Genomic DNA, 287,424 nt, shown 5'->3' on the forward strand with positions numbered 1-287,424 from the left:
TCCACATGACACACACCCGCACACACACCCCAGCGGCGGCACAGCCACCTGGTTTCCTCTTCCCCTCAGGGACATTTCATGACCAGACCCCAAACCCCAGGGCCTTGGAACAGGAGGGCCTAAGTAACCATCATATCCCATCCTTCCTCTTTTGACAGATGGGGTCCCACAAGCCCAGAGAGGGGCTGCAGCTTGCCAAGGGCAGGACAAGACCCCAGGGCTCCCGACCCCAGCTCTGGAGTCTTCAGTCTCCCTCACCCGACTCCCGCCACCGCCAACCCCAGGTCTCTGGCAGACATGGGCAGGTGCCCACACACCTCCAGGCTGGCCCCAAACTTGGCGCTTGGGGGGCGGTGCTCTGGTTGTCTTTGGTCTGCAGCTGGAGGACCAGCCTGGGCAAGGGACACAGTGAATGGGAAGGGCAAGGAAAGAGCACTCAGCCGAGATGCCAGGGGGCCTAGACCACTGCTTCCCACCCTCTTTCCAGGCCCAGCGGACCCCCAGATCTGGTAGGGTGTCCAATACCACCGAGTCTCCACATCCATCACCAGCCCAAGAGCACACATGTGTATACATTTACCTCTTCCTCAGTTACACCCAGGGAAGGGAGTGTAGAAAACAGATACAACATTGATATAGTACACCTACTGTGTACCAGGCACCACGCCTCCATTTTGAAAATGAAGGAGCCAAGTGTTAGAAATGTTCAGAGACTTGCCCAATACATATATCAGGTAAGTGCCCGAGCTGGGATTTGAACCTGGGCTGTCTCAGTCCAAATGCAATAGAGCGCCCAGATACCACCAGCTGCCAGACCCCCTTAAACCAGGCTGGGACTTGCAGGTCCTCCTCTTCATTTGTCTTAGACCAATGTTTGTTGGGTAAGTACTGTGTTGGGTAATTTGCTTATTACGTTGCCTTTGTCCCCAACCCCCTGACCCTCACCCCAGCTGCCTGCACACCCCTGCCGGTCACACCTGGCCCTGGGTGGTCCTGGGCCACCTCAGTGAGTTTCTTCTCGATGTCAAAGACCAGGAGCTTCACCTCATGGCAAGCGGCCACTCGATGTGGGGGACAGCCTTGCAGGGGTAGGCATAGATGATGCACGAGGGGGCCATGCCCAGGCCCAGCACCTGCTCCAGCTCCACCTGGCATGGCCAAGAGCCCAACTGGTGACCCACTCCTTTGCTCCCACTTTCAGGCAAGAGTCCTGGATGGGACCATGCGGTGCCCGTGACTGAGTCCCTGCAATGTGCCAGGCGCTGTTCCAGATGTTGATAGTTCTAGCTCAGAACCAACCCCTTTCCAGTAAACTCTGGTCCCATGGGGGAAGAAATCAGGGTGGCTGCCTGTAGGCAGCTGGTGCATTTAATCCTGCTTAGCTGAGGGATCCTCAGAAAGGGAAGGAGGGAGGCTTAGTAAAATATCCCCATCTCCAGGGATATCATTCCCACCAATTGAGCTCCTGCTCCAACCTGCCTCAACACCGTGAATCCCCTTCTGCTAAGAAATCTCCAGAATGTTCTACTCCCCAGTGTAAGGAAAGAGCACAGCCTTTGGGTCAGGCTCAGTCATCCACCTAAGTCCGTTTCCTCCTTAAATGAAGGGGGGATACCCCTGGCCACCTTGTAGAGCTGTTGGGAGGATCAAGGACAGAAATCCGTGTGAGGCCCGTCACGCAGCGCTTGGCACATAAAGTGCTCAACAGGACAAGGGGAAGCTTATGCATGACCCGCAGCTCAGTGGGATTCAACCCCTACCTGGCTGATCCAGTCTGACCCTTAGCAGGCCCAGACCCACCTGGCTGGCACAGTCAAAGTTGGTGCCCAGGGTGGCCAGGACACGCAGCACCCAGGGGCTACTGTTGCACTTCACCTCAAAGAAGGGTGAGACCCGTGGCAGGGCCTGGCAGCTGGCCAGTACGCCCTGGTCGGCCACCGTGAAGGGGTCTCGGCAGTCCTGCCAGGACAGGGAAAGAGGGAGGGAAGCCTGGGAAGTGGGTTATCTCAGCTAATCCTCACAATAACTCTTAAGTCCCATCTTAAAGATGGAGAAATGAAGGCTCAGAAAGAGGAAGTCAGGGGCTTCCCTAGTGGCGCAGTGGTTAAGAATCCGCCTACCAGTGCAGGGGACACGGGTTCGATCTGTGGTCCAGGAAGATCCCACATGCCACAGAGCAACTAAGCCCGTGCGCCACAACTACTGAAGCCCACGCGCCTAGAGCCCGTGCTCCGAAACAAGAGGAGCCACCGCAATGAAAAGCCCGCGCACCCCAACAAAGAGCAGCCCCCCCTCGCCGCAACTAGAGAAAGCCCACGCGCAGCAACGAAGACCCAACGCAGCTAAAAATAAATAAAATTTAAAAAATAAAAATAAAAAAAAAGAAAGAGGAAGTCACTGGCTCAAGGTCACACAGCAAGTACATGACAAAGACAGAATCTGAGCCCAGGTCTCCCAAGTCCAGGGAGCTTTGCTTTTAACCACTTTTCTCTACTCCCTTTCAGCTTATGCCCCTCTCCTCAGTAGGAAGGAGAAGTCTGTTGGGCCAGGGAAGGCTCTAGGTTACTTATTCTATAATCATTCAACAAAGATTTCTCCAGCACCGACTCTGTGCCAGGCTCTAGCTTGGGTGCTGGGGAAACAGCAGTGAACAGTCCAAACCAAAATCCCTGCCCTGTGAACCTCCTACTCAACTGAACCAGAGGGAGACAAGTATGAACTCATGCAACATGTGCTCGTTAAGCAACTACCATGTGCCAGGCACTGTGCTGGGGGCGGGGGGTGGTGTGGGCAGAAGTACTGTATAAATTATTCCCATTTCTCAGATGTGGCCACTGAGGCTCCGAGGGCGGGTGTACCTCACCCAAGTTCTCACCGTTGAGAAGCAGCACAGTTGAGACTCAATCCCAAGAATGAATGGCTTCAGCTGAGACCTGTACGTCAGTCTGTTTTGAGATATGGTCTATTTTTTTCCCTTCTTCTCTCCTCCTCATTGATGCCAGTGCCTATTTCTGTAATTTATGCCCTTGGGGGAGGTATGTGGCCAAGGCAGAAAGAGGCTGCAAGTCTTTCTGACTTTCTTGGGGGAGCTTAGCCCTTGATGGAAGAGGTTGCTGAGTTGCAAAAAGAGTGTCTTTGTCACCCTGATAGATGGAAAAATGAGCCTATCTGTGTCACTCAGTGTCCGGTCATGTCCCTCCTCCCTGGCCGCACCCTCCCTCTCCATGTGAGCTGCTGAGGTCTCTGTGACCTGCTGGCCCTTTCAGGCTGAAGTCACCACTTTGGGGTTGCCTTGCCCCTGGAATGTCAGCTGACACTTCCTGCAGGCTCACACCCCACCTCTGTGCTGTGACCAGAGCTTCCTTGCCCCTTCCAGGAAGGCAGTTCATCAAGGAGCCGGCTCCTGCCCTGACTCTTCTCTTCTGCCAGCCCTGCCTGGGCAGGAGGGTGGGGAGGACCCAAGGATGGCAGAGATGGCAAGTCTCTTATGTCTGGGTGGCAAAGAAATGGGTCTCTACTCAGAAAATAACCTGCTGTGTGACTTGGACAGTATTCTTCCTTTCCTCCTGTTTGCCAAGTGACCTGGTATAGCAGAGGTGTTAATCTCCTGGGCTTGAAATCACCCTGGTTTACTACTCACTAACTGTGGGGCTGTGGGCAAATTACCTGACAGCTCTGAGCCTCAGTTCCCTCCTCTGAAAAATGAGGAGCAGTGACCTCAAGTGGCAGTGATGAGGGCTAAGTGAGATAATGTACATGAAGTGCTTCACTATTACTGTTGGTATTTGTGCTTGCGTTTCTGTCCCTATGAATTGTCCCCACCAGATTATGATGGCTTGAAGACAGGGACCACATCTTCTGCATTTCTGGGTCTCCAGTGATGCACACTAGTATAAGACTTGGCACAGAATTTGCTTCAGTGAATATTTGTAGAATAAGTAAATATAGGATGTCACAGCTAAGACACTTAAGATCTAGGATATAGATCAAAGTCTGTCTGCTTCTACAACCTGTTCAGGATCAAGAAGAGAAAAATCAATGGGACAGAACTGACAGGCCAGAAACAAAGCTCAGAACAAAAGAATTTAACACATCACCAGGGACTTCCCTGGTGGCGCAGTGGTTAAGAATTCGCCTGCCAATGCAGGGGACACGGGTTCGAGCCCTGGACCGGGAAGATCCCACATGCCGCGGAGCAACTAAGCCTGTGCACCACAACTACAGAGCCCGCGTGCCACAACTACTGAAGCCTGCCCGCTCTAGGGCCCTCGTGCCAAAACTACTGAGCCCGTGTGTTGCAACTACTGGAGCCCATGCTCTGCAACAAGAGGAGCCACCGCAATGAGAAGCCCACGCACCACAACGAAGAGTAGCGCCCACTCACCGCAACTAGAGAAAGCCCATGCGCAGCAGCGAAGACCCAAAGCAGCCAAAAATAAATAAAAATTTTTTTTAAATTCTTTAAAAAAAAAAATCACCAATCATAGAAAAAAAAATTTTATAGAACAAATGGTGTTCGGACCACAGGTGAGCAATTTGGAAAATAAAATTTATTTAGAACCTCACTTCTAACTGATATAAACATGAAATGATTTAAAGCATCAAATATATGCTTTTAAACAATCCATAAAATACATTAAAATATAGTCAATTATGTATCATATCTTTGGGAGGGGGGATGATGTTTTAAGCTTGGATGTGACCAAAGAGATCATAGTGTAAACATTCAGATTTGATGGCATCTGATTTATGAATTATGTACATTCATAAACTCAGAACTCATTCTTTCTAGGAATCAGGAGACCTGTGACGTGGTGCTGACATGGAGATTAGCTAACAGGGCCATGTGGCTTGAGTAAGTCTGCCCTCTCAGGTTTTGACTCTCTCAACCGTAAAACCCAAGAAGCAGTGTAATAAGACAATTTAAGGTCTTCATCTGGATTCCATCTTTGGTCAAATTATTTTACCTTTTTGATCCTCTATGTCCTCATCTGAAAAATGGAAATAATATTAGGATAGGACACTAGGGCTATTTTGAGGATTGAATGAGACAACAAAATCAAGATCTTAGCTTAAACCCTGTTGGTTTAAACTACTGGGATTTGAGGACTGTTTCTGTGCCATAACCTGGCCTGTAAAGGCTGATACACAGTTTAGTATAAGCAGGTGCTCCACAGTTGGCTCTGACAGCCCTACCTTTCTCTGAGAGCTGGGACTTGCTCGTGCAGAGGTCAGGTGAGTACATGACTCTCAGCACAGCCTGCCTGATCATATGCACATTTCTTCTGGAACATTCATAGTTTGATCCTATGGACTCGGAATGGGATTGAAATGCAGGGTGTGACCTTGGTGAATAACTGCGGTTAGGTCCTGTTAGACCCTGGGATGGCCATGTAGTTAAATGCCAAGATACCTCAGATTTTCTTTGTGCTGTTAAAGGTCATGAAGCTTCATGAAGCCCACATTCTCTTGCCTTAAATACATCAAAACCATCTGGTTTGTAGAAAGTCTAGAATCAAAGAAAGATATGTCAGACCCAACATTTCTATGAGCCCTGCAGTTGGGTTAATGAATATTTATGGAACTCCTACTATGCATTGCATAGTTTCACTATTTCTTAGAGTCCTCATGACAACCCCATGAAGCATTAATTACCATCTCTATTTTTTAAGGTTAATTTTTATTGGAGTATAGTTGATTTACACTGTTGTGTATCATCTCTGTTTTACAGATGAGAAATCAGAGGCTCACAGATGTTTAAAAAAAATTCCTAAAAAATTTTTTAAAAAACAACAACAAAAATTCCTAAGGTTCTCAGTAAGTGACAGAGCCGGATTCAAACACGGGTCTGTATGATTCCAGATCCCAGGCTTTTTCCACTACTAGTTAAAATAGTCACTGAATAGTCACAACAACATTGCAAAGTGAATATTATTATGTTGGTTTTACAGATGGAAACCTGAAGGTCAGAGAGAAGCAGGACCTCACCCAACAAAATGGCTTCCAGAACTCACAGAAGTCATCTCGAAGGATGACCTCAGATCTGGGTCTGATGGAGACCAGGGCAAACAGCCAGTCTTGGGGGAATAAAATGGCCCTCTGTCCTTGCCAGTCTCCCCCTTCCCACCACACAATCAACCTCAGAAGACTCTCCAGTCCCACACAGCCCACTTATCACATCCCTCTCTGTTCCAAACCTTTGCAGAAGTTTCCTTCTGCCTGAAACCCTTTCCCTCCAGCCTGCTAAGCTACTGTTCATCTCCAGTGTCCAACTCAAATGGCTCTGGGTGGTAGTCATTAGAGCTGTCCATTGGCTATTTGCAGTTCTCTTGTAATTGGTAAAATTACACTTCCCCACTGAATCAATCCATTTAAGCTAAGTTATGCCACAATAACAAAGCATGCTCAAATCATACAAGTTCGTAACTATAAAGATTTGTTTCTCACTCAACTTATGCTCCCACTGTGGGTCAGCTCTGGCTCTGTTCCATCATTCCAGGATTCAGGCTGAAGGAGCAGACCCTCATGGCACATTTCTACTAAAAATCAGTAGCTAAAACAAGTCCCATGGCTAAGCCTGATGTCAGTGGGGAGAGGACTACAGGGAGAGACAGCAAACATTTTGGCAATAATACAGTCTATCACAGCCTCCCATCCCTTGAAGTTAGGTATGGCCATGTGACTTGCTTCAGCTAATGAAACGTGAGCTAAAGCAATACCTTACTTCCAGTAGGGAGCTTTAAGAGCCAGTGTGAATCGCCGTCTTTTCTTCTATATGAGCAATCAGTAGATGGTGGCTACTCCACCAGCTTGGGTCCCAGAGTGAGGACAGTGTAGAGCAGAGCCCCCAGCCAACCCTTCCTGGATATATAGTTTGAGGAAATAACAACCTTATTGTTTAAGTACTGAGGTTTGAGCATTGTTTTTTACTGCAGCCTAAGCTAGACTGTCCAGCTCAGTACACACCTCCTTTGGAAGACTTCACTGTGCTGACCGAGGACAGTGGGAGGTGCTCAGAACTGCACAGGGATTGACCAGTCAGGAAGCTGCTGATTTTTAAGGGGGACTAAAATACCACCGGAAATGTGACAAGGTTAAGAACATGGTATTTACAGAATTACTATTCAAGAACGTACAATGCATTGTTCATTCATTCATATATTAATCAATTCATTCAATAAATATTTATCAAGCACTTACTATGGGCCTGAGACAGCGTAGGCACTGAGGATACAGCAGTGAACAAACCAACGTCTCCTCCTTCATGGAACTCACATTGGAGTAGTTGGAAAAGATGCATTGATAAGTCACTTGTGGGAGTGGTAAGCATGCTTGAACATGGGTAATGGCAGGGCTTTTGCTCTGTAGATGCAAGTGTGGGGAGGAGCTGAACTGTTCAGAACAGGAGAGGAAGAGCTGTGGGGAACCCCAGAGAAGGTGGAGAACAAGGGCACCTAGTGTCACAAATAGTCTCCATGCACTAGATACATAGGGAATAGTAACATGAGGGACGATATGGACCAGATCTTCAGCATTTTTCAAAATTCTCTTGACAAATCAAGACCTAAAAAACAAATAAACAAAAACAAACCAAAAAAACCCAAAAAACCCCACTTCATTTTAGACCCAACATCTTTTTGCACTGGCTTGTGGAGGACTCTCTGTAAATACGTAACTGAGCAGGACCCTATGGGGCCTTCCTGGGATGGACCCCCTCCCCCATATCCTCTGCTGTAGCTCCTCTCTGAAGTACCCAGAGAGTATTTCATGCATATTTCCTGAGTTTTTCAGATGCTAAAACCACCATCAAATAGAAGAAATTAACTACTTGATGATCACGAGCACATAGTTCCCAGACCTTCTGGCGCCTAAGGATTGGTCACCATCAACCAATCAGAGCATGAGCTGATCACATACCCTGGGATGCCCCTCCCTCACCTGGCCTTTAAAAATGCTTTGCTGAAACCCTTTAAGGAGTTTGGGTTTTTGGGGGGCATGAGCCACCCGTTCTCCTTGCATGGCCTTGCAATAAACCTTTCTCTGCTCCAAACTTCATTGTTTCCGTATTGTTTGGCCTTGCTGTGCATCAGGCACACGAACTTGTGTTCAATAACAAATAGTTTGACCAATCAAGGGATTTCAAGGTGCAGAGTTGGTTTTCCATCCCTCCATGATCAACCACCCACTGGACAGGTGGCCAAAACCAGGATAGGGGTTTCACTATGCCAGTCTCCTTACTCCCCATCCAGGTGCCCATGGCAATCGTCCTCTGGCCGCAGCCAAGTTTACTGCACTTTCACGGAAGGTAAGTACCTGTTCACAGTTTAAATACCCTGTCCATTCAAAGAGATACCACTTCACATGCATTAGGATGGCTATTACCAAAAAAATAAAAAATAACAAGTGTTGGTGAGGACGTGGAGAAACTGAAACCCTTGTCAACTGCTGGCAGGGATGTAAAATGGGGCAGCCACTGTGTAAAAAAATTATGGCAGTTCCTAAAAAAAATTAAACACAGAATTACCATATGATTTGGAAATTCCTAAGTATATATCCAAAAAAAAATTGAAAGCAGGACTCAAACAGACATTTGTATGCCTATGCTCATAGCAGCATTATTCACAATAGCCAAAAGTCCATCAATGCATATGTCCATCAACAAATGAATGGATAAACAAAATGTGGTATATCTGTGCAGTGGAATATTATTCACCTGTAAAAAGGAATAAAGCACTGACACATGGATGAACCTTGAAGACATTCTGCTCAGTGAAGTAAGCCAGACACAAAAGGACAAATATTGTATGATTCAATTTATAGGAAGTACCTAGATTAGTCAAGTTCATAGAGACAGCAAGTAAAATAGTGGTTACCAAGGGCTAGACGGCGACAGCATGGACGGGACTGGAGAATGGGGAGTGATGGTTTAACCAGCACAGAGTTTCAGTTTGGGATGACAGAAAAGTTCTGGAGGTGGATGGGTTGATGGTTGCACAACAATGTGAGTGTACTTAATAACATTGAATTGTACACTCAAGGGTTAAAGTGGTAAATTTTATGTTATACATATTTTACCACAATTTTAAAAAACCCAGAACTCTGGTCCATTTGGGGCCACTGGGCAGAGAGAAGATCTTACTGAGGGCAGCTTCTCATGCTACCTCTCTCCTCCTGCCTCAGACTGACTCCTGGGCTCTTACTCCCCACCACCAGCTTCAGCTATTGGTGGCAGCAGGAAGGGGCGGGGGAGCCCCGTTCCCCACTGATCAAGTCCATCCAACAAGAATCTGAGCTTGGTGATTTCCCACCCAATGGTTCAAGATCTGTTGGGATCCCAGATTCAGCAAATGCAATTCCAAATGTTTTAGGGTCAGCCAAATAGGGACTAACTCCCCCTCGGTAGCGGACTATACTTTGTTTTTGGTTCCAGTGAAACAAAAATCATGAGCTACAAGGAACACTTTAGTCCCGGTTAATTACAATGCAAACTGCTACCCACATTTTCTTATTCTTGTCTGAAGGTGGAGGTCTTCAGTCACCTGATAGCATCCAACCCCCAGAACTGGTGTAGTCCATGTGGCCATAGAAGCCAACAAAGGTTCTTACCCACCACCCAGAGCCAAACCCCTGCTGCAGCAACCAGGTGAATAGGTGGGGGAGGGGGAACAGGACCACCTCCCTTTCACTGTTTCACTCAGAGTAGAAGTTCAGGCCTGTGTGACATCGCAGATCCCCCGTGTCCCTGAACTGGGACACTGATGTGCAAGCTCTTGGAAGGCAGTGTGGACACTAACAGAGCACTTAGCCAGCATGATGACTAAACCAGAGGGAGTTGAGGGCGAATGTTTCACCACCACATACTTATCCAGCAGAAAGACATCTCCAATAAAGGGCCTTGAGACCACATAATTCTCCCCATCATAGATCTTCAACTGACTTCACAGAAAAGGTGCTGCAGCCCTTGCAAAAGATGCATAACAGCTCACAATCTTTTAATTCCATGTGCTTCCCCTGCAGAGGGAAAATTGTCACTTGACAGTGACAGTGACAGGGGATCTTAAGCCACATGTAGGGGCTTTCCTATAACAGTTACTTGTGTTCTCTCAGCTTCAGTTTCCCCATCTGCAAAATAGGGGTAAATAAAAGTTACCTGTCAGGTAGGCAGGTGCTTATAATCATAGAAACTTAGAATCACGGAAGCTTTCAGCCAGCAAGGACCCTGGAGGGGTGGGGACGGTCCCTGGGACATTAACCACTCCTCCCAGACCAGAAATTCCCTCTCCAACTTCCTTTCCACATGTTCATCTAGCTGACTTTATTTGCACACTCCTGAAGACATAGAGCTCACTCCCTTTCAGTTCTTGAACAGCAACTCTGACTGATAGCAGTTTATTTCGACCTGCCACTTCTTGCTTTAGCTCTGCTCTTTGAAACCACACAGTACAAATCAGTCTAAATTCTCTTCCCCATGACAAGCCTCTGACAATGTGAAGGTCAAGATTGAGTCCACCTCTAGGGAAAATACCTTTAGTTCATTTCACACATGAGAAAATCGAGGTCCAGAGAGATCCTGGGAATTGCTCAAGATCACAAGCCCAAATTCCCACGTGACAGACAGCAGAGCAAGGGTCATCTTGGAGTCTAACTAATACACAACAAGGATGAGGAGGGATTCCCCCGACCCCCATCAGGCTCAAGACCCAGTCCTGGTTAGAGTTAGAGCTAGGGTTAGTGGTCTCGTGGCCAGAACCCCATTCCTCTTCCTTATTCCTCACAGGGAAATCTTCAAATTGATGACGCAGTGGTTAAGAATCCGCCTGCCAATGCAGGGGACACGGGTTCGATCCCTAGTCCGGGAAGATCCCACATGCCTCGGAGCAACTAAGCCGCTGGACCACAACTACTGAGCCTGCGTGCCACAACTACTGAAGCCCACACGCCTAGAGCCCGTGCTCTGCAACGAGAAGCCACTGCAATGAGAAGCCCACGCACCACAACGAAGAGTAGCCCCTGCTCGCCACAACTAGAGAAAGCCCTCACACAGCAACGAAGACCCAACGCAGCCAAAAATAAATAAATAAGTAATAAATTTTTTTAAAAAATGCCATGCATGTTTTTGTACTTCTACTGCATATGCATATATCCACAAACAATATAGGGTATTATTTTGTGCATTTCAAAAAACCTAACATAAATCGTGTCATACCATATCATTTTGCAACTTGATTTTTTTCAGTCTTCAGTGTGTTTTTTTGGTTTGTTTTTTTTTTTAAAGATTTTTTTATTGATTGATTGATCGCTATGTTGGGTCTTCGTTTCTGTGCTAGGGCTTTCTCTAGTTGCGGCAAGCGGGGGCCACTCTTCATCGCGGTGTGCGGGCCTCTCACTATCGTGGCCTCTCTTGTTGCGGAGCGCAGGCTCAGTAGCTGTGGCTCATGGGCCTAGTTGCTCCGTGGCATGTGGGATCTTCCCAGACCAGGGCTCGAACCCGTGTCCCCTGCATTAGCAGGCAGATTCTCAACCACTGCGCCACCAGGGAAGCCCCTTCAGTGTGTTTTTATGTTATCCTTATTGGTTTATGTAGCTCTACTTAAGTTATTTCAAATACTATAGGGTAGTCCACTATCTGAACAAACCTCAGGTTATTTACCCATCCTTAACAGAGTGCTGATTAGATTGTTTGCACTTTTTACTATTATGGACAGAGCTGCAATGAACATCCTTGTACATGTCTCCCTGTGCATGTGGGTGAGGTTTCTCTAGGGCAAACCTCTATTGATGGAATTGCTCAATCATTGTTCTCATCTTCAAGCTTGCCCAATATTGCCACATTTCCCTCCAAAATAATGGCTCCAATATACACTCTTGCTGGCAATATGTGAGTTCCTGTTTCTCCACATCTTACCAACACAAATGTCATTAGCCTTAAAGACTAATTTTTAAGGAATCTATTTCCCAACCTCTATCCCCACTAGTTGTTGAATTTATTATTCCAATTTCTCTATTTTTACTTTTTTACTGTCTCATACATCATTTATTGGAAAAGCATGTCTAGAAATCCCATTTTAATTGTAGATTTGTAGATTTCTCCTAGTCTGTTAATTTTTGCTTTAGTATAATTTGAGGCTACATTATTGGGTCCATAGAGCTTTAGGTTCATTATAACTTCCTGGTGAGTTGTTTATCATTAAATGATGATTCTTTTATATACCTAACAAAGACTTTTGCCTTAAAATCTATCTTGTTTGTATCGGTATTGACACACCAGCTTTCTTTAGGTTAGTGTCTGCCTATTATGTCTTTTCCACCAATTTACAGGCATACCTCATTTTATTTTGCTTTGCTTTATTGTGCTTCACAGATATTGCATTTTTTTTACAAATTGAAGGTCTGTGGCAACCCCGAGTCAAGCAAGTCTATTGGCACCATTTTCCAACAGCATTTGGTCACTGATGGTTAGCACTTTTTAGCAATAAAGTATTTTAAATTAAGGTATGAACACTGTTTTTTAGACATAATGCTATTGCACACAGTAGACTACAGTATAATATAAACATAACTTTCAAATGCACTGGGAAACCAAAAATTTGTGTAACTCTTTTTTACTGCATATTCACTTTATTGCAGTAGTTGGAACCAAACCTGCAATATCTCTGAGATATGCCTGTACTTTCTTCTTTTGTGTCACTGTGTTTTAGGTGTGACCCTTGCAAATAGTATATAGATGCATCTTTATAAAAAAATCTTATCAGAGAACTCTGGTTAATTAAATTCATTTGCATTTATTGTGATTAATGACAAACATGTATTTATTTCTACTATCTTATATTTTTGTTTCTCATTTGGCTTTATGGAGATTTAATTTCTATACAATAAAACGTGCCATATTATTTTGCATTTCCATTTCCCACCATTTTTCTTTGATTTTTTTTGTTTATATATAATGTAATAAACCAAATTGGAAATGAGTTAATACGTGTAAAGTGCTTAGAAAAGAGCCCAGCACAAAGTAAGTGCTCAAAAAAAATATGTATTGCTACCATTATAACAATTATTGTTATTTACAGATGTTTATTCTATATCAGTCTCTTGGGTGAGGTGGAATGACAGAGAAAATGAATAAAACAAACTGCTTTCCCTCAAGCATCCTGAAATCCAGTGCTAGAGACAGAGATATACAACAAGGAGAGAGGGGAAAGTAATAGGAATGGGAAAAAAAAAAATGATGCTCAAAGAGGGTAAATGACTTGCAAAGTTTTGCAGCTGGTAAGTGACAGAACTGGGATTTGAGCTCATTACTATCACATTCCTAAGCCTGAATTCTTAAGACTTAGTCCTTACCTTACTGCTTTGTAATGAACTTATGAGACCATGCATGTAAAGCATTTCGCACACAGTAAGAGTCCAGTAAATTACAGATGAGAATGACTGTGATGGTGATGATAGTGACGGTGGTGATGGGGATGATGGTGGTGGTAATGGTGGAGATGGTAATAGTGGGGGTGATTGTGATGAGGATGGTAATGATGATGGTGGCGGTGGGGTACTAATGAGGATGCTATTGATGATGGTGGCGGTGACGGTGATGATGCTTAGGTTAACCAACCATCCCCTAGTTTGCCCAGGACTGTTCTGATTTCAGCACCAAAAGTCCTGAATCCCAGGAAATCTCTCAGACCCAGGCAAATCAGGAGAGCTGGTCACCTTAGTGATGGCAATGGTGATGATGAAATGCCCAGGAGGCCTTTTAGAAACCATCTAATCCAAGGGATCTAAACTTTTCTTGATCATAGACCATTTTGAGAATCAAGTGAAAGTTATTATTCCTTTCTTCTCTTATCAAGATCTTTTTCAGGCTAAGAATATCTGATCTCCCCCAATCATTCCATTTCTCAGATCAGGAAACTGAGGTCTTTGCCTCAGAGATTTGGTCCCAGCATGGACAGGTCCTCTGCTAACACTGAAGTGTGCAAGTGTGCATCTGCTCTCTGACAGCTCAGGGCTGTCCTGGTTTTATATTCTATAAGGAAGAGAGGACCTTCTCACTCCTTCATGACCTACCTGAGAGTTGCGTGTGGTCAGATGAAATGATCTTACAAGTCCCTGAGAATAAAACCCAGAGAATAAAACCCAAATGGGCTGAACCAGAGTGTGAAGACAGTTTTCTGGATACTAACGCACTCTCCCACGCAAAACGGCTCCTGGGTTAAGTCAAAGTTCAGGTAAATGAAGCCAAATTCATGAACTCATGGAAGCACAGAGATTACAGAGAAAGCTGGATGAGTAGAGAAATTAGCCTTACTGGTTTGTCTAAGACTGAGGAGGATTTCCCAGGATGTGGAAACCAGGACTGAATATAACACATTCATGAAAGATCCACAGAGATGCAGTGGACACTCTTTTGTGACCTCCCCAGCACCCATTCCCCACCTTCCCTATCGTATCAGAATTTTCCAACCATTAGAAGTTGGGTAATACTAATCTCGCCTCTGGGTGGGGTGGCAATGAATGACTTACCTGCTTGACCTGGGGGCCACAGATAGAATTCAGGAGGTCTGTGAACCCATATAGGAAAGTACTTATATCTTTATTTTCACCAGCCTCCCACTGAAATTTATCATTTTCTTTCATTATAAATATAGGTAGCAAACCACAGTCACATGATCAGTACCTGCGTCTTTGTCACCAGTGGAAATCACAGCTATTCATATCACATTGCAGTGTTGCAAACCTCTCAAAATATCATTTATGTTCATTATTACTTCTAAATTAGAGTAATTATTAAATTTGCTGCTGAATACATGTGATCAAAATGTTCTCATCTGATGCTTCTGCAACATTGCCAGCCAATATCAGGCAACTCCGTGCCTAGTAGATGTTCAGTCACCAAACAGTTATGTCTCATGGTCTCATACCAGTGACCCAGGTATGTTAATTGCTTTCCAGGCTCCTTTCCCTACATAGTTTGTTGATCAACAAGTGGAAGGAGGTAAGTCAAAGTTCACCTCACTGTTTAATGTTCTTATTAAAACTGGGTAACAACTGTCTCATGTTGATGTGTCATTTTAAAATAAAATTAAAGCTTTGACTTGTTGGTATTTAAAATATCTTATTATGTTAAGTATCTATAAAAATACATATATTACCCCATCATAAGTTTACTTATTCATTATTTTAATATAATTGGTTACCTTTGTAGTCTTATATATTTTATTTTGTGCATTTAAAACATTCTGAGAAGGAGTCTTTAAGCTTCACCAGACTGTCAGAGGCCCATGGCACAGAAGAGGTTAAGAACCACTGGCTGGCCCGCCCTCCAATCCTGTTTTTTTTAAGTTTAATTCATTATTTATTATTTTATTCCTCTTTTATTTATTCTTCAGAGCATGTCTCAGCTTTTAATACACTATATAGTCCATATTTTAAAATCATCTGGGACTTCCCTGGTGGTCCAGCGGTAAAGAATCCACCTTGCAATGCAGGGGGTGCCGGTTCGATCCCTGGTCAGGGAACTAAGATTCCACATGCTGTGGGGCAACTAAGCCCGTGCGCCACAACTACTGAGCTCGAGCTCCTCAACTAGAGAGCCCGCATGCTGCAAACTACAGAGCCCACGTGCCCTGGAGCCTGCACTCCACAACTAGAGAGAAAACCCACACGCCACAACTAGAGAGAAGCCCGTGCACCGCAACTAAGACCCAACGCTGCCAAAAATAAATAAATACATCTTTAAAAAAATAAAAATAAAATAAAATCATCTGTTCATCTTCACTAGAAAATAAAACCCACAAGAACAGAAAAAAATGAAAACAACATTGGAGAGAGAAATCAGATCAGTGAGATGACAAGAAATTCGGCCCTTGGTGACATTGTTGGGCAGCTTGATCAAGCCTCACCTTCTGCCAGCTACTTCTGACTTTCTTAGTTACATGAACAAATAGACTCTCTTTATTTTTTTTAAACAAATTTGAATTGGCTGTTAGTTGGCTATAACTAAAAGTATCCTAAATGACATACAGGCAATAAGCAGAAACACATTTAATTAATTCATACAACAAACATTTAACCAGCCCCTACACTATACCTAGTCGCTGCGCATACACGAAGGTTAGTAGAACCCTGCCCTCCTGGAACACATCCCTTCCAGTAAGAAAGACAGAAAAGAGCACACGTATCACAATACTGTGTGTGATGGATAGACTGGGTCAGCACCCTCCTTCCAGTGTGCTCTCCCAGGGCCCCTGGCAGCCAGGACTCAGGGGATTTATGTAAAGGGCAATCAGATTCACTCACACCAGATTTAGGAAAATGGAAGCGAGATGGAGGCCATCTTCCCGTTGCTTTTGCCATTTCCGCTAGCAACACAATTGTGGAGACATTTGGTTTTTCTGAAGCACAGTTAGTAACGATGTGGTTTCCCTTGCTTAGTAGACATTAAGAATAAGACCAGACACTCGGCTTCCCTGGTGGCACAGTGGTTGAGAATCTGCCTGCCAATGCAGGGGACACGGGTTCGAGCCCTGGTCTGGGAAGATCCCACATGCCACGGAGCAACTAGGCCCGTGAGCCACAACTACTGAGCCTGCGCATCTGGAGCCTGTGCTCCGCAACAAGAGAAGCCACGATAGTGAGAGGCCCGTGCACTGCGATGAAGAGTGGCCCCCGCTTGCCGCAACTAGAGAAAGCCCTCTCACAGAAACGAAGACCCAACATAGCAATCAGTCAATCAATCAATCAATAAAAAAAAAATTTAAAAAAAAGACTGGACACTCATTCATTCTGCTACCAAGGATTGTGGCAGGCATGGCTTGGTACATTAGTAGCAGCTTCTTAGCTGTGGCAGTGATGTGATTCTGGAGCCTAATCTTTCTAATTAGAGCCATGCTCTTGATTGTCGAGTTCTGGGAGTTGTTCTTGAAAATTCGAACTGGAGCCTGTTTCTTCAGCTCACCCAATCATTCTGTGAGCCACTTAACACCTTGAAAAATTCCTTCCTGCTTAGACTAGCCAGCATGCAACTGAATCCTGATTGAAACACAATATGTTCAGTGATATAACTGCATTTTAAATAAGTCTAGAGCGGTCACGGTGTTCCAAAGAAAAGCCAGTGATGGAACTAGATTCTGAAGGAAGAGTAAGGGTTGATAAGACAAATAATAGCAGTGGTCATATGAGTTTGAGCATAGACCTAACTATGAAAAGTAGCACAACAAAGTTTCTAGAAGAAAAAATTAAAGAATATATTTCTGACCTTGAGGGAGGCAAAAGTTTCATAAGCAGGGCAAAATAAGCATCGTAAAAGAAAAAAATAATAAATCAGATTCCATTAAAATTAAGAACTACTGTTCATCAGAAGACAACAGTAAGGGAGTGAAAAGATAAGACAGAGACTGGTGAAGATATTTGCAAAATATATTTGCAAAACGTATGTCAATAAAAGGACGCACTTCTCAAGAAGCGTCTACCAGATGACCCAATTGAAAAATGGGCAATAGAGTTCAACAGATATACAGTGGAATATTATTCAGCCTTTAAAAAGAAGGAAATCTTGCCATCTGTAACAACATGAATAAAATTGGATGTCACTGTGTTAAGTATAATAAGCCAGACAGAAAAAGACAAATATTGTGTGGTACGGTATTACTGACCTATAAAATCTAAAAAAAAAAAAGTCAAACTCATAAAAACAGAGTACAATGGTGATTGTTAGGGGTTGGGGGATAGGAGAAATCAGGAATGACTGGTCAAAAAGAACAAACTTTCAGTTATAAGATGAATAAGTTCTGAGGATCTAATGTACACTAATGTATGGCATGGTGACTATGGTTAATAATACTGTCTTATATACTTGAAATTTGCTAAGAGAGCAGCTCTTAAGCATTCTCATTCCCCCCTCCCCTCCCAAAAGGAACTCTATGAGGTGATGAATGGGTTCAAAAACTTAATTGTGGGAATAGTTTTACAGTGTACATGCATATCAGATCACCACTTCACCAAATGTACTGATATATATTACCAAATGTACCATATGTATATCAACCATCACTTTATCAGATGTATACTTTAAATACATTACAATTTCATTTGCCAATCATACCTCAATAAAGCTGGGGGAAATAAGTTAAACAAGCACTTCACACACACGCGCACATGCACACACACAAAAGGGTATTCAACTGTCCAGTAAGCATATAAAACAGTGCCCAACATCACTGGTCATCAGGGAAATGTAAATTAAGAACATGTGATACTGGGACTTCCCTGGCGGTCCAGTGGTTAGGACTCTGCGCTTCCACTGCAGGGGGCCCAGGTTCGATCCCTGGTGGAGGAACTAAGATCCCGCATGCCGCGTGGTGCGGCCAAAAAAAAAAGATCGCGTGATACCACTACACTCCTGCTTCAGACATCAGCTCAAGTAGCACTTCATCAGTGAAGCCATCCATCCCTTTCCAGGCAGGTTGAATCTTCTTGCTATGGAAGCTCATAGCTCTGGCTACTTTTCCATCATAGCCCTTGACGCATTTACAACTTCACATGTGTTTGTGTGGCTATTGGGTTTATGTCCATCTCCTCCACTGGACTATCAGCCCCGGGATGGTAGGCACGATGTCTGCTGCTGACCATTGTGTCCTCAGTGCCTGGAACAAGGCCAGGCACAGGATAGGTGCACAATACATAGTTAGTGAATGAATGAATGAACAGAGTGAGTGAGTGAATGAAGGAAGAAGGCATTATTATTGCCATTTTACAGGAGAGGAAACTGAGTTTCCATTTCTTCAAGAAATGTGTCCAAAGTCACCTTATTCACCTGTAGTCATTATGCACCTACTAGGGAGTAGATCAGTTGTCCTGTCTTGGTTACTGAATGTTCTAAAGACTCTTAGCTGGGTGGAGGCATCTTACTCAGACTGGTGAGTGATCTTAAGAGTTCTCAGAAAAGCCTAAACAGTACAATCAGATGAGGTCATGGCTCAGGCTGGCCTGTCTCCAGGCACTAGTTAAGATCTTGGGATTCAACTCAGAGAAGAGACCTACCCAGTGCACATTCTGGCTTACTGCCCAGAGGAGAGTTGGTACAGGAGGCCATGGTGTTCTGCCCTCTCTCTCTGGGCAGCCAGTGGCATGGTGTAGCCTCATATCAGGGTGGGACATCCACACATTCACAAACACACAATTTTAGCACCTGCTTCTATGTGTGTATATACCCAAGAGATATGAAAACAGGTATTCAAACAAACACTTGTACATGAATGCTCATAGCAACAGTACTCATAATAGTTAAAAAGTGGAAATGACCCAAATATTCGTAAACAAAATGTGGTGTATCCATATACTGGAATATCATTCAGCTGTAAAAAGGAATGAAGTACTGATACCTACTACAACATGGATGAACCTCAACAACATTATGCTAAGTGAAAGAAGCCAGACACAAAAGGTCGCATAGTCCGTTTATACGCAATGTCCAGAATAGGTAAATTCACAGAGACAAAGAGCAGATTAGTGGTGGCCAAGGGCTGAGGGGAGGAGGGAATGAGGAGTGACTGCTTAATGGGTACGGGGTTTCCTTTTGGGGAAATGAAAATATTCTGGAACTAGGTAAAGGTGATTCTTGAACAACGTTGTGAATGTATGAAATGACACCGGAGGGTACACCTTAAAATTGTTAATTTCCTGTTAATTTACCTCAATTTTGTCTTAAATATCTAAAATCTGACCATGGGATTATTAAGGAACATGCAATGAGTTAATATATTCAAAGCATTTAGAAAAGTGCTTATTTCATGTTATATACTTAATAAATGATGATTATTAACTACTTAATTTTATATCCATTTTAGAGAAGGAGAAACTGAGGCAAAGGATGACAAAGTGACTTGCCCAAGCTTACACAGCTAAAAAAGTGGACAAGCCTGGATGAAAATCCAGTCTTGCCTGGCTCCAGAGTCCCAGCTCTTTCTGCAACACAACCCTGTCCCTCCCTGAAGGTTGCTGTATCAACCAGAGTTCCATCAAGAAAACAAAAGCCACTCTAGGAATTTCAAGCAGGAAGGAATTTAACACAGGGAATTAGGTGTTGGCAAAGAAGGTATCAGGAGTAAAGTCAGGAGATGCCACCAGCTTCTAGGGTCAAGAGTCACAGTGTAGCTAGATATGAAGAGTTAGAATGCTGTTGCTGCCACCTGGAGTCGAGAAACTATAGGAAATCCTGGCCCACATTGCAGTCAGTGCTGTCCTGCAGTCCCGAGGCCGGAGACTGGCAGGGGGACGGGGGATGGAGTCATCCAGCTGCTGTAAAAACTTACATCTGCAGAAGCCCACACATCTATCATGGCTGCCAAAGAAGGAAAGATGGATTCTACCCTCTTCCACCTTCTAAATGTCATGTGGGCACGTTTCTTCAGGAAACTCTGAACTGTACCCATAATCTTGCCAGTAAAAGAGTCTGGAACATCTAGTTCCTGAGCTTAGAGCCCAGGAACCCAGTGAGAACACAGAATGGGGCGGCATGGCTGCCAAGTGCCAACAGTCACGTTCATGCACAGGTTCCAAGGTCAGGCCTACTCTGTGTTCACCCCTGAGCTAGGCACACCGGTAGGTATCCTTTTACTCTTCCAACTACTACTAGTACTTATTGAGGGCTTATTGTGCCAGGCCCTGTGCTGAGCCCTGGGAATATAGCAGTGAAAGGGCCCAAGGGTGGTGGGGACTCCATCTGGGAGACAGACGTGGTCAGACATGGTCAGTCTGGCCATTAGAGGAGCCTTCTGCCAAGGGAAACGTACCCACTCAACACATGTTCATTGAGCACCTATTATATGCAGACTGTGTGAGGTACTGGGGATACAGTGGTGAATACAGCAACATGCATGTCCATGTACTTTTCTGTATTCTCCCCCAGGAAGAATCATCCAGTCTAGTAATTGTACATGTATCTTTTATAAGGCAATGGCTCCAGCCCTGGCATCTCTCCTAAGCTCGAGACTCTTATATCTAACTGCTGGCTTGGCCTCATCATAATCATAACAACAACACATATAATACATACTTGTCCCAAGCACTGTACATAAATTCACTCATTTCATCCTCATTAATCCTATGAAATGAGTACCATGATTATTCTCATGTTACAGATGATAAAGTTAAGGCATTGCTTTAAAGTAGATTATAGTAACTTGGCCATACAGTTACTAAAAGACCAGAAATCCAGCCCAGCCAGTCTGGCTCCAGAGCCCTTGCTCTCAACCCCTGAACTATGCAGCCTCTCAGTAGCTCCCCTTGGATGTTCTAACATCCCAAACAGAAATCTGATGACCTCTCCTCTCCGAATCCAACTCCAGTTGTCCACATTGCGATAGATAACATTCACCCAGTTGCTCAGGCCAAAAACCAGGGCTCATCCTTGATTCTTCTCTTTTATTCACACCCCCATGTCTAACCCATCAGCAATTTCTACTGGTTTTCTTTTAATTAATTAATTAATTTATTTTTGGCTGTGTTAGGTCTTCGTTTCTGTGCGAGGGCTTTCTCTAGCTGTGGCAAGCGGGGGCCACTCTTCATCGCGGTGCGCGGGCCTCTCGCTATCATGGCCTCTCTCGTTGCGGAGCACAGGCTCCAGACGCGCAGGCTCAGTAATTGTGGCTCACGGGCCCAGTTGCTCCGTGGCATGTGGGATCTTCCCAGACCAGGGCACGAACCCGTGTCCCCTGCATTGGCAGGCAGATTCTCAACCACTGCGCCACCAGGGAAGCCCCTCTACTGGTTTCACCTCCAAAAAAATTTCCCGGCTCAGCTCACATTGCACCATCTCCTGGGCTGTCACACTAGTCAGTCACCTCCTTCCCTGTCTACTATGGTCACCTCCCAAATGGTCACCCTGATCCCACTCTGACCTTCTTCCACCCCCTGACATCATACTGTCCTTTAAAACATAAACCAGGGATTTCCCTGGTGGCGCAGTGGTTAAGAATCCACCTGCTAATGCAGGGGACACCGGTTTGAGCCCTGGTCCGGGAAGATCCCACATGCCACGGAGCAACTGAGCCCGCAAGCCACAACTACTGAGCCCGCGTGCCACAACTACTGAAGCCCACGCGCCTCTTAGAGCCCGTGCTCTGCAACAAGAGAAGCCAGAGCAATGAGAAGCCCACACACTACAACGAAGAGTAGCCCCCGCTCACTGCAACTAGAGAGAAAGCCCACGCTCAGCAACGAAGACCCAATGCAGCCAAAAATAAATAAATTTAAAATTTAAAAAAAATTAGTTCCTTTAAAAAAACCAAAATCTAAAAAAAATAATAAAACATAAACCAGTCACATCATGTCCCTGCTTCAGGGCCTCTGACAGCCTCTCACTGTACTCAGAATAAAATCCGACTCCTTAGCATGGCCTCCAAGGCCCTAACTGATGTGACTCAGCCTATGTTTTCCCTCCCCGCCCCACCACCGCCCCAAATCACTCTGCTCCAGCCACACTGTCCTGACAGCTGTTCCTCAAACACTCCAAGCTCCTTCCAACCTCAGGGCCTCTACACTTGCTTGGAATTCTCTTCCCCAGACCCTCCTATGCCTGGCTTCTTCTTCAGATCTCAGCTCAAATGTCACCCCCTCAAAGAGGTTTCCCCTAGCTCCTTCCTAACCCTGTCTCAGGAAATGTATAGATAGTTGGAAAGATAGCTTTCCAACTATCCATCCATTCCTTTACTCTGTTCTATTTTCATAATGCTTTTCATTATCTGAAATTACCTGATTTATTAATTTGTTGACCTGTTTGTGTGTTTCCTTAATATTTACTGAGCCCCTACTTTGTGCTGTCACATTGTTGACTTTAAAAATAAAACAGTCAGCTATTTTACCAGCAAAAGTGGGTTTATTTGGGAAGAGCAGAGTATTGCAAGTCCAGACAAGCAAGCCACAGCAAAAACCACAGGCAAGTCCAACAAACAAAGGAAAGGAACTTTATCTTATATAGATGAAGGAGGAAGTTGGAAGGGGTTGTTTTGAACCGAAGTCCATTGGATAAAAGTGAGAGTTCAGGGTGATGATGGTTTCTCATTGGCTGAGTTGCTAGGGTAGTTGATTTCTTGTAGGAGATGCAAGGTATATCTTTTCCTGTTGGGGCTTGTAATTGATGATTCTTCCCTGTTGAATATTATTCTGTTGGGGTCTGTAATTGACCTGGAGTGGTACTTTGAGAGCTTCCTCTTCTGGCCTCCAGACTTCATTGCAGTGAGGTTTCCTTTATTAATTTTCACACTATGAAGGGCTGTTATCTCCAGCACCAAGAACAGAGCCTACACATGCCCATTAAATATCTGATGAGAGGATGTGAATTCGTCCAGGCTCTGAGAGAATAGACATTGGTCGGATATCAGGTGTAACTGGAGAATGGGAAGCACCTAACAGAGGACTCAGTCTAGCTTGGGGGTCAGGACAGCTGAGCTAAGACTTGAAGGATTTAGGTGCAGAGAACAGAAAGTAAGTATTCTAGCTAAACAGAAAGGAATCCATTACAGAGTGTTATGTATTATAAATAATCAGGAGACCTGATTATTTCAAGAGAGCTGCCCCTGGCTCCAGACCCTCACCACCCCTGCTGAAGCCACCAGGATCAGGGAGCCCCGGCTGCCACCACTGCCTGTCACAGTGGATTGGCACTGCCAGCAGACTCACCACCAGCATCTGCACAGCCCAGCCCCACCTCTCACCCCACCTGAACCTGGTGCCCACACGCTGGAAATGGCCACAGGAAAAAAAACAAACATCTGCAGACAATGCTTGTCTGCGGAAACTCACTTCCACCTTCCAAAGGTCATGTAAGTGTCTCCAATTGGCTGAAGCTAAGTCACACGCAGAACTCTAGCTGTAAGTGAAAGGGCGTCTGAGAAGTGTTTTCAGCTTTCTAGTTCCTGCACTAAGGCAGGTCCAGAGAGGAGGGGTGAATGGATATTGAGTGGCAGTCCATTGTATGCATCACCGTGTGTATGCATGTGTGTGCCTTGTATGCATGCATGCATGCGTGCGTGTGTGTGACGGGGCACAGTAGGAGGAGAAACAGGCCATCAAGACCAGAGAGAAGGATGCATTCTCAAAAAGACCATCACAGACATTTCCTCTGTGAGGACCCGGACCAGAGGTCCTGAGGGCCTTTCAGCCGAGGTAGGAGAACAGGCTTTAACTGTCCAATGGTTTAGTCCTACTTCCTTATTTTACTAATGGGAAAAGCAAAGCCAAAGGAGTTATGTCCTCGCCTAAGGCCACACTGCAAGTCGAGACATTGGCCTAAACCCAGCCAGGTCCCTGGGGGTTAAGGTCTGTGTTTTCCACTTGAGGTGCGACCAGGTTCCCAGGGAGGGTCACCTGAGGGATCCTCCAGCCCTGGGCACCCAGCCACGAGGATGCCTGACTGCACAGCCCTCCCCCTGCTCAGCAGGATTCGTGTCTGGTCTTTCCAGGGCACGCTCCAATGTACTTCAATAACAGCAAGCATTTACAGACGCCTCCTCTGAGCCAGGCAGCGTGGCAGGTGGCGGTGGGAGCTGGATGAACACATAGGTCACGATTCTTCCCTCCAGCAGTCCCTAGCCTTGTGGGCGAGTCAGGTGAATAATCTCGACAGAGTCAGGAGGCCAAAGGGAGGGAGGGGGCACTGAGGGGGCATCCTAACTGCTGTCAATAAGGAAACTGAGACTCAGAGAGGATCCCTGACCTGACCAAGGTCACACAGCCCATAAGTGGCTGAGCCCAGAATTTGAACTCAATATATTTTGTTAACCTGAAACAACAAAAGTTATTTTACCAGCAAAATGGGTTTATTGGGAAGCAGCAAAGAATTGCAACTATGGTAAACCACGGGCAAGTCAGGTAAAGGGAAGGAGAGGAAACTTTTATAGAGAAGGGGAAGTTGGGCGGGGCTGTTATAAACAAAAAGTCCATTGGCGGAAACTAGGAGTTCAAAGAATAGTGGCTTTTCATTGGCCGAGTTGTGTCAGTCTCTCATTGGCCCAGCTGTTTTCAGTGGAGGAGAAAATCTTTCTTCCTCCTGCTGCAGGTAGTAAAGTAGTTCATTTCCTGCTGGAGATGCAAGGTATGTCTCTTCCCATTGGGAATCGGTATTGATGGAGTGATACCCTTATGAGAGCTCCCCGTTTTGGCTTCTGACTCCATTATAGTGAGGTTTCCCTTCTTTCATTAATTTTTACAATGGAATCTAACCCCGTGATTTTAGGATATAGGAGGCAGGTAGCAGAGAGTGTGGACTTAGATGTCACCTAGGCCTGCGTCCAAATCCTAGACTCAGCCCCTTACCAGCTGTGTGTGGTGGGTGAGTTATAAACCTCTCCTTGCCTTGGTTTCCTCATACATAAAATGAGGCCATGAATATTTCTTCCTTGCGGAAAAGGTGGGAAGGTTAGGTGAGATAATGCACGGAAACGGTTGAGCCCGTGCAAGTAGGAAATCCTCAATGAGTGCTAGCTCTGTTTACTCTAAGTCAACCCACCGGCTCCAGGCTGCTCAGGCTATAAGTGTGCGTAGAGGCAAGGTGGCTCTTCTTGCATCTTCTAAGATGCAGAAGTCATGTCTCTTTTCCAGGCTGACCTTGAATGTAATAAAGAATTTAATGGTTACCAGGGGCTGGGGGTGGGGAGGTATTGGTCAAAGGGTACAAACTCCCAGTTATAAGATTAGCAAGTTTGGGGATCTAATACACAGCTTGGTAATTGTAGCTAATAATACTGTATCATATCCTTGAATGTTACTAAGAGAGTAGATCTTAAGTGTTCTCCCCATAAAAAAGAAATGATAACTATGTGATGGGATGCAGGTGGTAGCTAATACTATGGTGGTAATCATTTTACAATTTATAAATGTGTCAAATCGACACATGCACCTTGAACCGACGCAATGTTATGTGTCAACTATATCTCAGTGAAGCTGGAAAAATAAAATAAAACTTAACCTTGCCAAAAAGAGGTCTGAGCTTTGCTCTCACCTTCTGGATGGTAATCTTTGTTTGCCTGGCGGGTCTGGGACTAGCCAGATAGTAACAATGTGATTTTTCTTAAAATATGTTTCTTCTTATAAAATCAACATCCTAATAACTTGGCTAAACCGGTGCAGCTGGTGGCACGGAGCCAGCTGCACCCCAGGGTTGTTGGACCAGCTGCAAAGGCCCCAGGGCCACTGGCCCAACCAGCCAAAGGCTAAGAGGTGGCAGTTTTAATGTCACAAGTTGGAAAAGTGCCATCTTGGCCACACTTTCTGGCAGCATTCGATATTCTCAGAGGGGGGCCTAAAATTTTGTAGGCAAGCCCCACGGATGGGTGATGCTGTTGAAGTGGGTGATGCCGTTGATGGCGTTCAGGGAAAAGAGGAAGGAGGCCGTGAACTTGCCCCAGAATATCAGGGTGAGGCCGATGAGCGTGACCTGGTTCCTGAGAAGGATCAGGAAGCTCAGGAGGCCCCCGAAGGAGAGGATGAACGAGACAAGAAAGAGGGCGGAACCCATGGCCCACTCGCGCCATGAATGGGGGTCCTCACACACCTGGGACACCATGAGGAGCTCCAGGACCAAGATGGCAACCCCCACGGCCAAGGTGGCCACGCTGTGGGCCACGGCCATGCCTGAGGCCAGCCTGGGCACATGGGCCTGACTCAGGTCTTGGAGACAGTGCAGCCCAGTCTGGTTGGAGGCGGTGCAGAAGCGCTACAGCCGGAAGAGGCAGTTGTCGGCCAGGAGCCAGTGGTCATCCCAGATGGAGATGGAGGAGAGGACCACAGACAGAGGGGCACACAAGATGATGAGGGCCCGGATGAAGGATTCAGAGAAGGACCGGTGGGGCCTCCTTTGGGCCAGCAGCCTCTGGGCTTGCAGGCAAAGCCTGCAAGGATCGTCCAGTCGGGAGATGAGGCGAGCTGGTGGGATACGTCCACTAAAGGAAGCTCACCCACAGGGCAGTGGTCCTGCCAGGGTGCTGACTTCCCTTTGCAGAGCCTCACGCCTGAGGAGAGGGGTGGGAAGGGGTCAGTTCTCAAACAAACACCTTGCATCACTCTGCACGCTACCGAGGGCTGTCATCCTGTGTGGGGGCTTGGCCATGTGCTCCTGCCTGGCTCCCTCACACCACTCTGCTCAGTAAAAATGTGATTTAGGATGGGGGCTGGCCATACCAGAAAGACCAACCGCATGACTTAGGATACGGGCTTAGGGTCACACAGTATCCATTGACCAATCAGTCATCAATCAATAAATCAATCAATCATGCCTACCCAGTGGAGGCCCAATCAAAACTCTGAATGCCGGAGGCTCAGGTGAGCTGCCCTTGTTGGCAGTGCTCTGTGCATTTTTTTGTTTGTTTGTTTGTTTGTTTTTGGTGTTCTTTTTTTTTTTTTTTTAATCAGTCATCAATTTTATACACATCACTTTATACATGTCAATCCCAATCGCCCAATTCAGCACACCACCATCCCCACCCCACCGCAGTTTTCCCCCCTTGGTGTCCATACGTTTGTTCTCTACATCTGTGTCTCAACTTCTGCCCTGCAACTCGGTTCATCTGTACCATTTTTCTAGGTTCCACATACATGCATTAATATACGATATTTGTTTTTCTCTTTCTGACTTACTTCACTCTGTATGACAGTCTCTAGATCCATCCACGTCTCAACAAATGACTCAATTTCGTTCCTTTTTATGGCTGAGTAATATTCCATTGTATATATGTACCACAACTTCTTTATCCATTCGTCTGTTGATGGGCATTTAGGTTGCTTCCATGACCTGGCTATTGTAAGTGCTGCAATGAATATTGGGGTGCATGTGTCTTTTTGAATTATGGTTTTCTCTGGGTATACGCCCAGTAGTGGAATTGCTGGATCATATGGTAAATCTATTTTTAGTTTTTTAAGGAACCTCCATACTGTTCTCCATAGTGGCTGTATCAATTTACATTCCCACCAACAGTGCAAGAGGGTTCCCTTTTCTCCACACCCTCTCCAGCATTTGTTGTTTGTAGATTTTCTGATGATGCCCATTCTAACTGGTATGAGGTGATACCTCATTGTAGTTTTGATTTGCATTTCTCTAATAATTAGTGATGTTGAGCATCTTTTCATGTGCTTCTTGGCCATCTGTATGTCTTCTTTGGAGAAATGTCTATTTAGGTCTTCTGCCCATTTTTGGATTGGGGTGTTTGTTTCTTTAATATTGAGCTGAATGAGCTGTTTATATATTTTGGAGATTAATCCTTTGTCCGTTGATTCGTTTGCAAATATTTTCTCCCATTCTGAGGGTTGTCTTTTCGTCTTGTTTATGGTTTCCTTTGCTGTGCAAAAGCTTTGAAGTTTCATTAAGTCCCATTTGTTTATTTTTGTTTTTATTTCCATTACTCTAGGAGGTGGATCAAAAAAAGATCTTGCTGTGATTTATGTCAAAGAGTGTTCTTCCTATGTTTTCCTCTAAGAGTTTTATAGTGTCCAGTCTTACATTTAGGTCTCTAATCCATTTTGAGTTTATTTTTGTGTATGGTGTTAGGGAGTATTCTAATTTCATTCTTTTACATGTAGCTGTCCAGTTTTCCCAGCACCACTTATTGAAGAGACTGTCTTTTCTCCATTGTATATCCTTGCCTCCTTTGTCATAGATTAGTTGACCATAGGTGCGTGGGTTTATCTCTGGGCTTTCTATCTTGTTCCATTGATCTATGTTTCTGTTTTTGTGCCAGTACCATATTGTCTTGATTACTGTAGCTTCATAGCATAGTCTGAAGTCAGGGAGTCTGATTCCTCCAGCTCCGTTTTTTTCCTTCAAGACTGCTTTGGCTATTCGGGGTCTTTTGTGTCTCCATACAAATTTTAAAATGATTTGTTCCAGTTCTGTAAAAAATGCCATTGGTAATTTGATAGGGATTTCATTGAATCTGTAGATTGCTTTGGGTAGTATAGTCATTTTCACAATGTTGATTCTTCCAATCCAAGAACATGGTATATCTCTCCATCTGTTGGTATCATCTTTAATTTCTTTCATCAGTGTCTTATAGTCTTCTGCATACAGGTCTTTTGTCTCCCTAGGTAGGTTTATTCCTAGGTATTTTATTCTTTTTGTTGCAATGGTAAATGGGAGTGTTTCCATAATTTCTCTTTCAGATTTTTCATCATTAGTGTATAGGAATGCAAGAGATTTCTGTGCATTAATTTTGTATCCTGCAACTTTACCAAATTCATTAATTAGCTCTAGCAGTTTTCTGGTGGCAGTTTTAGGATTCTCTATGTATAGTATCATGTCATCTGCAAACAGTGACAGTTTTACTTCTTCTTTTCCAATTTGTATTCCTTTTATTTCTTTTTCTTCTCTGATTGCCATGGCTAGGACTTCCAAAACTATGTTGAATAATAGTGGTGAGAGTGGACATCCTTGTCTCGTTCCTGATCTTAGAGGAAATGCTTTCAGTTTTTCACCATTGAGAATGATGTTTGCTGTGGGTTTGTCATATATGGCCTTTATTATGTTGAGGTATGTTCCCTCTATGCCCACTTTCTGGAGAGTTTTTATCATAAATGGGTGTTGAATTTTGTCAAAAGCTTTTTCTGCATCTATTGAGATGATCATATGGTTTTTATTCTTCAATTTGTTAATATGGTGTATCACATTGATTGATTTGCATATATTGAAGAATCCTTGCATCCCTGGGATAAATCCCACTTGATTGTGGTGTATGATCCTTTTAATGTGTTGTTGGATTCTGTTTGCTAGTATTTTGTTGAGGATTTTTGCATCTATATTCATCAGTGATATTGGTCTGTAATTTTCTTTTTTTGTAGTGTCTTTGTCTGGTTTTGGTATCAGGGTGATGGTGGCCTCATAGAATGAGTTTGGGAGTGTTCCTTCCTCTGCAATTTTTTGGAAGAGTTTGAGAAAGATGGGTGTTAGCTCTTCTCTAAATGTTTGATAGAATTCACCTGTGAAGCCATCTGGTCCTGGACTTTTGTTTGTTGGAAGAATTTTAATCACAGTTTCGATTTCATTACTTGTGATTGGTCTGTTCATATTTTCTATTTCTTCCTGGTTCAGTCTTGGAAGGTTATACCTTTCTAAGAATTTGTCCATTTCTTCCAGGTTGTCCATTTTATTGGCATAGAGTTGCTTGTAGTAGTCTCTTAGGATGCTTTGTATTTCTGCGGTGTCTGTTGTAACTTCTCCTTTTTCATTTCTAATTTTATTGATTTGAGTCCTCTCCCTCTTTTTCTTGATGAGTCTGGCTAATGGCTTATCAATTTTGTTTATCTTCTCAAAGAACCAGCTTTTAGTTTTATTGATCTTTGCTATTGTTTTCTTTGTTTCTATTTCATTTATTTCCGCTCTGATCTTTATGATTTCTTTCCTTCTGCTAACTTTGGGTTTTGTTTGTTCTTCTTTCTCTAGTTTCTTTAGGTGTAAGGTTAGATTGTTTACTTGAGATTTTTCTTGTTTCTTTACGTAGGCTTGTATAGCTATAAACTTCCCTCTTAGAACTGCTTTTGCTGCATCCCATAAGTTTTGGGTCGTCGTGTTTTCATTGTCATTTGTCTCTAGGTATTTTTTGATTTCCTCTTTGATTTCTTCAGTGATCTCTTGGTTATTTAGTAATGTACTGTTTAGCCTCCATGTGTTTGTGTTTTTTACGTTTTTTTCCATGTAATTCATTTCTAATCTCATAGCGTTGTGGTCAGAAAAGATGCTTGATATGATTTCAATTTTCTTAAATTTACTGAGGCTTGATTTGTGACCCAAGATGTGATCTATCCTGGAGAATGTTCCGTGCGCACTTGAGAAGAACGTGTAATCTGCTGTTTTTGGATGGAATGTCCTATAAATATCAATTAAATCTATCTGGTCTATTGTGTCATTTAAAGCTTCTGTTTCCTTATTTATTTTCATTTTGGATGATCTGTCCATTGGTGTAAGTGAGGTGTTAAAGTTCCCCACTATTATTGTGTTACTGTCGATTTCCTCTTTTATAGCTGTTAGCAGTTGCCTTATGTATTGAGGTGCTCCTATGTTGGGTGCATATATATTTATAATTGTTATATCTTCTTCTTGGATTGATCCCTTGATCATTATGTAGTGTCCTTCCTTGTCTCTTGTAACATTCTTTATTTTAAAGTCTATTTTATCTGATATGAGTATAGCTACTCCAGCTTTCTTTTGATTTCCATTTGCATGGAATATCTTTTTCCATCCCCTCACTTTCAGTCTGTATGTGTCCCTAGGTCTAAAGTGGGTCTCTTGTAGACAGCATATATATGGGTCTTGTTTTTGTATCCATTCAGCAAGCCTGTGTCTTTTGGTTGGAGCATTTAATCCATTCACGTTTAAGGTAATTATCGATATGTATGTTCCTATGACCATTTTCTTAATTGTTTTGGGTTTGTTTTTGTAGGTCCTTTTCTTCTCTTGTGTTTCCCACTTAGAGAAGTTCCTTTAGCATTTGTTGTAGAGCTGGTTTGGTGGTGCTGAATTCTCTTAGCTTTTGCTTGTCTGTAAAGCTTTTGATTTCTCCATCAAATCTAAATGAGATCCTTGCCGGGTAGAGTAATCTTGGTTGTAGGTTCTTCCCTGTCATCACTTTAAGTATATCATGCCACTCCCTTCTGGCTTGTAGAGTTTCTGCTGAGAAATCAGCTGTTAACCTTATGGGAGTTCCCTTGTATGTTATTTGTCATTTTTCCCTTGCTGCTTTCAATAATTTTTCTTTGTCTTTAATTTTTGCCACTTTGATTACTATGTGTCTCGGCGTGTTTCTCCTTGGGTTTATCCTGTATGGTACTCTCTGTGCTTCCTGGACTTGGGTGGCTATTTCCTTCCCCATGTTAGGGAAGTTTTCGACTATAATCTCTTCAAATATTTTCTCTGGTCCTTTCTCTCTCTTTTCTCCTTCTGGGACCCCTATAATGCGAATGTTATTGCGTTTAATGTTGTCCCAGAGGTCTCTTAGGCTGTCTTCATTTCTTTTCATTCTTTTTTCTTTAGTCTGTTCCGCAGCAGTGAATTCCACCATTCTGTCTTCCAGGTCACTTATCCGTTTTTCTGCCTCAGTTATTCTGCTATTGATTCCTTCTAGTGTAGTTTTCATTTCAGTTATTGTATTGTTCATCTCTGTTTGTTTGTTCTTTAATTCTTCTAGGTCTTTGTTAATCATTTCTTGCATCTTCTCAATCTTTGCCTCCATTCTTATTCCGAGGTCCTGGATCATCTTCACTATCATTATTCTGAATTCTTTTTCTGGAAGGTTGCCTATCTCCACTTCATTTAGTTGTTTTTCCGGGGTTTTTTCTTGTTCCTTCATCTGGTATATAGCCCTCTGCCTTTTCATCTTGTCTATCTTTCTGTAAATGTGGTTTCTGTTCCACAGGCTGCAGGATTGTAGTTTTTCTTGCTTCTGCTGTCTGCCCTCTGGTGGTTGAGGCTATCTAAGAGGCTTGATGGGAGACTCTGGTGGTGGGTAGAGCTGACTGTTGCTGTGGCGGTCAGAGCTCCGTAAAACTTTAATCCACTTGACTGTTGATGGGTGGGGCTGGGTTCCCTCCCTGTTGGTTGTTTTGCCTGAGGCAACCCAACACTGGAGCCTACCTGGGCTCTTTGGTGGGGCTAATGGCAGACTCTGGGAGGGCTCATGCCAAGGAGTACTTCCCAGAACCTCTGCTGCCAGTGTCCTTGTTCCCACGGTTAAACAGAGCCAGCCCCCGCCTCTGCAGGAGACCCTCCAACACTAGCAGGTAGGTCTGGTTCAGTCTCTCCCAGGGCCACTGCTCCTTCCCCCGGGTCCCGATGCGCACACTATTCCGTGTGCTCCCTCCAAGAGTGGGGTCTCTGTTTCCCCCAGTCCTGTCGAAGTCCTGCTCTGTGCATATTGTCGCTCATGGATGCAGGGAAATGAACACACCCTGACTTCACGTGGACAGGACAGTGGAAGCTCAGCAGCTGATGTGTCCCCGGACTCCACTCTATTCCTGCCTTCTCTTGGCTGGTTTTACTCTGTCATTTCCCTGTAATAAACTGTGACTGTGAGTAGAATAGCTTTCACTGAGTTCTGTGAGTTCTTCTAGTGAACGATCAAACTTAAGGGCAGTTTTGGAAACCCCTGAACCTGCAATTGGTGTCAGAAGTGACGGTGGTCTTGTGGCCTGTGTTGTCTTTAAACTGTACGGTTGACTAAACTCTCACACCCTGGCATGTTGAACAAATGAATAAGCGAGTGGGTTGTCCTGAATTGCTCATAGTCAAAGTCAAACAACTACCCTAAGCCTCTGGGGTAGGGACTCTTATCACCCCTTTCACAGGCAAGGAAGCTGAGGCTCAGAGAGGTGAAGCAAGTGGAGGGGCCAGGATGGGAACCAAACCTTCTGGACTCCAGCTCAGGATCTGACCACCATAGAGTACCCCCCCCCCCACAAGGGCCCTTCCACCCTCACAAGCCAGGACCTCACCAGCAAAGGACCCTTTGGGAAACAGAACAGAGAAGGGCTAAGACAGACCAAGCCTGCAGCCCCGGAGGCATTTCAGAAGAGGGTGGGCAGGTCTCAGGCCTTCCCAGTGCCCTGTCCACAGCCTACCTGGCCCTGCATCAGGCTGCAACTCAGATGTCTTCATGGTCAGGCAGGTCACTTAAAAGATGAAGCAGCAGGGGGATGCTGAGGAGGAGCAGGGGAAGCTGAGGTAGATGGAAGGTGTGCTCCAGAGCAAGGCACCATAATCTTCGTTGAGGTTCTTGTTGTTTTAAACATATAACAAGGGCCAAACCAGACATGCATTCCGGTCACCAGTCTGCGACCTCTGAACTCCATAGCCTGAACCTCCCCACCTCCACCACTTGACCCCTCACCATGATGCTCGAGCTCCTCAGCTCCTGGATGGTCCTGTCCTCTTACTGCAGAGCCTCTGCCATGCAGTCCTCTGCCCTGGTCAGTCTTCCTATGCTCTTTGAACCACCCAATTCCCACCTATTTTGCTGGTCTCAGCTTCAAAGCCATTCCTCGGAATTTTCCTCTGACCCTGCACATTCAGGGCCAGAACCCAGGCCTCTTGACCCCAGCCCAGGGCTCTGGCCCTTCCTACTCTGCTATAAACTCTCTGTCCCCTAGGCTTTCTCATGGCTACTCCAGAATCAACTAATACTCATTCAGATGATCAGTCAATCAACTAACCTTTCTCTTATTGAGCATTTTCTGTTTATCAGGCTCTGTTCTAGGCACCAGGGAAATGATAAACAACGAGAGTAGGTTCTCACCCTCATTGACCTTACGGGAAGTCAGACAATACAGTGATCATCACACAAATAGATACATAATCACACACCGTAACAAAGGCTACGTATGCAGAGAAGTGTAGAGTTTTTAAGAAAACCAAGAGAAATGGGAATGCTAATTTAGGCTGGGGATCACAGCAGATTGGGGAGTCAAGGCCTCCATCTTCTTTTTCTCTTATGAATTTCTTTCTCTGTACACTAATAGACTTGCTATTGGTGTTGAAGTTCCTTGCTCCAGGCTCGGTACACAGGAACTGTCCAATAAATGTTGGCTCCTGTTATAATTTTTCTCCCTACCTCCTGCCACCTGTCACTCACATCCTCCTCCAGAGAGGCAAAGGACAGGTGTCCCTGGAGGTAGAGGGAAGGCTAAGGTGACCGCATCTTTTGGCCTAGACTTTTTTCTTTTTTTTTTTTTCACACACACACACTGTATTTTATTTTTACAAGAGATAGACTGACACCAAGCATTGTAAATGGATGACCACAACAAAAGCAACAATGATTGCAATTACCAAACACGAAACACACTCATACTATGTCATAATATTGACATTCAGTCCAGTAATCCTCCACTGTAACAGCTCCTTTACTTTGCAGTGAAAATTGATTTGTATATTCTTTGCCTCTGAGTCCTTGTGGGATTTTTTTTTTAATTCAAACAGAAAGTCACAAAAATTATAATCATCCTCATCAGTTCACTCAGTCCCATGTAATTAATTTTTTTTTCATCTTGATCTTTTGTTAGCACTTTTATGAGTTCATCAGTTTTTCATTAGAGTTCTGAAAATGCTTATTCATTCAGTTCAGCAGTACAATCAGTTACCAGAAACCTGTACTTGTCAGAGTCTTTTCCATGAATTCCTTGAAGATGAAACCCTTTTATAGGAACATATTTGCAAAAGCATCAGAGTACACCCAGAACTGTCTGTAAATGTCAAAAGACTTAAAAATGACCATGGTTAAAGATTTGATGAAAGTTCATAATAATGCAATTGACAAGGAAATTTAATTATTTCTGAGATATACATTTTAAAGTAATAACTAGAATTATGACTTATAACATTATACCAGAACATATAAGATCTTTAGAAATTTCATGTAATGTCTGAAACATTTATATTAACATATTTCCATACAAATAACCCAATGAAAGTTTAGTATTAGTTGTTTTGTTTGTTTGTTTTTTTATACTGCAGGTTCTTATTAGTCATCAATTTTATACACATCAGTGTATACATATCAATCCCAATCGCCCAATTCAGCACACCACCATCCCCACCCCACTGCAGTTTCCCCCCCTGGTGTCCATATGTCTGTTCTCTACATCTGTGTCTCAACTTCTGCCCTGCAAAGCGGCTCATCTGTACCATTTTTCTAGGTTCCACATACATGCGTTAATATACGATATTTGTTTTTCTCTTTCTGACTTACTTCACTCTGTATGACAGTCTCTAGATCCATCCACGTCTCAACAAATGACTCAATTTCGTTCCTTTTTATGGCTGAGTAATATTCCATTGTATATATGTACCACAACTTCTTTATCCATTCGTCTGTTGATGGGCATTTAGGTTGCTTCCATGACCTGGCTATTGTAAGTGCTGCAATGAATATTGGGGTGCATGTGTCTTTTTGAATTATGGTTTTCTCTGGGTATACGCCCAGTAGTGGAATTGCTGGATCATATGGTAAATCTATTTTTAGTTTTTTAAGGAACCTCCATACTGTTCTCCATAGTGGCTGTATCAATTTACATTCCCACCAACAGTGCAAGAGGGTTCCCTTTTCTCCACACCCTCTCCAGCATTTGTTGTTTGTAGATTTTCTGATGATGCCCATTCTAACTGGTATGAGGTGATACCTCATTGTAGTTTTGATTTGCATTTCTCTAATAATTAGTGATGTTGAGCATCTTTTCATGTGCTTCTTGGCCATCTGTATGTCTTCTTTGGAGAAATGTCTATTTAGGTCTTCTGCCCATTTTTGGATTGGGGTGTTTGTTTCTTTAATATTGAGCTGAATGAGCTGTTTATATATTTTGGAGATTAATCCTTTGTCCGTTGATTCATTTGCAAATATTTTCTCCCATTTTGAGGGTTGTCTTTTCGTCTTGTTTATGGTTTCCTTTGCTGTGCAAAAGCTTTGAAGTTTCATTAAGTCCCATTTGTTTATTTTTGTTTTTATTTCCATTACTCTAGGAGGTGGATCAAAAAAGATCTTGCTGTGATTTATGTCAAAGAGTGTTCTTCCTATGTTTTCCTCTAAGAGTTTTATAGTGTCCAGTCTTACATTTAGGTCTCTAATCCATTTTGAGTTTATTTTTGTGTATGGTGTTAGGGAGTGTTCTAATTTCATTCTTTTACATGTAGCTGTCCAGTTTTCCCAGCACCACTTATTGAAGAGACTGTCTTTTCTCCATTGTATATCTTTGCCTCCTTTGTCATAGATTAGTTGACCATAGGTGCGTGGGTTTATCTCTGGGCTTTCTATCTTGTTCCATTGATCTATGTTTCTGTTTTTGTGCCAGTACCATATTGTCTTGATTACTGTAGCTTTGTAGTATAGTCTGAAGTCAGGGAGTCTGATTCCTCCAGCTCCGTTTTTTCCCCTCAAGACTGCTTTGGCTATTCGGGGTCTTTTGTGTCTCCATACAAATTTTAAGATGATTTGTTCTAGTTCCGTAAAAAATGCCATTGGTAATTTGATAGGGATTGCATTGAATCTGTAGAATGCTTTGGGTAGTATAGTCATTTTCACAATATTAATTCTTCCAATCCAAGAACATGGTATATCTCTCCATCTGTTGGTATCATCTTTAATTTCTTTCAATGGCCTAGACTTTTGTCTCAGTCCCCGAGGACTGATAGCCAGAAAAAGGAAGGAGACACCCTTTCTTTGTCTCCTACAGTGAGCCGAGCATGGTGCCAGGCCCTTTACAGATGTGCTTTCACTGACCATGGCAACATCCCATGGGGTGGGTGCTAGTACAATCCCCATTCTGCAGATGGGGAAACTGAGACCCAGAGAGGCGAGGGCAGCTCATGGGCAAAGCTGAGATAAGAACCTAGAGGATCTTGGCTCTGGAGTCCACGTTCTTCCTGCAGCTCAGCAAGCTGCCAGAATAAACACAGCGGCTGGTAGTAGGAAAGACAAAAGCAAACAAACAAAAAACCACTAAAAACAATGTGGATGCCCGTTAACTGAGGATTAGTTAAATTAATGATAGAATATTCACTCAATAGAATCCTGTGCTGCTGCTTGAAAAAATGAAATAGGTGAATGCTTTTCACACTCCTGTACTGTTTTTTGGGGGGAGGGGGTTGCCATAAATCAGCCTATATCTACAGTTATTTTAAAGGGGGTATCAAGCTCAATTCACAGGTGTGCAAGAAACAGAATATCTGTTTATTTTTTTACTTTTATTTTTATATTTTTTATTTTTTGGCTGCGTTGGGTCTTCGTTGCTGCACGTGGGCTTTCTCTAGTTGCAGCGAGCGGGAGCTACTCTTCATTGCGGTGCACAGGCTTCTCATTGCGGTGGCTTCTCTTGTTACGGAGCGCAGGCTCTAGGTGCGCAGGCTTCAGTAGTTGTGGCACACAGGCTCAGTAGTTGTGGCTCGCGGGCTCAGTAGTTGTGGCTCACGGGCTCTAGAGCGCAGGCTCAATCATTGCGGCGCACGGGCTGAGTTGCTCCGTGGCATGTGGGATCCTCCCGGACCAGGGATCGAACCCATGTCCCCTGCACTGGCAGGCGGATTCTTAACCACCGCACCACCGGGGAAGCCCTGTTCATTTGTTTTATATCAACTTTTTTTAAAAAATTAATTTGTTTATTTCTTTATTTTTGGCTGTGTTGGGTCTTCGTTTCTGTGGGAGGGCTTTCTCTAGTTGCGGCAAGCGTGGGCCACTCTTCACCGCGGTGCGCAGGCCTCTCACTATCGCGGCCTCTCTTGTTGCGGAGCACAGGCTCCAGACGCGCAGGCTCAGTAGTTGTGGCTCACGGGCCCAGTTGCTCCGCGGCATGTGGGATCTTCCCAGACCAGGGCTCGAACCCGTGTCCCCTGCATTGGCAGGCAGACTCTCAACCACTGCGCCACCAGGGAAGCCCCCTATATCAACTTTCTTTCTGTGCAAAGCCCCATCCAGCCAGGCTGGTGGGAAATTCAACCTCAGCCATTTTTCATTTTCCTCCCCAACACACACGACCCCTCCTGGATAGTGCAAAAGTCCTGGGGTTGCATGTAGCAGCAAGGCAGTGGGCAGAGCAAGAAAGATCTGGTATGGGGGGGAGGTGGTGGGCAGCTCGGGCAGGGCAGGGAACTGTGCTTCCACCCTTTGAGGTCTCACCTGCTCCCCGGGCTCTGCCTGGCTCCCCCAGCTCAGCAGGAACTGGTGCCCCCATCTTTGCTCATAGAACTCACAGCCCTCAGCCTCCTCTTCCAGTCATGGAGAACTTCTTTGGGGTCTGGGAAGAACAGAACCACCCCCATCCCTAATCAAGTTCCTTTGGGGCTCTCTCCTCTCCGTCCAGGAGGCGCCTCTGCTGCCCCCATCACCACCCACTCCCCCACTGCCCAGAAGCTGCTCAACAAACTTGGACTTTTGGATACCAAAGGCAGGAGGGGAAGTATATTTTGCAGGTAACCTCTCTCTCCTGCTTCCCACTCTTCCTCAGACCTCCCCCAAGACAAGGAGGTCCAGAACCTTCTTCTCCCATGTGTTTGGCAGAGGAGAGAAAATTTAATATCTCAAAAAACTGTCTTGTCCACTTTTTCACTCTTATCACTAAGGAAATTCCAAGGGTTTTAGGAGCTCTGTGCCAGAAACGGGCAAAGACCAGATATATATTTGATCACAATATCACAAAGTATAATAGTGTCCATGGGAAAGAGGGAGAGTAAAGCAGAGGTGCCAAGTTAGTCAGATCATGGGAGCAGGGCTGAAGTCCAGGGCAGGGGCAGGAAAAAAAACCACAAAACTGTCTTGTCACAATTTCTCCTGCTACTAAACATATATGTATGTATGTATAAACATATACAATATACAGTTATTTATAAATATACACATATATATGGGGGGTGCTATACTATTGCTAGCCCATAGTCCTGAGGAATGGAGGTAAGTTTCTCCTGTTTATTATTTTTATTATCACTAAACATCTCACATGTTATATCATTTAGAAATGCATTCAGCTGCAAGGAACTTAATGCCCAACTAATAGGGGCTTAAATTTATTGGTGTTTGTTTTCCTCACATAACAGAAGTCTGGAGTCAGGTACAGTAGGGTTGATGCAGCAGCTCAAAAGTGCATCAAGGACTTAGACTCCTTCCATTTTTCTGTACCACAATCCTCACCATGTTGGTTTCTCATCCTCAGGCTCGTTGCCTCATTGTCCCAAGATAGCTGCTGTGGCTCCAGGCATCGTATTTGTGTTAAAATAGGAAAAGGGGGAATGAGTAGTGCCTTGTAAAAGAAAATCATAAACTTTTCTAGAATTGCTCCTTAGCGTCCCCACTTGGGTCTACTTAGCTAGAATGTTTTCAGGTACCCACTTCTCTCAGGGAAGCTGCAAAGTGACAGTTGACTTTTCCCACCTTTGTGACGGAGGCAGGAAAGGGAGAAGGGGCTTGGGAATGTCTGCTGGTTAACCACAGTGTTTGTCTCATGAAAGCACCATGTTTTATGGTTTACAAAACAGCTACTATTGCCATTTTACGGAAGTTGCAATTGAGGCCCAGAGAGAGCAACTGAGTTGCCTAACTTCAGGTGACGAGATAGTGGTGAGATAGCCATGGAAACAGAACTGGAGCTGAGCCCAGAGCCCTTTCCAGCGCACCACACTGCCTGTTTCCCCACATGATCTGCAGGTCTTGCACCCATTCTGCCCAGATATTTGTTCTACAACTTTGTCCAAAGTTGCTCCAGAGCAGGCTGGGCTGAGGCTGCTGGTGGTATCTATGCAGGGACCACAGCCCAGGTGCTGGGAAGCAGGTGTCGGGCAGCAGGTGTCCAGGGACAGAGCACAGGTCTTCGGGGATGAGGGCAGCCGCTTCCCCATTAGCAGTCCAGCAGGGAAGCCCAGCCTGTCAGCGCTGGCAGACAAAAAAAGCTGGGGTCCTACAGCCTGTCCCACAGACTGGCAAAGGAAGGGAGGTGACAAAGGAGAGTGAGAGAGAAGAGAGGGGATAGAGAAGAGGATATGAAGGAAAAGAGGAAGGAAATGAGAAAGGAGGTGATGGAGGAAAGATGGGGGAGGGAGGATGTGTGGAAGCCATGATGCTGAGCAGCAGGGGATGACGGGGTTACAGCAAACAGGCCGAGTGGGCTTCCTAGCCCCTGGGTGGGCAGTGGGTCAGGCCTCACATCTGACACCCCCATCGACCACCAGGTACAGGAGTGTGACCACTGTCTCGCCAGAGAGAACAAGGACTGAGGAAACACGGAGGGAGAGCTCCCTGCCTGGGGGATAAGAGGTGGCTTCTCAGAGCCAAACTGGGACCTGAAACTCCTTAGCCAGCATTCAGGCTCTTCAGTCTGGTTCCAGCCTCCTTCCCTACCAGGCCTGCCCCAGCCCAGACCCTGGCACAAATCATGCTCAGTACTTGTTTGTTGAATGAATAATTGAAAAACTGCAGAGCAACAAGGATACAAAAGCAGGATAAAAGTGCCCACTTCTACAAACCTTTGAAAAAGGTTATCGGGAGCACAAAGTGGGCTTTTTCTCCCTAAAGTGAAATAAGGAAAGAAATGAAATCTCATGTGTTGCGGGGAGGAAGCTCAGGCTGCTCCGTGGAGAGGTCTCCTTCAGCTGAAAGCTACCAAGGGACAAAAGCGTCCACGAAATCTGTCTCAGGGTGAGAGAAGGCTTCCTCGGCCCCTGCCCAACTCCAGGCCCCCACCCACTCCGCCCTGGGCCCTGGTACCTGCCTCTAGCTGCTGCACCCTCCACTTCATCCAGGAAGATCTTTCCAAAATAACCATCTGACCACGTCACTACTCTGCTCTAAACCCTCCAGGACCACCCCATGGTCAGCTCACTTCACGGCCTCTCCCCTACTCAGAAACCCTCCATGGCTCCCCTCTACCCTGAGGATAGTATCTGGTCTCCTCACCATGGCCCTCAAGGGCCTGTGTGACTCAGGCCCAGCCCATCTCTCCCAAGCTCACCACCTCCTGACTCCCACATGCTCTCTGCCCTGCAACCACCCTACGTTTCTCATTGGTCCTCAAACACCCTGCTCTCCTCTTGTTCACATGCTGCGTCCTGTCCCTTGGGCGTTTTCGCTCCCCCTGATCTGGCCGACTCCCACTGTCCTGACAGGGGCTGCGGCAGGCACCTCCTTGGTGCACCCGTGCACCTGTGCTGCCCCCATGACCCTAAAGCTCCTTAGAAGTGGGCTGCGTCCCTGGCCACTGTATCCCAGCCCCCAACAAACCCCAGTCACCTCAATTTCTGTTATGACCTGGGGATGGACATCACAACGTCAAGACCAGGCTCAGGAGGCCCCAGCCAGGAGCCTGTCTGTCCCCCACACATCGCTGTGCGCCTTCAGAAATGGGTAACCTGTTTCATCTGAACCCCACAGCAGCCTGGGTACAGGTGGCGTTTTTCCATCTGCTGAATGAGGAGCCAGGGCCCAGAGGGGAGGACTTGCCCGGAGCCCCACAGGAGCCCCATGGCTCTTGCAGTTCAGCAGATCCAGGCAGCTTGGCCGACTTTAGAGCACACGCTCTTCCCCCCACACCCTGGGGCCCAGAGCAGTGGCCAACGTCTACAGCAGGGAGAAGTGGAGGGTGGTGACAAGTTCCTCAGGAGGACCCTAGAGGCAGGTCAGAGGTGGGCAGGACCTCAGAATGGGCACTGGTAAGATGGCCCAAAGACCAGCCTCTCAGCCACCCCACGTGAGCCCCCTCTCCACCCCGACTCTGGCCTCATCACCCCTCATATGGACACTGCTCCAGAGCCCCCTTTTCTGACCCCCAGGCTCCCTTTTTCCAAAGCCCCTCCTTCCTCTATAGCCCCAGCCCGCAGGCTCGCCACGACCCAGAGGACAGAGCCAGGGCCCCTCTGTCTGACCTTCAAGGCCCCTCATGGTCTGGCCCTTCAGCCCCCTCTGCCCTGACATTCTGTTCTCAGCCCCCGCACTGGGCCCAGACGGGATGGGGCCCGTGCCGAGGGGGAGGGGCACAGACACGGGAGGCACATACACCGGCTTCTTTATTGGCAGAGTCTTAGAGACTCAGTAAGGCATGGAGCCCAGGAGGGGGACGGGGTATCCTGGAGTACATGGTCAGGATACCCGGGCCCCAGTGCTGGGCACCCCATCACGGTGAGCACTCCTGCTCTCTGAGCAGCTCTCAGTGTTCCTCTCCTTCAGGACCCTCTCCTGGGGAGCCTTAGAACAAGGGGCCCTTTTTTCCCAAGAGGGCAAGTGTGGGCGAATGGGGGTGAGGGGAAGGAGGAGGCAGCACCATGGTCGGGGTGGGGGGGCAGTGGGAGGGAGGGGCCTGATGCTCCTCCTCCCTGAAGGCACTAAGAACAGAGGGGCCCAGCTCAGGGGCAAGTCCCGGAGGTGGGGCGGGCGCTCAGCCTGCGGTCACTGAGCCCCGAAGCACCAGGTGGGCTGGCTGCAGGGGGCTGCCTCAGCTGAAATCACGGTTGGGCAGGAGGAGGGGGGCTACCAGGGTCCACAGGTAGAGAAGCAGCCCTGCCCAGCTGGCACAGATCTTCACCCACACGGCGGTCCACGTGCTGGTCATCTTCCGGGTCTCACCGGGTCTGGAACACACCATCATCCCAGTGAGCCTGGCCCCTGATGCTGTGACCTCAGTCCTGGCCCCGACCTTAGGATCCAGTTGTGACCCCTGACTTCACCTCTGGCTCTTATCCTGTAAACTCTAGCCCCGTCTCTGATATTTTTGACACTTGGCCTTAAGACCCTACATAGAGCTCATGGCCTTGTACCATAGACCTGACCCTGACCTCAATTCCAACCTTGACCCCAGTCCTAGGCATAATATTGTGACCTGATTCTGGTCGCTAACCTTGTGATCCTAATTCTGTGACTGCACTCCTGGTCCCTGACTTTGGGACCCGGAAGCTCCTGACTTTAGTCCTGACCTCTAACGTCGACTCTGACCTTCAATCCCATAACCCCATCCCTGACCTTATGACCACAGTTCTGATATCTCTGACCTCAATTTTGACCCTTGGCCCTGTGACCCCAGTTCTGGCCACTAACCTAGCTACTCTGATCTTAGCTCCTTGACCTGGTCACTTCAATCCTGGCTTTCTGGACTTGTAACCCCAATTTTAACCAAATGACCAAATTTGTTACTTTATATGGCCCCAATCCCAACTCTCGACTTCATGACTCCTATTCTTGACCCTGTGACTTTGATTCTGACCCCATACCCTACTCCTAACCCTCAAACCATGAATCCCAAATCCGACCCCATAACCCAAATCACCACCCCTGATCTGTAAACCCGGTCTGCCCTGCACAGGTCCAGCCTCACCTCCCGTGATCCCCACTTCTCAGCACTTAGCGAAGGTACCAGCTACTGAGTGGACCAGGCACTGGCAGGGAAACTGGGGCACAGATGAGGCAGGCTCCCTGGAGGGTCCTAGAGAGACACCTCCATGCCCAAGTCTTAAACCCCAGCGCAGGGCTGGAGGGGAAGGGAAGTGGCACACGCACTGCGGACACTGCGGCTCCGTCCACGCACCTGTACCAGTTGGTGAGCGTCATCATGACATGCAGAGAGGCGAGCACCAGGCAGAAGTGGAAGAAGGAGTAGCTGTAGGTGACGCTGTCCTGCTCGTTGTCGAAGGCCCGGCCCTCGCAGACCGCCACCTGCTGCTGCTGTGTGGCCTCCAGCACAGGCGGGCACTCCTCCGTCTGCATCAGGCTGTTTACCTGCCGGTGGTCCGAGGAGCGCAGACTGGGGGAGGCGGGGGCAGGATGTGCGTGTGGCTGTCAGGCCGTCACCACTGAGGTGGGTGGGTGGGCAGCGCCACGGGGCCTCACGCACCACGGCATTGGCCATGATGACCATGGGCACCAGGGTCCCAGAGCCTCGGGAGCCGGTGGCCTGGAGGTTAGGCCCTGGGCCCTGGAGTTAACAAACTGCCTTGACTCTCAACTCTACCCCTACTCCCTGTGTGACCTGGGGCAAGACGCTTAACCTCTCTGAGCCTCTGATTCCTTGTCTGTAAATTCAGAGATAATAGTACCTCCCTTACAGGGTTGTTGGGAGGATTAAATGGAGTAATGGTGTTTGAAGCCCCTAGCACTGTGCCTGGCACAGAGTAGAAACCAAATAAACGGCCCCTGTTATTCTGGTTGTTTATTTGCCATTTCCACAAACACGTGTTGAGAACTTAGTACTGCAAAGGATCATACCAGGTACCACATTCATTAAAAATGTTCATAATAATGCTCATTTGCTGGCACATTTGTTTACCTTTTATTCATTTTAGCTAAGTAGTATTACCCACTGCCTCCCCTTTCTCTGTGTTTATAATAAAGAGAGAATAATAGTAATGATTTTCGTCGTTGCTTTTCTACAATGAGGTCTTGATGTTTTTGACTACATTTAATAGTTTGAGACACATATACAATTTTGAAGATCCAACTTGTATCCTGAAAAAAGTGGACAAAGGCCTGGATTCCAGCCCATTCCATCAAATTGAAAAATCACCCCTTGCTGAGCTTCAGTTGACCCCAATCACCAAATACCGTGCCGATATCTAGTGCACATGAGCCTAGATCTGGGCCATCTAGCTGGGGGCAAGAGCCATCATCAGTGGTCCCTGCCCTTGTGGCTGTTTATGCTTCGTTGCTTCCTGGGTTTTAAGAACTGTGCTAAGAACAGATGGGATCTGTGGGCTCTCCGAGGTGCAGCCCAGTGACTGAAGGCCAGGGAGGTGTGAGTATGAGAAGCATCAGGAAGCACAGCTCTGTGCCCACGTTGTGGATGGGGAGGGATAGAGCTCGGGGGCAGGGAAGTGAGCTCAAGCACCACGGCCACTGTGCACTCATGGCCTCGGACAAGTGGCTGCTCCTCACCAAGTCTCAGTCTCCTCATCTGTGAGATGGGGGTGACGTGGGCCCTTCCGGGTTGGAAAAGAAATCAAAGGAGAGGACAAAGAAGAGAGATGTTTGTGAACTGCCCCAACTCAACTGGGAGAAAATGTTTTGAAAAAGGTGAAAACAAAACGAAACGTGAAACAGCCTCAAAATGTTCTAGCCCAGGAGCCTAGAAGCAGGTGTGCTGCTTACAGGCAAACGGGCACTGCCCAGGAAGGGTGACTCGGGGAGAAAAGGAGATCAGGGCAGAGGTGCAGACACACAAAGTGGCACCTGGAGAAATGCCGGGCCGCAGGGAGGCAATACCTGAGTCTGCCAGTGTCAACAATAAGTATACTTGATATCACCATCGGGTGACACAAAACAGCCACTCACAGCCATCCAGCTGTGCAAATATTAATAGTTCTTTGCAATAATAGCAAACACTTATTTGGCACCTACCACTTGCCAAGTTCTTTTCTAAGTGCCTTGTACATATTAACTCATCATAACTCTTCAACAACCCAATGAAGTAAGTAGTATTTTTATTCCTATTTTACAGATAAGGAAACTGAAGCACAGAAAGGTTGAGAGACTTGCCCAAGGTGCCAGGCTCAACTGCAGGCAATCTGGCTCAAGTCCACACTGATAAGCACTTGCTAAGACACCCCCTTAAAGAATGTGCTCTTAAGAGCACATGTGATCTTAAGAATGAGCTGCTCTTTCTCAAGGGACACTGTGGGGTCACAAGCCACCCTGGGCATTAGAGGTTATCATCCTTTAACTGAAAAGGAAGCTGAAGCTTGGAAAGGTGAAGCGGCCACACACAGGTGTGAGTGATAGAGCCTGGACCCGCTGGCCCCAGTCCAGGCGCCTGCCCTGGCACCACAGCTGCCTGCACCCGGCTGAGCTGGGCACATGGCAGCCCGGGCTCAGGAAAGGCCTTGGGCCAGGAGGCAGGGTTCAGCCCCGCCTCCGCTGCCCAGTCACTCTGTGCCCTCTGAGGGGCTCAGTTTCCCCACCAGCACAGTGCAGGGGCTGGATGTGCTGCCTGCTGAGCGCGCCTTCCAGCTTGGTGTCCCGGCTCCCACATCCTCCCATCACTTGTGCCTCAGGGCTCCCAATCATGATTCCTTCCCAGAAACCAGCCCCCCACCCTACCTGATGAAGAGGGTGCACAGGATGAAGACGATGAGACCCACGATGCTCGGTGCATCCCACCACTGGGTCTCGTAGCCCTCGGGGCCTGCCAGGACCGTCCCATTGCCAAAGTGGGTCAGCAGGTTGGGGTTGCATTTCCGGTCTGGGGATGGGAGCATGGTCACCCTCAGCCCACGCAGGCCAGGTCTGTAGCCAGGGAGCCCAGAGGATGGGCTCAGATGGACAGCCAAGGGACAGACAGACACACAACCAACCACTCAAGTCCCAGCGACAGCACTCAGCAGACAAAACAACAGAGACAGCTCCAGGAACAGATGGGGTCCTCCCACCTCCCTGAAGGACTAAGTCTTGGAATGGGCTGGGAATGTCCCCGTCATCTTTGAGGGTCCCCAGCCCAGGAGGAAGACCAGGCCACCTGGAACCCAGGCCTCTACTCACCAGGGACATTGGATAAGGCCAACCAGGTGACAAACATGGTGTAGAGCGTGATGACCGAGGCCTGCAGCAGACCCGAGCTGGGCTGGGCATCCTGGCAAGAGCAGTCCACAGTGTGACTCCTGCCAAACCTGGGTACACCCCACCCCCACCCAGCCCAGCCACGCCCAACCGGGGGACCTCAGAAACCCCCACCACCCTAGGGCCATCCCACCCCACACCCTTCGGGAAAACATACCACCTGGGCCACCCACTGCCACCTCGCCCACCCAAAGGTAGAGTCCTAATTTTTTCTCTTAACAGATTACCCGACTTGTTCCCCAGCTGAGAATCCTTCAAGGGCAGCACTTCTTCACACTCTGAATTAAAGCCCTCCTTCGTTTACCCCATCTGCATCTTCATCTGACAGCCCTCCCTGCTGACTACTCCCCAAACGTGGTGGCCACCTCTCTGTCCGTGGAACCTGCCAAATCCTCTCCAACCTCAGGGTCTTAGCACTCGCCCTGCCCTCTCCCTGACATCTTCCTCCCCCATATCTCTGCACCAGCAGTGTCTTTATATTCAGGCTTCAGCTCAAACAGGACCCCCCAAAAGGCTCTGAAAACCCTGACTGCAGCAGACCCCGGCCCTGCCTGCCCACCTCCCTTTCAGCCCATACCCTCTTTTATTTTCCACATAGCACTTATTCTCCAAAATTACTTCACCTGGCCTCGTCTCCTATCGGTTGTTCTTTCCCACTCCTCACCACACAGACACACTTGAAAATATGAATCTGAACTCTATGATTAGGAGCACAGTCTCTGGAGCCAGTCTGCCTGGGTTCAAATCCCAGCTCCACCCCTTACTAGCCGTGTGACCTTAAGCAAGTCTCTTTACTCCTTTAAGCCTCTGTTTCCTCATCTGGAAAGCGGGGATGATGATGGTGCAAGGACTAAATAACATGACAGATGTCATTAACTGTTAGCTATTATTATTCCTCCTCTTCCTCACAGCTGTATCCCCAACATCTAGAAGAGTGCCTGGTACACAGTGGATGCTCAAGAAGTATTTGCTGAATGAATACTGATTGCTGTGTGAACTGGAACAGAGGCATCACCCTCTCTGGGCTTCCGTTTTCTTACTGGGAAATGGAAGTTCTGGCCAGAAGGGAGATTCCCAACCTTTCTGCTAAGGACCCTCAAAGACTATCTAAGCTACCTTTGAAACACCTGGTGGGCTGATATCCCAAACTGTGAAATACCACTGGACTCAGAAGGCTTCCCTTCTGAAGAACAAGTGATTACCTTGGGAGCTCCCACCCATCATCCCAGATAGTCTGGGATTGGAGACTGTGGAACTGCACCTTCTAACACCACTTCTTGAGGTATCTAGGAATCATCACTCAGTGACCCTTCCTAATGTTCTCCTGATTTGCATGAAAACAATGATGAAATCAAAATAATGATAACAATAGCCAATGTCTGATGGATATGCCAGGCACTGTTCTAAGTGTTCACTGTTCTAATATCTATATGCCAGGCACTGTTCTAAGTGTTCATAAACATGGTCTCAATCTTGAGAATAACTCCAAATAGTGTTATTATTCCCATTTTACATTTGAGATGAAACAGGCACAGAGAGGTTAAGGCACTTTCCCAAAGACAGCCAGCATATAAATGCGAGAGTCAAGACTCTAACCCAGGGAGGCTGACTTGGGAGCCCACACTCTTGGTCCAAGCCTCTGTGACTGACAGCCCTGGCCCCAGGACCCCAAGGCTCCTACAAGAAGTCCCACACACCGAGGAGCCTGGTTTCAGGCTGGGCAGAGACAGGCAGGCTCACCTGGACCTTGGGCAGGACAGCGACTATGGATACGCAGAAACAGAAAATGAGGTTGAGGCTGATGAAGACCTTGCCCTCGTAGCAGGCGCCGGGCTGGGTGTAGTAGATGAACAGCAGTGCCACGGCCACGATTGACAGAGCGTAGAAGAGGAGGGTGAAGAAGAAGAGGCCTGGGAGGGAGGGGCAGTGGCAGGTGGGTCAGGAGGGGCAAGGACCCCCATCCCTTGTCGAGCAGTGCACTGGGTCTCGGGCCCCAACTTCCTCCTCCAAGGAGTGTCTACTAAACTTCGGTCCCTGGGGGCTTCCCTGGTGGCGCAGTGGTTAAGAATCCGCCTGCTAATGCAGGGGACACGGTCCGAGCCCTGGTCCGGGAAGATCCCACATGAAACTAAGCCCGTGCGCCACAACTACGAGCCTGCGCTCTAGAGTCCGCGAGCCACAACTACTGAGCCCGTGCACCACAACTACTGAAGCCCACGTGCCTAGAGCCCGTGCTCCGCAACAAGAGAAGCCACCGCAATGAGAAGCCTGCACACCACAACAAAGAGCAGCCGCCACTCACCGCAACTAGAGAAAGCCCGCGCGCAGCAACGAAGACCCAACGCGGCCAAAAAGAATCAAAATAAATAAATTTATTAAAAACAAAAAAACTTCCGTCCCTCACCCAGGCTTTGTGAGCTCCTGCCCCACCCTGAACTAAAATGATTCACTTGCCGCAAGAAAGGTCACCATAAAAATACAGACAATGAATAGAGGGGACTTCCCTGGTGGCGCAGTGGTTAAGAATCCGCCTGCCAATGCAGGGGACACGGGTTCGAGCCCTAGTCCGGGAAGACCCCACATGCTGTGGAGCAACTAAGTCCGTGCGCCACAACTACTGAAGCCCGTGCGCCTAGAGCCTGTGCTCCGCAACAAGAGAAGCCACCGCAATGAGAAGCCTGCACGCGGCAACGAAGAAGAGTAGCCCCCGCTCGCCGCAACTAGAGAAAGCCCGCGCACAGCAACAAAGACCCAATGCAGCCAAAAAAAAAGACAGTGAATAGAGAACAGTCTTTCAAAAAGTGAACTAGATGCCTGGTGATCAGGGAGGTGTAAAAATCAAATCAACCTTGAAGAGCGCCTTTCTTCTTGATCAATTCAGAAGAACTGAAAAGGGACCCGTTCTGCCACTGGGGTTTCAATGACCAGGTGTCATTCGTGGCTCGCCCTGCAGGGGTCGCTCAACCAGATCCCTGTGAACTCTCCAGTGCAGCTCTCATCTGACCCCACCTCAGCCCTCAGCCACCCCGGGTCGGCGGCCCCTGCCACACACACTGGACGGCTCAGTTCCTGCCCTAAGGCTGCCTCCAGGCGTCGTCCAGCTTCAGGGAACACCACCCCCCCTCCCCCGACTCCTCAGGTAGCCCAGCCCCCTCGCGAGGCCGTTGGGTGGCACTGACCTGCATACCAGGCGCGGGAGTCGCTCTTCTCAGCCTTGTTCAGCCACCGCTGGTTCCAGGAGTGCGCAAAGTCGATAAGCAGCAACAGCTGGACGAGGAGGAAGACGAAGGAGCCCACGACACCAAAGTAGAACCAGACTAGGCAGGCAGAGGGGAGGGAGGCAAGGGGGTCCAGCCGTGGCGTGGCAGCCCCTGGGTCTGGGTCTCTTCTCACGCTCACTTTTATACACTCAACAGTCATTTGTGCCACACCCTGCACTGGGGACACTGAGAAGCAGCAAAGTCCCCGCCCTCAGGAGCCCCTGGCCACGCACAGAGATGCCTTGTGTCAGGGTGTGGGTCGGGGTCAAGGGGGGTTCCCTCCAACCCCGAGTTGCCCAAAGGCCATGTGGCCAAGCACCAGAGTCCTGACTCCTGGGTGGGAGGCAAGGACCCAGCCAGCAGTCTGGGGTCTGTGTGCAAAGGAGTCCCCAGCACGCTCATCCTTCTTGGTAGCCCCCATCCCTCCCCGCCAGGGCCACCTACTGTTGGAGAAGGAGCCGTCAGGGATGTAGAAGGCGCCCACGGTGATGCCCACGAAAACCAGGAATTTAAAGAACCAAAACCTATGGTGGAGAAAGGGGTAGGACAGACAAGAAAGCTGAGTAGGGGGAGAGAAAAAGGCTGGACCCCCAGAACCCCACCCCTGAAAAGCAGGTGCTGGGAGAGGTGAGAGAGACTTCCTGATGGTCTGACAGGCACAGAAAGTCTGTCCTGGCCCTAGAAAAAGCCCCGAGGGGCAGAGGGAAGGACCAATGATGGGTGAGGATGGTCACCCGGGTTCTAACCCCAACTGTGTCACTAAATTGGTGTGTGGCCTTAGGGATGCTGTTGCCTTTTCTGAGCTTTATTTCCTCATCTGAGAAATGGGAACTACTAAATGAGCTCATCTCTGTGCTGTGCCCTCCTGGCTTCAGCGGCTCCTGAGTCTGAGGATTAGGGTCTGGAGATTGCTGGAGACAGGCAGAGGATGGGGAAAACCACAGCGGGAGGGGCCCAGGGTGCAGGTGGGACCCCTCCTCACCCATTCTGGATGGCAGCCCTGGGGTCCCGGCTGCTGCGCACGCAGATCATGAGCAGGGTGAAAAGGAAGAAGAAGGCCGCCATAGCGAAGCACATACGGTAGACGGCACGGTGGCCGAGCAGGGAGCCACAGTCGATGTGGCCCTGCAGGACGACGGGGGACCCGGCCGCCTCCTCACACACCCAGGGCAGCTGTGGAGACAGACAGAGCAGCTGGAAGACCCCATCCCACCCAGAACCCGGGCTGACTCTGCCCAGGCCGCCAGGCAGGAGGCTCTCCCAGGAGGGCCACCCGAGACTCCCACCTCTACCCATGGCCCATCTCCATTCCCACCCACCTCTGCGGCTGAAGCCCTATGAGTGAGCCCCCCAGGGACAAACGGAAGGCATGGCACGGTCCAGGGCAGGATTTCCCAAAGTGCTCTCCACCCACCAGCTACATCAGAATCCCCAGAGGCTCCCCTCTCCTACAGAACTAGAGTCTCTAAGGCAGGGTCTGAGATTCTGCATGACTAGCACACTTCCCAGGGAATTCATGCTCTGTATACACTAGTATGTCAGAACCTCTGGCCTAACTATCCCACTGGCTATGAAACACGGAGATGAAGGGAAGACTTAGGACCCTCAAACTGGGCTTATGCATTAAAGTGGGGAGAGCTTACCCTGGGCCAGTGTCTGGCGGGGATGGCGATAATGATTCATGAGACTTCCCAAGGGGACCAAGGCTTATGAGAAACAATAAGGCTCAAACCCTCCTCCCAATATGAAGAAACGACCCTCCATCGTCAAGCTTGGATCATCGGTGCGCTGGCACTCCTGCCCACCTCTTGATCAGCTGGGTCCCCAAGCCTGGGCCCCCTGGTAGCTGAGCCTTTGCCAGAGGCCAGGTCCCGCAGGTGGCTCACCTTGTAGAGCTGGCTCTCCACACTGGGACTCAGCATGATGACGGACACCAGCACCCCCAGGAAGAGGAAGGCCGTGAAGATGAGGCGGCTCAGTGTGGAGCTGTGGCTGCAGGGGCAGCAGCTGCACAGGATGCAGGGGGCAGAGCCACAGAGGCAGGACGCCTGCGGGGAGGCCAGGATGGCACCTTACTCTCTGCTCTCCTCTCCCCTTCCCCGCCCAAGCACGCAGCATCCACCCACTGCCCGCTGCCTGTTCAGTATCTCCAAATCTACACAGAGACTGCCTGTGCCACACCACGAAGGGACACCTCTTCCCCAGATGTCACCTCATCTAACTTTCAAGCCCAAGGGAGAGGCCAAGGACACCAAGGCTGGAAGAGGCTGGGTCCCAAAAGGACACACAGCCAGTAAGCAACAGAACCCAGATTCAAACCTGGATCTATCTCAGGTGTTACTGTGGCTTCGGAGAGAGAGCTGGGGTCACAGTGCTTCTTATTTAGGAGGAGGCAGAATGGGAAAAAAAAATCCAGAAGGCCAGCTCTTTCACTGATTAGCTATGTGACCTTATACAGCTCACTCAAGCTCTCTGAACCTGTTTCCTCTTCCATAAAATGGGAATCATAACAGTACCTGCTTCTCACACCGCAGTTCTAAGAATGAAATACTGTAGGGATGGGCTTCCCTGGTGGCACAGTGGATAAGAATAATCCACCTGCCAATGCAGGGGACACGGGTTCGAGCCCTGGTCTGGGAAGATCCCACATGCCGCGGAGCAACTAGGCCCGTGAGCCACAATTACTGAGCCTGCGTGAGCCACAACTGCTGAGCCTGCGCATCTGGAGCCTGTGCTCCGCAACAAGAGAGGCCGCGATAGTGAGAGGCCCGCGCACCGCGATGAAGAGTGGTCCCCACTTGCCGCAACTAGAGAAAGCCCTCGCACAGAAACGAAGCCCCAACACAGCCAAAAATAAATAAATAAATAAATAATAAAAATTAAATAATGTATAATTCAGGTGTACTTAAAAAAAAAAAAAAAGAAATACTGTAGGGATTTTATTTTATTTTTTAATTTTTATTTTTTTGGCTGCGCTGCGCAGCACGCAGGATCTTAGTTCCCGACCAGGGATCTAACCCTCACCCCCTGCAGTGGAAGTGCAGAGTCTTAACCACTGGACCGCCAGGGAAGTCCGGTAGGGATTTTAAATTGTAACTCCCTGGTAATTTCCTGGCAGTCCAGTGGTTAGGACTCCGTGCTTTCACTCCCGAGGGCCCGGGTTCAATCCCTGGTCGGGGAACTAAGATCCCGCAAGCCTCGCAGCATGACCAAAAAAAATTGTAACTCACTCAGGCTCCCTTTCTCCCTTCCCTGCTTTATTTTTCTCTGTAGGACTTACTACCACCTGATTGGCTTCATAGTTTACTCGTGTTGCCTGCCTCTCATTGCTAGCGTGCAAGCTCCACCAGGGCAAGGGGTTTTGTCTGTTTTGTTCACCATGGTATTCCCAGAGGTGGGAACTGTGCCTGGCACATCATCGGGAGCTCAGTGACTATCTGCTGAACAAATGTGAAGTGTCTGGCATTGTACCAGACGTACGTTAAGACCTCAAAAAACAGCAAGTGCTGATAAATCAACATCTGTTGAATGAATGGAATGAAGAATATGAGTGGCTGTGACTTCCCGCTCTGGGGCTGCACCAGTTTGGGACAGCAGAGGCATCCAACCCTTTCTGTCTCCAGCTCCTCTGCCCTCCGTCAGCCCCTCCCTCCCTAGGGCTGGCTGAAATCACTTAGGGGCTGGTGATGCCACACCTTTCGTAGCTGTAGACTCAACCCTTGGGAGCCAGTTCTACAGCCCAGCCTTGGAGGAAGTGGACCCACATCCAGATACATCTGGTTCACTGTTTCTCTTCCCCCAAACAGCCCTGACTCCTCATTCAGGTATGTAAGAGTCTGGAGGGCAAGAAAGACACAGGCTCTGCCATCCTGGAGCTTCCAAGGGCAGGAAAGATACTCAACAAGTCATTACACCCGTCATGGTAAGTGTGAAGAAAACATACGTGCTGCCATGAGAGTGACCGGCGGGGGCCTAGTTTAGATTGGGGGTAGTGGGTTACTTCCTGGAAGAAGTGACATTTAAGCTGAGAGCTGAACAATGAGGATTCACTCTCCTGACCAAGGGGAAGAAAGAGTGTTCCAGACAGAGGGAACAGAGCCTGAGGCAGCTCTGGGGCAGACAGGAGCTGAGCGTTGGAGGAATGGAAAGAAGGCCCTATGGCCAAAGCTTCATAAGCAAGCGAGTGGTGAGGTCGGCCAGGCTGGCAGAGCCTGGCAGCCATGTGCAGGACCCTCGTGTTCATCCCACGAGCAATGGGCATCCATTGCCATTGGGCATCACCTCCCAAAGCCAGGAGGGACAGGAACAGCCTTATACTGAGTGACCAGCTTTGTGGAGAGCAGGCTGAAAAGGGCCCCTTGCTCCTCTGAGGCCACGCCCCCTGCTTTCTGGACTGGTTACAAGGGGTAGAGCACACTCTGCTTGAGGGGCAGCTGCCCTCCCGTATCCTCCACACCTCTCCCCCAGACTGGAAATGCCCCTGAGAATGCTCCTTCTTACCCATCTCTTTCATCCACAAAGCCAAGTAACAGCACAGATGCTAAGTGAATGCCGAATGAAATTCTCCCTCACGGTCCAAATCATCCAGCAATTTCTGGTTGTATCTTGCAAACCCCACCCCAATCCCTGACTCCTATTCATGGCTACCTTGGAGGGGGGGCAGTGAGGAGATAAGCAAATGCCAGAAGAAGTGTTTTGTAAACCATAAAGAGCATTCTAAGATCAGAGAGATTAAGAAACTTGCCAGAAGTCACACGGTAAGTGAACAGCAGTGCTGAGATTCAAGTAATAACAGTGATAGCTTCCCTTTATGATGAGTTACTCTGTCCCAGACACTATGATAAGGGCTTTGTCTAGATTAAGCCTCACGGACACTATGAAGTTGTGTTGTAACTTCCCATTTACAAGTGGGGAACTGAGACTCAGAGAGGTGACGCGGCCAAGGTCACACAGCAAGTTAGCTAAGGAGCTGGGATTCAAGGTCAAGTCTGTCTGCACCAGGGCCTGCTAAGTCACTGATGGCAGACTCATTAAATTTCAAAACACCCCAGCGATGAAAACAATCCCTCCGGTGCCCAAGAAAACCAAGGGAGGCCAACAGGTACTGATCTCAGGAACCAAGTGCCCAAGTACCCAGGTCAGGGCCCGGCTCTGGCTTGTTAGCATTTCAATTTGAGACATTTGAGACACAAGAAAAGCTGCACACTGCAGTCAGGGAGCCTGGCCTTTCAATTCACTGTGGTTTTTGGAGATCAAAATCCAGGTATTCCTGATACCTGAAGCCTCAGGATTTCCAAGGGCCTGGCTGGTAGCCAGAGAGACTAGGTCAGGGAGAGAGCAATACACACAGCCCCCCGCTGCTTCTGGAGCCTGCTTGGCGTCGTTCATACATTCTGATCCCCACTGCACCTCTGGGGATCACTCCTACCACAACCTCTTCCTATAGAAATACCAGCCCACGGGAGTAAAGGCAGACACGTGCACACACATGTACACAGGGAAGTCCATTGTGACACTGTTCACACGAGGAAAATAATAGGGGAAAGCTGAAAATAACTAAATATCCATCATTACATCGTGGTACATCATGGTACATCGTGATCCCTAAGAGGGATCTCTCTGCTGACTGGAGCAGATGTGTTGGTAACACTTAAATGGGTATATACAACTAAATATAGTTAAATATAAATTATACCCCAATAAAGTTGATTTTCATTATCAAAAAATAAAAATTTTAAATTAAGAAAAAAACTAAAACAGGCATGAAGCTTTAGGTTGTATGAGCTTATTAGACTATCAGGAAACTGCAAATGACCTCATTGCCCAACACCAGGGGACAGTGGTGGCCCACTGACTCCATGGAATGTTATAGAGGCAGGAAAGATGAAAGCCACTAGACTGACAGCAACACAGGCTATGCCTGTGATGCAATGTGAAAGGCCAAGGCAAGCTACAAACAAAGTTCCCGCACTCAGATTACAACACCCCCTCCACAAATGCACTCAGGGGAAAGGCAGCAATGGAAAAGCGCCACAAATAAGAGCGGTGGAATCTTAGCACCAGCCAGGTTCTCAGAATGGAGAACTCAGAACTCAGGAGCCCTGGGTCCGAGAGTCTTTAAGCTGCAAGGTTCCGTGGCACCCCATAACTGGCTGAGCCACCCTAGCACTAGACCAAACACAGGAGAGAAGAGGTCAGCCCAAGACTACTCAAAGCATACTTCCTTCCCCCACGCAGTGTGAAGAGGAGAGGGCCCTGTCTTGACTCTGCCACCAGGTGGCAGTATGACCTTAGACAAGTGGGACTCAGTTTCCTCAGCCATAAAATGGGCCTCTGGGCAGGGCAGTGAGGTGGCTTGGAGCGCATCAGACAGCCCTGGGTTTCACCAGCTTCCCCATTCCTCGAATGTGGTCTCCAGCACTTTACCACTGGCGGGAGCTTACAGAGCAGCCGCTGCACGCCAGCTTCATGCTAACTAAGTCCCACTGATCCCTCCTGACATGCTGAGAGGCAGGTGCCGTTGTTCTCTCCACTTTTTTTTTTTTTTAATTTATTTATTTATTTATTTATGGCTGTGTTGGGTCTGTCTCTGTGCGAGGGCCTTCTCCAGCTGTGGCGAGCGGGGGCCACTCTTCATCGCGGTGCGCGGGCCTCTCACCATCGCGGCCTCTCTTGTTGCGGAGCACAGGCTCCAGACGCGCAGGCTCAGCAGTTGTGGCTCACGGGCCCAGTTGCTCCGCGGCACGCGGGATCCTCCCAGACCAGGGCTCGAACCTGTATCCCCTGCATTGGCAGGCGGACCCTCAACCACCGCGCCACCAGGGAAGCCCTGTTCTCTCCACTTTACAGACAAGGAGAGAGGTCCTCAGTCACGCCGCTGAGAAAAGGCCAAGCCAGGACCAAGACCAATCGGTCTGAGCCAAAGGCCTTTCACACTCCCTCAACTGTAGAAGGTCCTCCTTAAATATCTGCTGACCCTCCAACTCACGTGCTGGCTTGGCTGGTGACTCCCATCCCTAGTGGGCCCATCCTATCTCCTCCTGGCCAGGACTCACCTTCAGGCCAGTCCAAATGCTGACCAAGAGAGCGACTTTTGTCCCCTTCCTGCCGTGACACATTTGCATCTGACCAAGAGGCAGATGCAAATGCGTCACGGCAGGAGGGACAAAAGTCTCCCCCACCGACCCATGTATGCCAAAATGTTCCCTCTAAAGATGCCTGGCAACCCCCCATTAGAACTTCACTCCTGTGGGGCAATGTCCATTGAAACAGGTTGTTATTGGTATCCAGTAGTGCCCAACTGTACCACTTAATACTGTGTGGCTGTGGGGAAATCATCTTCCCTCTCTGATCCAGCTTCCTCAGCTGCGAAATGGGGATAATATTCACTGCTTCATTGGGGTCGTTGTGAGGATTAAATGAAAGGGTATATATGAAGCGCTCACTGCACTGCTGGGCCTGGGCTACCACTGGACAGCTCTGGGCTGTGAGCTCTGGGCCTACAGTAAGCACTCAGTAAATGGCAGCTATTGTCAGTATCATGACCTGTAAAACAGGATAACTATGTCACGGGGTTGGCGGGTGGGGTGGGTAATGAGATGGCAGGGGTGAAGGGCTCAGCACAGCACCTGGCATGCAGTAAGTACTCAGTAAATGTCAGAGGTCAGAACGCCAAGGGGAGGCCACTGATCCGAGGGGCAGGTCCCTTGCAGATATTAGATACTCCCTAAGCGAACCTCCCGATTCCACTCTGTGCCAACCCTATCCCTCAGCATCCAGGATGTGAAGGTGTGGGCAGAAGCCTAGACCAGGAATCAGATTTTAACCCTGACTGTGCAGTTCCTCCTCCTTTCACTGTGCAACCTTAGGCAAGTCAGCTAACCTCCCTGGGCTGCAGCTTCCTCATCTGTAAACTGGGGGTTGGAGCAGGCCTGTCAGGTGCCTTCTGACTCAGCACTGTAGGAGTCTGACTCAGAGACCAGCAACTGGCTCCAGAGGGAATTCTCCACCCACCTTTTTAAGATGATAATAACAATAGCTCCTATTTGGAGCACTTACTCTATGCCAGGAACAGGGCGGGGCACTTTTAAATCTTCCCAATATCATTATGAGGGAGGTAGACAGGGAGACAGAGGCACAGAGAAATGGCAGGTCTCCCTTCAACACTCCCCCCACCGCCAGGATAGCCCAGCCTGAGGGAATTCTGGTCAACTCTAAGGAAACTCTCCCTCCCCCATCAGGAAGCAAACCCTTTCTGGCCAGAGCCCCAGCCCAAACCTTGGTTTCACTGGGCAGGGAGGGATCTCAGGGACCAGCTCTTGATTCCCCCTCCAGCGGGTGTGCACACAAACACACACACACACACACACACACACACACCCTTCACAGATGGGGAAATAGAGGCCCACGGACGACAAGAGTCCAGGAACCCACTATGTAGCCTCTCTGTGCAGATATCATTCTCCAAAAATGGCTGTAAAGTAAATCTCTAGATCCCCCAGCTGTCCGCCCCTACACCCCCATCCTAACACACTCACACAAATCAGGGACAAAGGAAACTAAGTCTGGGATTCAGCAGCCACCAGACTCCCCCTCCTTCCTCTCCGCTCATCTTTGTGTGGGGCAGAGGGGGAGGGGGCTGCCTGAATGAACCTCAGATTTAATGAAGGGAAGAGGGAAGGGAGAGGGGGCTGGGAAAGGAGAAAAGAGAAGGGGCCTCCCAGCCGGGGTCTGGCGGACGCTCCTCCCCTCTGCTGGCTGCTCCCCAGGTCCCTGAGCAGACGACCAGGTAATCCCTCCCCCACACACACCCCAACCTCCCTCAGTTCCTGGGTTTTCCCACCCAGAGTTGGGCCGATGGCGGTGGTAACCCGCACCCCTCACTCAAGACCGGCTTAGAGAGGCAAAGGAGGCCTCCTCCCCACCCCCAACTTCGGCTCTGGGGCCCAGAGGGCAAGGGTCTGGGGTTCATTGGGGAAGTGCCCAGGAATTAGCCTGAGCCAGACTGAACGAAGCAGAGACAAGACACAGAGAGACTGACAGACCGGACGGGCAGACAGACCCCGGCGGACAGACAGGGAACCGTCTAGACAGACAATGACAGATGGAGAGGCTTCGGACGGACAAAGACAGTCGGACAAACGAACGGACAGATATCAGACACACACAAATGGACAAACTGAGGCAGACGGGTAGGGACAGAAAGACCAACTGACAGATTGCCAGAGAAACAGAGAAGGACACACGGCAGAGAGGGACAGGGACCGGCAGGCCACACAAACAGAGCGTCCGGGAGGGAGACCAGAGGAGCACTGCCAGGACGACTCCAAGCTGAGCCAGCTGGGGCCGCAGCGCCCACCCCCCCCCCCCGGGCTCTGGGCCTCAGTCCCCCCAGTTCCCTGGAGGGGCGCCGCCCAGGACACCCCCTCCCCCGCCCTAGCGCGCCCCACCCCCTCCCCCTCCCCCTCCCGAGCGCGCCCCACCCCCTCCCCCGCGGTAACCCGATCCCCGGACACCAGCTGTCCCCGGCGCCCGCGGGCCCGGGATGGGGGCGGGGGAAGTCGGTGAGAGGGGGGACCCGAGGGGCGAGGAGGCGGGGTGCGGGCCCAGAAAGACAAGTTTGGAGGAAAGAAAAAGAAGAAACTATTTGGAGGAAGAAGACAGGACAAAAGTGCGAGGCCGAAGAAGGGGCAGACGGCGGGGGCGGGCGCCGGGGGCGGGACTCACGCAGCTGAGCAGGGAGCAGGCGCCCAGACAGGCCCCCATGTCGGCGGCGGCGCGGGGCGCAGGGCGCGGGCAGAGGGGCGCGGGATCCGGTCGGGCTCCTGGCGCCGCGGGCTGGCCCCGCCCTCAGCCCCGCCCCGGCCCGGCCCCGCCCCGGCCCCGCCCCGCCCTACCTGCCGGAACCGCTCGCCGCCTTCCTGCGGCGCTCGGGGCCTCCCGGGGCTCACCTGGGCCAGGTGCGGCAGGTGGGACCCTAGGGAAAGTGAAGGTACCGGGGATTCCAGCGGCCGCGCGAGCCGCGCAACTGGGCTGGTGTCCGGATCTAAAGCGATGGTTTGGAAATAGTGAGACCCGGGTTCGAGTGCCGACGAGGCCGCAATGCGACCTCACAGCACTTCCCCCGGACCCCCACCGCAGGGGACAGAAGCCAAGAGACGGTCACCCCTGACTCCTCGGCGCTTGGCACGGAGCCTCTGCCCAATACGTAAGCGTTGAATGATGAATGACTGGACAAAGAAATGGGCAAGTCACTTCACCTCTCTGAGCCTCAGTTTCCCCATCTGTAAAGTGAGGATACCTACCTCAAAGGGCTGTTACAACACATAGTAGATGCTTGCCAAGTGTGAGCTCCCTGTGCCTGTTACTTCTAAGACCCCGCCTCTCACTCTTTCATCTGTCTTCCCCTCCATCCCCCTGTTCTTTAAGCTCTACAGACTCCTGTCTTGGACCACATGCTCCCCAGAGCCACCTGGCTCATCGCTCCCCAGGGATGCCCGAACCTGGCCCCCAGCTAAGGAGGTCAGAAGGGGTGGGTGGGTCACATTCCTGGCAGACCGTCACCCAGAGGTAGGTGGGAGAGACCCAGAAGCAGGGCTCTGTAATCACTCTCGGTTCACCCTCCAGCCCACTCCTCACTCAGCCATAGATGGGATAATGTTAGGGAAGGAAATCTGCGTGCCTCAAAGCTGGCCCCGGGGCCAAAGATCCTACCTGACTGCATCCTTGGTGATTCATGGGGCGCCAGGCTTAGCCATTCATTGTCCAGAACTGTTCCGCAAACATACCCTACACTTTCCCTCCTCCACACTTTTGCACGCAGGATACCCTCCCCCTGGAAAGTCCTTCTCTTTATCCCCCTCTCTACCCTTCAAAGCCTTGCTCACAATCTCATATCTTTTTGGTGAAGAGAACCACCCTTCCCCCAAAACCACTACCTGGCTCCATTAGGAATAAATATCCTCCTGCTTCCCTGTGTTTCTACAACACGGGACCCCTTTACAGCCCCACAAATAACTAAAGTTACCACACATCTCAAGCTTATACCAAACTCTTTCACCTACATGGTCCCATTCAAGCCCTATAGTAACCCTGAGAAGTAGATTAACTCCTACTCCATTCCATTTTACAGATGAGGAAACAGGTTCAAAGAAGTAAAGTAACGTGCTAGACGTAAACTGAGCACTGAATAGACATCAGCTATGACTATTGTGGTTAGTTATTATTGCTGCTCAAAGCCACACAGCTCAGAAGGGCAGAGCTAGAAGACCACCCAATCTGGCCCTGATCTCAGAACCCAAGGCCTGTCCCCGACATCCCACTGCCTCTATTTGAAAGCAGAGGTGACAATACCCAGTCAGCCTCTTTTTCTGTCCAATAATGTCTTCAGTCCTAGTCAGAGACCCTCAGGAGACTTTGAGCCCCCCAAGGACTGTCTGATTCACCTCTGGCCGGTCCCTCCCCTGCCCTGGGCACAGCACAGGGCCTGGCACACTAAGGCAGTGAATGCTTCCCGAATGAATGAATGCCTGAACATGTACCACAAGGCCAGTGTCCTCATTCTGCCACCCAGCAGTCTGAAGTGAGCCCTTCTCACGGCCACCCACCCCAGGGTCAGCTCCTCTGGACACTGCTGCCCCAAGAGCCGAATTTTCCATCCCTCAACCTGTCCCTTTCCATGAACTGGTCCAGTAGAAAACACCCACGACTTCACTGAGACTCTTGTTCTGTCACTGCCTTTCACACCCTCTGCCACCCTGGGGATCACTTCTCCTCCCTTACTTCCACCCCTTACCATGAAATGGGAGTGGTTATCTTACTTAACCTCACAGAGCAGTTACAAGCAACCAGAAAGCATTCTAAGAAACAGGCAATTATCTGAAAGGAGGGAGGTATTAATATACCTGCAAGTGTAGAGAAACAGCCCCCTCTGATTTTTTAGATTGAAATTTTCCAGAGCAGGGTGATGTGCTGCCTTGTCCTGGCCTCACCCCGCCCAAGATGGAGGCGAGCTGGGCTCTCACATCCCTACATCGCCCTGCACAGAGGGGCAGACCCACCCTACAGACAATTCACTCTGTAGCCTTCTCCTGGTGCTTCCTGCTCTTTCAGCCTCATGCTTCTCATCTGTAAAATGGAGATGATCGTTTTTGCTCCAGCTGTCTCACGGGACTAGTGAGGAGATGAAATGAGGAGATAGATAAAGAAGCTTCATTCCTTGGTATCCTGACAAGCCCACCCACTTTTCTCCCAGTCTTGAATCTCTTGCAAGGGACCAGAATCATTCTATCTCTCACACCTCCAAAGGCAAGATTACTGTCAGCAGCTGTGTGATCCTGGCAAGTCACCTAGCCTCTTGGAGCCTCAGTGGAGGGTTGAGATTCAGGATCACCACAGCTCTTCCAACCATGTAATGCCATGTAAACTACACCCATTGAGAGAAACTTGCAGGGGTCAATTGGTCCATCCCCCTGTGCCCATCACCCAGCCCAGACAGATGCTCAACTCTCCAGATCCCAAAGGAAGCAGGACCTGGCTTCTTGGGCCACTCAGCCCAAGGGTTCTCTAATCTGATCTCATTGGGCCTCAGTTTTCAAATCTGCAATATGGGGACAATCCCCTGCTCAAACTCCCCCATGGCCCCCAGTATCCCCCACCCATCCTTGCCCATCCCTCTTACCATCCTCCCATCCGTGAGGACTCAGATGCACTCTGGCTTTGAGCCTCCTGTCCCCTGGGCCTCGCTCTCTGCCCTGGCCTCCACTTCCTGCTTCTGACCCATTTACAAAGCAGGGCTGAAGCTATCCCCTATGAATATTCATGTGGGATAATAAGGGCTTGGGATTGGGGGAGCTTCTGGGGAGAGGCATTCACGAGACACCATCCACCCACTCTTCCCATACACAGCCCCCCACCAAGGCTGCCCTCCCTCCCAAAGGGTGCATGGGAGTTTGAGGCAAAGGCCTGAAGTAACAACAATAATAATATCCACAGCAACCATTTTTAAGTGCTTACAACACGCCAGGCACCCTGCTAAGAGCATCTCCTGTAAGATGCTTTTAAGATGGGAACTATTTTCCCATTTAACAGATAAGGAAATCCATGCTCCAAGAAGTATCACTCACGTAAGTCATACGTGAAACATGTAAAGTGATTACAAGCAGAGCAAGGATGGAACCCAGGTTTTGTCGGACTCCAGAGCTGGTACTCTTTTTTTTTTTTTGGCCGCGCCATGCGGCTTGCGGGATCTTAGTTTCCCAACCAGGGATTGAACCAGGGCCCCGGCAGTGGAAGCGTGGGGTCCTAACCACTGGACCACCAGGGAATTCTCAGAGCTGGTACTCTTTTTTTTTTTTTAATTATTTTTTATTTATTTTTTATTTATTTTATTTATTTATTTTTGGCTGCGTTGGGTCTTCGTTGCGGTGAGTGGCTTCTCCTGTTGCAGAGCATGGGCTCTAGGCATGTGGGCTTCAGCAGTTGTGTCATGCGGGCTCAGTAGTTGTGGCTCGCAGGCTCAGTAGTTGTGGCTCGCTGGCTCTAGAGCACAGGCTCAGTAATTGTGGCGCACGGGCTCAGTTGCTCCACAGCATGTGGGACCCTCCTGGACCAGGGATCGAACCCGTGTCCCCTGCATTGGCAGGTGGATTCTCAACCACTGCGCCACCAGGGAAGCCCAGAGCTGGTACTCTTAACCTCTGCCATGCAGATGCACAGGGCCAAGCTCAGGAGCGCATGGTCAGGGGGCCACATCTGGACCTCACGCTCCAGCAGATGTGCTCACAGTGGTCTTAGGCGACCAAGGCTTTAGGAAAGGACTCAGATCCTGGAATTGACTCCATCTGGAGAATATGGAGACAGGCAGACACACACACGATGTACATGTGAGCACGGATGAATGCAGAATGTGTGTGTGCATGGCGGTGAGCATGCGTGACGCGTATGCCCCTGAGGCTGCCCAGGGGATGCAATGCTCTGCCGCTTTTGTTCCTTTTTCAACCGACCACAGGGCCTGCTGGGTGCCATGTGCCGAGGATGTGGTGTGAACAGGCCAACACTGTCCCTGCCCTCCCGGAGCGGCAGTCTGGTGGGCTTTGTACCCACATGTGGTAACACTCCGGAAGGAACTTTTGTGGGAGGTCTTCTCTGTGGGATGTGGCTGGGAGGTGAGGGAGAAGACTGTGGGAGAAGCGGAAAAGGTGAGACATGTGGGGCGGGGAGCTGCAGGGGAGCCCCTGACACTTGCCAGAAGCGAGGGCTGGAGGAGTAAACCAGGGCCTGGCATGGACTACCCGAGGGTCACAGGTCTGAGGATTCTAGGTCTCTGGATGCTCCCTTTACAGATATCAAAAGTCTGCCACAAATGCACATGTGGGCACTGTGTGTGTGTGTGTGTGTGTGTCTTTATGTGTGTGTGCACAGGTGATTATGTGTGATGTTTGCATATGTGAATTCATGTCAATATGTGTAAGGAGAGGACATGCATGAATTGGAGAACATGGGTGAATCATGTGAGGTGTGTGCCTATAAGGGTTTTACATGTCGTGGTGTGTGTGTGAGTGTGAGTGTGAGTGCAGCAAGGCCTGTTACTGTCAGGGAGAAGGAGGAGGGAAAAGAGTGTCATTTGACCGAGTCCTCACATTCATGAGCCTCAAAAATGCATCAAAAAGCAGATGGACGGGTGGAGGGATAGAGAGATAAAAGGATGGATTTGGATGGATTTGGATGGATGAATGGAAAAAGGGATGGATATGAGATAAAGCAAATATCGCAAGATGTTCCTTGTAGATTCCAGATGATAAGGATATGGGTGTTCAGCGTACAATTGTTTCAACCTTTCTGGATTGCTTGACATTTTTCATAATAAAATGTTAGAAAACAATGTACACTCAAAGGAGGCTGGATGTCTAGTCCCAGGGAACCACGTGCAAGATGGAAAGAACAGGACGCTCATCATACAATTTTAAACTATATCCCATCACCGGCCCACACAGCACTGTGAACTCATATCATTTGTAATTCCTGCAATGATCTTATGAATCTCTCAATTGCATTGGATTTGTGAGTGTGTGTGTGTGCATGTTAAAGATGTTAATTTATTAAATAAAAGTATGTAAAACACACCACAGTTGCGGCCAGACTGTTTCGGCATGTCTTCATTTTTAACTTACTGGGGGCCTCAAAAATAAGAACTGGTTTGGGCCTCTCGTGGCCTGTGAGAGTCCCTGCTGTGCGAGGCGTGCGTGTGGGTTTGCACATACACACACTGTAGGGATGCAAGCACACGTGGCTGGGTGAGGCTGACGCCCATGGGAGTGCCCACCCAGGAGCTCAGCCTCCTCTAGGTCCCCATGAGGCCAGCACCGTTCTCAGGGCGAGGGAATGTCTTGGGGCTGAGGAAGGGAAGCCACCAGCCCCATGGCAGTCTTGGGGACCAAGAACTCTCTCATCCAAGGTTGGACACTCTCAGGCCAAGCGGCGTCCCCTGGCCAGCAGTGGAGTGTGGGCGGCGGAACCTGGGGTGTTTCCCCAGGACAGCGGGGCAAGGCAGGGTGTCCTGCGGCCCCGTGGCTCCTCCCTTCCTCTCCATACACTCCCTTCCTCTCCTCCCTTCCTCTCCTCTTGTCTAACCACTCTTCCTCCCCTGCCCAGTGCCTGTTGGTCCAAACTGTCAGCAACCCCCATTGTACAGAAGGGGAAACTGAGGCCTGGAGAGAGCAGAGCTACCCAGGCCACACAGCAAGGTAGCAGCAGGGTCAGAACTGAGCTCCAGCCTGCATGCTATTCTCTGCACCACTGCCGGCCACCTCTGCATCTCCCTCCTTCTGTAAGGAAGGGTGGGGGTCCAGGCCCAGCAGACCCAGCAGGTGAGGCCACAGAGTGCCCTCCTGCCTGTGTGGGTCACATACAAGATCCAGCAGGCCACGTGGGCACCAAAAACAGAGCATGGCTGGGAGGCTGGACTCGGGTTCTAATCCCAGCTCTGCCATAGACCCTGTTGGAGTGAACCTGGACAGTTCCCTGTCCCTCCCAGGGCCTCAGTTTCTCCACCTGTAAAACAAATGAGGTGAACTACAGCAGTGGCTTTCACATGTTTGGAAGCAGAAACCCGAGCAGCTACAAGAGTTGCTGCCCTTGTCGGTGCAGGGAAGGCAAATAGATCTCCATCCACTCAGCCCCCTCATCTGCCCTCCACCAAGGAACTCGCCAAAGAAATTTCCACCCAATTTCAGAACCAGGGAATAAGAGATCAGGCTTCATCACAGAACAAGGCTGGGCTGCTTACCAGCTGTGTAAGGCTCCCCAAGCCTCAGCTTGCTCCTCTGTAAAATGGGGTTAACAGTACCAACCTCCTAGGGCTGTGTGAGATTAAATAAAATAATTCATGTCCAGTGCTTGGTACATGATGAACATATTAAAACTTCAGGCAACAGTGGCTGTTATTACTAGTCACCCCCAGATGAGAACCACTGCATAAGCCTGCTGGCTTCACCATGCGTTGTATCTGTTGTTCTGGCCCCAAAGCCAGTGATTTTGGCAGCTGCTACCCCAGATTCCTCAGCTGGCTTATCTCTGCAGCTGCTCCAGAGCAGCTGGGCATGCAGAGGCTGCTTCGAGGACAGGCCTGGCCCCAGGGAGGGGAAGAATAGGGCTCTCTGTAATCAGGCCGGCCGGGGAGCAGGGGCCCGGGAGCAGGGTCAGCTTCATCTGGATGACAAAGCCTCTGGCAGGCCATCATTAGCTCCCCTCCCCTGCCCTGCGCCAGGCCCTGACCTGGCTCCTGAAGCTCCAGAGAGAAGGCGGCAGGTATTTAGCCAAAGCCTTTCATTCCCTGGGGTCCTCCCCTGGCTGCCTGGTGACACAAGCAGGAGGGAAAGTCAGCTTGAAGCCAGGGTCCCCAACCCACCAGGCAGCAATCAGCCCCAGGGTGGACAGTCACTTGGAATTGAGAATCCTGCAATGTTGGAGCTGAAGGAAACTCAAAACTACCTAACGTATATACATACAGTGGAATATTATTCAGTCTTAAAAGGGAAGGAGGGACTTCCCTGGTGGTGCAGTGGTTAAGAGTCTGCCTTTCAATGCAGGGGACAGGGGTTTGAGCCCTGGTCCAGGAAGATCCCACGTGCTGCAGAGCAACTAAGCCCGTGCGCCACAACTACTGAGCCCGTACTCTAGGGCCCACGAGCCACAACTACTGAGCCCGTGTGCCACAACTACTGAGCCCGCGTGCCACAACTACAGAAGCCCGCATGCCTAGAGCTCCGCAACAAGAGAAGCCACAGCAATGAGAAGCCTGTGCACCCCAACGAAGTGTAGCCCCTGCTCGCCACAACTAAAAAGAAAGCCCGCGTGCAGCAACAAAGACCCAATGCAGCCAAAAATAAATAAATAAATAAGTAAATTTTTTAAAAACAAGAAGCATATCTAGTGTCTCCTCTTATTTAACAGATGGGGAAACTGAGGCTGAGACAAGGGAAAGGACTTACACCCATGCACACAATGGGTGAGTGTTGAGAGGTTCTCCCTGACTTTCTGTTCCTTCCCCAGCGAGCCCCGCTCTCACCCCGGGCTGCACAGCTGCTGCATCCAACTCCTAACCCGGACTCCAGCTTCCAGCTGGCTCTTTGGCACACCTACCAGTGCAATTTCTTCAATCTTTTAAAAAAATAACGTTACTCCTTTACTCTGGGTTTTGTTTCTCCCAGTTATAAAATATACCTGTTCCATGAGAGCAGGGACCTCATCTGTCTGGTTCACCCCAGGATCCAATCCCCCAGATTTTTGCATCAGGCAGGGCATTGGGGAAATACAAGAATGCTTTAAAAAAGTAAAAAGAAATCACCCGTGACTTCCCACCCTCAACGTGCTTTAATATATATATATTTTTTTTTTTAATAAATTTATTTATTTATTTATTTTTGGCTGCATTGGGTCTTCGTTGCTGTGCGCAGGCTTTCTCTAGTTGCGGCGAGTGGGGGCTACTCTTCGTTGTGGTGCGCGGGCTTCTCCTTGCGGTGGCTTCTCTTGTTGTGGAGCGCAGGCTTTAGGTGCGCGGGCTTCAGTAGTTGTGGCACACGGGCTCAGTAGTTGTGGCTCGTGGGCTCTAGAGCGCAGGCTCAGTAGTTGTGGTGCACAGGCTTAGTTGCTCCACGGCATGTGGGATCTTCCCAGACCAGGTATCAAACCCGTGTCCCCTGCATTGGCAGGCAGATTCTTAACCACTGCGCCACCAGAGAAGTCCCGCTTTAATATATCTTATTCTTTTTTTAAAATTTATTTTATTGAATTATAGTTGATTTACAATGTTGTGTTAATTTCTGCTATACAGCAGTGATTCAGTTATACTTATATATACACTCTTTTTCATATTCTTTTCCATTATAGTTTATCAAAGGATATTGAATATAGTTCCCTGTGCTATACAGTAGAACCTTGTTGTGTATCTATTCTATATATAATAGTTTGCATCTGCTAATCCCAAACTCCCAATCCATCCCTCCCCCACCCTCTTCCCCCTTGGCAACCACAAGTCTGTTCTCTATGTCTGTGAGTCTGTTTCTGTTTCATAGCTATGTTCATTTGTGTCATATTTTAGATTCCACATATAAGTGATAACATATGGTATTTGTCTTTCTCTTTCTGACCTCCTTTGCTTGGTATGATAATCTCTAGTTGAATCCATGTTGCTGCAAATGGCATTATTTCATACTTTTTATGGCTGAGTAGTATTCCATTGTATAGATGTACCACATCTTCTTTATTCATTCATCTGTTGATGGACATTTAGGTTGTTTCCATGTCTTGGCTACTGTGAATAGTGCTGCTATGAACATAAGGGTACCATTTCACAATGAACATTTTCCTGGCCATTAAGATATTTTCCTGAGGAGGGACCACGTGGGGGCTGGCGGAGCTGAATCTCTGGCGGGCGTCCAGTTTGGGGCCAAGTTGGAGTTGGAACCATGGAGATTTGGAAGGAAACCCCACCCCCAACTTGTGCCCCTGGCAGCGGGGAGTGGAACCATCTCCCTAATGCGCCCGCCTGTATGGAGCATCAGTTGGAGGCAGTGTGGTATCGGGGCATTCCTGCTAACGGTTTCCAGCTTGAGTGGCCTCTGCTGGGCTGGCTCCCTCTGGCTTTTTAGGGACCACTGTGCTGTCCGCAAGGAAGATTTCTGCTCCGTTGGAGTCCAGACAGAGGCTGGAGTGGCTGACCTCACTTGAGTAGGGGACAGAGGTATCCTAATGGCTTCCAATTCAGGTGCTGTTGAATTGTGGGAGCTGGATGAGAATGAGACACTCATTGACAGCAAGTTCTGCAAGTATGAGCACGATGACATTGTGTCTGCAGTGTCCCAAGCTCTGGCACACAAGCGGTTGGTGGTAGCAAAGACTTCTGCATCAAGGTTTGGGACCTTGCTCAGTAGATGATTCTGAATTCATACCGAGCTCACTCTGGGCAGGTCACCTGTGTTGCTGCCTCTCTGTACAAGGACTCCGTGTTTCTTTCATGCAGTGAGGACAGTAGAATTTCACTGTGGGATATCCACTGCCCCAAGCCAGCTTCACAGATGGGCTGCAGTGCCTCTGGCTACCTTCCTACCTCCCAGCCTTGGCATCCTCAGCGGAGTAAAGTCTTTGTCTTTGGTGATGAGAATGGACTGCCTCCCTTGTGGGCACAAAGAGTGCAAGCTGTGCCCTCAGCTCAGCTGTGCACTCCCAGTGTGTCACTGGGCTGGTGTTCTCCACACACAGTGCTCCCTTCCTGGTCTCTGTCAGTGAAGACGGCTCACTTGCTGTGCTGGACTCAGGCCGAGGGGTGTAGAAGCCGAGCTCACAGAGACTGTGAGAGATACTACTCTGTCCCTGCTAAATCACTCCCTTCTTACCCCAGTGGGCTGGGACCGTCAGGTCACCCACCATATCGTGCCCACAGAACCTCTCCCAGAGCCTGGACCTAAGAGTGTTGCCGAGTAGGTTGGATTTCAGACAAAAAGAAAATCCCCCGTGAGTATCCACTCCCTTTGCCCCTGCCCTCTCAGTTTGTGAGACAACACAGGAGCCTTATACAGTATGTTGATACATCAGATCTGTGCAGTTAATAGGCACTGTCTCTCAGCCTGGGGCAGGCTGGATTCTGGGGTCCTGTAGTCAGGGAAGAAAAACTTCCTTGAACATGGATATGTATGTGTGTCTGAGTGTGTGTATAGACACATAGCTGTTGCTGGCAAGGGGAATAAAAAAGCCATCCCACATCTTTCCCAAGACCCAATCCCCACCCCCCAAAGTTAATAAAAGATTTTTTTTTTAAAGAGAAAGGTTTTTTTCCTTTTTTTTTTGAATTTTATTTTTTTTAATACAGCAGGTTCTTATTAGTTCTCTATTTTATGCATATTAGTGTATATACGTCAATCCCAATCTCCCAGTTGATCCCACCACCACCACTACCACCACCACTCCACCCCACACCCCCGGTTTCCCCCCTTGGTGTCCATACATTTGTTCTCTACATCTGTGTCTCTATTTCTGCCTTGCAAACTGGTTCATCTGCACGGAAGATTTTTTTTAAAGCAAGACGTTATTTGAGAGATTTTGTTTTGTTTTTTGGGGTTTTTTGGCCACGCCCTGCAGCATGTGGGATCTTAGTTCCCCGTCCAGGGATCAAACCCACGACCCCTGCATTGGAAGCAAGGAGTCTCAACCACTGGACCACCAGGGAAGTCCCAACAAAATGTTTTTATGCTTCCCGTGTAGCTGTGCGTGAGGAATTGGCCTTGTCTGGATGAGGTATGGGATGTGGGCATCCCTGGATTCTTGGAAGCAGCTCATAGACCGCTCATAGAGATAGGAGCAACTTACTTTTTTTATAGAGCTTAATTCACCTTTATCATGTGCTTCCGTTCACATCCAGCCCAGTTCACCTTGAGGAAGAGCCAGCACACTCACCACAGTTTTGCTCATCTCCTTGCTATTAAACTGAGCCAGAAGTCCAGTTTCTGGCTGAATAAGAAGTTTGGCTGGCACCTGTGTAATGCCCACCCCGCACCCCCATGGAGTTATGTATATGAGAGATGAGTGTATTTCTGCCACAGATGCCATAGAAAAAAGTTTCAGGATGGAAAGCTTAATGGCATTTCAGTTAAAAACTGATATAGGCTTGCATAGGAATGTCTGCCATTGTCCCACCTGAAAACAGCCTGGGGCCTGAGCTTTTTTGCCTCTGGGCCCCTGTCTCTGGATATAAGAAGACTGAATGCTGTTTTGGGGGACCCTGAAGATTTTAAATGCAGCATCAAATAGAGAATCAGAAGTACCGGTCAGTGAAATAAGAAGTTGATTCATTGTTTAAAAAAAAGGAAAAAAAGATGTTTTCTTAACACCATTGAGAATGGCTCTGTCAGTGGGTGTCCCCCCACTCAGAAGTCACCTTCTTAGCAAGGCTCCTGGGACCACTCAGCCTAAAGGGATCCACTCGATCACTTTATTTTCTTCATGACATATATCACTATCTGAAATTATCTTATTCCCTCATCTGTTCACTAGTGTCTTGTTTGTCTGCTTATTAAACTAGCCACGAGGCAGTTTAAGCCCTAGGACAGGAGGAACTAATGCACCACTGGCACCTAGCATACACCTCTCCTCACCAAACATTCATGGACTGTATGCCAGGCAGAGTCCCAGGCCCTCAGAGTACAGCAGTGAATAAAACAGACAAAAACCCTTGCCCCTGTGGAGCTTACATTCTAGTGGGGAATAAATGAATGAATGAATTTAACTACCTCCTTTTGTTGGACATTTAGGTCAGTGCTCCTTAAGCTTTCCCCCTGCTTTACCTCTCATATAACCAGGAAATTTCTTTAAATTCTCACATTTGATCATTCAAATAAATGTAAAGTTTGCATTCTATGCAGAGTGACCAACTTGTCCTGTTTTGCCTGGGACTTTTCTGATTTTAGCACTGAAAGTCTCATGTCCCCGGAAAACCTTTAGTCTTGGGCAAACTGGGACAGCTGGTCACCCTAATTCTTTGCTCTACTGTATTCATGATTTCTTTTCAAAAAAAAAAAAAACAGCTTTATTGAAATATATTCCACATACCATAAAATCCACTTGTTTTAAAATGTACATTTCAGTGGGTTTTAGAACAATCACAAGGTTGTGTGATCACCACCACTATCTAATTCCAGAACATTTTCAGCACCCCAAAAAGAAATATTGTACCCATTAAGCAGTCACTCCCCATTCCCCTCTCCCCACAGCCCCTGACAACTACTAATCTACTTTCTGTCTCTATAAATTTATCTGTTCTGGACATTTCAAATAATGGAATTATGTGGCCTTTTGTAAGTCTTCTTTCACTTAACATAATGTTTTTAAGGTTCATCCATATCATAGCATGTATCAGCACTTCATTCTTTTTTATTGCCAAATAACATTACATTACACGAATAAAGCATTTTAAAAAATTCTATTTGTTCATCAGCTGACAGACATTTATATTGCTTCCACTTTGGGGCTATTACGCATAATGCTGCTATGAACATTGATAAACAAGTTTTTGTGTGGACGTATGTTTTTATTTCTCTTGAGTACATACCTAGGAGTTGAATTGCTGGGTCATATGGTAACTCTGTTTAGCATTTTGAAAACTGCCAAACTGTCTTCCAAAGTTGCTGCACCCTTTTACATTCCTATCAGCAATGGGTGAGGGTTCCAATTGCTTCACATCCTTGTCAACACTTGTCATTGTCTATATTTTTTATTGTGGCCATGTGGTGTGATTGTCATGTTTGTTTGAACACAAAAATTAGGTTTGAAATTACTTATCATCAAATAAAGTCAACCCCCTTGGAATGTCTCCCATGTCAATCATGTGCCCCGGAGAACCCCAACAGACCTCTCAGGAGCTGTGAGGACAAGGGTACCAGCCTGATCGGTGTGGGTTAAAGTCATTTCCAAAGTTTTGATACTGTAAACAACACTTTTTGATAATAAAAAAAATTTACTTTTAGGACTTCCCTGGTGGTCCAGCGGTTAAGACTCTGCACTCCCACTGCAGGGGGCACGGGTTTGATCCCTGGTCGGGGAGCTAAGATCCCACATGCTACACAGCGTGGCAAAAAAAAAAAAAAAAAGTTAAAAACATTACTTTTGATTTGTTTGATTACTAGTGAAGTGGAAATTTTTTCACATTTATTTTTTGTATCATTTATATGTATTATTATTTGTATTTTTCATATATTTTTATTTGTATTTCTTATTTGGTCCCAGAATAATCTTTTCAGAAGAAGAATCTGATCACACTCCTGTTTAGAACTTTAGGTGGCTCTGCACTGCCCACGGAATAAAGACCCACTCCCTTACATCGGACCCTGCCTGCTCCTCTGGCCCCTTTTCACATCCGGACAACGTGCAGTTTCCAAAAAGAGTCCTTCCATCTCTCTCCTTCTGCTTTTGGCAATTTGTGGACCTCCGCTCCCCCTGGATGACTCCCAGGCTCGCCACCACATGTCTGATGGAATCGTTTGTTCACGGGACCAGCTTCCTGGGGACACGAACTCTGCAGAAGGGCTCCCTAGTTAGGAAGCACCCTTCGATTGGTTTAATGCCCTGCTGTCACCGTTTTGAAATTCTTAATGATTTTTTAACAAGGGGTCTCACATTTTTATTCTGCACTGGGACCTGTCCATTATGTATGTAGCCTGTCCTGCTTGTTTACCTTCTGCCTCTCACACAGGTTAATATACTCCTTGACCTCAGAATCTGTCCTACCCGCTCTGTGCCCCCAGTGCCTGGTGGAAGCTGAATAAATGAATGCCCAAAATGTATGAATAAAATGAATGAATGGGGCTTCCCTGGTGGCACAGTGGTTGAGAATCTGCCTGCCAATGCAGGGGACACGAGTTCGAACCCTGGTCTGGGAAGATCCCACATGCCGCGGAGCAGCTGGTCCCGTGAGCCACAATTACTGAGCCTGCGTGTCTGGAGCCTGTGCTCTGCAACAGGAGAGGCCGCGATAGTGAGAGGCCCACGCACCGCGATGAAGAGTGGCCCCCGCTTGCCACAACTAGAGAAAGCCCTCGCACAGAAACGAAGACCCAACACAGCCATAAATAAATAAATAAATAAAACAAATACTTTAAAAAAAAAAAAAATGAATGAATGAGGGCTTCCCTGGTGGTGCAGTGGTTGAGAATCTGCCTGCTAATGCAGGGGACACGGGTTCAGATCCCTGGTCAGGGAAGAGCCCACATGCCGCAGAGCAACTAAGCCCACGAGCCACAACTACTGAGCCTGCGTGCTGCAACTACTGAAGCCCGTGCGTCTAGAGCCCATGCTCCGCAACAAGAGGAACCACCGCAGTGAGAAGCTCGCGCACCACAATGAAGAGTAGCCCCTGCTCGCCGCAACTAGAGAAAGCCCGCACGCAGCAACGAAGACCCAACGCAGCCAAAAATAAATAAATAAAGTAAAATAAATTTATTTAAAAAATAAAATGAATGAATGATGGTAAGGAAGGGAGGGAGGGAGGGAGGAAAAGAGAAAGAAAGGAAGGAAGGAAGGAAGGAGGGAGGGAGGAAAGGAACACAGGAAGGAAGGGAGGAAGGAAGGAAGGAAAGGAAGGAAGGAAGGAAGGAAGGAAGGAAGGAAGAAATTCACCTGTTATACCTTGAGGAATAAAGTAGGAGGACTTCTCAGTGTAAACAGAAGTTGAAAGAACATTCCCAGTAGAGGGAACATGGGTGAAAATTCCCCGTGGGCAGGAAGGACCAGGAGGCCCTGGGAAATGTTGCACTGGCCTCAGCTGAACCCCCAGGATGTGGGAGAAGGTGCGTGTGAGGGGCAGAGGCAACGGCTGGTCTCCGAAAGGAGCTCTTTCCCTGACTGGGGGCAGGGAGAAAGCCCTGGAATCCAGAAGAGGGGGTGCTAATTAGTGCCCCCAGAGGGGCCTCTCCTGTCATTGGGTGGTGGGAGAGGTCAGGCCAGGAGGTCAAGGGGAGCCAATGAGGACAGCTTGGCTCAAGTCCAGGCCATCAAGGCTGAGTGATCTTAATGACTCCAATCAAAATGCCTTTGCCACCATTGGGACAGACCTCAGGTCTCTGACCCAGGGATCAGCACCTCCTGCCTGGTGCCCCATCAGAAATAAGGCTTCTCTGGGCCCCAGGCCCTCCACCCCAGCCCACCCTTGGCCCCCTTCCCCTTGGTAGCTGGATAGTCCTCAGGGTCCCAGGACCAATGAGAGGTTAGAATAGGCCCCAGCCGTGGGTGCCCCAGCTGTCTCCAGGGGCAGGAGATAATGACCTCTTGGGGTTTATGGGCATAGGGTTTGGCCCTGCCCAGCGCAAGGGAAGCAGCCCAGATGTCTGCAACCTCCCTGCCCCAGGGAGTTTAATGTTGCCAATCTGGGTCCGTCTACTCCGCCCCTCACCTCCTGCTACTTTCTCTCCTTTACTCCTGAACTCCCAGCCACAGTGGCTTTCCTTCCAGCTCTTGATAAGTCAAGTTCATTCTCACCTCAGAGCCTTTGCACTTGCTCTTCTCTCTGCCTGGAATGTTTATTCCCCGGATCCAGGCATGTCTGCTTCTTATCATCAGGCGGCCCTCAGCTCAAACCCCACCTCCTCACTCGGGAACGCTAGAAGTGTCCTCCCCAGCTGGATGCACAGCCAGCCCTTCTCTACCCCATGACCTTGTTTAATTTTCAGACTGCCTGGCTCAGAATCCTACCTCTATTATCTACTAGCTGGTGCAAGTTACTGAACCTCTCTGTGCCTCTATTTCTTCACCTATAAAATGGGGATAATAGTCACACATGTCTTTATGTTGTTGGAAGGAGTAAATGAGATGACACAGGCACATAGTAAGGCTCCATAAAGGGTAGCCATTGTGACCATCACTGTCTGCCCGCCCCAGCTCCCCTTGAGAGAAGAAACTGTCTACTTGCTCATAGCTGCAACCCCAGGGCCTAGAACAGTGCTTGGTACGTAAAAGCCACTCCAGAAATATGTATTGATATAATTGATCTGTTTGTTTTTCTCCTAATATTTTGCCCTTTTCCTACTCTCCTGCTTCCCATGCAAGAAAAACTGTTAAGCAGACTAAAGGCCTCCCCAGGCTGGAACAGGAGGAAGGATGGAGACAGTGGTGAGAGCAGAGACATCATGGGCCCTGCACGTTGCAGCCAGACCCCAAAGGGGGACCTACCAGAATGACCCCCAAGCCACAGTGTGACCCCCCAGCTCAGCAGAACTAGTCTTATGCCCTCCGGTATGACCCAGAAGAAGTGGAGAGAGATGTTGGCCCCGGAAGGGCCATTCAAAGCAAAAAGGACCAAAAAAAAAACCAAACCCTGAGATTTGAAGGATGAACATAGTTGACCAGTTGGCAGAAGTGATGGAGGGAAGGTGCAATTCTAATCACTGACCCAGAACCAGGGCATAGACGGTATCTTGCATGAGTCTTAAGACCAAAAAAGAAATGCTTTCTTGATGGAACCTCACGAGACAAGACACTCCTAATGAGACAGGAAGGATGCCCATTTTGCTCACAGGGCACAGAAGAGAAATGAATAGATGAATGAATCAACATTAAAAAAAAAAAAAAGCAAAAAGGGCAATGGTGCCACCAAGGCGACCCATGCAGATACATGGCTGGGAAACACATGGGCCTACCCAAGCCTTAGCTTTACATACATTCCTCTCCCACCCCAACTGAGACACAACCCTGGGCTAAAGAAAAGAAAGTGCTACTTCTCACACCCTTGAGTCATGGCCTGGCAATCATACCTGGCCCTAGACTAGGAAGTTGCATTATTGCTCACTGACCTCTCTGAGCCTCAGCCTGTCATCTGTAACGTGAAGGCAGTTTCACATCTCTCCCAGATGCTAGCAGGTTTCAGTCTTGATAAAAAGCTCCCAAGGACTTGATGTGCTATCTCATTTAACCCTCTCAAAACCCCTGAGAGATAAGAGCTACTATCATCTCTGCTTTACAGATAAGGAAACTGAGGCCCAAAGAGATGTGTAACCAACCTGGTCTGAGGTTGAGAGGCTGGTCTGACTGGAATCCACCTCCCTAGCCTAACCCGAGGCCCACACTCTTCTCCACGCAGACAAAGCAGGTAAGCAGAGGGTGACAATGTTTCCTAAACCACAAAGGCCTGTGCTGATGCCAGGAGGCAGCAGTGGGGTGGGGGGCCTCAGACAGAGCAGGGATGAAGCAAGGTGTGACTCAGCACTGGCTAGTGTGTACCAGGGAGAGGTGCAATGTCATGCATGCAGGGTGTGGCTCTGCACAGCCTGGCCTGAGTGGACAGCAAAAGGGCAGAGAAGCCCCGCCCCCAGGCCAGGGTCAGCCACCCAGGGAATGCACCTGACTGGTCTCAAGAAGCCCGGGTCAAGTGCCAGCTCTCCCTCTGGCTCTCAGGGTGACTCTGCAAGTCCCTCTCCTCCCAGGGTCTCGGTTTTCCCATCTGGCCCAAGTACACATGAACCAAAGCTGGAGGCTCAGTGAGCTGACCGCTCTCCTAGCTGGACTCTCTAGTGCCCCCTAGTGGACAAACTGGTGCATGCCTCCATCCACTCCCAGATGAGGACCCACGGAATCGCCCCTCCTCAGCCTTGATCCCGGACCCTGAGTACGTGGAGGCGGCACCCACAAGTCTCATTGCCAGGCCTCAAAGGAAGGGAAAGGTCCCGAGGAGATCTGGGTGGGGCAGGAGAATTGCCGGGCCCTGGTTCTGCCCCTCAACTGCTGTGTGAGCTTGGGCTCACCTTCCACTCTCTAGGCCTGCTCCCCTGTCTCTAAGAAGGGAGTTATAGGATGAAGCCTGATCCGGGAGGCATAGGCTTGGTTTCCACCCTATTAATGAGCTATGTGAGCTCAGGTAAGTCCCTGCCCTTCCCTGGGCCTCAGTTTCCCCATCTGCACAACAAGTTGATGGGACCAAATGGCCTCAGGACCCCTCTGGCTCTGACATTTAGGGGTCCAAGTGGGAAATACGTGTTTAGGGAGATTAAGAGGAGGTGCAAGGGGCCTCAAGGAGAGCTTCCTTAAAGGAAGGACTAGCTTAAAATCATCTCCCAGGGCTTATAGGAGGCCCCATGGCATTGAATATATATTCAGGTGTTTTAATTTGACATATTTAGTGAGAAAATCCTCAGTGCCAGATCCTGTACTGGCCACTGGCCACACAATAGCATACAAGACAGACACAACCCTTGCCCTTGAGGAAAGATTCACAGCTTAGTCAAGGGCACTGATTAGTAAACAAACATTCACACTCTTGTCTGAACAAGTACAATTGGATTATGGACAAGTCATAGTCATAGCAATGTTGGAAAATGAAATATCAGAAGGGAGGCGACGTGAATAGGGTTTTGAAAGGTGAGGATGAGTAAAACAGGTACTGAATTCTTCTAAAATTAAACAATTTTTCCTGTCACATTGGCTGCGCAAAGATAGCAATCTTAGTGAAAGTTCCGCTTTTCCCTGGGAAAGAGGGACAAGCAAGTTGTGATGGAGACTGAAAAATCTAACAAACAAAAAGCCTTCTCCTCTGGGTGCCTGGGTTGAAAACAGGCATCTACAGACTGTGATAAGTGGGGTGAGTCTCAGACACAGAGTGGGGTGCAGAGAGGGGCTGAGGTCAAGGGTCAAGGATGTCTGTTGAGCACTTAATAATAAAAAAAGAAATCTCATGTTTTGATATGAGGGAATCAAAATGGCCCTGCCAAACTGGCTGCGTCGATGTGTCCTTGAATTTGACAGAGTCATTGCTGCAAGTTTCTTCCTCTGCTCCAAGGCACAAACCAGCTCAAACTTTCCCAGGGCAAACAGCTTCACCAGACTCTCCAGTCATGGGGCCTCTTCTGTTGACAATGTCCCATAGGGTGCGTTGGGATGGAGACAAATCCAGCAGTGTGCCAGAGCTGGCTCACACCAGCTTTCAGGAGCCAGTTGCTAAAGTTTGGGGAATTTTGCGATTTCAGGTTGTTGAACAGTCATTATTAAAAATTAAATTGTATAAATTTACAATTAAGAGATATTAAATCATGGATAAACAACAAGGTCCTACTGTATAGCATAGGGAACTATATTCAATATCCTGGTATAAATCATAATGGAAAAGAATATGAAAAATAATGTATATATACGTATAACTGAATCACTTTGCTGTACAGCAGAAATTAACACAACTTGGTAAATCAACTATACTTCAATTAAAAAAGGAAATATTAAAATAAAGATAATACTCAAAACTCACGACTTCCTACTGATTTTACTACATTTTACTATTCTCTATTCTCTTGAGGTTATCTGCATCTATTGTAACTGAATAGGAGAACTTTGGCATAATGAATGATGTGCTTCCACACACCTCTTCCCAACTCTGCTTTGTGATATCACGTTGGTAACTTGAAGTCGGCCAAGGTGGGAATTGGCAAAAGTCACAAATCGGGCCTTGATTTGCTGTTTTGTTGACTTTCTAGGTTAAGGAAAGTGATGGATGAAATATTAACAGTGCAAACTAAAGTGCTGAAGCTGAAAGAGTTTTCAGTTTAATGAATATATTTATAGGAGAGTGAGCAGTGTAACAGTAGATCACGTATCAGATTTAATGACAATAAATTTATGGGGAAAAGAGTTAGTACAGCAGACTGGAATGCAACTCCATTTCAAATTTGGATTGAATTGCAATCATAGGTTGACTAGACATACAAGAGTTCAGCAAAAATTAACAAAAGCCTTCTGGAGAATCAATTGACTATATGGAATCTACAATCAAGAGTTCCTACATTGTGCAGTTATTTGTAAATTGTGTTCTATGCATCCACTTTATCAGTAAAATTTATAATAAATATATCTGTACATATGTATATAATGTATACATTTGGATTTCTGAGGAACCAGTTGTCAAATATTTGCTGGCACACCATTGGACAGCCCAAGTTTGATAAAGTCCTTTGCAAAGCACATTTCTGAAACCAGGCAAAGGGCTCGTGTGCCAGCAGTGCAGAAAGATAAACTCTGACAGCACGAGTTGGCAGCAAAGTAAGGGTTTATTGCAGGATGTCAAGCAAGGGAGTGGGAGATAAGCCTCAGATCTACCCCAACTTGGTCTTTGAGTTAGGGGCTTTTTTTTAAAGGGGAAGAACAAAGAGGCTGGGATTAATCATCGCCTAGTGACGGTGCTGTGGCATCTCTTAATTAATTATAGTTTCAGAAGTCAGGATGTCTCTGGTTTACGATTATCTGGCCAGGTAGTCCACGGCTGGGGTGGGCGTGGGGTGGGGGTCTGTTAACTCATCTGGCTAACAACCAGATGTTTCTGGAGAAACCAGGTGTTTCTGGAGAAACAACCTGAATTTGTACATTGATGATGATATCTTACAATAGCAATTTTAGTACATTAATGATGTTATTGACAACAGCAATTTTAGTCATCTGACTCTGGTTGATGAGTGTTCAGTTAGCACAGGATTGAGGTCAGAGGGGACAAGAAAGGGAATAAAGTTTCGGATAGAGAGATTAATCATAAACTTGGTAAGGGAACTCGGTTTCATTTCTTCTTGGGAAAGCCCTCTCCACTGTGGGAAGCATTTTCCAAACAAAGAGACAGATGACCTCGTGCTTCCACTGGGGACACTCCCAGGACACAGATAGCTCTGTGGCTTTGGGATCTGTCATTTTCAACAAAGACAATAAAACCAACACATTCAGGGGCTTTGTGGTACTTTTCTTTGCCATTTTCCAGTTTAAACTTATATAAGGTTATTGGACTGCAAGGAATAGCAATTTCTCAGGCTAACTGACATGACAGCTGGAGTTATCCTAGGGATGCATGCCGGGGAGGAAGAGCAATTGTGGCCATCAGCGGGAGGGCCAGCTCCCCTCTCCCCCCACATATCCCTTCGTCACTACTTCATTCTTCTCTTCCCCTGTACACAGCTTCCTTCTTCTTTTCTTTTGTGCAAACAGCAGTGAAGGTGAAGGCAGCTGGTTTACAGTCAACAAGTTTACCTGCTCTTAGGTCAGAGACCAGCCGGAGTGGGTTGACAGGCAGAGCCACCATCCCCAGACAAAAGATCTGATTGGCCGGCTTGGAGCAGGTAGGCATTCCTGGACCAATCAGTCACGAACAGGGGTGTGCAGGAGCGGGGCCAAGGATTCAGACGGGGCCTCAAGGATCACATCGAGTGGGGAGGGGCAACTCTGAGAGAAGGAGGGTGGGCATGGGCTGGGCAGACTCTCCCGAAGGTCTAAGATATTTTTTTTTAACATTTTAAAATTTTTATTTATTTATTTATTTATTTTTGGCTGCGTTGGGTCTTCATTGCGGTACGTGGGCTTCTCATTACGGAGTCTTCTCTTGTTGTGGAGCACAGGTTCTAGATGCGCAGGCTTCAGTAGTTGTGGCATGCAGGCTCCGTAGTTGTGGCATGCGGGCTTCAGTAGTTGGGGTTGCGGGCTCTAGAGCGCAGGCTCAGTAGTTGTGGCTCGCAGGCTTAGTTGCTCTGCAGCATGTGGGATCTTCCCGGACCAGAGATCGAACCCGTGTCCCCTGCAGTGGCAGGCAGATTCTTAACCACTGCGCCACCAGGGAAGTCTGGTCTATGATATTAAAGGAGACCAGTTGGATGAACAGGACTTGCTGGCAGGGCAGGTTTCCCTTCATTCCAGTTCGTGAGAAAGTCTTCTAGAGAACTGGCCACCACGTGGACTGTCCATGATCCAACCATGTATACAGTTGTCAGTGAAAATGCCTTCATTACATATATGACATTTTTGTTTGTGAAAAGATAAAAAACGAATATGTCTCTAGCTCATACATCTTCTAAATATTGAGACTGTAATAAAGACAATCATCTGTGTTTCTGCAGTCTGGTGACCATCCTGCGGCTCCCGGGGTTGTCCATGGATCCCAGTCAAGGTGATGCTGCATCATAATCATCTTTTTTCTTCACTTCCAAGAGGCCCTGAGAGATCTGGGTCCACAGTGCCTGATACATTCCTGGTCCAGCACCATGGCAACAACCGACAGAGAAGGCTCTCTGGAGCAGACAGCCTGGGTTCAAATCCCAGTTCCCTTACTAGCTGTGTGATCTGACAGGTGACTCAACTTTTCTGTGCCTCAGGTTCCTTCTGTAAAGTGGCAATAACTTACAATACCTCTCATAAAGTTGTGAGGATTAAATGAGTTAATATTTATAAAGTGTTAGAAGTGCCTAGCACATGGTAAATGTTCAACAAGTGTTAGGTATATTATTATTAGCATTTCACTGTCAGCTGCGTCCCTGCAGGCTGGCACACATAATGGGTGGAGGAGTTGGCATCGCCCTCTCCTCTATCATTCACCCCCAAGCCAGCAGGCAGGGTGGTGTGTGTAAGGGGGCAGTTGTGTTGAGTAAGAGGGAGAGATCTTGCAGCCCAGATGAGGGGCAGCTGGACCTGCCCAGCTGGGAGGGGCTCTGGCTCAGTGTGAGGCTCCAGCAACCCAGGGGCTGGTGTAGTTGTGTGTTTCTGGAGGGAAGGGAGAGTGTGCCTCATTGGTGGTGGGTCTAGGGGTGCGGTCAGCTTCATGGGTGTCAGACCTATGCAGTCAAACAGAGCCCTGCACTCACAAGGGCCTCACTCTTGGTTTAATGCTTGCTGTCATCACCTTGGAATTCTTAATAATTTTTAAACAAGGGGTCCACTTTGCACTGGGCCCCACCAATTATGTCACCAGTCAAGGGGTGGGGATATGTGAGTAGGCGTCTGGGTGTGTATGTGAGGCCACATGCGGTTGTGTTACTGACCCAGGTTCCTGGACTGTTTCATCAATAGAAATTGATAAGAGGCCAGAGATAAGAGAAATTCAGGCAAGGCTTTATTGGGACTCATGCTGCAGCAAGAGGGAGCAAAGGGACTTCCCTTGTGGCGCAGTGGTTAAGGATCCACCTGCCAACGCAGGGGACACGGGTTCGAGCCCTGGTCTGGGAAGATCCCACATGCCGCGGAGCAACTGAGCCACAATTACTGAGCCTGCGCTCTAGAGCCTGCAAGCCACAATTACTGAAGCCCACGTGCCTAGAGCCCGTGCTCCACACAAGAGAAGCCACCTCAGTGAGAAGCCCGCGCACCACAACAAACACACAAGGCAGCCAAAAATAAATTAATTAATTAATTTAAAAAAAAAAAAAGAGGGAGAGAAAACAAGTAACAGGTTCCCTTGCTCGCTCCCTGGGGGCGGGGGGTGTGGGGTTGGGGGGGGGAAGGAGCTAGTCCTTTAAGTGGGGCGAGGGTAGGGGGTGGTTCATGGGTCATGCCAGAGGGGTGCTTGGGTGGTCTCCACACCCCCTTGGTGGTGCTGTGTGCAGGGATCATGCACAGCGCCCTGCTTTTGCTCCTGACACCTCAGAAGTAGCAGTTGAGTTTTTGGTCTTTTTGTATCTTGTTGTTCATAATTTGCCCCAACTGCAAGCATGTACACAGTTATTTGTTTCTTTGTATTTTGTTGCTCCAGGAGACGTTTGCACAAGTGCAAGCGCTGCAACAAAGGGTCCCAGGTCCCAGGTCCCAGCATGTGCATGTCTGGGATGTCTCTTCCTCTGGACTTGGGCACTAGAATGCTGGTCTTGGCGGGAATTCCAGAAATTACAAGGCCGTACTCCACCCCACCCCAGACACGGGGAATAGCCTCTGTCTTCAGTTCCTCCCTGCACCCCCCCAGCCCAGCCTCACCTCCCCGCCGATCAGGACCCCTCTGTCTCTGCAAAATCCCGATGCCCCACTGCACCCCTCGCCCTGCAGGAAGATAGGAAGGGCAATGGAAACCTCCCAGATCACCAGTCCCAGGGAGACAGGAGAGGAAGCCATGCTAGCTGGGCTTAACACTGGGCACCACAATCTCCACACGTGTCCCCTCTGTCCTCCCTGCCCCCCAGGGATCAGGGCGGGGGTCAGTCTCCCCCCCTTCCCAGATTGCTCCTGCACCTCACAATCAGGGCTTCTTGTGAGGAGAAGAGGAAACGGGCAGTCAGGAGTCCTGGTTCTGGGCCTGGCTCTGCCCCCAACCCATTCTGGGACCTTGGGCAACTGGCTGCCCTTCTGTTGGATGTTATGACCCCTAAGTTCCTTTCAGCACTTGCATCCTACCTGACTCTCAGGTTCCCACGGCTGATGACAGCCACTCCCAGCTCTGCAAAATGGGACCCTGGCCCTGGGCCTGCTCCAGACCCCTGTCCCAGTCTGACTCCAGAAAGTCACTGAATCCTGGATCTGGGAGCACCTGGTCCCCTTAGACAGATGGGGAAAGCATGGCCCTGAGAGGGGACAACACACACCAACTTAGTGGCAGAGCCCAGGCTCAAAGTCAGTCTTCCTGCCAGCCCACCTCACCCCCTCCATGCCTCTGATGCCACGCCCACCATCGCTGCCTCAGAATTCCAAGCAGGATTCCATCTCTCTTGGGAAACTCAGCATGACAACACAATCTCCAACCCCACCCCCATCTTTCCTCCAGTCACAAGTGACAAAGGGTTTGAAGATATCACTGCATTCATCCCTCATTGTACAGACAGGGAAACCAAGACCCAGAGAGGGGCAGTGGCTGCTCCAGACCACTTAACCTGCTGGCACCAGGAGCCTCCTGACACCAAATCTTGTGGTTCCCCTTCATTTCCCCTCTCCTCATCCTCCTACTCAGGACTCCAAACCCTGTTAAGCACCCAGAGGCCCTGGAATCTGAGGGCTCTCTGTGGGGTCCCTCCCTCCAGCCCAGGGACCCCAGAGGGGACCACTGTGGGCAGGGCCGGTTCCCAGGGACAGAAGGGCAACCCGGGGAGGGGTTCTGCCTGCTCTTCGCCAAAGCTGCTTAGATACCCATCTGCCCACCACCATCCCCGTCCCCACCCCCAGGCTGCAGAAAGAACAGGCAGGACTGCCAGGCCCAGAGATCCAAGTGTCCATCCTGGCACTCTTTACACGGGCCTTGCTGGCCCCCTGGAGCACACAAGTAAATTCCAGGCCCCTTCCTGGCTTCAGCAGTGCAGCTCCCTTTTGCTTGTTTCATCTCCTGGACTTCCACCTAAGAATTCGTGTGAAGACAGGATTCTCTGGTGTACAATGGCTCTCAAACCGCAGTGCCTCCTCGTGCTATTCAGATGGGGAGACTGGTCCAGAGGATATGTGGTTTGTCCCAGGTCACAGAGCAAGGCAACAAGGGCTCCTTGCCTGAGACCCAGTCTCCTGTCTCCCAGGGCATCTCTTTCCTCCCAGGGCTGCCTTTCAGATCTTCCCCTAAGCAGAGTCTGGTTGGGGGGAAGGGGGCTTCATGAAGGCTTGGGGTGGGGCGTGAGTGAACCAACGAACTCTGATAGCTGACCTGTTTTTGGTGGGGGCCTACGCGGTGTCCTGGAAGGGGATAGAAGGATGAATAAGGCACAGTGCCTGCCCTAAGAAAGCTCCACATCTGGGCCTGAATATGGAGAGAACGGGTCCCTCCAAAGCTAACTCTAAACACCTCTCCACTCACGCTAAGCTTCTCGTCCCTGCCCACGAGCCCTCAATCTTACCACTCTGCCTTTTTCCTGCAGTTGCTATATCTTCTCCCCACTCCTCCCTCCCACCCCAATCCTTCTAGGCTCTTCTCCTCTCCCTCCCACATCAGCACTTATCTCACCCTGTTTCACAGCCAGTAGCCTGGGAAAGGGAGCACAAGCCAAACGAGGGAGAAGATCGGTGGCACAGCAGGACGGAACTGCAATGCTCTGCCTTCCCAGGAGGGGGCGCACTGTCGTCCAGAGCAACCCATCCCTCCAGGTGCTCAGCCTTGCAGGTGCAACCAATTCCAGAGCCAGGACTGACTTCTAATCTTCACAGTCACATGGCAGGAAGGCAGGAATAAGTGATCCGCAGCTTCCAAATGGGAAGACCCAGGTCAGGAGAGGGGCAATGATGGTTGGAGGCCTGGGGTCACACAGCAGCTATGAGTCTGAGCCCTTGAGCCCTGCTTCAAGTGCCCCTGACTCAAAACTAACCACCTCCTCCTGGTCCTGGGAGATCTGCTCTCCTGAGAGTGGAAGGGGCTCCGGGCTGGGCTGCCTCCGAAGCTCCTGGGTCCAGGGGTATTTTTCCTTGGGCCACGTATTCTCGAATTCCCTCCAAAATTGACCTTTCTTTTCCCAGAACCCCCACGCCCTTGCTCCCAGCATTCTCTGCCTCAGCTAAACCATGGGGTTTAAGGGAAGGGGCTAAATAATCCTGGGTGCCCTAGCTATACATCAGCCCCCATGGGTGCCTCAGCTCTGGCAGGGGACTCAGGCAGCACGTGTCCCCAAAACAACCCCTTCTCTCAGAAGCCAAAGACAGCTCTGGGCCTCGCTATGTACCAGGCTCCACTCTAAGACGTGGTGTGTTAGCTCACTGTACCCTCAGGCGAGGTGAATGAGGCACAGAGAGGGCAAGTAACCTGCCCACATGGCTGGTAAGTGGTAAGGCAGGACTTAAACTCAGGAAGTCTGATTTCAGAGAGAGACTTTTAACCACTGTGTCAGAGACCTCTGGTCCCCTGATATCCATTCTCTCCTTTTTCTAGACCAACAGGCAGTCCAGAATAATGACCATGTTTCCCAGACTCGCTTGCATGTGGATGTGTGGCTAATTTCTGGCCGAGAGAGGAGACGTGTGCACCTGCCAGGTCATGCCTTTCATTAGGAGAGGTGTGTCCCCTCCCCTTTCCCCCTTCCTGCTGGCTGCAGGCGTGGGTGAGCAGACTGGGACAGCCGCCACAGCTTCCTAACCAGTCTCCGGTCCAGCCTCCACGAGAGCCAGAAAACTCTTCTCTTAATACAAGTCACATCATGGTGCTGCCCTGCCCCAAACCTTCCATGGCTCCCCATTCCTTCAGAAGAAAGGCCACCTCCTCCATGATGGACAAGGCCTTTTCATGTCTGGCCCTAAACTATTCTCCCAGTCTCATCACTTGTCACTTCTATCCTCTGCCGTCCTCCCAGATCAATCAGCAAGAAAATCTCATCCTTGCTTAACTATCCCCTCTTCCTCTGCCTTCCCAATTCCTCTCCGCACACACAGCAGACTCTGATGTATTCTTCAAGACTCTGCCCAAAGGGTATCTTCTATGTGAAGCCTTCCCTGACCCTCCCGGCAGAACGAGCAGCTCCCTCCTCTGGTCTCCCATGGTCTGTGTACAGCCCCCTGGGATAGTGATAGCTGTTCTGTATTGTCATCATCTGTAGATGCATCCACTTCTCCCATCTCTCAAAAGAGTGAGAGTCAAGTGTGAGATATCTGTTGGTTGTCAGTACCCTGCACAGGGCCAGGCACCAAGTCAGTGGCGGTGAGTGAGAGAGAGAAAAGGACACTGTGTGTGTGTGTGTGCACGCGCGTGCGTGTGTGTGTGGGGTCTATGTGGGTGACCTGAGCTGGCCGAAGGCCCAGGCAAAGGAGACAAGGAGGACATCTAGAAATAGCCCTATCCCAGGCCCCAGAGCAGGCCTGGTGCCCAGAAAAACTGGCCCTGAGTGAGGAGATGGGAACCCAGGGTGGGTGGGTAGGAACAAAGAGGTGTGGCTCCAGCAGGCTGTGGCCCTGCTGCCCTCTGGGCCCTGCCCGCCTGTTGTCAGGCGTCCTGGCACGCAGATTTCAGTGACCCCCAGTGACCAGTGGGTATTTCAGGCTGGGGCTAAGCATCACCTGCTCCCTTGGCCCCATAATTGTAGGGCAAAGGGGAGCCTGCCAATCTACCCACTAAGGAGGGGCAGGGTTGGGGCAGAGATGCTGGAAAAATTTGTCCTCTCCTCGCTCTTGGAAGTTCCCTTCCAGAACCACCGACTGCCAAAGCTTGAAGGATTAAAGAGCTCATCTGGCCCAACCCCCAACATGGAGTTGGGGACATTGAAGGGAAGAGACTGGCCCAAGGTCACAGAACAAGACAGGGCGAAGATGGTCATGGGGAAAGGCAATGTAGAATAGTGGTTAAGCCATACAAACTCTAGAGCCAGTCTGCCTGGGTCCGAGTCTTCACTCTCACGTGTAAACGGGTGATGGGGACAGTAGTACCTACATCACTGGGTTATTGTTAGGATTATAAGAGTTGAAAGACAGAAAGCTGTTAAGTCCAGCACTTGGCACTTGGTAAGGGCCGCATCGATCTTAGCAATCATTTTCTCCACCACGCTTTATGGCATACAAAGCTTCTCAACACCCACAATCTTGTTTGTCCCTTCCAACAACCCCGGAACAGAGATTGACTGGCTAAGTTCACACAGCTGGTATCATATCTCTCGACTGCCTGCCAGTGGTCTTTCCATATCAAGCCCCCTGCCCCCGACAGCTCATACACTGGTTCATCAAATGGAGAAGGTGACATGGAGAGCCAGCCCTTGGCTCCTGATGCCACCGTGGGCTCGTCTTACCCCTGCACTGGACGACCCCATTGCGGGGAAGACAACCTTGCTCATCCGACATCCCTGCTGATTCTGTCTGATCCCAGCCTTCTAATTCTTGGTCTTGCCACCACTGAAGCCTAGAAGGGGAAATCTCTCACCATGGACTCCAGTCCTGGTTGTCCCCCAGCCAACCCAGTCCTTCCTGCAAATGACTCTTTCCTTTTCCTATCCAGTGTCTCTGTTTACTACAGAGCCTGGGGATGCTATCCCCCACTGACACCCAGCCAACCCCAAGATCCCAGGCCCCTAAAAAAGCCCAAGCCAGGCTGACAGCCTTGGCTCTGTGTCTGCTTCCTGGAACACGCCTGGCCCCAGACTCTTCAGGCCAACACCAGCTCCCTGCCAGGCCCCCTGCCATGGTTTGCCAGCTCTCCTCACCTAAGGATGCACAAGCGGTCACGTGTCCACACCAACAAGGTTCATCGGGCCTCCTGGAGCTACCTGAAACTTTCCAGAATCTTGGGCAAGCTAGTCCTGAATGAAGTGTGCTCAAGGGAGTGATCATTGAACCATCTGTTTGGTGCCAGGTCACATGGCACATGAACATGACCCAGAACTCAAGGTGGTATGAGGTGCTGTTTCGTAAGCACAGGTTTACCTTTCTAATTATACCTTACTTAATCCAATATCACCTGTAATTTTTCAGAGGCAAATTTTTCATTTGATAGAGGAGTAGTTTGGGGAAGGAGCCAGGGGCAGTCCCAAGTCTGGGATCTGGTCTGATTATTTCCTGGGAACTGCCCTGTCCCCAAAGAGACTCAGGCTACACCTACGTGCCCAGAAGGGCAATTCTCCCCTGAGAGTACTTGGATCCCCACTCTACACCAGAAATGGCCCTCAGGGATGGAATGAGAAAGAGGACAGGAGATGGGATACTTTGGCAGGAAGAAAGTTGAGAGCAGTAGACAAGGGCAGGGGTGGGAGAGGGTACTTTTCAAACAGAGAGAACACTGATGAGGACAAGTGGCTTTCTTTGCTCGAGAGAGACTATTTGTCCCCTCTACAAATCCATGCCCAGCCCTGCACCAGGCCCTGTGGGCACAGCGGGGAGCCCTCACAGGGTTTCTGGTGTAATAGGAAGACAGATTCTGAAACTAATGGACCCCCTGAAAGCAGGATAAATGCTATGACAGGGAGAGTCAGGGCTTCCTGTTGGAAGGGAGAGTTAAGCTTGAAAGCTGAAAAGTGAACAGGAGTTAATTAAAAGAGCAGGGCCGGGGAAGGAAGAATATTCTAGGCAGACAGCAAGCGGGAAACACGGCACCCCTTCAAGGCACAAAAAGGGCAGAGTGGCTGCAGCGTAGAGAGCTTGGAGAGGCAGGTGGCAATATGCTCATTCACTCCTTCAGTATTCAGTAGTCATTCATTCATGCCTACTATCTGCCAGGCACTCTTCCTGGAGCAGGCTTTCAGTAATAAATTAGTCTAACAAAACAGATGAGACAAGGCTAAAGAGTTTGGGCTTGATTCCGTCAGCAACAGGGCGCACGGCCGGTGTCTGGGAAGGAGGGGTGACTGCCCTTCACTAGGAGCTGCCCTCACCCACCCCACCCCACACGCCTCCCCGCAAGGAGAGCCACCGTTCTCCTTCCAGGGAGCACTCTGCCACAGGCAGCCGTTTCGCAGAAGCAAATGGGTGTTGAGTAAGCCTCTATCTTTTGCCATCATTTGTTCTCTCAGACCCACAGTAACTAGAACTCTGGGGGAACAAGGAAGCGATTTCCTAGTGACAGAAAGAACACTCCATTCCACCCACTGTGGCTGCAATCCCCGCACACTGTGAGCTCAGGGGGCGCAGGGCTGCGTCTCTCCTGTTCTCTCAGTGGGTCCCCACTGAGCCCAGCACAGTGCTGGGCATAGGAATGCTCAATTTATTTGAAGAGAAAGGGAGAGATGAGGAAACTTCTCTGCAGCATCTGAAGGCACTCAGTGACGTCAGTGAGGAGGAGATATATTTGGATCCTCTTCTATTGGTTCAGGGTCTCAAAGGGCCTTGGCTCATTCTTGGGCACTGCTGGGTCAACTGCCCTGGGGAGGGGACCCAGAAGGGAGAAGGGGGTCACCATTCATTGAGTGTTAGTGTGTGTTAGGCTTTCCATATGTTATCTCTTTCAATCCTCATGACAATTCAGAGAACTAGATGGCCTACCTCCATTTGGGAGGAAAGGAGACTCAGAAGGGGGAAGGCACTTGCTCTGGGTCTCTAGCTAGTAAGTGGCAGGCTTGGGATAGACTGATTGATTGATTGATTGATGATTGATTTTTGGCTGTGTCGGGTCTCAGTTGCGGCATGCAGGATCTTCGTTGAGGCAGGCGGGCTCTTCACTGTGGCGCGCAGGCTTCTCTCTAGTTGTGGCGCGTGAGCTCCAGAGCGTGCGGGCTCTGTAGTTGCGGCACGTGGGCTCTCTAGTTGCTGGGCGTGGGCTTAGTTGCCCCACCGCATGTGGGATCCTAGTTCCCCAGCCAGGGATGGAACCTGCGTCCCCTGCATTGGAAGGTGGATTCTTAACCACTGGCCACCAGGGAAGTCCGGCTTGGGATTTAGAACCAGGCCTCTTTCCGAAGATACTGCTTCTGAATAGAACATGCACCAAGGGAGGGGGGAGGGTGTGGAGAGAAGGGCTGTCTAAGACTTGATTCCATGGCAGGCAGAGACAGAGAGCCCCACCACCATAAGTAACCAAAGAGAAAAACTCCCAGTTGCAGGTATTGGGAGTGGGGTGAGGGTGGTCAGCATCCATAGGTTTAGGCCCTGAAGGGGTAAAGGGAGGTTTCCAAGTCCCTGGGTCAGCGGACCTCCAAGCTCAGTTTCTTTGGCCTCTACCTCTCATACCTTCCCTACTCCAGCAGCACATCCCCTAGTGGAGGCGTCCAGATGGCAGGGAGGTCCAGGGAACAGCTGAAGATGCTGAGTAGGCCTCCCTCTCCCTGCCTCCCCATGGCCCCACAGATCATCCGGTGCTGCCAGCCCATCTCATTGGCTCTCTCCTGGTTACTCGTCTCTCCTCTTCTCTATCTTTCCAGCCTGTGGTTGCCGTGGAAACATAGTACAGTGACATCACTATAGGGTGAGGGCTGGGGCGATACTGCTCTTGGCAGGGACTGGTCTTGCTGCTTGCTAGATGTTAAATCCACATCTGGATCTACCAAGGGCAAAAAAGGGGGGCAGGAAAAGGGACAGGGCTCATATTCCTTCCCCTTGCCCCTCTCTCCCCAAATGTAGTGAGCATAAAAGGGCAGGGAGGGTGCAGGTAATCAGAGGGATGAGGGAAAGGCTGCAAATACCTAGAAGGGATAAGGATAAAAGTCACGTGGAAAGGAGATAGGGTGCGGCTAGGCGTCAACTTTGGTGAGCCAGGTCTGAGCGTGGTGGGGAGATGGGGTTAGGGCAGCGAGAATAGTGGGTCTGGGGTTTGTCTAGAGTTCCTCAAAGCACCATGCTGCCCAACTTAGGCAGGGCCCAAGAGAGGAAGCAAAAGGACTTTCTGGCAGTGTCCCCCTCAGCCCACCCTGAAGATCTCTATAGCCCCCTCCTCACAGCCACAGCAGTTTCTAATCCTGTCTTAGAAATAAGAAAGCTGATTAGAGAAGCAAAGCAATCTGCCTTGGGTGGCCCAGCAGGTGAGGGGCAGAGCTAATACCAGGTCTTAGGAGTCCTGCACTATCCATGGAGATAATAACAGCAGCAGCAGCAAGCAAACATTTATTCAATCTACCTTGCTCAGCATTTAAAAAAAAATTTTTTTTAATTTATTTATTGTATTTATTTTTGGCTGCATTGGGTCTTCATTGCTGCGTGCGGGCTTTCTCTAGTTGCGGCGAGCAGGGGCTACTCTCTTTGTCACGGTGCACGGGCTTCTCATTGCGATGGCTTCTCTTGTTGCGGAGCATGGGCTCTAGGTGCAGGGGCTTCAGTAGTTGTAGCATGCGGACTCAGTAGTTGTAGCTTGCAGGCTCTAGAGCGCAGGCTCAGCAGTTGTGGTGCACGGGCTTAGTTGCCCCGCCGCGTGTGGGATCTTCCTGGACCAGGGCTCGAACATTGTGTCTCCTGCATTGGCAGGTGGATTCTTAACCACTGTACAGCATTTTAAATGCATTATCTCATTTGATCTCCCAACACCTCTATACGGTAAATGCTGTCATTTCCTCCATTTTCGAGATGAAACTGAGACTCAGAGTGGCTTAAGTGAACTGCCCACAGCCACGGCTCGTACCCACTGGAATCAGAACTGGAACCCACATCTATCTGCCAGCAGCTGTTAACCCAGCCCCAGCTCTCCAGCACTGCTTTATAAAGACCATGTAGGGAGAGAGCTCTGGTCCCTGGCTCTCCAGCCACTCAGTGTTTGAGAGAGGAGGAGGCCCTGTGTCTAAAGGTTGTGCCCTTGAGTTAGAAACTGTCCCATCCTCCTCCTCCCCCTGTACCTGCTCCGGCAGTGAGGTCACTAGGGCTCCGTGCCCAGCCCTGAGGCCTGTCCTGCAGCTTTGGCAGAAATAATCCACCTTGGTCTTCTGGCAAGTGGACCTGTCCAAAAGAACCAAGACCTTGGGGGAGAGAGGGCTCTTCCTCCCTGGCCTTCTTCCCAGAAAGTTAGGGGAAGGGAACAGATGTTCTCTACTTCCACATGGAGAAACAGAGGTACAGGGAGGCAGCCCACCACTCTGTATTGATACATGTGTGGCAGAGCTGGCGGGCCCCTCCTGGGCCCCTCTGTGAGGACCTCTGCGGGCCCGAGTTCAGCTGGGCACCACTCCCTTATGTTTTGTGTCTTCCTTCGGGAGCGTGTGTCTTGTTCGTGGTTGTCTCTCCAGAGCCTAGCCCAGGGCCTGGCACAAAGTAGGTGCTTTAATAACTGCTGGATTAAGAAATGAATGGGTTCCTCTAAGCTTCAAGTATGCTCATCTGTGAAACGGATAATGATAACACCTACTTCAGGGACTTTGTTTTAAAAGTTCAATAAGACAATGCACTGAAAGCCCTCAGCATGCAATAAACAGCAATACAAGGTGGATCTTAATTGTTATTAAAAGTGCTTTGGAAACTGTAGTGTCAAACAAGGTAGGTGACTGCCGGTCTCTGAAAGTGCCGGCTGCCTGCCAGTGTGCAGAGGTCAGAGAAGGGCGGCAGGTGGGGGCCGCAGCAGGCAGGCAGAACGGGGAGCTGTCCTTGAGCCTGTAAGAGCTGGCTGGAAGGACAGAATTTCTGAAGGCGGGTGAGGAGGGAACGGCCGACCGGAGCAAAAGCTCGGAGCTGTGCGTAGAGGTCAGAAAAGCCTGGCGCACTGGCACGGTGGAGGGGTAGTTGGACCGCAGGGCGGAAAGGCTCGCGCGGGAGACATTCCGCAGGCAGGGGCGAGCACGTAAGGAGCAGGCGCGTGGCGACGGGAAGGGTCACGCTTTTGCCCGGAGCAGGCGGAGGGCACTCGCTGCCCCCGGTGACTCTCCCCTCCACCGGGCAGTGGGGAGTGGCGGCACAGCGCAGGGTCTGGGGCCGGCTAGACCAGGCTCGCCATATGGACTCCAACTCACTCCTTATTTCCTGCGACCTTGTCAGTCCCCCTCTGAGCCCTGGACCCCTCACCTGTAAAATGAAGACCGAGATGCTTGCGCCGCGAAGAGTCGGCCAGAGCTTTCCCGGCGTGGGCATCAGCCCAAAAGTTTCCTTTCTCCTCTAGACTCTCATCTCTGTTCTGACCTCAATCTCGGGGAGGGACCAGGGGAGGGAAGATGTCCCTGGCGTGCGCCCCAGCTCAAGGGCACCGTGCCCCCAACTCTTTTCTTTTTAGATTCTGAAGAGCGCCTTGAGGCCAGGGAAGGGAGTAGGTCCTACCAGCCCGGGGCAGGGACTCGGACCCCCAGGACCCGCGCTGACGTAGGCGAGCCGGGAGCCACCGGGTGCCCCTTCCCCCTCCCCCCGGCGGGTTGGGGGATGGGCGGCCAGCCCCAGGCTAGCTAGCGCCAGCCTGGGGCTTCCTATTTCGGGAGCGGGGTGTGGGCCACGCTCCGTCACGTGATGCAAGGGCCTTTTAAAGCGGCAGCGCGGGCTGGGAGTCGCAGGTCCCGTTGCACGCGTGCTCTGTCGTCTCCTTCTCAGCCTAGCCCAGCCTCACCATGGTGGACGCCTTCGTGGGCACCTGGAAGTTAGTGGACAGCAAGAATTTCGATGACTACATGAGGTCAATCGGTGAGGGCGGCTCGGGATGCTGGGCTGGGGATGGGCTGGCCGCGTGCCGGGTCGGAGCAGGGCTCCAGCTGTGGCTACTACCCTGCACGCTTGCTGCATCCCTCCTGGTAAAAGTTGGGGAACCCGGGGATGCGGAGAAGGTGGCAGCCTGCGCTAGGGCATGCGAGGCCTGTTGGGAGGGGTCTCTCCCAGTTCCGCGCCCGCCACACGGCACGCGGCATGCGGGATCTTGGTTCCCCGACCAGGGATGGAACCCCTGCCGCCTGCAGTGGAAGCGCAGAGTCCTAACCATTGGACCGTCAGGGAATTCCGGGGAGGGGGCTTTCATGTTCTGAACTTGGCAAGAGGGATTCCCAGGCAAGGAGGCTCAAGGAGGCAGCTGTGTCGGTCGATGTGGGGGCAGGGAGGCGCTTTCGGGGAAGAAAGGCTTCTGATCTGGAGGTAGGGGGCGGGTTTGGATAAAACGGGAGGGGAGGGAGGAAAAGAAGAGGAGCATGGGTGGTTTAGGAACTGGAGACTGAACAGTGAAAGGGAGCAGATTGATGGGAAGTGTCCTATGGCCTAAAGTAGGGAATCCCCAGGAGAAAGAAGATGGAAGGGGGAACAGCCCTGAACAGGATATGAGGAGCTGAGACAGGGGCCTGCACAGTTAGCAACAACCCCTGCCCCTCTACGTTGGGTTAGTTAGGGTAAAGGATTGTAGCTGGAGGGTGCCCTCTTTCTCACCAACCAGCCTAGTGGTAGGGTAGGGCAAGAGGCCCCATCACCAGCTGCAACCCAAGGATAACTGCTCATTGGGGAGGTGTCTGGTGGAGGGGTACAGCAAAGGGGCCTGGAGCAAAGCCAAGACCTGGTAAAGGCAGGGAGGGTCTTTGGTCTAGGAGGCTGTGGTGCTGGGATGGGGGAGAATGAAGATTCAAAGAATCCTGCAGAGGAGGACTTTGGAGGTCCCTGTGCCTTGGTTCAACAGATGAAGAAGCCAAGACCCAGACAGAGTAGAAACTTGTCAAATCAATTCCACAGCAGAGCTGATATGAAAACCTAGATTTCTAGATCGGCAACCCAGAGCAGTTCCCATTATGGACCCCGGGGGTGGGAGTGGTAAGAACTGCTTAACTTAGCATTGACCTCAGCCCTTCCCCTTCTAATATGGGCTAGACAAAGAGGGTGATATCCTTTCTCTGGAATCCCCAGCTATGAGATTATCCTAGTCCCCCAGGCTAGGATAGGGAAAACTGGAATGTTGTTCATGATTGAGCTAGGTTCCATGCCTTCCTCCCAGGGAAGGGGGGCTGGATTACCCAAAGAAGGGGTGGGGGGTCCACTCCAGGCACCTCCCACCTGTTCCTGACCCCTGAAATAAGGACCACAAGTGTTGGCTTTTAAGGCCAAAGTGCTCAACTGCCTCTACTCTATGCTGAGCATTATGCCCAATGATTCCAGGAAGGTAGTAATTCTTGGAGAAGTAGGGGACCCTGGGCAGCTGTTGGGGAAGGTGGAATGCCCAGCTAGTTCCTCTCCCAAGTGTCTCCCAGCAGCCATTAGAACTGAAGACCTGGGTCCCTGAAGTGAGTCGTGCCGTCCTTACCACCCTTGCTCCCTTATTTTGCCCCAACCTGGGTTAGGGGGCTGAGAATCCAACTAGCCTGCTTGTTGTACACATGGAAAAAATGAGATACCCATGGGGGGGAAAAGACCTTCCTTAGCTCTCAGTAAATAGCTTCAGCTTCGTTTCTAAGTAGAACCCATCTCTTCGCGAGACTCCTAATTCTGTAACTTTCTCTTAGCTGAGTCTCTCACCCACTCCACAATGCCTTCCTTCCTCAAACGCTCCACACCTCTGGGTAGGTCCTAAGTAAACAGAGCCCCTTGTGCAGTGACAAGGCCCTGCTCTGTGCTGGGGGGTGAGATTGACCTGACTCACTCTGATAACAGGGGGCAAGACGAAGTCCCTCAGTAGCCAGGCAGGGTGGGCCAGCAGCAGCACAGCTGCCTGTGCCCCTCTTGTTTTAAACCAAGAGTTCTCAGAGGACAAAGAGGCCCAGCCTAGTTAGTACCAGTGATCTCAGGCACACTTGGTGGCCGTAGGGCACAGATGAAGTACATGCTGGGAGGCAGGATGGCCCAGGAGGAAGAGTGAACAGTTTGAGAGCCTAAATTCAAATCTAGGTCAACCACTTACCCTTTGACTTTGGGCAAAAGTCACTTCACTCTCCAAGCCTTATTTGTAAATTGGGGATAATAAAACCCACCATTCAGGTCTGTAATAAACATTAAGTAAAACAACCCATATAGCCAGGCACATCTGGAGACTTTCCACCCACCACCTCACCTCAGCCTCTGCCCTTGGAGGACAGCTCAGCAGAGGCTGCTGGGAGCAGACGGGGAGGTTGGAGGCAAAAGGACAGATCTCAGGAAAGCCACAACCTGCAGGGCTCTTTCTTCCACACTCTCTTGCAGCACTCAGGGAAGCCATGCTTGGGTCAGGAGGGGAGTTCCCACAGAGCCTTAGACCAGGAGACCTGGATTGGAGTCCTGACTGCCTACCACTTTAGGCCTCTCCTAAATCTGCACACTGAGACAAACACTCCCTTTTGCCTACCTCCTAGATCATGGTTAAGGGGCTTTGAAAATGTCTTTGTTACCATATGTGGGGGACAAGAGCACCAGTGCATCTCAGGGTAAAAACTTTCAAAGGTGGAAAATTCTTGTCCATAGGCTCTGGAAGGCAAAGTCCACATTTACTTCTTTCTCCCTCAGCCTGTGCCTTGAAAGCTGCTCAGGTGCCCTGGAAGGGAGCCTTGCGCTCCAGCCTTTATAGATGAGCAGTACAGTGAGCTGTGCAGTTGAACATTCTGGATTTGAATTCCAGATTTTTGACCCTGGGCTTCAACTCATTCTCAGTTTTTGCATCTGTAAAATAGAGATAATAGCATCAATCCTTCGGGGAGACTGGAAGGACTGAATGAGATTACACGTGTAGTTTTTACCATACAGAAAGCACTTAATAGTAGCTTATTCTAATCTCAGCTCTGCCACTGACTTGCTGTGAGACATGCCTGTCCATTAAGTTTCTCATCTGTCTAATGGGATCAGTAATGTCTCTTCACCACACAGAGCTAACGGGAAGACAATTAACAAACAGCCATGCAAAGTCTTTGAAAGTTCTCACCCTTCTTTTCCCCCTTCCCCACATCCAGGCCTAAGAGTTGGTCATTGAGCTCCTTGTACCCTGCCTCTCGCTCCAGCTCATACTCATACCCTTCCCTCTGCCCTCAGGTGTGGGTTTTGCTAACAGGCAGATGGCCAACATGACCAAGCCTACCACAATCATCGAAGTGAACGGGGACACAATCACCATAAAAACACACAGCACCTTTAAGAACACGGAGATCAGCTTCAAGCTAGGAGTGGAGTTCGATGAGACAACAGCAGATGACAGGAAGGTCAAGGTGAGTCGAGGAAGGGTCCATGGGGAATGGAAGGCCCTGAAGGGGAATAGGGTGGCGCCCTATTATTGCACCTTGAGGGGTAGGCTATCATGGGGGATTGAAGTGGCAAATGAGGTCCGTAACGCCTGTGCAGTGCTGGGATGTCCCAAGTGCTAAATGCATGTTAGTCCTATCTTGTTCTCCTCCCTCCCATCTTGGGAAGCATCTACCTGTTGCCTCTGGGAGTGGGCAGCACAGAGCCAGGATAGTCTGACCTCACTGTCTATGCCAGCTCCAGCTGGGTGACCTTGTGCATGGCATGCAACAGCTCTGGCTTACTTTCCCCTTCCATAGATGGGGGGAGTTATGTGGACATGGCTGTGACCTCAGGTGCTTTAGGAACAATGCCCAGAAGTCAAGGTCCTCCACTGAAAGGTCATCCTGGCCTTCAGGAGCCAAGGAGACAGCTGGGGACAAGAGGTTGAGGCCTACTCAGATGCTTTCTCTTCTCCAGCCTCCACCTCCAGGGCTTGGCCAGTGACCCTGAGAAACCATTTCCAATGCTGCCAGCCTACAGGCAGGAAAAGCTGGATGGAGCTCTTGTGTGGATATTCTGGATGGAGCGTTGTCTTTGGTGTGTTTGTAGTGTCTTCTCACCAAGCCTTAGCCCCTCTCCTTCTGGGGAGGGAGAGTACATCTGCCCCCAGTCTCAGGACTTGTCACCCGGTGGTGGCTGTCTTGGCAGCTTGCCTCAGGCCTCCCAGCCACTGAGCCAGGCATGGAAGAGAGAGAACTAAGGGGTTTTGCCTTCAACAGGGTGTACCTATAGCAGTACCTTTCCACCAGACCGTTCCATTCAGCTCCTCAGCTGTTTCTTCTTCCTCACAGCTGCTCCCAAGGATAGGAGAGGGTCTAATCTCCTCCCTGTGGAGGAAGCTGGAGCCCAGCCCAGGATCATACAGGAAGCTGGCAGCAGAGATGGGATGGTACCCAAAGATGGCAGCCTACCTTGGAGAGAGGTGCCTGCCCTACCACATGCCTTTACCTCCTTGAACTAGCCTACCTTCTTGAAGGGCAAGAATCCCAGTTAAACACAACAGTAGTTCTCTGGGATGCCTAGGCTAAACATAACCTGCTCTGAATGGACAAAAAGCTAGGGGAATGAGAATGAGGAGGAAGGTGGTGGTAAGGGTGCACACCCACCGACCCACTGGCCCCAAGCACATACACACAGCCTTTGCAGACTCTTCTGCTGAACCCTGGTCAGTCAGGGTACCCTAGCCTGGCTTAGAGCCCCCAAATTTCTAAAGAGAGACCTGGGAGAGTTGCCAAATGAGAGCCAGCTGATGCAGGCTGGCAGCACCCAGAAGATTGAGTGGACATTTGACCAGGGCTGTGGAACACTCCAAGGGCCCGCAGTCCCAGGACCTGGCAGTTGCTGCCCACTTGTCAGCCGAAGGGGGTCACTTGATATGGACCAAGAGGAGTAGGAATACGGGGCAGGGTCCAATTTTCCAATACCTCCCGTCCCCAAGGGTCTTTTAGACATTATGTGTGATCACCACTTGGCCGGAGAGTCTCAGGATTACTCCTCCTCAACAGCCTTTCCCAGGGATTAGGCTGGTACCCCCACTCTGTATCTTAGTGGGACTGGGCTGTGGGCATCACCTAGAGTATGGGATAAGTGCCCATCCTGAAGGCTGGTGGCACTTCTCAGAGCCAGGCTGTTCCTCTCCACTGTACTGTCTGCCTCTCCCTACTCGCCCAACAGCTGAAGGCCCCTCCCCCGGCCAAGCAGCAGTGGTGAACTAGACATCCTATGGGGCTAAGTTGGAGGTGGGCTGCCTGATCTCTGATCCTAGCACCGTCAGTAGTTTGGGTTAGAGGCTGGGTCCTTTGTGGCCCCAGTGACCAGACCCCTTCCTGCCCCTCAATCCTAGCTCAGATCTCAGCTCAGGCCTCTACCCTCTTCCCACAGTCCATTGTGACGCTGGATGGAGGCAAACTCGTCCACATGCAGAAGTGGAACGGACAAGAGACAACACTTGTGCGGGAAGTAGTTGCTGGGAAGCTCATCCTGGTAAGATGGATAACTCTGGAGCCTCACCCAATTGGTTTCTACTGCCCCTTCAGCCAAGCCTATTGTGAAAAGCCATCAAGGTCATCAGTGGGACCAATGGAAGCTGGAACAATGGAGGGTGGAGGCAGGCCTGGGTGGTATTAGGTAGGAATTTTCTATGTAGTGGCTTTGGACTTGCACAAGCCTCGGTTTAAATCGCAGCTTATAGGGTGCATGACTTTGGACAAGTCACCTTCTCCAAGTCCAACTGTAAAGTGGGTGTTAATAACACCAACCTTGTAGGGCTGCTGGGAAGTCTGAAGGAGACAGTGGATGTAGAGCACAAAGCATCACTGGTGTGGGACCACTACAGTAGGCACACTCCATGGCCTTAGTTTCATCCTCTGCATTGCCGCATTGCCTTGCCCCAGGGAGAGGTAGAAAGCATGGCCAAATCTGATTCCAGGCCCATAGGAGAGGCTCCCATCTCCCAAGCCTTTGGGCAGGGACAGGCTGGTGATGGGTGGGGCCCCAACTGACAGCACAGTCATTTCTACTTCATTCCAGGCTCACCTCCTCTCAGAGCTTTCCATGCCTGGCCTACTACAAGTACCTAAGGCCTGGGTTGGAAATGACAAACAAGCTGGCAGATGTCTGTTTAGGGACAAACTTAGGGACTTCACTTGAAGAATGTAGCCTTGACTGAACACCCCCAGGGGTGGAGACAGCAGCCACCCGTGATCTCTGCCTCCTTACTCTGTAGGGCCTCAGGTTTTCGCTTCAGCATCTTCACTGCAGACCTTCTTGGGTCAGTGTAACCTGCTCACTGCATTCTTGCACTTACACGGGGCAGGGGGCCCTGCAGAGTTAATAATGAGTTACCTAGCTCTGGTGGGAATGTGATATACAGTACCAAATACTCACTGGGCAATTGAGCTATGGTGAAACCATGGGCCTGGCTCTGTGATACCAGGCAGAATGTTGGGGGTTCAGGCCTCTGGCCCTGGCACTACCCTAAGTTAGGGAAAGAATGGAGAGTTGGTGGCCTAGTAAAGTCCTTTCCCAAGAGCCTCTGGACATTTTTATTCACCTGTTTGTCTACTATGTGCCAGGCACCATCTTAGGCACTAAAGATGAAGGGAGAGGAGTGGTACAAGGGAAAGAGAAACACTCTGGGATCTTGACCAAGTTACTTCCTCCCTGAAAGCTCATTTCCCCAAATCTCTACAGGAGGAATTACAATGCCTAACTTAAAGACTTGGGGGAACTCCCTGGTGGTCCAGTGGTTAGGACTTGGTACTTTCACTGCTGTGGCCCGGGTTCAATCCCTGGTTGGGGAACTAAGATCCCGCAAACCGTGTGACATGGCCAAAAAAAAAAGAAAAGAAGACTTGGTGTAAGCATTAGGAAAAAATACATGTAAAGTACCTGGCACGTAGTAGGTAGGCAGTAAATGAAAATTTTTAGCATGAAGGTAGAGGGCTCTCCCCATCAGAGTGGAGAGTATTCCCAACACCTTCTGTGTCCACACCCCTGCCCTAACCTGACTCTTGTCTTTTCTTCCAGACACTCACCCACTGCAGTGCAGTTTGCACTCGCACTTATGAGAAAGGGGCATGACCTGCCCACTCCCTCAACAACTGCTCCTCTGCCAGGTGGCTACTCCTGGACTCAGCACCAGATTGACTCATTTTTTTCCTCTGGCATTTTGTATAAATCCACCTTGATTGGGGAAATTCTCCTGGGGTCAGGTGGCACCAGCCTGGATCCAGTTATGTTCTCATTGTGTATGTTTGTTTTTTTAACTGCACCCAAAGGGTGCTCTGAGGTCAATAAAGCAGCACCTAGGCCACCCAGTTGCCTTTTTGCTTTTGGTGACATGATTCTGGGAGTCTCAGTTTGTGTGTGTGTCAGAGAGTAGGCAGAAATGACTGCCACTCAGGAAGAAGCACTGGATGAGAGACTGAAATGGACAGTCTCAGGGACAGTGATAGCTGATCACCTTACACGTACAAAAAATAAAACAGCTGTACCTACAACTTCCCTTTACACTGCCCCCTCCCTATGGCCAAATGAGCTAGTCCAACCTGGAATAATCACTCAGTGGTGGGGCTTCTGAACTGTCACCTCAGGTCCATCCTGCACTGAATGCCTTTGGGTCTGGACAGTTGCTCTTCTCTGTGGAATGCTGTGGTCTCTCTCTTTCCAGAACACAGGCTTAGGACACAGGATCCAGGCTTGTGCCAGTGGCAGTGGGAGAAAATGCCCACTGGCGAAGATGACGGCTGAGCGTCTGCCTATGTGCTAGGCCATTACTCATGGTTCAGATTCTTACTGGTTCTCTAATCAGCCCTGGGGGAGAGGTCATCTAATCATTACAGAAGTGAGGGCTTATAAGTGATCTAAGAAGGCTGTGACTTGCTAGTGCCTCTGGCACTGTACCTTAGCTGGGCCGCTCTCCAAGGTCTAAGGTAACATGTTAAATGTTTTTCTGTCACCTAATGCAGCCTCAGTGACTTTTAAGTCTGTAACTTACAGGAAGAGGGATTATACCAATAAGGACTCTCAGTAAGTTTAAAACCAAGCACACTTCCATTTAGGGCCAGGAATTTAAGCAGAGACCTGAAATGGAACCAACTGATTCACACTGTAGTAAATACAAAGTAAAGCAATGATCTTGGCTTGAGCTGTCTGGTTCAGTGATGGGGCGGAACATCACACACAAGCTCAGTCACTGCAAACAATGGTTTTCTGGCTGTGACCACTGGCTGTCACTTCTAACAGTAGAATCATGTTAGGGGGAATGGAAAAAGTGAGCACCACTTCTTACCATGTTCTCCCTAGTACTGCCAGTCTCCCTCTGCCCCTGTGTTGGATGCAGCAGAGATCACCCACCAATCAGCCCAAGGCAGGCCAACAGGGAGGGGCCAATCACTCCATTCTCCAACTACAGCCAGACTCACCTCCACAGCAGTACCTGTGGCTCTAGCCTGGACTCCTGTACAGGAGTCTGGCTCTGGCAGTGGCAGCTGGAAGAGGGTAATAGGACCTCCTGCTGAATGAAGGATGTTGGGTGAATGAATGGGTCAGCTGCAGGGGTCACTTGCAAAGGGACTGGAATGAAGAAAACAACTCATTCAGGCAGATACTTTTGATATCTCCCAAACCTGCCTGTGGCAGGAGGGGAAGCCATCTCCCATGGGAGAGAAGTCAATGGGGTGGAAGGCCATATTCTCACTACTGAGTCTTTCCAGGAGCCAGCGCTTCAAGGCACAAGGCTCCTGGTTCCTTCTCTCCACCACCCCCTCCACTCTTTCCACTCTCACTCCTTGTGCTTCTTCTTGTGCTTCTTCTTCTTTTTCTTCTTCTTTGCTGCCTTGCTGTCTTTTGACGTGTGCCTTGCCCTCTTGCCTGTATCACTCTCAGAGTCTGAGCTGTCAGAGTCAGATGACTTCTTGTCTCTATGTTTCTTTTTCTTCTTTTCCTAAAAAAAAAATAAATGAATAAAATAAAAACTCAACATTGTATGTGTATATTTGCTTTAAAAAATCATGGCCTGTAATCATTAGGGGATAACTTAATAGATTAAAAAACATTTTAATTAAAAAAACAAATTACATCTTTAAGTACTAACAAGAAAAAGTGCTCAAAATAAGCGAAAAAGGATCAAGTCATAACGCAGTATGTATTCTAGGTTCCAGGGTATGTAACATAATATATGTGTGTATGTTTATACACACACACACACACATATACATGCATACCATATGTATTATATATATTTACATATATAAATTATAATATTTAGTACATTAAATCATAATATAATATGTATATTTAACATACCTGTATATATTTAAAATACACAGAAAACAATGGAAAGGACACAAACAGTCACAAGTGTCACCTCAGGAATGAACTGCATACAGGGAAGCTGAGGTCTTCCGCTGTCCTTTTTCATTTTTTTTAAAACAAGCATTTATGACTTTCTTTCTTTCTCTTTTTTCAGCCGTGCCACGTGGATTGCGGGATCTTAGTTCCCCGACCAGGGATTGAACCCGGGCCGTGGCAGTGAAAGCGTTGAGTCCTAACCACTGGACCGCCAGAGAATTCCCTATTACTTTCATTTTTTAAAAGCACAGGATATTAAAGCTGAAAGGAGTCCTTAGAGATCACCTAGTCTGACTAGAGACAGTACTTCACATGCCCAAGAATATGAGAGTAATGCATTTAAGACTCCTGACTCCCAGTCTGGTTTCTATTAGACCCTGCTGCCAGGGAAAATAACCGCCATCAATTAATAAGGCCCCACCTGCTGCCCTTGAATATTTACCATCTCTAACTTTCGCAACCAACCTTACAAGAGTATACTGATAAAGAAAAAAGCTCAGAAAGAACTTTCTCAACACTATTCCCACCACACTACGCCACCAAATTAACAGCACAAACGCACACAAAGGCTGAGACCCTGATCCCCAGGCTTCTGTAGGGTACTTGGAGCAGTTTGTAAGCACTGAATAAACCTTTTCATTGAATTGCAAATGTGTATATTGCCTCAGTAAGGTTTCTAAGAAGGAGAGATTATGGGAGGTGAAAGTGAGAGTAGAAGAGGGCAAGGCTCCTGCTCCTCCTATTAGGCTTCCATCCAACATCCTGAGAGCTGTAAGTCTGCCTGACAGACTAGGTCTTGGGAGCTGGCTGTGAGAAATGGTGGACAAAACACAGAACCAGGTGTTAGACCCAGACTTGAGTTCTGGCTCTGCCACTTACTATTACTCTTCTGTAACCCTGGGCAAGTCATTTCACCTCACTGAGGCCTAGTCTCCTCGAATGTAAAACAGAGATAAGAATAGCACCTATGTCACATGGCGGTGAAGAGATAGTATCTGTGGCTGGAGAAGTTGAAAACCACTTGCCCCAGATCACACAGGCAGGGTTGGGATCTGCATGTAGATCATACGACTGGAAATCTCCTGAGTTTTCCTTGATTGCACGTGGCCCCTCTTCCTGTATAGTGATGGGAGGCCTCATGGTATACGGTGGTCAGAACAACAGTTTTGGAATAAGACAGAATTAAGTTCAGGGACTTCCCTGGTGGCACAGTGGTTAAGAATCCGCCTGCCAATGCAGGGGACACAGGTTCGATCCCTGGTCCAGGAAGATCCCACAGGCCGCAGAGCAGCTAAGCCCGTGCGCCACAACTATTGAGCCTGTGCTCTAGAGCCCGCGAGCCACAACTACTGAGCCCATGCGCCACAACTACTGAAGCCTGCGTGCCTAGAGCCCGTGCTCAGCAACAAGAGAAGCCACCCCAATGAGTAGCCCATGCACCGCAATGAAGAGTAGCCCCCGCTCGCCGCAACTAGAGAAAGCCCACATGCAGCAACAAAGACCCAACGCAGCCAAAAATAAATTTAAAAAATTAAAAAAAAAAAAAAAGAATTAAGGTCAAATTCCAACTCTGCCACTTACTAACTATGTGACTTAGAACAAAAGACCTAACTTTTTTTTTTTTTTTTGGCCCGCGCCGGGTGGCATGTGGGATCTTACTTGCCCAACCAGGGATCAAACCGGCACCCCCTGCATTAGAAGCACACAGTCTTAACCACTGGACCGCCAGGGAAGTCCCAAGACTTTTTTGAACCTCAGTTTTCTTTTCAGTAAATTACAAATAATAAATACCTACTTCAAAGGATGCTATGAGGACTAAACATGGTAAGTACTAACTATAGTGCCTGATACATGGTAGGAACTCAGTGGTAGCTAGAAGTATTGTATTATTCTCTTATTTCAGAGAACTCCCAGAATGTTCTGACAATCTGGCCAAGTATCTACAGCAGATGAGTCAAAGTTCTGAGAGGAGATTAAACCAAAATTCTTTCTTGGAGTCTCCAGTGGAGTATAGAGAGGGAAAGCTTCCCAGGCCCAAGTTATCAAGCTGTAGGAACCATGGCTGGGAGAAGTTGAGAGTCGGCAAATCCATGGTTTGGCTTATGGTGTTGCAGTTTCCTAGATGGCAAGATAATGGAAGTCAATCACAGGCTACATGGGCTTGGCAGCCTCACCCGTCTCTGCCCCTTAGGTAGGACAGAGTCCTGGGAAAGTAAACAAGCAGATGCAGAGTCTGGCACCAATTCCCCAAGACTGGCCCAGCCTGGATACATAAATGAGAAAGGAAAGTAATAATACTTCCTTACAAACAAATAGCACTTTAGTTTATCAAACTTTCTGCATCTCGTATCTTGTAATAATAATCTGGTAAGGTCAGAAGTCAGGAATTATTATTGCTATTTTACAGAGGTGAAAACTGCAACTCAAAGAAGTGACCAAAGACAAGACAAGAATGTTACACTTTCTAACTCAGAATTTGGCGTTATTTCCACTTTCTCAATGATACAGGCTCAGAAGGAGGAAAGAGAAAAGCAAATCACTAGAGAACCCTGGCAAGCTAGAACGTTGACTCTAGGTAGCAAGGACGACTCGGGGAGATGGCTTTCTAGACCTCCATCTTGATGTAAAAGCTCTTTTGCAACCCGAATAAAGGAAATCTAGTTCTCCAGCAGTTGGCATCATTTTCATTTTGTCTCTAACCTTGAGCTAGAGAACAAAAATTACTTCATATGTTGTAGTTCAAGAGGAAAGCTGGGAGTTGGAGTAGAGGTGAAGTTGGAAAGTCAGAGGTGAAGCTAGCTTCTGGTCCCTTGACTACATTCTGGGGAAGAGGAGCATAAGGTAAAGGGTAATGACCCAGAAGTGTGAGCTCATGGTAGACAGGCCGGAGGGGCCGGGGAAAGAAGCCATTGCTCAAAACCTCTCTCTGAGAAGCACATATCCTGTGCTACAGCAGCTAGCCCATCCACTTTCTCTATAGTTCTAAAAAAAGGTTAGCAGTGGCCCAGCGTGAGACAAAAACAAAAACTGAGAAAGGGGAGTAACAGCAGTTAACACTTACTGAGTACCTAATTTTCTAGATGCTGGGCTGGGCACTTTGCACACATACCCCATGACCTTCAAAACAAATCTATTAAGTGGGCATAATAATCTCTGTATTTTCAGGAAAGAAAATTATAACTTCAGAGAGGTTTACTGAGATAAAGTAACTTGCCCAAATGGTAGAACCTGGGTTTGACTCAGGCTGGGCCCCAAATTAGATGTTCTTTTTAGCTCTGTGTGTTAAAGCCAGCACCTAACTTAGCATTTCTAGCCCAAAGGCACTGATCTAGCCAGAAATCAAGCAAGCAAGCATTTATTCTGTTTTATTTATTCTTAAGAATTATTCTTGAGAAAGCACTGGTTATTTATTCTCTTATTCTTGAGAAATGATTGATTCTCAAGAGAGAATTTGATTCTCAAACTGATTCTCTAGGGTTAATTTTTATAAAGTAGGATAGAGGGTGATTCCTGGTTAGAATTTGCCTATAAGCACCAGTTTATCATAGCTTGGAAAGGGTAAGACCAGAGGGAGAAGGTTATTAATCAACTCACAAATATTTACTGAACTTTACTACCTATAAAGCATTTTAGAGAGCCATAGTTACATACAGTGTTGCTTAGGAGATAAGAACAGATTTTTAATAGAATTCAGACAAATACAGAGTACCTACTAGTGCAAAGCCATAGTTGCATGCAAAGTAAACACATTCAGTAGCTCAGGAGTGGTGACTGGCACCATTCCTCCAAACCTGAGCCAACCTCATCAAACAAGGGAAAGAATAACTCCCAATAACTATACAGTACATTCATTCAACAAATATTTGTTGAGTACCTTCTATGAGCCAGGAATATCTATTAACTAATTTGTCTCTTATAGTACTTGAATGACATTAGAAATCAGGGAACAGAAGCCTTCAAGGGATACACTAATCAAGGAGAAAGATTAATTAAGATACTAGGCAGTCCATGGAAGTGATGTAAGAAAAGTACAAACAACATGCCATGGACACACAAGGGAAAGAAATCAATTATGTCTGAGGAAGTTGAGGATGGCCTCATGAAGGATATGTAATGTGTCGTGCTTTTGAAGGATGAATATGACTTCGGCAGGTGGAGTAGTGGCAGTAGTGCTGACGGAAGAAGGGGACTGAGGGCCTTCCAGCCAGATGGAAGACAGAATGAAGCAAATGCTTGAAAGATCCTGTGTGGCATACTTACCTTGTACTGGATCCCATCCCTTCTTTCCTACTCAAAGACATCGGTCCAGGAATTGTCCCCTCTCTCCTGCATCAACTTGTCCTTCTTTAATGGCTCATTCCCCAAAATAAACAAATGTGCTATAATAGTTCCCATTTTGGAAAAAAACAACCCTCCTAAACAATTTTAACCAGGTTGTCAACCCACCACTCTACTGAAACAGCTCTTGTCAAAGTTACCAATGATCTCCACATGGCCAAATTTATGGTCAGTTCTTAGGCCTCATTTACTTGATCATGTGGATTACTAATACTATTTATTAACTAGCTTGCTACTTCCACTTTTGCCTTCTAACCATCTAATTTCCATACAGTAGCCAGAATAATTATCTTAAAAGATAAGTCAGATCATGTCATCCCTCTAGTAAAATGCCTAATGACATCCATCTCACTCTAAGTGAAAGCTGAAGTCCTCAGATTCTCCTATAAGGCCCTGGTTTCCTCTAACTCATTCACTTCCTCCAGCTACACTGGCCTCCTTACTGTTCCTTAAACATGCCAAGCTCATTCCCAATATCCAACTATTGTACTTGTTGAAATGTTCTCTCACCACTTATCTGAGTAGCTTGCTTTCTCACCTCCTTCAAAGATCCACTCTAATGATGCTTTATGAGAAAGGTCTGCCCTTACCATCCTATCTAGAATGGCAAGTCAGCTATCCCCTTACCCCTATTCTAGTACTCTCTAGCTCTCATTACCAAATTGATTTTTCTCCATAGCACTTTTCAGTACTTGAAATATTAGTATTATTTTATATTTATTTACTAGTTCATTGTCTGTGACTCCCATTAGAAAGTAAGTGCCATGAAGACTGGGATTTTCCTGATTTGTTCACTATTGTTGCTGCAATGACTAGAACAGAACTTGGCACACAATAGAAATTCTTTTAATGAATGAGGTTGGAGTACAGTGTGTGAGGGAAGGGACTGGTGAGAGATGATGCTGGGATGTTGGACAGATTGTGAAGAGTCTTAAAAGAACTCAGACTTTATTCCATAGAAGAAGGAGAATCCAGAAGGCTTTCGAGCAGACTACACTGGACGACTCTCTGTGCTCCAGCAGAAGAGGCCCAGGACTGGCAACCTCTCTCTCAGATAGGCACCAGAAGTTCTCTGGAGAACAGAACAGAGCCAGCACTGCAGCCAAGGGGATGACATTCCTATTTCTGTTCTTCTAAATATAGTACAGCAGAGAGTAATTATAGTAGCCACATGAAAAGAAGAAAATTATATTCTGGATCAAATATAGCTAAACTTCATTACAATAAGTCAGCAGCCTGATCCCCAAAGCAGATGCTTCCTCATAATATAGCCTGATTCAGAAAGACCCATGATGGCATATGATAAGTGAAAGAGGCTAGCAAAGCACATACCACAGGTTCATGAAAGATTATCCAGGGCTTCACTACAAAAACCTTTATTCCTATTTTATCAACCTCTTCATAGCCCATTTCCATCTGCAACACACAGCTTCCTCCTAGTTCTAATTATGTCCAACAAAAATGACTTATAATTTTCAGACACTGGGATGAAAACCGTCATGGTACTGAATAGGTATTGCATAGAATTAAACCAATACGTACTAGATTTTTGGACAAGGACATGCATTCAATTCATGTATGTTTGATAAAAAGAGGTGGGGGCTCAGGGCTAGACAGATCTCTTACTCCTGCCCCTACTCACCAGCAGCAGCAGGAGTCAGTCCCTATTACTCTCCAAACTGAGGGCAGGCCTCAATGAGTGAAGGAACCGGAGGAGTTACACATGGCACATATGATGGACTCTATCAATTCAAGTGCATGCCTATATGTGCCAGGCACTATTTGAAACAGGTGACACTCTTTCTTTATCCTGGCCATTTCCTGATTTCCCAACATGCCTAGCACCTTCTCCTGTCTTAGAGACTTTACATTAGACATTCTCTTCTACCAGACTGCAGAAAGAAGTGGGACAATGAAGCAGTCTTGTAAAGAAGCAGAGATGAGAACCCAGTAGACTGTTTTTCACTTTCTGGTTCTAATTCTGGACGGCCCAGAGCCAACTAGTGCTGGAACAGGTGTCCAAATCTGCCACTCTCGCACACTCCAAAATACCCATCTCAGGTAGAAGTTTTTACTGATAAGGAAAGCCAACCTCCTGCTGGAATCAAAGATTTAGATGGGGGAAAGAAACAGGAGGTCTGGAAACTTGATTTACGGTTGTGAACAAAAACAGATCAATAGAGAGCATATTCCTAGAGCACTTCACTTTATCAGCTCGGTGAAATACATTTAAGGAATACAAATTCACGTAAAACAAATAAATGAAACACATTTGAAAATTAAAAAAATCAATAGATAACATCAGATGATTACTAAGGGTAGCTGGTAACAGAGCAAAAACTGGCCCAAAAGTGACCTTATAAGACCTGATAAGTCAATCACCTAACACAATGCACAATAGAAAAGTATGAGGCACTCAATACATAGTTGTTGAGTAAATAAATAATTGAAGAGCTAAATGAATTAATGGTAGAAGTGTGGTATAGAAAAGAATATTGGGTTAGTAATCTGAAGAACTGGGTTCTTATTTCAGCACTATCTCTTATAGTTGTGTGACTTCAGGTGAGACAATTTCTATTAATCTCCATTTTCCTAAGGTGTAAAATGGTGGGATAATAATGCCTACTCTGGCTACCACACAGGATTGTGTAAGGATAAAACAAAATAAAAAATGAAGATATTTTGAGGCTCCCCTGGCGGTCCAGTGGTTAAGACTCCACGCTTCCACTGCAGGGGGCATGGGTTCGATCCCTGGTTGGGGAACTAAGATCCTGCATGCTGTGCAGCGTGGCCAAAAAAAAAAAGAAAAAAAAAAGAAGATATTTTATGAACTGTAAGTACTAAACAAATATAAGGCATAAAAGATAATAAAGGGATTAACGACAAGGTGAAAAGACAATGACGCTAGATGATATCTTGGTAGAAACAATGGGCATCAAGGGGGAAGTTTTTACAGTTTCAGCTCCCTGGAGCACTTTTTAATCAAAGAGGACTCATGAGTTAGAAGTTCATATACACAAAGGTACTTTAAAAATAATAAGGTATGATGATTATTACTGCCATTGTTCATCAGACCATTTCTCTACTAAGTGAAGAGCAACAGAGGGTAGGATAATGGGTTGACTAAGCAGGTCATAACGCGCCTCATACCTAGCAGATCCTTAATAATTATTTTGGCGAACTGAAATACACATCTCAAAGCAGCTTTAGAAGCAAAGCAATAACTAATTGCACCAGGTGTATCAAGCAATACAAAAAAACCAAAGACCCACAGAAGTGAGATATCCACAGAAGTGAGATATCCACAGAACCACTTCAGGAATCTGACAAATACCATTTAACCCCTAAAAGGTTAAAAGAGAATGAAAAGGGAGGGGCAAGATGGCGGAAGAGTAAGACGCGGAGATCACCTTCCTCCCCACAGATACATGAGAAATACATCTACACGTGGAACTGCTCCTACAGAACACCCACTGAACGCAGGCAGAAGACGTCAGACCTCCCAAAAGGCAAGAAAATCCCCACGTACTTGGGTAGGGCAAAAGAAAAAAGAAATAACAGAGACAAAAGAATAGGGACGGGACCTGCACCAGTGGGAGGGAGCTGTGAAGGAGGAAAGGTTTCCACACACTAGGAAGCCCCTTCGTGGGCAGAGACTGCGGGTAGCAGAGGGGGGAAGCTTCGGAGCCACGGAGGAGAGCGCAGCCACAGTGGTGCGGAGGGCAAAGCGGAGATTCCCGCACAGAGGAGCGGTGCCGACTAGCACTCACCAGCCCGAGAGGCTTGTCTGCTCAGCCGCCGGGGCGGGCGGGGCCTGGGAGCTGGGGCTCGGGCTTCGGTGCTAGCCGGGAGGGAGTCCGGGAAAAAGACTGCAGCTGCCAAAGAGGCAAGAGAATTTTTCTTGCCTCTTTGTTTCGCGGCGCGCAAGGAGAGGGGATTCAGAGCGCCGCCTAAACGAGCTCCAGAGACAGGCGCGAGCCGCGGCTATCAGCGCGGATCCCACAGCAACAGGGACGCAGAGGGAAAAACGGAGAGATTCCCGCACAGAGGCTCGGCGCCAAGCAGCACTCACCAGCCCGAGAGGCTTGTCTGCTCACCCGCCGGGGCGGGCGGGGGCTGGGAGCTGAGGCGCGGGCTTCGGTCGGATCCCAGGGAGAGGACTGGGGTTGGCTGCGTGAACACAGCCTGAAGGGTCTAGCGCACCACAACTAGCCGGGAGGGTGCACGAGAAAAAGTCTGCAGCTGCCGAAGAGGCAGGAGACTTTTTCTTGCCTCTTTGTTTCGCGGCGTGCAAGGAGAGGGGATTCAGAGCGCCACTTAAACGAACTCCAGAGACGGGCGCGAGCCGCGGCTATCAGCGCGGACCCCAGAGACGGGCATGAGACGCTAAGGCTGCTGCTGCCGCCACCAAACAGCATGTGGGCAAGCACAGGTCACCGCCCCTCCCGGGAGCCTGTGCAGCCCGCCACGGCCAGGCTCCCGTAATCCGGGGACAACTTCCCCGGGAGAGCGCACGGCGCGCCTCAGGCTGCTGCAACGTCACGCCGGCTTCTGCCGCCGCAGGCTCGCCCCGCCTCCTCCGTACCGCTCCCTCCCCCCGGCCTGACTGAGCCAGAGCCCCCGAATCAGCTGCTCCTTTAACCCCGTTCTGTCTGGGCGGGGAACAGACGCCCTCAGGGGACCTACATGCAGAGGCGGGTCCAAATCCAAAGCTGAACCCCGGGAGCTGTATGAACAAAGAAGAGAAAGGGAAATCTCTCCCAGCAGCCTCAGAAGCAGCGGATTAAAGCTCCACAAACAACTTGATGTGCCTGCATCTGTTGAATACCTGAATAGACAACGAATCATCCCAAATTTAGGAGATGGACTTTGGGAGCAGGATATATTAACTTTTCCCCTTTTCCTTTTTTTTGTGAGTGTAGATGTGTATGCTTCTGGGTGAGATTTTGTCTGTATAGCTTTGCTCTCACCGTTAGTCCTAGGGTTAGGTCCGTCCGTTTTTTTTTTTTTTTTTTGGCTTAAAAAATTTTTTTTTCCCCTAATAAATGTTTTCTTAATAATTTTTTCCTTATTTTCTATTTTTAAAAAAATTTTTAATAAGTTTTTTCATATTTTTTATTTAAAAAAATTTTTTTTCTTAATAAATTTTTTCTAAATAATTTTTTTCTTATTTTTAGTATAAAAAATTAATAAATCTATTTTTAAAAAATTAAAAAAAAATTTTTTTTCTTAATAAATTTACTCTTAATAATTTTTTTTCTTATTTTTTATTATAATTGCTTTATTTTATTTTATTTTATCCTCTTTTTTTCTTTCTTTCCATTTTTTCTCCCTTTTATTCTGAGCCGTGTGGATGAAAGGCTCTTGGTGCTCCAGCCAGGCATCAGGGCTGTGCCTCTGAGGTGGGAGAGCCAACTTCAGGACACTGGTCCACAAGAGACCTCCCAGCTCCACGTAATACCAAACGGCGAAAATCTCTCACAGATCTCCATCTCAACATCAAGACCCAGCTTCACTCAACGACCAGCAAGCTACAGTGCTGGACACCCTATGCCAAACAACTAGCAAGAGAGGAACACAGCCCCATCCATTAACAGAGAGGCTGCCTAAAATCATAATAAGGCCACAGACACCCCAAAACACACCACCAGACGTGGACGAACCCACCAGAAAGACAACATCCAGCCTCATCCACCAGAACACAGGCACTAGTTCCCTCCACCAGGAAACCTACACAACCCACTGAACCAACCTTAGCCACTGGGGACAGATACCAAAAACAACGGGAACTACGAACCTGCAGCCTGTGAAAAGGAGACCCCAAACACAGTAAGATAAGCAAAATGAGAAGACAGAAAAACACACAGCAGATGAAGGAGCAGGGTCAAAACACACCAGACCTAACAAATGAAGAGGAAATAGGTAGTCTACCTGAAAAAGAATTCAGAATAATGATAGTAAGGATGATCCAAAGTCTTGGAAATAGAATAGACAAAATGCAAGAAACATTTAACAAGGACGCAGAAGAACTAAAGAGGAACCAAGAAACGATGACAAGCACAATAAATGAAATTAAAAATACTCTAGATGGGATCAATAGCAGAATAACTGAGGCAGAAGAACGGATAAGTGACCTGGAAGATAAAATGGTGGAAATAACTACTGCAGACCAGAATAAAGAAAAAAGAATGAAAAGAACTGAGGACAGTCTCAGAGACCTCTGGGACAACATTAAACGCACCAACATTCGAATTATAGGGGTCCCAGAAGAAGAAGAGAAAAAGAAAGGGACTGAGAAAATATTTGAAGAGATTATAGTTGAAAACTTCCCTAATATGGGAAAGGAAATAGTTAATCAAGTCCTGGAAGCACAGAGAGTCCCATACAGGATAAATCCAAGGAGAAACACACCAAGACACATATTAATCAAACTATCAAAAATTAAATATAAAGAAAACATATTAAAAGCAGCAAGGGAAAAACAACAGATAACACACAAGGGCATCCCCATAAGGTTAACAGCTGATCTTTCAGCAGAAACGCTGCAAGCCAGAAGGGAGTGGCAGGATATACTTAAAGTGATGAAGGAGAAAAACCTACAACCAAGATTACTCTACCCAGCAAGGATCTCATTCAGATTTGATGGAGAAATTAAAACCTTTACAGACAAGCAAAAGCTGAGAGAGTTCAGCACCACCCAACCAGCTTTACAACAAATGCTAAAGGAACTTCTCTAGGCAAGAAACACAAGAGAAGGAAAACACCTACAATAACAAACCCAAAACATTTAAGAAAATGGGAATAGGAACATACATATCGATAATTACCTTAAATGTAAATGGATTAAATGCTCCCACCAAAAGACACAGACTGGCTGAATGGATACAAAAACAAGACCCATATATATGCTGTCTACAAGAGACCCACTTCAGACCTAGAGACACATACAGACTGAAAGTGAGGGGATGGAAAAAGATATTCCATGCAAATGGAAATCAAAAGAAAGCTGGAGTAGCAATTCTCATATCAGACAAAATAGACTTTAAAATAAAGACAATTACAAGAGACAAAGACGGACACTATATAATGATCAAGGGATCGATCCAAGAGGAAGGTATAACAATTGTAAATATTTATGCACCCAACATAGGAGCACCTCAATACGTAAGGCAAATACTAACAGCCATAAAAGGGGAAATCGACAGTAACACAATCATAGTAGGGGACTTTAACACCCCACTTTCACCAATGGACAGATCATCCAAAATGAAAATAAATAAGGAAACACAAGCTTTAAATGATACATTAAACAAGATGGACTTAATTGATATTTATAGGACATTCCACCCAAAAACAACAGAATACACATTTTTCTCAAGTGCTCATGGAACATTCTCCAGGATAGATCATATCTTGGGTCACAAATCAAGCCTTGGTAAATTTAAAAAAATTGAAATCGTATCAAGTATCTTTTCCGACCACAACGCTATGAGACGAGATATCAATTACAGGAAAAGATCTGTAAAAAATACAAACACATGGAGGCTACACAATACACTACTTAATAACGAAGTGATCACTGAAGAAATCAAAGGGGAAATCAAAAAATACCTAGAAACAAATGACAATGGAGACACGACGATCCAAAACCTATGGGATGCAGCAAAAGCAGTTCTAAGAGGGAAGTTTATAGCAATACAAGCCTACATCAAGAAACAGGAAACATCTCGAATAAACAACCTAACCTTGCACCTAAAGCAATTAGAGAAAGAAGAACAAAAAAACCCCAAAGCTAGCAGAAGGAAAGAAATCATAAAGATCAGATCAGAAATAAATGAAAAAGAAATGAAGGAAACAATAGCAAAAATCAATGAAACTAAAAGCTGGTTCTTTGAGAAGATAAACAAAATTGATAAACCATTAGCCAGACTCATCAAGAGAAAAAAGGAGAAGACTCAAGTTAATAGAATTAGAAATGAAAAAGGAGAAGTAACCACTGACACTGCAGAAATACAAACGATCATAAGAGATTACTACAAGCAACTCTATGCTAATAAAATGGACAACCTGGAAGAAATGGACAGATTCTTAGAAATGCACAACCTGCCGAGACTGAACCAGGAAGAAATAGAAAATATGAACAGACCAATCACAAGCACTGAAATTGAAACTGTGATTAAAAATCTTCCAACACACAAAAGCCCAGGACCAGATGGCTTCACAGGCGAATTCTATCAAACATTTAGAGAAGAGCTAACACCTATCCTTCTCAAACTCTTCCAAAATATTGCAGAGGGAGGAACACTCCCCAACTCATTCTACGAGGCCACCATCACCCTGATACCAAAACCAGGCAAAGATGTCACAAAGAAAGAAAACTACAGGCCAATATCACTGATGAACATAGATGCAAAAATCCTCAACAAAATACTAGCAAACAGAATCCAACAGCACATTAAAAGGATCATACACCATGATCAAGTGGGGTTTATTCCAGGAATGCAAGGATTCTTCAATATACGCAAATCAATCAACGTGATACATCATATTAACAAATTGAAGGAGAAAAACCATATGATCATCTCAATAGATGCAGAGAAAGCTTTCGACAAAATTCAACACCCATTTATGATAAAAGTCCTGCAGAAAGTAGGCATAGAGGGAACTTTCCTCAACATAATAAAGGCCGTATATGACAAACCCACAGCCAACATTGTCCTCAATGGTGAAAAACTGAAACCATTTCCACTAAGATCGGGAACAAGACAAGGTTGCCCACTCTCACCACTATTATTCAACATAGTTTTGGAAGTGTTAGCCACAGCAATCAGAGACGAAAAAGAAATAAAAGGAATCCAAATCGGAAAAGAAGTAAAGCTGTCACTGTTTGCAGATGACATGATACTATACATAGAGAATCCAAAAGATGCTACCAGAAAACTACTAGAGCTAATCAATGAATTTGGTAAAGTAGCAGGATACAAAATTAATGCACAGAAATCTCTTGCATTCCTGTATACTAATGATGAAAAATCTGAAAGTGAAATTAAGAAAACACTCCCGTTTACCATTGCAACAAAAAGAATAAAATACCTAGGAATAAACCTACCTAAGGAGACAAAAGACCTGTATGCAGAAAATTATAGGACACTGATGAAAGAAATTAAAGATGATACAAATAGATGGAGAGATATACCATGTTCTTGGATTGGAAGAATAAACATTGTGAAAATGACTCTGCTACCCAAAGCAATCTACAGATTCAATGCAATCCCTATCAAACTACCACTGGCATTTTTCACAGAACTAGAACAAAAAATTTCACAATTTGTATGGAAACACAAAAGACCCCGAATAGCCAAAGCAATCTTGAGAACGAAAAATGGAGCTGGAGGAATCAGGCTCCCTGACTTCAGACTATATTACAAAGCTACAGTAATCAAGACAGTTTGGTACTGGCACAAAAACAGAAATATAGATCAATGGAACAGGATAGAAAGCCCAGAGATAAGCCCACGCACATATGGTCACCTTATCTTTGATAAAGGAGGCAAGCATATACAGTGGAGAAAAGACAGCCTCTTCAATAAGTGGTGCTGGGAAAATTGGACAGGTACATGTAAAAGTATGAAATTAGAACACTCCCTAACACCATACACAAAAATAAACTCAAAATGGATTAAAGACCTAAGTGTAAGGCCAGACACTATCAAACTCTTAGAGGAAAACATAGGCAGAACACTGTATGACATAAGTCACAGCAAGATCCTTTTTGACCCAGGTCCTAGAGAAATGGAAATAAAAACACAAATAAACAAATGGGACCTAATGAAACTTAAAAGCTTTTGCACAGCAAAGGAAACCATAAACAAGACCAAAAGACAACCCTCAGAATGGGAGAAAATATTTGCAAATGAAGCAACGGACAAAGGATTAATCTCCAAGATTTACAAGCAGCTCATGCAGCTCAATAACAAAAAAACAAACAACCCAATCCAAAAATGGGCAGAAGACCTAAATAGACATTTCTCCAAAGAAGAGATACAGATTGCCAACAGACACATGAAAGAATGCTCAACATCATTAATCATTAGAGAAATGCAAATCAAAACTACAATGAGGTATCATCTCACACTGGTCAGAATGGCCATCATCAAAAAATCTAGAAACAATAAATGCTGGAGAGGGTGTGGAGAAAAGGGAACACTCTTGCACTGTTGGTGGGAATGTAAATTGATACAGCCACTGTGGAGAACAGTATGGAGGTTCCTTAAAAAACTAAAAATAGAAGTACCATATGACCCAGCAATCCCACTACTGGGCATATACCCTGAGAAAACCATAATTCAGAAAGAGTCATGTACCAAAATATTCATTGCAGCTCTGTTTACAATAGCCAGGACATGGAAGCAACCTAGGTGTCCATCATCGGATGAATGGATAAAGAAGATGTGGCACATATATACAATGGAATATTACTCAGCCATAAAAAGAAATGAAATGGAGGTGTTTGTAATGAGGTGGATGGAGTTAGAGTCTGTCATACAGAGTGAAGTAAGTCAGAAAGAGAAAAACAAATACAGTATGCTAACACATATATATGGAATCTAAGGGAAAAAAAAAAAAAAAAAAAAAAAGAGGTCATGAAGAACCTAGTGGCAAGATGGGAATAAAGACACAGACCTACTAGAGAATGGACTTGAGGATATGGGGAGGGGGAGGGGTGAGATGTGACAGGGTGAGAGAGTGTCATGGACATATATACACTACCAAACGTAAAATAGATAACTAGTGGGAAGCAGCCGCATAGCACAGGGAGATCAGCTCGGTGCTTTGTGACCACCTAGAGGGGTGGGATAGGGAGGGTGGGAGGGAGGGAGATGCAAGAGGGAAGAGATATGGCAACATATGTATATGTGTAACTGATTCACTTTGTTGTAAAGCAGAAGCTAGCACACCATTGTAAAGCAATTATACTTCAATAAAGATGTTTAAAAAAAAAAAAAAAAAAAAAAAAAAGAGAATGAAAAACCCCTGGAACATACAAATAGAATCACAGTTAAAAATCTAGCTCTACTAAACAAGTAAAATTGCCTGTTTGTAGACATGATCTTGTATGTAGAAAATCTTAAAGATTCCACAAAAAAACTGTTAGAACTAATCAGTGAATTCAGAAAAGTTGCAGGATACAAAATCAACACACAAGAATCAGTTGCATTTCTATATACTGACAATTAGCAATCCGAAAAGAAAATTAAGAAAACAATTCCATAGCATCAAAACATTCCATAGCATCAAAACAATTCCATAGCATCAAAGAGAATAAAATATTTAGGAATAAACTTAACCAAGGAGGCAAAAATACTTGTACACTGAAAACTACAAAACAATGCTGAAAGAAATTAAAGACAACACAAATATATGGAAAAACATCAATGTTCATGGATTGGGAGACTTAATATGGTTAAGACGTCAATACTACACAAAGTAATCTACAGATTTGATGCAACCCTTCCAAAATCCCAATGACTTTTCTTGCAAAAATAGAAAATTTCATCCTAAAATTCATATGGAATCTCAAGGGACCCCAAAGAGCCAAAATAACTTGAAAAAGAACAATGTTGGACGACTCACATTTCTTGATTTCAAAACTTACTATGAAGTTAGAGCATTTAAAACAGTGTGGCTCTAGCAGAAAGACAGACAAATGGACCAATGGAATGGAATGAAGAAGAGTCAGAAATAAACCCTCATGTGTACAGTCAAATGGCTTTTGAAAAGGATGCCAAGACCATTCAATGGGGAAAGGACAGTCTTTTCAACAAATGGTGCTGGGGATACTGGATATCCACATGCAAAAATATGAGGTTGGAACCTTATTTTACACCATGTTAAAACAAACAAACAAACAAACAAACAGCAACAACAAAAAACCCTCAAAAAATGGATCAAAGATCTAAATGTAAGAGTTAAAACTATAAAACTTTTAGAAGAAAACAGAAGGAAAAAGCTTCATGACGTTAGATTTGGCAATGATTTCTTGAACATAACACCAAAAGTACAGGAAACAAAAGAAAAAAATACAGAAGTTGGACTTCATCATGATGGAAAATGTTTGTACATTAAAAGACACTATCATATACTTAGTATGTGAACATACTTAACACTCCTGAACTGTACTTAAAGATGGTTAAGATGGTAAGTTTTATGTGTTTGTTCACCACAATTTTTTTAATGTAAATCTGAAAAATAAAAATAGAACACTACCAACAGAGTGAAAAGGCAATCCAAAGAATGGGAGAAAATATTTGCAAGTCATATATCTGATAAGAGATTGATATCTAGAATATATAAAGAACTTTTTGAACCCAGTGTCTGTACTTAAACCCAGTCTCTGACCACAAAGCCTCTTTCTTTTCTTTTTTCTTTTTTTTAACATCTTTATTGGAGTATAATTGCTTTACAATGGTGTGTTAGTTTCTGCTTTATAACAAAGTGAATCAGCTATACATATACATATATCCCCATATCTCCTCCCTCTTGCGTCTCCCTCCCATCCTCCCTATCCCACCCCTCTAGGTGGGCACACAGCACCGAGCTGATCTCCCTGTGCTATGCAGCTGCTTCCCACTAGCTATCTATTTTATATTTGGTAGTGTATATATATGTCCATGCCACTCTCTCACTTCGTCCCAGCTTACCCTTCCCCCTCCCCATGTCCTCAAGTCCATTCTCTATGTCTGCGTCTTTATTCCTGTCCTGCCCCTAGGTTCTTCAGAAGCTTTTTTTTTTTAGATTCCATATATATGTGTTAGCATATGGTATTTGTTTTTCTCTTTCTGACTTACTTCACTCTGTATGAGTCTCTAGGTCCATCCACCTCGCTACAAATAACTCAATTTCGTTTCTTTTTATGGCTGAGTAATATTCCATTGTATATACGTGCCACATCTTCTTTATCCATTAATCTGTCGATGGACACTTAGTTGCTTCCATGTCCTGGCTATCGTAAATAGAGCTGCAATGAACATTGTGGTACATGACTCTTTTTGAATTATGGTTTTCTCAGGGTATATGCCCAGTAGTGGGATTGCTGGGTCCTATGGTAGTTCTATTTTTTTTTTTTTTTTTTTAAATAAATTTATTTATTTATTTATTTATTTTTGCCTGTGTTGGGTCTTTGTTTCTGTGCGAGGGCTTTCTCTAGTTGCGGCCAGCGGGGGCCACTCTTCATCGCGGTGCGCGGGCCTCTCACTATCGCAGCCTCTCTTGTTGCGGAGCACAGGCTCCAGACGCGCAGGCTCAGTAGTTGTGGCTCACGGGCCTAGTTGCTCCGCGGCATGTGGGATCTTCCCAGACCAGGGCTCGAACCCGTGTCCCCTGCATTGGCAGGCAGATTCTCAACCACTGCGCCAGCAGGGAAGCCCTATTTTTAGTTTTTTAAGGAACCTCCATACTGTTCTCCATAGTGGCTGTATCAACTTACCTTCCCACCAACAGTGCAAGAGGTGCACTGTGCACCTCTTGCACAGTGATGATAAAGCCTCTGTTTTTAAGCAACAGCTACTAGTAGCTGACACGCACTGGGCTTTGCTGTATGCAGGCACTGTGCTCAGAGTTTTACGTGCATCTCCTCATCCTAACAACCTTATGAAGTAGATGTTTATTGTTCCCATTTTATAAAGGAAACAGATTCAGAGAAGTTTAGTAATTAGCTTAAGTTCCACAGTGAGGAGGTTACCCAACTGAGATTAGAACCCGGGCAGTCTGTCTCCACAGTCCAGGTTCTTAAGTACATCCTCTACTGCCTTCAGAAAAGCAATTCTTCAGCATCCACCTGATGTAATATTGCATAGCCACTGCAAATGAGCATTATTAAGACTATGTGGTGGGCTTCCCTGGTGGCACAGTGGTAAAGAATCCTCCTGCCAATGCAGGGGACATGGGTTCGAGCCCTGGTCCAGGAAGATCCCACATGCCGCAGAGCAACTAAGCCCGTGCGCCACAACTACCGAGCCTGCACTCTAGAGCCTGCACGCCACAACTACTGAAGCCCGCATGCCTAGAGCCCGTGCTCCGCAACAAGAGAAGCCACCACAATGAGAAGCCCGCGCTTGCCGCAACTAGAGAAAGCCTGTGTGCAGCAATGAAGACCCAACACAGCCAAAAATAATAAATAAATAAATAAATTTATTAAAAAAAAAAAAAAGACTATGTGTCAAAAATGGAAAGATGCTATGACAAAGTAAAAAACAGGAAACAAAATTATACATACATTTTAATTACATCTAGGTAAAACATGCATTTGAAAACAGCTAGAAGAAAATATGTGCCACAATAATATAGATTCTGGTAAAGTAGTAAGATTATGGGTTGCCCTTCTTTTGCTTTATATTTAAATAATGAGGTAATATGGTGGAAGCTTCCCATTTCCCTCTTTAAATCAAGTCCTCAGACCTCTATGAGGAAGGCTAGCATCAAGAATAAAGATATGTAAAGCCAAACCCTGTGTTCAAAAATAAGCAATACTCAAACTATTATGTATAAAGTAAGCTACAATGATACACCGTACCACAGCGGTCCCCCAACCTTTTTGGCACCAGGGACCGGTTTTGTGGAAGACAATTTTTCCATGGCGGGGTGGGGGGGATGGTTCAGTTGGTAATGCGAGTGATGGGGAGTGGCAGATGAAGCTTCGCTCACTCACTTCCTGCTGTGCGGCCCCGAGGGGCGGGTGGGGAGTATGGTTGGGGACCCCTGCTGTACAACATGAGGAAGAGAGCCAATATTTTATAATAACTATAAATGGAATATAACCTTTAAAAACTGTAAATTACTATATTGCACACCTGTAATTTATATAATATTGTATATCAACTATGCTTCAATTAAAAAAATTTTTTTAAAAAAGCAATACTGCTTGCAGGGTTGGGGACAGTTGCCTCTGTGAGGGAGTTAGGCTAAACACGGCAATGCTGAAGGTTTGCAGAAGGCTTCTGGAGGGCAGCGCTTGAAGTAGGGGCCTTTGTTAATTTCTATTTCTTTGGTTCACAGGAGAACAGTACCAAATTAAAATAATATCCCCACTGCTCTAAATCAGTGTCTTCCAAGTGCCATTCATTCATATAATAGTGCCACAATTTTTATTCCGTGTGTTTATAAACTGCTATTTTTTACTTAAACTTTTTCTTAATATCTGAATTTTTGCTTTAAAAAGTCCTACTTAAAAGGGAAACTTTATAACAGCACTGTAAATAGAAAACTTGCAGCCCTTGTCTTAAGCAGAAGATAACTGTAAAAATAAATACATAAAAAAGACACAACAGGGACTTCCCTGGTGGTGCAGCAGTTAACACTCCGCGCTCCCAATGCAGGGGGACCGGGTTTGATCCCTGGTCGGGGAACTAGATCCCACATGCATGCTGCAATTAAGAGTTCGCATGCCACAACTAAGGAGCCCGCCTGCTGCAACTAAGACCCGGCGCAACCAAATAAATTAATTAATTAATTAAAAAAAAAAAGACACAACAATGTTTTAGCTAGATATAATTTACTGCCTGCTAAAGGCAGTACTTGAAGAGGACTAGGGTTAGACAGTTTGTTTTCACAGGAGGCAGTCTGGATTTTTTTTAAAGTACAATGGGAAATCACTGAAGGATTTTAAACAGGAAGAGACATGTTCTGATTGGATATGTTAACAACACTTTCCTGGGAATTAAAAAGAAATTTTTTAAAAAAAGAAAAAATGAGAAAAGACAAGAATTTAACAACTGAACAACAACATCATCCACTTTTACCTAACTGACAATAATAAAACACTATGCTCTATTGGAACCCTTGGGCACTGTTGGTAGGAATGCGAAATGGTGCAGCTGCTGTGAAAAACAGTATGGTGGTTCCACAAAAAAAATTAAAATAGAATTACCATATGGGACTTCCCTGTGGCGCAGTGGTTAAAGAATCCGCTTGCCAATGCAGGGGACACGGGTTTGAGCCCTGGTCTGGGAAGATACCACATGCCGCAGAGCAACTAAGCCCGTGCGCCACAACTACTGAGCCTGCACTCTACAGCCTGCGAGCCACAACTACTGAGCCCGCGCGCCTAGAGCCCGCGCTTTGCAACAAGAGAAGCCACTGCCATGAGAAGCCCGCACACTACAACGAAGAGTAGTCAGCCCCCACTTGCCGCAACTAGAGAAAGCCCGTGCACAGCAATGAAGACCCAACGCAGCCAAAAAATAAATAAATAAAATAAATGAATAAATTAAAAAAAAAAAAAAAAGAATTACCATATGATTCAGCAGCTCCACTTCTGGGTATATACCCCCCAAAATTGAAAGCAAGATCTCAAAGAAATATTTGTACAACTATGTTCACAGCAGCATTATTCACAAAAGCCAAAAGGTGGAAACAATCCTAGTATCAACAACGAATGAATGAATAAGCAAAATATGGTATATGCATACAATGGAATATTTTCAGTCTTAAAAAGGAAGGAAATTCTGACACATGCTATAACATGGATGAACCTTGAGGACATTATGCTAACTCAAGTAAGCCAGCCACAAAAAAACAAATACTATATAATTCCACTTTATAAGATACCTAGAGTAGTCTAAATCATACAGACAGAAAGTAGAATGGTGGTTATCAGGTGCTGGGAGGAAAGGAGAATGAGGAGTTATTGTTTAATGGGTATAGAGTTTCAGTTTTACAAAATGAAAAGGGTACTAGAGGGACTTCCCTGGTTACACAGTAGTTAAGAATCCGCCTGCCAATGCAGGAGACAGGGGTTCGATCCCTGGTCTGGGAAGATCCCACATGCTGCGGAGCAACAAAGCCCATGAGCCACAACTACTGAAGCCCGCGCACCTAGAGCTCGTGCTCCCCAACAAGAGAAGCCACCGCAACGAGAAGCCCGCGCACCACAACGAAGACCCAACGCGGCCAAAAAAAAAAAAAAAAAGGAAAAGAGTATTAGAGATGGATGGTGGTGATGATTGCACAATAATATGAATTTACTTAATGCCGAAGAACTGTACACTTAAAAACGGTTAAGACGGGGGAATTCCCTGGTGGTCCAGTGGTTAGGACTCCGCACTCTCACTGCCGAGGGGGCAAGTTCAATCCCTGGTTGGTGAACTAAAATCCACAAGCTGTGCAGCACGGCCTCCCGCCAAAGGAAAAAAAAAAAGATTAAGACAGTAAAATTTATGTTACATATCTTTTACTACAATTAGAACAACAACAACACTATACCCAAAGGCTGCAGATTTTGGTTTCAGCAACTGGTGACCCATTCATTGAGATAGGGAGGAATATGAAGGGAGCAGCCTTGGGTAGGAGGAACATTGAAGAGTTTTGGAGTGTGCTAAGCTTGATGTCAACTCGACAATCAGATGGAGACGTCAAATAGGCAGTTGAATATCTAAATTTGAAGTTCCAGAGAAAAAGTTAGAGATAGAATTACAGACTTGGAGAATTACAGACTTGGATTTTAAAAAGGATACATATACTTAATTGGGGGATTATTAGCATATAAATGGTATTCAAAACCACTGGACAGGATGAGATCACTTAGAGAGAAGGTAGTTAGAGAAGAGAAGGGAGTAATAAAAACAGCCACAGCCTCGAGCAGTCCACATTCAGAATTAAAGCAGAGGGCAAAAAATCATATTAATGAAGAGAATCGAGCAGTGAGATAAAGAAGGTGCTTTTTCAAAAAAATCAGATGCCCAGACCCAGGCCCTGTGAACTTGGTACTCAAGAGGTAGAAGGCAAATATGTAGTTTTAAAATCTCCCTAGGCTAGTTCAATAGTCTGAATATAAGTGAGAGAGGGAAGCAGGTGAAATGCACAGTAGTAGTGGGAGTGGGAGGAAGGAACAGAATTGGGATATCATAAGGTACCGTGGACAGGACTTGGTGACTGACTAGGCGTGGGATAGTAAGGAGAAGAAAATTAATTACATATTGTTTCTTTCTTGGGAGACTGGGAGGTTACTGCTGTCATTAAAACTAGTAATACAAGGTAGAAGGATAGAAACAAGGGTTTTGGTTGTTCAAGGAGCACAACGATCCTACTTTGTCGGTTAAGGAACTGAAGTTAGAGAGCCCAAAGTTATATAGCTGGTAAGTAGCACAGAAGGGCCTCAACCTACGTCTGACTGACTCCAAGCCAAAGTCTGAAGTACCGGTGGGATATTACTTAGTGATGTGAAAGTGGTCAGGACAGCTGAAGTCTTAGGAGGGATGTGATCATCCAGGGAAAGAATATACAGATCGATATATTATTATCCATATACTTGGGGTAATTCTTAATAATGGTACAATGGGCCTTCCTCCTCATCTAAAAAATGAAGATAATACTGAATTTGTAGATAATGCCCACTGAGGGCAAGGACCTTATCACAGTTTTTATATTCCTAGATTTGCAATGCCTGGAATAAAATGACCACTCAATAAAAGTTTGCCAAAACTTTGAAAAAACAAAACAAAACCAAAAAAAACCCAAAAGTTAATAACCAGCCACAATTAGAAAAACCGCTACACTAGGGACTTCCCCAGCGGTCCAGTGGTTAAGACTCTGCCTTCCAATGCAGGGTGCGCAGGTTCGATCCCTGGTCGGGGAACTAAGGTTCCACGTGCTGCGGTGTGTGGCCAAAAAAAAAAAAGAAAAAAAAAGAAAAACACTACACTACATGAGAACAACTATTTCTGACCAAACTATAGCATAGTTTTTTTTCATTTCCTCTCTATGTTGTATGCTACAAATGCACTGTTTTTTTCCTGCACCACAATAATGTCTGTTTTATGAATTGTTTTGCTAGAAGTAGCAGATGGAAGATACAACTCAGTGAGACAGGCACTCTTATCCTCTGCTGGGTGTAAAATAAGTACTTTCTGGAAAGACAATTTGATAAGATGTATCAAGAGTCTTAAAGCCCTAACTCAGTAATCTTACTTAGGAATTTATCCAAAGAAAGCAATAAGAGATATGGCCAAAGATTTAGGTTGGAAGTAATCAAAAATATCCCACAATAGAAAAATTATTAAATAAACCATCATATAACCATAGGGTAGAATATCATATGGTGCTCTTAAATCAAGTTTTTGAAGAACACTTAAGGATACTAGAAAATGCTTTTGATAAATATAAATTTATATATTTTATTTATTTTATTCTTTTGGCTGCGTTGGGTCTTCGTTGCTGCACGCAGGTTTTCTCCAGTTGCGGTGAGTGGGGGCTACTCTTCGTTGCGGTGCGTGGGCTTCTCATTGCAGTGGCTTCTCTTGTTGCAGAGCACAGGCTCTAGGTGCACAGGCTTCAGTAGTTGCGGCACGCGGGCTCAGTAGTTGTGGCGCACAGGCTTAGTTGCTCCGCGGCATGTGGGATCTTCCCAGGCCAGGGCTCGAACCCGTGTCCCCTGCATTGGCAGGCAGATTCTTAACCACTGCGCTACCAGGGAAGCCCCGTTTTTGATAAATATAATGAAAAAAGTAGGATATAAACTATACCTAGTATGACCATGATTGTGTGTTTATATGTAAACATATACATATATGAAAATTATATATACACTTCCCTAGAAAATTATGTATATATTTATATTATATGTATGTATATATTTACCTAGAAAAAATATTAGAATATACCAAAACTACTATAAAAGTCTCGCTGGGTGGAAAGATTACAAGAGATGCTAATGTTCTTTATGTTTTTCAGTATTTCTAAAATTTCTGCAGAAAGTATATTTTTATTTTAAAACTCAAAAAAATATGATAAATAAGATATAGACAGCACTCACCTTCTTTCTTTTTCTAGAAGAATTTCTCGTGGGGTCAGGCTTTTCAAACTCTGCTGACTTTGCCTCTTCCTTCTCCTCTTCCTCATCAGGTATCAGAGAGTACTTGGTCCCACCTGGTTGCATGAAACAATCCTTTGCAAAGTGGCCTGCAGAAGAGAAGTAGAAAAGGTAGGGAGGGAAGAGGCAGTCTCTCACCTTAGCAGCTGGATCTTCCCTAGAAGTTCCTGAAGGGCTGGCTCATTCAGGAGGTACTAATGAGTTCATTCAGAGCAGCTGTTGCCTTCAGAGCAGATTTTGTCACCTCAAGATGGCACTGCTCACTTAACCAGAGCCAGACAAGCATCTGGTCCTAGAGCTGTGGGAAACACTGGCACCGCTTTGGAATGGCATAGGACATGAGGATACAGGCTTGTGCTGCCTTCCATTAGCAACTGGGCTCAGGAATTTTTAAAGGTCTATTTGGAACTATTCCTGACAATGAAAGGCTGCTCCGGAGAGCAGAATACTTAGCAGAGGGAGCCAAGTGGCAGGCCAAGCCCTAAAGGAAGGCAGCTCTTAGGCAGCAAGCAGGAAGGCAGCACTCAGATTCAAGCTAACACACAGAAAGACAGCAGTCACCTAGGGGCACTCAGCATTCACAGACTGTCAGGTCTGGCAAGGGCCTGAGAGATCATCAAATCCAACACTGCATTTGCAGAGGACATGAAGGCCCAGAGGAGAGAAGTACCTCAAGGTCACACAGACAGCAGCAGAGCTAAAACTTACCCCAGGTCTCATACCTCCCTGCCCTGTGCTCTTTCTGCTGCACCAAAACCAACCACCTTTGGCCTGCCTGGGCCAAATTCCATCTCTCATTATTCTTCTCTGCCTCATGTAACACCTGGTGGACACAAGTTGAAGGTAAGAGAACCCTACCTTCCCTGAGCCTACACTGCTATTAAGGGGCCATTTAACAGATGCTACACAGCTGGTTTTGTCTGAGCTTTTTGTAGACCTTCTCTCAGGGGCACAAAGAATTTGATGAAGTCATCAAAAAGCTATGTGTAAACTACTTTGCAACTCGGAGTCCAGAAGCGGGATGGTGCCTGGAAGGAGAATACAGCATAGAGTTTTCCAAACATCTATGCTGGAAATGGTCCCACAATACTCATGAGGAAGTATTCTTTCTATTTTATTTTTCCCTTCCTCCCTCTACATTAATGATAAATCGGGGCTTAAACCCCACGACCTCAACCAGGGCACAAGTCTGCTACCACTCATTGTAGAAAAATCAAGAGAGCTGGGTAGGTGAAAGGCTAGGGAGAAGGGGTGACAAATTGAGGTCACTCTGAAAATGAGAAGCTGGCAATACCTCTCATTATAGCTCCAACAAGGGAAGTCAGGCTGAAAGAGCTCTTTAATATTTGAGTAGGACTGCAGGAAACTTGAAGAAACAAAGCTAAAAGGAAGTGACTAGCCTGTATTCTTTATTACTAAAAAGATACTGTATTCAGAACTCTGAAGTTATAGAGATAAAGGTAATAAGCAAGAAAGAGCTTGACTTGGATCCTTAAGGAATATATTTCCAAGTCACTTAATTTTTGCAGCAGAACAATAATCATCCTTAGAGATAAAAATTTAGAGTGTTAATCATAATCCAACACTCTTACCCCTCCTGGCATAGTACATGGGGACCTTGCCCAGGGAGGGCATCACCCGTAGAGAGAGGGGAGTAGTGGTGGTGGTGTAGTATCTGGCAGGGCCAGCATTCAGAAAATGAAACAGAAAAAGCAACAAGCCATGAACTCTGATGTGAGTCTAGTAGGAACAGCAGATGAGCAGGTGAGGCCAGCATTTGGCTAAAAACCACAGTGAGCTAACTCACACCAGGGGGCCTCCCTCATCCCGTAAAGGGTCATCCACAAAGAGAGAAAAACTGAAATGGTAGAGACTTCGCCTTACCTTTACAGCCACACTTCTTGCAGGTAGTGTTCAGGACAGCCTCAAGGGTGATCTTCTGCCCAGTGTAATCCTGGAAGGACCGCCTCCGCCTCTCTTCTTGCCTGTAATGAAATGATACTGACTGTTGGCCCTCTTAAGAGATGTGGCCAGGGATACTACAAGTTAATACTCTATGTTGTTTTTCTGTTTTGTTTTGTCAGGAAGAAGGGAGAAAGGAAAAGCACTGGGCATAAGAAAACAGGCAGTGAAAGAAACGACATGAAATGACAATTTTTTTCATTCAGGACAAGGCTCTGAATTAATCATTATGAATGAGACTAGATTCCATCTCACTGACGCACAGGGGATGAAGATATAATTACTCACCTTGCTAAGCCCCCTGCAACCCTTACAAGGTCATTCCTGGGTTTAAAAGACCTTCAAAAACTTCTTAGAAAATCAAGTCTAAGCTCCTTGGTATTCCAGGCCTTTCACAGTCTGTCTCTAACTTACTTTCCCAGCCTCATCTTGCACAATATGCTCAAGGCAAACCAGACTATTTTACCTTCCCCAGATGGTTCACTGCTTTTGCTCAGGCAGCTCCCTCTTTCTGAAATGCTCTGCTTCCCCTCTTTACTCCCACTTCACCACCTAACTACACCCAAACATTTCAAGGCTCAGCTGTTACTGCCCCTCCTTCTAACCAGTTATCGTCCCTGAGCCCCTCAGCCAGAATTAATCTTTGCTCACATTCCCATAACACTTTTTAAAAATTCTAAACATTTGACCAAAGTATAAAATACATACAGAAAAGTGTTCACAAGTATACAGCTTCACTGATTTTTACAATTTGAAATATCCCAGTAACCAGTACTCAGATAAAGAAGCAGAATATCACCAGCACCTCCGAAGCCCCTCTAGTCACCGTGCTTCCCCCAAGGGTAACTACTATTCTAGTTTCTAACAGCATAGAGTAGTTTTACCTATTTTTGTAAATTGTATCAACAGAATCAGAGAATGGGCCCTTCTGTGTCTGGCTCCTTTTGCTACTTTGTGAGATCCATCCAACTGTTGTATGTAGTTGTGGATCAATTATTCTCATTGCTGCAAAGTATTTTGCTGTTGATGGGTATTTGAGTAATTTCTATTATGGAAGTGCTTCTGTGAACTTTCTAGCACACGTCTTTTGGTGAACATATATATGTACATGCATTCCTTTGGGAAATGCCTAGTTCCACGTAGGAGGGGAACTACTGGGTTGTAGGGCATCTGCCTTAGTAGACACTGCCAGACAGTGTGTTTACCAATTACACTCCTACCAGAAGAGCCAAAGTACCCTAGTTGTCACAGCTCTTATTTTTTACCTTTACTATAACACACAGTACCTGCAGAGTACTCTTAGAAAATGTTTAATTGAAGAGTATCACTCCTGATCATTTTTTCTTTCAAACTCTAACTGTATCCTATACACATGTCAATCCTAGCACATATCACACCACAGAGTTATGTTTCTTCTCTAGATCATGGGCCCGTTTAAAAAATATCTTACTTGTGTTTATTTCCCTGGCACCTCAGCCCAAGGCTTGGCAAGCAACAGCATCAATAAATGCTTGTTGGGGCTTCCCTGGTGGCGCAGTGGTTAAGAATCTGCCTGCCAATTCTGGGGACACGGGTTCGATCCCTGGTCCGGGAAGATCCCACATGCCGCAGAGCAGCTAAGCCCGAGCACCACAACTACTGAGCCTGCGCTCTAGAGCCCGTGAGCCACAACTACTGAAGCCCGCGTGCCTAGAGCCCATGCTCCGCAACAAGAGAAGCCATGACAATGAGAAGCCCACGCGCCGCGACGAAGAGTAGCCCCCGCTCGCCGCAACTAGAGAAAGCCCACGCGCAGCAACAAAGACCCAACGTAGCCAAAAATAAATAAATAAATATATTTTTAAAAATTAAAAAAAAAAACCTTGTTGAAATTTCTTTGTTCTTCATCCAAAATATTTTTCTTTACCTGAACGTCTTTAACTTTGACCTCTGACTTCACCTAAGATTTTCCAACCAGGTCTCTGTAGAGTCCAGCAAAAACAGAGAAATATTCTGCCAGAAGAGCCACATTACCCAGAGAAATGCAGGATAACAATATCAAAGCAAAACAGAGCTACTCACTTCACAAATTTCAGCCAACAGTTTCATGGGATATGTGGGGTCAAGAGAGAAAACAGAGAGGATAAAGATACTCCATATTCTGTCCCATTCATTCTTTAAAGTTCAGCTCAAATATCGTATCTTCTATAAACTCTACCACAGGCAGAGTTAAATACTCACTTTATTTTACTGATTTGTTTACATTTTGCCTCACCCTCTGTACCACAACCAGGACTTGAATAGTAAAGTCTATGTCATGTTCTTCTCTATATCTGAGCAGAGAGCACACCATCTAGCATACTGTTGTCCAAAAGAATGCAAAGATGGACAGTTCTATAAATTTATGTCTGTACTGCTGACTATTTATGTCTTTGGTTAATGAGCACTTCAAATGTGGTTAGTGATTGAGGAATTGGATACCAAATTTTATTTACTTTTTTTTTTTAATTAATTTATTTATTTATTTATTTTTGGCTGTGTTGGGTCTTCGTTTCTGTGCGAGGGCTTTCTTTGGTTGTGGCGAGTGGGGGCCACTCTTCATCGCGGTGCGCGGGCCTCTCACTGTCGCGGCCTCTCTTGTCGCGGAGCACAGGCTCCAGACGCGCAGACTCAGTAGTTGTGGCTCACGGGCCCAGTTGCTCCGCGGCATGTGGGATCTTCCCAGACCAGGGCTCGAACCCGTGTCCCCTGCATTGGCAGGCAGATTCTCAACCACTGCGCCACCAGGGAAGCCCTATTTACTTTTTTTAAAAAATAAATTTATTTTATTTATTTTGTCTGCCACTGTCATTGTCATTGGCAGGCGGATTCTTAACCACTCCGCCACCAGGGAAGCCCCCAAATTTTATTTACTTTTAATTACTTTACATTTAAATAGCCTATGTGACTAGTGGCTTCCCAGTTGGGACAGACCAGAAAAGCATATGGTTTAAGTTCTGAAAATGTCTGTTCAAATCCCTAGCTTTTGCCCTAGAAGAATCTTAGTCAAATGATAGGAGGTCTACTGTCTGGTATGGGTCATGTGAGAGGGTCAGTTCAAAGGGTGAAGCTTGAATAACAAAAACCAAGGCGAGGAGAGTGGAGAAGTAAATGTGAGTGAGTTACTTATCAACAGGCATAAAGTTTTAGTTAAGGAAGATGAGTGAGTTCTGGAGATCTAATGTACAACATTGTATGTATAGTCAACAATACTATTATACACTTAAATATTTCTTAAGAGGGTAGATCTCATGTTAAATGTTCTCACCACAATAAAAGAAAATTAAACAAACAAACAAACAAACAGAAAACCCCACCAAGGCAGGATCTTGGGGACATAACTTGAACAGTCACGAAAACTCCATTGCTTTCGGATGTCCTTATTTGTAGAGCTGAGTTTCAAGTGACTATAAGTTGCAGCTTAATCAAACCCTCATTATAATCAATTCCAATACACTGCAGATTCAAACATACTATAAGCCGAATCATACCTCCCACCTAACGCCCAATTCAACAAATGTGTCACTCACCACCTGTCTCCCTTTCTGTCCTTATTGCCATCATGCTAGTTTAGGCTTCATTACATTTCACCTAAACAGTAATAATTCATTTACTGGTCTCCCTGACTCTAATCCATCCAGCACACATAGTTGCATTAATCTTTCGTTTTTTTTTTAAGTTTAATAAGTGGCAAGCACCAGTGCTAGTACAATGATATGAGTAAGTACATTAAAATGATAGGACATGGTAGATAGTCTACCAGTGGAAAGAGATATATAAATGGATAATTACAGTGTGGCGATACATAAATGCTCTTTCTAAAGACTATACTATGCCGGCTAAACCTAACTGGAAACTGCATTTAACCCCTTTCCATTTGCAGATTCACTTATTAGATGACCTTGTTAATACTTTGGGGCCTGAGGGAATGAAATACAAGACAGCTAGATTTTGATGAAAAATGAAAGGTAGTTGACAAACTGTGTGTAGCTGGAGACAGCATGAAGATACTGAGCCTAACGGGTTGAGGCCAGAGAATGGGGTACCTGGAGAGAATAATCTGCTCAGGAGTCTCTCCCACTCAAAGGCTTTAAAAAACATTCATATTCTTTGACTGCTATTCAAAGCTGTTCACAATCTGACCCCAACGTATCTTTCAAGCCCTACATCCTAGTACCTGACCATACCCTCTTCTTTCCTTAAACAAGACTCCTGAATTGCCATGTGCTTTCCTGCTTCATGCCTTTCCTCAAACTATTTCTTCTGCCTGGAATACTATTCTTTCCCCTGCTGCCTGACAAAATCTTATCCATTCTTCAAGACCTAGCTCAACTGTCACCTCTTCTCTGACCATCAGGGCCTGATATCAACTCTTCCTCTTCAAGGTAACTCCTAGAATCCTTCCTTTAAAACACTCTTTTAACATTTATTACATGTTGCCTTAAAATTAAAGTTATTTGCATAATTATCGCATTACACTAGGCAGTAAGGTCCTTAGGCAGAAACCTTGGTATTGCCATTATACCTCAAATAGAATATGAGCCCAGTAAATATTTGTTGAATAATGAGTAAATGGATGCACTAACTAAACGACTACTATACATTAGGCACTATGGGAGATAAGATGTGGCCTCTGCCTCATGGGTTTTATATATTCTTTCAAAAGAAAGGGTATGATAATCTCAGATATTAGAGGAAAAACAAAGAAACATTTTAAAACAATAACTACAAGTAGCTGCTATATGTTAAGTTTCTACTATAGATTAGACAATTAGGCTCTTTATAAACAAGATTTTATTTAAATCATACCACCATTTCTAAGATGTAGGTGTCATTACCTCCATTCTGAAGAAGCTGAGGTTCAAAGAGGCTAGCTAATCTGCTCAGGGTGGTATACTAGCTTGTGGCAGAACTAGGACTCTTTCTGATTCAAGTCTAACTCTAAAACCTGTCATCATTCCACTATGCCATGCTTCTTTCCTAGAGGCAGTCTAGAAATAGTTTACAACAAAAGTTACTGTTCGGTCACTTAGTCATTACTAGAAGTAGTCCATACATAAAGACACATTCATCATAAAAGCAGGGGGTCCTTTCCCTTCCCCTCCCTTGTTGTGAGAAAGAGAAGTAGCTCTTTTATCTTACTTGTTTTATATTTCATCCTTATAAGGGTGGCTTTGGGAAATTTCACTGCTTTTAATGAGTCTGTATAGACAGGATTCTTTGGAGCAGAAGCAATTTATTACAATGCAATCAGTAAATGCCAGACTTAAATAACATTTCTGAGCTCAGAGTTATAAAAGATTTCTAATGTAAATGAAAAGTGTTATATAACCACAGGCAAGTTATCACCAAGCATCAAGCTAAAACTAAGAAAATAAAGTAAAATGGAGATAACACCCACTTTGCAGGTTGTTATGAGAATTAGATGCGTTGATGTACACAAACCACCTGGCGTAATGCCTGGCACATAGTATGTATTCAATAAACATCATTTCCCTTCCTTTTAGGTAAATTTCCTTCATATCCAAAATGATTTTGCTCAGAACTATAAACCTAAGGGTTTCCAAACATTGTGCCGCCAAGATCCCACTCAAACAACATTTATTATTTTTTTCTTGTTTTTAAAAAAATAATCAATAACATGATGGCCACTAAGAGCACCCAATTAGCATGAGATAAAGAATGTGATATTTTATCATCAGAAGCAGTGAAATAATGTCATGGTTAACCTGAGGATAAATGTATGATTTTTTAGTTGGCTTTCTGAAATACTTGAAACAGTTCATAAACCCCCAAGACTTCTTCAAGGGATATTAGCGACCTAGGAACCCCTGGTTAGAAACCACTGGCATATACAGGTATACCCTCGTTTTATTGAGCTTCACAGATATTGTGTTTTCTACAATTTGAAGGTCTGTGGCAACCCTGAGTTGAGCAAGTCTACTGGCACTATTTTTCCAACAGTATTTGCTCACTTTATGTCTCTGTATCAAATTTGGTAATTTTGCAATATTTCACACTTTTTCATTATTATTATTATTATATTTGTTATGGTGATCTCTGATCAGTGATCTTTGATGTTACTATTGTCATTGTTTCAGCATTTTTTAAGCAATAAAGTATTTTTCAATTAAGGTACATACACTGTTTTTTAGACATTATGCTACTGCACACTTAACAGACTACAATATAGTGTAAACATTACTTTTATATGCACTGGGAAACCAAAAAATTCAAGTGATTCACTTTATTAAGATATTTGCTTTATCGTGGTGGTCCAGAACCGAACCTACAGTATCTCCAAAGTATGCCTGTATTCAAGAAAGATTTTGAGACAGCAAATTCCCTGTATCACCAGACAGTATCCTACAGAGAAAATTTTCCATTCATAAATGAAAGGTCAGAAGAGCCAGTGAAAGTAAGGTGTTGTGTTCAGAACACAGCATATCCCAAGATGCAGGAGTCTAAAGCCCCACTGGAGTTATTCCTCCTACATGGTCTCTGCCTTTTTTCAGTCCCAGAGCTAGGAGAAAGGCAAATAACAAATATCTCATGATGAATGCTTGTTGGCTAACTGGTTAAAGGGCAGAAGCAGAAAAAGAATAAGGGGAAGGAAATGAAACCATTGACATTGAACCATTGCACTTCTATGCTAGGAGGTGCATGTTAGCATTTCATCTTAGAACTCTATGCAGTAATGTGTTATCTATAACACTTTATACCTCTAAAAACCAAAGCTCACAAAGGTCACATAACTCATCCATTTCATAGTCTACAAATAGTAGAGTTCCCAGGTGCGCCTGATTCACTACAGCATTCTGTGGTTTGAGAAGTAGAAGGATTTTAGCCTTTCCAAACATTTTACCTACTCAATGATAACGTTGTTGGGGTCAAGGTCCTTCCCAGTCCCTTGGTTGACAACTTTCATGGAGAGGGATACTTTTATCCTATCATTTTTCATCTGAAAAAAACAAAAGCAAAGTCAGCAAAAGCTCAAAGTACATCATTTAGACTGCTGGTCTAAAATTATCTAAGAATTGAAGTTTTTATCATGTAACAACACTGAGTTCCTCTTATGGCCAAGGTCTTGTGCTAGGAACACTGTGGGTACTAATAAGCATAACAGGCAGATCTTATGGCAAAAGCATTTTAGGAAATGGTTTTCTTATCATTCTTGACCCTACTGGGGGGAAAGACAAAAATGGTTGCTCAGAAATCTGGGGTCTGTGGAAGTAACCAGGCAGAAAATAAAAGCTGTTTCTTTTAGATAGTTCAGCATAATAATCTGTTCAGAGATCCATGAGCACAGAATAGGTTTCAGAACATTCCAGTGGACTAGATCTCCTTTTGGACTTCATCTAAAAGCTTCTTAAACATGAAAACAATTAAGAGCATCTTTAAATGTGAAGACAGTTGTTAGCCACATTGGTCTTCTTTTGCTTCCTCCAGCACTTGAAGGCCCTCTTCACTTTGGGGTCTTTGTATCAGCTATTCTCTTTGCCTGGAATATTCTTTTCCTAACATTTCACATGACTAGTTCCTTTTCCTTTGGGTCTCAGCTCATATACCACCCCCGCAGAAAGCCCGTTCCTGACCACTTTACCTAAATCTACCTCTACATTGTTTGAACCTATTATAGCACTTACTATAACTTGTAATTATTTTTAATTATTTTAGCTTGCTTACTTTTTATTTGTCTCCTCCAGTTATAATCTATATAAGTTCCATAACCACTGGAGTCATTTACATCTGATTCTTATATCCCTCAGACCTAGTACATAATAAGCACTCAAATACTGTTGAATAATATCTCTTTCAGGCCTGTCTCCCCTGCCATTCTCTGGTAAAAGAGCAGGTCTCAGTGTATGTGCACATCTCTCCTGTGGTCTGTCCACACCCACAGACCCTCAAGTGAGTTGCTGTTAACAGGATCCTCCAGTGCTTTCTCATTTGCCTCACATTGCATGGTGCCAGGTATGAGGAAAAAATGACTGTAAACTCTATGCCCCTTTTTGCTTTGGTCCAAATTGAAGTGCATCTGGAAGATTTCTACTAAAAGATAGTCTCACAGATTAAGTTTTCTTCTCTCTTTTTGGTTCTTTACTTTTTTGGTATTTTCTCCACACCCACCATGTGGGTGAACTTCAGGGAAGGAAGTTTTATAAACATGTACTTATTGCACCACACTTATTACATACAGTTCACACCATTCCTTCTGAGTCTGCATGACAGACAGCCCAAAGGTTTAAATTCAAGTCAGATTATAGTGGCAGGATTCAAAAATAAGATTATCAGCCACGGTTAACAATGCATACACACTCATGAAATATCATCATGAAATACTAAGAAAATCCCAGCTTTTCCTAATCCTTTCTAATGAGTTAAAGTTGCACAGAACTTTACCTCTCGTCCAATAAGCTTCACCCACACTTTGTCTCCGACATCTACTATCTCAGAGGGCTTATCCACGCGACAGGATGACATGTGAGTTCGATGGACCAGACCTAAGCACAAGAAGAAGAAATAAAATAAGGCACAGGGCATGTCTGGTATTCATACTCTAAATAACACAGTAAGGAGAAGAGTTGGAGATTCACTGAAAAAGGTTTCGTTAATTTAAAACTGCAAATTAAAACAATTTGAGGACTTCCCTGGTGGCGCAGTGGTTAAGAATCCGCCTGCCACTGCAGGGATCGAACACGGTTTCGATCCCCGGTACAGGAAGATCCCACATGCCACGGAGCAACTAAGCCCGCGTGTCACAACTACTGAAGCCCGCGTGCCTAGAGCCCAGGCTCCGCAACAAGAGTAGCCCCTGCTCGCCGTAACTAGAGAAAGCCCATGTGCAGCAACGAAGGCCCAACACAGCCAAAAATAAATAAATAAATAAATTTATTTAAAAAAACAAAAAACAAAAAAACAATTTGGGATCACTTTTTATACCTAATCAACTAACAAATATTCTTTAAAATAGTGTTTAATGTTAGTAGAGATGTAATACAACAACTACATTTATATAATACTGGTAAAAATACAAGTTGGTAAAATTCTTTGAAAACAAAGGGCATAGAGATGTTTATACCTTTGATGCAAGAATATCACCATTGGAATTTTTCCAAAAGAAAAACTCGATAGAGGCAAAAATCTATGGCATATAAAAATACTTGCAGTATTATTACCTACCAAGGTTAAAAATAAAAATTACGAAAGAATCTAAACGACGAATAATTGGAAAACAGCTTGGTAAATTATGGTAAATCTTTCAAAAAAGAGTAAACAGGGACTTCCCTGGTGGCGCAGTGGTTAAGAATCCGCCTGCCAATGCAGAGGACACGGGTTTGAGCCCTGGTCCGGGAAGCTCCCACATGCCGCAGAGCAACTAAGCCCGTGCGCCACAACTACTGAGCCTGTGCTCTAGAGCCCGTGAGCCACAACTACTGAAGCCCGCGCGCCTAGAGCCTGTGCTCCGCAACAAAAGAAGCCACCGCAATAAGAAGCCCACGCACCACAACGAAGAGTAGCCCCTGCTCGCCCCAACTAGAGAAAGCCTGCGCGCAGCAACGAAGACCCAACACAGCCAAAGAAGAAAAGAGTAAGCAGCCACTTAAATTACAGTTACAGAAAATAATTATAAGTGAAAAAAGTAAATATAAACAAGGTGACATTTTTAATCTATTAAATTAGCAAAATATTTAGAAGATAATATCCAATGTTGATATGAGTATAGTAAAATAAGAAATATTTCTGAGGCTAATATAAATCTTTAGAAATCATTTAGCAATGGCTATCAAGAGTGATAAAAATATTTAATAAAATTAAATCCTTTTCCTTGTCTATCCAAGGTCCTTTTCTGGGAGAACCACCTTCCTTACATTCTAAAATAATCTGGTCAGTCCTTGTAATTTGGTTAGAGCTGATCTGACCCCCAGCTGTGGGCACATGACACAGGCATAGTCAATCAAGTTACTTCATTCCCCAGGCCACAACAATTGATTGGTTCAGGGACAGACACAAGATGCTAGCTAAATCAAATCAACTTTCTCAAGCCTTTTGTCAGGATTATAAACTACAAAAAGTTACCAATGCTCATCTTAACCACCAGGCGGCAAGAGTAAGCCAGAGGGAAGCAAAAGAAGAGCCTGCATAAACAAGCGACCAAAGCCCTGAAGGCATAAACTGAGCACCTGATCCAGCCCTGGTGGAAGCTAAATTTACTCCCCAGCTAAATTAGCCAAAACGTTTCTCCTGTATTTTTGTTCCTTGCGACCAAGAGTTCTAATAATTAACTTGACCCATAATCACTCTGAGACTAAGAAAATAATCTTAAACACAGAAAAATCTATATGCACCTAGAAAAGAGATCTATATCAAAATAGTCAATTTTTTTTTTTTTTTTTTAAATTTATTTTTGGCTGTGTTGGGTCTTCGTTTCTGTGCGAGGGCTTTCTCTAGTTGTGGCAAGCGGGGGCCGCCCTTCATCGCGGTGCGCGGGCCTCTCACTATCGCGGCCTCTCTTGTGTGGAGCACAGGCTCCAGTCGCGCAGGCTCAGTAGTTGTGGCTCACGGGCCTAGTTGCTCCACGGCATGTAGGATCTTCCCAGACCAGGGCTCGAACCCGTGTCCCCTGCATTGGCAGGCAGATTCTCAACCACTGCGCCACCAGGGAAGCCCTCAATGTATTTTTAAGACAGAAACAAATTAGAAACAACCTAATATCTAGCAATAGGGTAATGGTTAAGTCAACTACGGTACAGCTACTTGGCCCATTAAAAACAATGTTCAAAAGATTATGTAAAAATACATCAATAATTCATTCTTTTGCAAATATTTATTGAGTGCCTACTATGTGCCAAGCATTGTAGGCAACTAGCATTTTCTCATTTAAATAATAAAAATGCTTAACGCAGATTCTAAAAATTAGAAAGAAATAATCTAAACTGCTATGGATCGCAGGTTAATGTTTTATTTTCAGATGTTTCAATAATAGAGAAAACTATATTCTGAGGGAAATGAATATAATAAACAATTATTTTGAATGAAAATAAACCAGGAATCTAAAGAAAAAACTTGACAAGTCAAAGATTTATGTCCAAAAAACCTGCCCTACCTGAAGTTTCCTGAGAGAATTACTAACCTTTATTCTCAGTCTCTCTCTCACACACATGCATACGCAAAGTTGTCAACACATGCCTGTAACTCAAAATATCTACCCTCTGTGTCTGCAGCTCCTGTGGGAAGCCACTGCTTTCCCTGATCATGGTTATTGGGTCTCTCAGACCTACTTCAGCTGATTCTGGAGGTTGATAGCCTATCATTCAATACCCCAGGAACCAAAATATTCTATATACATTATATAACCCATGTTTAAAATTTTAGACTATCACATAATCTCTAAATTGGATAAAATTCATGGAGCTGGGCTTTTTTCTTTTTCATGATCATGTAATGAGCAGAGTAACCTAAATGGAAAATCTGGAGAGGAAATTCAGATGCCCTAAAGGAATGGGAAACGTTTCATTTTGACATTTTTCCGCTGTAACTGTCCTCTAATTCTAAAATTCACTTCTTTCCTGAACTGCTAATGGAAGTTGGGAAAGAAATTACTGTTGAACCTAATATAGTTGAGAGAACATTTCTTTTCCTCAAACAGGTCTATTTATTGGAGTACCACAAAGAAAGAATGAGTTAACCATTTGTCCTTCTCCCACGTGATCCCAAAGCAGGATATTTTCTGGCCCAGTCATCTCTCTTAGTTAAATATGGCACTTTTGTAAAGCATTAATAATGAAAAGCTACAAACAACTTAAAATGATTATGTGGTACATCTGAATGATAGAATAATGCATTTAAATGTTTACAAAAGGTATTTCAAAAGAGAAATGTTTAACATTCATTAAGTGTAAAAGCTGCAAAATGTATATATAGAATATAATCTTAATCTCAATATGTTAATTTTTATGCACATATGTGACTATAAAGAAATACATCGAAATGTTAACAGTGCCTATCTCTGTGTGGTAGTAATATCACACAACGATCATTTGCTTTGGTAGTTTTTTCTCTTATTTTTCTATAAGCATGCAATAGTTTTAACCATAAAAATTTTAACCATAAAAACCTATATATATATATATATATAAGCAAAATGTAAAAGTAATATGTACACTATGATTGAAATTATGTAAAATTATGTCTCATATGCACACAGACGAAAAGGGAACATAAAAATTGTTATGCTGGGGTGTAGGATTTTTATAGTTGAAACATTAATGGCTTATCTCCTTAGTTTATTGGGTGAATTAAACAAGAGAAATGGTCTAGCCCACAGTCTTGAATGCAAATGTCAGGTAGGCAGTTGGATATGTAAGTCTGTAGCTCAGAGAAGGGGTATAAACTGAAGATACAAATGTAGGAGCCTTCAGCATGCAGACGCTTACATGCCAAAATACATTAATCAGACTGTCAATTTAGTGATTGGTTCGGTGATAGACACAATTCACCAATTTATTAATTTACAACAGAGGATACACTTTTCTTATACTTGGAAGGTTCCAAGTCCTTATCTAGGTAAACTACCCACTGACCCCAGTATCAAATACCTAAAAATTAGATTAGTGATCAAAAATTGCTTCAACACGGAATCAGAACAAAAGGGAGACAAACGTTTTGAGAGATGTTTCCAGTCCATGAAGGTTTAACGGACCCCCTCATAAAAGAATCCATCTCTCTAGTTCCTACCATCAGATTCATTTTTTCCTTATTAAGGCAAAATAAACACTGCCATCTTCAGGCTCTCAGGCTTTCTTTTACTATGTTCCAGAGATTGATATCTGCTCATATAATCTCTCCCTAGTAGAATGATACAATCAATTAGACTTCAGCCTACTAAACTGCAATTTCATTCCAATCCCTTTTTCCCTAGAATTAAACCCAGATTATCTTGCTGAAGTCTTGAATGCTCCCAACTCCTCAGTCACAGATTTATAGGCAATTACCTGGTATATTTCTGTCTATGGCTAATCCTATACTCTGTGTAGGATTCATCATTAGTTTCATTCTCAGAAGACAGCCTGAATTCTTGGGAGGTACTTCACTGTTACCCACATACACCGCCAACAGTTGGATTAAGTGTATATGGTAGAAGGCACCAAATAAAACATGAGGCTCCCTCCTTGGTACTGGGTATCTCACTAGATACAGAACATCCACGCATTCATTTAAACCTTACATCAGCCCTGTGACATAGGTTCACATGAGGAAATAGTCTAGAAGTTAAGAAAATTGTCCAAGGTCACAAAACTGATAAAGAAAGAACTGCAATTCAAATATGAGTCTGTCAGGTCTTCTACAACACAGCAGATATTTCTCCATTTTTTTATTATCGATCTGTTATCTTTTCAATTAAAAAGAGAAAGATCTCATCTACAACAGTAGAAACACATCTAATTCTGTTCTAGCAAATGCTCCAGAACAGAAACCAACAAAAATGCTTTGCTCATCATGTCACATGGAAGGGGAGAGTGTGTGTCTGGATGTCTGACATTAAGCCATAAACGCCCAAAGGGCATATCAAATCCGTCATCATTCAGTAAACCTAACATAACACTTAAACAGAATGAGTCCCATCTGAGTGTATGCTGGTAAAAGAAAGAAAAAAAAAATTCTGACAACTTGGAAAGAGCTAGCATCTAAATCGCCATATGAGAAAAACAGACTTAGCCTATTATAGTTCCCTTAAAAATATTCTCCCAACTGTGTTAGGTTCACCATTAATTTCACAAATTCCATTGACAATAAAGGAAAGAGGTTAAAACTTACAAACTATTAGGGGACAGCTGCAGCCCAAAAATGTCAACATAAAAGGTCTCCTTTATCTTTGGGGCATCTGAATTCCCTCTCTAGACTTGTCAAATAAGTTATCTCCAATCAGCAGTATATGACAATAATGTAAGCACATAAATTAAAGTGCTTGCACATCCTTTATCTTGTTGAGATTATGGATTCATTCAAACATTTACTAAATATCCACTATATTATAAGCAAAAATGGATCCAAGGATGAGTAAGACATGATCCTGCTGGTCAAGAAACTAAAGTATACACATCATCCCATTTCACAGATAAGGAAACTAAGGCTCAAGGACTAAGCAACCTGCTGTAGTCAAGAAGCTAGTAACTGGGGGAGCTGGGACTAGGATTCATGTATTCATTTAATAAAATTCAATGAACACCCACTATATCTCAGGCACTGTAGTAGGCCCTGACTCATCCCAACAGCCTAACTATTCCACAGTTCAGTGGATTAACGGCAACTTCACTTATTACACTACATTGTAATTTGTTTACAACCCTAGACTGTGAACAATCTGAGAGCAGCAGGGACTATGTTTTCTTATCTCTGTGTTCCCACATAACATACTGACCAGAAAATAGAACTCAATAATTATTTGTTAAACCTGAATTCTTTGCTAAAAATATTTGTGCTACTACCACAAGCAAGGCACTTTAAAAGTGTTTAACACTGAACAATCTCTACTCTCAAAATTTCATAGTTTAGTGCTGGTGGGCAGAGGATAGTAGAGAAAAAAAGAACTTCATAAATATATAGGGCTGCACTGTCCACTATGATAGTCACTAGCTACAGATGTTTTACACTGAAGTTTAAATTAATCAAAATAAACAAAATTTAAAAGTTGGCGGGCTACTGTATTAGAAAGCACAGATGTAGTATAATACAAAAATATATTCGGTCTTTGTCCCTGGTCCCTGCACAGAACTCCTAAAACTCTTGGAATTTCCCCAGTGATAGGGGTGTCTTTGTAACTCATAGTAAGCCCCTTTTGATCATACTAGAGTTTATGCTAATGAGGTGACTTAGTTGTGGGGCCCCTTGATAGTTTCTGGATGGAGCTGTCACCAGAAAGATCAAGTGATTAAAGATTGGAACTTTCAGCTCCACTGACCTCCGGGGGGAGGGGCTGGAGATGGAGCTCTATAAAAACTCCTGAACAACGAGAGTCAGAGAGCTTCTGGGTTGGTGAACACCTTAGCTTGCTGGAGGGTGGTATGCCAGAGGACATGGAAGCTCTGTGTACCCCTCCTCCCATATCTTAACCTATACATCTCTTCCGTTTGGCTGTTCCTGTTTGTATCCTTTATAATAAACCAGCAAACAAAAAGAAAGTGTTTTCCTGAGTTCTGTGAGCCATTTTAGCAAATTATCAAATTTGTGGAGGGGGTCAATGGAACTCCTGATTCATAGTGGGTCAGCTAGAAATAAGGGTGGCTCAGGACTTGCGACTAGCATCTCAAGTGGGGGCATTCTTGTAGGAATGAGCCCCGTTAACTTATGGGACCTGACACTAACTCCCGGTAGTGTCAAAATTGAATTGTTAGACACCCCGTTGGTGCGCGGAGAACTGGAGAACTAGTTGGTGTTAGAAAACACATCAGAACAAATATAGAACATTTCCATCACTGTAGAAAGTTCTATTGGACAACACCATGAGAGGGGAAGGAAAATCTAGTTTAGACCTCAATACTAGGAAGGGGTCTTTAACTCAGTAGTGATTAAAAAATTCTGAAAATAGAAATCTGAGGAAAATGACTCAAATTAGAGTCTACCTTCCTGAATGAGAGATGTTAAAATCTAGAGACCAGTTATTTCATAACTCAGTCCTTTCAGGGTGGGACTTAATAATCTTCCTCCATTCAAGGGTGGAGAAGCTAAAATACACTGTAACTGCTCCAGTTACCCAATGAACCTACAGAAGTGCCCAGGATTAGAACTCACAGAGTTTCCACCTAATTATTTGGCTCCCTGAGCTCCCCATCCAAGGCTTGTCTCAGCACAGCTGTCAGACTGACAGATTGACTTGTAAACTGGCAGTCACAATCAGAGGCATCACCTGACAGGCTATGGACACAAGTGAGTTTTAGACTAACTGCTGGAAGATGGCAGGCCTTTAATTGCCACACAGTCCCCAAAGTGTCACATAAATACTCAAGTAAGGATGAGACTTTCAGGTACTGGCAGCTATGGCAAGTACACTGACAAGAAAAGCTGTCCTCGGATCAAAAGAGGTGCATACCCTATAGGGATGAGGATGAGTTACACCTCATTACATCCCAGTGAACGTAAAAACTTTACGTTTTTTACGAGAAACTTTATTACAGATTGCTTTTTGCGAGCTTGGAAACTACTGGTGAGCCATTTCTAATTCGCCAAGATGCAATTTGCAGCAGAGTACATAGTCTCCAAGGCTAGAGGTATGGCTTTATTAGCAAAATCAGCTGTTGGACTTCTGTAAAAGAAAAATTTTGTTTTAAAAAATTGCAAATAGTGAAAGTCCCTTTTCCATGTACATCTCTCCCTTAGCAAACCAAGCTCCCCAGAGGTGGCCACTGTTAATAATTTGTTGCCTATTCTTCCAGACTTTCTTCTAAATATACGCAATAATGTTTAAAATACTAGGCATATGTAAACATGCTTTAAAAGGGGGAAGGGTCATGCTATACAAATTCTTGTGCAACATGCTTTTTTCATTTTGTTAGCTTAGACACCTTTCCATTTCAGTAAATTGACTTACCCTGTTTTACTGATGCACTTTTCCCCCTCACTTTAACATCTCTGAAATTGGAATGCTTCTTATAACCAATGGTGTCTTACAACTGCTATCAGTCAGGTTATCAGTGTGGTGGAATTGTATAAAAACTTTCCATTGACCCTTATGGTAAAAGGAAGACAGTACCAGCACCAAAGTATCTTAGAAATACAGTTATCATTCTTTTTATCATCTGCATAGTTCACTGCATAGATGTACATAATTTATCTAATTCCATACTGCAAACTATATTCCCTAAAGAACTGCTGGATCAAAAGAGTAAGCACATTAAAAACATTAACACGGGACTTCCCTGGTGGCGCAGTGGTTAAGAATCCGCCTGCCAATGCAGGGGACACAGGTTTGAGCCCTGGTCCGGGAAGATCCCACATGCCGCGGAGCAACTAAGCCCACGAGCCACAACTACTGAGCCCACACGCTGCAACTACTGAAGCCCGTGTGCCTAGAGCCCGCGCACCGCAATGAAGAGTAACCCCTGCTCGCTGCAACTAGAGAAAGCCCTCACGCAGCAATGAAGACCCAACGCAGCCGAAATAAATAAACAAATAAACAAACAAATAAATAAAATTTAAAAAATAAATTTAAAAAAATAAATAAAAAACAAAAAAACATTAACAGGTATTACCAAAGTATGTAACAATTTACGTTCTCAATAGTAAATGGGGGCTTCCCTGGTGGCGCAGTGGTTGAGAATCTGCCTGCCAATGCAGGGGACACGGGTTCGAGCCCTGGTCTGGGAAGATCCCACATGCCACGGAGCAACTGGGCCCGTGAGCCACAATTACTGAGCCTGCGCGTCTGGAGCCTGTGCTCCGCAACAAGAGAGGCTGCGATAGTGAGAGGCCCACGCACCGCGATGAAGAGTGGCCCCCGCTTGCCACAACTAGAGAAAGCCCTCGCACAAGAAACGAAGACCCAACACAGCCATAAATAAATAAATAAAAATTTTAAAAAAAGTAAATGAAACTATTGTTGGAAATACCCAACACTTTAAAAAATATTTTAAAAATAATTTTAGATTCACATGTAGTTGAAAGAAATAATACAGAAAGATCTTATGAACCCTTTACCCAGTTTCCTCCAATGGTAACATTTGGCAAAACTAGGATATCACAAAACTATCACAACTAGGATATTGGCACTGATACTGTGGTATAATAAGAAATATGTATTTGGTCTTTGTCCCTGGTTCCTGGCACAGAGCTCCTAAACTCTCGGAATTTCCTGAGTGATAGGAGCATCTAGTGATTTATAACAAGACCCTTCCAATCTTACCCAAGTTTATGCTAATGAGGTGACTATTGGTCGGCCCCTAGGGAGCTTCAAGATGGGAGATGGTAATGACCAGAGGAATCATTGTGTGATTAGAAGATTGGAAGTTTCAGCCCCATTCCAATTTCCAGGGAGGGAAGGGGGGCTGGAGATGCAGTTAAATCATCAGTGGCCAATGACTTAATCAATTATGGCCATGTAATGGGGTCTCCACAAAAACCCTTAAATGATAAGGTTTGGAGAGCTTCTGAGTTGGCAAGTATATCCACATACCATGAAGGTGATGAACCTCAACTGTACAGAGACAGAGGTTCTTGCACTCAGGGTCCTTTTGGACCCTATCCTATGTACCTCCTCACCTGGCTGTTCATTTGTATCTTTTATAATAAACTGTAACTGTTAAGTATGGCATTTTCCTGAGTTCTGTGAGTTGTTCTAACAAGTTATCCAATCTTGGGAAGGTGGTGTGGGAACCTTCAAATTCATAGCCAGGTCAGACAGAAGTGTGCGTAACACAGGGACAGGATACTTGCAAGTGGTGTCCAAAGTGAGGGCAGTCTTGTGAGACTGAGACCTTAAACCTGTAGAGTCTGACAGCACCTCTGGGTAGTTAGTATCAGAATTAACTGAATTGTTGGACGCCCACTTGATATCAAAGAATCAGAGAACTGGAGAACTGGCTGTTGATTCCACACATTTTGGAATGGCAATAAAAGGAATGAAGTATTGATACATGCTACAAAACAGGTAAACCTTGAAAACATGCTAAGTGAATGAAAGACGCCCGTCACAAAAGACCACATGTTGTATGATTCCATTTATAAGAAATGTCCAGAATAAGCAAATACATAAAGACAAAAAGTAGATAGCTGGTTGTCTAAGGCTGGGGGCAGAGGGGAGAGGGAGACAGGGAATTTGGAGTGACTGCTAATAGGTACAGAGTTTCTTTTTTATGACGAAAATGTTCTCAAACTGTGGTGATGGTTGCAAAATTCTGTGAATATGTTAGAATATATTAGAAACTACTGAATTGTACACTTTGGATGAAATGTAGGTATGTGAATTATGTCTCAAAAAAGCTGTTAAGAAATGTTACATAAATGGAATCATAACATATGTAAACTTTTGGGATTAGCTTTTTTCACTCAGCAAAATTTTCTGGAAACGGATCCAGGTTGTCGTATCAATACTTCATTCTCATTCCTTTGTACTGCCGAGCAGTATTCCATTGTATGGATATATCACAGTTTATATTTATATTATATTTTTAATCAATATTGAGAATGAGCATCTTTTAAGATATTTACTGCTCAACTGCTATTTTTTCTCCTATGAATTATCCTTTCATATCCTTGGCCCCTTTTCCTACTTTCCTCTTTTTTATTAGTCCTGTGTGATATGGACTGAAAATTCTTTTTCCTAACTTAACTTTGCTTATGATGATTTTTGCAATTATGTTTTTGACTTTTATGTAGTCAAATATACTTCTATATTGACTTTTTTTTTTAATTTATTTATTTTTGGCTGCGTTGGGTCTTCATTGCTGTGCGTGGGCTTCTCATTGCGGTGGCTTCTCTTGTTGCGAAGCACAGGCTCTAGGTGCGCGGGCTTCAATAGCTGTGGCTCGAAGGCTCTAAAGCACAGGCTCAGTAGTTGTGGCACACAGGCTTAGTTGCTCCACAGCATGTGGAATCTTCCCGGACCAGGGCTCGAACCCATGTCTCCTGCATTGGCAGGCAGATTCTTAACCACTGCGCCACCAGGGAAGCCCTATATTGACTTTTATATAGTCAAATATTCTTCTTTATTTTCTTCTAATAAAACACTTATGGTTACATCTTTTACATTAAAATCTTTAATAAATCTTTCATTTATTTTAGCACAAGGAATTAGCAAGTTGAGTCTTTTGATTCACTAGCAGTGTAACAGAGCAGAAAGCCCACTGGGCTAGGCATCAGGAGGCCTGGGTTCTAGTCCTGCCCATGCCACGACCTAGCTCAATCATTCTGAGCAGGCCACCAGTCTGTGGAACCTACCTTTTCTACTTAACACAATTGTTTTGAGAAACAAGTAAGATTACAGATGTGAAAAGGATTCTCCAAAAATGTTCAATAGATACCTATCAATTATGAAGAAAATTAAAGCATTATATATATTTGTATTGGTTACAATACTATTTCCTTTCCGCATGCCATATACCAGAAAACTCACAATGTTGGCCTCAGAGAATAAGTAGCTTGCCCTCCCCCAAACCGTAAGCCAAAAGAGGTCAAGTGACTCGCCCTAGGATCACAGGTGAAATTTAGGGAAGAGTCAGTTCTAGAAGTGAACACAAGTGGTTATGCCCCAGCCCTCCCCACAAGTCATTCTTCTGAGTTAAGACTTGCTAAAAATGAACTGTCATCAACTGTTCGTATTCGTATCTTTACACTAAAAACACAAACTACTCTCTGAAAAAAGTAGAGCCTATAATTAAACTGTGGTGGGGGTGACAGTAGAGAGAGTGAAATGAGAGTGCTGAATTTCAAGTTATAGGTTCCCACCTTGCTTCCGACAGCCTGGGATTTTGATAAAGGCTCCATAGTCTGTCACCATAGCAACCTATAAAGACAAAAAAAAAAAAGAATCTTTGTCACACAAATAAGAATCTCTCTCCCATAGCATTTAACCTTGTCTCCCTGAATTTCTACTTGGTACTGACTGCCTCTATCTGCTGCAAAACTGCCTAAAAGTGATGTTCTGTCAAACATTATGTTCTTTTTGAAGTTTTTTTTTTTTTGGTCGCACCGCACAGCTTGTGGGATCTTAGTTTCCTGACCAGGGATTGCATCTGGGCCCTCAGCAGTAAGAGTGCAGAGTCCTAACCACTGGACTGTCAGGGAATTCCCCAATTTTTTTTTTTTAATTTTTATTGTGGTATAGTTGATTTACAATGTTGTGTCAGTTTCAGGTGTACAGCAAAGTGAATCTGTTATACATATACATATATCCACTCTTGTTTAGATTCTTTTCCCATATAGGCCATTACAGAGTATTGAGTAGAGTTCCCTGTGCTATACAGTAAGTCCTTATTATCTACTTTATATATAGTATGTATGCATCAGTCCCAATCTTCCAATTTATCCCGCTCTCCCTGGTAACCATAAGTTTATTTTCTATATCTGTAACTCTATTTCTGTTTTGTAGATAAGTTCACTTGTAGCTTTTTTTTAGATTCCACATGTAAGTGATATCATATGGTATTTGTCTTTCTTTGACTTACTTCACTCAGTATGACAATCTCTAGGTCCATCCATATTGCTGCAAACGGCATTATTTCATTCTTTTTTATGGCCGAGTAATATTCCATTGTATATATGTAACACATCTTCTTTATCCATTCCTCTGTTGATGGACATTTAGGTTGCTTCCATGACCTGGCTATTGTAAATAGTACTGCAATGCTTTTTTTTTTTTTTTTTTGGTTTTTTGAAGTTTAGACTGACAGGTATGTGTGACCATATTAAAAACATTGGTGAGACTGGTGTGTTTGTCAGATGGTATGACAGTACTTAGGAATGCCCAAATCCCACATGTACTGGAATCCCTCAAAAAGATATAGGAACAAACAGCAGAAAATTAGGTAATGAAGTTACACTTTATATTATCTGGAACTGAGGCCTTCAATCCAAATGGAAAAGTTTAATAATTTGAAATGGATAACGTAGGACATCTCTTTTTCCTAAACTTCAAACCAACCAGACCATACAGCTTGCTCCACTTCACTCCAAGCCAGAGTCTTGGGTTTTATCAAGACAATTAGAGAAAAAGCCAACACACGGACATCTGACAGAACCTGGAAAGATGTAATCAGAGAGAAAAAGAGTTGTCTTTTGCAGAGTTGACCTAAAATGGAGAAGTTAGAGGCTTGATGGATCTATGTAATATGCAATATGTAATAGAAACAAAAGGCTCAAAAGCCTTGCCAGATAAATCATTATCCCAGCCTCTACCTCTATTGCTCTCCTCTTGTCTATCCTCCAGCCCACTCCACCCCTCAATTGTGGATTGGGATTAAAGTTGTCACTACACACTATATTTATCACTAAATTCATTATTATTTATAAAATATTCAATACGTTCTTACACATATAAACTTTGTTCTTTCCAGTGACTTTAAAATTAGTTATCTCATATTGGGCAATCACTATTTTGGCTTAAACATAACTAAAACAAGGGGAAGGAAGAAGAAGAAGGGGGGGCTTCCCTGGTGGCGCAGTGGTTAAGAATCTGCCTGCCAATGCAGGGGACATGGGTTCGAGCCCTGGTCCAGGAAGATCCCTACATGCCGTGGAGCAATTAAGCCCGTGTGCCACAACTACTGAGCCTGCGCTCTAGAGCCCATGAGCCACAACTACTGAGCCCATGTGCCACAACTACTGAAGCCTGTGCACCTAGAGCCCATGCTCTGCAACAAGAGAAGCCACCTCAATGAGAAGCCCATGTACCACAACAAAGAGTAGCCCCCACTCGCCACAACTAGAGAAAGCCCGTGCGCAGCAATGAAGACCCAACACAGCCAAAAATAAATAAATAAATAAATTTATTTAAAAAAAAAGAATGGGTTAAGAACCAAAATTTCTAAACTCCTGTTTTACAATGAATATTAGGGTTAGGGACCAGATATTCCCAAAGAAACAGTACAGCCAGGCAGATACTAGTACTTAAAATCAAGGCAAGGTGGACTTTAGAGATTAACTGATCCAATCCTGTCATTTTTCAAATGAGGAAAGTGAAGACCAGAGACATGAAGTACTTATCCAAGTTCACAAAGTGAGTTGTTCTCTGTAAAACAGGACCGCATGGATAAAGAAGATAAGACTTAATATTTTTAACTGCAATAAAAGAAAATCCCTTCTTTCTGGACCAACTAAAGGCACTTTGGCTTTTGCTCCAGGGTTCTAGAAAGAGGGCTGAAATGCTTCATACTGTCTAACATTATTTAAGGGCATAATTATCTAAACAACTTAAAAGCAGCATCTGGAAGTTGGAGCCCAAATCACCTTGCTGCTATAAATTAAAACAATCTCACTTTTCAATACTGAAGCTCCAGTGTCACATTATTATCTTTTGAGGAAATATCATAACAGACCTTAATTTGGCCTCTTCCCAAAGGAAAGGTTAATGCACTCAACTGTTCAGTTGGGAAAACACATTCTTGCCTATTTTCAGCAGCAGGTGTTTCCATCACTGTGTCTCCTAAGGTGCAGTCAGACGAAATTAACAGAATGGCACCTGCCTTAGATGATCACACAGTCTGCCTGGTGTCCCAAGAACAATTAATCAAATAGCTCAGGGGAGAAAATTCAGTAATTATCTCAACTGAACTCAGGGCTTGGGTAAAATGAATTTACCATCTTCAGATTAGAGGTTGCACTGGCCTTGAAACTTGTTATCCCCATAATGTAAATGAGGAATTTGAGGCTCAGAGATATAAGTTACTTGTCTAAAGTCACAAAGTTGGAAAGTATCAAGACCAAGTACAGAAAAGAAGTTTTCTGACTTCTAGTCCAATGCTATTTCCAACTTACCAACACCAATCTCGCCACAGCATTTCTTTGGCTATGGCTGGGCTAAGCCAAATCCCAAATCTCAATGCTATGCTTGTGCTCCCTACCATGCTTAATGGACTCCGGCACCAAGATGTCTCTCAGAGAACAAGAGAAGGATGAATACTAGCTTCTCGGCTATTCTGTTACTGGGCCCTCCAACCCTGCTGAGCCTGCTAAGAGAAGAGCTGCTAGGATATGGGCTGCACCACCAGTTTCTTCAAAGGCAACTGGTCCTAAGAGGCTTGGATTCAATTTAATTCAAACATTTACTGAGCACCTGCATGCAAGATACCATGTCAGGCACTGTGAAATAAAAACAACGTATAAAAAGAGATGCCCAGGGCTTCCCTGGTGGCGCAGTGGTTAAGAATCTGCCTGCCAATGCAGGGGACACGGGTTCGAGCCCTGGTCTGGGAAGATCCCACATGCCGCGGAGCGGCTGGGTCCGTGAGCCACAATTGCTGAGCCTGCGCGTCTGGAGCCTGTGCTCCGCAACAGGAGAGGCCGCGATAGTGAGAGGCCCGCGCACCGCGATGAAGAGTGGCCCCCGATTGCCACAACTAGGGAAAGCCCTCGCACAGAAACGAAGACCCAACACAGCCATAAATAAATAAATAAATATTTAAAAAAAAAAAAAAAAAAAAAGAGATGCCCAGGGATTCCCCTGACGGTCCAGTGGTTAAGACTGCATGCTTCCACTGCAGGGGGCACGGGTTCAACCCCTGGTCGGGGAACTAAGATCCTGCATGCCACTCGGTGCAGCCAAAACAAAAAACAAAAAACAAAAAAAAAGAGAGAGAGAGATGCCCAGTCTGTTTTTAAATGAATTTGAATTAGTTACCAAGATACATGAGATAAACATGGCCTCTGCTCCCTAGTAACACCCAATCTAATGGAGGAGACAGACACATATACAAGTAACAATAGTACAAGACAGACTATAAATGTCATGATAGAGGTACAAACAAATGACTGTGGAACAACCAGATTTACCATCTACCTTCCTCCTATACTACCCCAATTCAGTCAAAAGAGTTCTCTTATGGGTCTTTTGGTTCCTCCATGCATTTATGAACAGTTGAACAACCCCAGCTGCAGACCTGGAGAACCTGATTTAGAACTTGCCATTTATTAATCATTTGGGCAATTACTTAACTTCTAAAAAGTTTCCTTATCCATAAAATGGGGTTAACCATTTCTTTGGAGAAAGTCAATGACACGTAACGTGTGAAAGTGCTAACATACATTAGGCTTAACAAAATTTCTTTTGAATTTTAATGTAAATTCTTCTTTTTAAATATTAGGCACTCAATGTTTGTTGGATGAATATTCTGAAAAATAGTTTCCTGTTTCCAATTTACCATGAAATTTCTCTTTCCCTAATTCCAGTCACTCCTAGGCATTTTTCAAAATGTGTTCCTGAAATAGTAAAACTATAGTTCTAGTATTAGAACTATAAACTTCTTTCTGAACATTACCCTAGCCCATCCATCCTTGACGGTAAAATATAAAACCTACACTAATTCAAGCCCCATCTCATGTAAGAAAAAGACATAGATCAGGAGCCACTTTACTAGAAATCTGAGTCAGTTTGTAGAGGGCAGAGAGCTCCTCTTTCTTTTGTGCAACACCTGACAAGTGAGGGCTTCATGACCAGAAAAATCAATTTCATCTCCAGAGCTACCATTTCCTTTTTCTAAGCCCTGGTACCTCACTGATCTCTGGGGATACCATGGGCCCTAAAGAATGAGGACAGAGGCTCTGAAGAGCAGAGTTGTCTGCTATTTGTTAGAATGTTATCATCCTTTGTATCCTGTCTATTACATTACAAGTTGGGATCCACTTAACAGAAGTCTAGAGCCACATTTATCTATAACCAACCAACAGTCACAAAGTCTGTCTTCAAAGGCCTCATGTTATTAGGTGGTAAAACTTTTGTCAACCATAAAGCAACTATGAATGCCATAAGAATGATATAGTTAAAATACTACAGGCACTCATAAGACACTGAAAACAATTTTTTGGCTTTACTTTTGCTTCAAGAGAAGGGCGATTGGGGACTTCCCTGGTGGCACAGTGGTTAAGAATCCGCCCGCCAATGCAGGGGACACGGGTTCGATCCCTAGTCTCAGAAGATCCCACATGCCATGGAGCAACTAAGCCCGTGCGCCACAACTACTGAGCCTGCGCTCCAGAGCCCGCAAGCCACAACTACTGAGCCCGAGTGCCACAACTACTGAAGCCCGCGCGCCTAGAGCCCGTGCTCCGCAACAAGAGAAGCCACCACCATGAGAAGCCTGCGCACCGCAACGAAGAGTAGCCCCCGCTGGCCGCAACTAGAGAAAGCCTGCACGCAGCAACGAAGACCCAACACAGCCAAAAATAAATAAATAAATAAATAATTTTTTTTAAAAAGGGCTGTAACATTAATGAATTCCTACTACGTCTCAGGCATTGTGTTTTTATAGATGATAGCTTATTTAACCATCATCACAATCCTATGAAAGTTGTTTTTATCTCCATCTAACAAATGAGAAAACTGAGGCTCAAAGAAATTAAGTGACGATCTCAAGGATCACACAGTTAGTAAGTAAAAGAGCTAGGACGGAATCCAGGTTTTGCCTGGTTCCAAAGCCTCTGCTCTCTAAACAAATACAATGTCTCCTCCCTCAAAGATTGATCATTCACTCAGTTATGAAGGTGTACTGAGCACCTACTATTTTCTACCCACCTACCTGGGACTGAGATATACAACAGTAAACAAAACAGACAGGGCTCTGTCTTCATGGAACTTAGTGTCCTCTGAGAAAGAAAGACTTTAAACAAGTACAAAATAAATATAACATGAGCCTATTTATTTATGGTGGGAAAAAGATCTGAGGAGATGACATTAGGGCTGAGACCTAAAAGATGAAAAGAAGTTGGTGAGAAAATGGGACAGTTAGAAACAACAGCATGTGTAAAAGTCCTGAGAAGGAAGCAGGCTTAGATGTTTGGAGCTATAAGGAGGCCAGAGTGGCTACAGCATGAGTAGAGTGGAACTAAACAACACTGCCAGAGTAAGCAGAAGCCAAGTCAGGTAAGGGTCATGAAAACAAGTTTGGATACATTCAAGTATAATGAGAAGCCTAGGAGAACTTCAAGAAAGCAACTTGGTCCAATCTGTTTTTAAAATGTTATTCTGGGGAATTCCCCGGCGGTCCACTGGTTAGGACTCTCGGCTTTCACTGCCAAGGGCCTGGGTTCAATCCCTGGTCAGAGAACTAAGATCCCAGAAGCTGTGCAGCGAGCCAGATCAATCAATCAATCAATCAATCAATCAATCGTTATTCTGGCTGCAATGTGGAAAAGCAGATTGGAAGTGGACTACAAAAGAAGTAGGGAGCCCAGGAGGGCGAGGCAAGAGATGAAAACTTAAACTAATGGGGTGCCAAAGGGATAAAGAAGTATAGACACCAGAGACATATTTGGGAGGCAGAAAGATAGTACCTGATAATGGACTGGAGAGGAAGGGAAACAAGATCAAATCAAGGGAAGAAATCAAAGATGATGCCCAGATTTCTAGCCGTGGGTACCTGAATGAATAATGGGTTCGTTTGCTGAGATGGGAAAGACCGAAAGAACAGATTTGGTGAGAAAACCAAAAATACAGTTTAAAACATAAATTAGAGGGAGTTCCCTGATGGCCTTGTGGTTAGGATTATGGGCTTTCACTACTGTGGCCCGGGTTCAATCCCTGGTCGAGGAACTGAGATTCCCGCAAGCCATGCAGCACAGCCGAAAAAAATGAAAAAAGCATAAATTAGAGATGCTGTGAGGTATCCAAATGAAGATGCCAAGTATGTAGTTAGAAGTCTGGAGCTCAGAGGAGGTACATGTGGGAGCCAGATGTTCTGCTAGCCCTTCCCGTTTAAATTGTAATGTTCAAGACATTCTCAAGTGGACAGAAGCTCCAAACCCAGCTGCTTTTCACCTTCAATCTACGCTTAATATAAATGGGAAGTTTTCAAAGCCAAAAGAATATACCTCTCCTTGGAAAATAGTGTAGAGAGCAGGCAAGTTCTCCATGGTCTCGGGTCTTCCTGAATTCATCCTTAATGTTCTATGGTTCCTCCATTTCTCTTCTGCTAAAGCTAATTCAAGTGTCCTGTCACAAAGAAACAGAACAGGTAACAATCAGAGAGACATTTGCAATAAAAAAAAAATGTGCTGCCGATCCACAGGTTGTCCCTACAGGATAATACCATTAGATTTAATACCATGTACTTTTAAATTTACTTATTTATTTATTTTTGGCTGCGTTGGGTCTTCGTTGCTGTGTGTGGGCTTTCTCTAGTTGCAGTGAGCAGGGGCTACTCTTCCTTCCGGCACAGGGGCTTCTCATTGCGGTGGCTTCTCTTGTTGTGGAGCATAGGCTCTAGGCGCACGGGCTTCAGTAGTTGTGGCACACGGGCTCAGTAGGTGTGGCGTGCGGGCTTAGTTGCTCCGCAGCATGTGGGATCTTCCCAGACCAGGGCTCGAACCTGTGTCCCCTGCATTGGCAAGTAGATTATGCTTAACCACTGCGCCACCAGGGAAGTCCCCACCATGTACTTTTATCCAAACCTCCTTTGTCCACTATAACTGTGGGGAGTTTTGGAAACCTTGATCTTATTTCTTTTCAATTTGATACTTTACCAAGGCCATTAGCTTACTGTTTTGTTTTTATGGTTATTATTGCTATTCTTTTGCCAAGGGAAGGCTTTTGGTGGGGGGGGGAGGGGTGTGAACGGATCTGTAAAAAAGGAATAATAATAGTAATAAGAGCTAACATTTATCAAGCACTTACTATGTCCAGGCACTGTGCTAAGCATTGGACATCCAATATCTCATTTAATCCTCAAAACTCTCAAGATGTAGGTTCTATTAATTATCATATTATGTAGATGAGAAAACCAAGACTTCCAGAGGCCAACTTATTAGGCCTATGTCAAAAAGCCAGAAAATGGTAGAGTCAAACTCTGGCTGACAACAGAGTCCACACTTTTAACCACTATTCTAGGTGTTAAATCTGAAGTGACTTCAAAAAGAGAGCATAGAGAATTCCCTGGCGGTCTGGTGGTTAGGATTCTGCACTCTCACGGCCAAGGGCGCAGGTTCGATCCCTGTTCGGGGAACTAAATCCCACAAGCCGTGCATGGCGCAGCCAAAAAAAGCAGAAAGAAAGCACAGCTTACTTTTTTCTCCAATGAAATTAAGAACACACATGCTCATTTTAAAAGTTCAGATAACACATTAATTTGAAGAAAAGAAAATCATCTATAATTCAATTTGGTTTATATCCTTTCAGACTTTTTTACATGTACAAGTAAGTTTTTTAATGGAATCATGAAACCATTAATTAATATTAATAGCCATTTTATATTATTTTTTAGCAATTCATACACAAACACACACACATCTTTTTTTAATGCCTATATAATAATCCATTGTTGGATGCATCAAATTTATTTAACTATTTATGAATCATATTAAAATGCAGATTGCAACTCAGTAGGTCTAGGGTGGTGCCTGAGATTGGGCATTTCTTTCTTTTTTTTTCTGAAATTTATTTATTTATTTATTTTAATTTATTTATTTTAGCACGCGGGATCTTTCGTTGAGGCAAGCAGGCTTCTCTCTAGTTGTGGTGCGTGGGCTCAGTAGTTCTGGCACATGGGCTTAGTTGCCCCAAGGCATGTGGGATCTTAGTTCCCCTACCAGGGATCGAACCCGAGCCCCCTGCATTAGAAGGCAGATTCTTAACCACTGGACCACTAGGGAATTCCGTGGGCATTTCTAACAAGCTCCCAGGTGATGCTGATGCTGCCAGAGTACCATGTCTCAGAGCTTTGAAGTTGGAAGGGATCTTAGAGGTACTCTTGCTCAGCCTTCTGGTTTTAAACAGGGAGGAAACCAGCAATCTAGTGGCTCTTAACCATGCTCCTTTACTTGCTGCATAAATCACTGCTACATAAAGATAAAGTTAATGGTACAGTCCTCAGTTCTCTTTTTCCTCCTAATTACTTGACATCAATAAGACCTGAAACTCAATTTTCCTTGGGTTTTCGTGTGCAAATACCTCCTTCTCTCCTCAACCCTGAGCACACCCCTACACCTTCAGATGATTACTTTAGGTCTTACTTTTAGAAAGTCTTCCTGATTTACAATAACCATCCATTAACTGAACTGCCTCACTTAAAACAGAAATGAAAGAAAATTCTGTCAGGTTCCAAACCCTAGTTCTATATCATCCCAAAGCCCAGGAACATCCCTGTCCTTGAGTTCCATAAGACAACCTGTATCCGTATAATAAACTTGCCCTTTTCTGTTTACGTCAGCCAGAAGTGGGTTTTATTAGTTTATTAAAAGCACACAGATAGAATGAAGGCTGATTTGTCAGTTCTTGAGAAATGGCTGACAAACAGCTTAAATCCAAGTATCACAGCCTGGTTGGATCCTGCCTCTTCCACTTCCCAGCTATGCAGTCTCATCTCTAGTCCTTCCCTTCCCTCTGCCCAGCATCCTCACCTCATATCCTAGAACAAAGATTATTAACCTGAGGCCAATGACTCTATCAAGAAACCTTAATTATCCCTCCAATTCTTGGAGCACTAGTGAGGTACAGAATCCATAGAGGCATCAGCAGCTAGGACATCTAAATTAAGCTCAAACAACTTAGTCTATCAACTGTTCTTCTTTAAACAAAGGTCACAGAAAGAGCAATACAATCTTAAGTTATTTCGTACAGATTTTTGCTGTGATAAGAGTATGAACAGCTAAGTTTAAAGCTCCCCTATTTGCTCCTTTTGTAGAACAGTAGCCTGAGAAACCCTATGCAATTCTTCAAGCAGGAAATTGGCATGCATTTTTGAGAGAAATCCTGTTATACAACAGCAACAGGCTTACGATTTCAGAATTGTAAAGGGTTGCCAGGGACACAGTTATTTATTAGCCACCTCCTTCCCAAATGGTATTTTAAAATTTTTTTGAATTATATTCTGTAGAAACCTAGGGTTGTTGTATGGTGGTTATTCAAAAGGAATCCCAATTGGAAAGGAAGAAGTACAACTGTCTCTATTTGCAGATCACATGACACTATACATAGAAAATCCTAAATATGCCACCAAAAAACTGCTAGAGCTCATCAAAGAATTTGGTAAAGTTGAAGGATAAGAAATTAATATAAATACAAAATAATATACAAAAATCTGTTGCATTTCCATACACTAACAACGGACTATCAGAAAGGGAAATTAAGGAAACAATTCCATTTACAATCGCATCAAAAATAATAAAATACCTAGGAAAAAACCTACCTAAGGAGGTACGGTGGTTATCCAGAAGCTTCTCAGTTAACTCAAGTTTATTTTAAAAAGTCAGTTCTGAAATATCTAGGGACAACAGGATCAGGAAGGCCAAAGAAGAAGGGCCCTAGGTCAACCAACCAGAGGACAGCCTCCTTACCAAAGGTGGGGGAGAACAACCCCAAAGAAATCTGAGTTACGGGAGGTCCCAACACAGAGCAGTTGCAAAGCTAGGAGCCTCTCCTCAGTAATTAGGCAGAGGTTGATTATTGCTGATTCCCACTTGCCCTCCCAGCTTTGCGGCTGGGGGGGGGGGGGTCATGGTAGCAAGGAGGAAGGGAGGTTACGTGAGGAAGGCCTACTTTTAACAGCATATTCTGCTTTGATCTGGTTTACCTATTAAGCTTCTATGTAACATTTCATTTGGAAAAAATAGTTCTGCTGCTTTCAAAAAGTTTATAAAACATTGAGACAGATATAGTGTAGTTCAATAGGACCACATCTGTAGACTTAAAAGAGCAAGTAAATTGACAAGGATTGAGGTACACCATTTGAAGTTGCCTTGCAATAGTTCTAGAAACAAAAAATTCCTTACGCATTTCATTTTACTTGAATGTTTTAAACAATTGTGATATGGAGGGAAGCAATAAGGACCCAGTTATTTATTAGCCACCTCCTTCCCAACCCAAAACAAAGGGCAGAGCAAGGAAAGTATAGCGTGGGAACGGGAATGGGAGCTGTGGCAGGGGAATGGTAGCCGAGAGTGAGGTCAGAGCTTATGCTGGGCGAGGAGGAAATCCACAAAGAGCAACCCAGTGTGGGGAGAAGCAGGGTTATAAGCGTGTCCGCACACTGGGGCAATCCAGAATGGGGAGTCAGTGCCCAAACATGGAAGAGCGGGACCTGAGGATTAGTGGTAATTATGCAATGTTAATTTCCCGATTTTAGAAGTTATATTATGGTTATATAGAAGAATGTCCATGATTATAGGAAAACTAAAGTATTCATGGCTGATGGGGCATCAAGTCGGCAACTTAACTCTCAAATGATTCATTAAGAAGTATTATTTGTACTGTACCTCCATAATTTTGTGATTTTTCAGCTTTTTTTTTAATGTGCCTGCAATTAGGAAAAAAAAAACCACGTCCTCTCCTCCTTCCCCTCAAGCAATGAGCAATTCATAGAATAATATTAAATTGGAAAGATAATATGTAGCCCCTTTGAAACTTCATTTCATGTGTCACCTCACTGATCTGGCCAAGATTTTTGTTATTGTTTTTAAGTTTAAGATTTAGATTTACTGTTGTTACTTAACAGTACCAATTAGATAGACCTCTGAGAGTTAAAGTGATTTTAATTTATTTTTAAGTTATGTATAAGAATTGAGGCGAATCAACAGATAAGTCAAAATACTGGGACACATCAAAGACAGAATAATGACAGAGCCTTCATTCTCAACCACTATTCCACACTGCCTCAAAAAGAATTCACAGTCCACATCTAAATTTTGAAGAGTATGTAGTTCTTTTTTTTTTTTTTTTTAATTTATTTGGCTGCACCGGGTCTTAGTTGCGGCACACAGGATCTTCGTTGCAGCATGCAGGATCTTTAGTTGCGGCATACAGGATCTAGTTCCCTGACCAGGGATCGAACTTGGACCCCCTGCATTGGGAGCGAGGAGTCTTAACCACTGGACCACCAGGGAAGTCCCTGAAGAGTAGTATATAGTTCTAACACTAACCAGGTCCCAAATTAGAGATTCCAATAAGGAGTAATTAGAAGGGCATCATTCCTGGAGGGTAGGATGAGCAGGGTCTGGATTTATTCATTCAAACATGTAACCAAGGACCATTTCTCATTTGATTTTGTCTTCCCAGTGCCTGTATACAGTAGGTACTCAAAGTTTTCTTGAATGAGTGAATAGAGCCTTACTATGTGGGAAACACAGGTAGAGAAAGAAGGAAGAAAGCATTCTGGTCTAAAGAATGTAGGAGAAGGAACTGAGTTCCACACAATTCGCTGGGTAAGTCAGAAGATGGGAGACTTTCAAATATCAAACTGGTGCCCAATCCTCCTCCTTCCCATCAAATTTCTAGAGTAACTATCTTAGACAGATGCTTTTTCCATTTTGCACTCTGGTCATGGATCTGTTGACAAAATGGTCAAAGGCAGGAAAGAGGAAAAATAGCAAGAAGCAAGGAAAAACAAAAATGGATTCATAAAAAGTGAAAGCTGAAAGCAATTATTAAGGTCATTCAGTCCATTACTCTTATTTAATTGAAAATGAGGCTAACAGAGGTCAAATGTCTTGACAAGGGCTGCTCACAGTTAGCCATTTTGGTACTGGACCTCAGGACCAGTCAACAATTGATTGATTGTTCAGTCAACAATCCCTAAGGTCCCTTCCAAGTCTTCTAATAATAATAGCTAATACTTGAGTGCTTCCTATTTGCCTTTAACCTAGAAGCTTTACTTGTCTTAACTAAGTTAATTCCCTTTTTGACCTCCCTACAAGATAGGCAATTATCATTTTGTTTGTTAAGGTATTTTACAGATGAAGAAACTAAGACACAGGAGAAGCTAAGTTACCTTGTTCAAGATTACAAAACTATGAATGATGGAGATGGGATTCAAATCCTATTTACGAATATTTTTTCTTTCCTTTATGGATTGTGAAATTCTTCCAAGCGTGCCCTTGTCTTGCACTCCATCATATCCTTCAAATCTCCAGTGCTTACCACAGTATAGAGCACACAGAAATTTGTAACTGTCTACTGAAATACTGAAGTACTTAATTTTACTCTATTTTAAATTGTTAGTTAATTTATCAGTTCAGCACCTTTATTGATGTTTATATGTCAGGCTCTGTGCTAGGCACTTCATAAACCTCCTTTCTTTCTTTTTTTTTTTTTTTTTTAAGATATTTATTTATTTGGCTGTGCCGGGTCTTAGTTGCAGCACACGGCATTTTCGTCGCAGCATGAGGGCTCTTAGTTGCAGCATGCGAGATCTAGTTCCCTGACCAGGAATTGAACCCAGGTCCCCTGCATTGGCAGCATGGAGTCTTAACCGCTGGACCACCAGGGAAGTCCCCGTAAACCTCCTTTCAATCTTTAAAACAACTCTACAAAATAGGTATCTCTGTTTTAAAGGAATGAAGTAACTTGTCGAAAATTCATAGCTAGAAAGAGATAAATCTTAGGCCATTCCAAGAGCCACACACACTTGCCACTAAACCATTCTTTTCAACACAGTCCCTGTCATCAAAGGCTTCCTAGTCGTGTAAGGATAATGGTGACCAATTACAATGCAGTATGATCAGTGCTAGTGATTAGGTTCAAAGTATTAAGAAAACAAGAAAGAGAAGAAGGGCCTGGAGGAAGCAAGGAAGTTTAAAAGGTGACAACTGAGTAGGTCTTTAAGGATAAATGGAAGTCCTCTAGCAGAGAATACTGTTCATTGACCTCATCAGAATCCTGATCTACTGACCTCTATTTTCTTCCAATCTATCAGCCCTCTTTTTTTCTTCACTTTCCTCTCTATCCAGCTTAGATTCCATAGTCCATCATTCAAACAATAACTTAACTTCCCTTTAACTCTGTCTTTATAGCTCACCTAACTGGCAGTACCCCTACCCTGATGGAGTACAGTTGCAGATATTGGAACACATTCTAGCTAGGTTAAACAGAAAGGGATTTATTGCCAGGTATTATGTGACTTACAAAATTACTGCAAGGGCTGTAGGAAGTACTGGTAGAACTTCCCAGGAACACCTCCTGACCCACAAAACAACAGTCTTTGCCATGATCAAGAAAGTCATGGCTATCGTTGCAGAAAGTCACGAAACCAAAAAGCTGATGACTAAGAAACTCACTGCCTCTGCTATGGTATTTGCCAGCAAAACTGCCTGCCTCTCACCCTCCTCCTCCTCTCACTTCCAAATTCAATTCTCATCTTAGGTGCAGAGGAGTCTAGGAAATATCTAGCTCTCAGTTCCACCAGTACCCCAGTCTTCACTGCCAACAACTCTCACCAAAGTGGTCTAACTGCATCTATCTCCCCTCCAATCTGTTCACACTACTAAGGCCTGAGGGATCAAGCTGCCTCCCCCACCCCCCCACCTGCAAAAAAAACCCTCAGTGATTTCCGATCAGTCTTAAAGCAAAAGCTACAAAGTCTGGCCTCTGCCCGCCTCCAGCTTCATCTTGTACCACACTCCCCTCCGTTCTCTTTGTCCTGGTCACACTGGCCTCTTTGTGCCTGTTAGTCACTTTCCTCACATTTGCCACAGGACCTCTGCACATGTTGTTCTGTGTGGAATATGCTGCCTTCCTCTCTTCACCCAACTAATTAGAACTGTTCCTTCAGGTATCAGTTCAGGCATCTTTTCCTTAGAGAAGCCTTCCTGCTTATTCCAGGCACTCATAACACCAGCTTCCTCTCGTAGGCAGCACTTACTTGGCATTTCTTAGTGAGATCATTGGTGAGCATCTGTTTTCCCCACCGGACTAACAGCCCTGAAGTCAGGGACCATGTTTGGTTCACAATGTCTCCCCAGTGCTTTGCACAATAAACATCAGTTGCACGATTAAGGAGAAGGCCTAGTTCACAGGTATGAATCCGAATTTCTCAACACGACTGTGCTGTGGAAGCCGAGGGTCGGACATTTCCTTCATCTCCGTCTCTCTCAGGAGCACTGAGCAAGCGCTAAAAAAAAAAGGCTGCAGAATCATGGCAGAAACAAGTCGGCCTCCTCAGTCAGAGAGGACCCTAGTGGAAGCTGGGAGACAGGCCTCTTCTCCCTGGGAGCGCCTGGCACAGGGCTCGACACGGAAGGCTCTTGTTGAAGAAGTCAGTCGTCGAGGGCCCCAGGCGGGCGCAGAGACCCCAAAGCTCTGCTCCAGCCCTAGAAAGGGAACCCAGGCTACTACACACCAGAGCTAGGAACTCGGGGCCCCCCTCTGCCCCTTGCAATCAAACCTGCAGCTGAGAAGGGCCAGTCTCAGACATAACGGAGGCGCCGCCTCCAGATTCCACTGCCCCCACCCCCAATCTTCCTTACACTTACTCGGTGTCAGCGTCCGGTCTCCACACCGCAGCATTGCGCGAAACACCGAAACCCAGTCAGCCAGCTTCCACCCACAGGACACAGCGCGCCTAGGTGGGACTCCAGCTCCATTCACCAATCCTGGAATAGTACTCTCGTAAGGGCAGAAAGAACTGACCAATAACAGGAGAGTCCCCAGGGGGCGGTGCAGAGGGGAGTATTGGAAGCTGATTGGTTTCTCCAAGCCGGAAGTTCCGGGGGAAGACTAAGTTGGAGCCAATCGTGTGGTGCCTCAGGGTGTCCGCGCGGTCAGTGGCGGCTTAAGGAGAGTGGCTGCCGCCATGATAGAACAGCAGAAGCGAAAGGGCCCAGAGTTGCCGCTGGTACCAGTTAAGCGGCCGCGGCATGAATTGCTATTGGGAGCGGCGGGGTCGGGCCCCGGAGCCGGGCAGCAGCAGGCGGCGCCGGGAGCTTTGCTGCAAGCGGTGAGTAAGGGAGCAGGCGGCCTTCGGCCCTCAGCTCTTCCTCTCTCCTCAGGGCTGCACCTGGTGATCCCGCACCGGCCCTTTCCCCACACTGCGGGGACGGAACGGGACTCTGTCACCCTGGAGTTGAAGCAGAAAAGCACTGTAAGAGCGGCCGACACTCTGCGATGCTCCATATGTTTACCCGTTTGACGCCCGTTTTCGGCATCTCGACCGCCCTGTGAGGAGGCGTTAGAATTAGGCTTAAGGACCTTGAGCTCAAAACCGGGACCGGGGCTTTGGAATCTTAAATGTTCCAGGGATCCGGCATAGAATAAACGTTCAGGGAAGTTGGAAGAGTGGATGGATGAATGAATGAATGAATGAATGCGGGAAGGAAGGAAGGAAATGAAGGATACTGGCTCGCTTTGGGACTTGCGGCAACTTGCTTTTCCCTCTGTTTCTCTGCACTAGTATTAGTAACAGCCGTGGAATAGTTACCATCCATTGAGCTCTTGTACTAAGTGCTTTCTTTGTATATGAAAACTCCATTAATCTTGGTAACTGCCTGAGAGTTAGGAATTGTTATTATCCCATTTTGTAGATGGGGAAACAAACTTATCTAGTAACTGATAGGAACAGATTTTAAATTCAGAATCCATGCTCTTAACTACATTTCTTGTACGATAGAGGTGGTGATCACACCTCTCCCTCGGTCCTGTTAGGCTCAGCTGAAGAAATGTATGTACCCCCCTCCCCAACTCCTCAACCAGCTGGTCAGTAAATCCTGCTGGCATTGTCCTCAAAATATATCCAGACTTGCTACTACTTCTGCCAGCTCCATCACTAGCTCCTGGTCTAAACCATCATTATCTCATCTGGCATTATTGCTGTAGGATCCTAATGGTATATTCCTGTTTCTGTTCACGGATGCTCAGTCTATTCTCAATCCAGCAGCCAGAGGAATCCTTCTAAACATCAGATCGTATTACCCCCTGCTGAAAACTTTCCATGGCTTTTCACTTCACTCAGAGTAAAACTAAAATCCTGACAATCTTTTGCCCTCTTTCCCTTGACCTCTCTGAACTACCAATTTTCCATTGCTCACCCTGCTCTAAGCACACTGGCTTCCATGGTCCTGCCACAAAGCCTTTGCATTTGCTGCTCCCCCTACGGATTTACTCTTCTTCCGAATATCCACATGGTTTACACACTCAACTCCTCCCAACCTCTGCTCAAGTATCACTTTTTCCGTGAAGGCTTTCCTGACCAGCTTATTTTAAATTGCAATACCCTGTGCTCACTAACCCACATTGCTGCTTTGTTTTTCTCCATAGCACATACCACCATCTATATGTTTTACTTGTTTCTGCCTTCCCTCCCTCCTTTCTGTCCCTCCTTCCCACTAGAACACAAGCTCCATTGTTCATTTTGTTCAGTACTGTTTTCTCAGTGCGTAGAACAGTGCCTGGCACATAGTATTTTTTGAGCAAATGAGTAATCTGGAAAACTGAAGAGATTTGGGGATTATTAATAGTGTACTTGTTCTTCTGTCTGACAAGTAAGAATATCAGCCCAGTTTTCTTTGAATTGCCCAAGCCTAGGCTTAATGTCCAAGACCACAATCAAAACTACTTTGCTTAATAACTGTACCCTGCAGGGTTTGGGGAAAGCTTAGTTCCATCATTCATTCATCAAACTAGAAACTGGGAAAACAGTGTAGAATTACACTGGTAGGGTTCCTGCACTCACAGAGCTTTTCTAGTGGCAGGGCAGGGGAAACAAAATGTAAACAAACACATAAGGAAGGTAATTTCAGATAGTGATAGGTGCTGTGAGAGAATACAGTAGGGTTGATAGAATGCAGAGGGGAGGTAGGGTGCTGCTTGAGCTCGAGTGTTCCGGGAAAGTCTTTCTGAAGAGGAAACATTTGAAAGGAGCCACGCATAGGAAGATCTAGGGGAAGGGGGTTCCTGTCAGGGGCAACAACAAGTGTAAAAGATCCTGAGGCAGAAATTAGTTTAATGTGTTTGAGCAGTTAAAAGTTGGGTATAGGGTTTCCCTGGTGGTGCAGTGGTTGAGAATCTGCCTGCCAATGCACGGGACACGGGTTCGAGCCCTGGTCTGGGAAGATCTCACATGCTGCGGAGCAACTAAGCGCACGCGCCACAACTGCTGAGCCTGCGCTCTAGAGCCCACGAGCCACAGCTACTGAGCCTGCGTGCCACAACTACTGAGCCCACGCACCTAGAGCCCGTGCTCCCCAACAAGAGAAGCCACTGCAATGAGAAGCCGCTCACCGCAACGAAAAGTAGCCCCCACTCACCGCAACTAGAGAAAGCCCGCGCACAGCAACGAAGTCCCAACACTGCCAAAAATAAATAATTAAATTAATTAATTTTTAAAAAATGATGTTGGACAATAAGACAAAAATATGGGCACTCAGCCTAAGAAATGAGGTCAAACTTGAAAGGAGGCAAGCAGGCAAGTGAGCGCTTGAATTTTAAAAATAAATAAATGAATAAAAAATAAATAAAAGTTGGGTATGGGATGGGAGCACAGTGAGGGAGGAAGAGAGTTCGTATAACAGATAGACACTGGAAATTTCAGCAGGAGAGTATCAAATTGGAGACATAAGTTATGTGAGAAGAGTTACCATTCTCTAAATCAGGAGAAATACACTCAATCAGTTTCCCTTGTCTTTTCCTTATACTCCCCATTCCCCGACCTTTCAGTCTCCTTTGCCTGTATGTAGTGACTACTCTACTTCTCTCTTGTTTAGGGGCCTCCAAGATGTTCCTCCCTTCAAGCCCCAATCATGCTTCTCTCAGGACATGAAGGGGAAGTGTATTGCTGCAAGTTTCACCCCAATGGATCCACCTTAGCATCTGCAGGATTTGACCGACTGATATGTAAGGCATAGTTTTTGAATCTGGAGTAATTGCTCTCTGCCAAATAGTGATTACTTTTTAAAACCTTCAGTGCCATAGAGAGTATAAGTCTAAGTTGGTCACATAACAAACTATGTGGCTAATATGCTAAAATAGGGTCATGAAAATGCTGAATGATTTGGGGTGTAGAACTCAGGGTCCATGTGGTAAATACAGAAGGAATTATGTTACCAGTTGGAAAGTGAGTCGCTCTAGTTTGAGAACATCGTCCTCATGGAGGCAAATCTCGGGCTGATTTAGCAAGACTGGAGATCTAGGCTTAACAGGCTAATGGGAGTAAAGAGGAGAGAGAGAACTTTTTCCCAAAGATATTGAGGCTCTCCTCTTGATCCATTCCCTCAGAATCTTAGCATTTGGAAAGGAAGGAGGGAATCCTGACGTGGCAACTCACTTGGATAATCTACCTGTCCATCAATAGGATCTGCTACCTGATTCTCAGCTACTAGTCAAGAAGAGTCTTTTGGCTCTTTGCTTATAACTGTGCCTCAGGGTGGATGATGTCTGTTTTGATTTTGGTGTTCTAGTTCTGTGTTCCTTAAATTTACTAGTGGTCAAGTCTTTGGAAGGCTTAAGGATCTTTGCAGAACATACTTGACCTACTGATTTGCTTAATTTCATTGAACAAACTAGAAACAGTTTTATCAGCAGGAAAATAACTCTAAATACCTTATTATGTATAGAGTGTTCCTTAATAACACTCATCGAACTTCACTCTGTGCTGGACCAAGCTCCCTAAGGATTGGAACTGTGTCTATTCATTTACCTTATTTTACCCCAGCACCTGGCACAGGTATTTAGTACATTTTCAATGAGTGAATGTAGTATAGTCATTCTCCTGGGACCTTCAAGTCAGTTGCAGCTTCCAAAGTTTTCTGTAAGTACCATCATTTTGCAGTCTGCTTCTACTCATAGCAGACAGTAGCTGTGAGTGCCAACTTTTTAAAAGTACAGGAGAAACACTTAAGATTTAAAAAATTATAGCCATTAACTAAAATGTTTTTATTTTATGAAATGTGAAAATATTGCATTATTTTTGTTTTAATGTGAAGAAAATTGATCTAGCTAATAGAACTAATAGTGTTCCAAAGGAGTATAATTTCAAAACTGTTGTTCTAGTGAATTCATAAGTACCCTTTCCATGGCCAATAATGAGTTTTCTTTTGCCTAGTAATGCTCACAGAACCCCTGTCCCCCTAACAGTGTTGTGGAATGTCTATGGTGACTGCGATAACTATGCTACATTGAAGGGACACAGTGGAGCAGTGATGGAACTGCATTATAACACAGACGGCAGGTGAGTATTCTGCATAGTGGGTGACAACTGCTTCTTATAGTAATTTTTCTTGGCATCCTTTCACATTTCATCCCTGAGTTTTCTCTCAGGAGACTGTGCTGTCAAAAACTACTTCATTTTATGGACTTGAAGACACGGGGAAGAGGAAGGGTAAGCTGGGATGAAGTGAGAGAGTGGCATGGACATATATACACTACCAAATGTAAAATAGATGGCTAGTGGGAAGCAGCCACATAGCACAGGGAGATCAGCTCTGTGCTTTGTGTCCACCTAGAGGGGTGGGATAGGGAGTGTGGGAGGGAGAGGCAAGAGGGAGGAGATATGGGGATATATGTTTATGTATAGCTTATTCACTTTGTTATACAGCAGAAACTAACATACCATTGTAAAGCAATTATACTCCAATAAAGATGTTTAAAAAAAAAAACTGCGTTTTGGACAACCACTTTATTATCCTATTACTGTAACCCAAGTAAGGTGTTTATTGTTCCATGTATGCATTTGTAAACACATCACCTCTATCTAACATATCAACATCCCAGAAAAAAAAAAATTTTAAGACATAAAATGTAATTTATATATATAGAAATTAGTGATTTTTATTATAAAAGTAATAATAAAATAATCTATTTCAAGAAAACTCAAAAAGAAAGCAGGAAAATGACCAAATAGCCCACGTTTTTACCACTCCAAAGATAATCACTATTAATATTATGATATGTTTTTCTCAAGCCTTTTTCCTATTCAAAACAGTTTGTTTTTATGTATATATTAGAACTACTTGTGGGAGTTCCCTGGCGGTCCAGTGGTTAGGACTCAGTGCTTTCACTGCCATGGCCTGGCTTCAGTCCTGGTTGGGAAACTAAGATCCCACAAGCCACGCAGCACAGCCAAATTTAAAAAAAATGAACTACTTGTACAATCTTGTCTGCTGCTTTTTACCCTTAACGTTATTCACCTGTCATATCTGTTTACTATAACATACTATTTATTGTAAATATTTTAACAATTGCATAACTTTAGAATAACTACAGATAATATAAAAACGTGGTTATACAAAGTTAATCCCATTTGGTATTTCAGTAAACATTTATTGTTTTACAGCTCTGACCTTAAAAATTTTAGGGTTCCCTGAACAACTGGGTGCATAGCCTTGTATACATTTTTCCTATTTGAGTAAAGAAAGCATTATAAATTCAATCATAACCTAGAAATCATCCTCAGAGACAAAAGCTTTGAGTTTTAGAGAAAGAGAGTTACCAAGCCATTGGGTCAGGAATTGCTACAGTTGTCTCACCTCTGCAGCAGGGAGGGATTAAACATTTCCAAGTGGAAGGATGTGTAAAGTGTTGTATATCAAAAAGGAGGGAAAGATTGAGAAGACTGCTGTATTAGATGTATAATGTGGGGACTGACAGAGGGAAATTTTTTTTTACATTTCGTAGGGTAGACCTTACAACTGGGTCTAGAGCATGATTAGGATTTTGTTATGGAAGGTGAGGCATTCCAGCATCAGGTGCCAAGCTGTCAGAGCACAACATGTTAGTGATCTTGAAGACTTTGGCACGTTTTGGCAAGTGGGGAAGATAGATTGCTATTCCTTGTCTTCACTTATTTTTTTGTTCTTCCTCTCTTACCTTCTAGTATGCTCTTCTCAGCATCCACAGATAAAACTGTGGCGGTGTGGGATAGTGAAACAGGCGAGAGGGTTAAAAGACTGAAGGGGCACACTTCCTTTGTGAATTCCTGTTATCCGGCCAGGAGGGGTCCCCAGCTTGTCTGCACTGGCAGTGACGACGGTACAGTTAAGGTGGGTGTTGTCTGTCTGTGTGTTGAGGGTTTCTGAGGTGACATAATGTGAACCTTAACTTGTCTTCCCACCTGTGCTTTACCCTCCTCTCCACAACTTTGTTTCATCAGACATTTCCCAAAACAGACATTATTTAAAATACGTTTAAAATAATAAGCAGTTGAGGGTTTTTTTCTTTTTTTAGGTATCCTACAGAATAATATTACAGCCGTGTTGAACCATTGTGACTTGGAATAAAATGGACCACCATCCAAGAATAATTGGATTCTTGACCTAGCTGTTTACTTAATTGTGTGACCATAGGCAGTTCACTTTTCTGATCCTCAGCTTATCAATCTTTAGAACACTGACAATAATATACATGTCTTACAAGACTGTTCTGTAATTATAGTCAGTATAATAAAAAGGTTTTACATACTGACTATACAGTATGTGGTTTTAGTAACAGGATGGGGTATTAAAAGTCATTTAGTCCAATGATTTCCGACCTGTATGCATATCAGAATTACGTGAAGAACCTGCTAAAAATACCCAGATTCTGGTTTAGTAGGTCTGGAAGGGGATTTTTTTTTAATATTATTATTGGGTATTTGTTGCTGCGGGTGGGCTTTCTCTAGTTGCGGGTAGCAGGGGCTACTCTTCATTGCAGTACGCGGGCTTCTCATTGCGGTGGCTTCTCTTGTTGCGGAGCACGGGTTCTAGGTGTGTGGGCTTCAGTAGTTGTGGCACACGGGCTCAGTAGTTGTGGTTCATGGGCTCTAGAGCTCAGCCTCAGTAGTTGTGGCGCATGGGCTTAGTTGCTCCGCGGCATGTGGGATCCTCCCAGACCAGGGCTCGAACCCGTGTCCCCTGCATTGGCAGGCAGATTCTTAACCACTGCGCCACCAGGGAAGTCCCAAGACTTTATTTTTTTAGAGCAGTTTTAGGTTCACTGCAAAATTGAGGGGAAGGTACAGAGATTTCCCATATAACCACCGCCCCCACCATGGATAGCTTCCCCCACCAGAGTGGTACCTTTGTTACAACTGATGAACCTACATTGACATGTCATTATCACCCAAAGTCCATAGTTTACATTAGGGTTCACTTTTAGTGGTGTACATTCTGTGGGTTTGGACAGATGTGTAATGACATGTATCTGGCACTATGGTATCATACAGAGTATTTCAACTGCCCTAAAAATCCTTTATGTTCCACCTATTCATTCCGCTCAACCCCAGGGAACCACTGATCTTTTTGCTGTCTCCTTAGTTTTGCCTTTTCCAGAATGTCATATAGGTAGAACCATAAAGTGTATAACGTTTTCAGATTGGCTTCTTTCACCTAGTAATATGCATTTAAGATTCCTCCATGTTTTTTCATGGCTTAATAGTTCATTTCTTTTCAGTGCTGAATAATATTCCATTGTTGGATGTACCACAGTTTATTTATCCATTCACCTACTGAAGCACATCTTGGTTGCTTCCAAGTTTTGGCAATTATGAATAAAGCTGCTCTAAACATCTGTGTGTAGGTTTTTGTGTGGACCTAAGTTTTTAACTCTTTGGGTAAATACTGAGGAGCACAATTGCTGGATTGTGCAGTAAAGGTTTTGTAAGAAACTGCCAAACTGTCTTCCAAGGTGGCTGCACCATTTTGTCTTCCTACCAGCAATGAATGAGCGTTCCTTTGTTCCCCATCCTTGTTGGCATTTGGTGTTGTCAGTGTTTCAGATTTTGGCCTTTCTAATAGGTGTGTAGTAGTATCTTACGTTCATTTTACTTTGCATTTTCCCAATGATATATGATGTAGAACATCTTCTTTTTTCCAGTTTTATTGAGAATAATTGACATACATCACTACAAATTTAAGGCATGCAACAAGATGGTTTGATTTACATATATTGTGAAATGATTACCACAGTAGGTTTGACCAGCATCCATCTTCTCATGTAGATACAACAAAAAGGAAAAAAAGGAAAAATTTTTTTCTTGTGATGAGAACTCAAGATATACTGTCTTAACAACTTTTCTGTATATCATATTGCAGTGTTAGCTATAGTCATCATATTGTACATTACATCCCTAGTACTTATTTATCTTATAACTAGAAGTTTGTACTTTTTTTTTTTTTCTAATTTATTTATTTATTATTTATTTCTGGCTGTGTTGGGTCTTCGTTGCTGCACGCCAGCTTTCTCTAGTTGTGGCGAGCGGGGGCTACTCTCCGTTGCAGTGTGCGGCTTCTCATTGTGGTGGCTTCTCTTGCTGAGGAGCACGGGCTCTAGGCGCTCGGGCTTCAGTAGTTGTTGCACACGGGCTCAGTAGTTGTGGCACTCAGGCTCAGTAGTTGTGGCTCGAGGGCTCTAGAGCTCAGGCTCAGTAGTTGTGGCACACGGGCTTAGTTGCTCCACGGCATGTGGGATCTTCCCAGACCAGAGTTCAAACCCATGTCCCCTGCATTGTCAGGCAGATTCTTAACCACTGCACCACCAGGGAAGTCCCAAGTTTGTACTTTTTGACCACCTTCCTCCAATTCCCACTTCCTCTATCCTCCTCCTCTGGTAACACAGTGTTGAGCATCTTTGCATATGCTTACTTGCCATCTGTGTACTTTGGTGAGGTATCTGTTAAGTTCTTTAGCTCAATTTTTGATCTGGTTGTTTGTTATTGTTTTGTTTTTTAAATAAATTTACTTATTTATTTATTTATTTTTGGCTGCATTGGGTCTTCATTGCTGCGTGCGGGCCTTCTCTAGTTACGGCAAGCGGGGGCTACTCTTCATTGCGGTGCGCGGGCTTCTCATTGCAGTGGCTTCTCTTGTTGCAGAGCACAGGCTCTAGGCATGCGGGCTTCAGTAGTTGTGGTATGGAGGCTCAGTAGTTGTGGCTCATGGGCTCTAGAGCGCAGGCTCAGTAGTTGTGGCGCACGGGCTTAGTTGCTTCGCGGCATGTGGGATCTTCCCAGACCAGGGCTCGAACCTGTGTCCCCTGCATTGGCAGGCGGATTCTTAACCACTGCACCACCAGGGAAGTCTGTGTTTGTTATTGTTGAATTTAAGAGTTCTTTGTACTGTGTTTTGGATAATAGTCCTTTAACAGATGTGTGTTTTGCAAGTATTTTCTCAACAGTCTGTAGCTTGTCCTCTAATTTTCTTGACATTTTCTTTCACAGAGAAGTTTTTAATGTTAATGAAGTTCAGCCTATCAATGATTTCTTTCATGGATTGTGCCTTTGGTGTTGTATCTAAAAGTCATCACCATACCCTAGGTCACCTAAGTTTTCTTCTGTGTTACTTTCTAGGAGTTTAATATTTTACATTTAGGTTTGTGATCCATTTTGAGTTAATTTTTGTGAAAGGTGCAAAAAAATATTCATTTTTTTTTAACATGTGGACATACAGTTGTTCCAGCACCATTTGTTGAAGAAACTGTCTTTGCTCCATTGTATTGCCTTTGCTCCTTTGTCAAAGATCAATTGACTGTATTTATGGGGGTCTATTTCTAGGCTTTTTATTCTCTTCCATTGATCTATTTGTCAGTTCTTTTGCCAATATCACACTGTCTTGATTACTAGCTTTATAGTAAATCCTGAAGTTGGGTAGTGTCAGTCCTCCAACTTTGTTGTACAATATTGTATTGGCAAGTTAGGGTCTTTTGCCTTTCCAGATAAACTCCAATTTGTTGACTTCCATGAAGTAACTTGCTGGAATTTTGGTTGACACTGCATTGATCAGTATGATTGATCTGTAGATCAAATTGGGAAGAACTGACATCTTGACAATGCTGAGTCTTCCTACCCATGAACATGGAATATCTCTCCATTTATTTTGTTCTACTTTGATTTCATTCATTAGAGTTTTTAAGTTTTCCATGTAGAGATCGTGTACAGATTTTGTTACATTTACACCTAAGTATTTCTCTTTTTGGATGCTAATGTCAATGGTATTGTGTTTTTAAGAATCAGAATGTTAAATGTGTTCCTCAAGTGGTTTGATGTAGCAGGTATGACATTTTGGGAGCCACTGATCTCCTCCAGCATCCTCACTTTACAAATGAGGAAAATGAGGCCTAGAAATAGTAACTTATTTCAGGGGCACACAGGACACACTGCTTTGTAGTACCATTTTATTCTTTCTTTGGCACTAGTTTTTGACTGGATTTTTTTTTTTTATGATTAAACAGGGAGGGATTTCAAAGGAGTACATCTGAGAAATCACACTGAACTTGTGATTGTTTGTTGCTTTTTTAAATGAATTTGCTTTTTTTTATAATTAAAGGTGGTGACACTGACCTACTAGATTATCTGCTTTGAGATGTTTTCTACTAAATGGTTTTGTAATAAACAATCACTTGGGCCCCTTGATGCTTGGCTAAGAAGAGAGTCTGTGGCTTAGGAATAATTCCCAGAGGTCTTTTTGTTTTGTTTTGTGTTTGTTTTTTAATAGATTTATTTTCCTTTTTGTTGAGAGAATTATAGATTCTCATGCTGTTCCGAGAGATAATACACAGATCCCATTTACTCTTCACCCAGTTTCCAGCAATGTTAACTTGTCTCATAACTATAAAAGGTGACATTGCTATGATCCCTCGATCTTGTTCAGATTTCACAAGTTTCACATGAGATTCCCAGAGGTCTTAACGTAGGTATACTATAGTTGGAGAGACCTAACAGTAGCTGATTTGCTAATTGGCATTTCAAAAGGCAGAGATAAGAGTGCCCTAATGAATTTTGTTAACAAACATTTATTGAGGGCTTGCTATGGAAACCATCTAGGAACTTATTCTTTTTTTTTTTTTTTGGCTGTGCTGGGTCTTAGTTGTGGCACGTGGGATCTTTGTTGTGGCATGCAGTATCTAGTTCCCTGACCAGGGATCAAACGTGGGCCCCCTGCATTGGGAGCATGGAGTCTTAACCACTGGACCACCAGGGAAGTCCTTAGGAACTTATTCTTGTTTAGTTTCACGTTTTCTTCTTTTACCTTTTCTCTGACTTTGTTTCATCTCGTCTTTGTCTCTGTGCTCATATTTATCTTTCCATCTCTCCTTAGCTTTTTCTTTTTCTCCTACCTTCCATTGTATATGTCTTTTCTTTTCTACTCTTTCCTTCTTTAAGTTTCTTGCTTCTCTTCTCCCTTAATTAAACATGATTTGAAATAATCACACTCAAGGCAGTATTTATTTTTAAGGCAGTATTTTTTAAATGTGCAGTATATCACATTACTTAAAGTGACTTTTTTAACCAGTTCTTTATTTTTAATTTCAATATATTATTTATATAATTACTGCTTCATTGAACAGCCTTTTACATATGCCTTTTAGTTACTTGCCAAGTTGGAATGCTTTATTGTTGCTTTCTGTTGCTAGGTTTATAAGTTTAGGAGTTTAATAACTTGTGCTTATCTAACAAGGACTATGTCATGTTTCTTATTTGTCAGAGTTCTCAACAGAAAACAGAGGTTTCAATAACTCTTGTATTTTTCAGTCTAGAAGTGGTATCCTCAGCATTGTCCATACCAGTCTTTTCAAACCATTTTCAGCAATCCATTCTTTCTTCTAATGAAGCAATTAAGTGAAGTCATATACGTTATTCCCTTTACAAACAGTTCAAGTCCTGGTACCATTACATAGACCGAAGCAGGAAAGGTGTTTGGGTTAGAGGTGGGGATAGGCCAAAGTGTCCCAGAGTGGCGTGTCAGAACCCAAGTGAGATGAAGGGAGAGCATCCACACCGGATGCGGGGGTATCCACACCGGATGCAGGAGTATCTGTATCCAGTGTAGGGAGATGGAAACTGCGTAGGGTAAGGAGGGCATCCACACAGCACAAGGTAGATGGCCCAGTGTGCAGAACAGGAGGGAGGAGCCCAGCATGGAGAGTCAGTGCCGTAGCAGGGTCAAAGAGTCATCTACACGTTGGTGTGGGGGAGGCAGTGTGGGTGTCAGAGCCTGAGTTGAGGGTGCCCACACAGGGTGGGAGCAATTCAGGTAGAGAGTCTGAGGCTGAGCAGACTCAGACAAGGATGGAGTCCCTGAGGAAGGGCAGCCTGGAAAGTGGTGTTAGAGCCAGAGCAGAGTGAAGAGAGCGTTCACACAGAGGGGTCACCCAAATGGGGTGAGGAGGGGGTTCACATAGAATCAGCCCAGAATGGGAATCACATTCAAACAGGGAAAGAGGACATCCATGCAGGAGACAGCTGGAAGAGGATGTAGGAGATTGGTTACATACAGGAAGCCTGATCAAATAAGTAAATATAGTAAGTATAATGGGGGGCAGATTTCTCACTGTCAGAGAAAGGATTTACCAATACTAAAGAGAAAGAGAAAACTAAAATGCATCTTGTGTTGTCAGTATCGAATTCAGAGTATCAGTGTGAGCTCATGACATTCAATATATGAACAGATAAGTGTAGGAAAAAAAATTAGATGTAAATGTGTGTTTGTAGATATATGTGTGTGCACCTGTGTATGCATATATTGCTTAACTGTCCACTTAGAGGGTCTAGGAACAACAACACATCAAAACCAGTGAGCACGTCTACTGTATAGGTCTTGGCCTTTAAATACCATTTTCCGCTAAAAGGGCTCCTTATTTCAGGTCTGGGCAGGGAAAGTACAAGGTGGGCCTAGAACGTCTTATGCAAAAAAGCTTGCCAGAGGAATCTCTTAAATGATCAAATTGAATGTTATGGGAGTTCCCTGGTAGTCTAGTGGTTAGGATTCAGCACTTTCACTGCCATGGCCTGGGTTCAGTCCCTGGTCGGGGAACTGAAATACTGCAAGCCATGTGGTGCAGCCAAAATTTAAAAGAAAAAAAAATTTTTTGAATGTTTTTAGTAATGGGACAAATGAAAATTGTGAGCCACTCAATAGGATACAATGAAAATGCAACATCACTTCAGTATAGTCCTGCCAAATAACTTGAATCTAATCATGAGAAAACATCAGACAAACACAAATTGAGGAACATTACTGTCCTGTAATTTTGCGAAGTGTCAAGGTTATGAAACTCCAGGAAAGTCTAAGAAACTCTTCCAGGCTGAAGGAGACTAAAGAAACACGACAGCTAAATTTAACATATGGGGACTTCCCTGGTGGTCCAGTGGCTAAGACTCTGCGCTCCCAATGCAGGGGGCCCGGGCTCAATCCCTGGTCAGGGAACTAGATCCCACATTCTGCAACTAAGAGTTCGCACGCTGCAACTAAAGATCCTGCGTGCCACAACTAAGACCCGGCGCAGCCAAATAAATACATAAGTATTTACAAATAAATAAATAAATAAATTCAACATATGACTCTGAACTGAATCCTTTTGCAATAAAAGACCCTATTGGGACAAGTGGTGAAACTTGAATGAGATCTGAGGATGGTAGTAATGTATGGGTGTTAGTTTCTTGATTCTGATGGTTGTATTGAGATTACGTAGGAGAACATCTTGTGGGACAAGTGCACTAAATATACTAAAGTATTCAGGAGTGTCAGGGCATTAGGTCAGCAACTCAAATGATTTAGGCAAAAAAATGTTTTCGTTTACAATTTTTTTGGTAAGTGTGAATATTTCAGAATAAAATAATCTTTTAAAAATTTTGGTTGTCTGGAACTAAAATTCTGCAATATTTGAATCAAGCTTTAAGTGGCTACCATAACTTTTACGATAAAGACAAAGATTGATTTGACCTGAGTAGAGAATATTTGTTAAGACAAAGATTGTAGTAAGTCTGGTAAGATGTGGGAGCTAGATTATCAAGACCTTGAATTCCAAGCTAAGAGGTTTGGACTTCATTCTATAGCCAGAGAGTTTGATGGGCAGGGGTTGGCTGTTGGGTCTCTAGAAGAGGAGTGAAGCACGCTTTTTGGACCATTGATCTGAGTAGCACTAAGCCTTTTTAGTTCATGTTTCCATCAATGAAGTAGAAACTACTTTTCATCCTAAACCATGAGAATTGGAAAGAAGAGGTATGTTGGCACAGAGACAACTCATATTCTACTTGTTTACCACAGGATTGAATTTAAACCCCTGGCCTTTACTATGATTCCATGGCTGATTTCTTTCTTTTATGACAACCCTGTAAAACCTAGAACATAGTCACCCCAAAGTCTTTCTCTTCTGAATGAAATGACCCATACTCTTCAGACATTTCCTCATGGTTCTTCTCAAGTCCGTCAGTCATTTACTGAACCATCTTTAGGACCTACTATCCACGCTTTAAAAATGTAGACCCATGTTGTATTGTAAGTTTATTATTTTTAAAAAAATGGAAACAAATTGGTTAGTTGGAGTATGAGGATCTAGAGTTGTTATACCTAATCTTCATCTTTTTTCCTCTTCTATTATTAATGAATCAAGCCGCCATTAAAAGTAAGTGTTGGGAATTCCCTGGTGGTCCAGTGGTTAGGACTCCAAGCTGTCACTGCCGAGGGCCCGGGTGCAATCCCTGGTCAGGGAACTAAGATCCCACAAGCTGCGAGGGATGGCCAAAAAAAAACAGAACTAAAAAAAAATGTTAATTTTTTTAAACAAGCATATATTTAGTTATTATAAGGAATGAGCACACGTTTGGTACTTTTAAATTAATGCAATGTTAACGTAATAGAATCAAACGGTACTGAAATCTAGTCCTCATTTTGCTGTTGACTTCCTAGGTATTCTTCATCAAGTCATTTCCTTCTTTGAGCTTTAGTTTCTTCATCTAGATAGTTTATGCACAGTAACTTTTAAATATTTTTATCACAACCCACATTAAGGAATACATTTTATACTATGATCTAGTATATATTCCCTTCAGTATGTCTTATGTGTGAATGAACCAACCCATTCTATATGTGACATTCTCTGATATCTCCCATAATTTTTTTAATTGAGGTAAAATTAACATGAAATCCACTGTTTTAACCTTTTTAAAAAGTGTACAATTCAGTGGCTTTTAGTACATTCAAAGTGTTGTGTGACCATCACCACAATCCCATACCAGAACATTTCCATCATCCCCCAAAAGAATCCCCATACCCATTAAGCAAGTCACTACTTTTCCTCTGCCTTCCAGCTCCTGGCAACTACTAATCTATTTCTGTCTCTATGGATTTGCCTATTCTGGACATTTCATATAAATAGAATCATACAGTATGTGGCCTTTTGTGTCTGGTTTCTTTCACTCAGCGTATGGTTTCAGGGTTCATCCATGTTGTATCCTTATCAGTACTTCATTCCTTTTTATGGCTAAATGATATTCCACTGTATAGCTATACCATCTTTTGCTTACCCATTCCTCGGTTGATGGATATTGAGTTGTTTCTACTTTTTTACCTATCATCAACAATGCTGCTACAAACATTCATGTACAAGTTTTTGTTTGAACACCTGTTTTCATTTCTCTTGGGTATATATCTAGGAGTGGGACTGCTGAGTCATATGGTAACTCTTTGTTTAATAAGGAACATCCAGACTTTTCCATAGCAGCCACATCATTTTATATTCCCAACAGCAATGTGTAAGGGTTCTAATTTCTCCACATCCTCACCAATACTTATTATTTTCTGTGTATGTGTTTTAATTATAACCATCCTAGTAAGTGTGAAGTGATACCTAATTGTTGTTTTGACTTGCATTTCCCAAATAATTTGTGATATTGAGCATCTTTCTATGTGCTTATATCTTCTAAAGAGAAATGTTTACTCGGGTCCTTTTGCCCATTTATTAATTGGGCTCTTTGTGGTTTTGATGCTAAATTATAAGATTATTTATATTTATTTATAAATCTTATGAATTATAAGATTTATTTATTCTGGATACTAGACCTTTATCAGATATATGTTTTGCAAATATTTTCTCCCACTGTTGGTTGTCTTCTCTATTTGCTGTTATCCCTTGCCCCATCCAGCAGAGGCTCATGCATTTGTCTTTAAATATTTTGGACAATTGGCTCTGCCCTGGGAGAGTTCCAAGTTAGGCAAAATAAAGTCAAACCCTTTGAGCTCAGCCATCAGGGAGCCACCAAACAGGTCCAAAAAAAATTTTTTTTTTAATATTTAAACCTGCAATTCTTTAAAAATAAGAAATAAGGTCCATTCTTCCTTGGGTACTTAGGAACCTATACTAGGAATGTAGGCTGTTGTCTTCAAAACTGTTGCTGAGTAGAGGGATAATCTTTGAGCATTTCCTACTCTGCCATTTTCACTGATGTAACCTCCTCTCCATATATATTTTTTAAACGTAAGTTGTAGCCCACTAATGAATTAAGATCTACAGTTCGAAAACACTGGTCTAATATCCTTGGTGTCTAAGAACATATGAACTAATAAGCAAGGTGAAGATTTCCACTCTGAGGGCATGATAATTAACTATGTTTATTCAAACTTTAGCAAAGGAGACTGAAAATATAACCAAAGTGATTTGTTCCACCAACCTTCAAATATGTTGGCAAAATTATAGTCACTTCTCACCATATTAATGGGATATTCAGACAAGTTTCTGAACAGGGTCCCCATTACAGATGTTTTCATCTCCACAGTCCTTGGATTTAGGGGTGTACTGTGCAATTGCTGTTACTATAGGCTCTCTTGTCCTCTTTTTTCAGCTTTGGGACATCCGTAAGAAAGCAGCGATCCAGACATTTCAGAACACCTACCAAGTGTTAGCTGTGACCTTCAATGACACAAGTGATCAGATTATTTCTGGTGGAATAGACAACGATATCAAGGTATGTTAGATGTTTATCTTATATATACCTTTCACCTATCTCCACTCAAAGAGGTAAATCTTTCCAAACTTCTTAGCTTTGCACTTTATGCCAACTAAATGGAAGATAAATTAGAACTTGTTTTCTTTCTGTCCTGTCTTCATTGACTTCCTGAGTCAGGGTTGCATTACAGCTCATATAAATGCCATTAGGGAGTAGGCAGTTAATGTGAAGTGGGAAGTCCCTGTGTGGGAACTCTGAAAAATGAAGAGTGCATTCCCTGCCTAGAGGCATTTGAAACTTTTTTTTTTTAAACCTGCATTGGCCTCATGAGATAGCAGTAAATCAATTTGTGATTCTGTACCCTAATCTCTCAGTGTGTCTTTCTTTTTGAGACTATGGAAAGGAAGTTTTGGGGGGTCCATAGCTAAGAATGTGAGATGGTAATGATGTTGGAGAAAGAAGCAATAGACTACAGTGTTTAGAGGCAGTACAGTGTAGCTCAGGCTTTCAAGTAATTGACTTGGGGTCTGTTCTCAGTTCCACTATTTTCTAGTTTTTTGTGACTTCACACTAGTTCTTTCACTTCTTTCAGCCTCTGTTTTATCATGTGTGCACCAGGGGTAATAATAATATCTATCTCATAGGGTTGTAATGGGGATTAAATGAGCCAAATTCATTAGAGCACCTCACAGGGTTTTTGGACATAGCAAGTGCCAGTAAATATGAAATGTGTGGGGGCGGGGGGAGGCCACTCAGTTTGTGTCTGCTTTTACTTATTGGCTTCCTTAGGTATTTCAAAGACTTTGACTTACGTTCTGCTTTGTCATGAGAGTAGTAACTGTTGGGTAAATATTCAACTTATGTTGTCTCTACCTAGAAATTGTACTGTATTCCCATCTCTTCTTGCCTCCTTTGCTGTTACTATGGATGGAATGTCCTTTTGTCTAAAGGTAGTCCCTTAAATGGAAGGATTTCAACCTTTTTTTCCTGTCTCTGGGACCTCATGCCATCAATTTTCCCAGAGTCTATATATATATATATTTTTTTTTTTAATATTTATTTATTTATTTGGCTGTGCCGGGTCTTAGTTGCAGCACTCGGAATCTTCCTTGCAGCACTCGGGATCTTTAGTTGCGGCATGCAGACTCTTAGCTGCGGCATGTGTGATCTAGTTCCATGACCAGGGATCAAACCCGAGCCCCCTGCATTGGGAGCGCAGAGTCTTAGTGACTGGACCACCAGGGAAGTCCCCCAGATCCTATATTTTTAAACAACTGTATTGCTTCTCATTAGCATTTCATTATGCTCAGGTCTTCTCTTGGTGGGGTAAGGAGTCTTCCTTCAATTACACATTGTCTTGTTATTGCCCTGTCAATCATCCCCTTTACAGACAAACTTCTTGAAAGATGGTGATAGTGGTTATGATAATAATAGTGTTACCATTATCCTCTAATACTTAACTGTGTCGGACATTGTTCTTGGAGCTTTACGTTATTAATTCATTTAAGCCTCACAACAATCCTATGAAATAAGTACTATTAATGCCGTTTTACCAGCGAAGAAACTTGAGCTAAGAGAGGCACAACATCTTAACCCAAGGCTGTACAGCTAATAAGCGATGAAACCTCAGTTCAAAATGCAGAGTTTGGTTCCAGAGTCCTGCTCTTATTTAATACCTGTGAGAAATCCCCTGAAGATTTCCTACACTCACTGTCTTTAATGCCTTATCTCCGTTTCATTCCTCAGTTTCGTATCTCCTGACCATTCCTCAGCAGTCTGGCTTCTGCCTCTACTGCTTTATTGACACTGTTCTCTTCAAGGTCACCAGAGCTCTCTCTGTTACTAAACCCAGTAGATCCTTTTAGTCTTTTTTTGTTTGTTTTTTTAAACTGGCTCTAACAATATGCTTTCCTACCCTTTCCATCAGGCATATCCTTCCTCAGATACCTCTACAAGCTATTCTCTCTATGCATTCTTTAAATGTCGTTATTCCCCCAGGTTCTTTCCTAGGTGCTCTTCTTATATATACCTTTCCTTGGACAAGTCTCATCTAATTCTGTGACTTTAATTGTCGTTTCTGTTCAGATGTGTCTGTTCTCAACCCAGATCTTCAGCTCCAGGCCCATGTGTACAACCAGCTACTCAGCATCCCCCACTTGGAAGTCTCATAAGTACTTCAAAATTCACCATTTCCAAAATTCAACTTCACATCACTTTTCTACCCTATAACTATTTGGAGAATGTACAGTCAGAATGTGGGGGCTTAATTAGATCATCTTAATAGCTAATGCATTATTTCCCTGAGTGAAGTTTGGGGGCCTACTATCATTAGAATCACTAGAGGGCTCTAATACACATAAAAGTGGATTAGTGTCATCTAGCTATGATAATTTTCATACTTTTAAGTTACTATTAAATTTACATACTTTGAAATTAACCTTTTTTTAGTGTACAGTTCTATGAATTTTAATGCTTGTGCAGATTCATGTAACTACCACAAACAGTACAGAACAATTTCCATCACTCCAAAAATCTTCATAATGCTCCTCTGTGTCAAACCCTCTGCCCATCCCTAACCCCTACCAACCATAGATAATGTTCCTTGTCCTATAGTTCCTATTCTAGAATTTCATGTTAATGGAATCATACAATATGTAACCTTTTGAGACTGGCTTTTTAAATTTAAACTATGAGAATTTGATCTTTTCATGTGTACTGTGGGGACAAACTAGCCTAATACTCTTGTGCCAGTAATGTCTTCTTACCACAAGTAGTGTGGCTTATTCTGGGCTCTTTGTGTAGACTGTTCCAGGGCGTTTTATAAACAAATATATTCAGTTGTACTATAGTCCTGAAGGGACTGAGTCTCTTTTTAGGTTTTGAAGGTTTTCCATGTCTTCTCAGACACACGTTATATGTTATACCTTCTCTTAGGATCAGCTTTTTTTCAGATAGCTAATCTCAGTCTTAGTCTGTTGATATATACCAATTTTGTTCTGAAATCCAAATTTATCTCAAATATGAGTAATATATAAATATAGTCCCATGAGTATGGCAATTAATAACTCTACATCATAGCCTTGTAACCTTTTTTTTTTAATTGAAATATAGTTGATTTACAGTTTTGTGCTAGTTTCTGGTGTACAGCAAGGTGATTCAGTTATACATATATATTCTTTCTCATATTCTTTTACATTATGGTTTATTATAGGATATTGAATATAGTTCCCTGTGCTATACAGTAGGACCTTTTGTTGTTTATTTTATATATAGTAGTTTATGTCTGCTAATCCCAAACTCCTAATTTATTCCTCCCCGACTCCCTTTCCCCTTTGGTAACCATAAATTTGTTTTCTATGTCTGTGAGTCTGTTTTGTAAATAAGGTCATTTGTGTCATATTTTAGATTCCACACATAAGTGATATATCATATGGTATTTGTCTTTCCCTTTCTGACTTACTTCACTTAGTATGATAATATCTAGGTCCATCCATGTTACTGCAAATGGCATTATTTCATTCATTTTATGGCTGAGTAATATTCTATTATATAATATACCACATTTTCTTTATCCATTCATCTGTTGATGGACGTTTAGGTTGCTTCCATGTCTTGGCTATTGTAAATGGTGCTGCTGTGAACATTGGGGTGCACGTATCTTTTCAAATTAGAGTTTTCTCGTGATGTATGCCCAGGAGTGGGGTTGTTGGATCATATCATAGCCTTGTAGTCTTTATCTTTCTAAACTAAAAAGTCATTATTCTGTCCACAAACATTCAAGTTTTTCTGCCAGTGCTCATTTTCAGGGACTTTTTTTATTAGAAATGCACACAGTATTCTATATATCTATATATCTCAATAAAACTAGAGAAAAAAAGAAACAGAAAAATGATCCAAACTACAACGCTAAGAAGAAAATAAGATAAGAGTGATGTGATGGAGAGCAACTAGAAGGAGGGCCTAGTTTCATCTAAGAAATCCTCTCTACAGATATGTCTGAGCTGACATTTGAAGACAAGACTAAGCCAGCCATGGCAATATCTAGTGTCGGGGGTTCCAGACAAAGTAGTAGCTATATGTTACTAAGTGAAAAGAGCATCATATAAAATCTTATCTGAACATTAAGACATTTACATACAAAACACTATGGCACAGAAACAGACTGAGAGGAAATAAACTGAAATATCAAGAGTGACTAAATTTGAATGATGAGACTACGAGTGACTTTTTTTCTATTTTCACTTTTTCTAAACTTTCTTCTATATAACATTGTATTAGTTTTCAGTATACAGCATAATGACTTGATACATGTATATAACACAAAATGATTAACCTTAGAAGTCTAGTTAACATCCATCACTTCACATTGTTAGAATATTTTTTCTTGTGATAAGAACTTTTAAGATCTATTTTCTTAGCAACTTTCAAATATACAATACAATATTGTTAACTTTAGTCACCATGATGTACATAACATCCCCAGAACTTAGGATCATTTTTCTGATGCTGCCACTTAATTCCTAGCTATGTGATCTTTTTTTCTTTTTTTTTTTTTTTTAACACTGATTTTTTTTTTTTTATATAAGCTTGGGTGCCTGTTACTTATAATGATGACTGCTCTGAGGTCACAGCTGTTCTCTGAAACAACTTTTCTTTTTTTTTTTTTTTAAACTTAGGGTTTATTTATTCATTTATTTATTTATTTATTTTTGGCTGTGTTGGGCTTCGTTTCTGTGCAAGGGCTTTCTCTAGTTGCAGCAAGTGGGGGCCACTCTTCATCGCGGTGCGCGGGCCTCTCATTATCGCGGCCTCTCTTGTTGCGGAGCACAGGCTCCAGACGCGCAGGCTCAGTAATTGTGGCTCAGGGGCCCAGTTGCTCCGCGGCATGTGGGATCTTCCCAGACCAGGGCTCGAACCCGTGTCCCCTGCATTGGCAGGCAGATTCTCAACCACTGCGCCACCAGGGAAGCCCTAGCTATGTGATCTTAAGAAAGTTATTTAACCTCTCTGAGTTTCCATCTCTTATCTCTAAATGGGAATAATCAGCCTACCTCATACAGTTGTTACATGGATTAAATGAGGTAAAAAATATAATATTCTTAGCAACATGGCAGTTACATAGTAAGTGTTCAGCACGTGTCAGCTGCCATCATCTAGAATATTAGAATATTCTAGATATTTTATTATTAGAATATTCCATAATTTAGTAAGCAGCAATCAATATACTGAACATTTAGTCTGTTTCATATGTATCACTATCACAAATTATGCTGCTGTATCCAACATATTTGTGTGTGAAACTTTTTCCATATTTAGTTACTTCCTCAGAATAGATTTCTAGATGAAAATTAACGTGTTAACAAATATAAGGATGTTTCACATTTTGGATACAGGTTGCCAGATTGTTTTTTGGCGACAGCAGTTAATAATTTGAAATCAGGTTGCTATAGCTATTTGACTTCATTTTGCTCTTGTATAACTAAGGGGTGTGCTTGAGAGATGTGAGACCATAGAATTTCAGTCTTCTCCCTATTTAACAACACCCTGTTCTGACATGCTTAGGAGTGAGTAACTGCCCTTGGACCCAGAAAGACTCTTTTTTAAAAAAAAAAAAATATATATATATATATATATATAGATTGATTGATTGATTGATTGCTGCGTTGGGTCTTCGCTGCTCCATGCGGGCTTTCTCTGGTTGTGGCGAGCGGGGGCTACTCTTTGTTGTGGTGCGCAGGCTTCTCATTGTGGTGGCTTCTCATTGCGGAGTGCGGGCTTCAGTAGTTGTGGCCCGGGCTCGAACCCGTGTCCCCTGCAAATTGCCTCTATCAAATTGCCTTTAGTCAATTAACAAGTACCCTTTAAGCAGTCAGGGGCTTACCAGCCTTGAGCATTTGCTTGACAAATCCCTACACTGCCTTACTACATTAGGAAGTACTCCTGAAGAGCCTGGTTTCTGTTTGCTTCTGTCTCTCAGATAGCACTGCCTATTCTGAGAAAGCGGGGAGCAAATAGGGAATGGAAGCCCCTTTTAAAATCTGGAGTGAGCAAATTCTGTATATGTTTGTGAGCAAATACACTGTTCCTGCCAGCCTCTTGGGATTTTCTTCCGGGGCATAGGATTGTGGAGTCAGAGGAAAATGAATAAAAGAAGAAAATGTGCTTCTTCTTAATGACTTGAAGATCTGATTGGCAATTCTTTGGCATTGCTTGTAATCCTGAGCTCTAGTCAGAATGGGAGTTTAGTTGATGATTTTTTTTAATGTAGTGGGTAAAGAGATAGAACAGATCCTCATTGATTTTTCCGACCTCTGCTCTCATCCTTTCCGATTATCTGGGCCAGAAGGATCTTTCTGGAATCTGGCCAACTCATTCCACCACTCTGAACCCTTCTGTGGCTCCCCAGTGAGGGAGATCAAGTCCAAGCCAGTCATTCAAAACCTTTCATGAGCTGCCCTTTGCCTGCCTATCACTCAAGCATTGTCTGCTGCCTCTCTTTGCCCAGTCCCCTACAGCCCAGTAATTTTTTCATGCCTCTCTGCTTTCATGCATTGTCTTTGCCTGGGAATCCCCTTCTATTTGGTCTAAATAAAAAATACCTCTTATGGGCTTCCCTGGTGGTGCAGTGGTTGAGGAATCCGCCTGCCAATGCAGGGGACACGGGTTTGATCCCTGGTCCAGGAAGATCCCACATGCCACAGAGCACCTAAGCCTGTGCACCACAACTACTGAGCCTGCGCTCTAGCGCCCATGCTCCGCAACAAGAGAAGCCACCGCAATGAGAAGCCCGTGCACCACAACGAAGAGTGGCCCCTGCTCACCGCAGCTAGAGCGAGCCCGTGCGCAACAACGAGGAGCCAACGCAGCCAAAAATAAATAAAATAAATAAATTTTTTAAAAAAACCAACAACCTCTTGGGAATTCCCTGGCGGTCCAGTGGTTAGGACTCTGCGCTCTCACTGCCAGGCGCCCAGGTTCCAACCCTGATTAGGGAACTAAGATCCCACAAGCTGCGTGGTGCGGCAAACAAATAAACAAACAAAAATCTCCTTCTTTTTCCATATCCTGCTCAAGTGCTTTATTCTCTGTGAAACCTTCCCTTTCTCACTCCCATCCATGTACCACGGGAACATTAATCCCTCTGCTGTCTTGGCTATTGCCCCTTGTCCAGGCCTCTCATCACTTTTTTAGCTCCTTGAGAACAGGGACAACATCTCTTTTATCTCCAACAGCGCCTGCCACGAGTCAGATGCCCAAACATTCACTGAACACCTGATTAGGACATCTGCAAAATATTTTGCTTAAATTAGTGCCCTACTCACTCTTCTTTGGCAAATCCCAGATACATTTTGGCTCTGCAAAACAACATGTGCAGGCCTCAAAGAGGAAAGTCTGGAAAGAGCACCCAAGTGTTGTGAGGGATGATGAATTACATTCTCTCCTAAAAAGCTGAAGATTTCAACAATGGCTTCTCTGAAGAGGAGGAACAATAGCTTGAACAAAAAAATGTCAACCACTTCAAGCCTCCCTAATTATTGAGGCAACAAACATCCTGACACAAAAATGATGGTATATGAAGTGTGTACATACATCCACACATGAATTATTGATGGGGAAAGTGGAGTTGTCTGCCTTATGTATTGCTTTGACATACAACATCAAACTCATTTCTAGATGAGGAAGGTGCCTTGCTTAAAGGGACAGCAGAAAATTGTTTCATTTAGAAAAACTATGTGGCAATACAGAATCAAATTTGGATGAAATTTTATATAATAACAATGACCTTAACAAAATTGCTGTTCTTTTTCCATATGACATTCCAGACCATTTCTATTGCCTTTAATATATTTTTTACATAGTTTCAGTCTATATAAATATAGACTGTTTTGTATTTTCCTTCTTTGCTTAATAATAGATTATTTTATAAACATTTTTACATTTGATCTTCAGAGTATTTTTAGGAGTTGCTTAATAATAGCTACCAATTATTATTGGGCCTGCTGTGTACTAAGCATTCTATTTCTAATCCTCACAACAGCCATAAGAAGTAAATGTTGTCCGCATCTTACAGACCAGAAGCAGGCTCAGAGAGGGTTAGTGGCCCAGTGATACATAACTCTTTTAAGTTGCAGAGACTGGTAAGGTCTGACCCTAAATGCTCACTCTTTCCACTCTGCTCTTCGAATGCTAGCATGAGAGCTCATAGTGTTACAGTATGTTTATGAGCCATAACTTAATGAACAATTTATTTTTTCTGTTTGACATTAGGTTATTTTCAGCTGAACTGTTTCTCTTACCTTTCCTACCCAGGGAACAGTGAACCTACAATTTATTTTTCTTTTAATAAATATGCTTTTCCATTGTATACATGTTATGACGTTAAATGGAAAATTTTAAGCCTCTGTATTTTTGCATATTACCTTGTTATATACATTTTACATGCAATCATAATGCCTTTTTCAAATGACTTGTTTACTTGTTTTTATATAGTTCTAATAGTTTATTTTTAGTTGCTAAGAATCATAGTTTAAGTGTTTTAAATGCTACTTTGTTTTTTAATTCCTAATATATTTTGTTATGAATTGAAGATAACCTCTTTAAATTCTATTATTTTTTGTTAAACTTTATCTTAATATTTGACATTCATTAGTTCATATTTTTCTAGTCAAACTTAGTAACTTTGACTCTGTCTTAGAAAGGCAAGAGTTTTTTCTTCTTTGGTAGAAATCCTATATTTTGTGGTAAAGTAATACTTGGCCCAGAGGCAGATTAAGAAGGGATACCAATTTTCCCAGGCAGTTGACTCTTTAATAACTATTTCTTTGCTGTTCACAACTTGATTTTCTGGGGGTGCTGCCTTGTTTTGTTTTGCAGGTCTGGGACCTGCGCCAAAATAAGCTGACCTACACGATGAGAGGCCATGCAGATTCAGTGACTGGCCTGAGTTTAAGCTCTGAAGGCTCTTATCTCTTGTCCAATGCAATGGACAATACAGGTAACTTTGGAAAGGAAAGCTCCCCCAGTGCCCAGTCACTGTAGACCCTAAAGAAAGTAGGCATTAGGAACTAGAAATGTGTGCTGGATAAATGAGGGTCCAAGGAAAGAGTCCAGGATGGCTTGCAGGTGTCCACCAGGACAATTAGGAAAACAGGTTGTAATAGAAAAAACTTTAGGCCCAGAGGGCTGGGTGCGCGGGAAGGCAGCCTGGCCTCCAGGCCACGTGCCGCCATGTCGATGCTTTGCCGCCTCGGCGTTGTGAGGCAGATGTCTCTTCTTCGCCTGTGACAAATAGGTTTTGGAAAAAGTTGTCTATGGTGACCCTGAACTTGCACCTTTATGAGACTCAGCAGGAAGAGAAGTCCAAACCCATCAGCCGTTGCCCCATTCACTACAAAGAGAATCTGCCTTTTGATATTGTAGAGCTCATGGAGGAGATAGAAAAGAAGACAGGATTTTTACCAAATGTATTTAAGTGTTGTCCCATCGGCCATTGGAATTCAGAGCCTTCTTTGCTTACTACAGTGCCATCTGTAACAAGGAAACAGGCCAGCTCAGCAAAGCTGACAAGGAACTCATCATTGTGGTAACCAGCCTGGCCAACAGGTGCTCTTATAGCGTGGTTGTCCACAGTGCCTGGTACAGGGTCTTCTCAAAGAACCCAGTGCTCTCTGACAAGGTCTGTGTGAACTGGAGAAAGTCTGACCTCCGTGCCTGGGAAAAGGCAGTGCTGGAATTTGCACTTGCTATTTTCCCGAGCTGATGACATAACAGATGACCATTTCAAAAAGCTCGAGGTGCATGTCTTCAACCAAGAAGATGCCTGGGATATAGCTGCAATTTCAGCTTTTTATGCCATGTCCAGCCACCTTGCTCATTTTGTCAGTCTTGTTCCCAACAAAGAATTCTATCTGATGGGCAGAACCAATGATGTCAAAGACATCAGGAGTGAACCTGCTGCTCCCAAAGTATAAAAGCCTGAACAGAAAGGCCAGTGTTTACATTTCCAGCACACTGCATTATAAGACACCAGTTGGGAAGTAATTTTTTTAAATGTTTAGTCAGTGAAAGTAAATAAATTTGTTCCCTGCCTGCTTGGTGAGATAGATCCTAAGGGACATGTGATATCTGGGCCTAGGGGAAACCTTTTACTTTTTTACTTCTGTTGTGATCAGGGTCAAAGGAGTTCAGAGGATGCTTTAGGCATTTCTGATGAACTGATGTCTGTGAATTTCAGCAGTTGAAGTTGACCATTTTTTAGCTTTTAAAAATAGTGTTACATAGAAATTGGTCTGTATAGACTGGTTTGAAATCAGTTCCTTGTTAACATGGTGGTATATAAAGGCTCTGAAAGGCAGTGGGTAAATAGAATCAGGCACCAAGTTGTTCTTTCTTTAGTGCCTTCCCCATTAACCTCCAGCGATTTTTGTTTAAATCATGGTCATCTCAGTAGAATTTTAGTCCTTATGTAGTTTATTCTTATTTTAGGTTTTAGTAAAAATTATTTGGAACAAGAGGGTGCTCATATTTTAAGCAGAAGTGTAAGAAAAAACCAACCCTGACATTACTAAGCGACTCGTTCTGCGTGTCACAACCACCACTGCCTTATGTGTGCGGCTGTCTTAACTTTGCAGGAGTCATTTTCATTATCTAACTGATAGAGGTACATGCAAACATACAAAATGCTTTTGTTTCCATATGACTTCTTTAGATTCTCTAAATTGCCAGTGAACAGTTCTTAATCAGTTTGGGGGCAATAGTGAGTTAATTTTGAATTGCCTGAACTGTGAAACCTGATTATCTTGAGACAGCACAACTCTTGTTGCAGAGCTTGTGTTTTTCTGTTGGAACTATATCTTAAATACCTTGGAATATGTAACCTTTTAAAATTGACTTTTGAGGGGAGGAGGCAGGGGCATAAAAAAGAAAAGAAAAAAAAGGAAGAAAAAAAAGAAAAAGAAAAAACTTTAGAAGAGATGGTCAAGAAGCCAGGATTCTAGTCCCAGATCTGCCATCTAATCCCTGAGCAACTTTGCACATAGCATTTGTCCTCTCTGGGCATCAGTTTCTATACTGATAATATAAGAGACCTGGACTTTACTTTTAAGGCCCATTTCAGCTCTGGTGTGCTATGAATCCAAGGCTATGGATTCAAGCGGAGTACAAAAAACTCGTAGTGATTAGTTTATTGAGGAAGATGAGTCTGGAGATCCATCCAAGGCAGTTCTCAAGCATTTTCAAAGAGTACCAAGCTCAGATGATCAATAGGCCTATTGATATCTCAGTTGTGCTCTTTCTGCCAGTCTATCTTCCCTCCCCACTCCAAAAGCATTGATGTGACAAGAGGTCCTCATTAAAACACCTCAATATTCTGGATTTACACACACACTTGTCCTTTCTTTGCTTGTTTTTGAATTGTTGGATGGGAGGGTGAGTTTACTATAGCAAAAAAGAAAGATGACCTGTTGGATTATATGCTTAATATTGGGAGAGTTTGGAACTGCCCCTCTGATATACTAAAATGTTTTCACTGACATTTTGTAATGAAAACTGTGCCTAGCACTCAATGGGTGCTCAGTTAATACTTGTTGAATGAATGAACATCCTTACCTTCTGACTGTATTCTCAGCTGAATAGCAAACTTTCATGCATAGCTTCACCTTTTTATACCTGTTTGACTTCAAGGATTGTTGTTTTTTTCACACTCAAATAAAATGACATCACTCAAATTCCACTGTAGGTTTAGCTTTAGTTAACAATGGCTGTGGCCACTGCTTACTGTGGGTGTTATGTCCTATTTCAATAGATTTGCCATTGTCTAATTCTAGCATTGTTCATAGTAAGGAAAGATGAGATTCCCTAAATGGTTATTAAAAATAAGAAGAATTTCTTGTTATAGCTATACAATAAAATAACAAATTTTTTTTGTTTATTGTTTATTGCTGCCAATCTTTTAGAGCCCTTTCACATGTATCATTTTATTTGACCCTTAAAATATTCTTATTAAAAAAAAAAGCAAGTGGTATTCTCGTTTTATAAAGGCGACCAAAACACAAAGAACCTCACTATTTTCCTGATATCCCCCATATATACAGCAGAGCTAGAATTGGAATCAAAGTTCACTTTTTCTAATTCTTGGTATAGTGTTTTATATATATATATAAATATTGACCTTGTTCATAATTAAACTGTCAATTTCCCCTATGAGCAAAATTAGAAAAGGTTAGTCCTGAGTTTGATTTTTATAGATTGATTGTCACAGTAGTCAGTGGTATTTAGATTGTCATATTGAAACTTTGCTAGGTGTGACTCTTGGGGTTGGCAGAGGAATCGTTTGCAAAATGTTTTGTTGAAATCAGTATCACACCCAACTACTTTCTGTTGCAGATCCCCAGCAATGTGTTTGACATTTTCCCTTCCTACCTTCTCAGTTTTCCTCTGTGTCCTTAGTCCCTGTTAATGGAACTTGGATGCATTTCGTTCCCATTAGAAAAATAAAAAAGCCTCGTCAGGTAGCAGTGTACCGTGTTGGTCTTTCTCCACCCGGGAAACAGCATCTGTCATTGACATGATACTGATTTCAGCTGGGTTCTCAGGAGGCCCCTGGCTGATAGCTGTTTTGCTTTGTTTGTTTGAATTTGCAGTGCGGGTCTGGGATGTCCGGCCGTTTGCTCCCAAAGAAAGGTGTGTGAAGATATTTCAAGGAAATGTGCACAACTTTGAAAAGGTGAGTTCTGCATGGCAGAGGAATTTTACTGTCCATTTGATTCAAAGAAACATTTAAGATGGTGCTAAGGATAAGGAACAACAGCTCTACTGAGAAGGGGCTGCATTCTAGTAACACTGTTCTCCATCAAAACTGTTCTTGCCAGAAATAAAACTAATAGAAGCACAGGCAAGAAGGCAATCACATAGATAGATAGTGATGGGGCCCCCCTCAAATTTAGGACTTCGGACTTTAGCAAGACACTCCTATCTTTTTAATTCCTTGGGAACTTTGACCCTTATAGGTCAGTGTTCCATATGGGACTCAGATTCCCATGGCTATTACCCAGGTGGCCTCCCTCACCCTCCCAGTGACCAGCTATTAGAGCCCTGAGAATACATCCCTTCCCTCAGTAAGCACCACAGGCCAAGTTCTGAGAGACAGAAATTTTTTCTAAACTCTCAAATCCCAGGTCAGCTCTTCAAAGCAGCTTTTCCTCCAGATAGTTTGTTAATATAGACTAATGTTTTTCTTTTGAGAACCCATTAAAATTCAATTTCACTTTATAAATCAAATTTTATCTTTTGTTAGAATTGGTTTTATTTTTATTTTCCTATAATATAAACAAAAAATTTAATGAGGATCAAGATAAAGGAGCAAGGGGAGCCTCCGTCTGTAGGCAGAATAAAATTTTGTTGCCAGGTCCACTCTTAATTTACTGTAAATTAAGCAATTTCTACAGTTGGTTTTTATATGGTTTGAAATATATCAAATTAGGCTGTCTTGGGCCACAGAATATAAGATAATTATTGATTATATTCTGGGGAGAATAATTAAAATTCTATTTAAGAGGGGGAATTCCCTGGCGGTCTAGTGGTTAGGACTCCATGCCTCCACTGTAGGGGGCACAGGTTCGATCCCTGGTCGGGGAACTAAGATCCCACAAGCCGTGTGGCACGGCCAAAAAAAACTCAAGAAATTTAAAGTCTCTTAGTGATGCTATAGTCTAGTAAAGAGGGGTTTGGTACATTATTATATTCATTGGATTCCTGCTTATTCATCATTATAGAATCTTCTGAGATGTTCTTGGTCACCTGATGGAAGCAAGATAGCAGCTGGCTCAGCCGACAGGTAAGGATTACTGGGCGTGAGGTAAAGAATGATGTAGCTATGCAGGTATCTTCTCATGTTTAATACATTAAGTGCAGATACTGAGCTATAGCAGACAGAGAGTTATAGCTGTACTCAGAGATGAAGTCATGTGCGGTCTGAAGGGTTTAAAGATCATGTGAACAAACACATCATTTCTGCCCTCTCTGGGTACATTTTACACCTGGAGGGTAAACAGTTTCTTTGGTAATTGGATTCCCTTTGCCATCAAAGTAAAATTCTAACTCCTAATCTGGCTCCAGTTTCCCTCATGAGATTCTTCTGCCATGCCTAAGTTCATTAGGATACATATTGTGTACTCCTCCCCCACCATCACCACAATGCTTCACTCACATGGAACTTTCCCTGTTCTTACATCCCTTATGCCTCCAGGCTTCTCTCTTATATCTCCTCTTCTCTATTATTCAAACTCCTGTATCTCTCTAGTAATCACCTATGTTATATCTGTAAACTTTCCTGGCTCTCTCTCTCCCTTACCTCTCAGGCATTACTAATTGCTCTTCTGGCTTGTAGTCACACTGTATGCATCTAACCTTTATTAACGTTTATTACATCTTACAGTAAGACAAACATAGTGGGGCACCCCTACTAAATTATATGCTCCTAGAGGTCAGGGAATGAGTCTTAATCATCTCTGAATGAGTAAGAAGCTAGTGAATAGTACATGAATAAATTCCTAGCTCAAGGATGGCGGTCAAATTTTGCCCTGTGTATCAGCTAATCTATTGGTAATGGCTGCCTGTGTTGGGGATGATTCAGAGCTGGGTCTGGGTTCAATGGGAAAAGTGTCAAGATTGCTAGGTGAGGGATATGGCAGCATGTGGGCTAGGTATTTTCCAACACTGAGCTGAATTAAGAGACTGTGAAGCTTTAACTATCAATTTAAACTGCCTGAGGAATTAGGTGATGAATGAGAAACAGAAGGGAGAGAATTCTTCAGTCAGATGCTGTTGTATTTGACATGTCTGTGGTGACCTATAATTGGGAGTCAGAGGTTGAGTAGGGATGTTCAAGTGCCCAGGGCCGCAAATGTGGAATGGTAAAGAATGATGAGGCCCTCTGCTGGCAGACTCTAGATTTAGCTCCCATTGGGAGATGTCTTAACCCTTTTTAGCTTAACCCCATCTTTCTCCCCCCTTAGAGATTTTCCTGCTACCCAACTAAAACAGGCACCATCCTATAAGCATGAAGCCTTTCCTAGGCTAGCTTGGGCTTTCAGCATGTGCCAGAGTTTTCTCCTATTTGGGGCTCTAGCACAACCATAAAGAAGCCTCACTTTGGTCTGTCCCACCCTTTCTGACTTGTGAACAATGCTGAACATACCTGAAGATTCCAGAGTCCACTCTTTTTCCCTGGCGTGTTTAATGCCAGGAAAAATAGACAAGTATTTGAGTATTTTGTGGGGGGGAAAGGGCCCAGGTAAAACCGTGTCACATTGCTGGTTTGAGTCCTGGTGGTTTAGCAAGCTGCCCTGAAGAGGGAATCTAAAGGATTTTCCGTTGCCAGGTTTCTAAAGAAGACCTTGAAAAACAGGCCCACAGCCTAAGATGTCTTACATTCTGACAGAGTAAGAACCATTCTAAGTATTTTTACATGATTTTCAGCAGAGATGTATCTTTCCTATGTAATTAAGCTTTTAAATGATATCTGCTTAGCTTTTCTTCTGAGCAGTTTGTTTCTGACATTGGTCCTTTCTAACTTTCAATGTCTTCTCTTCCCTCTTTCCCTCCCCACTGTTCCTTTAAACCTTACATGTGGAAGCATGGCTCTGGTCTAGGAAGAGCCTGTATGTCTACCTGCTGAGGGTTGGCCACATTTCACAGGCCACCTAACCAATTAGCCCCAAGTCAACAAGCAGCTCTGTTAACATGAGGAGCCTGGTTCCTGCCAAATGTTGCCATGCCAGAGTAAGGAGAGGATAAGGAACCCCTCTAAATTTAGCATCTAATTGGCAGCCATGGAGAGTGAGGCCTCAAAGTAAACCCTTGGAGAGCTGGGATTCTGCTGGCTTTTATGTGCCTGGAAAATGTATTGTTCCTTCTCAGAAAACTGCTTTTCAGCTTGGCCTGAATTTGGCAAATTTCCCCTCCCTACTTGCAATTCACCTACCTCCTCATGTTCAGATTTTGAAACCCTTCAACAGTTCCTATCAAGGACTACGAGAAGACTGGTCAGTCTCTCTGCTGTGAGTGATTTATTCATATTCAGCCTGTTGATTTCATGTGATTCTGTTTTGATCATTTATTTATTCATCATAACAATAGCTATCATTAATTCTGTGTGCCAGGCACTTTGCATACATTATTTCATTATTTCTCTCAACAGAGCTGTGAGATCAACATTGTCTCCATCATTACTCCATCATTTGACTAAGGAAAGAGAAGCTCAGAGAAGTTAAATGAATGTCTAAGGTTATTTAACTATTAAATAGTTGCATTGAGACTTGAACCCAGAACTTATACACTTTTTCAATAGGCCACATAGCCTTAGATGGATTAATGAGGACAGTTATTGTGCATGGCAAGAAAGAAGACACTGAGGAAAATATGAGCATTAGAGCCAAGGAGTCTGTAGACAGATGGGGTTCCTTCTCTTCCACCTTGCGTGGAACTTTTATTTAGTTCCTATGGAGCCTAGCCCTTGTGAGCTAAACAGTGTAATTAAGAAGCTCTTGTTTATTTGCATTTTAGACCAAAAGTGTAATGTTGTTCAGAACTAGGTATTTTATAATCAAGTGCTGATGAGTGTACCCTTTTAGGTGTTGATTGAACAAAACAAATATGTAAATAATTGGTATAACCTGTTTGAAAACCACCAGCCTTTTAAATTTACCAACAGATTGTCTTTGCATGGTCATATGAAAATAATATCTATTTATTTTACTTTCGGCTTAAAATGACCCAAGCAAGGCTGAGGGTCAAAGGAACTTCTTTTGGCAGGGGTCGGGGGGGAGTGGAGGATGGCAAGGGACACAAGGTATTTGAGGGTGGTAAGAGAAAGAAGAATACTGGAATATGTTAAGCGTTCTAATTTTAATTCTGCCACTGAGCCACTGATGAACTGTGTAACCTTGGAAAAGTCACTGTACCTTAGTTTTCTTTTCTGTAAAATGAGTTTAGACTAGCTGGTTTCTGTTGGCCCCTTCCCATGCTAGAATTCAGTATTCTTTCTGTCCATGAATTCAGTGCAAGATTTGGATCAAGTGTATGTTTGGGTTTTGTTTATATAGCAGAAATGTCCTGTCCGTCTCTGGGCTCTGTGATTTGAATACAGTACTAAGAAGTTCAGGTGGATCTACAGCCTAGTCTCCCAACCTGCCATGAGTTGGGTTACCTTTAAGACATTCCTAGGTGCATATGAAGTTAACTACACCCTAATTATATTGGGTGCTCTTTAAAGAAGATTTCTGTGTAGGATCTGTAGGAAAAACCGTTTGTCTTTCTTCTCCATGATCTTTCCTATTTCAGAAGCTTGTGTTTGAAAATACCAGTAATGCTGATATTTTTAGCTATTCCTATTTCTCCACTCAGTTGCTCAAGAGCAGGATCCATGCCTTATTTAAAATCTATATTCCTAGTTTCTAAACGTCAGAGCACAGTTCAGTAAATACAGATTGAATAAATAAAGGGTTGCTTCCATTTCCCGTAAAAGCCATGCTTCTCCCCTACCCTCAGTTCTGGGAGGCCTTAGCCTTGCTCTTCATGATACCTTGCAGGTTTGTGTATGTGTGGGATACCACAAGCAGGAGGATTTTGTATAAGCTACCCGGCCACGCTGGCTCCATCAATGAAGTGGCTTTCCACCCCGACGAACCCATCAGTAAGTCTGTCCTGACTATGGGGAAAGGGAAACTGAGGGAATCTCCCTAAAGAGCCCTAAGAATACAGAGGCAGAGGTGGACATCTGTTTTATGTGAATTTCCATGCAAACAGTCTTTATGGGTATCGTTGACAGTCTCATCATTGTTCTAAGTGGTGAGGGTAAGAGCAGTGATCCATTTTCTTCTCAATCTCAAAGAGGGGTTGGTTAGTCTGTTTATTTCTAGTTGTTTTGAGTTTACTTGCTTCAGGTCTATGATTCAGTGATGTAGTTGGATAAAAGAATGATGTTCCTTAATGTTCAGATATAAATTTCAACTTAACATTTTATTGGCTAGCTAAACTAGATAATGAGCTTTGAATTTAAGGAGAAAATGTAACTTTTCTCCAAGCGGACACACGTTTACAAAATGACTGACAAAGACATTGATTCTTCTCTTCTAGAATGACTGAGAAGGTCTTTTTCTTAAGGTTTGACTGACAAGGGACATCAGGATTTAGACCCTGATAATGTATTTCCCATAGCACAGTCCACCCTCATGGTTTTGAGAGGACTTGGATTGAAAAGTCAGACTATACTGTAGTTTCCTGTGAATGGTGTTTAAGAGGAGAGGAATTTAAGCTAAATCCAATTGCTCTTTTATACCAAAATTGCCTCTTAACATAAGAGCCCTTGAGCACCAGGTCTCCTTGAGCCTTCATTATTTCCAGTTATCTTCTCTGTTCTTTTCACCTCAGTTCTCTCAGCATCCAGTGACAAGAGACTATATATGGGAGAGATTCAGTGAAGATATGGAATGGAAGACTCCACAAGGCTGCTTGACCCTGAGACCTCAGACAGCATAAGTGGCATCAAATGATGCCCAAGCCAGCATCCTCCCTTCAGATGAAGATCATTACTAGCAAGAAACAAGGAGGAGGTGGCCATATTCCAGCAACCACAAGTATCCCAGTATCCTATTTCATCAGGATGATTAAGGCAACCTTACAGTGGCCTCTTAAAACCACCTGCCAGATTTCAGGGATTGATTTTTTTTTTTTTCTCTTTTTTTTTTTTTTTTAAGTAAGGTTTCTTCAAAGGGACACACATTGGTTGGTGCATAGTCTCCTGTTTCCTAATTTAGGCTGAAGACAGGAAATGTGACCGAAATTTATTCATTGGGGATTTTTTTTTTTAATTCAATAACTTGTATGATATTTTCTTTCTTTGTTTCTCTGACTCATTTTGTATTAAAAGCCAAATAGATGCCTTTTTACAAGAGCCGTGTGGATTGGATTTATTGCTCTTTTCTTTGAGGCTTGACCACTGTAAATCTAAGCAGAGCATGATATGGCCAGGGGATACATACAATCCATTTAAACTTCCAAGAAGCTGAACATAGTCTGTGTCTACTCTGCCTCCTGCCAAAAGCACTTTTCTGAGCAGCAGTCCCTACCCCCCGGTTTCCTGAAGTGGGCAGATTTGGGGCATTCTTAGCTGGTAGCAATAGCATTGGCTGGAATGCTGTATCAAACTCAACTCAAAAGGAATGTGAGAAAGTTTTGGTGCTGCTGGGCCATGACATTGTCTAAGACTTTTTTTTTTATCATTGTGCTTTCTTAAACTGACAGGCATTAAGAAATGCTATTAGTTGCCTTCTACCCCCACGACAGGTACTGTCTCTGGCTCACAGGGTGACTGCCCGGCACACAGATCAGCACTGATGAATACCATCTGGCACTGGGGAGTGCAGTGTGTCTTTTCTGAATCTCCTACGTCAACACAGAGGTCTTCACACCTCTAACCTGTTCTGAACATGTTTGGTTTTATACTTTTAGCTCACAAACTGAATCATCTACTTAAGTTATAAAAGAAAGAGGATAGTTTTAAGTGAGCACATGTCCAAGATTTAACTCATTAATGAAGGAACCAGCAGGGTGATAAACCTGTCAAACCAATTACTTTTAGTACAGTGAATAAAGTTTATTCACTTTACACTGGAAACGCAAAGCACTTTATTGTTCCTGGGAGTTAAGGAAGTTTCACAGATTAAGTGATTATGCTTAGATTGGGACTTAGAGAATGAGTAGGACTTTGCCAGTGGGCAAAAAACATGTGCATTCTAAGAAACAGCAGGCACAAGCTTGAAAGCTTGGTGTGTTTCATGAACCAAAAGAACTTCAGCATGGTTAGTAATGGGGCCAAATTAAGTATGAGCCAAATGCTGGAGAGCTTGTACTATAATTTATCTTATAGGTTGAGGTTTCCTAAAGTGTATTCCACAGAACACTGTTTCCCAGGTATCTTAGGTACTTTGGGCATAAAGATCCCATGCTCACATAAGTTCAGGAAAGACTGGGTTAAATAAAGTGAAATAGCATTCCTTTACTGCAGGAATGCTTAGAACCTTTACTAAGTAGAGTGAGATCTTCAAAAGGAATGGTGACTCAGATTTCAGACCTAAGCAATAATTATAGATACGGTTATGCCTTTAACCAGAAGAGACTTGGCCAAAGAAAGTTTGCGAGCCACTTTTCACACCTCTATCACAATCACAGTTTACTCCCTAATCCCTTATAAATACCCGGTCTACATACCTCACAATTAGTCTAGTCCCCTCCACATACCCTCATCTTTCTTGGCTTGGGGTAAAACAAGGCTTGAACTTTGACGCTGCACTTTTAAAAGCCTACCAATCCCTTGAGAAGTTGGCAATGATTGGGAAGAACCAAGGCCCTGGAGGCTGTAAGGGCTTTCCTCTAACCTCAGCTTCTTCACTCCTCCCAAGTGCCTTCTTCAAAGGCTGGGTAGAACCCATTAGCAGGAAATAGCAACACCACTTAGAATTTGTAGGGAATAGAGGCCCTAGCCTGGGGAATAAAGATTTGAGTATAAAACGTCCCTAGAGGGTGTAAATTGTATTCTCACTTTGGGAGAGAGAGATTGCTCCCGAATGAGTAATGCCATCTCTGGTTTTCAGTTAATTTCCCTTTATGACTTCCAGTTAGCACTTAATACCATTGGCACTTAAAGAGCCAAATCTTTTTTTCACTGGGTGGTTAAGTTTTGTGAGCTGAATTGTCAGGGAGGTGGATTTGGACAGGTCAGGGCTCTTAACAGAGTTGCTTCTTCACAGCAAAACTACAGAGTTATTTGTTTCTCCTGATAGACCTGAAGTCTGCTGCTTGTTAATATCTCAAGGTGTGGATGGGAAATAGAGGCAAGAGAGAGAGCTCTGAGCAATTTGGAGCTGCAGGCAGTTGAGCCTTAGGGGAAGGCCATTTGAGTTAGGACAGGATTTCTTCCAAGAGATTTTAGAGCTTGACAGCTGTGTCCCAGGACAGAAGGAGGGGCCAGACTTAAAAGACAGCCACTATTCCTGTGGAATCAAATAAAGCCAAGTCTGACCTCTGAGCCTGCCCTCTGCCCTCTGGTCAATTGTCTCTATACCCCAGGCCCATAATGATCCTTCTTTGAAAAACCCCTGGGTGGGCACCCACCCTTTCCATGTCAAGCCCTGAGCTCTCCCAAATTCCTCCTTTCTTCGAGGTTTCAATTTCTTTTCCTCACTTGCCTCTGCAACTCACCTACACTCTTAGATTCTTCTTTAATTTATATCCTCTAGAGCAGTAGTTCTCAACTCTGCACAATTTTGCTGCCTAAGGGACATTTGACAATGTCTGGAGACATTTTCGATGGTCACAATTCGAGGAATGCTATGCACATCTAGTGAGTAGAGGCCAGGGATGCTCAAAGAAGTAGGTGCTCCAAAATGTCATTAGTGTTGCTGTTGAGAAACTGCTCTAGAGCCGTGATTCTCAAAGTGTGGTCTCTGGAACTGCAGCAGCATCAACATCTCCTGAGAACATGCTAGAAATGCAAACTCAAGAGCTCTGCCTGAGACCTACTGAATCAGAAACTTTGGGGGAAAGAGTGTTCAGCAGTCTGGTGTAACAAGTCCTCCACGTGATTCTGATGCAAGTTTGAGAACCACTGCTATATAGACTCAGAAAGTTTTAATCTTTCCTGGGAGAGCCACAGAGGCTTCTCCTGTTTATTCAGTGATAGTTGTCCTTAACTATTTAACTGTTCTTTTTGGCTTACATGCTTTATCTCACTTGTCACATTTGGGGCAACATGTTCAAAGAGATGTAACATCTAAGATCAACCAGCTAGTAAGTGGCAAAGCCAGGACATAAAACCCAGCTAGAGATCTTACCCCATCACCACAGTGTAGGCCTTCGTGACTTTTAACCTTGAATGCACATTAGAAGCACCTGAGGAGCCTTTAAAAATCCAGATGCTTAGATCATACCCCAGACCAATTAAATCAGAATCTCCAGGGTAAACATCAGTATTTTTTAAAGTTTCTCTGGCGATTGCAATGTGCAGTTAAAGTTGAGGACACTAGTGTTAGCCATGGCTATAACTACAGACAGGAGGGTAGCATAAAGCCAAGTTGACTTCTCCTGGCACCCCTTGGATCTCAAGGAAACCACTGCTCTGACATGTGGTCTTGTGAACTTAAGAACACTTCTCCCAGTGCCCACGGCTGAGCTGAAACTTAGGAGTTTGGCCAGGAAGCAGAGGTTGATCTACTGTGGTCATCTCTGCCTGAGTGTGGGGCTTTGTGCAGAAAAATGACCTCTGACCTTCCTTCAAAGTATAGCATCCAAAGATACTAGAGCCGGAAAGGACCTTACAGGTACTTAGGTCATCTAGTCCAACCTCATTTTACAGAAGGGGAAACTGAAAAGAGATACTGTTTAACCAAGGTCACATGCATATTAAGTCAGAGGTTTTGCTCATTCAGGAAACATTAATTCAACAGGCCTCTTTGGTGGGCCCTGTGCTGTGCTCCGAGAATACAGAAATGACTGAGTCATAGCCTCATCTTTGAAGGCTCACAGGGCAGAATAGTGGGGAGGGAAACAAAAATCAGGGCTTCTCAAACTTTTCCCCGTAAGTGCCTTAATGGCAGAGGAGAATGAACTGGAGCAGGAGGGACTCCTGAAATTAATAACTTTGAAATCTCACCTTGAATCTATAAAATGTATGATTCCCCCCTCTCAACTTTTTGAAAAGTTTCAAACATAAAAATTGAAAGATTAACATAGCGAATATCTGTATATGTTCCATCTAGATTCAATAATTAAATAATCTCTCTGTCTCTCTCTCACACACATTGTATATGTACAACTTTCAATGACTATTGAAAGTAAGATGCAGACATCATAATTCCTTACTCCCAAATATTCCTAAATACTCCAGCAGGTATCTATCTCCTAAGAACATTCTCTTTCGTAGCCACAATACCGTTACCGCACCTAAGAAAATTAACAGCAATTCCATAATAACATCTAATGATCATATTAAAATTTCCCCAGTATTAAAAATGTCTTTTATAGCTAATTTTTCAATCTAGAATCAAGTTTTATGCGTTGGGGTATTCTCTCTAGTCTCTCTTAATCTAGAACATTCCCCCATACCTTCTTCCCCAGTGAAATAGACTATTTAAATGTATGTGGTTTTGTGTGCTGCTTCATAATATAGCTGTGCTTGTTTTACATTAATAAATGTTTTAAATGACTGAGCACCAAGTAAAACTGACACTCCAGGAAGACGTACCATATTTATCTGTGCTCTGTGTCTTCTCATGTCCTTGTTTTAGAAGCAGATATGAATAAGCAATTCAAATTCAGTCTAATACATAGTGTCGGAGGTATACCTACAAGCTAGGAGGAAGTGCCTCAGGAGAAATTAGAAAAAGTTTTACTGAGGAAATGACACTTTGAGTGAATCTTAAAGGAAGATTGGCAATTGGGGAGAAGAGGGATCTGGGAGGGGAGTAAGTACAGTCTGAATAGTGGACAACTTCACAGATCACCAGAACTCCTGGTGCGATCAAAAATGACACACGCACAAAAAAAAAAAAAAAAAAAAATGACACACAGCACATGGTGGTGGTAACAGCATGTTGGAGGAGTGACAGATGAGTAGGAACCTTGGAAAGTGTTGGAGCCAGATTGCAAAGCGTCTAAAAGCCAGGTGGGGCAGCTCTGGGCTTTGTTCCATGGGAAGGAAGCCAGCAAAGTTCTCTCAGTACTCTGCCCAGGAGCTCAACCACACCTGAGGATGTTTTTGATTCTGGGTACCCTCTCAGAAAATCATTATAGGGAACTGTTGCAGGAACCAGGGGATAGATGAGATCAGTATCTTCAAACATCAAAAGACTACCTTGGAAAAGAGAAAACGCTCTTATTCTGGGAAGCCTCAAAGTGCAAAGCCAAGACAAGTGGATTATAAGAAGACAGACTTACACTCAACAAAGAAAGCAGCTGAGTCAGAGCTGTCCAAACACAGAATGGTCATTCCTCCTCTCTGGAATGTACAAGCAGAAGCTGGGTGACCATTTGACAGGAATGCCTGTGTTATAATTGATTTAAAGGGTTAGAGCTGCTCAGCAGAATCCCTGGGGAGTATATTTTTAAAATACCTGTAACCAGGTCCCACCTCCAGAGATTTTGCTGGAGTTGAACTGGTGTGGGGCCCTGATTCAGATGCAAGTGGTCTGCACACTAATATTTGGGAGCCACTCGATTAGAGGACCTCTGTGGTCTTTTCCAACACCATTGTTCTATGATTTTACATGCCATTTACCTCAGACTCTAAGATGGTAATTTTAGGATTCGGTGAATTGTTGGCTGTGAAAGGATGTCTGGGTCAGGGCTTATGGAAAATGATAAGGGGGTGGGGAGCCAGCAGGGGGTTAAGAATCCTATCAGGGCATTTGGGACCTGCTGGAGTGGCCAGGCCTGAGATGACCCCATCTGTCTTCCTATCCCCAGCTGGCCCTTGGGCAAGCCCAGTGCAGCATAATAAAGGCCCAGCGAAGTATGGGCCCTATTGGAGAGGGCCTCCTGCCATCTCTCAAAGTCCCCAGCTCAGCTGGCCTGAGGGCAGACTTTAACTGAAAGCCCAGGCAGCTGCTAAGGGCTAGTGAAAAGGGAGATTTGTCTTGGCTGTCAGCAGATTCTGTGCTAGGGATTCTGGACCGAGACAAGGAAAGTCAACTTTCTACAAGCTTTACTGCCTACCATCAGAGCTGTTTAGGGTTTCTTGACCTAGACCCTGGCCATTCATATACACCCTGTTCTTCCTATTCCTTTTTTCTCAACCATTTTTTTTTTAAGATTTATTTATTATTTATTTATTTATTTAATTTATTTTTGGCTGCATTGGGTCTTAGTTGCGGCACGTGGGATCTTTGTTGAGGCACGCAGGATCTTTTGTTGCGGCGCGTGGGCTTCTCTCTAGTTGTGGCGTGCGGGTTTTCTCTCTAGTTGTGGCGCGCTGGTTCCAGGGTGCGTGGGCTCTGTAGTTTGCGGCACTCAGGCTCTCTAGTTGAGGCGCGCGAGCTCGGTAGTTGTGGCGTGTGGGCTTGGTTGCCCCACAGCATGTGGGATCTTAGTTCCCTGACCAGGGATCGAACCCGTGTCCCCTGCATTGTAAGGAGGATTCTTCACCACTGAACCACCAGGGAAGTCCCTCAACCATTCTTTCTTAGAAATTTTTTTCCTTTTAAGATTTGAAGGAAGTTGGTTGGACAGGGGTGGTGGCAGGAAGGAGGTGACAAGCAGTAAAAAGTATGCACAGAAATTAAAGAGAAGGGGTCATAGCTCCTGAACACAGCTTGCTGTTAAACACTTCTGTGTCTGCACTTCTTTTTTTTCTTTTATTTATTTATTTTTAATTTTTCTTGCACTTCTTTTTCTGTCTGGCAGCCTACATTTCAGGCATCATCCTTTCTCTGAAGTTTTCCATCACTGCCTATTCCCAAGCAGAGTTAGCCATTCTTTCCACCATTTGATTTCTGTACCTCATAGGCACTATGCCCTTCTATGTATCACTCATAACTGTCTGTTTATATGTCTGCCTCTCCCATAGGCCCAAGAGTCACAAACTCAGATGCCATCAGGGCCCAGAGAGGAAAAGCAAATGGGTGAAGTTGCTGGGTTTAGGGAAACAAGCAGTGGACGATGTCACGCTGCTGGCCTGTATGCTAACCCTCAGGCTTTTAGCCCAAGGATTGTCAGGGGCACCTATCCTTTTCATCTTTGGTTCCAAAGCTCCTAGCTCAGTGCCTGACACAGTAATGGAACTTACCCGGAGGTCTTGAGAACCAGCTCTGCCCTAACGTGCTATGTGACATTACAGAACTCACTCAACCTCTCTGCCATTCAGGTTCTCCCTTTCTTTATCTCTCGCCTCTTCAGAAAAGGCACTTTGCAGATCATCTAGGCCAGTGGCTTTTTCACTTTGTTCCTGAGGGACTTTGGCTTGAGGGGCTGATCTGGGGGACTTCACAGGATGCAGGGGCAGACTGAGACAGCAGGTTCCCAGCCCTCTTTCTCCACAAAACCAGAGCGGTCCAACATTTTTTCAGTTTTAGAAATGTATGATTTCTTTTGAAGAGAAGCGTTTGCTGCTAAAAACATTAAAGTTCAAAAACCGTAAGGAATGCAGTAGGAATGGTATAGGTAATTCTGCCTGGATTCAAATCCTGATTCTGCCACTTCCTTGTTGTATGACCCCAGGCACGTGATCTAACCTCTCTGAGCCTCAGTTCCCTCTCCTAGAAACTGCCGGTGGTGATAATAGTACCCACCTCAGAGGGCTCCTGTGAGGTTTAATGCGTTAATGCGTAGAAGTTGCTCAGAACGGTGCCTGGCACAGAATGCTTAAGAGGTGTTAGCTACTGTGATATAATGAGGTCTTTGTCCCTAGTCTTGGCACAGAGCTCCTAAAACTCTGGGAGTGTCCTCAGTGATAGGCGTGTCTCTTGTTATTCATGAGTCCCTTTTGATCACACCTGAGTTTATTCTAATGAGATGACTTAGGACCCCTCAACAGACTCAGGATGGGACTGGTCACCAGAAAGACCAAGTGATTAGAGATGAACCTTTTAGCCCCTCCTACTGAGCTCCAGGAAGGAGGGGTGGTAGCTGGTGACCAAATTCTTTAACAGCTCTAGAACAATGAGATCCAGAGCAGCTTCCAGGTAGGTGAACCAGCTGGGAGGGTTGTGCACCCCTACTCCACAGAGACAGAAGTGCCCAGGACCCTTCCAGACCTCACCCTATAGACCTCTTTGTCTGGCTATTCATCTGTATCCTTTATGATAAGCCAGTAAATGTAAGTAAACTACCTTCCTGAGTTCTGTGAGCTGTTCACAAACAAATTATCCAACCTGAGGAGGAGGTCACGGGGACCCTCGATTTATAGCTGGTTGGTCAAAAGTAGGGCTGGCTGGAGATCTGCAACTAGCATCTGAAGGAGAGGCAGTCTTGTGGGACTGAACCTTTAAGCTGTGGGTCTGCGCCAACTCTGGGTAGTGTCCGCATTGAATTGAATTGAATTGTTGGACAACCAGCTGGCGTTGGAGAATTGGTTGGTGTCAGAAAACACCCCACAAACTATAATTAGGGAGCACGTTCAGTCCTCTAACTTGGAAGGAGAAATTAATAGGTTTAACATTTCTGCTATCTTATGAGTGAACTTTCTCAGAAGCTTTTAGTGTTTTAACCCAGAGAGGGACTAATGGTGGAAGATTCAGACATGGTGACTAGGCTTGGTTTAGGGCAAGGGAAGGACGTACCTCAGAAATTTCCTCACTTCAGCAGCTCCTAATGTGCCTCTCTCTAGGGCTGACCGTGATCCTGCCTTCTTACTCAGGAAGCGTGGGAATGTTCTGAATCATCTCTGTCCTTTATTTCTAAATCCTGCTTCATTTCCCCCACATTCTTTCCCTAGTCCAAGGGTTAGTCATCTTTTGTGTCGACTACTACAAGCCCCTCCTGATATCATCCTCAGCTCCTAACACCCCCAATTTCTTGCCGAAGATGTTTCTATCTCTTCCTATAGTTAGATTGTCTTCCCCCTTAGCATCCTGGACTTCCCCGTGGTAAAGAGAGCACAAGGTATGCTAGGGCCCAAGGCAGGAAGAGCATTCATTCACCACGTACTTGTTGACTCCTGATGTGATCCAAGTCCTGTGGGATATAGAGATAATTTATGACACAGTCACTGTCTTCATAGAGCTCAGTTTATTGGGGGAACAAAATCAGACAAGGACAGTAAATCCCAGTAAAATCTCTCATGGAGATAACACAGACCACATGTGATCCCAAAGGAGGGTGCCTCCTTGAGGTCACAGAGTGTTAAGGAAGGTCTGGGATGGGTGGGGGAAGTGACAGTTGAGCTGAGATTTGAAATTTGAATAGGAGGCCTCCAGGCTGAAAATTTGGATGGGAGATGCATTCTAGACAGAACAACACGTGTAAATCATGGAAGTGAGAGATGGCGTGCTGTGTGTGTGTGGTGTGGGCAAGACTTCGACTAAATGGAATGACCCAGGGCAGAGGCTAGTTCTGCTGATGTCAGGCCATCATCCCTGGTCCCATAGGACAAACTTAAGAGTGAGTCAGCCTGGCCCTGGAACAGGGTGTCACAGGCATGATGTGGTACAGCCAAGAGCCTGGCAAAGGCAGGTCACAGCCCCAGTGGAATCCACTGTTTTTAGGACTAAATGAGATAGTGTATGCCAAGTACCTGGCTCAGAGTAAGCACTCAATAAATGGGAGCCATGATGGTTATTATTATTGAATTGCATTGTTAGTGTCACAGAGGGAACTGGCAGACGCTCTGTGTGGAAGAGGCCCTTAAGAGGATCTCCTAGAGAACTGTTACATCTGGGCTGAGACTTTGCGGGGCTGGTTCTCATTCTTTTGTGGGAAATATACTCTTTGGAGAATCTGATGAAACCTGTGGACCCTCTCCCCAGAAAATGACACATCTGCTCAGATGAAGATTTGCATATTATTGCAGGGACTTCACAGACTCCTGGAGGCCTGTCTAGTCATGGAACCTGGTTGGACACAGCTGTTACTCGCCAAGCATGGCTGAGAAAAGTTCCCACTGTTATCTCAGCTTATTATTCCAGGTGAAAACCTCAGCTCATATAATTTCTTTTTTTTTAATTTTTAAATTAATTTTTATCGGAGTATAGTTGCTTTACAATGTTGTGTTAGTTTCTGCTGTGCAGCAAAGTGAATCAGTTATACGTATATATATCTCCACTCTTTTTTAGATTTCCTTCCCACTTAGGTTACCACAGAGCACTGAGTAGAGGTCCCTGTGCTATACAGCAGGTTCTCATTAGTTATCTATTTTATACATAGTAGTGTATATATGTCAATCCCAATCTCCCAATTCATCCCAGCCCCCATAATTTCAACTCTACGAATATTCTGTGTGTTTTAAAATACCAAGTGGTTGGGACTTCCCTGGCGGTCCAGTGGTTAAGACTCAGAGCTTCAAATGCAGGGGGCACGGGTTTGATCCCTGGTAGGGGAACTAGGATCCCACATGCCGCAAGACACAGTTAAAGAAGAAAAAAAAAAAGCACAACTAAGTGGCAAAAAATAAAATAAAAGTGGCGGCTGACAAGTGGGTGGAGGAGGGAGACCAGTGAAGAGACCATTCTGACAGTCCAGGGAGAAAACACGACTGGCTTCAGGGGCATGTGTCCTCTGCAGTCACACAGGGCCCTCCCTGTGCTTGGTTTTATGGTCTGCTGTGTCTTCCTTCCTAATGAGCCTTAAGGAGTCTTGCATTTTCATTTTGCACTGGCCCCCACAAATTATGTCGCCAGTCCTAGGAGAAATCATGCATTCGAGTGCTTACTCTGTAAACAGCGCGTAAGTGGCAGTGCTGGAACTGGAATCCAAGCTGCTTGGGTCCAGAACCATGGGTCTTAATCTATGTCATACTGCTTTCTGAGTCCAGAGGGCCAGTGAGAGCTGAGAGGAAGGAAAAGAATAAGAAACATTGTTTCTTCTGCCAGAACACTATTCTCCATGCCTTGGCCTCTCCTTCCCTCCTACTGTCTTCTCAGTATCAATGCCATGTCCTCAGGGAGGCCTTTTGTGGTCTCCGGACCTGAGTTATGGCCCCCTTATTCTTTCACTTTTTGTTATCCTTTAAGGTACTCATCAGAATTTGTCATTATTTATTTGCATGTTTTCTGGTTTTAATGACAATTTCTCACTAGACTATTCTCTCAGTGAGTGCAGGGCTGGTTCATCCCCTTATCCCCAGTGGAGAGCCTGGTAGGTAGTAGGTATTTCATAGATAACAGCTGGAAGGTAAGTTCACAGAATGTACTGACAGGTCAGATGGGATAGAGGAGCCCGGAGGATGCCGCAGGGATTCCCACCTGAGTGATGCTAATCCCTATATAAGAAGTTAGGAGTGGGGCTGGGATGATTCAGTGGACTGGGGATGTGTTTGACAGCTTGAGTGCTTTTGGAGGGGGTGCCTTGAAGAAGGCAGTCTTCTACTGGCAAGCCCTTCCTGACTCCCTCCCCAATGCAGCCTGGGTGAGGGGCTGGCCACAGCCCCCTGGGCAGACCGCTGCCATCAGGCATCTCCTGCTTATGCCCCTGGGGGTTGCCTGTTCCCTGGCCTGGGAAGCTCAGTTGGTTCTGGAACAGTGCTGCTGGGCTCATCTCTGGGTCATAGGGCTCCCAGGGGTGTGTATGCAGTCAGTCGGGGCTCAATAAATGCCAGTAGAAGAAAAGAGGGAAGGAAGAACTCAGGAGGGAGGCTGGGATGGGGAGCAGATCTGGGAAGTGGAGTGGAAATAGAAGGCCAAGGTTGGAGCCGCCGGGCCCTAGGGACAAGGTGGACAGAGGAATGCTCCAGCACCCTCGGGAGGCCAGGCACAGAGCTACGTGCTTTATTCACCTAACTGCATTTCATCTTTGTGGCAACACTGAAGCAGTCATTATTATTCCTATTTTGTTAGGAAAACGGAGGCCCAGAGAGGTGACGTGATTTGCCCAAGGTCACACAGCGAGTGAGCAGTGAAGTCTGGGTTTGACCCAGGGCCATCAGTCCCCAAGCCTTCACTCTTCCCACTTCACTCCTGCCTCTCGCCCCTGCTCTCCGCTTCCCTCCCCCTTTTCCCCTCCCTCCGCTTCCTCGGCCGCCCCGCCCCACCCCTCTCCTCCCCTCCTCTTCCCTCCCCTCTTTCCCTCCTTCCCTACCTCTCGGCGGCGGCGGAGCCACGTGGTGGGGCCGGGAAGCCGCGGCCGCCGAGCGCCCGGGCGGCTGCCCCTGCTGGGCAGTGCTGCTCTGCGCTGCGCCGCGCTCGGTGCCTGCGCTCCCCGCTCCGCGCTCCCCGCCAGCCGCCCCGGGGCGGGAGGCGCGCCTGGCGGCCGGCCGGCCGGCCGGCCAGACAAAGGAGGCGCGGCAGAGCCGGCGCGCGGGCGGACGGACCATGGACTCCGAGCGCGAGCGGCCGGCCGCAGCCCTGAGGACCCGGCGCTCCCGGGCCCGGCCCTAGGCACCCGGTCCCGCCGCCCGGGGCGCCCAGCTGGGAGAACGCGGAGCCCGCGCGGCGCGGAGGAGGCGGCGGCCGCCGAGCTAGAGGGGCGCCGCGGCGAACGGCGCGCGCGGCCCCCGGAGCCATGGGCAAGTGCAGCGGGCGCTGCACGCTGGTCGCCTTCTGCTGCCTGCAGCTGGTGAGCGCCGCGCGCCCGGGCGGCCGGGCCGGGTGGGGCGCGGCGGGGCGGGGTCCCGGGGCGTGCGGGTGGGGTGTGTGTCTCTGTCTGTGGGTCTGGGGCGAGCGCCCGGGTTGGGGGGTGGTCCTGAGTCACGAAGCGGACGGGCGGAGCCTGCTCGGGCTGGCCCGGCTGTCTCTTTGTGTGCGCTTCTCGCCCGGCGCTCCCCGGTCCCCGAGTGCGTCCTGTGCGCGAGTCCCCGGCCCGCTCCGCGCCTGGGGCTCGGCGCGTCTCTCCCGCACTGTACGAGCGGCCTTCTGTTGGGGATATGCGCTGTGGGACTGTGGCTCGCCGGGGTTTGGGGGTGTTTCCGAGGCTGGTGTGTGGATCCGTTGAGGTCACTGCCGTGTGTTTTCCTCTAGATCACTCGTTTGCGTGGGTCTCAGCCTCTGGTCTCCGCCCCAGTGTTTCTCACAAAGTCTCTGCTCCTGTGTGTGTCTCTCTCCTGGTTTCTCCTTGGTATGTCTCTAGATCTCTGACCATTTCTGGTCCATGTTCATCTGTGTGTGTCGGGATCATAGACTCCAGGAACCGTTCACTCCTTTGTGCTCTTCCTGCCTCCCTCTATCCTCCTGACTGGGCAGGCCTGGGAATGGAGAGCCCCTCCCTGGAGAGGGTCACAAGGAGCTACCAGGTCCTGGGCCAGTCTGACCAACCAGGTGCGGGATCGCCCTCCCTGCTTTGGCTGAGGCCACAGGCATTCTGTCAGTCACCATTTCCACCAGAGTGGGGGGGCGGGGGGGGGGGAGGCAGGCTCCTCTGCCTGGGCTGGCACTGATAGGGGTGGGATACTTGGGTGCCCTGGGGAGGATGGGAGCATCTGGGGACACTATACCTAATCCCAGCCCAGGGAACTCAGGTTCTTGTCTCAGGGAGGCCAGTGGAGTGAATTTGGGGGCTGAAGGGGACCAGCTCTGCCCTTCAGTTCAGACTCTGGCAGGTGAATTTGGGAAGGTGTTTAAGGAGAGGCCAGGATCTCCTGCCTACCCTAGAGCTGAGGCCCAACAACTGGGGGCTTTGGGGGCAGAGGTGCATGGGGACCTCCATGGACGGAACTCAGGTCTGAGTCTGAGTTGGGGTAACCTGAGCCTCACTGATGCCTGACTCCGTGATCCAGGTCTCCACTTTTGCCTGCATCCATTGCCCTTCCTCCACCACAGGTGTGTACAGTAACGCAGAATGAAGCTTTGAGTGTGGCTATACAGACCTCCTCGTTCATCTTTTTTCTCTCTCCTCTTGTGGACCCCAACCCCAAACTTGCATCCACAGACCTGCCCTCTTGGGCAGCGGGCGAAACAGCTGGGCCCTGAAGATTGTAGCCCTGCTCCCAGCTGTGGGCTGCAGGGCAAGTGACTTCCCCTGGCTGGGCCATCTTAGTCGGCCTCTCGGTAAATTCCTCATCCTTGAGTGTGGCAGAGGGGATTAATTAAGATCAGGTAGAATGGAAACTCCAGAAGGGCAGAGATTATCTTTCTTGTTCCCCCTAAATCCCCAGCAGCTGGAACAGTGCCTGGCACTCCATTAATATTTGTAAAATAAATGAGTGAATCAGTTATTTGGCAACTCCAGGCTCCCAGTTCCTCTTTATCTCCTTTGAGGAACGTAAAATGCCAAGAAGTGCTGAAACTTTCCGAGGAATTATTTTTTCTGTGTTAATTTTAAAATTTTAAACTAGGATTTTTTTTTTAATTAGAAAAGTAACACACACATATTATAAAATGATTAAGTCAATAAATAACCAAACAGAGCAGAAGTTAAAGACGTTTCCTTCTATGCCCAGTCCCATACCCCAAAGGTAAGCACTATTAACAGTTTGGCCCACGGTCATTCTCTGTTGATGATAATAACAGTGGTTAGCTTTGGGGAGCACTTACTAGGTGCTAGGTACCCTGTAAGCACTTTTCCATGTATTAACTCATTTAATCCTCCTAACAACCCTATGAAGTAGCTTGCCCAAAGTTCTACAGTTAGGGGCCAGGCTGTGAGGCCAGACAGCTGACCAGCATCCTCTGTTGCCTTCTTAACTGTAAAAGTAGTTCTGGCTCTGGTGAGCCAGGAGTCCCTTGGGAGGTGCTTCCTACTCTATAGAGAGATGAAGGCGGCGAGGCAGTATCCCTGCCTCTCACTTACCTGCCTTCATAGCTCTCCCCAGCTCAGCAAAACCCACCCTTCCACTTAGAGGGCTCACCAGCACAAGGGGCTCTGGAATTAGACAAGACCTGGGTGGGATTCTGATCCTTCTACATCTTGGCTGGGTGCCTTTGGGCAGCTTGTGAGGGTTACATGACATAATTTGGGGAGGTGCTCTGAGGAGGGACTTGAAAATGGGTCTCTTGGGTCTGTTGCTCTGTCTGGTCCGATTGCAGAGTGGGTCCCTTCAGCTGTTGCTAACCCCCAGGAGCCTTCGCTGCCTGGCAGCTTTGGTAATGTGCTCCCGGCTGCTGGAATTCACCAGCCTGACATCATCCCAGGGAGAAGGGAGCCTGTTTTCTCATCCAGTGGACAGGGGCAGAGAAGGAAGAGACTGTTAAATGTTTCTCAGCTGAAAACTTTAGAAGAGGAACTGTGTCGTTTTTCTTTCTTGTGTGGGGCTTGATGATTACGAGAAAACAGGCCAGTTCTAAATACTGTTCTATAGTTGGGGTAGACTTGCTTTGGGTGAGGGAGTACGATGTGAGGGTGCACTGGAGGGTGGGAGAAGCAGGTGGGGGCTGGACCGTTCAGGTGGACAAGTAAAGGGGACAAGGCTCTGGAGTTTGACAGGACAGACGTGGGTTTGAGTCCTGGCTCTGTCACTTCCTAGCTGTGTGATCTTAAGCAAGTTGCTTAGCCTCTCTGAGCCAGTTTTGTCATCTGTTTAATGGAGATGATAGAAACAGTTCCCAAGTCTTAGGGTTGTTGTTAGGATTAAATGCATATAGCTTAATGCAGATGAGCTTAGCACTGTGCCAGGCACAGAGTGAGCATTCAATAAACTATAGTTTTTTATTATTATTATCTTAATGATGTCTACCCTGGTATGCTTCCCTGGAATTGTGACCCAGACATATCCAAGTGCCCTCCTGCACTCTTCCTTTGTGGGAAGCAGCAGGTAGTTGGGCATGGAGCTAAGAGTCAGGAGGCCTGGATTCAAGCCTGCCTCTGCCACTGACATCCTGTGAACTTGGACAAGTCTTTTCCCTACTGCAAGCCTTGGTTTTTCCCCATCTGTAAAATGGGAAGAACCACTGATCTGTGTCTCTAGGGTCCTGCCAGTTCTGCCCATCTGGGACCCTGGGAGGATGTCTGGACTGGCCTGGAGGTTTCCGTGTGTCTCAGTCTAGTTCGACTCTGTAGAACGTCTTGGGTCCCTTGCTCTCTCCCTACTTGGTATATCATCTTAACATTACTAATGCTATTCACACCCTAATTTTTATGTGTTTCCCTTTTCCCTCCCCTGTCCAAACCCTGCCCTTCTTTCCTGGTCCACCTCCTTCCTGAAAGCTTACAGGCTACTCTATTCTTCCAGTAAGAGGATGAACCAGGGAGATTTGCCCAAGGGAATCATCATCAATTTCTTCATCATCACCATGATCACTCCCATTTCTGGAGTTCTGTGCTTAGCACTTTATATGCATAACCTCATTTAACCCAGTGAGCTTACATATGTAAAGTGCTTGGCAAAGTTGCCTGGTACATGTTCAGTGATCGATAAATGTTAGCTATTTTACGGTTTTTATCCTTCTTATTTTTATCCTACAAAATGGGATAGATGTTTTTATTAGCCCCTTTTTCTTTTTTTTTTTTAATTAATTAATTTATTTGTTTGTTTTTTTATTTTTGGCTGTGTTGGGTCTTTCGTTGCTGTGCATGGGCTTTCTCTGTTTGTGGCGAGAGGGGGCTACTCTTCGTTGCGGTACGCGGGCTTCTCATTGTCGTGGCTTCTCTTGTTGCGGAGCATGGGTTCTAGGCACGCAGTTAGCCCCTTTTTCTGATGAGGAAACTGAGGCTCAGGTCTCTAAGCTAGTCAGTGACAGCACCAAGATTCACGCGCTCTTTTGCCAGAGCAGAGAGCCGCCCTCTCTGCCCTATGTCACTCTGCTGCTCACGTTTAAGCAGCCCGTGACCTCAGACAGGTCTCTTCACTGCTTCAGGCCTCAGTCTCCTTATCTGAAAAGGAAAATGATACTGTTTCAGTAGGATCACGCACATGCCTGGCACCATGAGCCAATGAGTGGTCAGTAATACATCACTGCCATGATTGTTCTTGTCCCGGCTCTGTGTGACCTTGGACACATGCATTCGCTCCTCTGGGCCCCAGTGTCTTTCCCTGTCAGAGAAAAAGAGTCATCCTTACCTCTCAGAGTTAGAAAAAGGGCTTAGGCAGCTGCCATGCACACAGTAGGTACTCAGAAAACACATCGGTTTCATTCTTTTCCCCTCTGGAAAGCTCTTTGCTTTCTGGAAGATGGTTGGTGAGGGGGGAAATATGTTGCTTCCTGCTGAGCTGCGAGTAATGGTGTGAAACGTGGTCAACCTGATTGATGTCATTATTAGCAGCAGCGGATGGTGAAGACGTGAAGACCGGAGGGAGCTAGGCTCTGCAGGGGCCTGCGCTCAGAAGCAGCTGCATCTGCGAGCTCGTGGCTTCCTGGGGAGGGGCTGGCTCTGCTCTGGGTGCTTCAGGTCCTTGGGCCGGGCTTCAGAGTCAGAGCACGAAATCGTCCAGGCCACTGACCCTCTTTGTTCTTTATACCCCTTTGACAGGGTAGGGGCTGGGGTGATCAAGTCCCTTTTGCAGATAGACAGACAGAGGCCAAACTGCCCTCAAAACCCTTATGAGGTGGGCAAGGTGGAATGGAGCAGGGCCCCCCCCCACCCGGGGGGGAGGTGCAGTGGATGGCCCTGGTTCTGCTCCTTTGCAGGGGTGGTGGCTGGGGGATTTTGACATAAGTACCCCATAAATGGCAGGTGCTCTGACATCTGGCACAGAGGGGTGAAGGACCGCTGGGATCAGGCAGACATTGCTGCCTTGCTTTGTGACTTCCAGAAAGTCCCTTACCTTCTCTGAGCCTCTGCCTCTTTCCTGTAAAGTAGTCAGGACAACAGCTCCTACCCCGTGGTAGTTTGGGAGGGTTCCCTGAGATGGTGCCCAGACAGCACTGGCCCAGGCAGTGCTCCCTGCGGCTGGCTGTTATTTGCCTTGCAGTTTGGATAAGTCACTTCAGCCCCCATCTCTGCCTGGATTAGAGATTTTAGTGACCAGACTCATACCCATAAACTCTTCAAGTCTTAGTTTCTTTATATGGAAAACGAATGGTTCTGTGGGAAATAATAACAACAACTTCCTTTTATTTGGTGTCTACTATGAACCAGGCACTGTGCTTAAGTGCTCTATATACCTTGTCCTTTGTTACTATCTGGCTTATCCATGGCCACATAAATAGTAGGGACAGAATGAGCATTCACACATCAGGACTCCACAGCTTCTACCTTGCGTGCCCTATTGCTCCCCCGTAGGACTGTGGCGATGCTGGATGTGGAAACCGATGGAGAAATCTAAATCTTTCTTTATCCATAAAGGGTTGTTACTAGATGCCAGACCTTCTGAGCTGCTTATTCAAATGCTAACCCCATCCCCCGTCCCCATTTCTCCTCACCCCAAGACCTGTGTTGGGTTTAAGGGAACTGTGATGCAGGTTAAGAACAAGTTATGCGGGAAAGAAATTAACCTGTATTGAAGACTTATCAGCCCTCATAACAACTCTATGAGATAGGGATGGTCTTTATACCCATTTACTGATGGGCATACTGAGGTCAGAAGAATGAAGTGACTTGTTACCAAGGAAACAAAAGATACAGTCTAGGCTTCACACAAATGATCACAGGGAAAGGATTTGAGAACAATTGCAAAATCTAGACCAAGTGGAGATGGTCAGCTCTAATGGTTGAAGTCTCTTTTCTCATCTAGTTTCAGGGAGGAGTAGGTGATAGGAGAGCAAGATGAGACCAGAGATGTGCTTTTAAAAGCTAACTCCTGGGCTTCCCTGGTGGCGCAGTGGTTGAGAATCTGCCTGCCAATGCAGGGGACACGGGTTCGAGCCCTGGTCTGGGAAGATCCCACATGCTGCGGAGCAGCTGGGCCTGTGAGCCACAATTACTGAGCTTGCGCATCTGGAGCCTGTGCTGCGCAACAAGAGAGGCCGCGACAGTGAGAGGCCCGTGCACCGCGATGAAGAGTGGCCCCCGCTTGCCACAACTGGAGAAAGCCCTCGCACAGAAACGAAGACCCAACACAGCCATAAATAAATGAATGAATGAATGAATGAATGAATGAATGCTAACTCCTGGCCACAGCAGATGGAGCTGGCTTTGGTCTGGGGAACCCCAGTCCCAATGCTCTTGGTCTCCCTGCTGGTCCTGGAGAGGGAGAGGGATGGTGATTTGGAGACTGAGGGAGAGCCTCAGGCAGCAAAGCACACCTCTCTGGGACATGTGCTCCTGCCAGCAAGTACCAGGGTTTTGGAAGAGCAGTTACTGTGGTTGCAGGTTTTAATGGGTTACTCTGGCCTCCTGGCCCCTGCCTTTCAGAGCAGCTGGTACATCCAGAGGCAGGGAGTTAGACTGGGAAGAGCTTGAGCTGTGCAGTCAGGCTGGGGTTTGAGTTCCATCTCTGCCTCTTTATAGCTGAGTGACCTTGGGCAAGACACTTAACCTCTCTGAGCTTCCACGTGCATTTCTCTAAATCAGGATACTAGTAATCGTCCTCAGAGAAGTGTCCTTCCCGGAGGTAAGATATGCTGAGTAGGAGCTCACAGAGGGTTCACATTCTTGAATGCCCCGTAAGTGAGACAGCAGGTTCTATGAACATGAATATCGTGGGATGGGAAATGGACATGTCCTTTTTTTCAACCAGTTGAAGGCCCAAGTTGAAGCAGAGGTTCTGCTAAACGTTTGTGGCCTTGGCCTTACTGTCCCTCTATCTTCTCTTCTGTAAAATGGGAATAATAATTGCACATCCTCATGGGACTATAGTAAGGGTGACCTGAGATAAGGCAGGGAGAGCTCTGGGCACAGAGTCCAGCGCTCATTCAGAGGAAATCAGAGAGGAAGCTTGGCTCTCTGTGTCCCCCTCTGTAAAGGGAGATGGTTGGACTCATCATCTCAAAGGACTCCTCCAGCTCTGACTCATCAGTGAGTTCCATCCTTTCCCAGGAGGAGATCAGAGCTGCTGCCACATCAGCCCACCTTGCTGCAGGCAGCGATGACTGATGGGAGTATCAGGCTCTGGGGAGAGGAGGAGACTCCTGCCTCCAATGGCGTGCCTGAGGCTTGACACCTGGGGTGCCAGGCTGTCAGGGACTCAGGTGACCTGTTCTTTCCTCTGTCTGTTTGAATGAATGTCGGTACTATCCCCATCCCAAATGCCCACATGGCATATTTAGTTGTAAGATCAAGTCTCAGACCCCAGAGGTTCAGAGCAGGAGGTTCTAACCCATCATTAACCCCTGACCCACTACAGTGGAACTTCCTGACCCCTAGAAAGACAAAATATTGTTGGGTAAGAGAGTAAGCTTTGCCATCAACTAACCCTACCCTGAGTTGCATTCAGCAAATATTTATGAAGCACCTACAAAGTGCTGGGCACAATTCTTGGTGCTGAGTCACTTTAGGGTACAAAATATACCCTGAGCTGCAAGTCAGAATCCCAGGGTTCTGGTACTCACTTCCTGTGCAACTTTGAGCTGGCCCTGCCCCTCTCTGGGTCTCATTTTCTCCAGTCTGTGAAACCGGGGGATGGAGGAGAGAGTGTTGAACTCCATCAGCGGTTTTCAAACTATCTACAGAGGCTCTGCAGTGGTGGACTGACAATCGGGTGGTGAGTTCCCTGTCTCTGGCAGTGATTAAGAATTTGTATGTAGGTTGGATGACTTGGATGTGTAATGGATCTAGTGATGATCCGAGTCCCTTGGAACCACCAGAGGCTGATTCTGGGTCCTGAGAGGACAGTGGCAATAGTACAAAATGGTATATATTATGAATAATGAAAATTGTGAGCATTTTTGTGCTTTTACCATGTCCCTTTGCCTTAAGCATGCTCCCCCCTACCCCAAATCACAGAGCGTGGCAGAGCTCCTGGCACAGGAAGTGGGGGAAATGGGAGTCTGTAGGTACTTTACTTCCGTGCCCACTCTGGCTACCCCGTGCCCTAGAAGGAGAGGCAGCCCTGGGATTATTAGGGTAGGGGTGGCTCCTACGCCTCTTTCTTTTGAGGTTGGGGGGTAGGTTCTGCAACCCCAGCCTGAACCAGAGATGTGGGTTTTCAATTACAGAATTAAATGCACAATTAGGCATAATTACCAGTGCTCAGAGCCTGAGACTGTTCATAATAGGCGTGTAATCTACTGCAGCCTCTGTTTATACTACTCAGCGCTCTCCCTAATGATGCTAGGATGCCTTCACACTGCACTGTTGCCATGGAGATGAGCCTGCCACTATCATGCAGGGCTGACAAATAGTGTTCTGGTCCTGGACCCCTGGCTTGTTTCTGAGGCCTCTGCAGCCAGCCCTGGAGTGGAGGGGCCGGCCAGGTGGGCCAGGAAGGCAGGTCAGCCCTCCCTGCCCTCTGACATACCCCACTGGTTTGAGCCAGCCTCAGAGGCACCGGGGAGGACAGGAGGTGGGGGGGTCAGTCCCCCAGAGTCCTCAAGGCTGGAGCAGGATGGCCCAGGTACTGTAAAAGGTCTGTGGTTACCCATTCAAGCCGTGGTCTGGAAAAGGGGCCCTGCAAACAGCCAGCTCCCACATAGGACTGGCTGTGCTATGAACTGGCTCTGTGACTTTGGACAAGTCCTTGCCCGCTCTGGGGCTCGGTTTCCCCATATGTGAAATGTCCAATAAAGAAGATGTACTGAGCATTTCGAAGCACTGCCAACTGTCGCAACCGCTCGACCTGTGGTAGCTCATTCGCCCTCACTGCACCCTTTTGTGTTAGACGGTTATGATCCCCGTTTTGCAGAGGCAGAATCTGAGGCTGCAGGCGGTTACGTCAGGCAGTGGAGGAGCTGGGATACCAAGCCAGGCAGCCGGACTCCAGGCCCTACTCTTAACCTCTAGCGTATGGCCCCACATGTGTCATCCCTTATCACCCTCCCAGCAGCCCCAGGGCTGGACCACTGTTACCCCCATTTCCTAGATGAGGGCTCTGAGGCTCAGAGAGCTACAGTTGATTGCCCAGTGTCACACAGCAAGGCAGTGACACAGCAGGTTCTGGCTGATGCCAAAAGCCAGGATTGCTAACTTTGGCTTCTTAGTGGAAGTCATAAAGAGTGAAAAGATTTACTTCCTCAAGCACATACCAAGGACCCCCTTGATCCCCACCTGGACTGGCCCCAGCCACGAGGCAGGGAGGCCTGGGGTCCGCCCAGACCCAGCACTTCGATTTGATCTTGGAGGGAATCTTGGTCTAGTTCTTCTCTCATCTGTCTACCCCCACCTTGGTCACTGGAAACAGAGCGTATTGTTATGCTCTTTTTTTTCTTTTCTACATTCCTCTGTCATTCAGCATATTATGGATACCTACTGTGTGCCCCTGCTTGGGGACCAGATGGATCAGACACAGTGGAGAAACAAGACTGGAACACAGAAGTTTCAGGGTCAGATGGGCTTGGGTTAAAATCCTGCCACTTAACGCATGATCTGGGGCAAGTTGCTTGACCATTCTGTGCCTTAGTTTCTTCATCTGTTATGAGGCACCAATCTATACCTTGCAGGGTGTTGACAATATTAGCAGTAACAACTACCACTTACCAGATGCTCACTGTATGCCAGGCACTCGGCTGAGGCCACTATATGCCCTGGATGAACCTTCCTAACACAGAGTCTCTCATTCCCGTTTAACAGACAAAGCAACTGAAGTTCAAGAAGTTCAAGTGCCTTGCCCAGGGCCCCCACAGCCCCGAGTCCAGTGCCCCTACTCATCTTTACTAAGTGTCCCACCAGGATGGAGATGTGTGTGTTCCTCCTGCCACTTCCCTGAAGCCCCTGGCTGCTTGGCCAGTTCTTCTTAGGGAATGAAGCATCCAGATGAAAGGACAATCTGAGGGTGACAGTGCCCACCTGGCACTGCCCAGGGTTCTGTCTAACTGGATGATAGCCCATTGAAATCCTAAAGGCTGGGTTTTCTGAGAGGAGGGTATCAGACATCACTTTGCCTCCGTACTCTACAGCTGGGAAAACTAGGATTTTCCCAAGACCACAATGCAAGTCAGTGGCAGAGTTGAGACTGGGACCCAAAGCCAGTTTAGGACACTTCTTGTTACCTTCCTTTTACCCCCCACCAGTCCTTTGGAGAGAGGCGTCTGGGGGGCTGTGGTGTGTATATTTGTGTGTTTGTATGTATGTATGCATGCAAAACTGCACACAGCTGCATGTCCAAGCATTTGTGGGGCAGACATTGGCACGTGGAGATTTGTGGATCAATAAACATCCCCTCGCGCTTCCTCCCTCTTCACTTATTCATGAACTCTGAACTCCTTGGCTCCAGAGAAACTGCCTGGAAGAAAACAATTAGAGCATAATTAGAACCATTCCTATTATCAACTCTCAGCGGGAGAGGAAGGGGGGGCTGCTAGGGTGTAGGGGTGGCCCTAGGAGTTCCCATCGCCCCAACTCCTGCAGCTGCCCATTCAGCTCCTGCTCACCCCGCAGAGCTCAGCCCCCCTGGAGTCCCAGGCACTAGTCCATCTTCAGCAGAGAATAAGGATCTCATCCCTGGAGGCATCCAAGCACTTGATAAAGCCAGGGAGGAGAGCTTTCTGCCTTGCATACTAAGTTAGAGTAGGTGATTTCCAAGTCCCTTCCACGCTGAGCTGCTTGGGTGCTCCCTGCCAGGGCCGGGGGCCAGGCACTGCAGGATAACTAAGAAGCACAACATGGCTCCTGCTTTCTAGAAAACATCCCTGTATCAGATTGCATTGAATGAAGACTACAATGACAATAGGAAATGTAAATTACCTGGAGGAAGCAATTTACCAGGCCGGGCTCCATTCATTGCCCATGATTAATAGTAATCATAACAGTACAAGCAGTGGATGTTTATGGATTGTTTCTAACCCCAGAGCCACTGCTCTTCCCCACCAGGTGTCCCACCAGCAGGAGAGAGGTCACCCGGGAACAGGCATTCCTCCCCCTCTCTGAGGAACAGGAAGGTAAGATGCAGTGAGGTGCCAGGCACTATGTTTCTCACTTCAGATGCATTTTCTTACTTAATCTTGCAGAGACCCTAGGGGGTAGATATTAATATTATCTCCAGTGTACAGGTGAGGAAACTGAGGCTCGGGAAGTAACAAAGCCTGCCCAAGATAACACAGGGTTGGTGTAGACTGAAACCCAGGCCTTTCGGACTCTAGAACCCTTCTCATGCTTTGTACTTGACTAGGTTTGTTGGGGGTTTTTTCCTAATTATTTTTCTTTTTTTTTTTTAATTTATTTTACTTATTTATTTATTTATTTATTTATGGCTGTGTTGGGTCTTCGTTTCTGTGCGAGGGCTTTCTCTAGTTGCGGCAAGCAGGGGCCACTCTTCATCGAGGTGCGCGGGCCTCTCACTGTCGCGGCCTCTCTTGTTGCGGAGCACAGGCTCCAGATGCGCAGGCTCACGGGCCTAGTTGCTCTGCGGCATGTGGGATCTTCCCAGACCAGGGCTCGAACCCGTGTCCCCTGCATTGGCAGGCAGATTCTCAACCACTGTGCCACCAGGGAAGCCCACTTGACTAGGTTTGAGGGTGCAGTTTGCTCTCTCTTGAACTTCAAGTTGGACCTTGTAAAGCTATTTGATGCACCCCCTGTGTCCGTCTCCTGGTCGAAGGTAACGTGTTGAATCCTCTTGTTCCTCTTTTTCTCACTATGTGCCAGCTGAAGAGAGAGTGGGAGAGCCCTGCTACTGATCTGGGTCACGGCCCTCAGAACCAGCCTTGGCAAAGGAAAGTGAAGGCCTAGCAGATGAGGGTGTGGGGCCTCTTGAGAGAGGGTCACCATGGATAAAGGAGCCCAGGCTGTAAACAAGGAGACAGCCCCACAGCCCTGTCACAGGCTGTGACAGGAGGGTGTGGCTTCATGATGGGGAGGGGAGGAAATTGCCACCTGGGGCCCAAATGGACAGAGAAGGGGACGGTGGGCTAGATTCAGTCAGAGGAGGAGCACAGGGCTGTGATGCTCCCACCTGGGGATGGGGGTGGATACCTGGGACCACAGGCTCCCTTCTTCCCTTACCCTGTCCCACCTGAGGGGAGGTAGCCGTGATAACAAGCTCCCCTTCGTTGACCCGCTGTAGGGTGCTGCCCCCTTTCTCCGAGTGACAGGTGGTCACCCTGGTAATGGGCCCTGTGCCCACCAGGGGTCTCTGACTTCCCAGTGGCCCCCTCCATCACAGGTGAAGATAGATTATTCTGCCACACACAGCTGTCCCGCTGGAGGTGAGGGCTCACGTGAGGCCAACTTTCAGATGTGGGCAGCTTTATAACGTGGCTCGTGGTTGCCTTCAGGAGGAAGTCCAATGGTTCTCAAACTTTAGCGTGCATCACAAACACCTAGAGAGCTTGTTCAGATAAATCGAGTGTCCGATTTAGTAGGTCTGAGGTGAGGCCTGAGAATTTGCATTTCTAACAAGTTCCAAGGTGCTGCTAATGCTGCTAGTCACACATTGAGAATTACTGGGCTAGCTAGTGGGACACTGGGTGGCCCTGGTGGCCCCGCCAACCCTGACGCTCACCACTTCCATGTCCTTGAGCTCTGGCCACGTTGAGGTCAGCACACCAGCTGTACCTCACACCTCTGTGCCTTTGCACCTGCTGTTCCTGTCTCTGGAAGTCCCCTCCGCTCTTAATCTCCTTAAGGCCAGCTCACCCATCATTTCCTCTTTGGAGCGTCACTGTACTCCTGCACCCATCTTCCTCTGGCTTCTGGGAACACCTTGCCCCTACTGCCTGCGTCACGGCAGGCATCCCTCTGTTGTCACCTGTTCTCATTTCCACGTCAAATCGCTCTCTCTAGACTGCGAGCTCCGTGGGGCCTGGAGAGGTGCCTGAGCCATCCGGTCCTCAGAGCCTGGTGGTGAGTCTGGCCCTCAGAAGGCCCTCAGTGATGGCGATGCTTGGGTGAACCCCATAAGCAGGTGGAAAGGCCGGGTGAATAATCACAAAGCTTGTGCTTACACTGTGTCTGGCCCTGTGCTAGGTGCCGGGGATTCTGTGGTGTGGGAGGCACCCGGCCAGTGTGGGCTCAGATGCTGTCAGTGATCATGTTGCGGTGTGGCCAGGGACATACGGAAAAGCAGACGGTGAAGGAGTCCAGTGTTAATGGGAGGGTTTCTTAGAGGCAGTCTTCAGTGGCGTTGAACAGTCTGCAAGCAAGGCAGGAACCTTTTCATGGACTTACTGCATTTATTCCTGACTACGGCCCCACCAGGCAGGAACTGTCGTCTCTGTTTTACAGATGAGCAAATGGGACCCAGGAGGGGGATTCACCGGCCACCAGTCACAGCACGCACGTGGCAGAGCTGGTGTCTGCCTGGATTTCCTGATGCTCAATCCTAAGCTCTCTCCTTCCCCCCCGGGCCGCCCAGAGTCCAGGCACCTGTGTGGTCCGAGACTCTTTCTTCGGAACGTGTCTCCAAGTGAGGGTTTACCAGTTTGCTCACGACAGACCCCAGGGTCCCCTGTTAGGTTAGCCCCAAGCCCACTTTCAGGACCTGCCAGGGCATCTCCAGAGGGAGCCTGTGCAGCTGGTGTGTGCGCCCCCCGAGCCCCCGGGACAGACAAAGGCCGGCTGCCTGGGGGAGGGACAGGTGTGGATGTTGCCTACATGTGTGTCCCAGGGTGTCCAGACCTGTGTATGAGGCCTCTGCACAGAAGGAACCCAGAAGGCACTGCTATCTTCTGGCACGGAGCTCTGAGGAGTCTGAGAAATTTCAGCGCACAGCCTGGCCTTCCAGACCATTATGTCTGGGTGGGAAGATATAACATATTTTATTTAAGAGTTTGTCAGCTTGATTTGTAACTTAAATATTTGGACACATGGTGCTCTGTTGGTACTCTTGCCTCGGTCCTGAAGGCCCCCAAATGTTAGCGAAGGGTCTGGACTCGGGGGTGGGTGCCATAAGAGGCTCCCAGGTGCCTCACGTGCCTCCGGCAATGCCAGCTGCTTCAGCCTGTCGCTGTCTGTCTGCCGGTCAGCAGCCCCATGAGCCATCTGAGTGGGCTGCTGTCCCCAAGCTGCCACTAGCTGTCATTCTCATGATAGGCTGCCAGGGACACAGGGATCCTCCACTGAAGTGAGAGGCTGTCTGGGACCCCGTCTGGGAATCACACCGTGCTTGTCAGCTGTGACAGGCTGGGCTGCTGGGCGCCCAGGCCTGATGGGGCAGGATGGAGGGGGTGGGGACATGGTTTATCAAGGCCTGTGGCCAAATCCTTGACATACGCGATCGGCTCTCCCCGTCCGGCTGCAGGAGGCAACGGTGAGATGTCCTCCTGCTGCTGCCTGGGAGCGTGCCCGCAGGCAACGTGCTCAGCCTCCCTGAGCCGCGTTTCTTCCTCTGTAACGTGGAGATCACTGGACCTGCCTCTTAGGGCTGTCCAGCAGATTCAGTGAGAGAATCCATGAAAGGCACTCAGCACAGCACCTGGCACTTAGTCAACACTTAGGAAATGGGAGCTGCTGTAATTACAGCCAATGGGAACGGCAATGAGGCTCTGGGAGGTGGTGCGTCTGTAAGGCGCACAGTTACGATTGTTTGCTGAGTGGGAAGTTCCTGGCAGAGAATCCTGGAATGCAGGAGCCTGAAGGTCCCCAGAGACATCGTGCCAACCTTTTGTACGGATGGGTCCACAGAGGCCCAGGGAGGCGGTAGGGCCCGAGGGGTTTAATCCCTGTCTCCTTCCCTTGCCGCCCCAAAGAAAGTCAGGGAGCCTGGCATCAGGGCCCTTCGTGGACTGTTCCAGGAAGCAAGCTGACGCCATTTCTGGGAAGGATGGTGGTTGGATGTGTGATTCCAGACAAAGAAACCCTGAACAAAAATAAGCTCTCCAGGTGGGTGGAGGGGCGCTGCTCTTTGCTCATTTCTGGGCAGCCGTGGGCCAGCGGCTGCAGCTAGAACCATTCCTGTGGTCTCAGTGTTTCTGGGCAGGAGTTGGGGGGGAGCAGGGGCAAGGTGCCACGAAGTCAAAATGCCACAGACGTTCCCAGGAGACGGAGCTCAAACCCCACTCTGACACCTGGTGACCTCAAGAAAGGGCCTCACTCTCCCACTGCGGACAATGGGGACGACACTCCCCTAGCAGGATACAAAGTGTGTTACTCATGGACTCTAGGGCCAGAGGACCTGGACCAAAGCTTTACCAGCCGTGTGACCTTGGGCAAGATACTTTTCTTCTTCATGGTTCAGTTTTCCCGTGTGCAGAGTGTCTGTACCTGGCATGTTTCTGTGAGGATTAAATGAACCGAAGCATGGTGAGCATCCGAGATGCTTGACATATCATAAGCGTTAGCTCTTAGTCTCTCTTAGTGTCATTCTGGGGGTAAAGTGAAATGCCACCTGTAAAGGGCGATGCTCAGCATATGCACATAGTAGGCACTTGAGAACTATGCGTTCCCTTTCCTTCCTCCTGCTGGTTTACACCAGGCCTCAAGATCGGGCAGGGCCTGGTCCTCGGGAGGGGTCCTCCCTCCACTCTTGCTGCCACACAGACAGTGCACCTCTTCCGCAACAGGCCCACCAGCAGCCTTCTGGCCTGGGGCCAGGAGATGATTGCAGGGGGCCGCTCCACTCTCACTCCTCAGCTCCTTTGCCCTCCCTTTTCATCTTCCCAGCCAGCCCCTGGGATGGGGGGTGGGGAGGTGAGGACGAGGTGGTCCCCTCGGGGCTGCAGATATCTGGTTAAGAGCCAGGCTCTGGCTCCAGAACCACCTGGTTTGCCACGGCTCTGCCGCCTCTCCAGCTCAGATCTCAGGCTGCACTCCCCTCCATGGAACAGGGGTGATAACCCATCCCTCACTCAAATGAGAGGGCGCGTGCAAAGCACTTGCCACAAAGCCTGGTGCACAGTAAGTGCACCCTAAATATTAGCCATCGATATTAATGCTCGTGTCAAAGTTCAGAGCCAGGCATTTTGAAGGGAAACACTTCAGCCCTGTCCCCTGGCGGGGGGTGGAGTGGTAACCCCTCCCATGCAGGCCCTCTCCTGCCATCCCTCCTTACCGCCTTGGCTCTCACAGGCCGCACATGACCCTCTCCCCTGGCCCTCTCTTGGCCAGAACAGAACACGGGGGTGGGGTCCCCCGGAGCTCGTAGATCACCAAGAAAGGAAGAGGGTGACAGGAGAGTGGGGGGGGGTGTGACACTCACTCCATTCACTTATTCCTTCATGCCACAGATGAATCAGAGCAGGAGACCTGCACAGATAAACAGACCTTTACCATATGGAGGAGTAAAAGCAGCACAGAGGGAAGGATGCTGGAAGCACCCTTCACCTCTCTGAGCCTCAGTGTCTGCATCTGTCCGGTGGGGCTAACGATCCCACATTACAGGGTGGTGGCATAAATCACACTCTGAGCTGGGAAGGGCTGCTCAGATGTTGGCAGCTGCCGTGATTCTCCATTGGAAGGAGAAGCTGGGACCCGAGCAAGGCCTGGACGGTGATGGGAGGGGATCCTGAAGCCCCTGGGAGGGGCTTCTGTTGCCCACCACTGCTGCTAGGCAGACTTCCCACCTGGCCTTTCATCAGGATGGAAAGTGAGAAGTGGTTGCTGTTGCCATAGCAGTGAGGCTCATTTTCATCAGTATTTCCTCCCTGGGAGCATCAGTACAGGAGGTGCCACTAAATAAGTCAGGGAATTGGATTTTTTCCTCCTTCCATCAGGTCACATGAAGAGTGACTCAGTCGGGAGAAATGACCTCCCAACTCATTCCAGATGTTGACTGGGAGCACTTGACCCCTGCAGTAGGTGCATATTCCTCCCCCCCCACCCCGCCCCATGAATCTTGACCCAATGAGTACTCAGGGGCCCCTCCCCAGCCACAGTGGGCCTCCCAGCCCTTCCACTGGTGCCCTGCTCCCTCTCATTCCCCCTACTCTAGACACAGGGGTCTCTTCTGGACCCTTCTACTTGCCGGGCTCCCTCCCATACAGGATCCTTGCACTTCCCTCTGCCTGAAACTTCTTCCCTCCCTTCTTCTCGTTGCTAATCCCTCTTCCTTCAGATCACTTCCTCCCGGAAGTCTTCCTCAACCACTTCCATCATAGCTGTCATTCTTTTTTTAAAAAATTTATTTATTTTTGGCCGCGTTGGGTCTTTGTTGCTGCACAGGGGCTTTCTCTAGTTGCGGTGAGCGGGGGCTACTCTTTGTTGCAGTGCGCGGGCTTCTCATTGCAGTGGCTTCTCTTGTTGTGGAGCACAGGCTCTAGGCGTGTGGGCTCAGTGGCTGTGGCTCGTGGTCTCTAGAGCGCAGGCTCAGTAGTTGTGGCACACGGGCTTAGTTGCTCTGCGGCATGTGGGATCTTCCCGGACCAGGGCTCGAACCTGTGTCCCCTGCATTGGCAGGCGGATTCTTTGGCAGGCGGATTCTTAACCACTGCGCCACCAGGGAAGCCCATAGCTGTCATTCTTGAGAGCACTTAGCACAATAGTAATTTCAGTTTGTGTGCACACGTGTGTGTGTGGTGCGGGGAGGTGGGGGGGTTCCCTCTCCCACTACCCGCCACTGACTGGAACCTCCATAAGGACAAGGAGGGCAAAAATGTCTGGAGTTCTTTTTTCTCGTTTTTTTATTGAGATAAAACTCACATACCATAAAATTCACCATTTTCACAATTCAGTGGTTTTTAATATGTTCACAGAGTTCTGCAGCCATGGCCACTATCTAACTCCAGAACATTTTTCATTGCCCCAAAAAGAAACCTCAAACTCATTCCCCCCTCCCTCTGGCCCCTGACTACCTACCACTAATCTACTTTCTGTCTCTCTGGATTTGCCTATTCTGGATATTTGGTATAATAGGATCATACAATACGTGGTCCTTTGTGACTGTCTTCTTTCACTTAGCGTAATATTTTTAAGGTTCGTACATGTTGTGGCATGGGTCAGTACTTCATTCCTTTCTATGGCTTAATAATATTCCATTGAATGGACGTATCACATTTTGTTTATCCATTAATCAGTTGATGAATATTTGGGTTGTTTCCACTTTTTGGCTGCTATGAATAATGCTGCTCTGAAGATTCCTATACAAGTTTTGTGTGAACTTTGTTTTAATTTTCAGGTATATGCCTTGGCATGGAATTGCTGGGCCATGTGATAACTATATAATTTTTTGAGGAGCGGTCAAACTGTTTTCCATAGTGGCTGCACCATTTTACATTCCCACTAGCAATGCATGAGGGTTCCAGTTTCTCTACATCCTCACCACACCAACACTTATTATTATCTGTATTTTTTATTATAGCTGTCCCTGTGGGTGTAAAGTAGCATCTCATTGTGGTTTTGATTTGCATTTCATTAATGACTAATGATGTTGAGCATCTTTTCATGTGCTTATTGGCCAGTTGTGTATCTTCTTTGGGTAAATTTCTGTTCAAATCCTTTGCCCATTTTTTATTGGGTTATTTATCGTTTTATTGTTGATTGGTAAGAGTTCTCTGTATATTCTGGATTCTAGACCCTTATCACATCTATGATTTACCAATATTTTCTCCTATTCTGTGGGTTGACTTTTCACTTTCTTGATAATGTGCTTTGATGTTCAAAAGTTTTTTATTTTGATGATGCCCAATTTATCTAGTTTTCCTATGACTGCTTGTACTTTTGGTGTCATATCTAAGAACTGTTGCCTATTCTAAGGTCACTCAGATTGATACCTGTGGTTTCTTCTAAGAGTTTTATAGTTTTAGCTCTTATATTTAGGTCTGTGATTCATTTTGAGTTAGTTTTTATATATGGTGTGAGGTAGGAGTCCAACTTCATTCTTTTGCATATGGATATCTATTTGTCCCAGCACCGTTTGTTGAAAACGCTATGCTTTCTCCATTCAATCGTCTTGGCACCCTTGTTGGAAATCAGTTTATCGTAAATATATGGGTTTATTTTCAGACTCGCGATTCTATTCCATTGGTCTATATGTCTAACCTTATCTCACTACCATGCTGTCTTGATTACTGTAGTGTGTTGGTAAGTTTTGAAATCAACAAGTGTAAGTCCTCCAACTTTGTTCTTTCTCAAGATTATTTTGGGTATTCTGGGTCCCTTGCATTTCCATATGAATTTTAGGACCAGCTTATCCATTTCTGCAAAAATAGTACTTGGAATTTTGATAGAGATTGCATCGAATCTGTAGATCAATTTGGAAGTATTGCAGTCTTAACAACATTAAGTCTTCCAGTCTATGAACACTGGATGTCTTCTCATTTATTTAGCTCTTTAATTTCTTTCAGTAATATTTTGTAGTTTTCAGTGTATGAGCCTTGCACCTCCTTGGTTAAATTTACTTTATTCTTTTCAATACTATTGTAAATGGAATTTTCTTAATTTAGGTTTGGGTTGTTCATTGCTAGTGTATAGAAAAACAACTGAGGGACTTCCCTGGCAATCTAGTGGTTAAGACTCTGTGCTTCCACTGCAGGGGGCGTGGGTCCTATCCCTGGTTGGGGAACTAAGCTCCCACATGCTGTGCGGCACGTCCAAAAATAAATAAGTAAATAAATAATAAATTGAATTAAATTTTAAAAGTTTTTAAGAAAGAAAAACAACTGATTTTTGTATGTTGATCTTGGATCTTGCAATTTTGCTGATCTGATTTAGTAGCTCTAAGTTTTTTGTGGATTCTTTAGGGCTTTCTATATACAACATCATGTCATCTGCCTCACAGATATAGAGAACAAACTAGTGGTTACAGTAGGGAGAGGGAAGGGGGAGGGGCAATATAGGGATGGGAAAAAAAGGGTTATTATATGAAATTAGTTGTGTGAAGCTTTTTTAAAAATTGAAGTATAATTGATTTACAATGTTGTGTTAGTTTCTGGTGTACAGCAAAGTGATTCAGTTATACATATATTTACATATTCTTCTTCATATTCTTTTCCATTATGGTAAAACTTTTGAAAATTGTAAAGCACTATAGAATTTAAAGAATCTTTCATTCAATTAAAAAAAAAAAAAGATCATGCCATCTGGAAATAGAGATAGTTTTACTTCTTTCTTTGCAATCCAGATGCCTTTGCTTTCTTTTTCTTGCTTAATTGTCCTGGCTAGAACCTCCAATACAATGTTGAATAGAAGTGAGGAGAGTCGACATCCTTGTCTTGTCCCTGATCTTTGGGGAAACATGTTCAGTTTCTCACCATTAAGTATGATATTAGCTGTGGGGTTTTTCATAGATGCCTTTTACCAGGCTGAAGAAGTTCTCTTCTGTTCCCATTTAGTTGAGTGTTTGGTTGAGTCAGGGGCTGTGTCTATTTTTGCTTTTGTTCACCACTGTATCTCCAATGTCTAGTATTGGGACTGACATTCAGTAAAGATGTAATGGTTGAGCAAATGAAAGGAGAATGAAAAGGTCTCATAATGGCCTAAAGATCCCAATCTTCTCAAGACCCTTCCTACAATGACTCAGCTTCCATGTCCCTGACCTCAGGTTTGGACCCTTTCTCTTCACTCATTCCCCTCAGCCTTACCCTGGCCTGACCCATGGGCTCTGGGATCAGTTATCCCCATTTCAGATGAGGAAACAGCCTCCACCATGCTGAATGGCTTACTAGCTGTGTGGCCTGTGGGTAAGTGTGGAGGTAGGATTTACACCCGGTCTGGCTGGCTTCTTAGATTGCAGTTCCTGTACCTGCCTGGTTGGGGGCAGGAGGAGGCTGAGCCACAGGATGAAGATCTGCATCTTTGCAGAGCATCCATTCTATCCTGATCTGGCGGGAAATGATCGAAGGAGAAGGCTCTATGTCAGGGCAGAATATTAGGTGCACATTCTTTTAAGATAAAATAGACTTCCAGGAGATTCCTCTCTTGCCCCAGACTCCTTGGAGGTCAATTCTGCTGTTGGGGATGCTCAGGTGGGAAGGAGGAAGAGCCTGGGCTTTACTGCACTGCTTCTCTTGACCCAGTTGGAACAGAAAGTGCGAGCCCTGGAGGTCTCCCCAGCAAAGGGGGGAACTTGATGGTTCCCAGGTGTCAGTTATCCCATTGAATCCACCCCTCAATCTGGGAGGCAAGAAGGGTAGGGGTTACAAGTCCCATTTTACAGATGAGAAAACTGAGGCCCTGAAAGGTCAAATGATTTGCCCAAGGTCTCAGCATCATCATTTTCTGAGTCAGACAGGATGTCATAGACTCACACCAGAGTCCAGGAAGGAAAAGGCAGAGTCGGGAGGAGGCACGGAAAGTCGGGAGGTTTTTGTACAGAGGCATCTTGTCCTGTGTTTGTCGGAGCACCTCTGCTACAGGCAAGGGCTGACTGCTCTCAAAGGCTGGCTCAGCCAGGCTGGCTCAGAGGGAGCGCCAGGTCAGCTTCAAGGGAACTTTTTGAGGGAGCCCTGGGGCCCAGCGAATAGCACACTTAACACTGGAGGTTTGCAGGGGTGCTGTGAAGGCAGGCAGGCCGCCCTGCTTGAGGTGATAGCAGAATGGCTGCAGGAAGGCCTTGCTCTGCTTTGTCTTATTAGCAAGGAAGAAAGGCCTCCAGAAGGAATGAAAGAAACCTTCACGGAAGGAATGAGAAAACTTCAGAACACCGTCTACGAAAGTGGGGATGGGGGTGGGCGGAAGGATTGGACTCAGAGGGACCAAAGAATGGCATCTGTTGGGTGCGCCTTCTGTGCCAGGTACCCTGCTTTACATCCTTTAATGTCAACTCTGAAAGGTAGATTTAATTCTTTTCCTGTTTATAGACGAGGAAACCGAGGCTTAGGAGGTTTAGACTTGCTGGACATCATCACACTGCTCGCAAATGATGGGCTTTTTGTTTTTTTATAAATTTATTTATTTACTTATTTTTGGCCGCGTTGGGTCTTCATTGCTACATGCGGGCTTTCTCTAGCTGTGGTGAGCAGGGGCTACTCTTGGTTGCGGTGCACGGGCTTCTCACTGCGGTGGCTTCTCTTGTTGCGGAGCACGGGCTCTAGGCGCGGGCTCAGAAGTTGTGGCACACGGGCTTAGTTGCTCCGCGGCATGTGAGATCTTCGCGGACCAGGGCTCAAACCCGTGTCCCCTGCATTGGCAGGCGGATTCTTAACCACTGCCTCACCAGGGAGGTCCCCAAATGATGGGCTTGAACAGAACACATCTCAGCATTCTCCGTGGCTGTCGCGGATCCTTTGAGAGGGCACCGGTTTCAGCAGTGGCGGCGGGGTGGAGGTGGTCAGGCCACGGTGGCAGAGATGCTGTGCGTGGACCAGAGGAGCTAATAGGGAAACGTGGGGCGGTGTGCAGGCTCTGGAACCCACAGCTGAGTGTCTGAATCCTGCTCTGTGACCTGGGGTCTGTGACTTACTCCCTGCTCCACAGTTTCCACATGTGTAAAATGACACTTCTCAAGAGTGAAAGGAGGCTTCCCTGGTGGCGGGACATTAAAGATGGAGACATTAAAGCACAGAGAGGTTGAGTGACTTGCTGATGGTCACACAGCTAGTAAGGATTAAAGGTCAAATTCAAACCCAGACAGTCTGGCTTCTGGGCCACACTTTTAACCACTACACTGTATAGCTTCTCTGGGAAGAAGCAGCAAGAGTCTGGCCTTGGGATGAAACCAAGGACTTAATAATTATCCTAATAATGACAGATGTGGGTAGAGCACTTCACAGTTTAAAAAGCATATTATAGTATAGCAATTGCTTTTACGGTTGTGATCTTATTTCATCCTCCAGTTTCTCTGAGAAGAAGATAGGACATTATCCTCTTTTTGTCAGTGAGAAATTAAGATCCCAAGAGGGAAAGTGACTTGTCCAATTAATGATAATTTACTGAGCACTTAACTATATGCAAAGTCCTTTACTCACATTACCTCATTGAATCCTCACAACCCCAGGAAGTGGGTATTAGTAGTAGTAATATTCCCATTTTGCAGGTAAGGAAACTGAGGCTCCAAGAAATGACTTTCCCAGATCCCGCAGCTTGTAAGTGAGAGCTGGGACTCCATCCCAGGTCTGCCTGACTCCAGAGCCTGGGCTGATAACTCCTGGGCTCTGTTCTCAGTCCCATTCTGGACAGATGTTAACTCCCGATTGTTTTTGTCAACCTTCTGGTCTTTGCCACCTGCCTCCATCCTCATAGCCACTCCTGAAATTCTCCACACCTCCTTAATGAATTCTCCCTGCCTAAGTGCCTGCTCCATTAAGGTACTTTCTGCCATGAGTTTTTGACTTAATTATGTGGTGTCATTCATTATACTTAATGGGGAGATCTGGTTAATCACCTTTATATTTATCCAAATGTCCATTTGTCTGCAGCTGGCGTCTCCTGGGAGAGCGTGGTTTTTGGTGGGTTTTCTCCGTCTGGGTTGTCTTCCCCTCCACCCTGTCTGAAGTGCTTGTCTCTGGAGGGCGCCCTCCTCCCAGGCCTTCATTGCCCACTCCGGAGCCTGTTGGAGGATTGGCACTGGGGATGTGCCAACAGTTTGGACACGGGGACAGAGGCAGAGGTAGAGAGGGCATCTCCAAGAAGGTGGGAGTCCTAGGAGAGTGGGACCGCGAGCATGGAGAGGGATTCTGGGCCCTGCCCTCAGCCGTCCAAGGAAGGCCTCTGCATCTCCACCTGATCGCCCACCTCCAGCCTCCTCCCCAGCCAGAGAGCCCCGTGCTTGAAGCATCCAGCTTCCATGTCCCTCCGCTCAAACCTTCCCTGGCTCCTGGGGCCAGCGGGATAAAGCTCTAGGTCTGAGGCCCAGCCGCAGGTGTTCCCACCCTGCCACCCCTCATTTCATCCATCCAGAGCTGTCCCCAGGCCCATAAGTGGTCCATACCCTTCCACATCTGGGGTGACCAGCTTGTCCCAGTTTGCCTGGGACTTTGGGGTTTATCTGCTCAAGTGCTGCACCTCAAGAAACTCCACAGCCCCAGACCAACCAGGACGGTTTGTCACCCCGCCCACACCTCAGGGGTTTTGCCCATGCTCATTCATCCCCTAGTAATTTCTTCTTTATTTTGTTTTCTTATAAAAGTATTACTCATCAATGTAACAACCTTACAGAAATATCTCTAGTTGACTCTCAAACACCCCTTCCAATTCCACTCTCCAGAGTTAACGGTTTGATGATTCTTTTTCTTTCTTCTACACAAAAATAAGATCATACATCTCAAGTGGCCCTGCAGCCTTTTCACACCACGCAGGTTGGCCCTCTTTCCACACCATTGTAATGGCTGTATTGGTTTCATCAGAGGGAGATGCCATAATTTACTGTGTGTCCTTCTGAGGGACATCCAGAGTGTTTGCAGTGTTGTTGTTTTTTTTTTTATAGTCAGTTCAAGGCCAAATTTAAATATCACCTCCTCTGTAAACCCTTCTTTGACCCTCCAGGTGGTCTCAGGTTTCTTTCTTATTACTGTCATTATTTTAATAATAACAGTTAACATTTATGGAGTGCTTACTATGTCAGGCACTTGACATACATTATCTCATTTAATTTTCATGACTCCAAGAAGTGTGGCTTGTTATCCCCATTTTACAGATGGAGACACTGAGGCTCATTTGGAAGATAAACCCAAGCAGTGTGACTCCAGAGCGTGCCCTAAACTGCCTCACATGGTTTTCCAAAGGGTGCACTGGAGTGGGTGGTGCTGGGGGCCAGGGCGAGGCCAGATGCCCTCTGTTCCCCTGCTTCCCAGCTGTGCACTAACCAGGTCAAAGCCCAGAGGTGTTGATGAAAGGCCAAAGCTGGTATCCTGCAGCTTCTAATCCACTTCCAGCCAGGACCCAGAAATTAAGGTTGAGGGAGGGCCTGGTGGGAGGAGCCTCCTGGGGGAGAGCAGGTTCCTGCAGGTTTTTATGGACCTGTAAGAAGGGCCTGCCCCACAGGCAGGAAGCAGAGCGCTCCAGGAGTGGAGATTGGGGGTTGGAGGAGTGGGGTGAGGCCTGGACTTGGGAATGAATCTAGAAGACCCCGTGATCTTTTTTTAAAAAAAAAAAATTTATTTATTTGGCTGCGCCAGGTCTTAGTTGCGGCATGCAGGATCTTTTAGTTGCGGCATGCAGGATCTAGTTCCCTGACCAGGGATGGAACCCGGGCCCCCTGTATTGGGAGCTCGGAGTCTTAACCACCGGACCACCAGGGAAGTCCCGGTGTTGATCTCAACACCGCTGTGAAGTAGGCACCTTGTGCCCATTCTACAGAGCAGGAGACTGAGTCACAGAGAGTCACTGGCCTGAAGGCCCTTCTCTGCACTGCCCACACCACCTCCCAGTCTGGCGCCTGTGAGTTTGGACCAGATGGTCAATGAGGAGCTAGGCACCCCATGAGATTAGAGGGACCCTTTGATTTTAGACTGACCTTGAGATCTCCCTGGGCTGCTAGGCCCAGGAGTTATGCAAATTAATGTAGATGTATGCTAATTAGACCTCTACCAGACCTGTTGTTCTAATGGAGCTGCCAGCTCAGAGGTATAGTGGGATAGATCTGCCCAGAAGGGGCCTGAGGAGCCCCCCAGCTGCGGACGGGTCAGTAATCACTGGGATGAGGGGATGGGGTTGCCATGGAGACAGGCCAAGCCCCAGCCGCTGCCTCCTGACAGGTTCAGGGCTGGCCAGACCAGCCCATTGAGACAGTCCTGGGCCTCTCTAACAGCTCCAGGCATGGTCTCCGGGGGCTAATTACGTGGAAGGTAGTGACCAGCTGCTCCCTGGCTCCCCCAGGCCCAGCTGAGGTAGGGGGCTGGGCCATAGTGGGAGGGTGTGAGGACAGACAGATGGCAGTCTGAGGACTTGGGGGCTGGGGAGCTGTCCTGAGGAGGAGGGCGCAGCACTGAGGGGAGGAAGGTTACCCTTGAGAGCAGAAGGTGCTATGGAGCAGGGCTGTAGGGGTGAGAGTAGCCTAGTCTCAGAGAACCACGTGGTGGGGAAGCAAGGGCTCTGCCCCAGCAGACCGGCTGCAGACTCAGCTCTTCCGTGTGCCCGTGGGCGAGCCCCTTGACTTCCCCAAGCCTCAGTTTCCTCATCTATCAGTAGGGGGAAGATTAAGAGATGTGACCCAGGAATTCCCTGGTGGTCCAGTGGTTAGGACTCCGTGCTTCCACTGCCGGGGGCCTGGGCCTGCAAGCCACTCGGCACGGGCCGAAAAAAAAAAGAGAAATGTGACCCGAGTATGAGGGGTAGTATACAGTAGGTCCTCAATAAATGACTCTACAATTCTAAGACCCGTTGGGAGAGGTTAGTTTAGTTTTGTTGTTGTTGTTGTTTGGCCACATCGCACGGCTTGCAGGATCTTAGTTCAACCAGGGATTGAACCCAGGCCCTCGGCAGTGAAAGCACGGAGTCCTGACTACTGGACTGCCAGGGAATTCCCTAGTTTTCTAGTGGGAAAGAGCTTCCTCTCATCTTGCCCCTCTCCCACTTCCCCTGCTCTCTGGCCTGGGGCAGGTGTTCTGATGTCTGCACTGAGGAGGCTATGGGCAGGACTGTCGTCCCGTGAGGACAGGAACTGGGCCCTCTGTATTCACCACTGAGTTCTCAGCACTAAGCCTACAAAAGACGCTCAAGAACTGTTGGTAGAATGAATGAATGAACAGGTGTGAAGTACTCAGAACAGTGCCTGGCACTAATAGGTTAATAAACATTAGCTGTTACTTCACTGCCCATGGGAGGCTGGGCTGGGTGGCTCATGAGAGGCCCTTTGATGCAGAGCAGGTTCTGCCCCCGCCTCCACTCTGTCCCTTCATATGCCCGTGACTGTCTCTGGAGAGATGTCTGGTGGGTGGGAAGAGCAGTGGGTGTAGAGACAGGGCTCAGATCTTAGCTCTGCCACGTCCTGTCTGAGTGACTTCAGGAGACTCAAGTGACCACGCTGAGCCTCCTCATATCAAGGTGGCCACGCTAGGGCTGTGGGGAGAGGGCTGATGGCACCTGGAGAAGGGGTGATGGTGGATCTGTGTGTAGTCAGGGAGAGGCAGGGCTCTGATGACCCAGGCAGAACCTAGAGACAGGCTGTACCAGGGACTGGCAGAACCACCTTCTGGTGAAGACGGGCCATTAGGCTCTCAGCAGAGGTCACAGGACCCCAAGGGCAGTCCCCCTAAAGGCAGGCGGGCTACAGCAACACCAGGCCTAGATAGGGACTTGGAGCGGCAGAGGCCCCCATTGTACAGATGAGAACACTGAGGCCCAGAGGAGTCTTGCCCTGGGTCCCAAAGTACATTCACATCACAGAAAGAGACCTCAGATCCTCTGAGCCACCCAAGTGCTCTTTCACACAGTCTAACAATGAGTCAGCAACATCTTACAACATTTTCTCTTAACTTTTTAAAAATTATAGCTTTGTTTTAAAACATCTCAGAAATACCAAAGTGTATGTATTTAAAAGTAAAAGTTTCCCCCTTCCCGCTCCCTAGAGAGAAGTTCTCATAACCATTTGTTGTGTGTTTCCCAGGCTCTTGATTCTGCATTTACAATCACACACATTTCATGTGTCTTTTTTTTTTTTTTTACATAAATGGAATCATATTGTTCTGCAGCTTGTTTTTTTTTTTTTTTTTTTCACTTAACAGTGATAGCCTTGGCCATTTTCCAGCAGGATCCAGGCTGGGACAGAGAGAGGCAGAAGGGCTGTGGGAGCCCTGGAAAAGAGAGAGAGAGAGAGAGAGAATGTGTGCGTGTGTTGGGGGTAGAAAGAACTCCCCACAGGTCACTATGCACAGTAGGTGGGAAACCAGGCAGAGAAGCCCCCATCATCAGCTCCCAGAGGACTGTGGTATCTGTCTTTAGACTAGAACTCTATGGAGCCGAAACCACGCCAGCTTGCTCATTGCTGTATACCCTGGCCTGGCACATAGTAGGTGCTCAAGAAATATTTGTTCGATGAATTGAGTCCCTTTTAGGCCCATCTTCCCTGACCTTGCCAGAGACTACCTGGTCTCCATGACTGTACTCCTTTTAATCTCTTGCTGGGTGTTTATTTCAACTCATACTCAAATGGCATGGACGCCAGATGGACCCTGGAGATGGGGACAGAGCTCAGAGAAAGAGAGGAGACCCTCTCCTTAGACGAGTCACTGCCCCTCTCTGCTGTCAGTTTGCTCACCTCTCTAATGAGGGGGTTGGACCAGCAGATCTCCAGGGGTCCTTCCAGTTCTGCCATCTGCAGCTTCAATCCCACTACCTCATTTCACGGATGAGGGGCTGAGTCGAGTTTAATTTTGTCAGCTGCCTCAGAAATCCATTGGGAAAAGGGGGGCTTGAGTTTGGGGATGCAGCAAAGGCTGTAGTCATATCCTGAGCACCAACTGTGTACCAAGTACTGGGATGAGAGCTTTACATGCGCTGTCCAAATCCTCAGGATATTTTCCCAGTGAGGAAACAGGCTGGCTCAGAAAGGGGGAGTAACTTGCCCAAGGTCACACAGTGAGTCAGGGACTGAGCTGGGAAGGGAACTCAGGTGTGCCTGACCCCCAATGGCGGGTTCTTCCCACCTCAGCATCTCTGTGAACTAAAGTCAGTAAAGGAGACCAGGCGCGACCAAACTATTCTCCAGAAACTTCAAGAGCCCCTTCCTCATCATTCCCCAGACAGCCTGACTTCTGTATCTAAGTCCCCTGGCGATATGGCTGCAATTTTGGACAGGAAAGTAGTTGACTTGCAGAACTGGCTGGCAAGGGCTTGGACACAAGAAGCTTCTGATGGGTTCTGTGGCCCCAAGCCCAGCCCTCTGCCCGCCCTCTCCCCCAGCCAGCTTCCTGGGGCTGGGGTGGGCCCATCTGCATTATTCATTTCTCACTCCCCACCCCCAACCCCCCGCCTGGTGTTGGGCTCCTGGGGTTGGCGTCTAGACAGACAAGAGCATCCTACTGAGAGCAGAGGCAGCCCTGACTCGGGGCTGAAAGTTCCCATGGCAACTGCATCCCCCTCAGCTGGCAGCTACCCAATAAATAAATAATCAGGGATGGGGGTGGGGAGCTAAGGGCAGGGGGAGGGGCAGGAGGGGAGCCTCAAGGAAGCTTCACTCCGGAAAGAGGGGTGGGTTAGGCTTGAAGTAGACTGGGGGCTGGTATTGCAGTTGGCCAGGTGAGAGAAGGTAGAGGGAGGAAGGTGGCCAGATGTGAGAGAGATTCAGAAGATGAGAGAGCCAGTTGATGACAGACTGGGAACGCAGGTGAGCAGGAGGAAGACCAGGGCCTAAAGCTTACCTTTCTAGCTCATGCAGCTGGACACATCCTGGGGCCCCCATCACTGCAAATGGACCAGGTTTGGATGTATTAAGTTCATGATGAACCATCCAATGGGTACTTGGTTATAAAGGGGCTGGAGGCTGAAGGAACTGAAGCTGGGGGGGGACGTGCATTTGCTGGGACACGTGGAGTGTGAAGAGGGGCTGGGCTGTGGCCCTGAGGTGCTCTGATACTTAGGGGCCTGACTGCGCAGGAGGATGGGCTGCACCGGAATCAGGCCAAGGAGGTGGAGAATGCGTGTGCCAGGCACGGCTCTCGCCGCTGGAAATGCAGCAGTGAACATCCCCACTCTCGTGGAGTTTGCCTTCTAATGCAGGAGACAGTAAATAAGGAGTGAATAGTATGTTAGTCAATGATAAGTGCCGTGGAGAAAATAAAGCAAGGGGGGAGGCAGGGAGCTCTGCAGCGGAATATAATTTTAAATAATGCTGACTCTCCTCACGACCAGATGAAGGAAGTACTATGAATCACACCCGTTTTGTTGGTGAGAAAACTGAGGCACAGAGAGGTTAAGTGACTTGCCCAGAGTTGTAGAAAAACCAGCGGCACCAGGATTCTAACCCAGCTCTGCTCCTAACCCCTGGACCAAATTGTAGCAAGTGGGTGGAGGGGTGAGTAGCAGGGAGGGCATGGAGACCTTTAAACAGTTTTGGATGTGAGAGCATTGGGCTAGATAAGGCATTAGTTGGAGGGGGAAAAGGGGACTTTCTATTTATTTATTATTTTTAAGTAGAAGAGGCTTAAGCATGTTTAGGAGCCAGTGGGAAGGATTCTGGGCAGGGGAAGAGGTTGGGTTTACAAGAGAAGAGATCGTGGATGATGTGGGTTCCCGAGTAGATAGAAGATAGGGTTCAGAATGCAGGAGGAGGTATTGTCCTTTAGTGTAGGGAGGGACAGAGCCTCAAGTATAGGGGGTGGGGTCTTTACCCAGGGTAGGGGCGAAGGGGACCCAGGAGGGTTGAGGACAGCAAGAGGATCTGAAATATTAGGAGTGAGTTCCTCAGAGAAGCCTAGTTGGGTTGTGGGACAGCATCGGGGAGCTTGTCGGAGTCGATGATTCTGGATCTCCAGTGGCCCCAGTCTGCCCCGTGGAGTGACTTTCTCCAGAAGTGCTTGGCTGCTTTGCGAGAACTGAGAAAACTATTAATTGGGTTTATCCAGGTGTGGGCTTTTCCTCACAGATGTGATGAAAAGGCAGAGGAGTATGACAGTTTGGGTTACAGGCAAAGCTGGTGGTGAAGTGAGGGGTCATGTGATCCCAGCAGGCTGATGGGCCCGTCATCGTGAAGGGTGTTCGGAAGAAGCTGGGGTGTCTGAGAGGGGCTCTCAAATTGGCGACCTTGGAGGCAGGGCAGTTATGGCTGATGACACATTCCAAGAAGTGGCCATGGACAAGGAAGAATGGAAGCAAAGGTCATGGGAGAGGACTTGAGAGGTAAGGGTGCTGGAGGGGGTGGCCCCCAGATGTCAGAGTCGACCAGGATGATGCAGAGGTCATGGGATCGTTTTCAAGGAAGGGACAAGACCCGGAGGCCAGTGGATGATGAGTCCAGCAGTGGATGAGGGTGGTATAGCCACTGGGTCGCACAGTTCTGCAGGCAGCTTGGGGACCCCAGAGGATACCAACCCCACCTTTGGGCCTGAGGAGCATGGGATGAGAGAAGAGAAACAGAGTCACTGAGAAGACTACAGGGAAAACAGCATCCTTGGGTGCAACGTTTAAGGGGTGGGGGGACCCCTTAGGGAAGGTGCCGAGGCCGTAGAGACACTTGCTGGTGTGGAAGGTCTCATGAAAGGGGGCCGGGGGCCAGGGGAGGGCTGGGTCAGAGGAGGCGGCACAGAGCGTTGTGGAGATCAAGGGCAGAGAGGACCAATGGGCAGGAAAGTGGGACTTACTCTGTGGGCATTGACAGATCCGGACAGGGCTGTGAGGCTGGGGGGACTGGATCTCATCTGTGTTTCTGGGACTACAGTCAGGGGACTCATCCCGCTTATCTGGGGTCCTTGTGACCGGGGGGTTGGCTGGCCCAGAGGCCATAGGGATTACCCCAGGCTCTCTGGGCTGCATTGACGACAGAGTGATTCAACCAGATTTGTGCTTTAGAAAAAGCACTCGGTAGGTTGGTAGGCAGCCTCCTTCTGCCAGGAGATCAGGCGGGAGGCTACAGCAGTTGCCCACAGAAGCTTCTGTGCTGGCCCACTTAGGAGAGAGACCCAAGAAGCCAGCCTCACCTGACTTGTAGGCTGACCAGGAAAAAATATCCCTGAAATCACTTTTTAAAAAAAATAATTAATTAATTAATTTGGCTGCGTTGGGTCTTTGTTGCTGTGTGTGGGCTTTCTCTAGTTGCGGCGAGCAGGGGCTACTCTTTGTTGCGGTGCACTGGCTTCTCATTGCGGTGGCTTGTCTTGTTGGGGAGCACGGGCTCTAGGCTCGCGGGCTTCAGTAGTTGTGGCTCGCGGGCTCTAGAGCACAGGCTCAGTAGTTGTGGAGCACAGGCTTAGTTGCTCTGCGGCGTGTGGAATCTTCCCGGACCAGGGCTCGAACCCGTGTCCCCTGCATTGGCAGGCGGATTCTTAACCACTGCACCACCAGGGAAGCCCCCCGAAGTCACTTTTTCCCTCTCAATGCACGTGCGCTTGAACTTTTTGCAAAGGAGTAGGTTGCTATTGTCTCCACACAAGTCCTCCCATCAAAGTAAAAAAGACACTCCAGGCACTTCCCTGGTGGTCCAGTGGTTAAGACTCCGCACTTCCAGTGCAAGGGGCACAGGTTCGATCCCGGTCGGGGAAGTAAGATCCCACATGCAGAGCAGTGCGGCCAAAAGGAAGAAGAAAAAAAGAGACACTCCAAGGCCAGTTATGATTTACAACCACTGCAGCCCTGAGATTATTGTTTCTAAGCCATGGCAACCAGATGGGGAAGATATTCCTCCTATTTTTTGTTCTTATCTTTATTTGTTAATTACCTGCATGTCACGGCTGCAGAAGCAGGAGTTCTGGAATATTTGACTTGGTTTTTGAATAAAAGATAACAACTTTAGAATTGGGGTTATTTATAAGACACTGAATCTCAATTAAACTATTTATTTATTTACATCGATTTCTGCACTCACCATTGGAGGGAGAGGCAGCATCGTTCAGGCCTGGGTTATCCCGCTGATCACAGTGGTTTTTTTTTTTTTTTTTTTTTTTTTTTTTTTTTTTTAACATCTTTATTGAAGTATAATTGCTTCACAATGGTGTGCCAGCTTCTGCTCTACAACAAAGTGAATCAGCTACACATATACATATGTTGCCATATCTCTTCCCTCCCGCATCTCCCTCCCTCCCACCCTCCCTATCCCACCCCTCCAGGCGGTCACAAAGCACCGAGCTGATCTCCCTGTGCTATGCGGCTGCTTCCCACTAGTTATCCATTCCACATTTGGTAGTGTATATATGTCCATGACACTCTCTCACCCTGTCACATCTCACCCCTCCCCCTCCCCATATCCTCAAGTCCATTCTCTAGTAGGTCTGTGTCTTTATTCCCATCTTGCCACTAGGTTCTTCATGACCTCTTTTTTTTTTTTTTCCCTTAGATTCCATATATATGTGTTAGCATACTGTATTTGTTTTTCTCTTTCACAGTGGTTTTTAACTGTCCAATTTTCCATCCGTCTCCCCTCCTAGGCTCTGAGTTCCCAAAGGGCAGGGACTGCAACGTATTCATTTCAGCATCCCAGCGCCAGCACAGGGCCTGACACAGACTAAACGTTCTGTGAATAAATAAATGATGTACCCTGGATGGATGAGGGCATGTCAGATGTCAGATGGATGAGTAAATGGATGTGGATGGCGTTTTGATGAATGAGTGGGCAGTTGTTGGATGGGAGGCTGGAGGGAGGCTGGAAGGATGGCTCAGAGTGACAAGAAGAGCCAGTGTTCCATATTCAGTGGAAAGAGAGATCCCTTTGGGCCAGTCAGGAGGTCTTTCTAGGAATGGAGAAAATTGTGCTATGTTTTGAAAACCAAGGAGGACTTGGATATAAGGAAAGGGAAATGATGGTGGATCCTCAACTGTTATTTCAGCTGCTTGGGGGCAGGAACTGGCTGGGAATAAAGAATTGAGCCAGATCCTAGCAGCCTTCAAAGCCCAACTAAGAAGCTTTGACTGTTAGGTCTCCTACTAATTAACCACCATATGTTAAGTCTAATTATTAGTTTATGTGATGTCTCCATATCCTCACAACAACTTCTCAGGGGAGGGATTATCTTCCCCATTTATAGTTAAAGAAATAGGCTCAGAGAGGGAAAGTAAGTAAGACTTGCCCTAAGTCACACAGCAGAACTGCAGTTTGAACTTGAGTTTTAGCGACTCCAGTGCTGCTCTATCAATGAGGTCCCTGAGAACACAGGGGTTTTGAGCTAGGGCCAGAGTGGGGGTAGGGGTGATGTCAGGTTTAGGTAGTTGTATCCAGGCAGGGTATCTCCCCAACTACACTATGAGCCTGGGCAACTCTGTCTCACCCTCCTTGCCAGGACCCTGTGCCAGCTGAGTCGAGAGCATCCAGCTGGACCCCAAACCACCAGGACTCCCTAAGGCCTAGCAGAGTCAGGGTAGAAAGGAGAAGAGAAGTGGGGCAGGAGCTTTTGGGAGGGGAAGCAGCCTGGGGAGTTTCTCCCCCAAGGTTGGCAGGCCACTGGATTCAAAACCAGAAGGGCCCTTAGAGGTCATTTAGTCTGGCAGCCTCTATGTAAGAGGATCTCAAGACCCACAGAGAAGGTAGCCTGCCCAAGTAAGCCAGGAATCAGTGTCAGACTCTCAACCAGAAACCACATGTCTTAACTCCCGAGCCAGTGCCAACTGGGAAAGGTGGTGTGTTGGTGCCAAGGTGGGACAGGAGGCAGAGAAAGGCAGAATGGCTGTCTGGCTCTGCCACCAACCTGCTGTGTGACCTTGGGCAAGTCACTTCCCCTCTCTGAGCCTCATGGTTTCTTTCTTCTGAGTTAATGATCTCAGCAGTGCCTTTCTGCCAAGAAGTATCCAGTGAGAGATGAACTTGGAAAGCTCTTTACAATCTGCAGAGCTCTGGGAGGGGAGTCACCAGCAAGAGGCAGGCTGGTGGCAGGTGGGTGGGTGCCAGGGTTGGGCCTGCAGCTTCCTGGGTCTCTGCCCAAGCTTTGCCATCTGTGTGGTACCATCAGCTCCATCTCCTCTTGCCTCCCTGCCAGGAAAAAGGCTTCTGGGATCTTCTTACTTTATCAGGATCTTCTTTCTCCCTCCCTAGGCAGACCCTCTTCTCTCTCCTTCTATGTAGTCAGGACTCTTGGGTGCAAGTGACAGAATCAGAAGTACAAGGAGGGAGAATTTGTTTAGGCATGGCTAGATCCTCAGACCTAAAACGATGTCTCCCAGACACTCCCCTTGCTTGTTCACTCTTCCTCCCTCACTCTCTTTCCTTTAGCTTTGGCTTCCTCCTCAAGCAGGCTGTCCCCAAGTGGTGGCAAAGACAGCCACCAACAGCTCTCAGCTGACACTACACCCATCCAGGTATCTTGGCAGATGGCATCTCTGTCCTGATGCACCAGCAAATATCCAGGGTAACTCTCAGGAGCAGAGCGCAGGCTAAGTGCCCATCCCTGAACAGATCACTGTGTGTTGCTTGTTTGGTTAGACTTGGGTCACTAGCCCACCGCAGAGATTAGAAGTGGGCTCAGCCCCACCCAAGCCACATGGACTGAGGGTCTGGGAGGCAGTTTCCAAAACGAAGAGATAAGTTCTGTCAACAGAAGAAAGAATATGGGACAGTCAGTAACAATTGGTATCCTTGGTACATTTGTTCCTAAATGTATCAGCTGAAAGGTTGAACCAGGGGCTTCTGGAAAGGGAGTGTTGATTGAGTCCTATATCAGTTACCTTTTGCTGCATAACAAATCCCTCCAAAATGTAGTGGTTTAAAAGAGCCATTTTAGGGAATTCCCCGGTGGTCCAGTGGTTAGGACTCAGCACTTTCACTGCCATGGGCCTGGGTTCGATCCGTGGTCAGGGAACTAAGATCCTGAAAGCCATGTGGCGCAGCCAAAAATTGAAGAAAAATAATAATAAAAAATAAAACAACCATTTTATTTAGCTAACGATTCTGTGGGTCAGCTGGGAGATTTTTTGGTCTGGCGACCTGTCTTTGGTCAGTTGGTGGGTTGGCTAGCATCTGAATGATCTAGGATGACCTCACTCGTGTGTGTTGACGGTTGACTGGCTGTCAGCTGGGGTGCCTTGGTTCTTTTCCCTGTGGCCTCTCTTCCTCCAGCAGGTCGGCTTGAGCTCTTTCACAAGGTGTTCTCTGTGTTACAAGTATAACAAGTGGGCAAGCTCCAATGCACTGGCGTTTTTCAAGCCTTCACTTGCTTCCTCTTTGCTAAAGTCCCCTTGAACAAAGCAAGTCACATGACCAAGCACAAAATTAGTGTGGGAGGGCACTGCTAAAGAGCATGGAAGTAGGAAGAGAAAGAATTTGAGGCCAATTGTGCAACGTACTACAGCTCCCTCAGGGACAGGGAGTGAAAAAAATCCCTTTTTTCTGTAGCCCATGGATCCCATGGGCCAGGGCAACCTCCAGATAGGGGTCCTTGGAAGAACGTGACCGAGCCCCCGGGTTTCCCCGGGGTCTCCAGGGCCCTGGCTCAGCCCTAGGCCAGGGCTAGGGGGAGGCAGTCTGGATCCTGACTACATGGGCAGAGACCCGCCCCCCAGGGAAAGTATAGGTGCCAATGGGGAGGCTTCTTGGCAGGGAGGAAGGCGTTCTGAACCCTGGCTCCCATCTCCCTTTAGCCCACCCCAAAGTGATGAACGGGGCTCTGTCCCGCTCATCCTCACAGACCTGTCCTCACCTCCCAGCATCCCTTTGGTACTGCGGGGCTGGGATGGCTCTGAGACTTGTGTATAATCAGGTCATGGTTCCTCATCACCATGGTAACTGGTGTCACCTGCTCCACAGGGTTGAAAAGGAGTACCTGTCCTCCTTTTTTAGGTGGTGACTGTGGCCTCAGCCTGCTCTTTCCCACAGGTGGCTGCGTTGGAGCGGCAGATCTTTGACTTCCTGGGCTACCAGTGGGCTCCTATCCTAGCCAACTTCCTGCACATCATGGCAGTTATCCTGGGCATCTTCGGTACCGTGCAGTACCGTTCCCGGTACCTCATTCTGGTATGGCTCACTTAGCCTCTACCCAAGCCAACCCCCTCTTCTCATCCCCATCCGTTCCCACCTCGTTCTCCAGCCAAAGCTGCTCTCCACCCTGGGCACCTAGACCCCTGCCTCTGTCTTGGCTCCAGCCCAGCTGGTGATGTGGATGTCCAAATCCCAATGCTTCTTTGCTCAGTGGAGACAAAATTAGTATTTTTCCTAAAGAATTTTCTACAGAAAATTCCAAATATTAACAAGGTATATCACTTAGTGAGTGCCTACCATATGCCAGGCACGTGCTAAGAGTTTCACCTGCTTTACTTATCTTTACGACAGCCCTGCGAAGTATCTCTTATCTCCATTTTCCAGATGAGGAAATGAGGCTCAGAAAGGTGACAAGGCTTCCTAAAGTCACACAGCTAATAAGTGGCGGGGTTAGAGCATCCTGTCCAGAGCGAAGGCTCCTGCCGCATCACCACGCTGCCCTAGTAAGCCCGTGCGAGGGATGGACCTTTGTCTTGTTTGGTTTCTCAAGTTGCTTCAGGAAGGCTTGGCTTCTGTCCCTTGATGTTCATCAAGAATGTGATCTAGAGTGGCTAGTGTGGCCTTGAGGCCAATGCCTCCTGTGCCCCAATTCCAGGAGTGCATTATGTCCCTGGCTCCCCCCTCCTACTTCCTCTTTCCAAGCTCTGGTCCTTGATTATCAAACTCCTGTTTTCACCTAGTCTCATCCTTGTCCCTTGCTCTTGCTCAGTGACTCATTTATACACCTCTCTTGAGGGAAAAGGCTTTTCGGTAGATTTACTACATAAATGCTTGACACCCAAAGTAACAATGCCATGTAATGTCATGCCACCCCCAGAGCCCACTCGCGCTCATTCTAGGGCTTCTCCACACCTCCCACAGGCTCAGTTCCAGAAGCCAGGTGAACAGGGCCCTTCCAAAGCTCTCCCTCACCTGAGATAAGAGGACCCTTCTCTCCAGTTCTCAGGAAAGCCCCAGGCACCACTGTAAACGGCACTGTCTGCCAGACGGCTGCCACTGGCTTAGGCATAGGATTTGGGTGGAAATATCCAGCTCCTCTCTAGTTCTTTGCCATGGGTAGGATGCCATCTGGTGTCTGTGGTTCTCTGCAGAGTGGATAGGATTAGCTACCAGAGGACTTAGGTTTGCATGCCAGCCCTACCTCTTCCTAGCTGTGTGATCTTGGAAACTGTAAACCTCTCTGAGCCTTAACTTGGTTATCTTTAAAGAGAAAGACAGTGCCTTCCCTGCAAGGCTCTCGTAAGGACTGGATGGATGTAAAATGATCTGTAAACTATATTGCTCTCTGAGTGAGGCATTGTCATAGTTTCCCCTGCAAAGGTCTCCTCAGTCCATTGACCTGCCCCATCCCCACTCCTCCAGGCCCCACCCTGATCCCACCTCTGCTTTCCCCAGTATGCAGCCTGGCTGGTGCTTTGGGTTGGCTGGAATGCGTTTATCATCTGCTTCTACTTGGAGGTTGGACAGCTGTCCCAGGTAAGCCTCAGGCCTGGCAGTGCCAGAGGGCAGAGCCTGACCTTTCCCATCCCCTGCCCCAAGGGCCCCTGTGGTGTGGTTCTCAGGGGCATCACCTCTTGAAGAGACCGCCCTCTACACATTAGAGTAATCTGTGCTCCCCATCCCCCATCCCTACGTTTTCATTTCTGGCATCCTCCGTACTTCTTAAAAACAAATGATGGGGAATTCCCTCACAGTGCAGAGGGTGGCTTACCCTCTCTGAGCTTCAGTTTCCTCATCTAGTAAGTATAGTTAATAGAAACCCAAATTTCATGTGGTTGCTGAGGGGATGAAAGGAGATCGAACATCTCAGTGCTTGGCACCAAGTCAGCATGCAGTGAATATTTGTTAATGGACTGCCTGAGTGAATGGATTGAGGAAAACATAGATGCACACATGGGTAAGAACTTCTGATGTAGGCCAGCCCCTTCTCCATTTCAAAAGGGGAGACCAAGGTCTAAAGAGGAGAGGTTTGCCCAGGGTCACACACAGGGAGCAGTGGAGAGGCTGAATGGGCTGTGAAGGGGTCTGTATTGAGGATTTCACCAACAGCTGGATAATTGGACCCGGTCACCATTAATGTCCCTTCCAGCCCTGAAATTCTGAGACTCCTGTGGGTTTGAACCAGCCCCTTCCATCTGTGATAGAGGAGTGAGGCCTGCATGGTCATCAAACGCCACCTACTGGCCAAATGTAGACTTGCAGATACAGACTTCCTCCCTACCTTTCACAAATCCAGCCAGGAAAGGAAGCTGTTACAACAACCCAGGTGTGAAGCAGACCTTACTTATATAAAGTCTTCTGGAGGGAATTCCCTGGCGGTCCAGTGGTTAGGACTCGGCACTTTTACTGCCGGGGCCCGGGTTCGATCCCTGGTCAGGGAACTAGGATCCCACAAGAAGTGTGGTGCTGCCAAAAAAAAAAAAAAAAAAGTCTCCTGGAGCCTGGGGAGGATTTCCGGCTCCCCCCCCCCACCCCCCGCCTCCGGCCCAAGCTCAGTATCCTAGGCCCCTCTGCCCCTAGGACCGGGACTTCATCATGACCTTCAACACATCCCTGCACCGCTCCTGGTGGATGGAGAACGGGCCAGGCTGCCTGGTGACACCTGTCCTGAACTCCCGCCTGGCCCTGGAGGACCACCATGTCATCTCGGTCACCGGCTGCCTGCTTGACTATCCCTACATTGAAGCACTCAGCAGTGCCCTGCAGATCTTCCTGGCTGTGAGTTCTCCTGTCCCCCTGCCTGTCCCAGCCCTGCCCTAGGCACTTTACACACACAGTTACATAATCCTCTTTCCTCTTAACAAGCCAGTAAGGTATTGCCCAGGTCCAACTGGGGAAACTGAGGCTCAAGGAGGTAAAATAATGGTCCAAAATCACACTCCCAGAACGGAGAATAGAACCAGGTATATTAAGTTTAAGGCGCAGTCATTTGACTTGAAGTTGTTATGGGTTTGCCTTCCTCTTAGCACACATGGCCCCCCCCAGCGGGGGTGGGCAGGGCCAGGCAGGGGTGAAGGAAGAGCTTCCCTCTCCTCCCTCCCTCCCTGACGCGCTGTGTCCTCCCCCAGCTGTTCGGCTTCGTGTTCGCCTGCTACGTGAGCAAAGTATTCCTGGAGGAGGAGGACAGCTGTGAGTGCGGGAATTGGGGAAACCTGGCCGCGTGCCACCCCACGCAGTCAGCACCCTGGACAGGGGCCAGAGCAGGAGGGAGCCCTGGGTCATTTAAGGCAGCGGTCCCCAACCTTTTTGGCACCAGGGACCGGTTTCGTGGAAGACAAGTTTTCCATGGATGGGGGGGTGGAGGGGTGCTTTCGGGATGATTCAAGTGCATTGATTTATTATGGTCTCTGTGCAGTCAAACCTCTCTGCTAATGATAATCTGTATTTGCAGCCGCTCCCCAGCACTAGCATCACGGCCTCAGCTCCACCTCAGATCATCAGGCATTAGATTCTCATAAGGAGCGCGCAACCTAGATCCCTCACATGTGCAGTTCACAGTAGGGTTCTTGCTCCTATGAGAATCTAATGCCGTTGCTGATCTGACATGAGGTGGAGCTCAGGTGGTAATGTGAGCAATGGGGAGCAGCTGTAAATACAGATGAAGCTTCGCTCGCTTGCCTGCCGCTTACCTGCTGTGCGGCCCAGTTCCTAACACCAGTACCAGTCTGTGGCCTGGGGGTTGGGGACCCCTGATTTAAGGGGCCCTTCTGGGGGCTGGGGAAGAAGAGGCAGCAGGGTGAGTGGGGATCTGCATAGCCAGCCCATTCTGGGCTGAGGCCCAGATGTCCAGGTGCCCAATCCAAGGCTCCAGCACTGCCCCCCTACCTGCCCCTCTTAGGTCCCTTCCTGCCGCTCTGAGGGGCTCCACAGCCCCACTCCTGTGAAGCACCGCCCATTCCCAGTTTGTCCCACTCCCACCCCCAACAGGTCTTGCCTCCCCCCAGCCTTCTCCCTTAAAGGGCCGCCCTCCCCATCCACCCCCCAGCTCTCTATCCTCTTGGGCCTTGGCCCATCCATCAGGACACTGCAGCAAAGCCCAACCCCTAAGGCCCTGTACAGCGTCTGGCCTCAGATTCCTCCCTTTCAGGACCCAGCCTCCCATAACTTACCCCCGTCACAGGCCCATCTCTAACCACGTGCCATCTGCCCTTCCACAGTTGATTTCATCGGCGGTTTTGACTCCTATGGATACCAGGCGCCCCAGAAGACGTCGCATTTACAACTGCAGCCTCTGTACACGTGGGTCATGGCGCGGAGCAGGGTGGGGTGGAGGGACCCGGGTGCGGGCCGTTAGTCTAGGAGAAAGAAGGGGAGGGAGGAGCGGAGAGGGCAGCCGGATCTCTCCGCCTCCCTACTTAGGGGTCCACTTCCCTAACCTGCCTTTGTTTCCTGCAGGGCGGGGTAGTAGCTTCTGCCCCACGACCACCCCCGCGGCTAGACTGACCGCCGCAGCCGCGAGCTCCGGCCAAGATGGCAGGCGTGCCCCCTGGCGGCTCGCTGACCGGACTGCAGCCTGGGTCGGCTTGATATGGGTCCGAAGCGGACTTGGACTTGGCGCTTAGCAGCCTGGACTTAAGGGGTGGGGCGGGGGAGGGGCGGGGGAGGGGGTTCTCGGGGTTTGTATTTTTTTATCTCCACCTTGGCGTGTCCTGGAACCTCCCGCCCTTCTCCAGCCTCTCCCTTTCACCCTTCTTCACCCAGCATCCTGTCCCCTGTCCAGAGAGAAAGGACAGGACAGACAGACTCACCCCCATCTCACCACATTCATTCACCAGCCCTGGGGAAAGTTACCCTGAACTAGAAGCAGGAGTTCTGGGTTCTAATCACAGCTCCATCACTAGCTCTCTGTGTGACATCTGGCAAAGCCGTTGCCCTCTCTGGGCCTCAGTTTCCCACCTCAAATAATTAAAATAATCCCTTTGTAAATGGAGCTCTTTCTAGCCTTTTCATTTGACTCTCAATTCCCTGGACTATACTGGGATTTTACGTAATCCCCATTTTGCAGATATGGAAACTGAGGCCCAGAGATGTAAAGCAATTTGCTTGAGGCCACACAGCTGGGCTTTCGGTGGCAGCAGGCCTTGAACACAGTATATGATCTGTAGTTTCAGACTCCAAAACCCATTTCCAAGCCCCCTTCCAGCTTGGACACTCTAGAACCCACGTGATATACACCACACTCACATACCACCGCCACCACTTGCCAACTCCTCTCTTAAAGCAATATATTCGTTCTCTTGTTGGGAACAGGATGGACGGATCCCAGAGCCCTGAATTCAGCCTGACCCACAGGGAAGCCTTCTTAGACTCGGCCTCTGTCCACCCTTGGCAAAGCTTTCAATCTCTCTCTAGCAAAGGGGGGACACGACTCAGTCGCCCCACCCCCTTCCACATCCCTGAGCCTGCTGCACCCATGATCCCCCACCCCTTCAGCAACTCTGCCAACCCCTGATGGCTCCATCCACCTCACCAGTTGGAAGACCTGTGGTTCCAGAGTGGAAAAGGGCTCATCTGTGCTGCCTGGTCAACAGTGTTCAAAGATCACCAGTGTTCATGATCACGCCGGTGTCCAGAAGCAACCTCTAACAAATCCAGAAGTTGTTCTGAAGAGGCAGAATGGGGGTGTGGGTCATAGTGGGGGGTCTGGAGGGCCAGCACCTTTCCTTAAGAGCAAGTAGAGATGAGGGCTCATTCTCCTCACCTCCCTCCACAGACCCCTCTGAGGACCCTGCGTCCTGTGCGCTGGCTGGTGAATCTGAGGGCAGGAGGATCAGGCCTCAGCTTCCAGTTTGTGACATAGGAGTGGTCCTGGCTTAGGAAGGAGGGTGGGAGGCATGGGGGAACCAGATGGAAATACAGACGGTTGCACACCTGAGCCCATCCATGGTGACCATTCCTTGCTCTCCACCCTCTGATCTAGCATTCCCTCTCATCTAAGGCCAAAATATCCTGAACTTGGACCCCACCCCACCATCCCATCTGCAGGTCTGTGCCAAAGAGCCAAACCCAGGAGTCCCTCTGGTCACTACAGGGCCCAAGGTCCCAAATGGTGAGCCTGGTTAGCTATGGGTACAGCTCAGGAGGGCCAGTTCCCTTCAGGCCTGGCTGCTGCTCTGCTCCTGGACCAAGTCCTGCCTCCAGCCCTCTCTTCTCAGAGCCACCCCAGCCAGCTGTCATCTCACCCCCGACCCCCAACCCCCTTTCTACTCAACGACTTGAGCCACTGGTGCTTTGAAGCCTTTTGTTTTTATAAGATGGTTTTTTCAAGGAGACTGAGTTTTCTTCTCACTGGGACCTTGCAAGGCAGGGAGTGTTGCCCTGGTTTCTGTGCAGGTGGGTTGATTAAAGATGGTGTTTTCCGACTTCCCTGGTGGCGCAGTGTTTAAGAATCCGCCTGCCAATGCAGGGGACACGGGTTCAAGCCCTGGTCCGGGAAGATCCCACGTGCCACGGAGCAACTAAGCCCGTGTGCCGCAACTACTGATCCTGCACTCTAGAGCCCGTGAGCCACAACTACGGAGCCCGCGTGCCACAACTACTGCAGCCCTCGTGCCTAGAGCCTGTGCTCTGCAACAAAGAGAAGCCACCACAATGAGAAGCCCATGCACCGCAACAAAGAGTAGCCCTCGCTTGCCGCAACTAGAGAAAGCCTGCGCGCAGCAACGAAGACCCAACACAGCCAAAAAATAAATTAATTAATTAATTAAATTTAAAAAAAAGATGGTGTTTTCTTCTGTATCTTCCTGTCCTCCTGCCCTGTGAGTCGGCAGGGTCTTCTAAGGGAGAAGTCTTTCCATGGAGGGTGGGCAGAGGTTGGGAATCTATGTCATTGTCATTATCAGACATTCCTGGGGCACTGGCCTGTCCCTCTGGCTGGCTGTGTAGCTTTGGGCAAGTCACACTCCCTCTCTTTCCTCATCCATAAAATGCAGAGAGGGGATTAAATCAGTGGGTTCCCAAACCTGGCTTTGCAATCCCTTGGAGAGCTTTCTATTTTTCTGATTAAGTGCATTTTAAGGTTATGCTTTCAAATATCCTTTGCATCCTGGCTCTGCCCTCTTCCTAAAAATTCAGTTCCTGACTTGGAATAAGCTGGCAGACAGTGCTTTAGACACAGATTCCTGCATCCCAACTGGGACATCCTGGCTCCTTTTCTGACCGTACAAGAAGAATCAGTATTTTGAATTTAAAATTTTTACTTTTGTGTGTGAATAGGTAATAAGTATATGTGGTACAGGATTCAGAAAGTTCCAGGGGGCTATGTACTCTTCTTATTTTTCATATCTTTCTGAAGATAGTCAAAAATTTTTTAATTATATAAATTATTTTTTTCCTTTTTCACACAAATGGTAACATATTTTAATCACTCTTCAACTCCCTGCTTCTTGCACCTAACTCTGAATCTTGGAAATCTTCTTTCAATAACACATGTGGGGCTGCCTCCCATTCTTCCACAATGATTTGGTAGAATTGAGATTTTTTAAGATCCCCAGGTGACCTTGATGCAGTTAGGGGCCAAGAACCAGAGGTTCTACATAAGGATGCCCAGGTCCACTATTCAAACCTCTGTGGACCATTCCTGGTCGTGGAGTCAGAGGGAAATAAGGAGTTTATGGTCTAGTGGGGAGCCCACGGGGTGAGCAGGCAGAAGTTGATGCTGATAGCGGGTGGTCGATGCTGAGGACAGTTTAGCGTGAAAGGTGGTTGTTAATAGGAGCTCGGGAGAGAGGTGATCTGAACATCCTGGATGGACCAACAGCATGAGCAGAGGTGTGGAGGGAGGAAAACCCGTAGTGTCTGGGGTAAAAATGCCCAGAGACGAACTAGCTGGAGGGAGCCTCGGTGGGGAATGTTATTAGTTTTCTATCGCTGTCATAAGTTATCACAACTTTAGTCTCTTAAAGCAGTATACATTTGTTATCTTACAGTTTAGTAGAAGTCCAACATGGGTCTCACTGGGGTAAAATCAAGATGTCTGGAGGGTTGCATTTCTTTCTGGAGTCTCTAGGGGAGAATCCATTTCCTTTTCTAGCTTCTAGAGGCTACGTGCATTTCTTGGCTCGTGGCCCCCTTCCTCCATCTTCAAAGTCAGCAACATCACAGCCCTCTGACCTTTTTTTTTTTCCCCTGGCCGCGCAGCATGTGGGATCCTAGTTCCCTGACCAGGGATCGAACCCGCGCCCCCTTGCAGTGGAAGCGTGGAGTCTTAACCATTGGACCACTAGGGAAGTCCCAATCTCTGACCCTTTTTGCATCATCACATCTCTCTAACCACAGCCAGGAAAGGTTCTCCACTTATAAGGATTCGTGTCATTGGATTGGGCCCACTTGAATAATCCAGGATAATTTCTTCCTCTCAAAGTCCTTAATTCCATCTGCAAAGTCCCTTTTGCCATGTAACGCATTCACAGGTTCTAGGAATTAGAATGTGAACCTCTTTGTGGGGCCATTATTCTGCCTTCCTAGGGAAGGAGTTGTATCCAGAAGCCCTGAATGTCAAACCAGAGTGCATCGGCCTGGTGTGATGGCAGGGGGAACTATTGAAGGATTTTGAGCAGAAGCTACTCAATTACAACTGTCCTGTAGAGAGAACTGGCAGGGCTGGAAGGGTGGGTTGGAGGAAGGAAGCAGGAAACAGTGTTTTGTCTGGAAGAGGCCTAGGGTTTCTTACTTCCCTGTGTAAATGTGTGTTCTTGGGGGTATGTGTGTAAACTTGGGAGGTAAAGATCAGCATGAACTTCAGGAGTCAGACATCCCTGGGTCCCCGTTCATCACTCTGGAACCAGTCAAGCTGGCCTTCCCACAAAGCCCCGTGCAGCTCCTGCCATCCTGGGGCCATCTTCCGGCAAACTCTGCACATTCAAATAATCCAGGTAGGACATACCTTCCAATAACTGCTGGGTCATAACGGTGCCCAAGCCATTCTTTTTTTTTTTTGATGTGGACCATTTTTAAAGTCTTTATTGAATTTGTTACAATATTGGTCTGTTATATGTTTTTGTTTTTTGGCCCCGAGGCATGTGGGATCTTAGCTCCTGACTAGGGATCGAACCCACACCCCCTGCATTGGAAGGCGAAGTCTTAACCACTGGACCGCCAGGGAAGTCCCCCCAAGCCATTCTTTGAAGCACTAGAATACAAATTCCCCAAGGTGCATTTGACAAGCATAAGAGCCTCCTGGGATTTGTAGACAGACTAGTGTTTGCTTGAATGCGTTGGAATTGGGTCTTGCTGTTTCTACACAGACTAGGCATGAGGGAGGGCCTGACACCAAGACCTTATTGCCTTATAAGATTCAGTTCTCCACAGGCATGGCCCTGGACAGGGTTTCTCAAACTTGCAGAGCATAAGCATCCCTTAAAAATCCAAATTCCTGAGCCTGATCTGAACCACACTGAACCCAACATCTGGGCAGTGGAAGGAACTTGTGTTTTTCACTAGTGCCCCAGGTGATCCAGGTTTGGGAAATCCTAGACCCAGGTAAAGAGGCATTCAAACATTTTTGACACTTCCCCTCCTCCAGCGTCATGGAAGGCCTACCAAATTATGCCTGCCAGCTCCCTCATATCAGAACTCGACTCTAAGACTCTCTCCTCCAAGTTTAATTGCATTCGTTAATAATTGTTACAGTCTTAAATTTTTAAAAAATGGGTTAATAATTTCAAAGTCTAGGATCAACTCTTGAACTTAAACATTGACAACTTTACCACTTGGTTAGTTTGAGCAAAGGCTGGTCTGAGTTTGCCTGCCACCACCTGTGCTGGGGACCACACCCCACCCTGAGCCTTACTTCCAGGGATTCAGCGATTCAACCAGACTGATCAGGCCCAGGCCGACTGGGGCTGCAGAGAGAGCCCTGTGCTGGGCATCCAATACTGAAATACTCCAAAACTGAAGCTGAGTTCTTCCTCTGCCCCCTTCTCATCCTGGGACCTGGGGCCACTCCTCCCACCTCCGGTCTTGGTGACTTCATCAGTGAAATGAGAGGGCTGGACTTTGCAGAATATTCCTGGGCTTCTTGACTGCTGACATTCTGGAACAGGGCTTCTCCATCCTAACTGTACTTGGGATATCTTTTTAAAATACAGATTTCTGGGGCTTCCCTGGTGGCGCAGTGGTTGGGAGTCTGCCTGCCAATGCAGGGGACACGGGTTCGAGCCCTGGTCTGGGAGGATCCCACATGCCGTGGAGCAACTATGCCCGTGAGCCACAACTGCTGAGCCTGCGCGTCTGGAGCCTGTGCTCCACAACAGGAGAGGCCGCGATAGTGAGAGGCCCGCGCATCGCGATGAAGAGTGGCCCCTGCTTGCCGCAACTAGAGAAAGCCCTCGCGCAGAAACGAAGGCCCAACACAGCCAAAAATAAATAATAAATAAAAATTAAAAAAAAAAAACATTAAAATTATAAAATACAGATTTCTGGGCTCCACTCATGTACCAGATTCTAATTCATTGGACCCAAAGCATCTGAATTCATCCTTCAAATATTTATTAAGAACTTACTATATGCCATGCACTGAGGATACAGCAGTGAACAAAACAGAATGTAATCCCTGCTCTAGTGGGGGATATCTATGGGAGGAGACATACATAGGTAAACAAGTAAAATATATGGTGTGTCAGATAAGTGTCATGGAGCAAAAGAGGGCAGGGAAGGGAACGCAGGATAGGGATTGATTCTGGTTTTAAATTGGACATCAAGTTAGTCAGGAAGGTCTCACTGAGAAAAAGTTTTGATAAAATACCTGAAGAAGAAGACAAAGGGAACAGCAAGTGCAAAGGCTCTGAGTCGGAGCCTGAATACTAGAGGGAAGCAAGGAGCCCAGGGTGGTTCAAAGCAAGCAAACGGGAGAGTGGTAGGAGATGAAGTCAGAGAGATAAAGGGGTGGGGGGAGTGTCAGATGCTGTATTGGCTTGAAGAACACCATAAGGGCTTCAGTTTTTAATCTGAGATGGGAAACCACAGAGCTGGGAAGAATCCCTTTGGTTACTGTGTGGAGAACACACTGTAAGGGGTCAAGGGCTGAAACACAGAGACCAGGTCAGATACTATCAAGATAATCCAGGTGTGGGATGGTGGTGCTCGGTCAGAGTGGCAGCAGAGGAGGCGGTGAGACATGGCTGGATTCCAATACATTTTGAGTGTAGGGCCAAGGAGATTTGCTGGGGGATTGGCTGTGGGATGTGAATGAAAGAGCAGAGTCACACAGGACCCCAAGGTTTTCAGCCTGAGTGAGTTGCCCTTGTGATGGGATGACATCAGGAGGAGAAAGTTTGGGGACAGACTCCCGTGTTCTGGTTTTGGACACCTAAAGTTTGAGATGCCTGTTAGACATTCAAGTGGAGATGTCAAGGAGGCAGTTGGGTATAAAAGAGGAGAGTTCTGGGCTGAAGATAGGGAGTTTGGAAGCATTGATGTTGAGATGGTGTTTCAAGTCATGACAATAGATAAAATCACCAAGAGAGTGAATGTAGACAGGGAAGAGGGTTGAAGACAGTCCTGGGAGCTGGAGAACATTAGGAGGAACCAGTAGAGAAGGCTGAGGTAGGCAAACCAGGGAGCTGATACGAACTAGCATTTTGAGTTCACTCAGTTTACCGATTTCACTCTCTGTCAAGAAATATTTACTGAGCACCTCTTATATTCCAGGCACTGTTCCAGACACCAAAGCTACAGCAATGAACAAGGCAGACAACGCTTTAGCTTTCTCTCTTACAACTTAGCTTCTAGGCAGAATTGACATATATTTTCTTGTTTAGTCTTCCTAACAATCCTAAGACGTTCCATTACCACCATCTTATAGATGGAGTCACTAAAGCTGGGAGAGATTAAGTCACCTATTCAAAGTTACACAGCTAGTAAGTGGCAGAATCAGCATTTAAATCCAGCCACTCTGACCCCTGACTCATTATCTAACCACTGAACACATACTGCCTCATGGGGAATTCCAGTGCCCAGGCAGGGCTGAGAACCACTGCTCTAGGATACTCTTAGCTTTCTACTGTTGTATAGCAAATTACCCCAGAACTTAGCAGCTTAAGTCAACAAACACTGTCTTAAAGTTCATGGGTCAGAAATTCGGGAGCAGCTTAGCTGGGTGGTGCTGACCAGGGTCTCTCATGAACTTGCAGTTTAGAGTTAGGTCAGGGCTGCAGATGTGTGAAGGCTTGGCTGGGCTGGAGGGTCTACCTCCAAGATTGCATAATCACGTGGCTGTTGATAGAAGGCTTCACTTCCCTTTCACATGGAGGAAGTGAGCCACATAAAAAGTGGATCCAGAGCAAGTGATCTGAGAGAAAGAGAGAGCAAGGAGGCTAGGAAGACCTAGTCTCAGAAGTCACACACCATCACTGCCACCACACTCTGTTGGTTGGAAGTGACTCACTAAGTCCAATCCACATGAATGAGTAAGCAATTAGTCTTCACCTTTTGAGGGAAAGATTGTCAAAGAATTTGTAGACATACTTTAAAAGCCCTACAGCGACTCTGATTGTTGTTATAATACGCTTACATTATTGGGTTGGCCAAAAAGTTCATTTGGGTTTTTCCATAACATCTTATGGGAAAACCCAAACGAATTTTTGGCCGACCCAATATTTTTAAGAAACCAAACAGGTGCATAGAAGAAATGGACTGTCGGTCTCCTTTCCTCCACTCTTCCCTGTGACCTTCTGGATTCAAAAATTCAAAACTTTGAGCAGTAGGGAAGAGGGGATCTGATCTGTTCATTGGTGGAGAGTGCATGGTGCCTGGGACATGGTAGACACTTGATAAATATTTATGGAAGACACCTGCTGGAGGACCGCCTATAATCAGACATATGGGTTCATTCCATGGGTTTATGAACCCATGGGTTCATAAACTGCCTCCACATGTCTGTTCTGGTGCTAAGGTGCAAAGATAGATCTGACCTAGTCCCTGTCCCCAGAGGGAGCCCTCAGACTGGAGAGGGGGGAAATTTAATACAAAAAACAAAAAACAAAATAGATGCTATAAGTGGCAGTATGATCCGGGGATGCAGTGGAGAATCATGGTGGAAGCACAGAAGAAGAGGGCAATCAAGGGAGGCTTCATAGAAGAGGTGGCACTTTGAACTGAGACTTGAAGAATGAGGCGGAGTGTGTTTGGAAGACTTGTGTGGAGAGAAATGGCATTTCAGGCCAAAAGAACAGCTTGTTCAAAGACGTAGAGGTGTGAGAGAACCTAGCATGTTTGAGGAGTTTCAGAGTTAGAAGGAACCTTGGTATTATTTAGCGGAAACCCCAGTGCTGCTTGCCTCTCCTCATAATAGTAATCGCCAACATTCTCAGATGACTGCCACCTGCCGGGCACTGTGCTAAGCACTGTGGACGGATTGTCTGATTTGAACCTCACCACAACCCTATAAGGTGCCTATTATGATTATCTGCAGTTCATAAATGAGGAAACCGAGACTCAGAGAGGTAAAGTACCATGGCCAGGGCTGCACAGTGAGTAAGTTGCAGAGCTGGGACTTGAATCAGGATCTTTCTGACATACAAGCCTGTGTTTTTAACCTCTGTATTGCACTACATCTGCATTGTTCAGTGGTCTCGTAGCCTCAACTTGCACACTTGGAGTGACGGGAAGCTCACCATCTCTCCAGTCAGGACAAAGAGGCCGTGGAGGTCTTTCATTCCAGTCCTGAAATGCTAGGAATCACCAGCCTAATTGAAGCAAGGGCTTAATAGAAAGACAGGCACCGGCTTCCCTGGTGGCGCAGTGGTTAAGAATCCACCTGCCAACTCAGGGGACACGGGTTCGAGTCCTGGTCCAGGAAGATCCCACATGCTGCGGAGCAACTAAGCCCGTGCGCCACAACAACTGAGCCTGCGCTCTAGAGCCCGCGAGCCACAACTACTGAGCTCGCATGCCACAACTACTGAAGCCTGCGCACCTAGAGCCTGTGCTCTGCAACAAGAGAAGCCACCTCAATGAGAAGCCCATGCACCACAACGAAGAGTAGCCCCCGCTCACCACAACTAGAGAAAGCCCACGTGCAGCAACAAAGACCCAACGCAGCCAAAAATAAATAAATTAAATTAATTAATTAAAAAAAAAAAAAGAAAGAAAGACAGGCACTACCTTGTGTGTCAAGGCAGCAAGCATTTACTGATTATCAATCCAATTCCATTTACCCAAAGAGCTCTGGTTCGAGGCAGCATGATCAGCACCTATTAGGGGAGGTGATGGCTGCAGGGGCTACAAGGAGGGGCAACCTCTCTCGGGGGACTCAGGGAGGGCCTCCTGGAGTGACCCAGAGGGAAGGGCATGGATTTCTCTAGATCAGAGTTTCTCCAACTCAGCGTTATTCCAATCTGGGGCCATATAATTCCTTGCTGTGGGAAGCTGTCCCGTACGCTGGAGGATGGCTAGCGGCACCCCTGTGCTCTGCCCACAAGATGTAACCCCACCCTCAGTAGTGACAACCAAAAGTGTCTCCGGACACTGCCAAATATCCCTGAGGGGCAATATTGCCCCTGGTGGAGAATTACCTCTCTAGACAGAGGAAATAAAGTGAGTTAAGTCATCAAGGAGGGGTGAGTGAGACTTTGGGTAAAACACTTAACTTGAGCCTCCTTTTTCTCATCTGTAAAATGGCACAATATTTGAAAGGGTTATTGTGATAACTAATGAGAATACCTGTAAAGCACTTGACACATAGACGGCCCCCAATAAATGTTAGTTCCTTTCCATTGTAAGACAAAAATGACAACCCCTGACCCCAGTCTCGTCAAACCACGGGCTGCTTCTGAGACTGTGATCCTTAGGCTCCAAACTAGGGCCTCGGTGTCTCTGCCCACACAATGGCACTAGGGTGAAGAGAGGAATGAAGCTAGATCAATGGCTCCCAACTTTTTAAATTACCATCCTCATCCTGGTCCCATTTTTAAAAAGAGAGCATTGATTAATAATTTATTTCCCAATTGCCCAAGGCAGCTGTCCCAGCTCTGTGGGGCAGGACTCACCACATGACTTCCTGGAGAGTCGGTGATCCCAGCCCAGAACAGATTCCCCTGTTGGCTTGACAACCTCTTCCCACATCAATATGGAATGGTTCTCTGGATTCAGAAATACCCCGAGAGCACAAGGACCCCATTCTGTCACCAGAGGCTCCCGAATAGCAGATTAAGAATCACAAATCAGTTGGTGATTACATGAGAGCAGGGACTCCCAAGCCCCCAGCACCAACACCAAGTCCTGCAGCTACTGTGCCAGGCACGGGGCTTGGGGTTTCACTTGCGCCGCTGCCTCATTCAGTGATATCGTGGCCATTTCATAGATAAGCACACTGATAAGAATTGCATTAAATTGGTAGATTGCTTTGGGTACTATGGCCATTTTAACAACATTAATTCTACCAGTTTAAGAACATGGGATATCTTTCCTTTTCTTTGAATCATTGTCAGTTTCCTTTATCAATGTCCTACAGTTCTCAGCATATAAGTCTTTCACCTCCTTGGTCAGGTTTATCCTGAAGTGTTTTTGTTTTTTAATGTGATTTTTAAAGGGATTTTTTTTTTACTTTCCCTTTTTGATATTTCATTTTTATTGTAAAGAAATGCAACAATTTTTTGTATGTTAATCTTGTATCCTGTTACCTTGCTGAACTCATTTATCAGTTCTAGTAGTTTCTGTGTGGAGTCTTTAGGGTTTTCTATATATAGTATCATGTCATGTCACCTGCCAAGGACACTGACTTCCAAACTCTCTCACTCTCCAAGTGAACACACCCTCTATGCATTTCTGTCCACATTCTTGGCCTCCTGCTCTTGTGTCTAGGGAGGGTCCTCAGTGTGACTGGTGGGGTTTGTGAGGGTGGTGGGGACTAAAGGCCTGAGGCCCAACAGGGTAGGATGCTACTGACAGGAGGAAAATAATCAATGTTAAATACTCACCGAGTCCTTTCAACGTTCCAGACTTAACGTTAACTCCCTTAATCCTCACAGAGACCCTGTGAAGCAGCTGCTGTAATTCCCATTTTATGGATGAGGAAACTGAGGCATAGAGAAATTAAGATTTCACAGGTGGTGAAGGGGGAAGACGCCTGTTTGTTGAGTGCCTGGCTGGGCACTCTTCATAAATGATATCGTTCATCCTCCCCACCATCTCCAGCAGAGGTATAGCCCCTGCTTTACCCTTGCTGTCTCTTGCTTGTTTTCACAATCTTAATCTTGCTCTCGCATTATCTCCCTCTGCCACCTTCCATAAGAAAACTGGGGAGCACGGCTGTCACCGCGACATCTGCTGGCTGGCACTGCATCTGTGCTGCCTCCAGACATCTGGACTGGGAGGGGACCACCTCGCCCACCCTTGAGTCCATGTCCTCCTGAATGCCTGGTCATCCTGTGGCCTAGCCAGCGTCCTCCTTCTCCCTCTCCTTTCTTGTTCTCAGCTTCAGAAAGATCATGGGCCCTGGAGTTTGACCAGGGTTTGTGTCCTGGCTCTGGCACTTACTAACTGGGTAATCTTGGCCAAGTCTTATCATTTCTCAGGAGCTCATTGTGTCACTTGTAAAATTCCTCACTGGGCAGAGTTCTCTGAGGATCACAGGTGGTACTGAATGTAAAATATGAAGTGTGAGTTCCCTTCCCTTGGTCTCCAGGCACAGAAGGTGTCCTCTCTGCTTGCCTGGAGGGAGTGTGATGCAGTAGGATTCCACTCCAGTCTGTGCCCTCCGGATCCCTGCCCTTCCCTGGCATCTCCCCTCTTCCTGAAAGATAACATCTCATGAATTACCATGGATGGGGACAGGGAGGTTTCAGGGCCCCAAGGAGAAGGTAGATGGGGAGCTGGGGTCAATGGGACCCCATTGGGAGAAGGTCAATGGGGAGATGGGAGGAGTCACGGTGACATAGAGCACTGGGAGTGACCAGGAAGGTGAGTTCTTGTCTCAGTTTAATGGGTCACTTTAGACAAGTCAGCTGCTGTTCTGAGCCTCAAGATTCCCATCTGTAAAATGACCCTAATAATTTATATCTTCAGGCCCTATAGGGTAAAGGCTTTGGAAATTGTAAAAGCTGTACACAGGGAAAGAACTCATTATATTTTGGAGTGGCCTGAGGCCTCCTTGCCAGACCACACTCTGGAGCAATCTGGTGGGACCTGAGTCTCAGCTCTGACCCCCAGTGGGGCTCACAGAGGCCTCCTCCATCTGCCAGACGCAGCCTTCCCCCATCTGCCTCTGCAGCCCCAGTCTGCCCTCCTGGGACGGCAATGGGCAAAGGACCCATCTCACTGTCACAGGCCTTGGCCCTGAGAACCAGGCACCATCTCCTTCTGCCTTCTCTCCACCCCATAATCTGCTCACCTCCCTGCAGCCTTTGTCCAGAGGCCCCAGGAAGTGTCTCTGAGCCTTCACTGTGATAAGCACTCCCATTGTCCAGAAGTGAAAACAGAGCCCCTGGAAGGGAAAGGAACTGTTCCAGGTCTGGGGACCATCATGTCTCCCCACTCCATGCCTGCAAGGACTGGCCGGGGGTCTGGACGTCACGGGCACGCTGCTGCTGGGGCCGCACCTTAGGTGTCCAGCCTGGTCCTGTCGGTGCTCAGTAGGTGTTTGTTGAGTAAGTAAGAGAATGAATGAATGACTAAACGAATGTGTGAAAGGACAGCAGGGTGGCTAGTATGGTTATTCCCTTTTACAAATGAGGAAACTGAGGCTTGGTGAGGCAAAGGGCCCATTCCCTCGCCAGGCCACGCAGCCGTGACCGGACTCCTGGTCTCTGACTCTAAACCCCTTGTTCTCCTCCGGGTAGAGATTCTGCCTCTTTGCCTGGGTCCTGCAGCATTTCCTGCTCTCCGAGGGCTTGGTAAGAACAACTGACCTAATTCCCTGGGTTTTAGGGTACCTGGACTCCCCCACATTCCCTACCTTCTTCTCCATGGGAAAAATATAAAAGACCTCATCCTAGCAGCCCCTCCTCTGGGGTGAATGCACGGGTCAGCCCCACTGGGATCTGCGGTCACCACGACCACCACCATGAGGTCTTCAAGGCCCTCTGACCCCTCTGATGTGGCCAGGCCACAGTTCCGGAGCTGGAGCTTTGGAACAGGCAGCACAGGCTCCAATCCCAGCTCTGCCCCAGGGCAAATCACTTTCCCTCTGCAAGCCTCTGTTTTACTTATACAGACCTGTTATTTGCACACCTCTCTCTCTCTTTCTCTGTCTCTCTCTGGGGTGTACTGGGTTTGTAAGGAGCCATGCATCACTGTGCCTGGCACACGGTAGGAATTCAATATACATGTGCCTTTTCTGTCCCATGTCATCAGTACAAGGTACATCAACACCTCCATTGTGAAGCCAATGCCATGGACCGCCAAGGAGTCTTTCAGCTTAGGCCAGCCAGGGAGAGATGGGGTGGCCCGTGACTGTCTGTGCCTCCAGCCACAGCCCTATCAGGGTGCAAATGAAGCTCTCTTTGCTTTCCTTTTCCCACCAGAGTGTCACTCGCCTGCCCTCCTGAGTCCTGGTGTTGGCCCAGCCAGCATCCTTGGTCTGGCTCCCCAAAGGCCTTGCTCCCTCCATTCCAATGATCTATTGCTGCCTAACAAATCAACCCAAAATGTAGTGGCTTAAAACATTTTAATATATCTCACAATCTGGGGGGTCAGGACTTGGGAAGGTTTCGGCTGGGCTATTCTGCTCCATGGCATCAACCCAGGCCACTGGGCAATATTTAGGGAGTGGTTAGGTTAGTCTGGTCTTAGGATCCAAGGTACCCACGAGGCTGCCCTCACATGCCTGGTGTCTTGGTGGCAACAGCAATAAGACTGAGCTCAACTGGGCCCCTCTCCGTGTCGTCTCAGGGTCTTCCCACGTGGTCTCCCCAGCAGAATCGCTGGAGTTTCACATGGTGATTCAGAGCTCCAAGAAACCAAGGTGGCAACTGCCAGTCCTCAGAAAAGCTAGGTTTGGAACTGGCACAGTATCACTCCCACCATAGTCCATTGGTCAAAGCAGCCACCGGCCAGCCCAGATTCAAGAGAGGGAACCACTGACCCTACCTCTTTTTTTTTTTTTTTGGCCGTGCCGCGCGGCTGGTGGGATCTCAGTTCTCCGACCAGGGATTGAACCTAGACTCTCGGCAGTGAGAGTGCGGCGTCCTAACCACTGGACCGCCAGGGAATTCCTGACCCTACCTCTTAATAAGAGGGTTGGCAAAGAATCTGTGGTCACCTTTAATCTGTCACACCATCTAAAGTCTCTCCATCCCCCTGAATTTAATACAACATAGGTAGTCTCAGCTCCGACTGTGCCAATGTACAGGGTACTAAAGATGAAATGGTAATGGCGGAGGAGAGGGGACATTTAAAGCCACGGCTGTGTCCTAAGGAGTGAAGATTCCCTTGTACAGAAGGCGTCTTGTTTCTTCTGAATTCCTAAGGGGGCCGGATTTGCAGGGGAGTAGGGGCTAGAGAGAATGGAACATCTTCTACGTACAGGGAGAGAAGAAAGTTGGAGGCCCTGTGGAATAAACTGGGAAGAAGGGGAGAAAGGGGAAAAGGTCTGGGAAACCTGCAAGGGGTGAGCTGGATGAAAATCTTCCAATGGAAGAAGAACTTTTCAGGCAGATGTCTAATATTCTCATTCATTCATTCAGCTGATGTCTATCTCCTGCCCACCAGTGCTGAGCACTGTGAACACGATGATGAGCAAGATCAGTCCCTACTTACAGTCTCGTGGAGGACGCAAACAAACAAAAAGTAAAAAGACACATAAGCATAGTAATTACAGGACTTCCCTGGTGGTCCAGCAGTAAAGCGTCCACCTTACAACGCAGGGGACGCTGGTACGATTCCTGTTTGGGGAACTAAGATCCCACACGCCGCAGGGCAACTAAGCCCGCGTGCCTCAACTAGAGAGAGAAAATACGCATGCCACAACTAGAGAGAAGCCCGCGTGCCACAACAAAGAGCCCGTGCCACAATGAAAGATCCCGTGTGCCGCAACTAAGACCCGATGCAGGGCTTCCCTGGTGGTGCAGTGGTTAAGAATCTGCCTGCCAGTGCAGGGGACACGGGTTCGAGCCCTGGCCCGGGAAGATCCCACATGCCGTGGAGCAACTAAGCTAATGCGTCACAGCTACTGAGCCTGCACTCTAGAGCCCGTGAGCCACAACTACTGAGCCCGCGTGCCGCAACTACTGAAGCCCGCGCGCCTAGAGCCCGTGCTCCGCAACAAAGAGAAGCCACCGCAAGGAGAAGCCCACGCACTGCAACGAAGAGTAGCCCCCGCTCGCCGCAACTAGAGAAAGCCCGCGTGCAGTAACGAAGACCCAAGGCAGCCAAAAACAATAAAATAAATAAATTTATATTTTAAAAAAATCAGAGGGAATGGCTGCTTGGGAGGCAATCTACCAATGACCATTATGGTGCAAACCCCCTCCACTTTCCACCAGCCTCAAAGTCTCTTCCCCCTTCCCCAAACCAATAAAGTCTATTCCTGCCTCCAGGCCATGGCCTATACCCTCCCCTGGCCAGAAGTGCTCTTTCTTTACCTCGTTTTCTGAGACATAGATTAAATGCCACCCTTTCCAGCTTGGTTCACAAATATTTGCTGACTCTTCTCCCTCCATAGAGGGCCTGTAGACACAGAGAAGAAATGGATTGGATACAATCCCTGACCTCTAGGAATTCACAGTTCAGTGGAACAATATTAGAAGCTACCATTTACTGTCTGAATGCCAGGCACTGTTATGCCTTTTCACACATCACCTCATTTGATTTACACACACACAAAAAAATGGTAGCCACTATCCTTACTAGCCTCTGTGCACAGCCCCTGTCTCCTCAGACTGTAAGCTTTGAGAAAATCCACCAGCCTCTGACCACCTCTTCCTCTTCATCTCATGCCAGTCCTCATTCTTGTTTGCATGCACCACGCTGATCTTCCTTCAAGTCCTTGACATTACCATGCTCCCTCCTACTCCAGGACCTTTGCACATGCAGGTTCCTCTGTCTAAAATGCTCTTTCTCCTATTTTGCCTAATTAACCTGTCAATCCTTCAGATGTCACATCAAACATCCCTCTGGCGGGGGGGGTGTCTTCCCTGACCTTTCAGACCAGGCCAGTGTCCCCGCTTAGAAGCTTTTATTTTTTTATTTATTTATTTATTTATTTTAATTAATTTATTTATTTATTTTTGGCTGTGTTGGGTCTTCGTTTCTGTGTGAGGGCTTTCTCTAGTTGCGGCAAGTGGGGGCCACTCTTCATCACAGTGCGCGGGCCTCTCACTATCGTGGCCTCTCTTGTTGCGGAGCGCAGGCTCAGTAGTTGTGGCTCACGGGCCCAGCCGCTCCGCGGCATGTGGGATCTTCCCAGACCAGGGCTCGAACCCGTGTCCCCTGCATTAGCAGGCAGATTCTCAACCACTGCGCCACCAGGGAAGCCCCCGCTTAGAAGCTTTTAGAGCATCCTACCCTTCTTCCGAGCACTACTCACAAGTATAGTTATAGACTCATTTGTGTTTAGTGTCTGTTATCAGTCTCGCCACCAGACAATAAATTCCCATGAGGGCAAGATTGGGGTCTGCTCTCCTCACCAGATGATTTTTACCTAGCACATAACAAAAGCTCAGCAAATATTTGCTGAATGAATAAATTGTACATCCATGTGCCTATCCCCCAACACACAAGGGGGAGGAGCTGAGTCAAAACCTGTTAATGTGGTCGTAATCCAGAATGTGACAAAACAATGCTTAATTTAAAGCCAAATGGTACAGGCACTAAGTTCAATACTTGTTATAAAAGAAAAACAGTTAATGCTGTAACCTTAGATAGGAGATAGTGATGCGCTCAGACAGACCTGGCTTTGGGAGTCAGCTTTTGCAAGGTTTTAGGACAACTTCAGGGAGTTTAGGGGAAACAGTCCCAAGACTTCTTTTCTTATGCTGAAGCTGGGCGGAAGTATGCTCTCTCTTCCTCTGGGACTGAGAGCTGTAAACTCAATGAAAGCCTAGGGCTGTTTGTAATCATCTTGCTTGGCTGCATGGAAAAGAGAATTGAGGGATGATGAGAAAGATGGAGCCATACCTCAAACTAGTATACTTGTAGAGCTTGTCAGTTATTCCCCGCCCACCACCAACCCTTTTTGGCTTTAATTTGTGGTAGGTTTCTGCCACTTGCAACTGCTAGAATCCTGGTTACCACAATGTTCAAACAAGTCTAATCTAGATCTTAAGTGGGCAGGAGACCCAAGTGAAATCATAAAAGGTTTAGCATGAACCTGGCACATAATAGGCACGCATCGCCCAGAAAACACCATTTTTATAGTTCCCTATACTTTTCCACCAAAGTACATATCACGATTTTAATTGAGTAATTATTCTTGTCATTAATTTTTCACTGTCTTCCAATTAGACTGTAAGCCTTATTTGTGTAGAAACTCTTCACTACATACCTTCCACCCATTATATGACCAAGCACAGAGTAGGTGATCAATAAATATTTTTTAAATGAATGAATCAGTGAATAAATAATTAGGCAGTAATTACATGGTGGTTAAGAGCATGGGCTTTAGGGTAAGAAAGACTCCAAAAATGCTAAGTCAGATCCCAGGTTTAAGTGCTTCTGCCACCTACTAGCTGTGTTAACGTGGGCATGCCACATAAACGCTTCTGAGCCTCAGTTTTCTCAGTGTAAAACAGGATGATAATATTACCTATTCTACGGATTGTCGTGTGGGAAAAATGGAAATTGTGTGAAGTATTAGTACAGCTATTAATACAATTCTTCCTAGCAAGTATATCAAATGCCTGTTGGTTAAGGGGCTGACAACAAGGCTTCTTCTTCACTTCCATTCTCCCAACCCACTCTCCAACGACCCTGCGAAACAAGACAGGTCGTGGTCACTGCACAGAAGAGGAGCAGGACCCACGCAGGGGGAGGACTTGCTGCAGGACTTACCAGAGAATCGAACCTACTGGTCCTCAGGACGGGCGGATCCGGCCGGGACCAGCAGGTGGAGCTGCGGAGCGAGCTGCTTCCTGGAAACGTCTGGGCCCCGCCCCCCCAGGCGCTCCGACTCGGCGTCCGGCCCTCGGGCCCCGCCCACTGCGCCCCCTGCAACCTCACGCCTTCCCCCACTACTGTCCTTCCCGGCGCGCAGCTCCCGAAGCTCGGGGCCCGCCTCCAACCCCACCCCCGTGGAGCGCGTCTCCCCGGCTCCGGGACCCTCCGAGCCCCGCCCATCTCCCCCAGGTCGGGCCCCGCCCACTCCGCGCTTTACCCCGCCGCTCCCCGCCCCCTCTCCCCAGAGTTGAGCCCCGCCCCGGCCTCCACCCCCTCCTCCCCCGGCTCGGGCCCCGCCCCTCAGGCCCATGGACTCTTTTGTTCCAGGGCCAAGGCTCCCGGGTGTTGGGAGCTGCTGACTCAGCGGAATGAAACCAGACCTTGGCGCCCCACCCCTACCCCACTCTCCCAAGAGAACTGGAGGTTGGCGCCTGGGGAGGTGGGAGGTGCGACCGCGCCGGCCCCGCCCTTCTTTTGTTCAGAGAACATTCCTTTGCTCCAGCCTTCCCAACCTGGAGTCTGTGGTTACTGTTTCAGGTTACGTTTCGGGACAGTGACGCCAAATATGCAGCCCTAAAACCTGGCTCCTGCCACGTCCTAGTTGTTGAGCAAGTCTTTTGACCTTCCTGAACCTCAGTTTGCTCACTTGTAAAATGGGAACCAAAATGCTGCTATCGAAGGGTCATCTGGGAGATTAACTGCGAAAACACAGCTATGAAAGCTGCAGGCACAAAGTGAACGCTAGATACCTGGCTTTGGAAGGTCGCCACTGATAAAAAGCTAACACTTATGTGTTGAGTTCACCTCCTTCCTTTCACCCCATTTTGCACGGACAATTCTTGGCCTTCCTCAGGATTTTGCAATCGCACTTTCTCAGTAAGGGCTTTCCCTGATCGCCCCCGCACCTACAGGCTCCTGGAGTTATCCTGTCACACATTTCCTAGTAGGCAGGAAATGATTCAAATACTTGCAACTACTTTTTTTTTTTTTTAATTGAGGTATAATTTACGTTCAATGAAATGCACAAACAGAACTTAAACATGCAGTTCCACGAGTTTTGAGAAATTGAAAACATCCCTGGACTTTCCCGGCCATCCAGTGGTTAAGACTCTGCGCTTCCACTGCAGGGGACACGGGTTAGATCCCTGGTGGGGGAAGTAAGGTTCCTGCATGCTGCGTGGCCAAACAACAACAGCAACAAACCAAAAATCAAAAAAGGAAAATATCCCTGTAACTTAAACCTCTATCAAAACAGAGAATATTGCCAGCCCCACAGAAAGTTCCCTTCCCAATGAATCCCACCTCCCACCCCAGGTAACCACTGTTTCCATTTCTGTCACCCTGGATAAGTTTTGCCAGTTCTAGAACTTCACATAAATTAAAGAATACAGTATGACTTTTCTGAGTCTGGTTTCTTTCATTCAGCATATTCTTCTTGAGATTTCATACATATCGTATGATTAGTAATTTGTTTCTTTTCATTGATGAGTAGTATTTCATTATATAGCCATACCATAATTTCTTTATTCATTTTTCTGTTGATGGACATTTGGGTTGTTTTCAGTTTGGGGCTAGTATTAAGCTATGAAAGTCTCAATTTTTTTTGTGGACCTGAGATTTTATTTCTCTTAGGTAAAGGAGTGGAATTCTGGGTTATAGGGTTGTTGTAGGTTTAATTTGATAAGAAACTGCCAAATAGTTCTCTACAGTGGTTGTACCATTTTACATTCTCATCAGCAATGTAAGAGAGTTCCAGTTCTTCCACGTGCTCCTGAGCATTTGGCATTGCCAATCTTTTCACTTAAGCCATTCTAGTGGGTGCAATGTATCTCCTTATGGCATTACTTTTTAAAATAATGAATCAATATTTTTTAAATGATTAATACGAGTACACAATTCCAAAGGTTCAAAAGGCTCATCAGTAAAGAAGAGGCCCAGGCCACTCCTTTTTTCTCCCTAGAAAGTCTCAGACTTAAGAATGGCTTGTGCTTCCTTTAAGATTAAATGTTCTTTTTGGCTGTATGTCTTTTTTTCACTAGAATATAAGCCCCAGGAGGAGAGGGACCATCTATGGTGTTCACCGCTGTGATCTGAGCTCTCCCCAATGCTAATAAAAGCCCAATAAATATTGTTGAATGAATGCCTGGCACTGTTCTAGACAAGTCATATAATCTATTATATTATCACATTTTGATTTAAGAGAGTAGCAGAGTCCCTTAGGACAGAGCCTGGAATTGAGTGATTCAATAAAAATTTGTTAAATGAATGAATGTTGATGAAGATCCCAGGGGACGTTTGCAGACAATGCCTGCTAGCTTTTTTCTTTTCCCTTTTTTTTTTTTTCTTTCTTTTTCCCCAAACACTTATTTGTCAAGCACTTATGAAAACACAGAAGATAGACATCTGTTATTTCGGCTGCCTAGCATTACTTCACCCTTCTGGTAACATGGCCTCAAATTTTCTCTGGGGAATTGCCTTCCTCCATGGGCAGGCCACACTTGCATTAGGTCCAGGTGGCCATGTGACTCGAGCCTAACCAATCAGGTCATCTCAGTCCCTTGGCAACAGTGATTGGTTCAGGGATGTGCCCAGAGTGCAATTTGGGCCAATGAAAGCTAGCCCCGGACTTGTGTATAAACTGTTGGGCAAGAGAGCTCACTTTTTCTTACTGGACTTGGAATTGTGAGGAAGGAAGCCTGGAGAGATGAGATCAAGGAAACTGAGTCTTGAATTAAGTTAGGGAACAAGGTACAGGGGTAAGTTCCTGGCAGAGGGAACACCCCCAGCATGAGGAAAAATGGGAAGAAGGCCAGTGCAGTAGAGTGAGAGAGAAGGGAAGCAGGAGGTGAGGTCAGGGGGTCAGGCAGAGGCCAGTCTTGAAGGGCTGGGTGGGCCTTAGAGAGGGTTATGGGTTTTACTCCAAGGATCTTTTGGAAGGTTTTGGGCAAGGGAGTCATGTAATGACTCAGGCTCTTTAAAGAGCACTCTGTGAAGTTGAGACTGGGAGTGAAGGGTAGGGGTGTAGGAAGAAGGGAGACCAGTTGGGAGGCTGTTATAGTCATCAGGGTAGAAACAATGGTGCTTGGACTAGGGTAGTAGCTGTGGTGGAAAATAGAGTGATTTGGCATGGCTCATTTCGGAATGGAACCGAGCAAAAGAAAGCAGAGGGACTTCCCTGGTGGTCCAGTGGTTAAGACTCTGCCCTTCCAATGCAGGGGGTGTGGGTTCAATCCCTGGTGAGGGAACTAAGATCCCACATGCTGTGTGGCGTGGCCAAATAAATAAAAGAAAAGAAAAGAAAGAAAGCAGAGACTAGAGAGTTGCTTTTGATGACATCATTTGAGCCCCTGGATCCAGCTATGCCTGACGCTGTCCCTCCCGGACTTTTCAGTTATATGAGCCAATGAATTCTTTTTTATGATTAAAGAGAGTTTGATTTGGGAGTCTATCACTTGGAAAGGAAGTGAGTGTTAGCTTATGTGCATTATTTCATTAATCCTTAAAACAAATCTATGGGATTGCCACTATAATTAGCCCAATCTTGCAGTTGAGAAAACTGAGGTTTAGAGAGGGAAAGTGAACTGCCCAGGGCAATACAGAGATTAAGAGGTAGAGATGGGATTCAGACAGAGTCACTAACCCTGAAGCTTGTGCAATTAACCCTACAGGACACTGATTGTAAACTATGCCCTTCCCCCCTCCCTTCTGCCTAATATCACCTTCCTGGCTGGCACTCAGTTCTTTTTGCTCTACCATAAAAGAGGATCCAAGGCCTTTTTAGTTCCATGGTGAGGCCTCATACTCCAAAGGAACCTTCAAGGGGTCAGAATCCCATCCACCTATTTACAGGACCCCCAAAAGTTACCTATGCAAAATGAATGGCATCCAAACGTTCTCAAGCAGGTTCTTAGTATTGACCCTGAGTTACACGTAAAAATCTCTTCATATATTTGAGAGACTCAAGGAGCACATGTGTCAGTATTGGAGGTTGTGATGTATGATAGGACTGAGTCTCTTGAAAGGAGCAGAAACTTAGATCAAATAAGTTGAAGAAAAATGAGATTAGAATACTAGAAATATGACACTATTGGCTTCAGGTATGGCTGGATCCAGGAGCTCAAATGATACCTTCCATTCCTCTTGTCTTACAGGATGTCTAGGTGGGAAGTATGATGGCCTCCAGCAGTCCAAGATTTAGCTTAGCAACTTCAAGGGAAAGAGATAATTTTCTCCAAAAGTTCTGGGAGAAAATCTCTCAGGAAGACTCATTTGACTCACCTAGAGACAAGAGCCCATTCTTTCCCTGATCCAATCACTGAGGTTAGGCCAATAGGATACTCTGTTGGGCAAGGCATGGTCATGTGCCCACCCCTATCATGCAGGAATAGGTGAGTTAGTATCAGTCAAACCACATAGAATAGATCCTTATAAAAAAGAAGGTTTTTATCCCCAAAAGGTTAGGGAAGGAGTATTGGGCAGGCCAGTGCAACAAGTCTTCTTCAAAAAACTCTGGCCATTCCATTATGACTTTATGTAGTTGAACCTGGAAAGTTATGCCTACAGTTTGTACTGGAAAGAGGCAAGATTTTGGAGGCAAACAGGTCTGATGTCAAGCCCAGGGTCTGACACTGAGCTCTTTGAGCCTCTATTGCTAACTCACAGTATTGTTATAAGCAGTGGTTCAGTCTTGACCTTTTTATGTTTATTTCACATTTTAAATTTAAAGATTTTTTGGTAGCAACCTTGGAAGAATGAAAAGACTGATGATCACACCATGCAAATTAGAAGTAATTACAGTGCAATATGACCAGAGAACCTTGACATTGCATGATGTCTACAAAACACTCACAGGCATCATGCTGGGTCAGGTACCTTTAGAACCGTTTTACTGTTGGAGAAGAACAATTCCCTCTTTCACCGTGTTCTCTCATACTCAGAAGGCTAACGTCATGCATGTTACAGTCCAGACAGGATCTCTCCTGGGCATCAGCTGAAGTTGTTACACCTCTCAGCCATCTGTCTGCCAGACATCATGGTAACAGTATGTATCCTCAGGTAAAGCATAGTAAAAGCATTTTACGTTTTGATCCAAATTCAGCAGCCTACCTGTGAAGACTGTGTGATGAAGGGCTGTTGACAATATCGGTATGAATCAGTTGCAATGCATTCTGTTGCACAGAACAGATAACCCAACTCAAACTGGCTTAAAGGATAAGGATGTTTATTACTTCACATCAAACAAGGTCCAGAGTTGGGAGGGCTTCCAGGTTGGCTGATGACTCCACAATGCCATCCAGGTCCCAAGTTCTGGCCATCTCTCTGATCTGCCAATCTTAGTGTTGGCTTCATCCTCAGGCCAGTTGAAAGACAGAGCTACAGTTCCAGCCCTTACGTCCAAGCACCACAGTGCTCAGGGGGAGAGGGGATCCATACCATCCTGTGAGTCTCTCTTAGGGGAAAACATTACCCAGAAACCCACCAACAGAGCCCTGTCAGGACAGAATTGGGTCCCATGACCATTCTTGAGCCATCATGGTCAAGGGGGGCAGAATTATCATGACCAGCTCGGCTGCATCACCTGGATGTGGAATGGATGTGGGAGGTGGGGAGTAACCACAACACCATGGACCAATTTAGATAATAGATGTCAAGGGCCTAGTAGGTGCTCAACTACAAATAGTTCCTTTCCTTTCCTGTCTGGGAAAGATACCATGATGAGATGATGTGTCAAAAGTCAATGTCAACCTGGAAGAAATGGACAAATTCTTAGAAATGCACATCCTTCTGAGACTGAACCAGGAAGAAATAGAACATATGAACAGACCAATCACAAGCACTGAAATTGAAACTGTGATCAAAAATCTTCCAACAAACAAAAGCCCAGGACCAGATGGCTTCACAGGCGAATTCTATCAAACATTTAGAGAAGAGCTAACACCTATCCTTCTCAAACTCTTCCAAAATATAGCAGAGGGAGGAACACTCCCAAACTCATTCTACGAGGCCACTATCACCCTGATACCAAAACCAGACAAAGATGTCACAAAGAAAGAAAACTACAGGCCAATATCACTGATGAACATAGATGCAAAAATCCTCAACAAAATACTAGCAAACAGAATCCAACAGCACATTAAAAGGATCATACACCATGATCAAGTGGAGTTTATCCCAGGAATGCAAGGATTCTTCAATATATGCAAATCAATCGATGTGATACACCATATTAACAAATTGAAGGAGAAAAACCATATGATCATCTCAATAGATGCAGGGAAAGCTTTTGACAAAATTCAACACCCATTTATGATAAAAACTCTCCAGAAAGTAGGCATAGAGGGAACTTTCCTCAACATAATAAAGGCCATATATAACAAACCCACAGCCAACATCGTCCTCAATGGTGAAAAACTGAAACCATTTCCACTAAGATCAGGAACAAGACAAGGTTGCCCACTCTCACCACTATTATTCAACATAGTTTTGGAAGTTTTAGCCACAGCAATCAGAGAAGAAAAAGAAATAAAAGGAATCCAAATCAGAAAAGAAGAAGTAAAGCTGTCACTGTTTGCAGATGACATGATACTATACATAGAGAATCCTAAAGATGCTACCAGAAAACTACTAGAGCTAATCAATGAATTTGGTAAGGTAGCAGGATACAAAATTAATGCACAGAAATCTCTTGCATTCCTATACACTAATGATGAAAAATCTGAAAGTGAAATTAAGAAAACACTCCCATTTACCATTGCAACAAAAAGAATAAAATATCTAGGAATAAACCTACCTAAGGAGACAGAAAACCTGTATGCAGAAAATTATAAGACACTTATGAAAGAAATTAAAGATGATACAAATAGATGGAGAGATATACCATGTTCTTGGATTGGAAGAATCAACATTGTGACTATACTACCCAAAGCAATCTACAGATTCAATGCAATCCCTATCAAACTACCACTGGCATTTTTCACAGAACTAGAACAAAAAATTTCACAATTTGTATGGAAACACAAAATACCCCAAATAGCCAAAGCAATCTTGAGAAAGAAAAACGGAGCTGGAGGGATCAGGCTCCCTGACTTCAGACTATACTACAAATCTACAGTCATCAAGACAGTATGGTACTGGCACAAAAACAGAAATATAGATCAATGGAACACGATAGAAAGCCCAGAGATAAACCCACGCACATATGGTCACCTTATCTTTGATAAAGGAGGCAAGAATATACAGTGGAGAAAAGACAGCCTCTTCAATAAGTGGTGCTGGGAAAACTGGACAGCTGCATGTAAAAGAATGAAATTAGAACACTCCCTAACACCATACACAAAAATAAACTCAAAATGGATTAAAGACCTAAATGTAAGGCCAGACACTATCAAACTCTTAGAGGAAAACATAGGCAGAACACTCTATGACATAAATCACAGCAAGATCCTTTTTGACCCACCTCCTAGAGTAATGGAAATAAAAACAAAAATAAACAAATGGGACCTAATGAAACTTCAAAGCTTTTGCACAGCAAAGGAAACCATAAACAAGACGAAAAGACAACCGTCAGAATGGGAGAAAATATTTGCAAATGAAGCAACTGACAAAGGATTAATCTCCAAAATTTACAAGCAGCTCAGGCAGCTCAATATCAAAAAAACAAACAACTCAATCCAAAAATGGGCAGAAGACCTAAATAGACATTTCTCCAAAGAAGATATACAAATTGCCAACAAACACATGAAAGAACGCTCAACATCACTAATCATTAGAGAAATGAAAATCAAAACTACAATGAGATATCATCTCACACCGGTCGGAATGGCCATCATCAAAAAATCTACAAACAGTAAATGCTGGAGAGGGTGTGGAGAAAAGGGAACACTCTTGCACTGTTGGTGGGAATGTAAACTGATACAGCCACTGTGGAGAACAGTATGGAGGTTCCTTAAAAAACTAAAAATAGAAGTACCATATGACCCAGCAATCCCACTACTGGGCATATACCCTGAGAAAACCATAATTCAAAAAGAGTCATGTACCACAATGTTCACTGCAGCTCTATTTACAATAGCCAGGACATGGAAGCAACCTAAGTGTCCATCAACAGATGAATGGATAAAGAAGATGTGGCACATATATACAATGGAATATTACTCAGCCATAAAAAGAAATGAAATTGAGTTATTTGTAGTGAGGTGGATGGACCTAGAGTCTGTCATACAGAGTGAAGTAAGTCAGAAAGAGAAAAACAAATACTGTATGCTAACACATATATATGGAATCTAAAAAGAAAAAAAAAAAAAGGTCATGAAGAACCTAGGGGCAAGAGGGGAATAAAGACACAGACCTACTAGAGAATGGACTTGAGGATATGGGGAGGGGGAAGGGTAAGCTGGGATGAAGTGAGAGAGTAGCATGGACATATATACACTACCAAACGTAAAATAGATAGCTAGTGGGAAGCAACCGCATAGCACAGGGAGATTAGCTCGGTGCTTTGTGACCACCTAGAGGGGTGGGATAGGGAGGGTGGGATAGGGAGGGTGGGAAGGAGACGCAAGAGGGAAGAGACATGGGGACATACGTATATGTATAACTGATTCACTTTGTTGTAAAGCAGAAACTAACACACCACTGTAAAGCAATTATACTCCAATAAAGATGTTTAAAAAAAAAAAAAAGTCATACCTATCAAACTTACTTTTACTGAAAAAAAAAAAAAAGTCAATGTCAGGTGGCCTTCTGCTCCAGCCATACCAAGGTCTTTGATGGGGACCTGGTGAAGACTCTTGGGTTGAGAGACACTGAGCTCCATTCAACCTAAATCAAATAAAAAGAGGGATTGTGGAAAGATTCAGAGAAACTGCAGGAAGAGGCCCTGGTCTTCACAGGAATCGCTCTGATTCTCTTCAGACAATCACTGCCACCCACCACCTTCTCCTCCCTAGACCATGCCAGCCACCTCCTAACTCAGCCCCCCAGCCCCCAGTGGTTCCTCTCTGTATCCACTCACCACGCTGGTCTTATTCTTAAAAACAAACATGTTACCTCAAGTGAATGATCTTTTTTTTTTTTTTGGCCTTGCTGCGAGGCTTGGGGATCTTAGTTCCCTGACCAGGGATCAAACCTGTGCCCCCTTCAGTGGAAGCTCAGAGTCCTAACTGCTGGACCACCAGGGAATTCCTATATCTGCTTTTCTGCTTCAATGCCCAGGAAGACAGAAACACCAATGGAAGAGAGGTAAAAGGTTCCTACGGAAGATGCCCTTATCTGAGTTAAATAACCTGTGAGAATTTTCATAATGTGTGAGAGTGTAATTCAGTATCGAGCCTATGGAAGGCAATTTGTTAATATCTATTTTAGAAATTTAACTGCATATAACTCTGGATCAAACAACTCTACATCTACAAGCTGGTGGGAAGCAGCCGCATAGCACAGGGAGATCAGCTTGGTGCTTTGTGACCACCTAGAGAGGTGGGATAGGGAGGCTGGGAGGGAGGCTCAAGAGGGAGGGATATGGGGATATATGTATGCATATGGCTGATTCACTTTGTTATATAGCAGAAACTAACACAACATTGTAAAGCAACTACAATAAAGATGTTAAAAGGGACTTCCCTGGTGGCGCAGTGGTTAAGAATCCGCTTGCCAATGCAGGGGACATGGGTTTGATCCCTGGTCCGGGAAGATCCCACATGCCGTGGAGCAACTAAGCCCGTGCACCACAGCTACTGAGCCTGCACTTTAGAGCCCGCAAGCCACAACTACTGAGCCCACGTGCCACAGCTACTGAAGCCCACGTGCCTAGAGCCCGTGCTCCGCAACAAGAGAAGCCACCACAATGAGAAGCCAATGCACCGCAACGAAGAGTAGCCCCCGCTCGCCACAACTAGAGAAAGCCTGCACGCAGCAACTAAGACCCAACGCAGCCAAAAATAAATAAATAAATAAATAAATAAATTTATTTTTAAAAAAAAGTTGTAAAAAAAACCCTCTACATCTACAAATCTGACTTACAGATCTACATGTACATAAAGACATATACAAGGAATATTCATTGCAGTTTTTTTGTTTTAGTAAAGGCCAGGTATAATCCAAATGTTAAGCCCTCAAATACTTAAAGTCTGCTCATATAATATAATAGTATAAGTCACCGAAATGAATGAGATGTATCTAAATGTACTGCCATGTGCCATCTCCAAGATGTGAAATAAGGAAAGTAAGAAACAATATGCAGTGTATGCTACTATTTGTTTTCTTTTCTTTTTTAAAGAGGGTAGGAAATATATACATACAAGCTTGTACATGTACAGAATAGTTCTGGGAACATACCGTGTATACATATTACCTTTTTTTTTTTAATAAATTTATTTACTTATTTTTGGCTGCATCAGGTCTTCGTTGCTGCACGCGGGCTTTCTCTAGTTGTGGCGAGTGGGGGCTACTTTTCGTTGTGGTGTGCGGGCTTCTCATTACGGTGGCTTCTCTTGTTGCAGAGCACAGGCTCTAGGCACGCGGGCTTCAGTAGTTGCAGCACATGGGCTCAGTAGTTGTGGCTCGTGGGCTCTAGAGCGCAGGCTCAGGAGTTGTGGAGCACAAGCTTAGTTGCTCCGCGATGTACATACTACCTATTAAAAAACAACTTTTTAAACGTTGTAGTGGACACTGTTGATGTTAAATCCAGATTCCCATTTATCCTTTTCTGTGTGCATCTCCCCTGGTTTGGGTGCTGGTGATATAGTTTCCAATGGCCCATCCCTGAGAGCCTGCTCTGGAAGATTGGATGCAGCTGCTGGAGCTGCTTTGCCTTCCAGAGAGCTAGAAGTACCTGGGAGCTTAAGTTCCAGCCCTGGCTTCATACCCCGCACACCTACCCTGTGGGCAGGACTGATCAGAACGGAAATAGCAGCCCAGCTCCCTTGCTTCAGGCCCAGACAACTTAGAGGCTGTACTTCCACTCCAGAATTCCCTCAAGGGTCAAGCAGATGCTACACCCACCTCAGGATTTTGTCTGAAATCACATCCTTGTTTGTCCTCTTCCCCTTCCTTGACCTGCTTCCCATGCTCCCTTAACCAGTTTCTCCTGGTAGTAAATCACTTGTAGAAGAATCTTTATCTTGGGATCTGCTTCTGTAAAACCCACCTATTTGTTTTTTGCTTTTATTAAAACAGAATTCATTTATTTATTTATTGAATTAAACAAGTAATACAGACATTTACTTTAGTATCCCTGTAAAATTCAAACAAAACTGGGCACAGAGCAATGATTAATTTCCTAAGTCCCAAGTCCAATGCTCCCTGAGAGGGCAAACGGTGCTGTTGATTATACGTGTGTCCTTTCAGACCTTTGACTACGTGTTTTCACTCAGACTTGTATTTTGTTTGCTTGTTTTTTCATAACTGGGATCGCTCTGTGTGTTGCATATGGCAACCTGCCTTTTTTCTTTAAAGATCTGTCCTGAATGTCCATGTCAGCACATCTAGACCTGCCTCCAGGGTGACCTTCCTAAACTGCCTGTGACATGCTGCTCCCCTGCTTAGAGCCCTTGAAGTAATGCTTCCCACTGCACTTGGAGGAATAAAATCCAAACTCCTTCCTCGGCTACAGGGGTGGCCTGATATAGCCTCGCCTACCACTTCCATCTCATTTCACACTCTCCTCCACTTGTGCATGACACTCCAGCCACACTGGACTCTAGTCACTTGCTAGAATGTGCCATACCCTTTATTGCCTCAGCACCTTTGCACAGCCCATCTCTTCTTTCTAGAATATTCTTCCCCTTCCCTCTTTGCCTAGCTAACTCCTACTTATCTCTGAGATCGCGGCAGAAAAGCCTCCCCTGGGGCCCCAGGCTGAGTGACATCCCATGTCCTCTGTCTTTATAGCACTCTGTGTTTTACCTTTGGAGCGCTCATAAATAGTTTGTCTTGTCATTAATTCACATTGGTGATTATGCTTCTAATAAATGAATTGATTATCCACATGACTCTCTGTTTCATATTTTTATCCCTCACTGGAGTGCAAGCTCCACAAGGGCAGGCCCCTTCTGTCTTGTTCACTCGCATCCCTAGTGACTAGCGCAGTCCCGGGCAAGGAAGAGATGCTCAACAACTGGCTGCCAAGTGATGGTGAGGAGGAACTGGAAGTCAGCAGGCAGCTTGTCTCCGTCTCCCTCTCTCTGAGGCAAGGCTGTCTCTTGTCTCTGCTTTGCTCTTGGGCCTCCCCTCCACCCCGGGCCACTCCTCTCTACACACCAGTGACAACCACTCACAGCTAGTTGCTGCCCTCCCATCACTTCGCCCCCTCACCCCCACCCCAGTTCAGGTGCCCCTGGACTCATCAAGGTCTTGCCTCCATATCAGGACCTTTCCTGGAGCCCACCACCTACTGACCGTGGTTTGTGGGTCTCTTTGCTCAGGTTCCTGGGAAAGAGTCTCCTTTGTTTCAACCCAACAAAAGGACTGGTTTCCCTCGGGCCAGGGATCCATCCCTGTCATTCCTCTCTGGCCAGGACAGCAGCAGCAGGACTGTGGGAACCAGGGCAGCTTAAGTCAGTGGGGAAATTGAATGTGGCAGGAGACTTGACTTGCATTTTTGCCACAAATGTAAAAGGAACCAAAAACACAAAGTTGGTTTTTTGGGGGGTTTTTAATTTTTTTTTTTTTTTCTGCTGTAAAAAAATGGATATGGCAGCTTCTGCTTTCTAGATAAATTTTCTGTTGCTTCCTCCCATTCGTAGAGACATTTTGGGCCATGTGTCCAGCCTGGATTCTCTGGGAACTGACCCCTACCACAGAGCAGGGTGTGTATATGATCCGACCCCAGTGACCATAGCTGATTGGTCCAGGGCGCAACAGCTGACTCAAACTGGGTCAGGCAGCGTCCTTGAGCTGAGAAGCTGGAATTTATCATAGAGCTCCAGAATGACCTAGCAGTTTACCTCCAGAAGGA

General features: G+C 46.0%; 6 protein-coding genes, 1 long non-coding RNA gene, 1 other non-coding gene and 2 pseudogenes across 12 annotated transcripts; 5 read left to right on the top strand and 5 right to left on the bottom strand.

Annotated features, from left to right (window-relative positions):
* Positions 1-26,293: 26,293 nt before the first annotated feature.
* On the bottom strand, positions 26,294-41,965 carry LOC133087224 (voltage-dependent calcium channel gamma-like subunit; annotated as a pseudogene).
* A 522-nt stretch (positions 41,966-42,487) lies between these two features.
* SERINC2 (serine incorporator 2) lies at positions 42,488-60,151 on the bottom strand. Its single transcript, XM_061184574.1, has 10 exons — positions 60,023-60,151; positions 52,183-52,344; positions 51,279-51,469; positions 50,741-50,820; positions 50,216-50,353; positions 48,777-48,946; positions 46,959-47,049; positions 46,521-46,662; positions 44,017-44,232; positions 42,488-43,066 (listed from the first exon to the last, which is right to left on the bottom strand). Exons 1-10 carry the CDS (start codon positions 60,059-60,061, stop codon positions 42,931-42,933), a joined length of 1,365 nt encoding a protein of 454 aa, XP_061040557.1. The 5' UTR covers positions 60,062-60,151; the 3' UTR covers positions 42,488-42,930.
* A 9,110-nt stretch (positions 60,152-69,261) lies between these two features.
* On the top strand, positions 69,262-70,299 carry LOC133087225 (methylosome protein WDR77-like; annotated as a pseudogene).
* A 23,616-nt stretch (positions 70,300-93,915) lies between these two features.
* FABP3 (fatty acid binding protein 3) lies at positions 93,916-102,312 on the top strand. 3 transcript variants are annotated; one of them, XM_061184577.1, is made up of 6 exons: positions 93,916-94,018; positions 94,542-94,627; positions 94,850-94,939; positions 98,219-98,391; positions 100,349-100,450; positions 101,996-102,312. In XM_061184577.1, the coding sequence occupies exons 3-6, from the start codon at positions 94,867-94,869 to the stop codon at positions 102,047-102,049; spliced, it is 402 nt and encodes a 133-aa protein (XP_061040560.1). In that variant the 5' UTR covers positions 93,916-94,018; positions 94,542-94,627; positions 94,850-94,866; the 3' UTR covers positions 102,050-102,312. The 3 variants fall into 3 exon arrangements, with proteins under 3 accessions (XP_061040560.1, XP_061040562.1, XP_061040563.1); XM_061184579.1 differs by lacking the exon at positions 93,916-94,018 and adding an exon at positions 94,035-94,115; XM_061184580.1 differs by lacking the exons at positions 93,916-94,018; positions 94,542-94,627 and adding an exon at positions 94,038-94,115.
* Positions 101,833-166,485, bottom strand: ZCCHC17 (zinc finger CCHC-type containing 17). Of its 2 annotated transcripts, none has more exons than XM_061184575.1 (8): positions 166,383-166,485; positions 158,016-158,136; positions 150,942-150,999; positions 138,906-139,006; positions 137,372-137,463; positions 130,407-130,507; positions 128,466-128,611; positions 101,833-103,913 (listed from the first exon to the last, which is right to left on the bottom strand). In XM_061184575.1, exons 2-8 carry the CDS (start codon positions 158,079-158,081, stop codon positions 103,752-103,754), a joined length of 726 nt encoding a protein of 241 aa, XP_061040558.1. In that variant the 5' UTR covers positions 158,082-158,136; positions 166,383-166,485; the 3' UTR covers positions 101,833-103,751. The 2 variants fall into 2 exon arrangements, with proteins under 2 accessions (XP_061040558.1, XP_061040559.1); XM_061184576.1 differs by lacking the exon at positions 101,833-103,913 and adding an exon at positions 127,822-128,084.
* A 198-nt stretch (positions 166,486-166,683) lies between these two features.
* On the top strand, positions 166,684-202,439 carry SNRNP40 (small nuclear ribonucleoprotein U5 subunit 40). The gene is made up of 10 exons (XM_061186879.1): positions 166,684-166,846; positions 169,608-169,737; positions 170,977-171,070; positions 172,715-172,880; positions 183,431-183,553; positions 192,410-192,530; positions 196,177-196,259; positions 197,308-197,369; positions 201,124-201,227; positions 201,965-202,439. The coding sequence occupies exons 1-10, from the start codon at positions 166,703-166,705 to the stop codon at positions 202,012-202,014; spliced, it is 1,077 nt and encodes a 358-aa protein (XP_061042862.1). The 5' UTR covers positions 166,684-166,702; the 3' UTR covers positions 202,015-202,439.
* A 12,098-nt stretch (positions 202,440-214,537) lies between these two features.
* On the top strand, positions 214,538-255,926 carry NKAIN1 (sodium/potassium transporting ATPase interacting 1). Its single transcript, XM_061186880.1, has 7 exons — positions 214,538-214,792; positions 251,280-251,417; positions 252,837-252,917; positions 253,962-254,159; positions 254,510-254,570; positions 255,599-255,680; positions 255,837-255,926. Exons 1-7 carry the CDS (start codon positions 214,739-214,741, stop codon positions 255,844-255,846), a joined length of 624 nt encoding a protein of 207 aa, XP_061042863.1. The 5' UTR covers positions 214,538-214,738; the 3' UTR covers positions 255,847-255,926.
* LOC133088793 (uncharacterized) lies at positions 250,357-255,728 on the bottom strand. Of its 2 annotated transcripts, none has more exons than XR_009700547.1 (3): positions 255,551-255,728; positions 253,663-253,847; positions 250,357-250,556 (listed from the first exon to the last, which is right to left on the bottom strand). It is a non-coding gene; the product is annotated as an uncharacterized LOC133088793 (long non-coding RNA). The 2 variants fall into 2 exon arrangements; XR_009700546.1 differs by lacking the exon at positions 250,357-250,556 and adding an exon at positions 252,490-252,526.
* On the top strand, positions 253,751-253,822 carry TRNAK-UUU (transfer RNA lysine (anticodon UUU)). Its single transcript has one exon. It is a non-coding gene; the product is annotated as a tRNA-Lys (tRNA).
* Positions 255,927-274,380: 18,454 nt separating the features above from the next.
* Positions 274,381-274,782, bottom strand: LOC133087226 (uncharacterized). The gene has a single exon (XM_061184029.1). The coding sequence runs from the start codon at positions 274,780-274,782 to the stop codon at positions 274,381-274,383; it is 402 nt and encodes a 133-aa protein (XP_061040012.1).
* Between the last annotated feature and the right edge of the window lie 12,642 nt (positions 274,783-287,424).

The sequence above is a fragment of the Eubalaena glacialis genome, chromosome 3 (assembly GCF_028564815.1).
Source record: "Eubalaena glacialis isolate mEubGla1 chromosome 3, mEubGla1.1.hap2.+ XY, whole genome shotgun sequence".
NCBI classification, from domain to species: domain Eukaryota; kingdom Metazoa; phylum Chordata; class Mammalia; order Artiodactyla; family Balaenidae; genus Eubalaena; species Eubalaena glacialis.

Bases quoted from the DNA above. Each gene is read 5' to 3' on its own strand.
- NKAIN1 (XM_061186880.1), top strand. From the start codon at position 214,739: ATGGGCAAGTGCAGCGGGCGCTGCACGCTGGTCGCCTTCTGCTGCCTG. The intron at 214,793-251,279 runs GTGAGCGCCGCG...TCTTTCCCACAG, and splicing joins CCTTCTGCTGCCTGCAGCTG to GTGGCTGCGTTGGAGCGGCA. The intron at 254,160-254,509 runs GTGAGTTCTCCT...GTCCTCCCCCAG, and splicing joins CCCTGCAGATCTTCCTGGCT to CTGTTCGGCTTCGTGTTCGC.
- FABP3 (XM_061184577.1), top strand. From the start codon at position 94,867: ATGGTGGACGCCTTCGTGGGCACCTGGAAGTTAGTGGACAGCAAGAAT. The intron at 94,940-98,218 runs GTGAGGGCGGCT...CTCTGCCCTCAG, and splicing joins TGACTACATGAGGTCAATCG to GTGTGGGTTTTGCTAACAGG. The intron at 98,392-100,348 runs GTGAGTCGAGGA...CTCTTCCCACAG, and splicing joins CAGATGACAGGAAGGTCAAG to TCCATTGTGACGCTGGATGG.
- ZCCHC17 (XM_061184575.1), bottom strand. From the start codon at position 158,081: ATGAATTCAGGAAGACCCGAGACCATGGAGAACTTGCCTGCTCTCTAC. The intron at 137,464-138,905 runs GTAAAGTTCTGT...TGTTTTTTTCAG, and splicing joins TGAAGCTTATTGGACGAGAG to ATGAAAAATGATAGGATAAA. The intron at 103,914-128,465 runs GTGAGTGCTGTC...TTTTTTTTTTAG, and splicing joins CTTCTAGAAAAAGAAAGAAG to GAAAAGAAGAAAAAGAAACA.
- SERINC2 (XM_061184574.1), bottom strand. From the start codon at position 60,061: ATGGGGGCCTGTCTGGGCGCCTGCTCCCTGCTCAGCTGC. The intron at 50,354-50,740 runs GTAGGTGGCCCT...CTGCCTGCCTAG, and splicing joins TGACGGCTCCTTCTCCAACA to TCTGGTTCTACTTTGGTGTC. The intron at 46,663-46,958 runs GTGAGTAGAGGC...TCCCATCCCCAG, and splicing joins GGCCTTATCCAATGTCCCTG to ACCGGAAATGCAACCCCAAC.
- SNRNP40 (XM_061186879.1), top strand. From the start codon at position 166,703: ATGATAGAACAGCAGAAGCGAAAGGGCCCAGAGTTGCCGCTGGTACCA. The intron at 166,847-169,607 runs GTGAGTAAGGGA...TCTCTTGTTTAG, and splicing joins CGGGAGCTTTGCTGCAAGCG to GGGCCTCCAAGATGTTCCTC. The intron at 201,228-201,964 runs GTAAGTCTGTCC...TTTTCACCTCAG, and splicing joins CCACCCCGACGAACCCATCA to TTCTCTCAGCATCCAGTGAC.
- LOC133087226 (XM_061184029.1), bottom strand. From the start codon at position 274,782: ATGGGCCTGAGGGGCGGGGCCCGAGCCGGGGGAGGAGGGGGTGGAGGC.